The sequence below is a fragment of the Acipenser ruthenus genome, chromosome 2, assembly GCF_902713425.1.
Source record: "Acipenser ruthenus chromosome 2, fAciRut3.2 maternal haplotype, whole genome shotgun sequence".
Taxonomy (NCBI): Eukaryota; Metazoa; Chordata; class Actinopteri; order Acipenseriformes; family Acipenseridae; genus Acipenser; species Acipenser ruthenus.
The window spans coordinates 97,060,955-97,349,312 of NC_081190.1; the positions used below are offsets into that span (position 1 = coordinate 97,060,955).

Sequence of the window (288,358 nt, forward strand, 5' to 3'; positions counted from 1 at the left end):
GTACCTAGAGGGAGGTTCTGCGTCCAATAGGTAGACTAAGCAGACATTAAAGTATACAATTTATTTGAAGCCACTTGATTTAAGAAACAGTGCAAAGCATCTCTTTAGCATGTCAATTTGCCACTACAGGGCCAGTCCCTGGGGAGTGGCAAATGGAAAGTACAGTGCTTAACTTTATTTAAAAATTTAATTTATTTAAGATTTTAAATTCACATTTTAATTATTGAGCTTAATTACATTCATTATTTTATATATAATTCATTCAATTAGTGTGTTGAGCATTTTCAATTTGGCATATTGACTTTGAGTGTTGAGCTTTGTCTGTTTGACAGTTGTTATTTCAATTCAAATGTTGAACTTTGTCATTGATGTTTGATGCTCCAGGTTTTGCAGTTAACATTTTTGTTACATTCCACCTCTCATAGGTTTTAACACAAACGAGTTTATTTGGGAAATTGTCAAATTGTTTATTGTGTATCCAGCGATCATCTGGTACTAATTGGTTCAGTAGACTGTTGCCGTGAATAGACAGCAAATGCCTGAGGGTGTGTTTACTGTACAGTTGTACATTTGAGTAAAGTTTGTCGTAGAGCTTTAAAGGTTCCCATGGCAACTGAGTCAACTAAACAAACTTCACCAGGTATTGAGACAGAAGCTATGGACGAGAAGTAGATTGTAAGAAGTGAAAACAGTGTGAGTACAGTGGTATTTTTTTATTTTATCAAATGTTAACATAATGTAGTTTTCTGTAAATGCAGAATGCAATTAACTGATATGTAAAAAGCATGAACACATGAATAGTGGATATTCCTAACACATTGGTAAAGTATAGTATACAGTAGTGCAGCTTTTGTAGCAACAATTGCTCATTCTGTCGCCTTGATATTCTTTCTGGTGCTGAACAACCTCAATTCTACCTCTAGTTCCCTTTATGGGAGGTCATGGTTATAGTGACGTGTATACAGCTATGACCAAAAGCTTGAGACAATTGTTTTTTTAAAAACTATGTGAACATAATTTAGATCTTTTATTTAACATAATTTAATCAAAGAAACTACACAATGATATCGTAAAAGTCTACCGGAAACCATAATAGTAGTACAATATTTCATGTTAGATTTCAAAATGTCATATTTTCAATTTTTGTCAGTTTTTCATTAAGTATATGAAAAACTACAAAGTAGTATGTAATTAAATATGTTAACTTAACATTATGAAGAAAAATTAGTTAATTCTATAGGGTGATGCAAAACCTTTGGCCATTTGGAAAAAATGATAACTGAAAAAAAAAATGGAATACATAACAAAAAGAGAAACAATAGCAAACTTTGCAGTCCCTTAAAAAACAATAATCTCAATTTGAGGGATCCTTGATGTTTATCATTACAACTTTACTGAAGCAAATTTGCCTTCAACAACCTAACCAATGCTGGATTCCTCTCCTAAGGACCTAAAAACAACCTGTTTAGTTTTATTAATGCACATTTTTGATCAAAAACTGGACCAGAAGTAGGACTGGTGCATAACAAAAGAGACATTTCCAATGGTGCTGCATGTTAAAGATGTCACAATACAATGCACTTCAGAGTTAATACAAAGCCATACTTAACATACTTATACAATCAGCTGTGTCTGTAGCTGCATAAAACATATGTTTACTCAGTAATGTTTAATGGGAAGGACGTTGTACTTCTGTATAAGAATGTGTGCACCGAATTATGGATTATGAAACCCTTAATGTTTCTATTTTGAACCGTATGCATTAAAAAAAATGTAATTTCAATATGCCCTGTCTGTTTTTAAATACACAAAATACCCATGTGTTTCACAACTTGCTTTAAATTGTTTTAACACTATTGGTATACAGTTAATGTGTTTGAGGCATGTTAAAACTGAGACATTCTGCAGTGTAATTCAACAAACTGACACTTAATATTAAACAAAAACAAGTGAACATGTTTTGGCTTGTGAACAGTGACAGCAGAATTTGAAAAGAAATAGCTGTGTCTGTCATTTCAGCCTCCCAAAAGTGGAAAAAAAATCACACAGCACCAATCCAAGCAAAAGGAAAACATCATCCAAAAAGCACTCTTTGAGTGGCAAATCTCCAAAGCCAGAGCTGGACATCCTTGGCCCTGTTGCCATGGATAATCTGTATTACATCTCCCACAATGCTGCTGACTGTTTGGCGTTTCGGGGATTTGGGTTGTCTGGTTCACCTAAGAAGAAGGGAAAGAAAGGCTGATGCTAATAGAATTGCCAAATAATCACCAAAGTGCCCAACATATAGAAGAGTAAAGATAAGGTATTCTAACTGTACATAACTGTCTGAAAATAACATTGTGATCAGGATGGCTTGTGGTGATGTCAGACCAGGAAGGATAATGACAACAGTTTTGGTGAGTGAAATGCGCTGTTGCACTGGTTTATTGTAAATAAAAGATTTAAACAAAACAGAGCACAGAACAAACAAAACATAACGGCATGCTGGCCGAAACAAATAGACAGACAAACAAAACACAGTGAACACTAAACAAACAAGTATTGTGCTGAGATATTTCAGCACAAGTATCAATTCTTTCATTCTCTCTCTCTCTCTCTCTCTCTCTCTCTCTCTCTCTCTCTTTCTCTCTCTCTCTCTCTCTTTCTCTCTCTCTCTCACTCTCTCTCTCTCCACCCAACCCGGTGTGCATCAAGCACTCACTCTTTTATGCAATCCCCGTGCCTAAATACAAATATACATTTTAAATCACCTGTGCTACATAGGGCAGCAGTGTGGAGTAGTGGTTAGGGCTCTGGACTCTTGACCGGAGGGTTGTGGGTTCAATCCCCAGTGGGGGACAGTGCTGTTGTTACCTTGAGCAAGGTACTTTACCTAGATTGCTCCAGTAAAAACCCAACTGTATAAATGGGTGATTGTATGTAAAATAATGTGATATCTGTATAATGTGAAATAATGTATAATGTGATATCTTGTAACAATTGTAAGTCGCCCTGGATAAGGGTGTCTGCTAAGAAATAAATAATAATAATAATAATAATAGCTCACACTCCATGCACCACTACATACACACACAAAAAAACACAAAAATATACACACTTTACAAGGCATACATTTTACTGTGGTACTGGCACAGTTCCAGAGGCAGCTGTTGAGACATGGAGAGACATGGATTGTTGGAACTAGCCTATATACTTCAGCAGCCTTTGCATATTACAAGGAATGTGTCACCTAAGTTACATATTATATTTTGATGTTCCTGTGGTTAAAGCAACTAGGAATCAGAGCATATTAACTATTTAATAATATTCTTTAAAGATGAAGCACACATTCATAATTTGTGTTTAAAAACTAGCAAAACTGCACAAGTGGTCCTACATGTGGCAAAAACAACAAAGTGAAAATACACATTTTCCTTTGTGAAAATATATCTTGTGGTAGTCCCATTAAAGGCGAAACAACAGCACACACTGCATGCATGCCTGCCACAGGGCTCCCCTGGGTCCTAAACCCTACTTCTACTACTTCTACTACAGACGGGGATTGCAGAAACCACACACCGGCCATTACTTTTAAAGACATTAAAGGTTTGATAACCTAAGGGGTTAGAGTTTTGACCAAAATACAGGAGAAAATCTGACACAGGAGATGTCCGGGAGAAGCTTTATTTGTGCATATCTTCCGCTCTGCTCACTCCACTGAAACCGCCCTTCTCTCTGTCACCAACTCACTTAAGTGTGCCCGAGCTGCCTCTCTCTCCTCTGTCCTAATTCTCCTCGACCTCTCTGCTGCCTTTGACACTGTTGATCACTCTATTCTACTATCATCTCTTGCTGACCTGGGGATCTCTGGCACTGCTCTGGCCTGGTTCTCCTCCTACCTCTCCAACCGCACTTACCAGGTAACCTGGCGTGGAGCAACCTCCACACCTCACCCTCTCTTGACTGGAGTCCCCCAAGGGTCAGTCTTGGGTCCTCTCCTGTTCTCTCTCTACACCCGCTCCCTGGGCCCCCTCATCGCATCCTATGGTTTCTCATACCATTTCTATGCTGATGATGCTCAGATTTTCCTCTCCTTCCCCACCTCTGACTCCACCATCTCCTCCCGTATCTCTACCTGTCTGTCTGCTATTTCCTCCTGGATGCACTCGCATCACCTCAAACTCAACCTCTCTAAATCTGACCTCCTTTTCTTTCCCTCCTCCTCCCCCTCCTCTGATCTCTCTATCTCTGTTCCTCTGGAATCTACCACACTCTCTCCCTCTTCCTCAGCTAAAAACCTTGGAGTCACCCTGGACCCCTGCCTCTCTTATTCCCAGCACATCTCCACTCTGGCACGCACTTGCAGATTCTTCCTGAGCAACATCCGAAGAATCCGACCCTTCCTCACCAACTATGCTACCCAGCTCCTGGTCCAGGCCCTGGTACTCTCCCGCCTAGACTACTGCAACTCCCTCCTGGCTGGCCTCCCTGCGTCCGCCACCCGTCCGCTCCAGCTCATCCAGAACTCTGCTGCTCGCCTGGTGTTCTCTCTACCTCGCTTCGCCCACGCTACTCCACTACTCCGCTCGCTCCACTGGCTCCCGATCACCGCTCGCATCCAGTTCAAGACTCTTGTACTAGCCTACAGATGCCTTGATCAGACTGCACCCAGCTACCTCCAGACCCTCATCTCTCCCTACACCCCCACTCGACCTCTCCGCTCCGCCTGCACTAGAAGACTGGCTCTACCTCCGCTACGCTCCCCTGCCTCCCGAGCCCGCTCCTTCTCCACCCTTGCTCCGCAGTGGTGGAACGACCTTCCTACAGATGTCAGGACTGCCCAGTCCCTGACCACATTCCGGCGCCTCCTTAAGACTCACCTCTTCAAACAGCACCTGTAGAACTCCTCTGTTGTATCCTGGGACACTATCACCCTTCATTTAAATATGCTTTATTTTGCTCTTATCTGCCCCCTATTTTACTGCATTTAATCCTGTACCTCAGAATATTGTAATCTCCCAAGTGTTTAATCTGTAGTATTTTGTACTTAATCATATCCTGATGTAACTATCACTACTTAATCATATCCTGATGTAACTTTCACTATTATCTGCTGTATTATTGAATTGTGGTTTGTCACACTTGAGAATTATTGTATTTCTTGTTCTTATTGTATGACTTATATTGTAACACTTGAATGTATTTGTATTTGCTTGCGATTGTAAGTCGCCCTGGATAAGGGCGTCTGCTAAGAAATAAATAATAATATAATTAGCTTATAATTAGCTTTGTGAATAGAGCTACAGCTGGTTCATTTTTGCGCACTGTGTGGCTTCCCCCTGCCACGCGGTAATTCTGGTCTTTAGTGAATGAGGTGCTTAGAGCCTTACTCCATTGAGCTCTGGTATTGGTGATAGGTCTGTTTTGTTTAGTTTAGTTTTTTTTCTAAGCAGAATTTAAACCTATACATCTATACCAGTAGATAATTTAATTAAATGTGCGTGTGTCTGTGTGTGTGTGTGTGTGTATTAAATGCAAAAATATGTCACTACAAGGAGATTGTTTGCCTGAGAAACAACACCTGATTAACAAAACAAAACTGAGGCTGATTCAGTACTATTGGTGCATGTTTTCAGAATAATTCTAAATAATGATTGAATTACATAATCTGTGCCAATTGCACATTTTAGCATCCAGTAGAGGATTTATTTGATTTGTATGTGCTCTTTTGAAGCCCAATTTAAACTCTTCAATTAAGTTCAATCTTACAAAGGTCACTCACAATATGCTACTTGAGTAAACATCATAGGATGAGCTTTTAATTAGCTGTGCAAAGCATATTTCTGTAAGGAAACAGCCTGTAAACCCAATTGCACATAAGTGACTGATTTCAGAATGTCTCAGCTATAACATTTTTTTTTTTAATTTAATAGACTCCACAGTGTCATATGACATTAGCTCTTTGAGCTAAATAAATATATATTTATATATATATATATATATATATATATATATATATATATATATATATATATACACACAGTGCCTATAGAAAGTCTACACCCCCTTTCAAAATGTTCACCTTTTGTTGCCTTATAGCCTGGAATTAAAATGCATTAAAATAGTTTTCTTTTTCATTTATCTACACATCCTACCCCACAACTTCCAAGTAAAAAACATATTCTAGACATTTGTAGAAAATTAAATAAAAATAAAAACAGAAAATAGCTTGGTTGGATAAGTGTCCACCCCCCTTGTAATAGCAATCCTAAATTAGCTCAGGTGTAACCAATCGCCTTCAAAATCACACATCAAATTAAGTGGCCTCCACCTGTGTTAAATGTGTTAGTGATTCACATGATTTCAGGATAAATTCAGCAGTTCCTGTAGGTTCCTCTGCTGGGTAGTGCATTTCAAAGCAAAGATTCAACCATGAGCACCAAGGGGCTTTCAAAAGAACTCCAGGACAAAGTTGTTGAAAGGCACAGATCAGGGGATGGGTATAAAAAAAATATCAAAGGCCTTGAATATCCCTTGGAGCACGGTCAAGACGATTACTAAGAAGTGGAAGGTTGTATGGCACCACCAAGACCCTGCCTAGATCAGGCCGTCGCTCTAAACTGGTTGACTGAGTAAGGAGACTGATCAGAGAGGCAACCAAGAGGTCAATGGCAACTTTGCAAGAGCTACAGACTTTTATGGCCTAGACTGGTCAAAGTGTGCATGTGACAACAATATCCCAAGCACTCCACAAATCTGGCCTGTATTTTACTCAAGAAAGACCACCTTGAATCTCGTTTGAAGTATGCAAAAAAACATTCTGTAGCCATGTGGTAAAAAGTTTTGTGGTCTGACGAAACTAAAATGGAAATTTGGGGCCTAAATTCAAAGCGTTATGTTTGGCACAAACCCAACACAGCGCATCACCCAAAGAACACCATCCCTACTGTGAAGCATGGTGGTGGCAGCATCATGTTATGGGGATGTTTCTCATCGGCAGGGACTGGGGCACTTGTCAGGATAGAAGGGAAAATGAATGGAGCAAAGTACAGAGAAGTCCTTGAGGAAAACCTGCTGCCCTCTGCAAGAAAGCTGAAACTGGGACAGAAGTTTCCCTGCGAGACATGCAAGACCAGTCTGCCTGTTGAGGACAAGATGCCAGATGCTCTTCCTCCCTGGGGCCAGAGCACGTAAAGGAGGCATTGGTGAACCACAGTTTCTGTGAGTTTTATGCACATTTCTCCAAGTGCATGCTGGAGAAACAACTCCCCCCCCCCCAGTGCACCCAGACTTTCATTTTGAGATCCAGTCGTCTTGCGCTCCTGCTGTTTCCCGGTCTATGGACACCCTATATAGGGTACACAATGCGGAGAAGCTGGGTCTAGCCCAATTTCCGCTGGTAGAGGCTTCAATTGCCACGCTGGGTCAGGCGCCTAATTTAGCGCTCCTGTCCAAGGATGCTATCTGCCCCAACAAACAGTGCCGGGTCTTGGAGGTGATCCTGAAGCGTGCCTATTCAGCCAGTGCATTCGCCGCACAGCTGGGCAACTTTAATAGTATTCTTTTAGCCTACTAGTCCTATTTGCTGAGGTCCCTCTCTGACAGTCACAGGCCTTCACCACAACAGCTGGATGAGCTGTGCCTGGTTAATAAGAACCTGCTCCGTCAGAACGGAAAGGCTGTAGGTAGAAACCTTGCTGCGCTGGTAACCACATGCAGGCAGCTTTGGCTTTCCCAGGCACGCATGCCTGATACCTTTGGTCCTGCGGTGGAAGAGATGCTGCAGCTCTCTCACCATGAGCAGGAATCCATGAAGGAGCTGCTGTGCATGCTTTCCAAACACCCAGTGCGCAAACCAGCGGCAAACTGGTGCGCTAGGCCCCAGCAGCCTCCAACACTGCCACAGCCAGCTGCGCCTGCTGCCAGAGGTGGTGTTCAGAACTGGCCCGCGGCTGCTCACCACAGAGGCTACAATAGGTTCCCGTGCCGGGCAAGAAGCAAAAGCCCCTTGCTAAGCCACAAGTGAGGCAGCAGCCCTAGGGGTTTGCTGCCACAGGCCCATGGCCCCTTTGGAGTATTGGCATCAGTGCACAACGGACATCTGGGTGCTTACTACCAGGTACTTCCTGGTGCCCAAGTGGGATGGTGGTGGCCACAGACCGATTCTCGACCTCAGACAGGTCAACCTGTATCTGAACCTCAGACAGGTCAACCTGTATCTGAGCCGAAGGAGGTTCAAAACGTTGACGATGCCAGCTGCTGCAGTCAATCAAGGCAGATGGCCCTGAAAGACGCCTATTTCTACATCCCCATAAAACCAGCACACAGGAAGTACCTGCAGTTTGCCTTTCAGGGAAAAGTGTACGAGTTCCGGGTCAGCCCAACCGAATTCACTACTTTAAATACACTGTGCTGCCATCCTGTTAGAAGGTAACAGATTATTTTATTATAGTGGTTAAGATTGACTTTCATTGTGTTCCATGGTGTTTATCGTCCCCTAGTGGAGCTTTCTGGTACTTAGAAAGACTGCACGTAAACAGGAAGTAGAGTAGAGTAGTCATTTTGCACGCAGCCAAGCAGCTAAAAACAACGCTACGGTGCAGCTCTTTCAGTGCAGCTCTTTCAGTGCAGCTATTTCTTGTCACGCTTCAGCCTCGGAAAATATTTGTTTGTAAGTTCAATTCAAGCATATTGCTAGTGATGATAATATTGTTATTGATAGAATTGCTTACTTATCAATGTTAGTTGGTTACATTTACTGACGCAAATTGCCTTGCCTTTCATGTATGCCGTCAGCTGTATTAGTTTGCTCGTGCGTCATGTAAGCGAATTGTAAAACATAACGAAAGGAGTTGGCTAGTTGCTACTCATATGGTAATTATCTATCTGGTTTGGCGTCATGCCAGACACATGGTACCTTGGCACGTGCTTTGTATTTATGCAACTTCAACTTGAAATGTATAATGTACAGCTACAGTATGTCAATGTGAATTGAATATTAAAGTATATTCTTTTCTGTATTTTGCAGTTTCACATCATAAACGTTTTCAATATATTCGTTCAAGAAAAGTCACGCCTTGGGAGTTTTATTGAAGACTCAGTTGTTAGCTATCTGTCTAGTTTTGCATGGGAACGCAATTCCAGGGCAGAATATACACTGTCAACTTTTCTATGTAAATTAAAAAAAGTATTATTTCTGTAATAACGAGTGTGTTCTGTTTTCTGTTAATTGTGTACTAAGCAGGCTACAAAGAAAACGCGCTAAAAATCTGTGAAATTTGCAAAGCAATATCAATCTGCAAGCACCTTGCCTTCCACACCTTATATAGTAAAGAGTAAAGATACTTTAGTTAAAATGGGCCAGTGTAGATTATGGGAAGGAAGCACTCACTGATTCAGAAGGAAGATTCTGAATGTCGGGTTAGTAGGACTTGTTGCTTGCTCTAAAAAAAGATTTAAGGAGCATATCTATACCTAGCAATTCCAAATGAAGCTTGTTTGTTCTTGTTTTTGTGTTTTTATTTGCCAGCAGTGGTTTCTTTTTTGTGCTCTTTTCCATTATACTGTAGCAGCTATGAAGCTTCTGAATACTTTTACAGAGTAGACTAGATATATATTTGAAAGCACAGCGTACTTCAACTACCATATTGCATTCTTTCTTTTGTTAGGATTAATAATACTTTTTTTATACTTTTGTAACAGCCAGACTGATTTCTATTTTAATGTACATGCTGGTACTTTCTTTGTCTCAAGCCAAACTGATTTCCTATGCCTATTTGCTGAACTGCTGAAGTTAAAAAAATTAATAATAATCTTGTTCCATATGCCATAGTGAATGTAAAGTATTATTTTCCATTCTGGTATAAAGGCACTGCATTTAAAAATATAGACAAACTTAAAGGGTATATAAGGACCTTTTTATTTTATTGTGTTACATGTTCCTATGTGTTGCTACTGTTTACGTAAGGTGTGTGTATTGTTTTATGTCATTATTATTTTTTTTTACATTTTGACCACTTTTTTAAACTTTTCATTCCCTGGGAAATGTAGTTCTGAGAGGTCCATGCGGGTACATGAGAAGCCATCTTGAGGCATGGAATGCAATTTAATAGTTTAAAAAAGTGGTCAAAATACACACACCTTACGTAAAGTCAGAGGTCTCCAATCCTGGTCCTGGAGGGCCGGTGTCCCTCTTAGTTTTTGTTCCAGCTGTACTCTAAATTACTTAATTGGACCAATTAAGTGCTTATTAGGAGCTTATTCAAGTCATTGAAAGACACACCATACCACCCTTGGTTTGATTTGTTAATTGTTATAGAAGAGCGGCATGGATTTTTTTTTTTTTTACAAAGAGCACCAACTTCCAACAGTGAATCAACTGATTTTAATATGACTGGAAAACAAGAGGAGGGTAAGAAACATGCTTGGAAATACCATGAGGCTTTGCTTGAGTATGGCTTCACCAGTGTTTTGTGCAAAACTAAGAAAAGCCAAAATGCCTATGTCACAAGGTGTTATCTAGTGAAAGCATGAAGCCAAATCAATTGCAGTGACACAAAATCACAAGGAATACGTTCACAAGGAATACGTGGGGAAATCAAAATCATTTTTCCATCGCAGGAAAGATGTACTTTCGCATCAACAAATGCAATTCAAGAGGGCCTTGACCATCTCTGATCAAGCTCAACGGGCATCATTTGAGGTGAGCCACTGTATTGCACAGGCCAAGAATTCTCACACAATTGGGGAGACTTTACCACAGCTTTGCAAGTCCCTGGCTGACAGTGAAATTATTCAGCCTTCCACACAGGTCATAGCTGAGCATCTCAGCCAGCTGGAGATCACAATTTGCGTCCTTTTTCCTCAACTTAGACATAACAAAATATGCAAAACTGCAAAACCCCTTTCAGTGAACGCTTGGTGCTATGGATTTGCCAGCAGCTGAAATTGAACAGCTAATTGACATTTCCTGTGATCGACTCTTGCAAGGAACATATGCCCGACTTTCTCTCCCAGAGTTCTGGTTCAGAGTCAAGAGTGAATATCCTGCACTCTCAACTCGTGCCTTAAAACTGACAGTGCCTTTACCAGCACTTACTTGCATGAAGCTGGATTCTCCACACTTGTGTGCATCAAGTCTCGATGTGCAGTTTCAACCACCGCTGGATTTTGAGAAGCGGTGTCACAACATGCAAGCCCACGAGTCACATTAGACTTGGTGAGTACGTTAAATAACATATTAACGTGTTGGTTGCTGTGTTTTTTGGTTGCTTTGTTGCTTTCATTGTTTTATGGGGTTACATACATTTTTAAGTCTCAAAATCGAGTCGTGGAGGAAAAAGGTTTGGGAACATCTGCATTAGGGGATTTATGACATCAAATTGCATAGCTGCGTCTTGTTTATTGAGTAGAGATTCACAGCTTGTGGCTATAGGCCAGAACTTGAAACTGACAAGTTCAGATACTTCAGATACTGCAGAGAAATACTCCATCTAAGAAAAATCCGCAAGGACCTTGAGGATCACATGTTATTGGTCAAAAAGAAACAGAGATAGCAATATAATGGCCAAATTCACCTGTAACTTTACACCCCGACCACAGAATGTACTGTAAGCAAGCTTATGTTTAATTGATGCCCTTATAATTATCTTAAAACATATACTATGCTACATAAAGAAATCTAACTCTGCCCCCACCTTTTTTTCTATAAAAAAGGAAATCTGTACAGACTGACTAAGTTATCCTCAGTTACACTGTGTAGTAAAGCCCCTGGATCAAGGTTGGTCTGTGTCCTTGAAATATTACACCCAGACTTAGATACTGCAGTTTTAGCGCTTCCTTGGACACTTTTATTAACAACAAAACAAACACAAGATAAAAAAGGGTAAACAAAACTCTTCTAAACAAATTACAACACCTGAGCTTCGGCTATCATGGTGTATATTTCTGTTTCCTCTACCATCCGAACATTTCTTTGTTCTTTTATAGGATGTGGCCAAGTGTTAATTGGCATCAATAAGTGAATTCCCACCTGGCCACATGTTTCTCATTAATTAATTAATTATTATTTTTTTATTATTTATTTCTTAGCAGACGCTCTTATCCAGGGCAACTTACAATTGTTACAAGATATCACATTATTTTTACATACAATTACCTATTTATACAGTTGGGTTTTTACTGGAGCAATCTAGGTAAAGTACCTTGCTCAAGGGTACAGCAGCAGTGTCCCCCACCTGGGGATTGACCCCACAACCCTCTGGTCAAGAGTCCAGAGCCCTAACCACTACTCCACACTGCTGCCCTGTAATTACTTAAACAACAACTATGCCTGAGCCAAAATGGCTGCCAGCCACAAAGCACACATTTCTCAAGGTGCAGAGTCACTGCTCCTTTTTGAATGGCTGCTCCTTTTGTAGGAGGATTCATGGAAATGTCCTGGATGACTTGACTGATTTTTTTATATGAATAAAAATATGATAACAGAACATGTTTGAATCTGGCTGATACATGGTAATTTGCAAAGAACATTGCATGTGCACTGGACAGTAGTATGCTGTTGTGTGCCTTTGCTTTGGCCTGTCTGGATACTTTTCATGGAGGGCCTCTGCTGCACAGTGAGCATTGACTCCCATATACATGAACCCTAAGCCCACAAGCTCCTCCACACAGTGTGTTCTTGTCTGCCATGACTGTCTACTTGTAAACCAGACATGTTCTCTAGTAATGTTTTTTGTGTCCTTGGTTTTGTTTTACCTATTGTGTGTTATTTTTTAATCACCCTGTATATTACATACAGTTCTTGGCATCAGACAAATCGCGTGTTAACAAAATTCCAAACATTCTTGTTTATGTGGTGATGCCTGATTTCTCCATCTGGTGCTTGGGCGCTTCTGGCTCGGTGTTTGTCATAAACTGCTGTTCTTGATTATATGGATTGGCTGCTGGTTGTGCTGCTCCATTCAGCAGGCATACTTTTAGGATGTTATAGTTGTTACTGAAACTTGTTCCAAGGGCAACCAGCGGGTACAGGGCAGCCAGCCTGTATTATCACATTGTCCACCAAACTCTCCAGGATTAAACAGATTCAGAAGTTCACTGTCTTTGAAACAATTTTAGCATATCTTGGTGCCACATTAATTTTCAACCGTTGAAAACTGGCACTAAAAGGTTGAGGGGAGTACACTGATTTAGCTCATAACAAAGAATTAGGGGGGGACTTGATCAAAGTATTTAAAATCATAGAATTAGTTAACAAAATAAACCCTAACCTATACTTTAAGTGCAATACAGAAACCAGGACCAGTGGGCACAGTTGTAAATTAGGGTGGAGAATTAAAATAGGGGTTAGGAGGTACTTCTTTACAGTGTTGAGGGTGTAAAATGAATCACCTAGCCATGTTCTAAATCATTGGGATACCAGACTTGACACAGCTTTGGGATCAATCAGCTATTAGAAACCAGACAAACAACGATGTGCCGATGGACCAAAAGGCCTCCTTGTGTTCATACACTTTCTAATGTACTCATAGAAGATTCTGAGTTGATCGCCCATGTCTTCTTCCTGTACATGTCAGATTGAGTACAGGGCTGTTCATCAGTCTGCAAGAGGCTTTGAATGAGGATAACACAAGAAACAAAAACAGATGTTCAAGTCTGTTTTCTGGCATTCATTTCCTACTCTACTTTGAAAGGTCAGTGTTTGTAAAGTATGAATTTAAAGCTGGAAAAAATGACTTGCATCTTTGCAACAATTTTCTCTTTTCCTGTAAATTACACTTGCAATTTAAAACATTTCCACAGATAAAAATTAGTCTTCTGTACTTTTGTCTGATGTAGAGTTTTTTTTGTTGTTTCCATAATAGTCTATTTTTAAATGCAAACCTTCTAATGTTGTTTGAGAATTATAAAAAGCTTACAGGTAAGCCATATGCAACAACAGTGGCATCTCTAAGATTTTCAGCACAATCATTCTATATCATGGAAGGTTTTAAAATGGTGCTCCAAAAAACCTACTTAGGATTTAAAGGCAGTTATGAGTATCCACTGACAGGCAGCCAATCCCCAGCTGCCATTCCCTGTAAACAAACAGCAGGCAGCGCATCTCAGGCGGAGTGTCTGGATCTTTCCTGCAGACTCGCTGATGTGCCAGAGAAGCCAGTGATGTTGTCTCTGTTACACTGGTCTTCACACATCACAAGACAAATGATCTCAGGACCTCAACATTACAAACCACTCAAAGAAGGGGCCATCTACCCCTAAAAATGCCTCTGTGTGACAATGAAACCTGTGCATCCCAATACAAACTGTAACATGCTTTGATTTATTTGGGGAAGCTTTGCACTGTGTGTTGTCATGGTGGATATATTGATACCAGAACAAGCCCATATGTGTTTAATACCTGAAGGCATTACCTCTTAACCATAATGTTATCAATGTGTCTTTCACAGAACTTGCTGTGCACAGGTGTCTCGCAGCTGTTCGATCTCTGTCTGTCTTAAAAACCATCTGTCTTAAGGAGATAAATGGGTCATTAGGGAGTAATTAGGGGTCTGCGGATCTATGCCACTGTTGAACTATCTTGCCCATAACGGATGTCTACTTGCTAAATAAAGACAAAAGTGTAAGATATTGTAGACATTATTTTGTGCTCCAAGTCTATGATGTAATTCACATACATAAATAATACATTAAGTAATTGGGCTGTGAATTGGGTTGACGAATCTTTCATTGGCATGCTGACATATCTTTCTTTGTCTCAGTTTGTACCATAATGAATGTTATCTCCATAGTGATTGAAGTTTTGCTGCAGTTAATTTATTATAGAGAAAAAAACAAAAAAAACTTTTTTAAGGGAAATATTTCCAGCACTAAATGTATAACGGCAGTACTGTTGTGTTTGCATGTTTTTACAGGATCCCTGCCTATAAAAAAACCATCCTTTCTCACTTAGACAATGTATGAAGCTGCCAGACAAGTAATATCTCTTGATGACACAGGGATGAATTCTGATAGCTCTTGTCAGTTAACTTTAAAAAGCTGCTAATTCTAATTGGGTCATCAGTGTTATATTATAAGTGTGACATGGACCTACAGTACTTAATAACAGAATAAGATTTATACATTTAGGCAGATAACACATTTTACCCATTAATAGGGTTACCATATGACTAGAGATTTGTCAAACTTTCAGTTTTCTCAATGATTAACAATTGTTGCAGTTACATTTGTTCCTATATTTTCAAGTCTATGTTTTATTGTTGTCTTTCTGTATAGACAATTAAAGACATGATCCAACACAGGTGGAAACTCCTGGAAACCCTCCCCCTTTGTCCTTGGTGAAACCACAGTATATTGGTTCTTTCTATTGCTGTCCTTGAAGAGTCATACTGGGTTCCAGTGAGGTCTGGATGGTTTGAGGTGGACCAGCTTGTCCTGCACCTTGGTATTCAACCACATCTGTGAAACCTAGGGTTGCCACCTGGCCCCATAATTCCGGAACACTGTGAGACAGAAGATGATTTTGAAGTTGCCTTCAAACTGAAGGAAATCAACACGTGAATTATTGAGCGCTAAACCTTTGCTAAATTGATTCTATTGATTAATTATCTTGAGGCAGCATGACAATACAATAATAGCTTTTAACAAATTAAATAAATACCAACATCATTATTTATTCATTGTATTAATAGTTTTAAAAATATATATTTTAAAGTTTCTTTATAGTTTCTAATAGTATGTCACCTTCTCCCACTCAAATCATTAACACTGACCAGCTGTTCACTATTCCTTACACCAGACAGCATGAACACCTGATCAGTGTTATTATTTAATTGGGTGAGTCAGTGTAAATTAGGACTATACATTACTATTTAGCAACTTTTAAATATTGATAACTGAAATACTAATTTTACAAAATAAAAAGTATCTTGAATAAACATACGCACATGTTTATTCATGATGCATTTTTTTTTAAAATTTATTTATTTTGTAAGATTGGTATTATCACAATGATTCGGATAATGAAGAAGCAGTATAAATTAAGCAAGTGTTTAGTACGCAATTCACGTGTTTATTTCTTTCAGTTAAAGGGCAACTTAAAAACCCTGTCCTGTCCCAAAGTGTTCCGGAATTATGGGGCCAGGTGGCAACCCTAGTGAAACTATACCTTGAAATTTAAACACAACGGCCATGTGTTTCATCAATGCTTTTTACTTTCTGTGAAGGAAAACAAACCAGAAATACAGAAATCAAAACGGACCTAGAGTGGATGAATTCCTTACTAAACATATATACTCCCTCTTTTAATTAAGACCCACAGTTTGGTAGAAGGAGCCACACATGACTACTTGAGTTTCTTTAAATGCTGTCAAAGTCAGCATTGATTTGTATGTGACAATACACCCAAAAATAGTAATCAGAGTGACATACAGATAAGAATAAGATATCAAACTGTGAGGATCTCATTTTCTGATGTTGCATGACCTCAATCAGTGCACTTTCACTCTATTTTAAGTGATAGATGTTTTTCAAGTGCTTGATCCTATTGATTTATTAAAGTCTTGGAAGTCTGAAATCACATGGCGATCAAAACAATTGTTGCTTAATAACATTTCTACATGTAAAAATGCAATGCTGGTTATAATGTTCATATACTTAAAACATAGAGACTTTTTACTGGCAGTCATCGTCTAGATTTATTCATTTTGGTTTTTATTATGTACACATTGTTCAATAACATTTTGAAGTCTAACCTCAGGAAGAATACCATCATAGCATCTGCTCTTCTATGTTCAGAAATCAATCATGTAGTTCCCAACAGCCTTTTCAGCAAGCCAAGGCAACCATTTACAAAAGCAGTTACTCTTTCAGATGTTTCCATTCACAGCGCCAGATTCATAGTTATTTAAGTTCTATGTAAACGCTAAGAAAAACATACAGTTGAGTTTAAACAATAAGCTCAATTGAATTTATTCCTTACTGTTTAAGATCATAAGCTTGCCTAGTGGGAATCCTGCTTTGACTGGAATGGGTAGAGTTGTTTATTGGTTCGGAAGGACACCTGCTGCATATGAAAGAGCAGTGAATCTGAGCATTCCATTGCCAGTGTTACAAACAACCCTTTTACAGCGACATTGCTTTAACCTCTTGCCATATCAGTGATATCTTGTACATCATAAAATTGTGACAATAAATAATAGGTAAGATTTACAGTAATGATGATTTTGTCAGTTCTATGTACCCTAATTTAAGCTGAAGAAGGTTCTATGATAAAAACAGGCCTTCATTTCAGTAGGAGAGGATGTAGATGTTGGGTGTAGGATGTAGGCTTTACAATGCATTTTTAAATAAGTGCTGTTCTTTGGTTACTTAAATAAAATCATCTAACTTCGATAGAAGTTTATGGAACCCACATGAATCAGATTTGCAGTTTGGTAGCTTGGTAAAACTACAGAATTTTTTTTTTTTTTTGTATCTAAGATTTCTGATACAGTATAACTTTAAATGCTTCCACGAATCATCCCTGATGTAACAAAAAACTAAACATAATGGTTTCATTTTCTTAGCCTTGGAACCTTTTGAAAAACTACAGTAAGATCTGCTCTTTTTTCCCAGCTAAATTGTGCCAACAAAAACAAGCCAACGCCTAATTGCTGGTAAGCTGCTGGCTCTTGTGGTTATTAATGATAAGAAGCTCTACCAGCTTAAGTTGTTCCAAGTGCAGCTTCTAAAAATGCCTTCATTTATTCTGAAGACAACAGGTGAAAAAAAAAAAAAAAATCATGTAACGATTTCCAGGGCCAATCTGAAAGCTCCAACATGTAATGAAGAGAATGGCAATCATGTGGTTTCAAGGCATGGTGATCGACTATGATTTAGTTAGTGTGAACTGCATCAGTTTGTCAAGTTTTGACTATTCACACTTCATAAAATGGAGCTTTACATTCTAAACTGGTGCAGACATTCAACTAGGCCCTGTCTGCAATACATAACCGATCTCGAGAACCGTACTCAGAAACGTTTGAATGAATCCAGTTCAAAGCATCCACACTGTGCTTTCATTGCACTTGCTCTGCTTTTACAATAATACATTTGTATAAGGGGAGAGGCTCACATTGTAACTAGTTGTTTGTAGCCTTACTAAAAGAGCTTCAGAGTGACAACATGTGAAATTACAATCAGGAGACTTAAATGAAACCAAAAAACAGTGGTAAGAACAGCTGACAGGTAAGTTGGGGCAATGGTTGCTTGACAAAACAATAAACACTTGCTATCACTAAAAGAGCATTTAGAAGTACTATATTCCAATCCTTGACAGCTCCCACCTTGTATCTCCCCAGCAATGTTACCCTACACTTTCATGGGCACAGATCCAACCATTAAAGGTGCAGCATATGTAAAAGTATCCAGCACTTTAAATGAACCAAAAAAAACAGACTCCCAATGCCAGCGTCAATGAAAGCTCAGGATAAGTACAACACACTTTTGCAGATTTCCGTGATGAGAACCAGAACTGTAAAAAGTCATCAGTAGGACCTCATTTCTTCTTTGAAGATGGCTTTGTCACCTATGTATTGGAGAGGGACACTGCATTACTACATAACAATGTCTGATGGCTTAAACATAAGGCAAACACATTGGCATGAGAGATCAGTTCTGCAGAAATCTTGTCTCTGTAGTGATATAAAGAATAGATTTGTTTATAATAGAATGGTTTGATATTAACTGAAGCTTTAAAGTTTTAATTTGAACTTTAATATGGCCTTAGCATTGGAAGACAAGCGCAGCATGACCAACAGGTTGCCACCAATGCCAGCAATATATGACACTTGAAGAACAACATTCCTCCGTCCAGGGGAGCAACCACCTAGAAAAGGTATTAAAACCAAAACTCATCTAGGACAACTAGAAGCTGCTAGAGACTGGAAAATGCCGACAGATGTTGGACAACGGCTTATTTTCCCACCTGAGATTGCCACCACTAACCTTCAACCTGATATTGTCTTGTAGTCTGTATCAGCATGCCTTGTTCACCTAGTAGAGGAAGTCCTGTGCTAAAACTCTAAGAAGGATTATAGTCAGAGCAGTATAGAGGAAGACTTGTGCTAAAACTCTGAGAAGAAGTATAGTCAGAGCAGTACAGAGGAAGTCCTGTGCTAAAACTCTGAGAAGAATTACAGTCAGAGCAGTACAGAGGAAGTCCTGTGCTAAAACTCTGAGAAGAATTACAGTCAGAGCAGTACAGAGGAAGTCCTGTGCTAAAACTCTAAGAAGAATTACAGTCAGAGAGGAAGTCCTGTGCTAAAACTCTGAGAAGAATTACAGTCAGAGAAGTATAGATGAAGTCCTGTGCTAAAACTCTGAGAAGAATTACAGTCAGAGCAGTACAGAGGAAGTCCTGTGCTAAAACTCTGAGAAGAATTACAGTCATAGCAGTATAGAGGAAGTCTTGTGCTAAAACATTCTGCTGCCCACACAACTCACTAGAGTTCAGTCAGCCACCAGACATAACTCTCAAAAACATGGACTTGCATGGGAGACCTGTCCAAGCTCAGAACAATATACATCAATAACTCTTAAAAACATGGACTTGCATGGGAGACCTGTCCAAGCTCAGAACAATATACATCAATAACTCTCAAAAACATGGATTTGCATGGGAGACCTGTCCAAGCTCAGAACAATATAAATCACGCTGTCATCATCTAGTACTTTATTTCCTGCGTCAAATATCTTATATTTCACTATAGAAAAACACAATGCTCTGTACATTTTAAATGAAACATTCTATAACACCAACTGTAGAAGAAACGTTTATATAAAAACTGAAATGGGCACTGACTACAGTCTTTCACTGTGCTTTCATTGCACTTGCTCTGCTTTTACAATAATACATTTGTATAAGGGGAGAGACTCACATTGTAACTAGTTGTTTGTAGCCTTACTAAAAGAGCTTCAGAGTGACAACATGTGAAATTACAATCAGGAGACTTAAATTAAACCAAAAAACAGTGGTAAGAACAGCTGACAGGTAAGTTGGGGCAATGGTTGCTTGACAAAACAATAAACACTTGCTATCACTAAAAGAGCATTTAGAAGTACTCTATTCCAATCCTTGACAGCTCCCACATTGTATCTCTCCAGCAATGTTACCCTACACTTCCATGGGCACAGATCCAACCATTAAAGGTGCAGCATATGTAAAAGTATTGGCATTAGCATGAGAGATCAGTTCTGCAGAAATCTTGTCTCTGTAGTGATATAAAGAATAGATTTGTTTATAATAGAATGGTGAGCCGTTAATGGTTTGATATTAACTGAAGCTTTAAAGTTTTAATGTGAACTGTAATATGTGCATAGACACTTACTCACAACAAGAGTTTGATGTTAGCTAAAAACACACTTACAAACTAAAGATTAATAGTTATTCTTTTACACTGTTATAAAATGCATGAATGTTCAGCTTCCGGTGAGCTGTGAGTTACTGCTCTAATTAAACCAAGAAGAATAATCTATAGTAGCAATAGTTTTTGTTTTCCTAGTAGCATTTCAGAAATTGAAAGAAAGAGAGCATTTTCTGGACACCCCATTTTACATTGTCATTTACAAGTGGGGAAAACTCTGCATTTCCCATGTCACTCCTTTTGGCATCTATAGGATTTTATACTTCATTTGTAATGATCATTTAAAAATCTATTTTCCCTTATATAAGTTTACCACAGTATTTTAGCATGCTGCTTTTGCACTTTTTCCCATGGTTATGTGATGCATTTACTGTAGTTTACACTGGTTTACTATGTTTATCAATGTTATTTATCACACTTTACCATTCTTTACTATGCTTTCACTATGGTTTATCGTCCTCTGTCCTTTTGTTCAGTATACTAACATTTTTCATTTTAAATTGCCCATTTTATTGTCCATGTTCAATATTTCGGGGTCCTAAATATTGGTCTAAAATGTTGTGTGTTTTTACAATATTACAATATCTGAACCGTAAAATGCATTTATCATTACCTGTTAAGTCTACTATTGCCCACATACCTTTTTGACTTGCTGATTTAATTGATAATTGGGTAAAAGTGCGCTGCGAAGACATGTTTGCAACCAGTTTCTGCAGTTAAACCTCCGACTCGACACAAACCTACTCTCCTACTCTGAGTGTGGGTGGGTCATGTGAGTAGTCCAGACCCAATGAGAAACTATCATCATCTGTGGTTGCTAAGGAATTTAAAAACAAATTAAACAAGTCCACTGGTGCCAGAATTTTATGTTTCTGGCACTATATGAGGTACCCTGGTGCTGGAATTTAGCGCCATAGCACCAAATATGCACCCCTGTCAGAGAGAGGTGGGATTCTAATACCTGTGAGGTAAAAAAAATATTTTAAACCATTTAAGATGTTTGCCAAAACACTTCCTTTGCTCCTTCCTTCCTACTTTTAATAAATCAGTAATACCGAGTGGCATAGAAAAAAAAAAAAAAACATTTAAATGTATCATTTTACTCTTTGATATGAGGTGCTCTTTTAAAGCAGTAGTTATAAAACCTTATTCATGTTTTGTCCAGTTCACACAAGGTTTCTTCTATTATTTAAAAGCTTCTGTGGCATATATGTTAAACCTTGAATTGTATTGCATGTTTTACAGGGTTTTCCTAGGCACCAACACCAGATATTTGTCTTTCCCTGGCAGAGGAAATTACAAGCTGTTGCTGGCTTAATAAAGTAATTTATATTCACCCCAGCTGGTTTGACTGCAGAAAAAAAATTAAAAAATGACTTAGGTCAGCAGAACTGGCGATCTGAACTGTTTAATTGTGTGTTCTGCTGACAATAAATAGTCAGCCCTATTTGTTATTATTATGCCTGGCTTCATTTATTAGCCACCAGCGACAGCATCTCAGTCACATACTGCTGGGTTAGCCCAAAAAGCACAGAACAACCTAGCATTTTTGTTGCAAATACTGTGCATAGTGATTTAGATTATCATGTGAAAAGTTTGCTATTGTGATACTTATTCACACTTGGTTCCTTGAAGTCCTCTTATATGTGTATTCACCATTTCCAACACCTCATTGCCCTTCTGGTGGAGTAGATTAGCGTAGGCAGCACATTTACCATTGTCAATTGCTGTGTGATGGAAGAAATGCCAATGTGTATGCTTTGTGTATGGTTATATCATTCACATACAGTATTTCATTTAATACATTGCTAGTAGCATGGAGTGTTGCTCTTCCATGGGAGATATTGGCTTGGATCACATCTTTAAAAGGTAGTGGTATGGATGTAAGCTCTTTCTCTTCTCAAACTACACCCTCACCAAAAGCTAGCTAGCTGTGGTTACACCTATTGTAGAATTGTGATTTCCTCTTACCATCATGGTATTATATTTTCTAGATTTTGGAAATGTGATTTACTGTACAATTAAACTAGATTTTTGTATTTCTGAACAATCGCATTATGCTAGGTGGCAGTATCCTCTATGTTAATATGGGGGGGGGGGGGGGGCGTGATTCAAAAAAGGTTGGAAAACCCTGTCATAGACCAATTGGCTTCAAAACTGGCAAAAGCCTGAAAAACACTGAAAATGAGAAGTGCCACCTCAGCTGTTACCATCTACTGAAAATTAGAAAAGACACCAATCAGCACGGAGAATCCGCTATGAATGAATGGCAATGAATGAATGATGATGATTGCAGTTGCAGATGATTTATGAACTGTGAAGGGCGCTCAATGAAAGATAAATTTGGCCGGAGGCCTCGTCCGTGGGTGCCCGATGGCTACCTGTGTGAGGCCGGCTGGAAATACATGAAGTTACATGCACCCCAGTGCCGCAGATAGAAAGTGGTTATAAGCCACCTCCCCCCCCCGAAAAGACGAGGCCGCCAAACCATGAATGAGAGAGCCCAGCCTGTCCAACCTGACCACTCACCCCGCAGAACTAAATACGAACCGCTCAGCACTCAGGTAAGGAAAAACCCCCTACTCACATATTTTTTATTTTTTTGGGGGAAACCTCAAGAAATCCATGACTGAGGGCAGCCCTTCCTCCAGGCTCTATGTGGTCAACTCCCATTTCGGCCTCCCAGCGCTTGACTGAGCAGCCGAAACAAAAAGAAGCAACATGAAAGAATAACACATGGAGCTTTTATGTGCTTGCTGATGATGTATTGGTTAGGGGCGGATGCTCCTTTGCAGAAAAGCAACCAAGTTTACAATTCTTAGCAGTCACCATTGCAGAAACACATTATTCCTCGTTGGTAGTAAATGGATAACATTTTGCTTATTTGTAGTATTAAGAAAACGATCAGTGTGGGGTAAAACAGGCAACAAAAACCTCACTTTGGTACAAAAAACAAACACAGCTTTTTCATTTTCTGCTAGACCATGGTATAATTTTTCTAAAATAATCGCTCACATTGAATGGCCATACATTTTTGTAAAAGTTACATAAATAATGCAGATATTATTAATCACTGATGTGATACATCATTTAGAGATGAAAATAACACAAGAGCCTTTTATAGCTGAATGTTTAAAAAGAAAAAAAAAAAGTAAAATACTATTGTTAGCAACTCAAGTAGCATGAAATAGTGTGGTTTATTTTATATGGCTATATACTGACACCTAGTGTTCCCATTTTATAACACATTTAAACTGCAGCTTTAAAAAATGATATTGCACCTTCAATTATTTACAGATTTAGCTCATTAAACAAAACAAAAAATGAAATGTTTCCCTTAAGCACTGTACTCTGGCTGAACTGTTAATTATCTAGTTGAAAATGAGCTAGGTTAGCAATGTAAAATAATTTACAAGTATTTTTGTTTTCATTTGTAATTTGTACATTGCAGTGCACAAGAAAGGAGCTGGATGAAGAGCACTGGAAACGTTAGGCCTCTATTTTTCATCATGTACTGACAGGGCCACGCTGTACATTATGCCATATAGTTGGGAAGAGACTGCTGTACCCTTGTAATAAGAACCAATAAATGAATAAAAAGTAAACCGGGCAGGCAGAGGCTATGCAAGTTCCCCCACACGGCTCCCCATGAATGTGCCTCCAGCATTGCCCTGGGAGTGACCCTGTCGTCCAGTCTCCATGACCATCCAAGCCTTAGTCTCTCTAACTGCCTGCCAATTAGCTAAAATCATGAACAAAAACACTGCTACAGTACAGTACACCACTGTGTGTAATTGTGCATACTAGAGAGTAAGACACCAGTGTATCAGTAAAACCCTCTGCGTGTCTCACATTATACAGGTACCTGAAGACAGCAGACACGGCACAGGAATCACTATTTATTATTCTGTAAGCAACATTTATTTACACAATCAAAAGCAAATGTGTGATTTGCTCAAAGTACTGAATGCAATCTGTACAAGATCTTTTGTTTCATGTTGTTCATTTTTATAATTCATACAAAAATAAGCAATTGCCATATAAATAAATAAAACAAAGAGACTGCTGTAAATGTTTCACATACTTTATCATATCATTCTGAAATGAATTTCAGCATGCATTTCATTAAAATAAGGTGGTCCGGATTATTGGGCAATCTGGGTAACGAAGGTTCGGATCAGCACGGGTCTACTGTAGGGTCTGTTTGTTTAGGTCTGGAGTAGAGTGTCCATATTTGCTATAGCCAGTGCTAGCAGTTCATTACCTTATGCCCCATGGGGAGTTCTGAAACTCACAAGTGTATTATTAAAACAACCAGGTGGCATAGATTTGGGCTATCGCATGAGTCAGTAGGGTTACTATTGGGAGTTGTTTGTGCATCTATAGTGGTGGAAAATGTATGTAACAGTCTGTTTGTAATACTGGTTTGTCGTCATTTAAATAATATACTGAATTAAGGGTTGTTCTGAAACCCAAGACTGGGTGCAGGAAAGGTGTGCTATAGTTTCCAAATCTGTTCACTATAAATCTTTATAGTTGCTATCAATACATTTTGATATAACAAGCCAAAAAACTTTGCACTTCCAGTATGCGAGGGGAATTGTTTTTATAACTGTTTCATAGGACATTTAAAAGAAGTCACACAAAGACCTTTAACTAGGATTTTATTTCTTTTAAAATAATTCATACAAATGGATACGGTCACAAACATGATTATTTTTTTTAACCAAAAAAAAATAATTATATATATATATATATATATATATATATATATATATATATATATATATATATATATATTGCTAGCCTACCACTTCTACCAGGAGGGAGCTGATGGCTGCAATGAAATGCTACTACCTTCCAGTAGTCTAGTGCTGTTTTTTATGCATTACCATCAAAGATGTACACGGAAACAGGTGACAGAAGCGTGGCGCCAGGTTTGTACAAGACATCTTTTTCCCCAAATTCTCTTTTGTAACACCTTTGTCCTTAAGATTGAAATTGAGGTAATACATGCCAAAAAAAAAAAATATATATCCTTTTTCCATGTCTAAATGATTTAAAAACAAAAATAAAAGACAAGCAGGTACAAAAACAATGCACTGAGTGGCATATAAAGAAAATTAAGTGGGAACAATTTTTATTTCCTGAGAAAGTTTGCAAAACTGCCTTTTTGAGCGTGTTTTTCAACATATAAAATCAAGATTAGTTTTTGTTGTTGTTGTTGCTGTCCTCAAAATCAGTTTATTGAATAACTCTCTTTTTTTCTGTTTGACCACTAAGCAAACAAACCCTTAAAATGCTCTAAAAACTGTACACAGACATATTACATTCATGATATAATTAACTACTATAACTTCTCTTGCTTAACAAGGAACCAATAGGACACAAACAAACAGTTAAATCAGTCCACTAGACAGGGTCAAACTACAATTTATGTGCAGGAAAATATTTTGTAATTTTTTCTCCATTTCTTTTCCAAATCTTCTTTTTCTCCCCAAAAATCTTTGTCTTCATGTTATTGGACCAGTCTCTAAAATCATAAATCAACTCCCATAAGTTCATTCTTTCACCACTGCTGTTTTTCAATCTAGGTTGTTCCCACTGTCTCTCCAATGGGGGAGTTCCTCGCATGACTGCTGGCTTTGCAGGCTACAATTGGTCGCTGGGGTGCTGCTCTCTGTCGGCTTCTGGCTTTCCGGTCTGGCTCGGGGAGGGGGCGTGTGGGGGGTGGGCTACGGTGGGAAGGCCGTGTGATAAAGGCATGGCGCTGGGGACGATTCCTTCTACAGCTGGGCGGAGACCACCGGGGGCCAGACTCACAACACCGGGAGGGTACCTGAGCGAGAGGAAGCACAGAGAGAGAAGCGTGAAATCAAGATCCTGCAGCTCCATGGTCATCTGTCAGTCAATCACTTACAGACATGCCCAAAAAAATACTGCATCATCTAAGTGCGGGATTTATTTTGAAATGATGATAACCTAATTGGATTACAAAAGGAAAAAAAAAAATTTCAACTTGATTCTTTTTTTTTTTTTAAAACAAACTGGAGCTTTGAAATGCCAGATACGTTCTACTCAAAACCCAACTTATATTTACAGCCCTCCCTCGTCCCAACCAAAGTGTTCATAACATTACACTCATTCTTGATTATTAGCCTCTTTCCCACTATTGACCAAAATGGAGGACTGGCAAGAACTGAGGTAGTTTTGAATGTATTAGATAAAGGCTTTCTATTCTATTCTATTCTTATATCTCTTCGTAACAAATGCTTCCTGTTATATCTGGGACTATATTTCTTTTCGTAACAAATGCTTCCTGTGTTCTCCATGAAAGGCCATTATGCTGGAGTAGAAGTTCCTAAATAAGATATATTGAAGATATTTCAAAATACTGTACATTGCTTTTTATCTATATAAAAAAAAAAAAAAACTGGTCTGTGTATGTCTCTCATTTTGCATTGTCATTCTCAAGTATTGTCTTTTAGAGTTAGAAGTTAATACACAACTAGTGTTCAAGTCAGGTCAGCGTGACCTCCCGTAAACTAAATTGACTAAATTGCACAGGAGCCCATTCTATGCAGAAGTAACTGCCATCTCAGTGAAGTTTAGCTTTACAAATCGACTGTAATAAACCAATTCTCTCTCTCTCTCTCTCCCTCGCCTACCTTTCTTATTCCATCTCTGCATTCTCCCTGGCAGGTGGAATTAAAACAAAACAAAAAACTCTCTTAAAAAATGTTTAAAAAAAAAAAAAAAAAATGAACCAATCTTTTTTTTTTTTTTTTTTTTTTTTTACCTTTCAGTATTTGGATTCAAACACACAAAATTCTGATGAGCTTGGATTAAATCCCAGCATGGTCGCTCATCCTTAAGTTTTGTACCACAGCTTGAATGTGACTAAGGAATCAAATGGAAATAACAATATTTAAAAACTAGCCTTACCAACCTTGTCAATACTTATAACTACTGTGACTGAAGAAGTCCTCATAGGCTTGTTGCAAAAATACATTATTTTATAAATCTATTTTAAAATAAATACAAAAAAATAATACACCTGCATGGCTGGGGTGGGATGGGATTAAAGCTCCTAGTAAAACATTTTTTTTCTGGGATGAGAGTTGGGATTTAGAAAAAAAAAAAAAAAGAAGCTGAAACATTTTGGGAGGTGAGGTACACATATAACCAGCATTTAGCTGCTGGTTTTGAGTTCAACCAGCTACTAGAAAATGGATGGGTCAAATGTCCTAATGTTCTTATGTTCTAAAACATATCTACTTCTTGTTTTACAGCACATCTTTAGCATAATTTACTGTAAAGAAAATGTACACAGACAAAAAAGTATGCAATCAGTCCTAGCACTCTCATCCCTGCAACGCAATAAGCCTGGTTCTACATTCACATGGATTACAGGGTGTTTCTAGGACTTATATCTGACGAGACTACAACTCCATCAGAGTAATGCTCTACCATCTAATGCTGGGGAATTGTGAGGGGGAGCATGTTCTGGACAAAAACAAGAAAATACACATACAAAACTTTCTTTTGAGGACTAAGCATGTGCGACAAATACAACACAACAACAAGACATGTATTTACATCTTAAACGTTACTGAAGATAAGATACAAACATCAGAATGCAAATGAATGACATCTGCCTGCCTTGTCACATGAATTGAATCTGTGGTAGTCCTCATTTTGTATCTGTAAATTAAATCTGTAATCTTCCAAGTGAGTATTTATCTGTGTTTCTTGATGCACAGCAGGCAAACCTGCATGTGTAAAAGTGTTACTGATGTTATCAGGCCTCTCTTAAAGTAGCACACAGACCGCCACAGACCTCTTTTTCTTGCTATAACAATTGTCTTATATAAAAATGTTCTTTAGGAAAGGGGGCTTGGAGTTGCAGTGCTTTTGTTTTCATTTTTTTTTTTGTAACTTCTGTTTTCAGAAATATCTTCAATAATTTGGCTTAACCAGGCATTATATTTAACAATTTGATACAAGACCAATATATATATATATATATATATATATTTTTTACTGGGATTTCATTAGTATACAGTAAGAAGCTTAAAACAAAACATCTCTGCTTACCTATTTAAAATACACTTAAAAAACATTACAGGTATGATGTAAACTATTAGTAAATCCAAAACCACTGAGCAGCACTAGGATTGCAATAAAGAAAGCAGTAAAATGATTGCAGGAGGGCTATGACAAGAATGAGGCAAGTCACTGAAGTGCAAACAAATCTCGAATGAGTTCCAATCAAAAGTGGCAAGAGCTACACCATTTAATAAAATAAATACAAAAACAAGGCGAGGCATTGGAAAAGTAGGTCTTGCATTTTAGCTTCAGCAGGTTTTGGATTCCCATCACAAATGCACAGTTGTGCTCTTAAACTACACCTCCACTCTAAGGAGTGGAATATGTAGTGATAAGCAGATGATACACACCAGTGTAATTACCTGTATGCTCCATTGAGCTCTGGGTGTACAACGGCAGGATCCATGCTGGCCCAGTGTGTGGCTTGAGTCAGGAAGTCTTTATTGACACAGTTTTTCAGGCTGTCTGGAATGCGACCTGATACCAAAACAAACAAACACAAAAAAAGGAGAAAAAAGCATATTTCATCACCAGCTTGCTTGAATCAATATACCTTGCACAATCTGACACGTCACTTTGGATTTTGTAGGAAATATCAAAGAGGACAATAAAAATAAATAAAAAAATATATTAAAAAAAATTCTGTGTGGGTAAAAACAGAAGTGTGCTTCATGTACTGCAGCATCACATAACAAAACAGGTGCTCCCCTGACAATTACCAGCTGCTGTTAAATGCACAGAGGAAGAAACAGCCGACATCTCCAGCTGCTGATTGCAAGGATCATTACGGATGGCTACCCGAGGACAGCAAAAAGTCACCAGCAATGCAACGTTTCCATCTTCATCGCGGACTGACTTGTATGTGATGTGAAATGAGACTTGTTTATTTCCGTTCACAGCAGATCAAGATCAAATCGATTTAAACTGCGACTCGATCAGTCCCAGTAAGGACTGCGGGCTGGCAGAACACAATTTCACATACTGGTGCTGGAATTACTTAATGAGCGCCCAATGCAAAGGATTGAAAAAAGAAAAATAAGTAGGCAGATTGTGAGGGCTGTGAACATATTACATTGTCAGGGAAGTACTGGAGGTTGGAGAATTAACTTATAAATAGCAATTATAGAAAGATGCCATACTTAAAGGTGCTCTTTTACTCTTGGTGTATTTTCTTGTGAAGATTAGAGTGTAGAATGGAAATGGACCTGACCACATCCCCAATTTGATATTGGAACAAGATGAGATTGAGTTTCACAGACTGGTGCAGATGGAAATGTGGTAATAGGGCAAGGGGTCTAGTGAAAAAAAAAAAAAAAAACTTTCCAAGTTCAGAATGCACTGTACTTGGGTTTCAAGTATCCTAATCCAATTACACACCATACACACCATCTGTGAGCATATAATGAGAAACATTTCAAACAGTGCTTAGGGAAAAAAAATTCTAATAGTGCTGGGGGGGATGATAGTAAAAATGAAAAAGCACAACATGCAGAGACTAACAGGATCAGGACAAGCACTTATTTTAGTAATCTCCTTCAGTAATCAGTAATTGTGATCTGTGCAGGGGTACCCACCAGCAGTCAATTACTTTATACATTCATTGCAGCTCCCACTGACTGGCTCTTTCTAACCCTTTTCACCTAACTCCCTGTCACTGCCACTTGGGTTATGACTGAAAATAAGGATACAGAAGGACTGCTTACACTCATAGCTGGTGACGGAGTTATGGCACTGATGAATATCATACATCTACTCCAGAATAGGTCAGAGAGGCGACAGCTTGCACCTTACACAGCACCCCGTACTATGTTTTTTTTTTATATATATAATACACAGATACACAAGAATAATGAAACAGTATGTCTAATTTTAATATGATCTCATTTCAATCTGAGACAAACTGATGTGAAATTTCAGATGGCTGTATAATATCAATATCACGTTCTACTATTTATTTCATACACTGTATATCTACCAGAATCATAAAGCAATTTTGTAACAGATAAGACAAACTAACACAATGCATTCTAAATATCTGCCATAAAACACTGCAAGGGGAAAAATAAATACAAAAAACAGCTTAGTAGTGCAGATACCTGCCCAAGATGAACAAGGCTGACTTTCCTTTTATTTTTATTTTTTTAAATGTTACGGTCCCCAAACTGAAATGATTACTCCCTGTTGATCTGTACTGCCAGGGAATAGGCTTTGAATCCCAGATCAGCTGTAGAGCTTCTCTTACCAAAACTTGTGCTATAAATGAAAGCTGTCCAGACGACCCTGCTGCTGCTGTAACTAACCTGTAACAGCCCTGCGGATCTCTCTCGCCGCCTCTTCCCTCATTTCGATGGAGGCTTGTTCACTGTACCATGCTGCGTGGGGAGTGCAGATCAGATTCGGAGCGTCCTTCAGAGGACCTTGACTAAAACTGAAGAGAGGAATACAAATTATAGTCTATATAGATATATAGATATATATATATATATATATACACACACACACACACACACACACACACACACACACACACAATGCATATTTAAAGATATTTGGTCATGCTGATAGTCGGTACATTTGGAGAAAGTCTGGTGATGTGTACAAAGAAAAGAACACCATACCTACTGTCAAGCATGGAGGTGGTCATATCCTTCTATGGGGCTGGTTTTCCTCTAACGGCACAGGAAATTTAGTTCCAATACATGGTAAAATGGATTCCATAGCATATCAAAAGATATTGACCAATCATCAGAAACCCTCTGCTAAAAAACTTGGTTTAAAGCGCAACTGGACATTCCAATATGACAACGGTCTAAAGCACACATCAAAATCTACTTCAGAATGGCTAAAGAAGAATAAAATCAAGGTTCTGGAATGGCCTAGTCAAAGTCCCGATCTAAATCTGATTGAGAGTCTTTGGTATGAGTTGAAGAAGGCTGTGCACAAGAGAAGTCCTCAGAATTTGAATGAACTGGAACAATTTTGCATTAAAGAATAGTCAAAAATCACTAAAGAATCATGCCAAAAGCTCACTGACAAATATCCTAATCGTTGAAAAGAGGTTATTCTTGCTAAAGGTGCCTGAACTAGCTATTAATTTAATTTTCCTTGTCAAGGTATGAATACTTTAAATTAGCATTTTTGGAGTTTCGCAAAAAAAATGCTTAAATAAATAATTGTAGAAAAAAAAGAAATATTTTATAACATGTTACTGTCAACTGGGCACTAAGTATAATTATTCACCTTGGTACAGTAGCTGCCAAAATTAAATTTAAAAATATCAAGCATATCGTTGAGGAAATACCAGAAAGCAAGCTGCACGTGCAAAATATTTGGTACAGTTATTATATATAGGCACTCCCATTTAGAAATAGTAAAAATACATACAAACAATAGTATTTATTTTTATTTTTTATGTTTATTGATGCTTGTTTCAACTGTTTTGCAATCTGTCCTTGCATGAAATGAAATAGCCTGCTGTTTTGATACGCTTTGATTTTTCTTAGTTCAATTCCCGGGGTTATTGTTAAACATTGCAATCAGATCAACCACATGCATTGATATTTAAATTGGGGGGAGGGAACAATAATAATTAAGTATGCAGGACACAAGTTCTATAGATGAATACGATAAATTTAAAATCAACCTGGAAGAATGAGGGATTGTGTAAGGACATGCATAAGATTAAAAACATCTGTTTTGTGGGTATGCTTTTCAAAACACCACAACCTTTCTCATTGCATGACCTGTGCCCAAACTGATTAGTGTAGTACCTGTAATAGTGTGTGTTTTGAATACCAGCAAGTGACGGTTCCTGCTACCAACTCTCTTGGCTTCTATGGATTCGACTTAGCATGCTTGAATAGGATTGTGATCCAGGTCCACAGTAAAATGCACTAAAGGGATTGCTAGAGCCCTTACATCTGTAAATTTTACAAGTCCCCTGCTGGGACACAGGACTCATAACAGTAGATGGCAAAAGCTGTCACAAAAAAGCACTTTACTAAAAAGCAGACATCAAGTGGACTAGCATGAGGAGTGTTCTCATTAGCTATACATGAAGGTGCACTTAACAGCCAGTTACATGCCTGCTCATGCATTAAAATACCTATTATATCAACACAAAAGGCTTTCTTACACAAGCTGTTCCTCTGTGGAAATTATTGTTCTCTGTGTTTCCATGCATGCATCAGGACATGGCTTTTTGGGAGAAGCACACATCACTGTGACTCTTATAACCTGTGTTAAGTAGGGTTGTAATTTTTTTCATGATAAGAAATAGCTTATTTCACGGCATCTAACAAAAGGTATTTCAAAATATTTCATGATTAAACATAATATTTATTAAAGCAGAAAAAAATAGGAGTTGTCACATTCAAAACTGACTATTTTCTCTAGTTATTATACAACAAATGTTCCTAAATATTTAAATGCTTACCTGAAAAACAGTAAATGCTAAATTGTAGAATATTTTGTTTTATGTTCACCTTTTAAAGACATTCTCATTTTAATAAAAACATAAATAAATATAAAAATAACAACAGACACGTAAAATGTCCCGTCCTTGTACTTGACAGAGCGATCTTTAGCAGAAATATTTCCAACCTTTGATGCAGCTGGTGTCTTTTTCATTGAAGACATTTTAAAGAAATTGTGCCATTTTACGGTGTGTGTTCAATAACTTACTGGAAGCAAACTAAACCGGCTGCCAGGTTCCTGAATGCGGTGTAACAGGTAGTGCGCCAATAAGGCAAACGTTTGCTGTATTTATTTTTAAGTGATAAAAAATATGTACATTTACACTATTCTTTCAGAAATTAGAATTTTCCCAGGGAACTACATATTAAACAATATACAGCCTTAGTTAAAACTAACAGGAACAAACCTTACCCTGAATAGTTTTATATACGACCGGTCTTATAAATCACGTATGAGAAATCACCACTGAGGATTTGTCACAATTCCAGTACATCTTATGTCATGTATAAATGTCATCCTGTACATAGAACATACATGTATCTCAGGAATGGTGCTGTGGCAGGAAATACTGGAGCCTTGGTATTTACATACTGTATACCAACTGTCTTGTAATTATTTTACAGTTACCAGTAGCATGTGAAATACAGAAATAGAACAGCAACAACTATCTTTTAGGGACTGAAAACAACAAATGCGTTATAAATAAATTGCTTTAATAAACCAAGCATGTCTCCCTCTCTAAAAGGTTTTTTCCTGATGAGATATGGGAGGATAGGAAGACCCTGCTCAGTCCTGCTCAGGGCAGTGTGAGGTTAGGGCTGCTGGTCACACACAAGTTAAAGACACAAGTTAAATGATTACCTGAAGGGCTCCGTTTCATGGACATCTAGAGCTGCCCCTCGTATCCTCCCCTCCTTCAGGGCCTGAGCCAGAGCCTTCTCATCGACCAGTCCTCCGCGAGCTGTGTTCACCAGGAACGCACCCTGCCGCATCTAGAGAGAGATTTCAGAACTGAGGGCCGAACAGCACCACTGTTTCCATACCAGTGATTCTTTATGTATACCAGGTCATTCCAGCTCAAGTGGACCAAGTGGGGTTGCTCAACCCTTTGCATCAACGGCTCATGTCAATGATTACATTTAGTTTTTTAGTTTTTTTATGGTTGAAAGTCATTGAAACAAACTTTAAAATGATACTAATGCCTAGGCCACCATCATAATATAAATATTCATTTGGATATTCGATCGCCATTAAATTGCTCTGAATGCAGGCAGAGACAGCATAGCAGCAGGGGCAGTGGGCGTGGCCATGGCCCCTGTGTGTGCGCCTTTATTATACAGCAAGATCTTACAATATGTAACACGTTAAAATAGAAAAATATCCCAGGAGTAAAGAATAAGTTGTGTAGGACTTACTTTACCCCAGTGAATTAACTACAAAACAAAGGATGCAGTTAAATGTTGTTTTCTTTATTCCCGAAATAAATAGTACAGTTGACAACAGATTTTTTTTTCATTCCTTGCCGTTGCCGTTTCTTCACAGTAAACAGTGGCAATCGACACGTTTTCATAAAGTAATAACATGAGGTTTACTTGTGCCTTTTTGTAGCTGAACAAGCAAACAAAAACTGAAATTTAACTTTAAACACTTAAAATAAAACAACACATGGGAATGGCGTTGTGAAGTGAAGGGGATAAAAATCACCATTTTGGTTCTCGTTTATTACATTCCACAGAACAGAAAGTAGCAACAAAATATATATGAGTCTACATAAAAATCAATATACAACATTTTCAGGAAGTTGGGTACTGTTTAAGTGATGCATTTCAGAATGAAGTGCTTGCCTTTTTTCTGTCCCATGAGATTCTGGCTCGCTCTAAAGCAGCACAACGCATTTTTGTCCCAGATGGCTTTCCATGGAGATCACTATCCATGCGCTTACATAATCTGGTTTGTTTACTTTTTGCTGACTTAATATAGAGGCTCAAGAGCTGCTGTGTTGACCCTGAGTTTTTATATATATATATATATATATATATATATATATATATATATATATATATTAATCTCACATATCACTGTGGCAATGTGCTCCGCCCCTGTGTGCATTTCTGTGTTGTATGTTGCGTGTGTTAATGTTGGTGTATAGAGATTGGTACACGGGATATAAACGGGTCTGTGTTTCATGTGGTATTTAAGATGTAATTGTATTTAAGCACGAGGTTGAACGTAATTAATTTAGTGTTCTTATCCAAGGTGTCGAGTTAACCACGGGTGCACATGAGCCATGGCATTAACATGTGTACAAGTAACAGAACTCACACATTTACAGTATTTACAAGTTTATTTTTAGTTAAATGTCCTTATGAAAATGGTAGAAAGAGCTGCAGTGAATGAATCAATTACAGTGTACAGGACTGTACAAACTAGGTACTCTTACAGTTCGATTGAAATAAGAATTAATAAAATAACTACAGCGTTATTTTTAGAAAACAATCCAACCACAAACTGTTCATTATACTTTTATGTATTGGCTTGTACTGTCAAATTTGATGGCTTAAATAGCAAAAGTTAACAAATGTACATTATACAGAATTAACTCAGTGAACAAAAACAATAAACAACTTACAGTTTCACACAGAAGTCAAGCATTGTCGATTGTTTCGTATGTTCTGCTGACCAGCTTGTTATCCTGAATTTTTTAAAAGCCAATTGAATGAGAACTAATTTTTTGCTTCTAACGCATTATGAACTGACACTGCAACCAGCTGCACTTGGTAGTTGCGAATGAGTGAACGATCTGTTTCGTCAGCGGTCAGTTACGTGAAACGACAGTGTCGAGTTATCCACTAGTCTTTTTAATAGTTTTTATCCCTTCGGTAGCGGTAACAAGTGTCGAGTTATGAGTAAAGTGTAAAAATTAGGAGGCAGGACGCATATATTTTATATGGATACATTTTGGGACCAAGACTGTCAAATTAAGCAAAGGTGTCGAGTTATCCACCAGTCAAGTTAACCAAGGTTGACTGTATATATCTTGAAGGCATTCATGCACAGCAAGGCTTTTTCCAAAAAGAGGTGCTAACCATAAGGCACTTCATATATTAATGTCTCTGCAGAGTTAAAACATAATTAACAGCAACGACATATAACTACTATAAATAAAAACATGTATACTTTGCTCGATAATGCTTGTAGAGATGAGGTTGGCCGCACACTCAAAAAATCTCTTCTTTCAAACTTGACCGCTAATAATTATATGCAGATTCCTCTTACACCAATCATCCAGGGTGTGGATGATTAAAATGATTTGGTATTGTGTTCTGCCTGAGTCTCTGAGAGAGGTGGTAATACAATTAATCTACTAACGAAGATAGAGTCATTCTGGATTTGTACTTTAAAATCCATGGAACCACATGGACTTAATGAAACACTAGATCTCAATCCATATCTCTAAAAATGTAAAATGTTTTAAAAATTGAATGATACATCTTTGTATGCCAACTTGAAATTTTCAGTTGTCCGGGGTTGAGAATCACATTCTAATGTCTTCCAATCTTTAGTATTGAATAACTGTTTAAGTTAACTATGTAATATGATCTGTAACGTGTAGCAGAATATACAGCTGTATTTTAAAGTGTTTTAATATATTAGTGTTTGAGTTGAATTATTATATCATTACACTATGTATGGACTAACAATGGATTCTAAAAGCATTGTCAATTAATGAATGCCATGATAGGTGAACATTGTCATCTGTAATGTCTATGGCTATTATCCAATTAATGATTAACTACTGGATTGATTGGTGTCCTTTTATATACAATAAAGCTGCGTTTTCTAATTGACAATCACTGCAACACCTGATGAAGACACACTATGTGTCGAAACACGTTGTGTTTGTTTCATGTTTTGTTTTAATAAATAATAAAATGGTTTTTAAAACAAAATGTAAGAGGAATCTGCATATAATTACACAGCTTACTATATTTGTATGAAAATGAGATAGTCACAATTACCTCTGTTTAACGCAAGGCGGCAGTACTTAATACAAATAAGGTGTTCCTGACAAAGGCAAACTCTGCATTGTATACCACTGTCAATACATCTAACAAATTAATGTTTACAACAAGAATACCCTTTATCTGAAAGGCAGAGTTTTCTAAATCATACCGCATTCAGTGGCTTTGATCATGTGATCAAGCCGAAACTTCAATCAGGATGTGGATTTCGTTCTAGAGGCGACTCCTCCTACCTGTTTGATGGTGAAGTCATTGATGAGGTGGTGGTTGTGCTCATTCAGACTGCAGTGCAGCGTCACACAGTCGCTATGAAACAGCAGGTCCTGCAAGGTGTTGACTCGCTGGAGGCCCAGCGCCCGCTCCATGCCATCGGAGAGGTACGGGTCATAGAAGATCACGTTGAAGCCAAACGCTTTGGCTCTCAGTGCGACCGCCTGTCCGACACGGCCTAGGACAAGAGAGGAACAATTAACATGCATTGATAACAGAAAACGCACAGCGAGACTGTGGTTGCAAGTGGTTACAGGGCACTCATACATTCAATAATAATTAAAAACACAGGGATTGAAGAGATATTTGGAGAGGTAAGTCACTGTACAATGTGAAATGTCGAAATGGAGCCTAAAGCCACTCACAATCTGCCCCTACAGTCCACTTAAATCAGATACATTTTAATATAATTGTCAAGGTCTAGGTTTAAATATTCCAGTTTTGAATCACATTCATAACATTACACACTTTAGAATTCAGCGGCAGCCCCTTCGTTTCTCTCTGTGCTTCTGGTTTTCTAAAATAGCAAATACTGTCTAATTAATGTTAGGGTCAAGTTGTTGTTGTTAAATATATATATATATATATATATATATATATATATATATATATATATATATATATATATATATATATATATATATTTATATTTATATTTTAGGGGTGCACTGATAATCTGTATCCTATCGGCATGATACCGGCCAAAGAGTCAGGAACTTTTTGTCACATCCAGTTTTTCTAACTTTACTGTTCACCAGTCTCTCTTTGGCAAACACATTAGTCCAAAATGAAACTTAAAGGTGCAGTCCTCCAAATCCGAATTGATAAATAAACATAAATATTTCAGTCTTACATTAGCATGGCATCCACACAAAGCTCTGTGAGTAATGGTTTTCTCATACTGAATTCATATTGTAATTTGCACCTTACGTATTTTGGAGTGCATATGCTTTTCTGTTGTAAATTTACTTCATTAAAAAATATATATATATATATATATATATATATATATATATTTTAGTTCAAAGAGCCAGCTGCCCAACGTTTCGATATGTTGTACATATGTTTTTCATATTATTATTATTATTATTATTATTATTATTATTATTATTATTATTTATTTCTTAGCAGACGCCCTTACCCAGGGCGACTTACAATTGTTACAAGATATCACATTATTTTTATATACAATTACCCATTTATACAGTTGGGTTTTTACTGGAGCTATCTAGGTAAAGTACCTTGCTCAAGGGTACAGCAGCAGTGTCCCCTACCTGGGATTGAACCAACAACCCTCCGGTCAAGAATCCAGAGCCCTAACCACTACTCCACACTGCTGCCCTGTTAATAGGTTAACTTTAGGCTACATAGTTTACTACGATTACATTTAAGCGCTGGCTACTTTATACTATAGGTTTTCTTCGTACATGCACTTGCAATATATTTGCAAATATTAGCAAAAGAGAAATAAATACAATACATGCATTATTTTGTATATAGGTTATGACATAAGCAGAAATAATTTATCATTTGTCGTGCAATTTATTTTTATGTGCAATTATATTTGTGTTTAAAATGCAATAACAGTTTCTAATATGACATATTATCTATTATTTAATAATAGGCGTTAAGTTTAATTCCCAGTTTAAAAAGACGTGGATTGTCGAAGCACATTTTCCCATAGGAACAATGTTATATTGTACTCATGCAAATAATTATTTAACTCTTTACACTCAGCCCGTTGATTTTGGGGAGCTGGCTCCCCGGTGGTTACGCGCATGTTACTCAGGCACCTACCTGGCTTGTTTAAAAGTACAGACTCAGGGCTTTCCAATAATGTATTTAGTGTGTGTGTGCGGTACTCCTAGCTGGAACTACGATTGTCTGAAGTTAAGCCTCTCATCATGTGACAGAGTTTTGAGTCCACTGCTCTTATCAGACACTGTTAAGGGCAAATAAATTCTAAAACCGGTTTGGTTAAATTAAAACCCAATGGATACCCAGTTTTTCGGGTATGCGTGCCGACCCCTAATTTATATATATATATATATATATGCATTATATTATACAGGTATAATAAGCTCAAAGGGTATCCAAATGAGAAAAAAAAAATACTGTTTACTCTTACCAGTTCCTATCTAGTCTGCGCTGTTGATTGCATGCAGTTTTTATGCATTAGTTTTTTTGTTTTTTTTACCTCATAGCCTCTAAGCAATTAAACTTACAATCAAAAGCTGTTTAAAATTAGCATTTAAAATAGCAGTTGACACAGCTGTTAAGATTTATTAATGAGAGAGAGAGAGAGAGAGAGAGAGAGAGAGAGAGAGAGAGAGCGAGAGCGAGAGCTCTAAAACATCTTAATGGAAGGAGTATGGAAGCTCCCGGAGCTAAGCTAACAGCAGATCTATTGTAAAACACAACCAGTTCATTTAATAGTCTGCAGGGCATTCCTGAAAAGAATGTCTCAGTAATCAAATAGAGAATATGCCACGGAACTGATATTGGATTTGAAAGCCTGAGTGAGTAAACAGTGTCTTATCCTGCATAAAGCCTCACTCATCCTCCCTACGGCTCCACATATCGAGCAGTAATTCCACCAGATTATCAATAACAGCTCAAAATGACACCCAGGTATCTCATGTTATTCCCCCACGTATCTGACGTGTTTGACTTGTGAAATCAGGACGACATTTTTTTTATGAATGCTGTGATTAGTATCAGTTGTTCGGAAATCCTCCAGTACTAGTTTTCAAAACTCACAACTTAGGTTTTAATGGTTGTTACATACGTGGAAGACAGTTTTCATTCAAATGTTCCATGTGGGTGTGTGTTTGAGCTTTTCAGCTGTATGTCGGTCTTGCCTGTCGTTTGACTTCAGAATCAGGATAGTTTGGTTTGAGTGTCTGTATGCTACTCAGTCTGAAGAGAGGTCTATGCTGAGAACTGCAGAAAAGGCTACATTACAGTGTTCATATAAATGTGTTAGTCTGGGTCTGGGGGAGGACTGTCTTATTTAGTACTACAATTACTAAGTAAATACCCAAGGGTCCATTGGGCTTATAAAACATCAATACCACTTACAGTAATTTAGTAGTTTAAAAACACTGATCGTAATGACTGGGGAGTTCTGGTTAAACAATGACATCACTTTGTGGTGTATGCATTTGATAATAGGACTATACAAACACATCACAAAAAATACATAGAATTAAAATTAAAGCAGATAAACAAGTAGCGATCAAAGATCACAATGGCTTTTTGCAGCCTGATTCTGGATCCCTTGGCTCTTTTCAAAAAAACAATTGTGGTTCTCACTAGGTCTGCAACGAAGGGTACATTTTGACCTTCGAAGGTTCGGAACACATTACCGAAGGAAGGTTCGAACCTTCGATGGTACTCATTTGCATAATTTATTGGTGATGTCACCATAGCTACTTGTTTATATTTGATTGAAAATCCTATTTTACAGGTAAGCCATATAAATTGAATAAAACATTCATATGTAGTTTAAAAATACTTCATATATAACAGTAATCATGTTTTTATAATTTAAATAAAAATACACGTTGTTTATTTACACATAATTGAGCCTGCTTGCGATCTATACAGTAAGCTTGCATTGCACCAGCACTAACTACAGCGGACAAAGCTTTATTTAACGGTCACAGTTCCAAGTAGGTCATCAATCACATTTTACTATTAAAAATATTAATAATACTAATAATACTATGAACTTATGCTTGTCAAGTGACCCCAGAGATTGATTATGCCTCCATGATACAAGTCGCTTGAACTTTGCATTCAACTGTTTTTTTGGTTGTCTGGGCATTTAACAAAAAAATCCCAAACAGCAGAGGGGTTTCGAGACATTTCTTTAAATACAGCTTACGCTATACAACGCTTTACTGGCAAGATGGTGAATGAAGAAATGAAAGGTTTGCCTCTGGATGACACGAGCTGGAGGGGGGAGGGGCGGAAGTTGCTCAGTTTTCGAAATTAAAATTATTAGTGTTGGCATATATTTTTGTTTCAAGCATATTCTATCATAGCACTTCTCTTACACTGTCTTGTACACTAGGTATTCAGTACATATTTTACTGAAGCAATACAGCCACTAGAGGTACGAGCTCGCTTGTATGTAACGTATAACGATGTGGTAGCGGATTTTATTAACAACTTTTGTTTAAATAATATGCATTGTACAAATCAAAAGATCGAATTTTGCATGTGAGTGACATGTAATGTGTGATTTATAGTATTGTCAAACAGTTTATGTTAATAGGAAGAAAAAAAAAAAACATACAGTGCGTGAACCCGTCTGACGAACCTTTGAAGGTTTAAAACAATCTTAGAATCCCTGGCTAGCAAACAAACCTTCGGACACAGCCCTAGTTCTGACTAACACTTTACAGTGCACGGCTGTCATTCAAACACAATTACATAGTGTACGAGAGTCATTATTTTCACTTGAATTCCAGCAAAAAAATTAATCAATTATAAATTCTTTGCAGCAGCCCTTTTCAATGTATATAGAAGGGATACCAAGGCATGCTTCCAGCTGATGGCAAAAGTTCTTTAAAAAAAAAAAAAAAATGCCCACAGTAATTATGAGCAAAGAAAGCTGATGGGTATTAGCACTGCTTTCGATAGTGAAATACGTCTCATCCCTTCCTTTTCTATTAAGCTACAAGGGCATGCGTACTGAAGTGTTTCACTGCTTTTCCCACCTATTGTCAGTGACACAATTTCCAAACAGCTAGAGGCCAAAACATACTGCAAGTATGGGCAGTTCAGAAAAATAAGAACAAATCTGAATGAGGGGTTAACCACTTACTCAACACGTCTCATGTCAGGTCAAACAGATTAAAACTTGTCATTTAGAGTTTAGAGTTTATCTACTCTAAGGTCAGAAAAGGCTGTTTTAAATCAATCAGATTACATCACTAGTTTCTGCCATACACAACAACACCACCACCACCAAATAATCCACTGGCACACTCCACCTTCCTTTTAAGGCATGTTTACACTGAAGCAGTTTGCCATGTCTGTGGCGGCACTGATGTGGTATCACATCTGATGCATCTCTCGAGGTGGTTCAGTGGCGGCACAGTGCGGGAACTGAGGCGCATTACTTTCAGTGTAAACTGCAATGCCGTCACAGCCACCGCATTTTGCGTTCAAGGTGGATCCCCCCCACAAGTAAACACAATTTCCTGTTCCGCCACGTGTTGATTATTGAAATAAATCCAACAAAATGGCAAGTGACCCAGGCAGTAATTGGTCCTAAAAAGAAGTAAGGGAGCTTTCAGTGGTGTAGTCCTAAATCTTAAAGTACCGGAACACCAATTAAAATATATATTTATCTAAAACAAATTATAGGAACTCACATTTTATTTGTACATTGAACTTGAGGGTACATTAATTTTAATAGACAATGCATGCGTCTCGCATGCAACGTCAAGGCTACTCCCCCAGTGCTGAAATTTGGTCTATTTTGAAAGCATCTAGCGGGATAATGTTGTCTTTGGTGGTTTGGTTATTTTTTTGGCTATTTTTATTATGCATGTTTTTTTTTTCCATTTTGTCATCTCCAGCGCAGAACTTCAATCACCACGATGCCCTGTATAGTATATCATGTCCTCCCCCCCGTCTTTCTGGAGCTCTGCATCTAATAAAATTACGAATCATACCAATGCTCAGTATTTTTTATATATCACCAATTTAAGAATTTTATCAGTACAATTATATAAAAAAAAAAAAAGGTTTTTTTTAAAGACTATCAGCCGACAGTTTTGAACAATTTAATTGTACACTACATTCTGACATTCTGAATATTAGCTAAAAAAAAAAAAAAAAAAAAAAAAAAAAAACAGCGGTTCTGGTATTGTAAGTTGTGAGTAACATTACATACCAGTGTGTGTTTTTTTTTTAATTATTTTATTTTAAAGAAATGTGTAGCACTTATTTATGGTTTTGTAATATATATTAAATCTTAAATGAAAGGGCAGTCGTTCACTCCAATCCTCTCTGTGACCGATGTACAAAACAGCTTTAAACCCGTGTTTATGGCAACAATCGTAGGATGCACTTTTGCAGTGTTCTGCCTAATAAAAAGCAAGTGATGGCTAAATTCTATCTGTATGTCTTCCAATCTTTTCATTAGTCTATTGTGATATTCATAAAGTATAGTGAAAAATATCACGCATACCAAAGCATCATTGTTTTGATCACAGTACTGAACACCAGCAAATTATGTTAATGCGAGTTCTGCGTAAATGGGGGTAAGCCGCCAAATTGGCGACACTGAACTGGCAATATTGTTGTGTGTAAATGGTGAATTTAAAAAACGAAATGCTGCACCAGTGCAGGCTATGACCCTGCATTTTCTGTGGGAATATGGCTTTATATTCTTTAATGATGTATTTCTTTCTCACTGTAGTTCACAATCTCTTCCCACCTAACTTGGCCAATTCTCTTGGCTCAGTCATACATTTCCACATACGAGTGGGGAAAAACACATTTTTGATAAGAATATGATTTTAACCAAAGCGGTACCAAAGTCAGGTTCGATTCTGCTACACTCAAGTAATGCTTCTCTCGTTTATTAAAAAAAATAAAGTTTTAACTTAAAACAGGTTAAACTTACTGGTTTTGTTTCACTTTTCTCTCAATGCGATGGTGAACATTTGTAAAGAAACTATGTATATGGAGGCTTGGTGGTCCAGTGATTAAATAAAGGGGCTTGTTACCAGGAGGTTCCGAGTTCATTCCCAGCTCAACCACTGACTCACTGTGTGTGACCCTGAGCAAGTCACTGAACCTCCTTGTGCTCTGTCCTTCGGATGAGACGTAAAACTGAGGTCCTATTGTAAGTGACTCTGCAGCAGCAGTTGTGATGCATAGTTAACCCTCTAGTCTCTGTAAGTCGCTCTGGATAAAAGCATCTGCTAAATGACCAATTAATAATAATAATAATAATAATAATAATAATAATAATAATAATAATAATAATAATGTAAACAATCCAAACTGGCGTATATCCCCCACCCCCACCCCCACCTAAAAAACATAATCGTAGAAAAGTCAAGCGTGGATTAATCAATAAGCTTTAGGTGCCTACATTCTAAAATGCACTTTGCAATGTACAGCGGATACTGAGAGTTGGGGTGCAGCAATAAACTGACCAAGGCCGATGATCCCGAGCGTCTCTCCTCGGATGCGTGCAGCCCCCGACGCTACCTCCCGGATCTGCTCCACGCTTTGCACCCGTGTGCCCTCCCGCAGGGCCTGGTGCAGCCAGGTGGTCCGTCTGTACAGGTTCAGGATGTGACACGTCGTCGAGTCAGCCGTCTCCTCCACGGAGGCCGCGGGCATGTTGCATACCGCGATCCCTGCAACACACATATATAATTCCATCAAGAAGCTACTCAAGTCAGCCAAAATAGATTGCAGTTGTTTTAAAGATGCAAAAAAGATGGAGACAATATGCTTTTTAAAATCTACAGAAGTGTTCCTATTCAAAACAACAAGCCTATTCATGAAGCCTTAACTCAAATTATTAAAAATTGTTTTTTATGGATTAAATAAAGTCTGAATTCCTTTAACAATCAATACATGTTACACATGTTACACATCTTTATCAAAGCCACCATAAGAGACTACAATAAATAAATAACTTGCCTGTTAAAGTTGTATGAAGAGGGCTCCAAATGACAAAGTCCTATGGTACAGTGTACCTACTGTATGTACGAGCAGTTCAGTAAAGATAATTAAACTTACAATGAAAAAAAAAATGTTGTGCTAATCACAAAGGAATTTTGTGATGATCACAAAGGAAAGCATGTTTGGAATGTTTAAATCAAAAATGAATTAACTCAGAGTTCGTACTATTCCTGCACCTAGTCCTGGGTTTCAGAACCCCCCTTGTTTAGGTATATTATTGAAATGACCAGGAATTTGAGCAGTCAGGCCTCTATTTAATATGCTGTGAAGCAATGACACTTCTCACAGCATGAATGTGTAACGTGACTCTTTATACTACAAGTTGTTCAGGCAGCAGCACGCAACAATTTATTAAACCAGGGCTTTACTGCTCAAATATATACTTAAATATGTACTTAATTGACTGGGTGCAGGACTAGTATGAGTTTCTAACTCTGATTAACAGCTAGAAAATTGCAAGTAAGGTGTCCCTACTATATGTAACCACACAAAAAACACCTTGACATGTGGATGCTTAATGCCTAAATGAATGCTTCATGAGGAATGTAGAAATAGCATAAAAATGCCTTGCTCAAGGGTACAGCAGCAGTGTCCCCCAGCTGGGGGACACTGCTGCTGTATCCTTGAGCAAGGTACTTTACCTAGATTGCTCCAGTAAAAACCCAACTGTATAAATGGGTAATTGTCTGTAAAAAATAATGTGATATCTTGTAACAATTTTAAGTGGCCCTGGATAAGGGCGCCTGCTAAGAAATAAATAAATAAATAAATAAATAAATAAATAAATAAATAATAATAATAATAAAAATTAATCTCAGTTAATCTTGGTTTTACTCGCATATTTAATTGATACAATTACTGCATCCATCTCATGTAAGTTGGTTGTATTACTGATGCTATTATTATTTAGTTTTTATTTATTTACAATCCAGCATTGTTGTTACATTGTTTCAACCAACTTCTAAATCCCAATGGATTTACTCACCTTACTGCATAAACAATTATCAGTTTCTTTTAGTTTCCTTTACTCAAACTGATGTTTTTCATTGCTGTTTAAATAATAATAATAATAATAATAATAATAATAATAATAATAATCATAATTTTAAAATTCTCTTTTATTGATATCTTGCCTAAATAAAACATTCAATGAGTAACAGTTATATCCTCCATTTAAAATAAATGTGGTTATTGAAATAAAACAAAGCTACAATGTTAACGGGTCTGCAGTCGGTAGCTATCCAACAGCACTGGTTATAGTATCGTACTGAGCTTGATTCATGGGTTTGCAGCGACCCTGAATTTCTAAAAGATTACTCTGTCGAAGCTGATGGGTTTCATTTGTTGTTGTACTGTTGTTGTCTGAAGCAGAAAAACTATTAGAGTGAAAGCAAGTTTAGCATGCAGATGGCAGAGCAGACTAGATGCACTTCTGTGATACTGGAACTCACTCTGGGCAGTAGATACAAGGAACCCTCTTTCTATCAAATGAACGGTCAGAAGGTTAAAAAAAAAAAAGAAAAAAGTCTCATTCACAAGTCCTTCAGTTTGAGTGCTTTGCTACAATGTGGTTCTGTGACTAATTTCATATTCAAACAATGACTACACTCATTCAATCCTGGCATGTACTCGATGTATTAAAATGGTGCCACAGGTAATGAATTACGGTATGCTAAGAGGGTCAAGACAGAGGAGTGTGCTTAACGTGCATTAAAAAATGTAAAAATGCAGATAATATACATATTTTAAAAAGCACAAACCCCACTCTACTGAAAGGATTCTGATTGGTTACAAACATTCCAAAGGCAATTTGTAGTTCAATTTCACATGGAGTGACACTCAACCTGTTAATTTGTGTTCTGTTAAATATTAAAAGAAAGGGGGCATAAACAAAGTACAACATGCCCTCCCCCTGTGTGTCTTTAAGCATTTTGGTTCCGTTCCTTTATCTGTGCCATCAGCAGTGTCCCAATCAGAAAGATTTATAAAAGAAATGAAGCAGCACTGGACATGCCTGAAGGAGAAGGAACTCATAATACAGAACATCCACACTGGGAATGCTCTAAGCTGACAAGTCTTGGGGGATTTTAAGATTCATGAATGAGGTGGTCTTGAGTAAATTCCCAAATGAGACAAGGTGGCCTAAAGCATGAGTAATTGCAAATAAATTAATTCTGAGGATGATGAAATCCACAGAAATTGTCTGCCTGGTTGCAGTGGTAATAATTTCTGAAAGGCAACCACTATAATGAGGCCAAGAGATGTTTTCTGTACTGCTCCAAGTGATTCCTCTGAAATAAGGCAAACTGAACCTTCTAAACATGGCCAGGTTTCCTTCTTGCCACCCTACCATACAGGCCAGATTTGTGGAGTGCTTAGGATATTGTTGTCACATGTACACTTTGACCAGTCTTTGCCATAAAAGCCTGTAGCTCTTGCAAAGTTGCCATTGGCCTCTTGGTAGCCTCTCTGATCAGTCTCCTTCTTGCGCGGTCATCCAGTTTGGAGGGACGGCCTGATCTAGGCAGGGTCTTGGTGGTGCCATACACCTTCCACTTCTTAATAATCGTCTTGACCGTGTTCCAAGGGACATTCAAGGCCTTTGATATTTTTTTTGTACCCATCCCCTGATCTGTGCCTTTCAACAACTTTGTCCAGGAGTTCTTTTGAAAGCGCCTTGATGCCCATGGTTGAGTCTTTGCTTTGAAATGCACTACCCAGCAGAGGGAACCTACAGGAACTGCTGAATTTATCCTGAAATCATGTGAATCACTACAATTTAACACTTGGTGTGTGATTTTGAAGGTGATTGGTTACACCTGAGCTTATTTAGGATTGTTATTACAAAGGGGGTGGATACTTATCCAACCAAGCTATTTCACTTTTTATTTTTAATTAATTTTCTACAAATTTCTAGAATATTTTTTTCACTTGTAAGTTGTGGGGGTTTAATGCATTTTAATTCCAGGCTATAAGGCAACAAAAGGTGAACATTTTGAAAGGGGGTGTAGACTTTCTATAGGCACAAGTCCATCACAAACGTTGTCAGCCTTTGATACATTTTTTCACAATTCATACACATGCAATCTTATATATTATATATACACAGTATATATATATATATATACACAGTATATATACACAGTATACACACACACACACACACACACACACACACACACACACACACAGGTAGTGAACAAAAAAATGGAAACACCTGGGTAATGTGGCTCATGCGTTAATTAAGCAAATAACATCCCAGCATGCTTAGGGTAATGTATAAAAATGCTGGACAGGCCTGGTTGCCTATAATTATGGCTAGCATGGCTGCAAGAGGAGTGAATTTGAAAGAGGGGTGATTGTTGGGGCGCGTTTGGCAGGAGCTTCAGTGACCAAGACAGTTCAACTTGCTGATGTTTCATGAGCAACGGTGTCTAAGGTGATGTCGGCATGGAACTCCTAGGGAAAGACATCATCAGCAAAGTGCAACAGTGGGCGGAAGCGCATACTCCAGGATCATGATATCCGTGCATTAATTCAAAGTGCAAGGCAAAACAGGCGAGCAACTGCAGATCAATTGACTGCAAATTTCAACCTGGGGAGTGAGCAGCCAGTTTCATCAAAAACGGTTCGCTGAGAACTCCACAGAGCGGGATACCATAGTGGCCCAACGCCCTATTAAGTGACTTTACATTGGTGTTTCCATTTTTTTGTTCACTACCTGTGTATTTATATATACAGTACTGTGCAAAAGTTTTAGGCAGGTGTGAAAAAATGCTGTAAAGTAAGAATGCTTTCAAAAATAGACATGTTAATAGATTATATTTATCAATTAACTAAATGCAAAGTGAGTGAACAGAAGAAAAATCTAAATCAAATCCATATTTGGTGTGACCACCCATTGCCTTCAAAACAGCATCAATTCTTCTAGGTACACTTGCACAAAGTCAGGGATTTTGTAGGCATATAGTCAGGTGTATGATTAAACAATTATACCAAACAGGTGCTAATGATCATCAATTCAATATGTAGGTTGAAACACAATCATTAACTGAAACAGAAACAGCTGTGTAGGAGGAATAAAACTGGGTGAGGAACAGCCAAACTCAGCTAACAAGGTGAGGTTGCTGAAGACAGTTTACTGTCAAAAGTCATACACCATGGCAAGACTGAGCACAGCAACAAGACACAAGGTAGTTATATTGCATCAGCAAGGTCTCTCCCAGGCAGAAATTTCAAGGCAGACAGGGGTTTCCAGATGTGCTGTCCAAGCTCTTTTGAAGAAGCACAAAGAAACGGGCAACGTTAAGGACCGTAGACGCAGTGGTCGGCCAAGGAAACTTACTGCAGCAGATGAAAGACACATCATGCTTACTTCCCTTCGCAATCGGAAGATGTCCAGCAGTGCCATCAGCTCAGAATTGGCAGAAAACAGTGGGACCCTGGTACACTCATCTACTGTCCGGAGAAGTCTGGTCAGAAGTGGCCTTCATGGAAGACTTGCAGCCAAAAAGCCATACCTCCGACGTGGAAACAAGGCCAAGCGACTCAACTATGCACGAAAACACAGGAACTGGGGTGCAGAAAAATGGCAGCAGGTGCTCTGGACTGATGAGTCAAAATTTGAAATATTTGGCTGTAGCAGAAGGCAGTTTGTTCGCCGAAGGGCTGGAGAGCGGTACACGAATGAGTGTCTGCAGGCAACAGTGAAGCATGGTGGAGGTTCCTTGCAAGTTTGGGGCTGCATTTCTGCAAATGGAGTTGGGGATTTGGTCAGAATTAATGGTCTCCTCAATGCTGAGAAGTACAGGCAGATACTTATCCATCATGCAATACCATCAGGGAGGCATCTGATTGGCCCCAAATTTATTCTGCAGCATGACAACGACCCCAAACATACAGCGAAAGTCATTAAGAACTATCTTCAGCGAAAAGAAGACCAAGGAGTCCTGGAAGTGATGGTATGGCCCCCACAGTGCCCTGATCTCAACATCATTGAGTCTGTCTGGGATTACATGAAGAGAGAGAAGCAACTGAGGCTGCCTAAATCCACAGAAGAACTGTGGTTATTTCTCCAAGATGTTTGGGCCAACCTACCTGCCGAGTTCCTTCAAAAACTATGTGCAAGTGTACCTAGAAGAATTGATGCTGTTTTGAAGGCAAAGGGTGGTCACACCAAATATTGATTTGATGTAGATTTTTCTTCTGTTCACTCACTTTGCATTTTGTTAATTGATAAATATAAACTATTAACATGTCTATTTTTGAAAGCATTCTTACTTTACAGCATTTTTTCACACCTGCCTAAAACTTTTGCACAGTACTGTATATATATATATATATATATATATATATATATATATATATATATATATATATACACACACACACACACACACACACACACACACACACACACACTCTACAGTTTTAATGGCTTACCAAAAGAGTTTCCGGAGGGACATTCATAGTTGCACTCCCATTTTTCTTCTTGAATGTGAACCTGATGGACACGTTAGTGTTGAAACGTGCTGTTTGTTTGTCTGTCTTACGACCATGTTTTTAAAAAAATAGACTTTTTTTTGATTAATACAAATGAGCATGAGTTAAGTATCGAATCCTTCTGAAGAAAAAAAAATGATGAGAGTGCGACTCTCAATGTCCCTCCAGAAACTCTTTTGGCAAGCCATTAAAACGGAATGTTTGGCTCAAAGACTTTAAATTTTGTATCACCGTAGAGACTCTACCTTCACTACATACAATTACCTTATACTGGTCAGCACCTCTTCAATATTAGCCTTGCAGTGCACAAAAGACTCTCTTGTTATAATATAAACAACAGGCAAAAAAATTGTTGTTACAAACATTCCAAATATGGTGCAGTTTAAATGTCTAACAGTAACTTGCGCTTTCTTCTTGTGTGTATCAATATATTGCTTGTTTATCATTCAATGCATTATTATTATTATTATTATTATTATTATTATTATTATTATTATTATTATTAATAATAATAATAATAATAATAATTGTTTTCTTCAGCCTGCTGGACTCTCAAATTATTCAGATGATAGTGACCTTCAGTGGAGTTGCAGCTGGGTGGTGACCCATATTGACCAGCAGAGCAGTGCTGGGCTCACTGCACACAACACAGGGTTAAGCTACGGTGGTATGTCACTGTCAAGAAGCCTGTGGAGCAAACTGTGTTGAAATAATAAATGTAAGATGTTTCTACTTTTTTTTTTTTTTTTTTCGTTAATTAAAGTGTGTTGAGCTTACCTAAGTCTCCAGCAGACTTGATGTCGATGTTATCAAACCCACTGCCGATTCGGACTATTATTCTAAGTGCTTTGAATTTTTCCAAGTCTTCCCGTGTTAATGTGATGGTGTGATACATTAAAGCCCCCACTGCTTCATTCAGTACCTGACAAGAAAAGAATATATTTTTTTATATATAGTTGTTCACATAACCTGTTGAAGTAACGCATTATTCCTATTAAAACTGCTTGTTGTGTATAATTTATCAGAGGATGCATCTAACAGTTTAGCCCACTACTTCAAGGATTCATGCGGTTCCACGTTGTCACACAGCTGAAATGTCACATTACCCTGCAAACAAAATTAACTAGGTGAGCGCACCTAATTATTGTATTTGTTAAGAACCCAAATCACAAGAATGCTTTTCTGCACTACAGGAGATGTTCTGGTAGAGCTGAAATTCTAGGTTGTTTACCACATTCACAACATGTGCACAGAGAATATTTTCTTTACATTAAATATAATTCATTTGTTTTCTAAAGTGCATCACCTTACAGCAGGGATAGGCAACTCTGGCCCATCCTGATCAGATCTTTGTCCGAACCATGATCTTAACTGTTTAACTGAACACATTCAATCTCAGCCAGGTCCTAAAGCAGTTATATGCTTCATTATGCCTGTTAAACCTGGTATATAGGAACCCTCCAGGACCAGAGCTGCCCAAGCTTCCTTTATAGTAAGATCAGGAATCATGCTGCTCGCTACTGTCGGAACCATTCCCAGAGACAAACATCTTTTACTGTATATAAAAAATACAAAAGAAAGAGCCTTACAATCTATGTCTGTACTTCAATCTTACAAGTCTGATTCAACATTTAAATCACCCTGAGCTTCATCTCTTGAGATTCATCCAATGCACCTGTGCTTGATATGTGGATGCACAGAGCATCAACACATTTAGATGCTTCATGAGGAATGTAGGAATAGCATTCAAACCACCTGTATTGAGTCCAATACCAAGTACAATAGTCATCCATTATTCTCATAGCAATGCACAATGTTCAGAGTAAACAAACAAAGGGTAACGCTAAAGTCAAGGACAAAATGATTATCGGGGTGCTGTATAAGCCAAAACATGTTAATTAGCAAACGTCTGGTACGAGCAAGCATGCACATGGCTGAGAATACACACACACACACCAAACTGGTTTTTAAAATACAAATATCCTCTTTTGCACAATAAGCAGCTTTTTTTTTGGATGCCTGATACAGCAGTTGTATCTTTCCTGAACAGGTGCCATCTGTGTTATATAAACTGGCACTGACCATTTCTCACCTGACTGTAGCAGACATTCAGACATTGACAGAAAGATTAATTTTAAAAAGAGATCTTCTGAACTGCTTGTATTTCATATTGACTTTGCATTTAACTCAGTCTCGGGTGATAGCCCTTACCATCTGCTTCCAAGGTACAAAAATGTAATGGAATTTCAGTGTTACACTATATTTTGAGGGGGCGGTAAATACTGTAGTTTTATATTTTCACCTGTTCTCAACATGTAAAACATTACAAAATGGCTCCACTGTAAACATGTTCTAAGTATGTATTATTATAATGCTATACAACATATTTCCCACAATAATGCAGCATTTGTAAAATAACAATAAACCACAATTACAATGAACAAAACTGTTCTGCATTTGCCAGTGACTGCTTCACCCAAGGCATTTTTCTAACGGCTATATTTACAGCAGCTGATAAATACTCCATTATTAAAACAAGTACTGTAATGCAAAAATTCACATTCAGCACTGTATTGATATAGCAATACTGTATATATATATATATATATATATATATATATATATATATATATATATATATATATATATATATATATATATATATATATATATATTGTTTTTTTTTACTAGAAAACGTCAAAGACCACGGTCAACGTATCAGTATATAATACTAAACTATTTGCAGATACTGTAGTGGCGCCAGGTTTCCAGTTACAGCAGAGAGGCATATTTGCAGGTAATTTGGCCAGATTACAATTTGTAAATTGAACATTTTATAATTTTAATCATCAACCAGTGCATTAAAAAGCAAAACAGTATCACTTTCTGCTAGAACTTTCTTGCATGCGCTTGGATTAGCAAAACCTGCTCAACAGGAATATGCACATACGAGAGAACTTCATATTTTAATAAAGCACACTGCAGAAGCAGAGATCTGTACAACAGTGACAATGTAGTTCACAAGCTACTCAGGGGTGCATTAGACTCACTGTCCTAATAGAGCACTAATAGGCACTTAACACATGATGTAGATGGCTCACATTCCACTTCTTTCAAGTGGACTGCAGTGCAATTTTTAAATGGGTAAACAAATATCTTCAGCAGGGTGAGAAGTACAATAGTATGAAGGGCATAGGAAACGAATGGGGAAATGTTTCAAGAAGTGCCTATGCAATGGGGCAGGCCAGTTACACAGATTATAAATAATTACAGAGCACATTGAAAGAGGGCCATTATATTATACAGGTTTAAAAATCATATTAAAAGGTATCAATGTACAACTAGGAAACATTACATCCAAAATCGTGGGCTGAAAAGTCCAAACTGATATTACGTAAAGGTTATAAAAATAATATACAGTACCACCTGGGGACAACTGAATGCTGAATGCTGGTATGCAGGAGAAGGCTTTCAGTAATTTGTAAAGGCTGCCCCAGAATTGTCTTTTTCTTTTTTTTTTTTTTGCTTTTTACTGCACTACAAATCACAAATCATTGCCTACTTAAAGGACTGTTAACCACGGTTTTAAAATACTGGAAAACTAGTTTATTATAGCTTTTAATTATACAGTAGTTTTACCAATTTATTATTGATTGCTATAAATTATGGATACATAGGAGTGCTACAAAATAACACTTACTAAATAATGGAGCTTTGTACATATATTAGTCAAAAATGATATATAGATATTTACATTAAACATATTTGTAGAACATACTGTAAACGATGCAAGTATACTGTAATTTTCCTATTCATTTAGATTAATTAATTTGAGAATGTAAACAAAGAAATGTAGCACACAGTAAATGATATCAGATGTAGTACAGTGAATTCAGTAATTGTATTTGCATTGCAACATATGTTTCTGTATTGAGTCAACATTACACGATTCATTAAACAAAAAAGTAATTTTGTACCTGTGATGCAGAATATCTTACTTATAATGCATTTGTGAAAACTACACTACTCATTCCTGAAAAGACTATGGGTCACATTTATCAAGGGCTTTAGGCCAAATGTGCAACTTTTAAACAAACAAATGAAGGCCGCTATGATTAAAAGAGATGATGAGATGCTCATTCAGTTTTGCAACATTTACAGTTTAACATTCCTCTTCCAAAGCTAAAAGCCATGAGAAACCTGGTCATGTATCCCTATACAGAGATGTGAAACCATTAAAATCAAGCTACGCCTAAAAAATCTTTTTTCAAAGAAACACATAAGAGAACCCATAAGAATTATTTGAACTTAGTTGTTTGTTTCCCTTTTTGTAAAATGTTTAATTGGAGTTAAATCAGACTGGAGTAAACATTTTAAAAGCATGTCTCTTTGTTTATAACCTTGTGTGGGAGGCCCCTGCCTTCATTATAATGATTTCAGTCCCTCCAGAACTGCAGAAATAGAGATGAGAGCGGATGGGGTTTATGCTGGCATCAGTTATTCCCATAAAGCATTACACTGAGATATGATACACAAGAGGCAGCAAAATAAACAATAGTAAAACAAAGTGAATCCCGCTCTGAAGGTCCAAATGGGAACAATTTATTTCTCATTGCAAGCAGGATGACTTTGCTGCCTTCATCTATCACCCTATAACAGACGCCAAACCCGACTGCAACCCCCACCCCCACATTAGTCATGTAGCGTTTGACTAGTTCTCAAAATAAATTCCAGCCTTTCATTTTGTTATTTTTGGTGGTCTCTTTTGAGTCATCATAGCATGATCTGGAGAAAAGGACATCATGTTGGATGACCTAAGATACTTAGCAAAGGATCTGAGGATAGCTGAGGAGCCAGCTATTAAATCGATACGCTTCCCTTTTCTTTTTTTTTGTTTTTACATCAACAAACACTAAACTCTTTACTGACTCCTTTTGTCAAGAGGGTGTCAGCGATCTTTTGTTTTGAGCCATAAACATGAAACTGAGACCTAAAAACTACATTTTTGTGTTTTGCAAGTACACAAAATCTAATGCATCAAAAAAAAAGGTTTCATTCAATGTGAATTCAAGTTCCAAGAGTAGGGGGGCCTAATATTTCTGTAACATCGCTATACATGTTTTTAAATAAAAGGTTAATACCTTTTCGTGGATTTCCTGCGTGGACTGTGCGTCACAGAATGCCACGGTGGCCACGTCTTTCAGAACAGGCATCTCCACCGTGCAGTCCCGGCCATCCAGCAGTGCCACCAGGGGGCGGGGGTGCATGGGCCCGTTCATGATTGGAGGTCGAATGCCTGTACGGGACAGAAGGGGGGTCACTGTTAAAGGAAGAAAACATAAACCAAGTGTGTATCTACCAGGCCCTTTTTCATATTGGTCATTTTCTGACATATTTATCTCATTTGGTAATACGACCTTCGTTCAGATTAATTTACTGCCCCTGTACTGTTGACATAAGGAGATAAACTGCAATGCAGAGAAGGGAGGTAAAAAGTTAAATTAAAGCGGATCCATGGCTTTCCTTAGCAAGGCAAGTTGTGAAGACTAACCTAACCCATTCTATTCCAGTTCTAGACTAAAAGCAGCGAGTCATTCAAGCATCAGTATTCTGTATGTTAAATAGCTGTGCTTCCGGTGATGTTTAAATGTCTTTTACCCTATAATACAGCATATTATTATTATTATTTATTTCTTAGCAGATGCCCTTATCCAGGGCGACTTACAATCGTAAGCAAATACATTTCAAGTGTTACAATACAAGTAATACAATAAGAGCAAGAAATACAATAAATTTTGTTCAAGCAAAGTACAAGTGTGACAAACCACAATTCAATAATACAGCAGATAATAGTGATAGTTACATCAGGATGTGATTAAATACAATACATATTGCAAAAAAGTTGCTTTCAGGTAACATTCTATTTTGCAGATTTTTTAAATGTATTTATATATATATTTTGCACTAGCTAGCCCAGTAAGTTTCTCCTGTGGTAAGGTGTATGGGAGTCAGAAGCCAATGCTTTAGGTATATTACAGTACAAAATAAAATAGTGTTGCCTGAAAACAGATTTGATCAGAATAGGGCTACACATATTTTTAGTCTATGTAGCTTGTTCTGGTCTTGATTTTCACCCTGTCTTGATGTGTAATGCTTTGTGTTAATATGGATGACAGAATGGGTTTAATTAAAGTGTGATTAGCTGAGGATACTGGAGGATTCCATCTGATTAATTACTGACCTACTGATTATTTTGTTTAAAGTAAGTTTATTTTGCTACTGTATAACAAGAGAAAAGGATGAAAGAATTTCTGATAATAATTCAATGCCATTTAAACAATGTGCTACAACATCTAACATTATAAAGAACTGGCAAACACAAATGTGCCTTATAGCATTAGAAATATGCTGAAGCAATATCCCCGGCTATCTAGAAGATTTGATTTTTCACAGCAGATTCTAACCAGGCTAAACCATATGGGCAATTAATCTCCCCAGAATGGCTCTTTTTATTGGGAGGTAGTGCACTGTAAAAGTATCTCTTTTAATAATGTCATCTACAGTACACTCTCGCTATAACGAACCTGGTGGGGTCCAAGTCTTTTGTTTGTTGTATCGAGGGGTTCTTTATAGCGAACGGGCACTCAAAATGAACGATTAACTGTGGAGTAAATTAATGAGATGAGATTGTTAATAAAAGTAGAATTACAAGTACCTGTTCTACTCATGGATGCAGTATTCTGCCTTTGCTTTATCCAATGTGTTAAAGAATTAAAACACAAAAAGCAAAAATCCTGAACTGAAGCTAAACATTTATTCATAATCAATCTGACATGAATCGTTTCAAAGTGCAGCAAATCTTAAAATGATCTTCGTTTCGGAGGCAGTTACACAGCGCACGCTTCTTATTAAGACAAAAGAGTTGACTTCACTGCAAGGTGGCATCCTGTGCGTACAGACCGTTGACAGTGTGTGTATATTCTAACAAAAATCCTTAACGCTATAAGAATGAGCTTTCACTTGATTCAGAGCCAAACTCGATATTTACTACACTAATAAAATGATCAAAGACAATCTGCCAATTGTTAACTAGCAATTAACAGGTCACTGTGGGCCACGACCTGCGTCGCTAAAACTAGTTAATTTTTAAAAGGAATCTCAGGTTGGAACTATTCTGTCTCTGTTTATTCGCTTCTCTCTCTGCTTCACAATAACAACAACAAACACTCCCCCTTGTCACTGGTCTTTAGTCCCAGTTAGTCCCGCCTCATCCCACCACGGCCAATCACCAGCATCTCCTGTGGTCCGTGACTGTCGCCCCATAGGCTGTCGATCAATGTGAAACACAGCCCCTCCTACTCCATGCGTTCCTGCACTTCACAGACCTTACGTACATTACAATATTATCTTTCTTTGTGTTTTTTATTTGGGGTCCAGGGGCCAGGTTCGTTACAGCTGAAGGTTCATTATAATGAAGGGTGTTATAGCGAGAGTGTACTGTATTACAATTTTCAGAATATACAGTGCACTCTTTTACACACTTTGTACAAATTTGTGTGTGTTATAAATAGAGTTGTGCTTTATTATTATTATTATTATTATTATTATTATTATTATTATTATTATTATTTATTTCTTAGCAGACTCCCTTATCCAGGTCGACTTACAATTGTCACAAGATATCACATTATTTTTACATACAATTACCCATTTATACAGTTTTTTTTTTTTTTTACCGGTGCAATCTAGGTAAAGTACCTTGCTCAGGGGTACAGCAGCAGTGTCCCCCACCTGGGATTTAACCCACAACCCTCCGGTCAAGAGTCCAGAGCCCTAACCACTACTCCACACATGTGTGCTCAGTATACTGTACTTCTGTAATAGAATTCTAGTAGTATTGAAGTGTGGCTACTAGAGTGACCTCTGAAGAACTGCTACTGGCTGTCACTGTGCTGTAAGATGCCAGCCACTATCAAACTATAATTTGTTTCAAATCAGATTAACATTTTCTTAGGGGGAATTCAATCAAAAGTATTCCCTTTAGTAAATCCAGATAAAATGAAAGTCCCGCTGGATCAAACAAAGAGAGTCTAAAAGTTGATACTTGAAGCCATGGAGCAGATAATTAATCTGTCATTTATACTGAAGAGTAGTGGATCCTTTCTGACAACTGCATCGTATCACAAAATGAGCTTCCACTGCCAACAGCAACATACTGTTATTTGTTCATCTAGCTGTACAGTATACCGCTTTGTTCTAAAATAACCCATGTAGTACTCTTTGCAGATCTACTGTACAGCATATCTATTAGGCCTAAACAATAACAGCTGGTAACACAAATTCCATTTTTGTAATGAGGTGTACAGCAAGTAGTGTATTGGGTACTGTGTAACGAGATTCTACAAAATAAATATTTTCAGTTTTATGGGGGTGGGGGGTTGTTGTTGTTACATTGAGGATTGACTACTTAGTAGTTATGAAAGATGACGTGCTAATGACTACAGTTCAATCCCTGTAGGAATTGTGTGGTGGTTTCAGGTGTGTGTTCAGGGTGGAGGCTGGGTGCGAAGTGACAACCTTGCACACTGCAAGCGAGTCTCTTAACCACAAAGAAAGAGCCGGGCTCCTTTCAATTGATGTTTAGAGAGCTTTTAACCTCATCTCATCTCACCGACAGGGGACAGAATCTCTAATGGAAGTGCATCACACAACAATTCCTGTTCCATATACGATGGATTGGGCGGAGATGTCTAAAGAGGACTAAAACTCACAACCCTAGTACCCCACTGTTTCTAAAATTAAAAAAAAAAAAAAGAAAATCGGGTGGTTTCCAGGAATTCTGACTTAGCCTACCTTTAGTCAACCTCTCATACCCTTCTCCACTGGCACATCCGACCCGCCAAGCGAGAACCAAACCGTGAAAATCCAGCCTCGCAAGACATTTGAAACACCCAAAAACACAACATTATGCCAAATTTCTCATCCTTGACTTTTATTATATTAATATAAAGAAAAAAACAATGCAGAAAATAAAACAATTCGAAACTTACAAAAATATAGTAAAACAAAATACACACAACTACGGTGTGCTGGCGCAGCTTCTTTTTTTAAGCACCCAAACAAAAAACAACTCTTTAACTTTATTAAGTCAATATAAATCAGTACAATGTGTGGAGTATAAAGAAATTCCTAAATATATTTACAAAATATAGCGATACAAGATACAGCTGCACCGTTGGTCTGTTCATTTTTGAACTCCATTTGTTTGCACATTTTTTGGCAAACTGAGTTAATTAATAACAATAATTAATAACAGCTGTCTTTCGTTGCGTGTGACGTCAGTAGCACGGCTCTGCAGTGGAAAAACAACCCCGGCTCTCCGTGAGGGCGCAGGACGGCCAGGGCGCGACTCGGTTGTACAGTGAAAAGAGGCATAATGGTGCCTCTTTTCATTTTAAACAGCAGTAAAGGGGAAGAGGTGCATTACTATATTTTCACTGCTGGCTGTATCTCCACATTAACAGATCAAGATGATTTATGTCCTTGAAAGAGCCTTCCCTCAGCTTCTTGCCTCGCTGGCAATTAACCCCAAGATCTGTGCTATTAATTAATCGACTCATTATTTACTTAATTAAGTTATTAATCAATCCATCAATTCCCTCACATGTACAAAGTAGTCTTCTCCACTATATTAAAGTGGTTTGTGCAGGATCATTGTTTGCATTTATTACTAGTTATCAAGTTGCCTGTGTTTTAGGGGTGTAATGATAATGATTGTATCTTCACAAATGCATATTTATTTGATGTTTTATTTTTTCCTCAAATTGAGGATGGGAAATTTGGGCTGCGTCTTAAATTCGAAGGAATATGGTAATTTGTTTTTGATTAATTGAATAACATTTAAAAGCTATGAAACCGCTCCTGGCTGTTGGTGTTGGAGGTTCTTTAGCAACAACAACAATAAAAACAGCAGTTAATGTTTTCACTGTGGTGCCTCCCGCTCTCCTGAAAAGCATGCTTTCATGCAGGTACAAAAAACAAGGTGCCCAGTATACAGTATTATTTAAGAAACTTCTGATATTATTACTAGTGCTGGAGAACATGTAAAAGACTGGAAAATATGATAAATTAAATTTAAAAATATGTAAAAGACTGAAAACAGCATAACATACAGATTTGAATGGGCGCTTCCCTGCTTTCTTAGCGGAAGTTGTTTAGGCATGCATGACACATACCTGAAAATAACACGACAGCAGTAAGAAATTAAGTTACTTTCACCTCTGACTATAGCATCTACTTTGACTTCAATTCTGATAAAATCTGCCAATCTGATTTAGACATTGCCGTAACTGTATATATATATATATATATATATATATATATATATATATATATATATATATATATATATATATTATACATACTCTGTTCTTAAATAGTAAATTCAGTATATTTATTATTTGTTTTGCAAAACAGAAATGTTATGTTTCCCTTTCATTGCATTTGCACTTTTATTAAGTCTGTAATACAATGATGATTGTGCTTCAGTTCGTTTGATTTCAGATAATGTATTTTTTTTTTAATTTAGTCGTTGCCAATTCTTTTTTTTATTATTTTCTCCCAATTTGGAATGGCCAATTATTTTTAGGCTCAACCCACCGCTACCACCCCTGCACTGACTCGGGAGGGTGAAGATGAACACACGCTGTCCTCCACATGCTGGCCGTCAGCCAACCGCTTTTTTTCACACTGCGGACTCACCATGCAGCCACCCAAGAGCTATACTGTCGGAGGACAACGCAGCCCTGGGCAGCTTACAGGCAAGCCCGCAGATGCCTGGCCAGACTACAGGGGTCGCTGGTGCGCGGTGAGCCAAGGACACCCTTGCCGACCTAACCCTCCCTCCCCCCGGGCGGTGCTCGGCCAATTGAGCGCCGTCCCCTGGAAGCTCCCGTCCTCGGTCGGCAAACGAATAGCCTGGACGTGAACTCGCGACATCCAGACTATAGGGCACATCCTGCACTCCACACAGAGCGCCTTAACTGGATGCGCCACTCGGGAGCCCTAGATAATGTATTTTTTTAATCTTTTCTCTTTTACACACAAACATTATATTTATGTATTTCCCCTTTGTGTAGGTTCATAATGGAATAAGAGCTGGAGACAGATTTCTAGGTTGATGCTGCACAGTGTATTGTTAATGCGTTTTCATATTTTTTCAAGAATGCAGTTTTAGAAATGTATTTCTACAGTGCCTTCAAAACTAAGAACAAGTGGGTCCCCGAGTGGCTCATCCAGTTAAAGCGCTGCCGCTGGGAGCGCAGGATGAGTCACACAGCTTAGACGGCGCCAGTTCGCGTCCAGCCTGTACAAAGAGGCTGAACTTTGCTGGGGACCCCCGAGGGGGGAGTCACATTGGCGCCAACGTTTCCGAGGTAGAGGGTTTGGGAAACCAGCAGTGATTGCTTCACCTCATCGCGCAACAGCGAACCCTACTGGCCAGACACTGAGCACATTTAGAGTGGATAAGAGGCAGGCCTGGTCTCTGTTCTCCAGAATCGGTAGCCCGTCCACCTATGCTCTGGATTGTTCGGTGTAAAAGCGATTCTGGCTTTAGGCTTGTGAGATCGGAGGACACTCACACGCCCTTAGAACCTCTGTGCTGTGTGGGGACTCCCTGCAGTGAGGAGAAGAAACATAATTGGACATTCCAAACTGGGGGAAAATAAATACAAATAATAATTGTTCACTCAAAAAAAACTTAGAACACGGTTTAAAGTAGTATTAAGAGAAAGGCTCGTTAAAAGCCAAATAATTACTTCATTACTTGTTTAAAATGCTGACATTATTTATTCCTTATAAAACTTAATGCCTACGATGGTTGCAGTTCGATTTGTGTGGGGGGGTGTTTACGCTACAACCTAACTCGCTTCCAATTTCTTATTCTATTATTATGATTGGCTGCAAAGACAACAGGGCTAACAAGTGATTGGATAATGTTTTGTTGGGTGGGTTTTTATTGTGCAGTTTCCTAGTAACTGTAATATTACTTGTGTAATAGAAAATAAAGTCTGAGTCATGGAGCCAGAATGTTCGAGTCCGAGTCCGAGTCACACAAGGTCAAGTCCGAGTCACACAAGGTCAAGTCTGAGTCACACAAGGTCAAGTCTGAGTCTTTTGCAGTCGTGACTCCAGTTCCAGTCCAAGTCCCAGACTCGGGTCCTACAAGTCTGGTATGCATACTGTACACTATGCATCATACAAGTAGCCCATCGGGACCATCACATGTATCGTGGTGCCTATCGTATCGCGATCAACACATTGTGATACGTAAAGTATTGGAACAGTGGTGTATCGTTATACCCCCTACTGTGTATTGTCCATGATTGAATCTTGTGTGCTCCCTCCCTTTTGTGTTGAGATCAGTAAGGTTGTCAGCTATGCCCTTCTTTCATTGCTCTCCCTTAAACTTGACAGTGGAATAAAGAAGGATGCAAACTGTATTAGGTTTAGGGAGGTGACTTACTGTAAAGCTCTTCCAAATCTGAATATATGTCTTGGGTGTTGAGAGATTCTGAATTAAAGGAAGAGTTTCTGTTATCTAGCTTGCCAGGAATATACATTTTGAGCTTTATAAGAGCTTTCAAAAATCTTCTTAAAAGTAATTCAAAACATCACAAAGAGTTCAGAAGGATTATAAAAAACAGCTGTTGCAGGTCATTTTTCAAATACTGACAATACTCTTCAAGTTATGGCCTGTTTATAAGTAGTGTTCATTTTGGCCCTTACTTTCATTCCTGGCATGCATTGCTATATTTCCATTTACTGTATTATGCTGGAACTGAAGCACAAGAATCCATATTAAGCATTATGGTTTGGGATTCACTTAAATGTGATTATTGTGTTGCGTTTTGAAGTAATTTGATACAGTACTTGCACAAAACATGTTGATTGACAACAACTGACAGATAAGCCACTTGATTTGGATTTCAAATATACCAGCAAAACTTTGAAGTACTCACAATGGACACTATAAAAACACTAACCACCACCACAATGACAATTTATTTATTTTAACACACTTGTATCTATGATGTTCTGACAGAAAATACTAAATATTGCTTAGGTAACACAAGCACATGTATTCATAGATATCACAAATTCTAGAATAATCCTGTAATGTGTACACTTTGTTTTTCAGGCCAACATTTACAGTACTGCCTGAATAGTTACAGTAATGTGTGGTCTAAAAATCCTCTACCTCCCATTTAAATTAAACCTCCTGTTTAATCATCTCTATAATCTTATCAGCACACTTTTTACTATAGGTTTACACAGAATAAAATTGAAAATAAATTGTTAGATTATTATCATAACCCTGGTCCCTGAAATAGGAATATTAACCATTAAAAAACCGGTGTTTCCCTTTAAGACACCCGAACCTGAAAACTTTATACCGAAGACACTCGTCAGAGGAGGGTGACAGAGTGCTGCTCCGCCCCCGTGACCTGGAAGTTAATGGTTAATATTCCTATTTCAGAACCAGGGTTATGATAATAACCTAACATTCCCTGTCAACTAGGGAATATTAACCATTACAAAATGGGTGAGTATATCCAAGCTGTTGCAAGGACATGGAGCATACAGAACACAACTGCACAGGACAAGCCAAACCGCCTTGTGCCTGAATCAATACCATCATAGCTGGCATAAAAACATTAGTCTAGACTCACCCTAATGTTCTATGAGTATAACCAACTGTCACAAGGCCATGGTACATAACACTGAGCTACAAAGCTAACCAACACCACTTTGTGCTACAAACAGTATTTCCAGTAAACTGAAAAACATTAGAATAGACTCACCTCTAACGTTCTGTCGTGAGGGTGGACTGGGAAGCCGCACCTCAGTAATCTAGCATCAAATCCAAGATTCTGCGGGCTCACGACATTCAGTCGATAGAACCTGGCAAACATATGGGCCGAAGCCAAAACTGCTGCACTACATATGTCCTGGATCGATGCACCTTGAAATAAAGCCCACAAAGTCGCCTGACCCCTGGTGGAATGGCCGGTGAGCTTCGGGCGGGGCAGACTGGCCAGTTCATAAGCAGTCTGTATTGCGCCTGTTATCCATTTGGATAGATGCTGTTTAGACAGAGCCTGTCCCTGTGACCTAGCTCCGTAACAGACAAAAAATTGTTCTGACTGCCTCCAGCTTTTAGTTCTGTCCACATAATACGCTAATGCACGCACTGGGCAAAGCGTATGGAGCTGGTGCTCCCTGTCAGATTGGAAAGGAGGGGGATGGAAAGCCTCCAGTTCCACCGACTGGTTAATGTGGAAAGCCGAGATAGTTTATCGGCAGAAAAGCCGGGTTAGTACGAAGTGTGACCTTCGTTCTGGCCTCTGAAAAACAGACAGGCTTTCGATATACAGAATGCCTGCATTTTACTTACCCGGTTAGCGGAGGTGAGTGGAGAGTGGAGGGAGTAACCAGTTTGCACTGCATTGAGCACCCAGGGGTCTGTGGTGCACTGTTCCCAGTAGTCCAAATGGCTTCTGGAGAAGGAGACCTGGGCTTGTGGCAGCAATGTCCTAGGGCTGCTGCTTCGCTTGAGGCACAGTCTGCACCTGTTGCCTAGGCACAGGGTGCTTGAAAGGACGCTTGCCTCCAAGGAACACGGTTGTGGGCTGCCTCCTGGCGGTACCACCTGAGATGGGAGCACTGAGCTGCAGGCTTACGTGGTTGAGGGGTCTCTTAGGGAGAAGACGCACCAATTCCTTGGTGGACTCTCTTGTGCGGTGAGATTGCTGTAGCATCTCGTCTACCACCGGGCCAAATGTGTGGCCTGGAGCGACCGGAGCGTCCAGCAGTGCAGTCTTATCTCCGTCAAGCATGCGTGCTTGGGAGAGCCAGAGCTGCCTGCGCGCAGTCACCAATGCTGCCAGTTTCCTGCCTATCGCTTGTCCGCTAAACTTGGACAGCCGTAGCAGGTTCCTGGAAATTAGGAGCAGCTTGTCCAGTTCCTAAATATATTTACAAAATACAGCGATACAAGTTATAGCTGTACCGTTGGTCAGTAGCACGGCTCGGCTCTGCTGTGGAAAAACAATCCGGGGTCCCCTCAACCGCACTGCAAGGGCTCGGTATGGTCCTGATGCAGCTCGGTTGTACAAAACAGCCAGGCCTATGCAGAACTGAATCCTTTGCCCGTTCCTGTGACATCATCAGTTTCCACAGTGTGGCCTTACTGACAGCCTATGACTTGATCTGCATCTTACACTTCTCAGAGCTCTGCGCTGTAGCTGCAAACAGGTTATTTTTATAATGTAGGAGGCAATTAATTTTACTGCTGCGAAAGCAGGTCAAAAGAGAATAAATTAATTTTGGCAGCATTATCTGATCATTAGTTTTCACACATTAAAACGCAAAGCTTTATGTCAAATACTACAGCTAAATATATATATACAGAGCATCAAAAGAAACTTATCACTATTATAACACATTTATTTTCGAAAAAAAATAAGGTACATCAATGATGGACATTGACTAAATGTGTTTGGTTTCTTTTTAATCACTCGATCATTCATCCTTGACCATGACACGCTTTAGTGACTATGACTGAAGCATATGCACTTAAATCACCTAATTAGTGAGACAGTTGATTGGACACTGGATATAGAGTGATTTCAGCTGTTGAACTGCAAGCTTGAATAAAAGCAATAAAGAAAATCACAGAATAAAAACAATATGCCACGTCTGTCAAGAGAGCAGCGCCTTTGTGCAGGAGGCTGGTCTTGGGTGCTCACAGCCAGCAATTTCAAACCTGGCGAGACGGTATAAGCGGACACACTCTGTCAATGGCCATGAACTGGGAGACCAAGAGTCACAACACCTGCCCAAGATTATGCAGCATCTTCGTGATGTCAATTGTTAAATCAGCACAATAAAAAGGCAGTGCACCTGCTCTAAACCAGAGTTTGTCATTTTTCGATCACATCTAGTGAATTTTATCCAAATATATGTGATAAGTTTCTTTTGATGCTCAGTATAGTAGTGACAGTATACGTAGGTTTTAAATTAAAAATATACAGAAGAGATATTCTGCAAACTTATGTTATACAGTATGTACATCGACTGCATACCCTACAGCTGCATGCCAAGTGATCAAACCAAAACCAAAAAACAAAACATTTTAATAGCTTATAAGTTTAAAAAAAAAAAAGCTTTACTGTACACAATAGAGCAATACAAGTCGTACCTGCTTTTTAAATAAAGCAGTCAGAAGTTTCCAGCTCGGGTCCCTCCAGGTCTCACACAACAAATCATGCAGTATTATTCAACGGGTCGCTACAGAAATGCTGATCCTCTCTATGAGACATACACACAAAGTCCAAGAAAAAGGTGACTTATTTTTTCACCACTTTCCCTTAATAAATTGTGCCCCTGCATTTTAGTTAAATATCCCAGTTTCCGGGGCATGCAATATGAAAATAAATATAGTTTATGAGTAAAGGGAAAATATGAAACTGAGGCTGAGTATACTATAGTATGATTTTCTGACTAGAAGATTAAATAAATCACATGCTAGAATTACTGTAGAATAGGTTATAGTGTGAAGCCTTCCTTACTGAGTAACAGCTGCAGTTTAAGTGTTAAAAATAAAACAGATTTTGTAAATGTGTAACCATAAGAACTAAGCTACAGTATAAAGAAAACCTCACCATCCACTACTATTATTGTTCGAAATGTAACTGTGTTTGTACATGTTCCACTATATGTATCAACAAATAAAACATATAAATAAAAGGTATAAGTGGGAGACTGTTGAAAACCATGACTCAGTGTGTGATATTAAAAATGGTATAATGTTGTCTGGCATGGAACACAGGATTATTGGAAGTGTTGTAAGCTTTACGTCAGGTCCCCAAAGTAAAAAAAAAAGAGACAAAAAATTAAAAAATCCTGTCGATGATTGTACCTCTGCCACATGGTTTATTTATAATGTAACCAACTGTATTCAAGTATTCACCTTTCTCTCTCTTTCAAATATAGTGCCTTAAAACAGCATTGAGTAATTATTGCATCAGATTCAACAAATCTAAGATAATTCATTTGAGCTGCAGAATATTGTTGATGTTCACGGACTAAATCCCCTAAAACGTTAGCTGTAGTATTATCAAAAAACATACATAATCTCAGCTCTGTAATTCTGCATTGCAGAACATCTGAATCATTATTTTGACATCAGAATGACAAATGCTGCATACAATTGATATATTTATTTATTTTTCTATATGTACAAAGACTGTTATCTTATAAACCCATGTTCAAATGATCAGTTTAATGGGACAGTGATCACTATTTATTACAGTACATGTTTGAGGCCAAGACTCTGAGAAGTCAAACGTTCACAACTAAAGCAAGAGAAATACTGTCATGAATGTTCTGCATGCTTCAACTTTTAATTGCTTAGCCTACAGTATGTAGTGTTGTTTTTGCTACCTAAACATGTACAGTATTTGTTTATCCTCTCTGAGGCAGGTTTTAAAAAGTCCGATTTTTTTTTTATAATCTGCCAAATGAAGCATTATACTTGCTGCTGCCTGAAGTTCAATAAAGAAAGCTCCCGGTTCAGCTATCCATGCAGTACACTTACAACGCTAATAAATACCACACTGCCTTTGTTTGGATACTCGAGACCTTTAAATTTGTGTTCAGGCATCGACTCTAAATGGCAGCTGGATCGCTAGATAAATGCTAAGGCTCTAACAGGTCAAATGTTTAAATGGGAAATGGAAATAATCCTAAATGGTGTGGTATTTCACTTTTTTGTATTCGTTTTCCAATTTCTTCAGGAACTCGAATAATTTTAAAAAAGAACAGTATCTTGATGCACTACAAACTATGGTAAAGTATGGTAACTGAAAATGATAAATAAACACTAATGTAAAATAAAAAATAAAAAATACAATAGTAACATTAAAAGATAACTAAATACCAAGTCAAGTCTACTTTTTTTATATAATGAAAATGTGTATGATAGTTTAAATGGTAAATTACCATTCATGTTTACACAATAGTTTTAAACATTTAATCTATAAAACAAACAAAAAAGTAGATTTACAGCTTTAGTAAATGTCTTAGTTTTCAAATATACAAAATCTTAAAAACAAATCTGACGTTTATTATTTTGAAAGTGGACAGCAATATTTCATGATGTACTATAAAACCACAGCTTCTGCATTCCAGTAATTTTATGCTGTTTTTATTTCATGAAGAGATTGTCTAAGTAATAAGGAAAAAGCATACACTACTTTCCTAGATTCTAGAACCACAGAACAGAAAATAGAAAGTAAATCCTCTACACAAGGGACCCATTTATACAAAATGAAAGAGAAAAAAGCACTCATGAATTTTTCCATAGAACTCCCTTTCACATAGGGGGAGGGGGGTACGTATGTGTGTGAATAGGGAAGTGCATTAGCCCTAAATTAGTCAATTGGACTTTCATAATCTTTGAACAGCACCCAATCAAAAAAAAAGAACATAATTAAAGGGAGGCAAGCTCTGTGCATTAAAAGTGTGTTAAAACAACTACATTAAGAGTGTACAATCAACAAAGCAACACAAAAGAAACCATAAAAAACACATTAATGCAGCAGATGGACTTGCTGTTAGTATAGTAGCAGAAGTATGTAAAAAAGGCTTGTTTTCTTACAGTGTACAGGACATCTGCATAGCCCTATTGTGAATAATTATACATTGGAAGGAGAGGCAGAGAAAGAAGAAAGCCTAAGCATAAAGTGAGTGTGTGTGTATAAGAGAGACAGACAGAGAGACAGACAGAGAGAGAGAGAGAGAGAGAGAGAGAGAGAGAGAGAGAGAGAGAGAGAGAGAGAGAGAGAGAGAGAGAGAGAGAGAGAGAGAGAGAGAGAGAGAGAGAGAGAGAGAGAGAGAGAGAGAGAAAGCTGGGGGGGGGGGGGGGGGGGGGAGAGCAAGAACATTTTGTACAAAAAACTGTGCATACAGTACGCCAAGATCCCACAGCCCCATGCAGAATTAAAAGTGAAAATGTTTACCTAAAGGCAAGTCTTTGTTCAGCAAATTAGAGCTCCCCATCTAGCTGCTCGGCTATATTACACTTCAGCATGACATAAAAATAAATAAATAAAAAAGATCCTTGGCATATGGCGGCCACTTCAATTTTTTCTTTTTTTTTAAACCCCAAAGTAACACATACGCGCTCACAGCGAGCTACCCACTCTGTACCCACACCCTCCCCACTCAGAAACCAAGTGCTGCTGTGTGTGTGTGTGTGTGTGTGTGTGTGTGTGTGTGTGTGTGTGTGTGTGTGAGAGAGAGAGAGAGAGAGAGAGAGAGAGAGAGAGAAAGAGAGAGAGCTTAGTCAGCTCAAAATTGATCTTTTGTTTTCTGGCGGAAGGCTCTGAAAAAAAAAGATCAGTAAGAAGGGAAGAATGTGCACAATGAAAATAGCCTGATTGGAAAAAGAAAAAAAAATACGCAGACAGATGGCAGTGAGCCATAATTAATAAATAAATAAATTGAATTAATGAAAACATGGCAATTGCATAATGTGGTTTAAAAAAAAGTCACTGTGAATGTCTAACTGTATAACTTTAACGACTGAATACGGCACACAGTATTATGAAGCATTGAATGTATCAATAATGTTCCTGTGCCTACTTTCGACTAAGGCTGGTGCACTCCTATTCAAAGCATGTTTTCACTCAATAAGCCAGGTCAGGAGACAGGGAAAGGGAGCCGTACGATAATCATTTTAAAAATAATTTATCTAAGCACACAAAGAAGTACTAAACACTCAGTCTTGTCAGATCTCTTTCAGTTCACCTCCATGCCCTACTGACACCTAAAATAATAGTAGAGGTCTGCTGACAATTTGGGAAATTCTGAGCCACAGTAACCAGACAGAGATTCATGGGAATATAAAACTGAGGATCGCAGCACGTTGAGGTCAGACAGTTCACAATGCCAACACAGAAAAGCAGGTCTAAAGCAGGGGTTCTGAACCTTTTTTGCTTCTGAAACTTGTTGCTGGTGCTGAGCTACACTTCTATCAAGAGGTGGAGGTATCTTCGCCAAGTCCACACGCATGTTGTGGTCAATGTTCATCCTGGCTCAGTACTTTGTTTTCATTAATGTCATGGCTGAAAATCTGGTTTCTCATAAGTAGGTTGTACTGAATGGGACCAACACTTTCAGTGCTGCAGAAGAAGCAGTGCTGAATTCATCAGAGCACTCACACCAAAATGTCTCCAGCAGCATTTCACTGAACTTGGTTCTGAGGGAGCTGTCTGATGAAATGTCAATGAGCTCTTCTAACAGCTTTGATGGGACAGAGGGTGGCAGTTTAGCTTCAATATTCTCACTAATGGGGTTTGTAGCCCAAAGGTGCAGGGTTAATAACGGCTTTATGTTTTTTTACTCATAACACCACTTCCTCGCTGTATCATCATTCTGTGGGTTTTGTTATTTTGATGCTGATCGTCAAATTAAAAATGTATCCATATCTGGTATTTACTGTGCATTTCCAACGATTTTTTCTCTGCTTTGTCGTGCTCCCGCTGAAATTACACCATATGTAACTGTGAACATATTACGTAACCTGAGAACGCATTAATTTCTGTGCATGCTTATGACATGCTGACGCTAATAGGTTTCAACGTGTCATAAGCATGCAGGGAAAATGAACACATTCTCTGGTTTATTTTTGGAGGACCCCTTGAAACCTTAAGGCCACCTAGGGGGCCGCGGACCTCCGGTTGAAAATCCCTGGTCTAAAGCACATCTGAAACTGCTACACAGCAATTTACTGACTCAATGAAGGACATGCGTGCCCCAGATGTTACACTCTCTTCCTTTGATGCTGTTTACTAAAAACAAGATGCAGAATAAGAGTAACTAGCCTGCCACCACATACGCAGTACACATTAAAAAGAAATAACAACCAGTTAAACATGCATGAATTCACTGTATGTACTGTGCTGTATACATGTACTTATTGGAAAGCCCCGCAGAGATGACTCACAGTCTTATCCTGTAGATAACCGAAATAGAGCATTTTCTATTTGATATGTTATTTACACAGTATATTGTTCTATCGTACCCTAGTTTGCCACCCTTTTACAGTTGTGTGAAACCGAAAGGGTTTAAGAATTAGTCATAAATATGGTTGTTTTGCACTTTTAAAAATCGCACTTAATATGAACACACACAATATTTAAATACCGTGCAGGGGACAGAACAGACAGATAGAGGAACTCTGCTTTTTAAACAAAAGAAAAATGGGGCCCTTTGTATCTCAATCATGCAACTGCCAGAAATGCAATATATTGCACTTCAGAGGAAGACTTATAAATAATCCCAGGGATTAAAGGAATTAACTATGAAGAAAACCATGAATGTATTTATTCTACAACAAAGAAGAATATGGGAGGACTTGATTGAACCTTAAAAAGGAGATGACAAAGCTAACCTTAACCCTAACCCTATTTAATAGTTTTTGCTCAGCCCAGAAACCAGGAACGGAGCACACAGCTGGAAAGTGGAGATAAACTACGGAGAGTGGGAAGGAGACACTTCTTCACACAGAGAGTGGAGAGGATATGAAAGAGGATACCTAGTCATGTTGTTCATGCTGAATGACTGGGATCCTTCAAGACCCAACTTTATCTACTAGGAAACGGAAGACCATAGATTGGCCAAATGCCCTCCTCTCATTTGTAAACATTCTTATGGCAATCTCTTTTATACATTATTTATTTCTTAGCAGACGCCCTTATACAGTCAGCACTCACATAGCCGACCCTATAAAATTTTGACTTCAGTGATAGTTAAACGCATGTGACGCATATCTGATTACTTCATTTTGGCCCGTTCCAACCCTTGTCCGTTTTTCAGGGAACACAAAAAACACATATCTGAAAGGACTGTGTTTTAAAATAAGCAGGCTTCGATTTAGATGTACTGTATTGGTTTTGTTGGTACAGTACTATATTTTCAACAGTATAGTATTTTCAAGTAGTATTTTAATTCACAATGATACGATTCTGAAAATATCACTTGCCAAAACTAGAGACAACACGTTAACTGTAATACAGTACATACTTTTAAATCCGGTACGTATTGTGGTATGTAAAATTTCCATTAACGACATTAAAATAAAATCTAAATGTTATCCATGCACAGAACTGCATAAAACGTAAAAGGCAATGCAATTAAGCAAAACTAAAAGATTAAACAAAAAAAAAAAAAAATGGTTTCCAGAATTAAAACAGTATCCAAAGTCAGTATTCAGAATTGCACAATACAGTGCTCGATAAGGCCCTAATGTCACAGTTCACTTGCAAATGAAAATGCACAAAAGCAACAAAAGATCAAAGATATATAAAAAAAAAAAAAACACAACACAGGCTGTGACGGATATTCAGATAAATTGTAACATGGAAGTGATGGGCTTTGGTACGTGCATTAATTTGTTTATATGTGAAAAAATGCTGTAAAGTAAGAATGCTTTCAAAAATAGACATGTTAATAGATTATATTTATCAATTAACTAAATGCAAAGTGAGTGAACAGAAGAAAAATCTAAATCAAATCCATATTTGGTGTGACCACCCATTGCCTTCAAAACAGCATCAATTCTTCTAGGTACACTTGCACAAAGTCAGGGATTTTGTAGGCATATAGTCAGGTGTATGATTAAACAATTATACCAAACAGGTGCTAATGATCATCAATTCAATATGTAGGTTGAAACACAATCATTAACTGAAACAGAAACAGCTGTGTAGGAGGAATAAAACTGGGTGAGGAACAGCCAAACTCAGCGAACAAGGTGAGGTTGCTGAAGACAGTTTACTGTCAAAAGTCATACACCATGGCAAGACTGAGCACAGCAACAAGACACAAGGTAGTTATACTGCATCAGCAAGGTCTCTCCCAGGCAGAAATTTCAAGGCAGACAGGGGTTTCCAGATGTGCTGTCCAAGCTCTTTTGAAGAAGCACAAAGAAACGGGCAACGTTAAGGACCGTAGACGCAGTGGTCGGCCAAGGAAACTTACTGCAGCAGATGAAAGACACATCATGCTTACTTCCCTTCACAATCGGAAGATGTCCAGCAGTGCCATCAGCTCAGAATTGGCAGAAAACAGTGGGACCCTGGTACACTCATCTACTGTCCGGAGAAGTCTGGTCAGAAGTGGCCTTCATGGAAGACTTGCGGCCAAAAAGCCATACCTCCGACGTGGAAACAAGGCCAAGCAACTCAACTATGCACGAAAACACAGGAACTGGGGTGCAGAAAAATGGCAGCAGGTGCTCTGGACTGATGAGTCAAAATTTGAAATATTTGGCTGTAGCAGAAGGCAGGTTGTTCGCCGAAGGGCTGGAGAGCAGTACACGAATGAGTGTCTGCAGGCAACAGTGAAGCATGGTGGAGGTTCCTTGCAAGTTTGGGGCTGCATTTCTGCAAATGGAGTTGGGGATTTGGTCAAAATTAATGGTCTCCTCAATGCTGAGAAGTACAGGCAGATACTTATCCATCATGCAATACCATCAGGGAGGCATCTGATTGGCCCCAGATTTATTCTGCAGTATGACAACGACCCCAAACATACAGTGAAAGTCATTAAGAACTATCTTCAGCGTAAAGAAGAACAAGGAGTCCTGGAAGTGATGGTATGGCCCCCACAGAGCCCTGATCTCAACATCATCGAGTGTGTCTGGGATTACATGAAGAGAGAGAAGCAACTGAGGCTGCCTAAATCCACAGAAGAACTGTGGTTAGTTCTCCAAGATGTTTGGGCCAACCTACCTGCCGAGTTCCTTCAAAAACTATGTGCAAGTGTACCTAGAAGAATTGATGCTGTTTTGAAGGCAAAGGGTGGTCACACCAAATATTGATTTGATGTAGATTTTTCTTCTGTTCACTCACTTTGCATTTTGTTAATTGATAAATATAAACTATTAACATCAACTATTTTTTCACACCTGCCTAAAACTTTTGCACAGTACTGTATATATATATATATATATTAGGGCTGTCAATTAATCGTAGTTAACTTCTGTGATTATCTCGTTAATTCTTTGAGAGATTAATTATTTTAATGCGCGTTAATCGCATTGCTGTGTCTTTAGCCATTCGGCACACCGTACTTCCATCCCGGCCGCGGCAACATTGGATTGAGTGTCTAAGTGCGGTTATTGTTTAAATAGAAGGTTAGTCACGGAACCTAGCAATTGTTAGTTTGCAGTTTTTGGATATGATGACAGGTTTTTTAACAGTTAATTTCCTAGAAGAGCATCAGTAATAAAAACAAATTAAAATTAAATGTAACTGTAACAATTTAATATGTGATTAAAACTGAGATTAACTAAGATTAATTTTTTTAAATCGTGAGATTAATTGCGATTCTTTTTTTTAATCGCTTGACGGGATTGATTTTATTCTTAAATACAAGGACGGTAAAACATGACTGACGTTTATCTGGATAACGGATATCCGAGTGCTGACTGTAGTTCATAATAAACACCATTACAGCATTTGACCACCAGGTGGCTCAAAGTGCAAAGTACACAGGATTCTCCAATATAGAGTAAAAAACAACTCCTCAAAAGATAGAACATTTATAATTTTCAAAAAAGCTTATTTTCTTTTTATATACTACATACACAAAACAAAAAATAATAACACAAATAGTAGGTGTGCACAACAAATGTCATTCTAGACCAGCTAACATCTTCGTTTCACCCCCTATATTACTCAATTAAACCACTGTCTGGGTCTTAATCAGATAATGATTTAAATAGACAACCTATAAAATCAGAGTTTTACACCCTGACAAACTATGAGTCGTTAAACTAAACAAAAAACGAACACAAAAAAACACAAACAAAAACACACACACATAAGTGAGTAAAATTCAATTTTGTTTGAATCGCAACCTCTTCATCGTTTATTATTATTTTAAACTTTAAACTTGCTTTGATGTATGGTTAAGCTGTGTCAAATGGATACTTGCAAGTTTAGAATAGTGCATTGAATTGCAGAACAAGCAACGATGTTAATTATTTTGTCTGTGCTCTGTAAATCAATACTGCAGTGCTATTGTTGAGCCTCAGTGCTGGCATGTCTTTGTTGTCCCCACACAGGGTGCTTACAGAAACAATGTGTTAGGTGCTGAAAAACACAATATGCTACTTGGACTTCACTGCCCAACGCAATCTGTCAACCTGCCCTATTCTGCACACTCAGCTTTATCCGGCAGGAACCTGTCAGGTTCACGTACAGTACAAAAACAGGCTGTGAGATTCCAGTAAGAACCTTAAATACTGGCAAGAGCCTCGTGTTTAAGTTATACAGCATATGCAAATAAATACAAAACTACAGAGTTAGTGCAACTGTCATACTTTCCCTATATTGTACTAACACTTTTACTACAGTAGGTAACAACAGCAGTTTCATCTGTTTGTTTTTACTTTTAACAAATCTTAACCCAAAGTGACATTGTCTTAATGTTGATAAAATTATTACTGAAGCTATCACCTTCTATTTAAAAACAGCCAATTCAAAGAGCTTTGTACAGTTCACCAACAAGATCATCTTGAACATGAACAGATCCTCAATTCATGCATTATTATTATTATTATTTATTTCTTAGCAGACGCCCTTATCCAGGGCGACTTACAATTGTTACAAGATATCACATTATACATTATTTCACATTATACAGATATCACATTATTTTACATACAATCACCCATTTATACAGTTGGGTTTTTACTGGAGCAATCTAGGTAAAGTACCTTGCTCAAGGGTACAACAGCAGTGTCCCCCACTGGGGACTGAACCCACAACCCTCCGGTCAAGAGTCCAGAGCCCTAACCACTACTCCACACTGCTGCATGAATGAAAAGGTCACGACAATTACAATTTGAGCAAGAGATTCATTTCTTAGGCTCTTAATTAAAAACATTTGGCTTGGCGTGACTATATATTCAAAATGATTACACTTATTATTAATAATAATAATAATAATAATAATAATAATAATAATAATAATAATAATAATAATAATAATTAATAACACTATGTAACACAATTTGTGTTCCTGGGTAGTAGGTGTTATTTCCTAATTGCTTATGCCTCAAAAGTATAGAAAATGGCTATTATTCCCCACAAACTTTGCTTTTGTGACCAGGACAGTGATATTTTGAAATTTACCTATTTCCAATGAGAAAATGGGCGAATTTGTGTCTTTTCGTTCACATAAAGTCAGAAAAAACAACATATGAATCCAAATTAACATGTATTTATACTAAAGTAATACAAAAATTACTACAAAAGATTTAGGAGTGAGTAGTTTTTCGAGATTTACGATTATACTGTAAATCACTTTCACGAATCAGCCCCCAAATGTAGTCTCCCATCATGTTCTCGTTATACTGTCCTTGGTAGCGGCGTTCAAAGTCCAGTATATCCTGGTGAAAGCTCTCGCCTTGCTCCTCCGAATACGCTCCCATGTTCTCCTTGAATTTATCAAGATGAGCATCAAGGATATGGACTTTGAGGGACATCCTACAGCCCATTGTGCCGTAGTTCTTCACCAGAGTCTCAACCAGCTCCACATAGTTTTCGGCCTTGTGATTGCCCAGGAAGCCCCGAACCACTGCGACAAAGCTGTTCCAAGCCGCTTTCTCCTTACTAGTGAGCTTCTTGGGGAATTCATTGCACTCCAGGATCTTCTTTATCTGTGGTCCGACGAAGACACCGGCTTTGACCTTTGCCTCAGACAGCTTAGGGAAGAAGTCTTGAAGGTACTTGAAGGCTGCCGACTCCTTATCTAGAGCTATGACAAATTGTTTCATAAGGCCCAATTTGATGTGCAGTGGTGGCATCAGCACCTTCTGGGGGTCCACCAGTGGCTCCCACTTGACGTTGTTCCTCCCCACAGAGAACTCGGTCCGCTGTGGCCAGTCCTGCCTGTGGTAGTGCGCCTTGGTGTCCCTGCTGTCCCAAAGGCAAAGATAGCAGGGAAACTTGGTAAAACCGCCTTGGAGACTGTGGCAAAGTGCCCCGCCCCTGTGTGCATTTGCTTGTTCTGTGTTGTATGTTGCGTGCGTGTGTTAGTGTCGGTGTATAGATTGGTACACGGGATATAAACGGGTCTGTGTTTCACGTATATTTAAAAAGTGTAGATTTGTATTTAGGCACGGGATTGCACATCACGCACGTGCATTTAAAATATAATATGCGAGCACGGGGTTGCACAGAATTAATTCACGTGCTGGGATTCAAGTGAATAATTAATTAGTAATTGAATCCCAGCACAACAGTATATATAGAGACACATTTTCACTCACTGGTGGTTAGGTGTTCGGTGAGTGGAGAACGGGATTGGAGCGGAGGTAAATGTTAAAAAGAATAATAAGAAGAAGTAGTCGTAGTAGTAATCTGCTCACCGTGTTTTGTTCGTCTGTCCTGCACCGTCTGTTTAGTGTTTAGTCGTTTTGTATGTCTGTTTATTTTGGCGCAAGTGCCGTGTCCTGTTTTGTGTACCGTTTCAACCCTTTTATTTGTTAATAAACGCTGAGTGCAGCCATTGCACTCAGCTCATCACAACCACTGTCTTTGTTTGAATTCCTGTCTGGTCTGACGCCACCCACTCTGGCCGTCTTTGTGACAGAGACCCATCAGGAATGCCACCATTTTGAAGTCTCCTATGACCTCCCAGCCATACTCATCATACTTCAAGGCGTCCAGCAAGGTCTTGATGCTGTTGTAATCCTCTTTGAGGTGCACCGAGTGAGCCAGGGGAAGAGACGGGTACTTGTTACCATTATGGAGCAGCACGGCTTTGAGGCTCCTGGATGAGCTGTCAATGAAGAGGCGCTACTCATTCTGGTTACAGGCGATTCCGATTGCCTCGAACAGACTGGTCACATTGTGGCAGAAGCAGAGCCCATCTTGACGGGTGAAGAAGCTGGAAAAAGGTTGGTGACACTTCCTCTGATCTGCGACTTGCACACTTTCATCCAACAAGTTCCACTGCTTGAGCCTAGACGTCAAAAGCTCGGCATTGGACTTGGTGAGACCAAGATCTCTAATCAAGTCGTTGAGGTCTTTTTGGTTGGGGTAGTATGGGTTTCTCTCCTCAGCTCCACCTCTGAAATTGTCATCTGGATCTACAACGTCTTCCTCGCTCTCTGACTTGCTGCTCTCTTCTAAAGACGGCAGCTCTCTCTCCGGAGGAGTGGGTACGGGGAGCTCATGGCAGTGTGGCACCGGGGCGATGGATGAAGGAAGGTCCGGATACGTGATAGCAGGTGCATTCTTGCCAGTCCGACGTTTGGAAGGATCCACCATGCAGAAGTAGCAGTTGCTTGAATGGTCAGTGGGTTCCCGCCAAATTCTTGGGATAGCGAACTTCATGGCTCTCTTTTCCCCTCTGTACCATCCTACAAAAATACATTTATTTCACCCATGACTAATGTGTAAGAGATTCTCGCAACATTTTTCATATACGATATATTTTTTCAATAACATTGAAAATTGTAAAACATTTTAAAATTAAAAACTTTTACAATTTTAAAAATTAACAAATTTTATAACATAAAATTCCGAGCAACAATTGTCCATCTTACCTTCCAGAGTTTTTTTGCAGTGCTCGCAGGTGAAATGAGGTGCCCAGGGTTTGTCTTGATCCCCGACAGGCATGCCGAAATATGCCTTGTAGGCCTCACACATCTTAGCAGATGCTTCCACGGAGTACTTTTTCGCTCTTGTCTTGATAAATTGGCCGCAGACATAGCAAAATGCGTCTGCCGGATGCTTGCAGCCTCTTGATGCCATCTCAGAAAAATGCAGATATGTATCCACTTAGGCAGCTGGAACTAAACTGAACTGGTGGGCTTAAGGCCCCTGTATTTATACGACTATTTATATTACTGGAAAGTTCTAGAAGTTACTCCAAGTTTACTCAGCACTGAATCTATCTGGAATGTTCTGGAAAATAGGTAAATTTCAAAATATCACTGTCCTGGTCACAAAAGCAAAGTATGTGGGGAATAATAGCCATTTTCTATACTTTTGAGGCATAAGCAATTAGGAAATAACACTTACTACCCAGGAACCAAAAAAAAAAAATATTTGTTACACGGTGTAATGATATGAAACATACTGTTAAAAGGCAAATACGTCAATTGGTTAAACTCTCTTGTTAGCATTAAGCTTGCTTTGCAGTTGTGTATTAGTGTTTGCCTTCTCATTGTTTGTATTAAGATATTTAAGGGTCTTGTATTCAATAAGCTTTATTGGCAAACCAGGAAGTGAGTTGAGAAGTTGGAAAACTTTAGGTTATTATCATAACCCAGGTTGCCTGAAATAGAAATGTAACCATTACCAACTGGGTATTTACCTCCTAAAGACCTGAATCCTGAATATTGTATAGCAAAGCTGCTCTTTGATCCTGTGACACAGTCGTGACCCCTCCCCTGGGGGATCAAAAGGATTGCGCTCACAGATCTCAGCGTCATTTTTCCTTCAAGTCTGCTGCAATCATGGATGCAGCAACCTTGAAGGTTAATGGTTACATTTCTATTTCAGGGAGTCAGGGTTATGATAATAACCTAATGTTCTCTTTCAAATACAAAATATAACAATTACTGAATGGGTGAGTGTACTAAAGCCGTCGCAAAGCCAAGATTGCAGAACGACCAGAATGCTAAAAAGCTAAGCCGAGAATTTCACCTCTATGCCTGTGTTGTAAGGGTTGACTGGGAAGCCGCCCATAACACTCTAGTTCCAAAACCAGGGTTTTGTGGATCCACGACATTCAGTCTGTAGAAACTAGTGAAGGTATGGGGAGTAGCCCACACCGCTGCATTGCATATGTCCTTGACAGATGCACCCTGGAATAAAGCCCACGAAGTTGCAAGGCCCCTGGTGGAATGGGCCATCAGCTTTTCTGGAGGGGGCAAAGTTCACCAGCTCATAGGCAGTCTTGACCACGGGACTTTGCCCCATAGCAGACAAAAAAACTGTTAACTGTCAAAAAATTGTAAACCATATCTGCCTGTACTTTTCATTCTTGAGGGGGGGAAAAAAATAAAAATAAAAAAAGTTGAGCTACAGTCCTCCTTTCTGCTAACTTAAAATAAAATCAAGGGTGTGTGTACAGCACTTGAATCGAAGTTAAAAAGTAGGGCTTGTTATATAACATTTCCTGTTGATTGCTTCCAAAAGGACCCATTCGCTCTAAACCACAAAGTCCCTTTTCAGCCGCCCCTACAAAACAAGGCTCCATCTCAGTGGTAGCTGCTGTTTTGTAATGATGACACACAGTAAAACAACACGAGAGAGCCAACAGAAGCTGGCTACTTGCTAAAGCTGACACAAAAATACTGTGTATGTCATTATGGTTTCTGCAAAGCAATACAGAAAGTCATGATTGACAGATAAAGACAGAATATGATAGAGTGCATACAGGACAATAGAACTTCACTGAGACTTAGAGCAACATCCAATAGCAATAAGCTATACAGTAGAGTTTTGATGTGCTTCTAATCTTCAGCTAAAAAAAGCACAAATGAAGTGTTCTTAAGTAAGTGTTTAGAAGACTGGTATAGTAGTTAGATGATTTGGATCTGAACTTTCACTAGTGTTCAATAACTTAATATTCAATGCTGCTCATTTACTATATATATACACATTATATATATATATATATATACATTATATATATATATATATATATATATATATATATATATATATATATATATATATACACACACACACACACACACACACACACACACATACATATACATATATATATATATATATATATATATATATATATATATATATATATATATTATTAGGGGTGCCCCATGCTGCTCAACACTCTCTCCAAGTCCAAACAGCAAAACAAGTCCTCTTAGCTAGCGCAGACAGCCGGGTCGGTACATTATATTATTATTACTAAAAATGTAATTTTTGTTTACCTTGCTTAATCTGCATTGGTTGTGGGTGTATTTGGCGGCATTTTGAAGCCAAAATGGATTACTGTGCCATCTTTTGTTAGTAACAAATTCAAGTTTGAAAAATTTAATAACCGGAATTTTCATATACTTATGATGTCTATTTTTTTGATAAAGTGAACAATTTAAGTTGTGCTACATTTTTAAGCAGTGTATGCTTAAAATAAAAAATTAACAAAAGTTGTTGTAACTGACATTGCGTTGGCTACGTTATCCTTTTCTACTGTACAGTATAGGTTTATATATGTACAGTATATGTATATATATATGTTTTTACTAGTACAAATGAATGCAAAATGTTATTTTTGTGTGACCTGTTGTAAAACAAATGTATTAATGGCTGTCAAGGACACAATACTACGTTATTCTTTATATTCATTTTCTAAAGCAAATGCAACAATGCAAATGTTTATTAAACCAGATCTATGTTGTATTCATTAAAAAAAGGGGGGCTTCGGTTGCTTTTGTTTTTACAGAATTACAAGATTCTGTGGGTTCTGAAACAAGCTCACAGGATATGAACTTCTAAGCCCTTTACGCTACAGTACCTGCATTACAAGAAGCGAGTTCGCATTATTTCAGTGCTTACACCTTTTTAAAAAGCCTCCCCTTTAACGCCAATAAAAGCAATATAATCTGCTGTAACTAGTTATCCAAGGCACTTTCACACCACATCAATAACCGAGACAGACACAGAAGAGATGTTCACAGTTTTTTGTGTTACTGATAATGAGAAACAAATGGATTTTCACATGCCTTCCCCCGTACTTTTTTTTTTTAGATTCATAAAAAGGTCACATTCAAATTGCAATAACATTTACAGTTCCACCAAGGGAAGAAAATAAATGTAACATGGGCTGCAAGCTCAGGATTTGTAATTAAAATCTATACTATAAAGCTGTGTGGATGATAAAAAAAAGAATTACTTTCAACAACACAGCTAAATTATGTACTGTAGCTAGTTGTGTGCAAATTAAAGGGCTTTACATGGTTGCTTATTAAAAGGAAATATGCATTTTATAATATTGCTGTATTACTTAGTTTTTCCACCCACTAACTATTTATATTGTTACTTGAACTTAATTGTGACCCTGCAATTATTATAATTTTTTTAATTATATTTTTTTACTACAGCACATTATATGACACAGGCAATTTGCTGTCCCATTCTTTGCATTAAACCCCTTTCATTTTGACTTGTAGGCTATATATTTATAATGGGGCTTTCCTGTAGTGCAACTAGCAAAGTCAAATGCAGTAACTTATAGTCCACGCTGCATTCTGAGAGCATTATCGTCTGTTTCTTTATGACACCACTGATGATGTAGCACTGTGTGCTTCTCATCTGTATGAAAACTGAAGACCAGCGATGAAACTAATGGGGTCTGAACCAAATTTTAAAAAAACAGAAAAACACATTTTATACTGAAGAAGAAACTTCACATTGGGGGTAGAACGACTACTAACGTGCCAAATAGTTGAGGCAAAAATAGTCAAAATAGGTTAAACTACTGTAGTTGTCACTTGAGAAAAAAATATTAATTATTATTATTATTACGATTTTGTAAAACTTTGCTCACTATATTTTATTACTGCTTGGAATTTTTTTAAACTATGTACAGTAATCCGTCACGTATCCGCCCATCACATATCCACCATGATCAATCTCATCAGCAACGTTAGTTTATTATTAATCAGAGAAGATTAGTTCAGAGATTGTAGATCCTACCAAAGTTTTCGTACACTGTGTTGTATGTGCTCTGTGCACTGCCATTGCTGGTAGTGTCACGTGAGCTGTTCAGTGTGTTGATATGTAAATAAACCCTGTTCGCCTGCAGGGCGTATCAACTTAAACCTCTGCCTCGATCTCCTGCCTGTCACTCAGCAGCAAATGCACGCAGCCACACAGCAGACAGCTACTCTGTCACAAGCATTAATACCCTGAATCTTTCTAAACAAGGGATTTAGGGGAGCTCCCTCATAAAAGCTGAATCTCAAAACAATAATAATAGTCGTTATATCTGTGTATAATGGTATTTAAAGCAGGATTAATTTATCCGCCTTTTTACATATCCGCCCTTACTGTGGTCCCACCGCAGTTAACCAGAGCTCTCTGGGAAAACACAGTTTAAGGTTCAAGTCAGCTTTGTACAGAGTGTGGTGCACGACCAAGGACAGAGATACAATGTAATGTAAAAGGAAAGCATTCACGATTAACATCTTTCGTGACACCACCCCCACCCCAGCTAATTGGAAACCATCATACTCAAGTAACAGTGCTGTTGTAAGCACTGACACAAAGAAGAGCTGACAAGCCCAAAAAAAATCTAATGCCTTCCCTTGTCAACCATCTGGCTGGGTTGGGAGGCCTGCCCTGCTCTCTGATTAAGCAGCATTTTTTATCACTTCAATCAGTAACACAAAGAATGAAACTGAGCATTTTTTAAGCGTTGATGCAAGACGTGAGAAAATGATTTAAATCAAATCAATTAACACCTTTTTCCTTGCATCTCACACATGTAATCTTTTTAAACCTATTAACCTGGTTTGGACATAGCTGTCAGTTTAGAACCATGCTACATTAATAAAATATCTGCAAAACAGACTGATACAGTAACCAAATTGTACAGATAACCCCCATGCATCAGTTAGTGTTTGAAGGTATAAAATGTGCGGTTTCGGGACTCGGATATGCTCCATCATCTCCAAGCCTCCAGAAGGTTCTGAGTAAATTCAGCATGCCTACACTGGCTATTGGTAGAGCGCTCTAACATGACAGTATAACTATCTACCAAGCACAGTGTTTCTCCATGAAGCAAGTGTATGTATTGTAACAAATCTATTAAAAAAATAAATAAAAATACACAATTTTCTGTATTACTTTAAAAAGGTGCCCTCCGTGAAAATAAAATCAACCAAGCATAAAAAAATGACAGCAAATGGCAAACATTAAAGCTAATGCAGTGTTGTTCACCAAGACGAAAAATTACCCCATTGAATTGCAAAACCCAGAGAAAACACCTCAGGGAAGCCAGATAAGTAGGTACAGAAATGGTTTCCAATCCAGTCGTGACTGTTCCTTAATTCACTGGTAGTACTTTGATAACTCACTGTGCTTTGTGGGTATTGAAAAGGTTAATATATCTGCTAGCGGGGGAATATAGTTAATCAACTACTACACAGAGAAGCATAATGGATCACAACATTACAAACACTGGAACTGTAGGATTGAATGAGGAACTCAACCTATGTCCTTTGATTTAATGTGATTAAGCTTGTGGGTGAAAAGACTGATCCAGCATATATTAAATTTCAAATTAATCCTAGTTCTGTTAACTATATGGCTCTGCTTTTATGATTATCACAATATGATTTAATTGTCGACCTCTGAATAATACTAAATGTTGAATGAATCAAATGAATGATTTATTATAATTGAATCACTGGGGACCAATTACTAAGTCTATGAAACATGTTAAGTAAGCTTTTTTGTTGGATTCATTTTATGCTCTTCAAAAAAAAAGAAACACATTGGTGTTTTGAATGTACGTTTTATTGCATTAGTATGGCAGTTTGCATAGTAAAATAGACAGCTTCAAAAAAACGTAACCTGTACAGAAATCATTAAGACATTCAATAAAGTCACTTTCAAAGGTCAATCAAAGTTCAAGGTCAACAGAAATCAGTAACACGTATGCCTGCCCACCATTGGCATCGATGATGGCCTGCTAATGGATCGAATCAGAGTATGGATAACATGCCGGTGAAAGGCAACCCACTGTTGCTCAAGTGCCTGGAAAAGTCCTTGTAACATCTGTGGCTCGGGGTGACGTCGTCGCACACGTCGATCAAGCTCGTCCCACAAATGCTCGATGGGGTTCAGATCTGGTGATCAAGACGGCCAGGGAAGCACTTGAACACTGTTCTGAGTGAGGAAAGCTGTGGTGGCCCTGGCTGTGTGCGGTCGTGCATTGTCGTGCTGGAAAATGACGTTACGATGGTTCATGAATGGGATCACATGAGGCCGTATGATCTCATGACAATAGCAATGAGCTGTCAGGTTGCCTTGAACACGATCGACCTGTCGCACACAGTTGGCCGCAAAACATTCACGATGTCGCCTGTATACCCGGGCTTTTCCATCTGCACGTCGAAGCAGAAATCTGGATTCATCACTGAACCCCACGTTTCTCCATCTTTGATTATGACACCACTTAAGTCGTAGTCGACGACGTTGCGGCGTAAGAATTACTCCTCTAACTGGCCTCCTTGCTCAGATACCTAGGTGGTTTCTGACAGTCTGGTTGGAAATTCTACGCATTCCTGGTACTGCAGATGTTGTAGAGGTTGCAGTGGTGAACCTGTCACGTAAATGACGTGGGCGTATAAATCTGTCCTGGGCTGCTGTCGTCACACATGGTCTACCGGATCTTCCACGTTGCAGGTATCGGTGCCAAAGTCATCCTATAGTGCTCTGGGAAACATTCAGACGCCGTGCCATGGCGGACTGAGATTCTCCGGCTTCCAAATGTCCAATAGCATTATTCTGCTGAGCCTCGGTAAGTCTAGGCATAACTTCAAATGTGTCTACAGTGAATACCAATAAGACATGCAAGCTGTAAATATTGCAAGTCTTAAGCAAATGGTGTTAATTTTGGGAATGTTCACATGTTTTGTCAATTTGTCATGCGTTTTTGATCCTGATAATCTGACACTGTCAGCAAAACGTGTTTAAATAAAATACAATTCTTTTGATCAAGTTTTGTTGCAATTTTTAATAGACTGAAGAAAAATATCAGCTATGTGTTTCTTTTTTTGAAGGGTATACGATAAAGGGATTTTGGATTGTATCTTTGATTTGTAGTCTGTTACTGAAAAAGATGTGTTGAATAAACTATAAGAGTATGGGGCACTATTGAATTTTCTTTTTTTTAATTGCATGATTGTATAGCTAATTTGATAATTGATTATTAGAGTGCAATCAATTATAAGTGAGGAAATGTGTGTGTTTGAATATATGGTGAGGCAAACACATTTGTTTGATATGCTCTGAGGAAGACAGAATTGTTGAAACGAAATGAGTGTACTTATTGATCTTGACATGAATAAATAAAATATCAACTTTTAATATATTGCTGTGGATATTGATTTTCGAATGGGAGTTGCAGTACAGTGTTCTCCAATAGTGGATTTCTACGGAAGGAGGTTCTATTAAATCAATGGCTGTCCTGGGATGAAGCACCCTGACACTGAAGGTATGAGACAACCAGCATCTACATTATATATATACACTACCGGTCAAAAGTTTTAGAACACCCCCATGTTTCCAGTTTTTATTGAAATTTAAGCAGTTCAAGTCCAGTGAATAACCTGAAATGGTACAAAGGTAAGCGGTAAACTGCCAGAGGTTAAAAAAAAAAAAGTTTAGGTTACCAAAAACTGAAAAATAATGTACATTTCAGAGTTATACAAAAATGCCTTTCAGGGAATAAGTAATAGGTTAACAACTTACAGCTGTTCTGCAGCAATGGAAGTAAATTAAGCCTTGAAAGTTGATGCTAACAATTCCTACAGGTGTCCCAACTTTTGTTGATTACTTACAAACCCTCTGTCTGTATAAAAGCAGTGTTGGAACAGACTGTGTTACTACACCTTCTTAAGCATTATTTGGACAGTATTGTACTGCAGGAAGTAGTATATTGCTCTCATAATGGCGAGAAAAAGGCAATTAACAAAGGAAGACAGACAGACCATTATAACCCTTAAAAGTGTAGGTCTTTCCTTTAGAGAAATTGCAAAGAAAGCCAAGGTGTCAGTGAGTACAGTTTCCTACACCATCAAAAGGCACTTGGAAACTGGAGGAAACTCTGACAGGAAGAGATCTGTCAGACCCAAAGCCACAACAGAATCAGAAGACAAGTTTCTGAGAGTCAACAGCTTGCGTGATAGGCGGCTCACTATGATAACAGCTTCAAGCACAGCTTAACACTGGTCGAAGTAAGCAAGTCTCAGTTTCAACTGTGAAGAGAAGACTTCGAGCTGCAGGTTTGACAGGTTGAGTGGCAGTAAGAAAGCCATTGCTAAGATGGCAAAATAAGAAAAAGAGGCTTGCCTGGGCCATGAAGCACCGCCAGTGGACTACTGAAGACTGGAAGAAGGTCTTATGGACCGATGAATCAAAATTTGAAATCTTCGGTTCATCACGCAGGGTTTTTGTACGCCGTCGAGTAGGCGAAAGGATGGTTCCGCGGTGTGTAACACCAACTGTCGAACATGGAGGAGGAAGCGTGATGGTCTGGGGTTCTTTTGCTGGATCCAGAGTCGGCGACTTGCACAGAGTGAGTGGCACCCTGAACCAAAACTGCTACCACAGCATTTTGCAGCGCCATGCAATACCCTCTGGGATACGCCTAGTTGGTCAGGGGTTCATCCTACAGCAAGATAATGACCCAAAACATACCTCCAGGCTATGTCAGAACTACCTTAGAAGAAAAGAACAAGACGGTAGGCTTCAAATCATGGAATGGCCAGCACAGTCTCCAGACTTAAACCCCATCGAGCTGGTTTGGGATGAACTGGACAGAAGGGTGAAAGCAAAGCAACCTACAAGTGCAACAGATTTGTGGGAACTTCTGCAACAGTGTTGGGAAGAACTTTCCGAACAATATTTGATTTCCATTGCAGAAAGAATGCCACGAGTGTGTTCGGCTGTTATATCTGCAAAAGGTGGCTACTTTGAGTAAAAAATTTAGATTAAATTTTGTTAAACAAAACGATTCCATGATTTCTTTTTTTTATCTCCAATTGTTTATTTGTTCTATGCGTAAATTTCAATAAAAACTGGAAAAATTGAGGTGTTCTAAAACTTTTGACTGGTAGTGTATATATATATATATATATACACACACACACACACACACACAACACACACACACACACACTTATTTCAGCGGATATATATAAATTAATTATGTAAACACAATATATAAGAACATATAACATTCTTCTAACATGTTATAGCAAAAAAAAATATTTTGCAGATGTATTTCTATTCATGCCTTTTATGGTGTCCTCATTTGTTTGAACAAAAAAAATAAGACATCACTTGTCATTGAAATATAATATATTTTGTTGCTGGTTTGTTATTTCGCTTATTATAAAAAAGATGTAATCGTCCCCTTTGGGAATCTGTGTGGGGTCTGTGGCAGACTGCTATGGTGTAGTTTTAAACCCGCTGTACAGAAAACTAAATGATGAAACCAAATGAATCTACCAAGCTGTGCTATTATTATAAACACCCCCTCCAGTGCAACGGAGTGCCATTATAATTACACTGGCATGCTGAAGCAGTAAATATGCAATGGGGGCTCTACAGAACGCATTTGAGATTTGTATTATTTATGCTACAGTATGTAAAGTAAGCTGATTCATTCTGTGCTCTGTCTACAATACATTACCCATGTGTCTACAGATTATTCTATACACTTATCGTTTTACATGTTGCAATTACTGGATTTATCTTCAGTATATTTATCCTTTTTCTTAGAGGATGAGCAATACTCAACTGCTGTCTTCTAGGAACTCACAATCAATGAGATGTGACAGTTTGTTCTTACTCGTTTAACAAACAAATATGCAGAGTGGGGAATTTAATTTTTTTTATTAAATTTCAAAACTCCAATAAACACACTTCTGAACACCATTTCCCATGAACGGTTTGTGCTTAATCCCTGATCCACACGGGTCTTAAAACTTCTGACCCATCAGTTTCACATTAGACTCCCAAATCTCAGCACAGGTTTGTAATGAGAAACAATTATTGTTCATTAGAGGCTCAGGAGCATCAAGCCTAACAAGACACATCTGAGCACACAGCTTAGCAGGCAACACTGGGAAGTGAAAACGCATCTTAGGATGTACTTTGACTTAAAGAACGCTTCCATGCTGGTATCTAATGATAACTAAGGGTGTAACGATTTACTGTGTATCAGTAAATTGTGACACTTTCTTTACATTAAATATTGTATTGTAATAGAGGTATGTATTGTTTTTATCATGATGCACAACCAAAAGCACAAAACATACAGCAGTTCATTGTAGGGATGGGAATTTTTAAATGTTTAAACGTATAAACTCTAAAGAAGTGGTTAAACGTTGAATAATATGCTAGACGTATAAATCGGTCACGTGACAAATTTCACCAAACGCATATTTTTAATCTATTAATTTTAGTATTGTATCACCATATACATCATGTATCCGACTGCTGTGGTGCCAGAGTAAGGGTGGATATTATAAAAAGGAAGGGGTTCGGCAATTGCCTCCAAGTAGTTTTCCCAATTACTGCAACAGAAAGATTGACACTGGGGCGGGTTTTATTCACTCGATCTTGTGCTTCATTGGTGCACTCGTGGACCCCATTCCCCAATCTTCCCATAGGCGGAAGCCATTTTTCACTTGAAATTGTTCTGTATGACTTTGGACCGAAAAGCCGTTTATTCAACATACAGTTTTTATTTATATGTTGGAACTACTGCACTAAAGTAAAGGACCCTTGAGACACAGTTCAAACAGGTAGGCCAGGCATCTCTTTTTACAATTTAATGTAAAGTTGTGTGGATAGGTGAATTTGAATAAGTTACGTTGATATAAAAAAATTAACGGAATAGGTTCCTGTTTTTTTTTTTGTTTGTTAAAATGTGTTCAATATGTATATAGTTCTATCTATACTGACATTTAAACATACACTTTGGTTTGTACATGTTTTTTTTTTTTTGTTTGTTTTTTTAAACTTTGCAGTTTGCCATGTTAAAGCATTATTTGCTTATTTAGGGTTTCTTTGCTTAGAAATACTAACCAGGCCTGTCAGTATACATCAGTGTGTAATAGATAGAGTGTGTGTGTATGTAGATATGGTTTAAACGTTTAAACACTGGCACTGCAAAGCATTTAAACATTCATAAAAATGTACCAAAAGCAAATCCTTAGTTCATTGCAGTCCACCAAATGGTTCATGAATAAATAATAAGTGTGTTTTATAGTTGTTATGAATACATACTCCCTATTCCATTTAGTGTTGTCTGTTAATAAAATAGTCCATTATTAAATGACCAATTGATCTTATTGTGCATGATACAAGTAGTCCATGCGAACCATCACATATATCGAGAAAGAACTGTACATGAATTAAGTGACTGAATGACTGAGGCAATAGTACTAAAAGTACAGATCAAAGTATATGAAGTACAATTAACAGATTTCCTGACTTAGATATCTAAATGTTTCACAAATGTGTCCTGATCTGCAGCTACAACACAATACCGTCATCTTGCTGTGTATAGAGCTGTGGATTACATAACAGTACTGACTTTAGAACATAAGAACATAAGAAAGTTTACAAACGAGAGGAGGCCATTCAGCCCATCTTGCTCGTTTGGTTGTTAGTAGCTTATTGATCCCAGAATCTCATCAAGCAGCTTCTTGAAGGATCCCAGGGTGTCAGCTTCAACAACATTACTGGGGAGTTGGTTCCAGACCCGCACAATTCTCTGTGTAAAAAAGTGCCTCCTATTTTCTGTTTTGAATGCCCCTTTATCTAATCTCCATTTATGACCCCTGGTCCTTGTTTCTTTTTTCAAGTCAAAGAAGTCCTCTGGGTTGACATTGTCTATACCTTTTAGGATTTTGAATGTTTGAATCAGATCGCCGCGTAGTCTTCTTTGTTCAAGACTGAATAGATTCAATTCTTTTAGCCTGTCTGCATACGACATGCCTTTTAAACCCGGGATAATTCTGGTTGCTCTTTTTTGCACTCTTTCTAGAGCAGCAATATCCTTTTTGTAACGAGGTGACCAGAACTGAACACAATATTCTAGGTGAGGTCTTACTAATGCATTGTAGAGTTTTAACTTTACTTCCCTTGATTTAAATTCAACACTTCTCACAATATATCCGAGCACCTTGTTAGCCTTTTTTATAGCTTCCCCACATTGTCTAGATGAAGACATTTCTGAGTCAACATAAACTCCTAGGTCTTTTTCATAGTTCCCTTCTTCAATTTCACTATCTCCCATATGATATTTATAATGCACATTTTTATTGCCCGCATGCAATACTTTACACTTTTCTCTATTAAATGTCATTTGCCATGTGTCTGCCCAATTCTGAATGCTGTCTAGATCATTTTGAATGACTTTTGCTGCTTCAACAGTGTTTGCCACTCCTCCTATTTTTGTGTCGTCTGCAAATTTAACGAGTTTGCTTACTATACCAGAATCTAAATCATTAATGTAGATTAGGAATAGCAGAGGACCTAATACTGATCCCTGTGGTACACCACTGGTTACCTCGCTCCATTTTGAGGTTTCTCCTCTAATCAGTACTTTCTGTTTTCTACCTGTTAACCACTCCCTAATCCATGTGCATGCATTTCCTTGAATCCCTACTGCGTTCAGTTTGAGAATTAATCTTTTATGCGGGACTTTGTCAAAAGCTTTCTGGAAATCTAAATAGACCATGTCGTATGCTTTGCAGTTATCCATTTTCAATGTTGCATCCTCATAAAAGTCAAGTAGGTTAGTTAGACACGATCTCCCTTTCCTAAAGGGAGATCGTGTGTAACTAACCTACTTGACTTTTTTCTACTGTACCAAGTCAATTTATTTACAGTAATGAATGACAAGCCAAATTAACCTCTACCCACACTGCATATCGCATTTCAAAAGTGTTCAGCCAGTCAGAGGTTCAGGCAGCAGTGAGAGTTTCCAGACACAGTAAATCATTACTAGTGTGCCTGCAGTACATATACAGCCTGTACAGTATTGGAGAATCATTCCAGAGCATATACTTACTGAACTGTAGCAGGTTGTAGTCAGGCAGATAAAACAAACTGATATAGTAAGTACTGTATCTGCTGTCTGTATGCACTGCAGACTATATTACTAATTGTTTCTCAGCAGCCTGTCTCCTCTATAAAAAGACACACAACAGCCAGCACTGGAACTAATAAAAGGCAGCTATTTTCATTCCTTGTGCTCTTTTGCTAACAGCTTAAAAGGCCTGTTGCTATATTTGTTGTTCACTCACTGAACATAAAAAGCATTGCAGAGCGACATATACCTAACCACCGCCACTTTACACTGAAGGACACTTGACATGAAGTCCTGTGTTGCATATAGTCCTACTTCGGGTTTAGTTTATTTTTGAGCAACAAACAGCATCTGTAAAAATATTATTTTGTACCCCACATATTGACTATACCCAAGCACTGTTTATGTCCTGTGCTTAGATCAGATGGAATCAGGGTCCAAGGTGAGTGGGTATGGCTACAAATCAAAACAAACCTTGCAAAATGATACCCAGAACTATGACACAATGCACTTAGAATACTACCGGTACTTTAACTGAATACAGAATCCATTTTAAACTGACACTATGCATATATGCATTTAGTTAATTGCAAATGTAAATACCGTCCATTTTAATCCCATGTTTCTGTAGTCAATTCTTATTTCTTGTTAAACATGCTTAACAAACGCAAGCGTCACACCTGTAATAGACTTTTATTTTTTTCGATTAGGTAGCAAGCAATAAAACAAAGATTCATTCATTTAGTGTTCGGCAACCACCACACTGTACATGGTAAAATATTTGCCTAGTACAAGAGCTTCAAAAGCACACACAGCCATCAGGTTAGGCAGGCTAAAATGTTTGCTTATCTGAAGAAAAATGCATTATAGTAAATGTAAATGATTTACCAAGAGAAGAGCAAACAAGATGTCAGGTTTTACTTATATTTTATACAGGTTAGTTTACTACAGTACTGTAGGTAAGACCGGACGACTAGCCTAGCACTTCCTGGCTTTCAGTCAATTGCTTTAAATCGTAGATAATACAGCATTTCCAGTTATTCTGCAGGGGTAGAATACAAAAAAAAAAAAAAAAAATCAACATCTGTTAAATAATGCAATCCCTTGCTGACCAACACATGTCACTGGAACAGTGTGCAATTTAGGAATTTTTTTGGATGAGTCCAGCCAAATGCAGAGTAGGAAATACATGCATCAGCTTTTATTTCTTTAGTCTTCAGGGTTCTAACTCAAAACAGAGACAGACAAATGTGCGCAGTATAGTGAACTTGGAGGCAATTAATAGTTAACACTAAAACCACAGCAATGATACAGTATGCACTGTAGTGGTTGCATTTTAAAAAGCTGTAGTTTAATTCGCACTGGTGCCATCAGAAACTATTTTAATGCCCATGTTAGAGGAATACGAGAGAAACCCCATTCATTTATCAGGGGGTTTATTCTCATCATTTACTGTAGTTTGTGGTTGGGGACTGCGAAAACCACTTGCTTCAATTACAACACTTTAACAACCAGTGGCACTATGTTATGCAAACATATCATAGGAAGGAAAAGTAAATCAAACCGCAAGGGGAGGCAATTTCAAGCACAATATATTCCACAATTCACTACAGGTAGTATGATTTCAAAATGTGTCTGAATTTAATAGTAATAATAATCCTGATTCAGCGGGATTCCAAATAGGTTTGGAATGTAAAATAGCAATATTTCCCACTACGACAACCGCAATATGAATACGTTAATAGAGAACAGAAATTAACAAACCCTGCAAATAATGTACAGTAGAAAAACTGCATGCGTGCTTCAGTAGAGCACACGGCAAGCATAAAATGCCGTACTTCTGCTAACCCCTACTTCTAGTACAACATGTTACGAGAAAACAGTTAGGCTAACAGCCAGTTTGACCAATGACTGCATCAAAGCTGGACAGCACGTCACTGAGAAAAGGTGAAAAGTCGTAGTTTTCCCACAGGCAGCAGCCACAACATTGCCGTCGTAACAAAAATACAAACAAACAAAAAAAAAGCAGAAAGCAGGTGAGAGCTAGGCAATAATTAACAACACATCCAAGCCAAGAGGTGGTTAAGCTGATGTCACACACAGCCACTGGAGGGTAACAGTGACACCACTGGCAGTTTAATTTATCAGGGAGCTTAGGGTTGTTTACAGGAAAATAGTTCTGAGCAGTTTCACTTCCTGAGGGAAATAACAGACTGGAATAACTCCTAATCCCCACCAGGTTGTCATACTTTGGAATTTACTGGGCTAATAAGGCTGGGGGAGGCCATAAAACAGGTTGGCCGCATTCCAAAATGTATTTTATCTCCCTTTGTTGGACTGGAAATGTATGATCTATTGGAAATAACAGTATAATGAGGATTAATTTCCCCAAATATGTTGAACATTCTTTTCATATGGTAATTCATATAAAATGTCTTCTTATATATATATATATATATATATATATATATATATATATATATATATATATATATATATATATACACACACATACATACATACATACATACATACATACATATACACACACACAGAGTATATAGTGGCCCCTTTTTAAAACAATATTTTTGCATCGTATTTTCTGCACTTTTTCCATGCTTTCCCTATGGTTATACTGTGCCATGCATTTACCACAGTTCACCCTGTGTTTTTTTTTTTTTTTTTAAATATATATTCTTTACCATACCTCGCTGATCTTTACAATGCTTACCTATACTTTACCATTCTTTCACTCTGTTTTATTACACTTTGCTATGCTTTCACTATGGGACACTTCTATAACGGGCACTGCATGGTTATCTAATCTATTGCAGGATGTGGGAGTCCAGGCACGCTGTGGAAGCTCAGAGACAGAAACTTGTTCTGCTTTCCTCCCCATCAACTGAAGTCTCTATCAGCAGGCAGCAGCCAATAATGGGAAACTCGGACAGCCCAGCATGCACCGTTTAAATTCACTTTGCTGTCATGCTACTTTTTATATCTTAGTTGGTGGCAGAAAAATCAAAGAGAAAGCATAGTGTATGTTGTTCAGTAATAACATTTCAAGTTGTTATTTATTTATTTTTAAAAACATACAAACATCTTTATTGTATTGATTAAAAAAAAAAAGTGTATATGGCAATTTGTTTTCCGATGAATTGTATATGATGATAAATAAACATAATAAACCCGATGTTTTTTTGGTTTTTCTTACTCTCCAAATTCAAAATATCAGATAAAATGGGTAATAGTCTTTTCCTGAATTTACAGCAAAGTCCCGATTTCTCTGGACCATAGCAAATGTTTTATAATATTTTGAGAACCAAAAGACAGTATTTATCTAATATAGTGCTTTTAACTGAATTTGTGAAGATATTGTGAAGTTGTGATATTACAAGTATTTATCCCATAGGCGGTCGCAATACTGTCTCATAATTAACTACCTAACTAATATACTGTTTAGTCACACATATAGGACCCCAAGCTAAAATATGACCCCTTCTGCTTGGGATTCATTGTGGTTAATTAAAATATGAGCTCACATGCTTGGTGATAAGGTGAGGACAAGGATTAGGGATAGGGTTGTGTCACTTTAATTCTCCATGATGCAGCCATATTTATGCATACAGTAAGGTGTTGAGTTGCCTTTTATTATTATTATTATTTGTTTATTTAGCAGACGCCTTTATCCAAGACGACTTACAGAGACTAGGGTGTGTGAACTATACATCAGCTGTGACATATAAATAATACAATACTTTAATTTTAAGAGGATTATATACTGTAAAAAGCCGTAAGAGGTGGTGATTCGTCAGGTGATTTCCATGGACAAAGTCCTCAGCTAATTTGCCCACGCATCTGTCACTGGACAACTATGCCAAGACACCATCATACCCAAGTGCAGTGCATGACTTCCTTTGGGGCATTGTAAAGATGTCCTTTCATTTTTAATACACCAGCGGTGCGGTACACTGTAACTTATATCATACAGGGCATTAATAATATTAAAATTGTGACTTGCCTGCTGCCATGTACAGAGCACCTCTTTGAAAGGCATTATTTTCCATCTCAGTGCGATTTTCTGTTTGAAATATCTATAATAAATAATGGACATCATATTCAGAGACAAAATACAACAAACATATTGACTTGGTACAGTACATACTTGGAACAGGTTTATTCCTAAAACTGTAATTCATTATTTCATTAATTTGGGGGAGACAGTGAATATGTAAAAAGCACTACAAAAACAATATTTCAAAAATTAATAAATACATATTACTCCTCAGTGGCAAATAATTAGGGCTTGAAGTTTTCAGTGAATATTTTTGACTGCCAAAAAATATTGTATTAAATGACGCTCTTTTTTTATTTGTTTGTTTTGAGCGGACTCAGGTTCTTCATTGAAACATCATTATGAAACCTGGTACTGTCATTGTGCAACAAGATCACCGTTTGTTTAACTTAATATAACTTTCAACTTAATCCCTCAGTTTCAGATTCAAGTAATTTTGCTTCATATTCTACTATCAAATGTATTTGTATTGGAAAATTAAACATATGGTGGATAAACTCAATAATCCACCAACATTTCAGTTTTCATGCAGGTGTAGTATACTGCAGCTACATTAAACAAGGCGCCCAGGATACAGTATTATTCAAGAAACTTCTTATATTATTACTAGTGCTGGAGAACATGGGCATTTCATGTTCTAATATTCTTTCACTTTGAATTAACTGGGGGGAAAAAAAGTATAATTCCTACCACATTCAGTGAAACAAAACAAAACAAAACAAACAAGCAAACAAAAATACCCCATAAAACTGTTATACAAACATGGACATTTGTGCCGCCAAATACATTTCAAGCAGTTGTCCCAGCATTAACAATGACATTATGTCCTTATGTGTTTCAAAGAGAAGACTGTGTCATTCCATTTTGTGTTACTCAAGCGTCTGTATAATTCTATAACTAGGTTTCTTTTACTTACAAAACAAATACTTTGTCCCTGAACATGGTCACATAATAAAGGCTTGTCCCAGGCCTAGAACCATCCCCAGAGAAAACAGGAGCTGTGTGGAAAATCACTGCGGAACCCCAACACACAGCAACAATGTGTTCTACTCCAAAACAAAACTACAGCAAAACAAATACCAGACATTTACTGGTTATAAAAACAACACTGTACAGTAGGGGTGTAGCAATGAATCCTGATACTTTCTTTCTACCACATGTACAGTATTGTGAGACATATCTTATTGTGACCTGCCTATCGTCATACTTATTGTATTGTGACATGTGTAATATTGAAAGTTCTGCCTCCAGGACTCAAATGTAAAAGAGATGTAGTGTATTCACAAATGTCTTGTTTCCAAAAGAAAAAGAACTTGTGTGCAAAATAACACTGGTTTGGTTTCTCCCGTACAAACCAAACAGATTTATTTATTTATTTATTTATTACTTTATAAATCCTTTGCCACATAACATGATATAAAAAAAAAAAAACCTGTAACCTCTCTCAGCACGAAATAAACTGCCAGAGCAAACTGAATGGGCCCTATAAACAATTAAGGCTGGTTCACACTGGGCATACAATTCACACAAACATTACGAACGCATCATCTTGCGTTCAAATCGTAAACGCAATGGACCAGTTACCAGATCTCAACTTCCCCGTGTTAAGTTTGTGACGTCACTCGTGTTTAACCAATCACATTCGAGTTCAAGTTTAAACGGCTTGCAAGTTCAAACAGCGTAATGACTTTAAAAATAATAATTTAATAATAATAATAGATAATGAATGACGAAATGCTAATCGAGCAAGTACGTGGCTGTCCATGGCTGTATGATATGGGAAGGCCAGATTATAAACACAACATTAAAAAAAGAAAATTCCTGGCAGGCTATCGCGAGAGCCTTGAAGTCGAACGGTGAGCACGATATATACGAATTTATTTTTCATCTTTAACTGACTCAAGCATCAGCACAGCAGGCTGTAAATAAAAGAATGAAAAACTAACAAGGGGAGGAAATAAAATATTTGAAATTGTAGGAAGCAAGTTATATACAAATGAGGCCGTATACGTGTTCCATTCTCACTGATCACAATGGAGCCTCTATATCCACATATCACTGTTCTGAAAACTATAAACATCCACAAAAGCTGTAAATGAAGAATGACTTACTCATACAGAGCATCGATAAAATAAATATTGTGCACTGTGACTTATTGCATTTTAACTTTCAATTGTCTTTTATTTATTTTAGAAAAAAAATCTCGAACAGCGAATGTGTGGAAAACGCTAGTATAGAAGCCTGTGCTAAAGTCTAATCTAACCATATTAGTCACAGAATGTACGGCGAGATGGAGAAGTTTGAGGGACAAGTTTGCCAGGGAGAAAAAGTCTATTCAGGGGAAAAAAAAAGTGGCTCCAAGATGAGCAGGAAGGAGAAGTTGGTGTCACACACCGAGGAACCATCCTTTCGCCTACTCGACGGCGTACAAAAACCCTGCGTGATGAACCGAAGATTTCAAATTTTGATTCATCGGTCCATAAGACCTTCTTCCAGTCTTCAATAGTCCACTGGCGGTGCTTCATGGCCCAGGCAAGCCTCTTTTTCTTATTTTGCCATCTTAGCAATGGCTTTCTTACTGCCACTCGACCTGTCAAACACTACCGGTCAAAAGTTTTAGAACACCCCCATTTTTCCAGTTTTTATTGAAATTTAAGCAGTTCAAATCCAGTGAATAACCTGAAATGGTACAAAGGTAAGCGGTAAACTGCCAGAGGTTAAAAAAATTGCATCTCATGGACCAGGTTGGCATAGTCTCCTTGCTGAAACCGAAGATAATTAATAGGTCTCACCAACCATCTCCTGCTATTTCTTCTTCTCATTAAAATAATAATTCTTATCATTTGCGTTAAACAGAATTGGAAAAGGTAAGCATTTTTATTTTTGTTGCGCTTTTATTATTTCAGTTACAGAAGTTCAGACCCATAGGGCTCCCAGGTCACGTCACACGGTTGTCTCATTGACCAATGAGAATGAATTAACGCAGGGAGAGGATCGCTCAGTGTAAATTACAGCCGGCGTCCTTTCGTTGCGTTCATATGTATCGTATGCTCAGTGTGAACCAGCCTTAATCCTGAGGTGGGCTTTTGAAATAAAGAAAAAAGTAATTTAGAGCATCTGCAGGTAGTGAACATTGCCGATAACAGAACAACTTGCAGTAGAACAGTGCTCCCTTGTTATGGTCATGACAGCCATTTGCCACATAATCCGATTTCAGCACCACTGGCATTCTCCTGATAAGAGCTCGGTTTCTAACTACGTTGCTCTTTCAAACCATCAACAAAAGCTTGCTATTGTAGTCTAGTCAAGTCTTTTCACATACTGTCCATAATAGTTTAAATATGAATAAATATTGTGTGCTGCCAGCTGCTGTGTTTATTTAAAATATATCCAATGTATTTACAGCCGATCCTTCTAGACAGGTTTGAGCTTAAACTGCCTTAAACTCCCTGATTGTTTGGAAGATGCATGTCAAAGCCAACAATACAATATCCACACATTAGAAGAACGCTGTACACCCTTTATTGTAAACCACCTTGTAGTTTTTTTTTTTTTTTCTGGCAATACAATGGGAATGAAATACACTACAGTAAATTATACAGTTTCAAACAGGTTTCTTTATTATTATTATTATTCTGTAGATTGCAAGACGTAACTGCAAACTTGTCTACAGAAAATATATCTTGAGTGTCTTCAAAACCCACATGCATACAGTACTTTACAGATTGCTAAAGAAAAATTAGAATTTTACATAAAGCCACAGTATTCAGAATATCTAAACAAATTAAAGTGGTCTACATTGTTTATGGCAATATCTTAAATAATGTTCAATTCTTTGGATTCCATTTACTGTACTATATTCCTCTAGTTTAGTGTTTGTGCACTTTATCACAATACAAGCATTATCAGCTCCCTGCCCGCACTGAAACCTGTCAATATGTTTGGCTCTGTAGGCCAAAAAAACTCTTAACAAAAATCAATACAATGTTCTACATAAAAACAACAAATGTCCAAAAACATTAAAGCTGAGCATGGAAATCCTAAAATTTTAAAATTGAAATGATCAATGCTAAAACAAATTCAAGTAGATCTGCAGTAGATTAAATATCCATTTTCTAAAACTGAAGCTCCAAAATGCATTTTAAATATGCCCAAATGAGGGGGGGGGGGGAGCAGAACTGAACTGTTAAGAATATTTAAAAACACATACTCAAAACAGATTGTGATCTGAAGTGCTAAGAAATCCGGAAGTCAAATGTGTTTCGTATTAAAAGAATCTGCATAATGAGCACAGAGGTATAAATTAATATGAAGAGAGGCGAACGTTACATGAATGAATCATAAATCTTTATTAGATCTAATGCAAGGCTGATCAGAAATAGCAGTCATGTTTTTTTGTGTCTGTGAGCTAAAGTAATAACCGCTCTTCGGTTATCTTCCGCTCTGTAGATCATACAGCAGCATATATATTTATATATATATATTTTGAACACCACCATTCTTCACTGGTACAGTGTCACTCTCCATTTTGTTATCATCAGCTAAACACCGCTGCTTGGCAATGTCGCCTGGCAGTCTATTATTATTACAAAGACCTTGGCACGATCTCTTCATAGGAAAACAACTTTGTGCAGCCTGGTCGGCTGACATGATTAACAAGGGCCCAAGCTGCACTGCCCTCCCTGTATGAAGCACAAGAGCAACTCTTCTTCGGTAGGTTTAAAAATCAATGCTTCCTCTCATCACCTACAGTAATTTAACATGTAATGCAGGTGCACAAGCTATTAATGCATTACTCAGGTTTTACTTCCATTGTACAGTTTCTATTTCATATTGAAAACGGGAAGTACAATATTTTAGGAAGATTCATATTCATGCTATCAGTAGCATGAAAAAGTACATCCGCTGTAAGTAGTGCATGTTAAAGTGTAAGTGGGACAGACAGAGACAGAAGGATAGTTCCCCCCCTTAATAACTTGCACTAAACAAGTGAGCAGTTCTCATACAGCACACAGTATGCAAAACTCTAAAGGGTGACACATTGTACATATGTACGTGAGCCTCCACTACATTCTCATTGGGAGGCGGGGGAGAAAAATATATGACTTAAATCACACTTTGCCCTGTTTTGATAAACATAATTATTTCACAGTTACCAGCGTTGAGTACAACAGCAAATCAATCAAAGAGCTACAGTACAGTAGCTGATTCTCCACCTCATATGAATGCTGCTGTAAATAAATAGCCAATCATCATTAAATTAAAATCAGCAAGTTGGGGGCACCCGTTAGGATTAATCGCCCATTTTGTCGCCGTACAACAGCTGTACCCAATACAAAGTGCTGTTTCCTTATTTACCACTTGCAAATGCTATTTTATTTGTGGCTCAAGATATGTCTCACGTTTGAGCTTGCACCAAGATGTGTTTATGTGAAGACAAAACATTCAGAGCAAGCTCTTAGCTCGTCTACTAAACAAATGTGTAAACTGTAGTACAAAGCTACTAAAGGCATTAAAAGAGCAACCTGGTATGGGTAGGACATATCACAGTTATCTTAACAAAATCTCATTTTCTTCTTGTTTAAAATCAACTTACATAACACTTTCGGTTTAACATCATCACATCCGGGTGCCTTTTTAAAACTCAGAAGTTAAAAGCGCCACTGTGGCCACACACCTGCCCCTAGTGGAGGTAAGAAACTACTACAGTACACTAGGTGGCATTTACTTATTAAATTAGCAGCTTTAGTTTTATCGATTGGTTTTGCAATGTGATGAGAATTCATGACAGACTGTTACTGTTATATTGAGTTCACCAGGCCATCCCTACAGCGTCACAGTCACTGGTTAGCTTTTCTGTCTTAAGGGCCCCCTTTACTTACTGTAATCTCCAAACTTACAGTATGCTAGTAAGAAGTACAGTATGTACTCTCACCGGTCACAAAGTGCAAAAGATCGGATTTCATGATGAGAATACAGTAGCATTCTTTGTTTAATACTGTTACATTGTGTAGGATGTCTCTTCTTGTATAAGATACATCATCTCGAGCAGTTTGGCTGAGACAGCTGCAAGTTTTTCCTGGTAAAATATTGTATTTAAATAAATAAAATTACATTTAGAATTTTGTTCCGCACACTAATGCAGGCTCATGTTTATTCATTTTTGTAATGCCTCAAGAACAAGATGCTGTGTGCTTGTGGATTAACACTGCTAAAGAAATTCCTAATGTTGTTCTCTCAATCGTTTGACAGTCAACTCCAAATGCCTCAAGGATTGATAATTACTTAGGTCTAAGGCATCAATCTTGAATGTCCCAACTGGGATTTATGTGTATTATCATATATCTGGTGTTGATAAAAGGAGGTGGCCAAGAACAAAAGAGAAATAAAAAAACATGTACAAATCATTTTATCCATCCGAGTGCAGCGAATGACAACAATAGTAGTTACTTTAGAATGGTTTGCATCATTTATTTTTATTTTATTTATTTATTTCTTAGCAGACGCCCTTATCCAATCATAATGATCATTATTTTTTTTATCTACCCACAAAAAGATATTCTTTGAAGATGATTTCCCCATTTCATATAGAAAATAAATCAATACACTATATTAACATGTACACAAACATACAGTACACACGCACACACACAAAAGACTCTTGAAGATAAATTACTCCAACAAATTCCAAACAGAACAATTTTATCAGAAAAAGAAATGCAAAGATAACAGCCAGGACAGATGGTGTGGCCTCATGCATAATTGAAAGTCTCAGAGATAAAATTGGTACAAAATTTAAGTATCTGGGTAAAATATCTGTTCTGAAGGCTTATGCTCCAAAATAAGATTTGCAATACTTGATATGCAATCCAATCACTGCAAGCTCTGAAAGACACTCTGACATACAGGCATGGGTGTATCAGAATGTCATCACTTTGCAATCAGTGTTGGAAAATTTTAAATTAAAAGGGCAGTAAGTGAGAAAAAAAAGAAGAAAAAAGAATGTTATTTACGACGACAGGTAAAAGTGAGCTTCATAATAATTCTGACTCTACTAACATTATCAGCGTTTATATCATCATTCCTATAGTGTGGATAACTGCTTTTCCATAAAGGTATAGATTAAGAGATTTTTTAAGTAGATTAATAACAAACCCAGCAAATAGACATTGCATAGCTATACAGATCATGCATACTTACAGTATTTCCAAAAAGTACTGGTCCCCAAGATTTGGTGGGAAGCTATTATTTTTTCTCGAGGAGAGACAGGATTTTGGTAGGAAAAAAAAAACCAAATCCACAACACTAATAAATTCAGCTAACATTCCACTGTATAAAATCTGTGCAATTGAAGGTACTGCAGTATAGTCTATGCCACTCCAGTACAGTTCCTACAAAAGTGAACAGTCAGGTTAGTCTAATGCAAGAAAAGGAATGTTAGGTTACTATCATAACCCTGGTTCCCTGAAATAGAAATGTAACAATTACAGAATGGGTATTTACCTCCTAAACACCCGAAACCTGAATAAGATATTGTGGCGGAGTGTCCCGCCCCTTTGTTTATTTATTTATTATGATTTTGTTTATTACGGCGAAAGCCGATTTTGTTATTTGTTATTTATATTTTAAAAACCTCGTGAGGATGCGTGGCTGATCAACTACTGATTATTTAACTAGCTGACAGTCACGCATCCTTACTAAACTCGTGCAGACTGTGGCCGAGGGGTAATAAGATAATTAACAGCTCGTTAACCCCTCTGCCAGAGTATAAGAACCTGCAGCTGTCCGTGCTGCGGGGAGAGTGTACAGAGGAGAGTACGGGGAGCGGAGAGAGCGAGGAGAATAAGAAAAACAACTGTTAAGTATCGTGCTGGTACTAAAACCAGCACACTTATTTGTTTGGCCAACGTGACCTTTTGTTTAGTGTTGTTTGTTTAAATCTTTTGTTTTGTTTATTTATTTAATAAAATCAGCTGAACGCCGTAGCGTTCAGCTTCACCCGCCCATCCACTGTTTTGGCTCTGTTACTTCTTGGTCCGTGACGTCACCACACCTCACCACTGCAAGCCATCCTGTCACAGATATAAAGCTGCTCAGCCGAGCCTGTGATGCAGTCATGCCCACCCCCCGGGAGTATAACGGACAGCGCACAGATCTCAGCATAATTTTTCCTTCAAGCCTGCTGCAGTCATGGACACTGCGACCTTGAAGGTTAATGGTTACATTTCTGTTTTAGGGAACCAGGGTAACTTAAGGTTCCTTTTCAAGTACAAGATGTAACCATTACCGAAATCGGTCAGTATCCCTAAGCCGTCGCAAGGGCAAGATTGCTGCACGACCGGAATGATACAAGGCTAAGCCGAAGCTGCCTTGTGCATTACCATTCGGAACCCCAGTAACAAGTAGCTAGGGCTAAAAAATTGAGGGTTTACTCACCTCTGTGCCTGTGTTGTAAGGGTCGACTGAAAAGCCACCCTTAACATTCTAGTTCAAAAACCAGGGTTTTGAGGATGCAAAACATTAAGTCTGTAGAACCTAGTAAAAGCATGGGGAGTTGCCCACACCACTGCATTTGCAAATGTCCTTGGCAGATGTACCCTGGAATAAAGCCTACGAAGTTGCCATGCCCCTGGTGGAATGGGCAGTGAGCTTTTCTGGAGGGGGCAAGTTGCCTCACTCATAGGCAGTCCTGACTGTGCCTGCTATCCATTTGGACAGCCTCTGCTTGGACACTGTACTGTACAGTAGATGGTAGGACAAAGTCAGTGTTGCATTGTTATTTTGATTTAGGTTGCAGTATTGGAGGGAAAATACCAGAAATGGATGACAAAGCAAAAAAAAAAAAAAAAAAAAGTATATTCCGGCTGACGAGCATGTCAAGAAATTTCCCAAAGAAGCTTTACATGCAGATGAAGGTAAATTGTTTTGCACATCTTGTAATGTGACTTTGAAGAAAATACGATCGATCACTATTTAGCTTTAGAATCACATTAAACAAAAGGCTACTACAGAGTCTGCTGAACAGAACGTAAAATAAACAGTTTTCAGAAAACAAACTTGAAAGTCAGCGCAGACAAAAAGTATTCCTGTCGGTTGTAGCCAAGTTAAATCAGTACTACAGGTACGATCTAGCACAACCACCTCACTTCAAACAACCTGCTGCTTACTTTTGAAACATAATAAAAAAATTCCTGGATGGGACAAACAACATGACAACGAATGTGCTGCACACATGGCCTTTATTAAAGTATGCCAGATGCCCTTGGGTAACCGAGTTTTGGGATTGTTTCTAATCAATTTTCACCTCAATATAACTTGGCAAAGCTTTGCCTTACACTTCCAACCAATTCAGTGTATGCAGAACGTGCAGTCTCAACGTACGGGCAAGTCTTCACAATACAGAAACAGAGAATGTCGGCAGCAACTGCTGGGGGATGTTGCACAAATGACAGCACTCCACTTTAGTAAGGAAGCAAGTACCACTATTTTTAGGCTTTTATAGGGCTCTAAAATATTATCTGGTTTATTTAATGTTTAAAACAGGTCTGCGAAGAGATCTATCTTTGCTCTCCCGAACCTCTCCCAAACGAGGCTCACAACCTCAGGGTGAAACCTCCATTCTGAAGCATTTGAGAGGAGGTCCGCCGCTGAGTGTGTCGCTGAGTACTGCCTTGTCTCGCCTTGTCTCGTCTTGTCTCGCCTTCAGTCGGCCAGGGTACTGCAGTGGCCCTCTTGATCAGTGGTAGAAGCTCTGCCGACATGACAGCTTAACCGCAGGGGATGTGCTGTCTGACTCCACATCCTCAGACGGGAACGCCAGCTCCTGTTCAACCACCTCAAAGGCGGTGAGTGAGAGCATGTCATCCTGCTGCCAATCTGCGTTCATAGACCCCTGGGACCCCAAGGGAACAGGCGACGATGAAGGTTCAAGCAGTAACTCTGTGACCACTGTTCCTTGGGGGTAATGCTTGAAACGGCGACTCTTCTTCTTCCTTGGGGTAGGACAAGGCAAGGCAGAGGAGGATGAGGAAGACCGTGAAGATGGTCCTGCGTGGGCTACTTTCCCAGGTGCGTCATCTGGTCTCCCTTGGCACAGAGCCATGGGGTGAGGACGCAGCCACCTCTCTACCAGAGGGTGATGGGGAAGAGCGCTGAGCAGGAGTGAGGGACGCAGACCGCTCTGAAGAGCTGCGGGATAGAGGTTTATCCAGTGTGTGCTTGGAGAAATGTGCACATAACTTGCAGAAACTGCAGTTTTCTGCCTTAGTCTGCTTAAAGACAGCAACGCGGCTGTTCAAGACCGACTTGGTAGTGGGTTGGAACCAGGACAGAACAATACGGTACCAGGTCGGTACGGTACGGTACTGGTCAGAACTGGGACGGTACCAGTTCGGGTTCAGTGACTGTAGCACAGGGTCGGTATGGTACGGTACCAGTGCAGTCACCTCGGTCCACTGGTTCTCAGTTACCACAGGTAGCACTGTACAGGGATGCCAGGGATGCCCACCTGTGCAAGCTACTGGCAATCATACATACCTACATACATACCAAAACAATTATTGTTAATTAAATACCTTTAAATGTGCATATCCAAGGATTCTAGATGACCTGTCAAATGCAGGTCTATCTGGCATGCACATCTTTTTGGGGGAAATCTTTCTGCCATCAATAGATCAGTTTCAATATAGTCAAAGGTCTATTAATTAAAACCATATACAGATGTTACAGCTCACTGGGAGGAGAGCAACTTCACTTCTGCCAAACTGAAAGCTCTTACCGAGAGCCAGCCAGCCAGCCACAGCTGCTTAATTTGCACATGGATTTCATTCTTTTCCTGACTGTTTGTTCCAACAGCATTTAGGACCAATTAGAGCTGCATACACAGTTACTTGCCTCGACAGGACCACAGAAGCATTCACCATCAGAAAACTAAAATATTCGGAAGAGCAGCTCCACAATCCCTGTATTGGTGGGGAGGGAATTCAGCTACATTGCGTCAGTCCTTGACCTTCTCCAAAGCTGCTAGCAAGCATCCAATGATGTCAGGAAGACACATGTGCACCTGAGCTGAGGGACCTGGACTGAAACACTTTCAGTATACTGTGCAAGGCTAGTTCAGCACTGCATGGCCCCGATGCCCTCAATTCAAGCAGGGTTCCCTTTTCTGATTCACAATCTGACTGATCGAGGGTAGTGACTTACAGAAAAGGGGGCCCTTTGAATTGTACCTTACTGCATGCATGCTACAGAAGATTGTGCTGTCAATATGGCCTAAATGTAGAAGTAGAGCCAAAACAGGTACTGAATTTAACTGGATTTATGCACTATAAGACAGAAAATACCCCCACAATGTTTAACAGACATTTAGTAAGCCCTGCCCTAACCACTAGTTCACACCACTTGTGTGCCAGTAACCCAGCCCTGCCTTTACAAAGTGTTTATTGAGCACAGCTGCACCTGAACTGTCAAAACCTCCTCTTTCCTGCCTTGACAAACATGATGATGAAACTGAGAAGACAAACTCTCATGTTCGTCAAGAGTGAACATGCTGAAGCACAAAAAAGTTAATCTACTGCAGCAAAAACAGAGGGATTTGGAACCATGGCATGGGGCGGCACTCAAATTTATGCCAGACTGACGATCCTCCTATTTCTTTTTTTCTTCTAATATTGCAAACATCTAAATAATATAATTTTAAGATTCAATACATAACAAAACCAATTGCCATATTCCTTCGAATTTAAGATGCACATTTTCCACCCTCAATTTGAGGAAAAAATAAAACATCCACAAAAATACGCATTTACATAGATACAACCTCAATTACGCATATGGAGGCAGTCTGCGGTCATCTGCTATCACACAGAGCATTACAGTTATGTGCTGCTTCTCAATTCCAGTCATGATTACTCAAACTTATTTTTCTCCCAATTTGTGAAATCTGGTATTGCTTGGCATGTCAAAAAATACGGGGGTCTGATCAGCATTTCCGATCTACAAGCTGGTACTGTTTATTAGAAACACTGAAATTGTAAAAGCTTCTCTTTACATTCCTCAGGAAGCTAATCATGCTTCTTTGAAAATGTCTGCCTGTATGTCATGGATGATTCGAGATCGGGCAGTAATGTTTTGGTTCGTCTTTTCTTGGCAGTAAGTTATGTTGCTGCTTGTGTATTCGGGCAGTGACATCTTTGTCCGTCTTTTCTCGGCAGTCAGTCACGTTGCTGTTTATGTACTCAGGTAGTCATCTCTTTTGTTGCCGATTTTAATACACAAATCACGATACTGTACTCGAATTTAAGACACAGGCTGTTTTTGGGAAGAAAAATAATGGTTTAAAAATGTGTCTTAAATTCTAAGGAATACAGTATTCAAAGGCAAAATGTGCCTAATCACAACTCACTTCTTGTATGACCACTGTTTAACTCCAACAAACAATGTTTCAATGACACTTTAAGCCGCTGAAAGTTAAGAGTTGATCTCTTAATCGAATTATGTTTGATGTCTTCAAAGGCTGAGGAGTGCTTTAAACTTACCCCCATTTAAACTTAGCCACACCTCATGATGACAAGATATAGCCTGCTTGAGTTCTTAATGTTTTGACTTAAGATCTACTTTTTATATATATATATATATATTATATATATATATATATATATATTCACACACACACACACACACACACACACAGATGGTGGTTATCTGTTTGAACGCGTTATGATGTTAATCTTTCTGGGAATTTCTTTTGAAAGCTGACTCTCACTTCTGCCATCTGCCACATCATCCCTCAGGGCAAACAAATAAACTTAAAAAAAAATGCATGTAAAACATAAAACCCAGGGCCTAAAAATTATTTTTTAAAATGGTTAAAAATATATTCAATGCTGTGACAGTCTGGCTCGCAGTGGTGACGTCACGGACCAGGAAGTAGAAACCAAAACAATGGATGGGCGGTTGAAGCTGGGTGCAACGGCACTCAACGTATTTATTAATAAATAAAACAAAAGATTTAAACAAAACAACAAAACACAAAACAAAAAGGCACAAGGGCCAAACGAATAAACAAATACTGTTTAGCAGTCGTCTTTAACTGTCGTTATTTTTTCGCTCGCTCTCTCCGCTCCCCGTACTCTCCTCTGTACACTCCACCCAGAGTGCAGAGCGCTGCAGGTTTATATATTCTGGCCGAGGGATTAACTAGTTGTTAATTATCTTATTACCCCTCGGCCAGAGTCTGCACGAGTTTAGTAAGGATGCATGACTGTCAGCTAGTTAAATAATCAGTAGCTGATCAGCCATGCATCCTCACGGGGCTTTTAAATATAATAATAAAAGAAGCGGTGCTTTTACCCACGCCGCAAACAAAAATACAAATAATAATACATAGGGGCGGGACACTCCGCCACAACTGCCTATAAAACAAAACGACACAAAGCAAAACAAGGTATTTGATAATGCAGAAGGTACATATTGGATTAAGGTTACAGCACAGTAAGGGTCCAGTCACAGTATCTTTACAGCAGCACGACTTTCCCCAATCCGTCTTCAACATCTACTACCACAAAACAGTCCCACTTTATTTTTATATACTAGCGTGGCATCAAAATTATTCAAAAGGTTATATATCAAATGTTTTGCAGTCAACAATGATCCTAATAATTTTAAATGCGTACCTTTAATTCCTCAAACAAAACAAAACAAATATGGGCTACTCCCTGTGACAAACTGAAGGGTGCAGCAAATTAGCATACAGAACTTGAAACTGTTACACCTCAATTTATATTTTTCTCTACCACAAGATAAGTACCCTGTAAATGGTAGATTGACAGAAAACGTCATGTTATTATCCTAACCCCGGTTCCCTGAAATAGATATGTAACCATTACCGTATTGGTATTTACCTGTTAAACATAAATTAAGTTGTTTTCCCAGTCTTATCAGATCGACAAAACATGCTTATGATTATTTATACATACCTTGTTACTTATTACACAATAGTTTACTCTGTAATGGTTACATTTCGTACTTGATAGGGAACTGTTGATTTGCATAGGTATATTAGCAGGGTTCTCCCCAGGCCTTTCAAAGTGGCTGTCGCCACCTGGCTGAAAAAACCCAATCTGCCCGTTTTGCAGATGCTACTGTGCCTTTAACAATAAGGACGGATTGCGCTTCTAGCTGACCACTTGGGCATTGCTGGGTGAAAAATCTTGGAACCACATGACAGCTGTGTTTAGTCTTGACACAACATTTAACCAATCAGAGTTGAAGGGGCGGGTTTTCTGTGTTAAGCACTTCGAGAGGCTAAAACGTTAATGACTACTAAAAAAAATAACCTATTACTTTCAAAGCAAAAATATAGTGACAATGATCAGCACAATCCACCGCCTAATACTATATTTTGTAGTATTATTGTACTGTAAGGTGATATAGTACATAATAGCTATACATATGCAACAAAAAGAAAAAAAAAAAAGCGTATTCCTTTTGTTGTGATATCGTGATTTCCATTACATGGTAGAGTAGATGTTAAAACTTCATGCTGATTTGAACTCAGCTCTCGCCACGATTAGTACTGTGACTTAGTAAACTACTAAGTACTGTGACTTAGTAAACTAGCCTACTAATAAATAACAAGGTATATATAATCATAAGACTGTGGGAAAATATGCGACAAGGAATGCATTATTTGGCTCCTGAGCCAGTACTGATTTATCTAGAAGTCCTCAGCTCTTACAATAGCACATTTTACATAAAATAAAAAACAAGCTTTTTATATGTATAATCTTTGTGGTTTTAAGGCTTTGTATTAGTATGCTCTGTATTAAGCACCAAGACGCTAAGAATATACTTTTTTTTTTTATGAAAAGCTATTTAAAACAAATGACGTATTGCCGTTTAAAATAATTATTGGATATACCCTGCCTCCATTCAAACTGGAAAGCAAATAAGCCATACCTTATATTCTGTAACTTCCTACTTTGTTTGCTGTGCTGTTCCAGGTTGTACAGGATTCTGTGCCTGAATGGACTCAGTACTACAGGATTTGTCCAAAACAACTGTTCAACAATTTTCTGCAGCTGCCATCATTTTGAAAGAAATTGCTTATACTACACCTAAATTGACATAAATACGCTTTTTACAATAATAATTTTGACTGTGTGTACACGAAATGTGAAACTGCATGTATAATTGAAAAAAAAAAAATTGCAGACTTTTTGAGAAGTTCCCTTGTAGTTAGTGCATAGCACTGGAAGAGATATTGGTTTCCAAAAACATATCTGCAGAATCTATACAGAAACCACTGTCAGAATCATCAAGCTTTAGGTATACTTTTTTTTTTTCAAATGGTACAGCCTTACACAATCACCGACAAGCAGCAGAAGTGCTGCCACTGCCACTTCTGTCTTGGCGATGTCTGGGTTCTATTGTGCATGTCTCACACCATTCCAGTTACCTCAGGCCACTGGGCCAAGAGAATTGTTTTGTGTCCGAGTTTTTACAGAGAGCCCCCCACAATGCACTGTGATGGACAGCCTGCTGATTTCCTCTTTTGTATGTTTTTATTAAGGCTCCTAGCACAGGTAAAATGTCGCTTTCCCAGTTATGTGCTGCACAAATTCTCTTTGACATTAAACAACAGATGAGCAGAGCTGGATCATAGCCAAGAGCTTTCCATTAGCTCTGTGAGCACAGCTGCATGTCCACACCTTTGGTTCAGGATGCCATTCTTCACTATTACATTAAGGCAGTTTTTGAAAAAACTAAACAAAAAAGATAATATCCTGGGGGCACAGACTAACTCCAATGGGTTCTTGCTCAAGGATGCAAGAAAATGCCTTTCCGCTAGAATAACTAAGGGCCTGACACTGTACTAAAACAGCACACAGATTTGTTTTGTTTTTAGTAAAAACACTTTACAGCTGGGGTTCCCAACATTAGTTATGTGCTGTGGACATTTTCCCGCACGATATGCCAGAATCGTGGCTTTGAAACTGGCTACGAAGCTGTATGCAAAATTGAGATGGATTTACAGCAGGAGGAGGTACATCGTAAAAAGCAGACAATGTTGGATAATTTCTTATTTTAAAATTGTGTTCTTTAGAATTGATTGTAAGTACAACACATTTTTATGTTTGCTTTACTCTGTAAGAACAACTGTAGTACATCGTTGTGTTACTATTTAAGCCTACTCCTTTTTTTATTATTTTTTACACATGCCTGAAGTAAACAGTTCTATGTTTGGGCATTTCATGTTTCTCTTGGTAATTTTAACATTGTAACATTTAAAACACATGCATTTCAGTGCCATATTTGTACAACTACAGTATATATCGTTGTTCATACACTTGAAAACAGGGTTTTTTGCTAATTGGCAACTTTCGGTTAATGACAACTTTTTATAGGGAACCGAGAGGTTGTTAATAAGCAGCATCTACTATATATATATATATATAAAATTTCCTAAAATCTGCAATGAGAAAAGAGTTTTCTGCAAAATTCTGCGGAAATTACTTTTTTTTAAAGAAAAACAGTGTTAATGAGTATAAATAAATAAGAAAAAGTAAGTCACAGTTAGTTAAATTCTTTTTTTTTTTTTTTTTTTAATTAAATCGCATTACTAAAATCTGAAAAAACCCCAGAGCAAACATGTATGCCATATTTTATGGAAATCAAAAGAAGAAAAATAACACATACAATAAAGGAGAAAGAGTCCATTTTTTAAAACTCTTACAGCACTGACTATTGGATACCATTTTTAAAAATACAGATAAAACATAACAATTCTTAAAATAAATTAAATACAGTTATGGCCAAAACATATGATTATATTTAATCACATTAATAATAATAACATTTGCCTAACAGAATAAGATTGTAGTGGTGCATTGGGATCCAAATTAGCATTGGTACATTTTACAAATGCACTGTTTTACAAGGCTTGGTGCATGTTTGTACAAATGTAATAGGGTATTTTTAGAAACATTTGTTGTTCACCAAAATGTTGTAATTTTAAAACGTATCCACATCAAGACAGCACATAGCACAACTGTGACAAGCGCTTGGAAACAGTGACAGGCGACACGGATTGGCTGATAAACTAGCTTTTTTGTTTCTTTGACCAAGACCACAATGTGAAAGTGCCACCGTCACATACCACAAAACAAATAGGAAAGTAACGATAAAAAAAAAAAATGAGAGAGAGGAGTTTTACAAAAGTGTTAAGTCACCCCAAGTAATCGGATAATAGCTAATATAGTTCACTGCCCCCTTCCTTTTTGAGCATTCATGTTACTACACCATGTACAAAGAATGTGTGTATTTCCATATATAATTAGAATGACATCTTTCAGGACCTGCAACATAGGGCGTACAAGCAAGGTCCTAATTGCTTTTCTCTGACCTTTCACATAGGAGTAACAGAACAACACTTCGCTTTGAACTTGCGACTAAACTATGAAATCCTTTTGTATAACAACAACAACAACAACCACCTTATTTCATTCTTCAGTTGCCACTGTTTGTCTATCCATGGTTGTTGTCACGGTCTTCTGCCGTTTTAACAGCAGCTATGACGATGAGTTAGTGGAAACACTGGACTTGCATTTTGCACTTGTGCCCTATCTTTTGCCATTATATTCGGTGCTAATTTAGATTTGTTTCCGGAGCTCACCGATGGCCTTAGGAATGTCTCTATGGCTGAACTAAAGCTTGCACTGAAACCCCACCACACTTCTCACTATACAAACAGCGTGTATGTGCTCCAGTGACATGTACAGTGACAGTAGGGAGCAAATGTTTGAGTTTGAGTTTTTTTGCACAAAATTAAAAATTCTGCGAGAAAGAGCAAATTCTGTGATTTTTTTTCCCTGTGAGACAATTATCTATTCAAGGATACCAAGATATTTACTGAGCAAGTAGTCTAAGTGAAGTTATCCAGCAACAAACTCCCCATCCCCACTTGTACTGCTTTCCTAGAAAAAGGAGCACATTTCAGAGTACCATTCTACTTGTGAAATGTCTTGCTCATAAAAATATTATGCATATTTTTAAATAGGAGAAGATTATCTATTCCGAGATACCAGGGTCTTTAGTAAATAAGCGGTCTGAGAGAAAAAATGGGCAATACAATCCCCACCCCTAGTTTTGCAGTAAATCATTTGTTGTTTCCAAACTTCTGAACACTATTGTATATAGATAGATAGATAGAGATAACAATAACTATTTGTTTTCTGTTGACATTGACATTTTAATATAAACTAGACTGTTATAGTTTAAAAGAGCTTTACTGCAGTGTCTGCATTTTCCAGAGGCGGCAAGTTAAAAAGTCCTGTTATTACACTTGGGTACAGCTATTAGTCACCACGTCTAAATGTGGAAAGCAAAAACAAGATGAATTCAGTTAGGTGACAAACAACAGCAGCTACAGTACAAACAGCCCAATATATTATTGATAATTTTATACTACTGCTGAACAAATCCCACTAATGCAGAGACACTCGTTTCAACATGAAGTACCTTTTGGCCAGCACCTTACTTCGTATAGAAACATTTTTTGGGCACAAATGATATTTGTATAACACACATTTGTGCTAACCAGTCCTTAACTTTTACACTACATTTCAAAACTGTTTACTTTGCATCAATCATATTCAAGGGAGCTGGCTGGCAGGTGCTGGTCTATAGCCCCGGGGTAGACACACCTGAATTCACTTTGAAGGGAAGTCATCCAGTACAGTACACCATCACCTACCCCTACCCACTATAACAGCTGTGATGTATGTTAATCAGGGCAGTCTCAGATTTCTTTGTGACGGCTTAACTAGCAGCTGTCAAAGATTATATATTTACCATCGTCTCTACAGAACATGCACGGCAAACTCTGCCTCAAAACACAGAGCTGTCTTGAAGTTGACATTTATCTACCAACGATTGCACAATGACATTAATTCCCTAACAAATTAGAAAACTCACTTCTTACACTACATGGGATTACCAACTTTTGGCTGGCTCATTCTTTCTATATAGGACAGCTGTTTTTTTTTCTTTTGTAAAGCAGGCAGGTGTCACTTTTTGTTGCTGTAATTACTAAATGAGGGGATGCTGTACCAGCATCATAGTGCCACAAATGAACGCTACTTTACTTATGATGCAGTGCTGGTTCTGTTTTGTATATGCAACCCTGTGGAAGCTATTTTCTACTGTACAGGCACGGGCTGCACTTAAGATACATTTTATCACTTGTTTTCATTTTAAGCTCGACTGTAAAGTCTCGTTTTATTGAATGTGCATTTTGTTTTAGTAATATTATACATACATACATAAATATATACATTTATATATTGTAACTCATTTACTACTGGTGCCAAACAAAATGTAAAAAAATAATGTAAATACTGTAGGCTAAAGAATTTTAAGAAAAAATAATAAAATAAATAAAACACTTTCCCTTCACCACTTGCCTTCTCAAGTCACCCATGTAAAAGCAGAGTGTGATTTCAAAGAATCTGATAGAGCGCTGAGTTTGCAAATGGAAGTTAATGTTTTTTTTTTGTTTGTTTTTGTTTTTTTTAAATACAATGCTCAAATGAAAAGATTAAGCTTAGTCATATTGCAAGATGTGCAGTTAATGCATTGCCTTCATACTGAAGATATCCTCAGATGTTATCTTAATTTAATCAAGATTGCAGAATCGGTAGTTTTATGAAGATGTGTTACTTTGCTTCTACCAATCACCCAGCTCATGAAGGCATAGCAGCTATTGTAGAGCACAAATACTGCTGCACATCATAAGCAAATCAGCACTATTTAGAAAATTGAAATAAGTTTGCCTTTGAAAAAAATAATAATAATTTGGGACAGCTTTATTGATCTGTTTACAGCAAAATCCAATATGTTCCATTTAAATGTGAAATAAATGAAGTAAAAATTGACTTTTTTTCCCACAAGGGACAGATAAGTCTGTCCCATTACGTTCTACAAGAAGAATGAGTCGATTGACCCAACTGGAAGCATGTTTCTAGAATGTTGGAATTGATAAGAGGAATAACATGTAGTTCAAAGCTGCAGCTCTTGTAAATGTGTTGTGGGTTGCTGTACAACCCTTCAGGATACTGGAAATGATTCAGTTAAACCACTTCCAAACACTAGCTTTCAAGTTCCTCACAGATACAAAAAAGTATACATTTAAATAAACAAATGTACTTTGTGTTCATACTGTAGAGATTAAATTGAATCGACATTCTAGCTCTGAAGTTTTACCAGCTGTGTTTCAGTCTCTCAAACTAACACAATCAGTAATAGTAGTAATTTTGAATGTGTGTATAACAGTCTTTTTAACATTATAATAGACTGTGTGTCTTTAGCACAAAGGTTCTGCTCACTGATGCATATCAAGTGCAAGAGCTGAATTTACTGAATATCCAGGACCTGTATTAAAAATAGATATAAAATAGATATGGACAGGAAACTTAACATGGCACAATTCTACACACACCAACTGAAGGGGATATATATATATACTGCATATACAGTGCCTTGCGAAAGTATTCAGCCCCCTTGAACTTTGCGACCTTTTGCCACATTTCAGGCTTCAAACATAAAGATATGAAACTGTAATTTTTTGTGAAGAATCAACAACAAGTGGGACACAATCATGAAGTGGAATGAAATTTATTGGATATTTCAAACTTTTTTAACAAATAAAAAACTGAAAAATTGGGCGTGCAAAATTATTCAGCCCCTTTACTTTCAGTGCAGCAAACTCTCTCCAGAAGTTCTGAATGATCCAATGTTGACCTAAATGACTAATGATGATAAAAAGAATCCACCTGTGTGTAATCAAGTCTCCGTATAAATGCACCTGCACTGTGATAGTCTCAGAGGTCCGTTTAAAGCGCAGAGAGCATCATGAAGAACAAGGAACACACCAGGCAGGTCCGAGATACTGTTGTGGAGAAGTTTAAAGGCGGATTTGGATACAAAAAGATTTCCCAAGCTTTAAACATCCCAAGGAGCACTGTGCAAGCGATAATATTGAAATGGAAGGAGTATCAGACCACTGCAAATCTACCAAGACCTGGTCGTCCCTCTAAACTTTCAGCTCATACAAGGAGAAGACTGATCAGAGATGCAGCCAAGAGGCCCATGATCACTCTGGATGAACTGCAGAGATCTACAGCTGAGGTGGGAGACTCTGTCCATAGGACAACAATCAGTCGTATATTGCACAAATCTGGCCTTTATGGAAGAGTGGCAAGAAGAAAGCCATTTCTTAAAGATATCCATAAAAAGTGTCGTTTACAGTTTGCCACAAGCCACCTGGGAGACACACCAAACATGTGGAAGAAGGTGCTCTGGTCAGATGAAACCAAAATCAAACTTTTTGGCAACAATGCAAAACGTTATGTTTGGCGTAAAAGCAACACAGCTCATCACCCTGAACACACCATCCCCACTGTCAAACATGGTGGTGGCAGCATCATGGTTTGGGCCTGCTTTTCTTCAGCAGGGACAGGGAAGATGGTTAAAATTGATGGGAAGATGGATGGAGCCAAATACAGGACCATTCTGGAAGAAAACCTGATGGAGTCTGCAAAAGACCTGAGACTGGGACGGAGATTTGTCTTCCAACAAGACAATGATCCAAAACATAAAGCAAAATCTACAATGGAATCGTTCACAAATAAACATATCCAGGTGTTAGAATGGCCAAGTCAAAGTCCAGACCTGAATCCAATCGAGAATCTGTGGAAAGAACTGAAAATTGCTGTTCACAAATGCTCTCCATCCAACCTCACTGAGCTCGAGCTGTTTTGCAAGGAGGAATGGGCAAAAATTTCAGTCTCTCGATGTGCAAAACTGATAGAGACATACCCCAAGCGACTTACAGCTGTAATCGCAGCAAAAGGTGGCGCTACAAAGTATTAACTTAAGGGGGCTGAATAATTTTGCACGCCCAATTTTTCAGTTTTTTATTTGTTAAAAAGGTTTGAAATATCCAATAAATTTCGTTCCACTTCATGATTGTGTCCCACTTGTTGTTGATTCTTCACAAAAAATTACAGTTTCATATCTTTATGTTTGAAGCCTGAAATGTGGCAAAAGGTCGCAAAGTTCAAGGGGGCCGAATACTTTCGCAAGGCACTGTATATCTAAATCAAACCAAAAGGCTAAAATGCAGCCCAAAGCTTGTTACGCAACCTTGTATTGATTAAGTTTATGATTAACTTTTGATTTAGAAATTGACATTTGTTTAGCTACATAAACATTTTAAAATATCTATTATCCAGTATTTTAGTGCACTTGGGTTGAGAAAGGGAGTTGCAATGAGCAGTAAACCCCACTGTCCTACTGTCTGACAATTGTTCAAGCCTCGGTGCACCAGATTTCCACTATAAGCCTAAACTCCAGTCATAATTTGTATACTATAAACACAAGAACAGTATACTGCTCACCTTGTATAGAACACATAACCTATACATGACAGGCAGTACACTTCAACTCAGAACTGTACACCCATGCATTTTAACAGAGGTGCCTGTACTGATTTATTGAAGTAATTACAGGATGTTCAATTATTGTACTGCATGTATGCTGCTGTCACCTTCTGCAGTGCCACCCAGGGCACCATTGAAAATGAAAATGTTTCAACTGAATAATAATACATCTCCATTGCTCTGTTCACCAGACACTGTGTTTGCTGACATTTCAAACCACCTATAGATTAGATATTCTAGCTATCTGGGCGAGTAGAGAACATGTGGTAGTTTCCGAACAGCTCCATGCTTTTTGTTTATTATTCATTTTATTGCATGAACATTAAAAGATTATATAGGTCAACGATCTGAGAACATAAGGTTTGTCAAACTTTTTTTATTTTTTGTTTTACACAAACTGCCCTACTTTAATAATGTACAGCTAATGTATTTAGATCCAACTCTTTACTGCAGATCTATTGACCTATTTGTTAACCGAGGGAGCCATTATTCCACGTGAGCATATAAAATATTCTGCATCTACTTTCAGCTAATCAAAACATGTCAAATTTAAATTAAATAAACAATAATAATCTGTTGTGAAATAAAATACTTAACTGTGTAAAGGTCATTTCATGGGCAAAATGATGTATTTAAATTGTAGAGATGACAAAGTATTGAATATTACTACAGAGACACTGCCTCCCAGATGACAGTGCATTAAATCCCTCATTGAATATTCATAGAATTTCTGACAAGGACGAGTGACATATGTTAGCAGTGAGCAAGGATGTTTGTTTTATTCTACAGTGCTGAAGACTAATAAGATTATCCTCTTTAATTCCAAGCAGCCTTGCCCTAAAATGATATTAAATGCTGTAGCATGGAGTTTCATTATTCTTATTAAGAATACAACTCTGACAAAGCCCTTACAAGACAAAAGTGAATAGGCTTCTTTGTATGAAGAGCTCTGTCTGTCATTATAATTGGAGAATGTCTAACCAAATGGTTATCATTTATATATAACATACTAACGGTGAGGAGGAAAACTCACAGTGGGCTCCTTGAAATGACTTTCCCTTATGGAGTTACAACCTGAAAGGTGATAAATATGCATGAGCATTTTATATGATGGGAAATGTGTCCATGTGGAATGCATTAGGTTGCCGTTAAGAGACAGAGACCCAATAAAATACTGAGGAAACACAGGCCACTTGTCAATAACACAACAAGGAGGCTACTTAAAGGAATAAAGAAAAGGGAAAAAACTAGCTGTTCCATAAACTAATCTCCATGGGCAATTTACAGGCTAATTGCCCCTTCCATAGTAGTGTAAATGTATTACATAGACAATTTGCCCACAGTGGAAAATCAGACACCCTGTGTCATATATACTTTACTGAACACAATTAAAAGAGGTTAAATCATTTTTTTTTTTTAAAAAGCAGGTCTGAAACACTATACTGAAGATGCATTTATTTATTGCATTACAGTACAATGCCCTATATTCTAAATCAACAATCACTCTACTGTCCAGCTGCTGTATTGAGTACCTGAATAAAGCACAAAACATGTAGTTTCTCACACAAATCTATTTGTGACACATATGATTACCATGCTCCTTTACACTGATAGATAAACTTGCTTTTCTGTAAACATTTCTTGGACACTAAGAGAAGCAATTAATTAAAAAAAGAGACATTCATGATTCAGTCAAGCAGCAGACAAATAAAAAGTGTTAAAAGTCATTGAATGACTGAATTTGCCTTTTGTGTGGCACAGCAGGCCATGGTCTTGACTGTATTTATAACTCAAAGGCTACATAATACATTTGTCAGTAGTATCAAGACTCAAGTTGTACTGTATGTTTGCCAGCTGGTACTGTAGCCCTGCCTCCAAGGGCTTAGAAGATGCTTACTGAAAAGTGTGGCAATATTTTAACATGTTGTATTTTAACATATCTTAACAGGTACTGTAATGGCAAGGAAAATTAACCGACTACAAAACAATTAGACATGTTTCTCACTTATTTATCTTGATAAAAAAAATATTCAGAGTGAAAGTGCCACCTTATGGAAGAACTCCAGCAGCACATGTTCCAAGAATTCAGTGTTACCATTTTCTGAACCACCCAGCCTGATGCACAGTTGACATACTTGCCTACCAACATTAGGACAGGACGTGTCAAAGCTGTCTTCATGAAGAGGATTTCTTTTCTTTTCCTTTCTAAATCCTGTTTTGCTTGTTGACCCTACTGACCTCCTAATCGGTTGGTATGAAAGAGACCCCGCTATTTACATAATTTCTTGGGTAAGTGTGAGGGGATTTAGCAAAAAAAAACATGTCTTCAGCAGCAAGCAAAATGTTGGGAAGCAGGCGGTGGTGGTCTTGGCTATAGTGTATATCACAGAATTAACACAACAAATAAGAATGAAAAAACACAAGACTTACTTTCTTGCCTCTTCAGGGATGAACAATGTGGTGACTCAAAGTACACAGAAGTCCTCTGTGTCTTACTGTACATCTGCTCTATCTATGGATAAATAAAGCAAATGACTTTTTTTCTACAAATATGCCATCTTTCAATAAAGAGATTCATCACTTACTTTACTATAAAAAAAAGGTCCAGTTCTAAATTCTGGTTCAGCTGCATAAAGTTTAGAACACACTGTCAAAGTACAGAGGACATATTACCAAAACCTTTGTAATTACAGGGAACTACAGCTTTTTTGGTAGATTTTTAAAAAAATAAAATGTGTTCATATGGAATAGAAATTATGTTTTGGCTCATTCAAGAGGGAGGTCTACTCTATCATATACAGTACAAATACAATAATACAAAGATTATTAGCACAATATTTCACAATAATTGAGAAAAAAAAAAAAAAAACTAATGTAAGAATGTTATGATTGCAGTTTCCCGGGAATAAAAACCCTCCTGCCTGCAAGCCACATGCTACTGTAATTTGCCTTGTTCTCATTCACAATAGTTTTCTCTGCCATAACTTGAATAAAGCTGATATGAATGCATGACAAACGCTTGTAATACAATGCAAATTATGCTCTTAGTTAAAACACTAAGATTTACAGTATAATAACATTTCAAGGACTTCACACTTCCCCTGACCTGTTAGATTAAGGTAAAATATGACTAAGAAACTTAACCATCTTGAAACGCTATCTGTAAACAGTTAAATAAAAACAAAAAACAAAATGCTTTAAAAAAAAATAAGTGCCAGATTGACACAGTACATTTGTATCATGTTAGTTACCTGTTCTGTTTCTTTTCTTTTTTTTTTTTTTAACAGGTTAACCAGTGTTTCTTGTTCACAATTTATTCCATCAAAATATTAGGCTACTGCTCTGTAAATAAGCAGAGAGATGCACCCAGAAGTTTCAATTGCTTTCTGTCTACATGTAACTCACCAGGATATCCAGCTTTTCCAGTGTTCTGTGGCGCAGGATGGGAGGGGAGTCACAAAATCTCCAGGACAGTTTTGTTTAGAGTTGTGTTCTTTGCACAGGTCAGTAAACAGGAACTAAGCACTCGTTGGCAGCTGTTGGGTGATGGGAAACTATTTTAGAAATCTGATCACCTAAACAGATGCCAATTACTGTATTCCTCTTTCAGGGGAACCCTACTTTTTATTTTCTTACCTACAAACTTAAATCAGCTACTGTGATTTAACAAGGTGGAGAAATTAGGAACCTCGCTAATTTGTTAGCATTATAAACCTGGCAAATTGGAATATCTGCTTCCAGATTACAATGTGTATTTAGATATTGTGATTGTAATATCAAACAGCCTGCAACAAATGTGCGACAAATGCCTTTGGCTTGCAGGACACCATTAAAACTGAGACTAAAACCGATTTCTTTTTATTATTATTATTATTTTCTGGCCGATTACAATACAATAATTAAAACGTAACAAAAGAGACACAGTGAGTGCTCCTATTGAGAAAACACCCACCCCCTTCGCTTTCCATTAACGGTGCAAATTAAACGTTTGGAACCCGATGCCTTTTCCTTTTTTGCAGGCTTACATTACACTGTCATATCAGATTGAACAGTATCTATACTTCTTCATTTGCTGACATTTGCAAAGCTATTCTGATCTGTCATCAGACTGGCTGACCTAGAGAAAATTTGATTCTATCAATTAAATAGTATAGCCTCGATGTGACACTCTCCACCTACTGAATACGTTATTGATTTTGCTTGAGAGAGACAGAGAGATACAGAAAATCCATCTGCTCCTGTAATGCAATTCAAACTGGAAGAATTCTTATTTAAACGTTTAAACCATACATTTAAACCATATCTACATACACACACACACACACACACACACACACACACACTCTATCTATTACACACTGATGTATACTGACAGCCCTGGTTAGTATTTCTAAGCAAAGAAACCCTAAATAAGCAATTAATGTTTTAACATCGTAAAGACTTCACTACAAATTTAAAACATGCACACCAAAGTATATGTTGAAATTAGGGCTATCCTGCATGTAATAATACAAAATCAATAGAATCTAAGGAATAAATAAATGACAGTAGCCACCTAGAGAGTTATGTTTATTATTAATGTTTGCTTTTTGCTACCATCAGTAACTCCATCCACATAATTTCTGAATGTTTTCATTTCAAATGGTGAAACATTGAACTTGTGTTTTTGTAGTACGGCAATTTTGTTTGCCATAATTATTTACATACCACGGTTTTCTCGTCCGGTTCCTCAAAATACTGGTTTCACCTCGTTCCTTTGTTTAGAGATGCCATTTTATTGAAACTATATTACAAACCTCAGACAAAACGCTTTCCGTTAACTTGCTTCCCTCTGTGGACTGGATACTATACCACGCCTACTACAGCATGAACACAGAGTGCACCAATGAAGCGCCAGATCGACTGAGAATAAAACCCACCCCAGTGTCAATCTTTATGTTGCACCAATTAGAAAAGCTACTTGGAGTCAATCGCGAATAATAATATCCGCCCTTACTGTGGCACCACAGCAGTAGGATACGCGACATACTACAGTATATGATCAATTACTAAATTTAATACATTAAAAATATGCGTTTGGTGGAATTTGTCACGTGACCGGTTATACGTCTAGCATATTATTCAACATTCAACTACTTTAGAGTTTATATATGTAAGGTAGGGCTAAGCCTTCAAGTGTGCGTGACAAATCATTACCATTTTGCTAATTTGCATACGTTTTGCGTCATTTACAAATAGCAGTTCAAGTTAATTGTTGTTTTGTTTATTCCCAAAATAAATAGTACATAAAGTTGACACTAAATTGTAAAAAAAAAAAAAAAGTATAGAACACAATAAGAACATAAGAAAGTTTACAAACGACAGGAGGCTATTCGGCCTATCTTGCTCGTTTGGTTATTAGTAGCTTATTGATCCCAGAATCTCATCAAGCAGCTTCTTGGAGGATCCCACGGTGTCAGCTTCAACAACATTACTGGGGAGTTGGTTCCAGACCCGCACAATTCTCTGTGTAAAAAAGTTCCTCCTATTTTCTGTTCTGAATGCCCCTTTATCTAATCTCCATTTGTGACCCCTGGTCCTTGTTTCTTTTTTCAGGTCAAAAAAGTCCCCTGGGTCAACATTGTCAATACCTTTAGAATTTTGAACGCTTGAATCAGATCACCGCGTAGTCTTCTTTGTTCAAGACTGAATAGATTCAATTCTTTTAGCCTGTCTGCATATGACATGCCTTTTAAACCCGGGATAATTCTGGTCATTCCTGACAGCCTGCGTCAAGATGATGTCAGTGCCCAGAGTGAAAGGAAAGTTTGCTTCCAAATGTTTTTTAAACCTCATTCCGTGTAGAAAAACTTCCTTGATCACGCATGTGCCAGCAGAGGAAGCTGAAGTGAACACAACGAGCGATCATATACCATATATGCAAAAAATGCATGAATGCAAGTGTAAAAAGTGGTCAAAAATTGACTGTATGGGCTAACACTGCTTCTAAAACACAGTAACACAGTAACTATGGAGGCACACAGATATAGAGAACATTTTTGAATTCCTAAAAACTGATTTCTTGTAGAGAATCAGTGTGCTGACTGACCCTTACTCACTAGTGCTTTTTACTGCATTATAATCCGTTATATCTTCACATTCTCTTGTATGTGTATGCAAAAACAAATGGGGTACGTCTTTCCAAAAGTACACAAAACAAAATTCAATGTACAGTCATATTTTTTTTTAGTCCACAAGCACTGGTTAAGAAGGCGCATTTTAGTATGTATTGGTCTTCTTAAAATGCATTACCCTGAATTTTGGTCTTTGACTTTTTTGGTTCCAGAATGATTATAAAATGATCCAATCTTAATTAATTGTTGGTAATTTACTTTAGACATTTTAAATAATAATCAGTGAGAAAATGGAAAAAAATCTACCTGTTAATTATTTTTAAAGCCTTTCCTTAGCCCTACCTTAAATGTTTAAAAGGGTACATCAGCACTACACCCACCTTGCTGTTCCGAATGTATTTGGTCATTGTACAATAATCTGTATGCGCCCAAACATCTGCATGATGCCACACTGTTAATGTCCAAAATCAAAGTTCTCGAGCATCTCTTCTGAGCCAAAAAACATGACTTCCACATGTACCCTCACATGTGATCTGAAATGTATCAGCACATGCCCAATGAAGCATTGTATAAGCTATATTACCTCCGTGTGGAAACACACTAGTCTGTGTGACAAACATGGTCCGTCTAATTTTCCATAAGGAAGGAACTTGTACCTGCTTTCGTTTTGTGTAGTAGACATCTTTCACACTGTACATGTTTCCTTCGCTTGTTGTATTTTGATGTATTATTATGATAAATGTTGCATTAATTTAAAAAAAAGTCTTTGAGGATGAACCGACCTAAAGAAATAAATATTGCATTATTTCATCCTTCGTATGTGGTTTTCATTTGCATTTCCTGACACAACACAGCACAATCATCTACACACCATTGAGTGGGAAAGTCAAGGTGTCTGATAAACACCCAAAAAGACACAGTTACAATGGCAAGCAAAAATCTACAAACAGAATGAAAAACATACCGTTCCACTGCCATATCGGAGTTGTGTCATTAACAGTTTAAATTCAAATTTTCCTCAGCAACACAATGTGACTGTAACCAGGAAACATCCAAAACAATGCTAGACAATATTTCAAGATCAGATTGTTCAGAAACTGATAGGAAGATGGAATTTGTCGCCAAATTCGACTTTCCCACTCAATGGTGTGTAGATGATTGTGCATGTGTATTTTTCCGCAGTAAAAAAAATGAAATTCTGTGTTATTCCGTGAGTAAATATTACATAGTTACCTGTTTTATAAAAAAAATAATATTCATGTTAGTTCAAGTGGTTATTATCAAACAAACAAAAAAATCCTTGCATGTTTTTTGACCCTCCAAGTGTAAAACTAAAAAATCTCCAAAATCATAGAAAATCTGTGTTTTTCTGTGTTATCATAGAAAATCAGCGTTTTTCTGTGTTATTCCACAGCAAACGGATTCCTAGGATCCCTGATTACGAGTTATAAGGCAGTTTTACATTTGACCTTTAGGTTTTTGTAGCCAGTTTTGTATGTTGATGATGTCATCCAACGTGGCCACCATGTTTTTTTATTATAGCAACTTCCCTTTAACACCCTTTAAAGACAACCACACTACGATCATATGTGCCATTGGGTTTGTTTCAATCAGACTAGCGGTTTGGAAGAAGAAGATCTTTGTAGTTTGTGATTATGACGTCTGTACCGTGCGATTTGACGTCATGCAGCACGGCTGCCATACCACACAACCTATCAGCTTCTTACGAACACCAGTTAATCTTGGACTGTCCCTCAATAACTATATCAACTTTCAGCACTCTGCAATAAGTCGTTTTCGAAAGACACATTTTTACATTTAGGCAAAATGTTTTTTTTCAATCTATATGGCGGCCAAACCATGTGATTTACAACGTAAGTTCTTTAGCATTTTCCATCTTCCCATAAGCATCTACCAACCTAGCGAATCTGGTGAGTTTGTGCAACTCTGTGAAGAAGAAGAAAGAAAGAAGAAAGGAATAAGAAGAAGAAGAAGAAGAAGAAGCCTAATAATACATCAAAATACAACATGCGAAGGAAACATGTACAGTGTGAAAGATGTCTACTACACAAAACAAAAGCAGGTACAAGTTCTATCCTTATGGAAAATTAGCTGGACCATGTTTGTTACACAGACTAGTGTGTTTCCACACGGAGGTAATATAGTTTATACAACGCTTCATTGGACATGCGTCAGTATGTTTCAGAGTACATTTTTTGGCTCAGAAGAGATGCTTGAGAACAGTGATTTTGGACATTAGCAGTGTGGCATTATGCAGATGTTTGGTCGCATACAGATTATTATACAATGACTAAATACATTCGGAACAGCAAGGTGGGATAATTTGTGTTTTATTTTTCATGTAGTGCTGATGTACCCTTTAAAGTTCCCATCCCTGTCATTTAATACTAATCATTTTGAGCAACTGACTTAAAAAATATACAAAAGGGAGCTGATAAGTGTCAGATGAACATTCTTCCCACATGCCATCTCCTTATTCTCCATTTATAAAATACAGTGTATGATGCAATAAAAACTGGAACTTTACTATTGCATACAGTGGGAGTCCACGGCCTTAACCATGCAATGTCTTTTTTTATGCGGAATGTTCTGTTCCTGTTTTCATTTCCATTTTCATTTGCATGAAGCCACACCATCTGTATTTATTCTCTGCTCCTTATCTCCAGTGACCATATCTGAGCCTCAGGACTGCATTAGTAATTCAGAAATTCAAACTGGATGTCTGGGGTTTTTTTTCCTCTTTTTTTTAAATAATATTTTCATTACTACAAAAACCAAATAATGAACTTTACTTAATTTTTTTTGTACACCAATTTTAAGCCAATAATTAATGAATTAATTTATTTAACCAGCCTGAAAACCAATTGAGAATGCAACACCTGGAATTCATGTTTATTCAAAGGGTTGGGTAGACAAACAGAAAAAAGTGATAATATTGTTGTATCATAATATCTTAGAAGCTAGGTATTGTAGATGTATTATTAACATCTTGGGACAAAACATCCATTTATTGTAGACCCCAATGCTTTGGAACCTGAAAGTCCAGCATCCTACAATCCAATGTTCGCTATACATCAACAAATCAAAAAAATAAGGTTGTTTAACGTAGGTACACCTCACGCCCTACACCAGAAAGAAGACGCACAGCAACTATTCAGAGTTTGAGATAAAATGCATGAAGTACGTAGGCTTACTTAAAAGTTCAATATTTAAATTGGATTCTGTTGTGTCAGCCTAGAGTAGGTACATTGCATTAATTCTCTTGTCTAAAGCTGCCACAGGCAGTCTCCAGATAAAGCACCAAGAAACAGCCTTGTGGGCAGAGCAGCACTTCCATGCAGCATTTGAAAGGAAAAAAAAATAGGACAAAGGGCTCTGGGAAAGAGAGCTTTATAAGACTTGCGAACACCCCTGCATATTGCCACAGTATCACAACTGTCTGTGTCGCGGTTAAGAAATCATCCTGAAAAATAAACACATAATAATAAAACACACAATAATAATAATAATAATAATAATAATAATAATAATAATAATAATATAATTGAAGTTTTTCCAACGCCCAGCTCCCACCTAACATATGCAAACTGTCCTTTATTCATAAGCTGTGCAGTCTACAGATTTGTTTTTATACTACAATATTAAACATTCACACTACCAATACTGTGTCAAATGCTGTGCTCTTTTATCAATTAATAACATGATCCAGTATTTGGAAAGAAAAAAAAAAGCCTCCCCTAAAGCCTTAACAATGTCAGAGTCTATTTCTAAAGAAACACGCAGTGATCCTCCAAAATGGTAGAACAAGCAAGTCATTGAACACGCTGAAATGGAGAAGAGTTCCCTTGGGCCACCCTCCGGAGCTTCTCTGTGTACTGCCTATTACAGAAACACTTGTATATTAGCTGAACTCCCCAGTCATGTCTAGCATTACAGTGACAGAAACCATCAGAGGGGAAATGTGCAGGCATTCTGTCATCACACCACTCCCTCCTGGAACAGAGCAATCTCCTTGTTGGCTGTGACCCCTTTTTGTATGACAGAGGGCCTCGCTATTGGAGGTCAACCAACAACAGCATCTGGTGCAGAACCTTATGCGGCAAACAATTTAAATACATTTTAAAAACTTCATTTTCTTTTCTTTTCTTAAATACATTAAAAAAATGGTGCTTGTTGGTAAATTCATGCAAAAGAAGGGTGAGCAACATCAGGTGAAATAAAAAACATTTATTGTAGTCACGTCAAAAGCTTGAACCTTGACAATGAGCCTCAGGCATACAGTCACGAAGAAAATGCATGGTCCTGTTTATACAGGAATTACGCTTTTTAATGTCATCAGTTAGCAATAAACAAACAAACTATCTTTAAAACATGCATGCAAGTTTTTCCCAGCAAGGGTACAGTAGCAGGACGCGCTAATGCTATCACAAAGCAGGATATATATATGCATATGCATACATAGTGTGCAGTATGGATTGCATCACAGTTTGCAGCACTGTGTAGAGAGACCTGGAATATTCTGTTTATAGTTTTTTTGCAATAGGCAGGTACAAATATTTAACATAAATTAAGGACAGTACTGTAATACAGCTCAGCAAGTTATAAAATCGAGAGTTAAAATATTGGATCAAAAGGAAAGGGGGTAGCACACAGCCACAAAACAAGTAATCTGTTCTCCAAAACAATCACCACGTCAATTAAGTTAGTTGTAACTTTTTAAATGCCTTGGATATTGTACAGTACCTTCATTGGGTGTGGCTTTCACTCCCCAGCTGCAAGCCAAAAATCATAAAAGCCCTTCACTGTTCTGTTAAGTTAAAGAAGCTGTAAACAGCTCAATAAAAAATGTACTGTAGCTCAGTGCTCAAGGAGGTACAAAACCAAAATTAATATCCAGCCAAAACGATCTAAAACAGATGACAGGATTAACATGTCTTAAGACTCATAGAATGCAACTGTGTATAAAGCAATGTCTACAGACTTATTACTCTATAAATTGGTGCACAACTAACCCCACAACGAGTACAACTGTTGATGGTTTATCTTGTCTGCACTCATCTGAGTCACACTGTTCCCAGCAGAGCGTGGTGGGTTGCTATCTCTTTTGTAGGCTGCAAAGCAGACCAATTTACTGGAAGCGTTCCAGCTCACACATTGTATAAGATAATTAACTTCAGAAACAAGGAAATTAAAACAATATTTCTTTGGTCTTTTTTCTTTAAAACTATTACACTGGATCCAATCAGGCACTTTCGCTCTGAGCTCCTCAACCAAGACAAATTGATTGATTGATTGATTGATAAAATTGGGCCAATTCAAATGCCAGACAATAGGCCTAATATTGAGGATACTTCACAGTCTTAAGAATGTAAAACACCTTAAAAATGTGGTTACACTACTGGCTTGGTGTACAATTGAAAATGGAGGCATTGTTTCCCATTTCAGGCTTTTGAAATATAATTTTACACTGCAGCACAAAAGAAGAGAGACAGCTGTGTTCTGTTCAGAATGTACTACTCTATACGTACAGTAGGATTTACTGTAGGTGTTCAAATAAAGTAAAGGATGTTATCGGACAGTAACACCAAACAGCATCAAAGCAGAATAAAGGAGTCTTCCCTAACTGCCTTCTGAGCTTCTTCAGGAGGAAAGGACACACTATGCTGTATACACTATTATTATTATTATTATTATTATTTATTTATTTATTTCTTAGCAGACACTCTTATCCAGGGTGACTTACAATTGTTACAAGATATCATGCAGGTACTACACTAATCATGTTAAAACCGTTTAAACCGGGGGGTCTCCAATCCTGGTCCTGGAGGGCCGGTGTCCCTCCTGGTTTTTGTTCCAACTGTACCCAATCCAGGACCAGGATTGGAGACCCCTGGTTTAAGCTATTGTGTCTGTTTAAGCTCTGTTAAGTATACTGTAGTACACACCTTTAATTTCATTACATACATTAATGTAATAATTGTATTGCAACGCGACCTTGGGTGTTATTAACACCTTGTCACCTATTAGATTCATTCCATTCCATCCAGGTAAAGCCAACAGAATCCATCACAACGTGAAGAAACTCAACTTTCACTGTAGTGCATTTTTGTCAATTTAACATGTTGAGAACATCAATCCATTCCATCAATAAGCTTGAATGATTTCTTATACAGACACAAACACAATAAATACTGTCAGCAATAAAAAGTAAGTACAATACACTCATATCACAAGTACTTCCTCAGTTCAGTACTTCCTAAGTACAATCAATTAAGAGCAATTGATTCAACCAATATACTATCTCTCCAGACGCATCTTTTAAACCCTGTATATTACTGGATCATTTTGCTGCACACATTTCTGTATGGAAAGGGATACAGCTATTATTATTATTATTATTATGATTATGATTATGATTATGATTATGATTATGATGATGATGATGATGATGATGATGATGATGATGATGATTATTAGTCCTGTCTCCTTCCTGACAATAATAGGAACCATGAATACTACACTATGTTAAAAACATGGAGTTAACATGCTGTGTCATCAAAGGCATACAGTAGGACTGCAATCAGACCCGGAACACACATACTCCCCTAAATCCCTTCTTTAGAATGATACAGGGTATTAATGCTTGTGACAGGACTGGGTAGCTGTCTGTCGTGTTGGTGAGTGCATTCGCTGCTGAGTGACAGGCAGGAGATCCAGACGGAGGTTGAAGTTGATACGCCCCGCAGGCGAACAGGATATGTTTATATATCAACACACTGAACGGCTCACTTTGGTAGGACCGAAAAATGTAATTAATATAAACAGATACCCTAATTATACAGTATGTTCCGTCTGCATTTGGGAGTGATCCACTTGTACAGTGCCACACCTGCACAACACCTTATTTTGGGTGGGGAGGTGCAGCCTGTGCCCTTTATTGTTTAAATGATTGAAGTGAAACAGTTTTGTGTATAGAAAAAAAATTACATAACAATGAAGTAATGAGAACATACAGAATGATGCAATCAGTGTTTTTGAATATGTGAGGCTGCCTAATGGATGTCGTTTTCAAATTGACTTTGTGATTGTTAACGATACGGAAGAAATCATCAACTCCTTTAAAAGTCAACAACCTTTTTTTAATATACTTTTTTAAAAATATAAAATCACTAATTATTCCAATCCCAGGTTGACAAACTCTCAATAATTTAATTATAACAGAACAGACGCAGCAAGACTGTATGTACTGCCTTGACTTAAGAAAATGGAAAAACAACTGCCATGGCAACCCATTACCACCTACTCCAAAAAGGTGGGAACTACTCGCACACTGGGAAATGTTTTGTGAAAAAAATTAAATAAAATAAAAAGATTTCTTCTGTAGGCAGTCAATTCAGTAGCTGAGCTAAGCTGTTTTTTTTTTTGTTTTTTTTTTTTTAGGTGCTCTCTCACGGACTAGGAAATAGGATACTTGATAGGAAAGGATTACTGATATTAGTTTTGGTACAGTTCATTCAGTACACAAGTCCTGACTAAAAAATTGGGACACTGCTGTAAACCTTTAAAACCATGTTTTTAAAAACAGGGGTTCAAGCAGGACTTGAACCGACAGTGTTTCCATGAAATCCGGCTTCTCAAGTTTTGCTCTTCTGGAGAAAATATTTTTTTTGTAAAATTCCGTATTCAAATACTTTTCTACCATATTGCTAAAATATGGCTTTAAAAGTGAATTATCAAAATACAAAACAAATCAAGACACAAAATATCTTGCCCTGCAGCTGCTAACATTTCCTTTCATGTGGGTATAACCAACATCCATTTGTAAAGGTTGGGGGTGTTCACTTTCCAATACTCCAGTGGATATCAAGTACACAAATGGGAATCTGAAGTTAATTGTAAAGGAAAATGAAGAAAAAAAACTACAGTAGTCCGTCGCATATCTGACTGCAGTGGGACCAGAGTAAGGGCAGATAAATTAATCATGTTTTAAATACTATTATACACAGCTGTAACAATTGCTATATTTCACACAATTAGTGTTTTGAGATTCAGTTTTTAATTAGGGAGCTACCCAAAATCCCTTGTTTAGATAGATACAGGGTATTAATGCTTGTGACTTGGTAGCCATCTGCCATGTGGGTTCGTGCATTCGCTGCTGAGTGACAGGCAGGAGATCGAGATGGAGGTTGAAGTTGATACGCCCCGCAGGCGAACAGGATTTATTTACATATCAACACACTGAACAGCTCACGTGACACTACCAGCAATGGCAGCGCACGGAGAACCTACAACAGTGTACGATAACTTTGGTGGGATCTACAATCTCTGAAGTAATCTTCTCTGTTCAATAATAAACCACTCGCTCGGCTGTCGGCAGTTTCGACTTGCTTACTCGCTCTTTGGTATCCAACCCTGTTTTATTTTTATTTTTTTCTCTCTCACACACACACACACACACACACACACACACACAATTTTCAGATTCTTTAGCCCAGTTAGCTTTGGTTTTGCAGCAGCCCTGAGGTGAATAAATGGGACATTTTTATACTTGACGCCCCGCTGGAACACACCTACCTGCTGATTAGATTCTACAGCTGGTAATCACACACAGTAGGCTCTCCCAGGAGTGCCAGGTATTCATTAATTGATTACAAAAAATACACACAATTTACCTGCCCTGCCACAGTGCTGTATGCACTTACATTAGTGTCAGGTAATTCACAGTAGCAAAATGCATAGGTTTACAAAAAATAATTGTAAGCACAACTTGCTTTCGCTATCCTGTAGCCATTTAGCATTAGCATGTAGACGTGGATGACATTGCTGAAGAGCTTGATCATGGTGGATAAACGGTTAGGGTGGATGTGTGATGGGCGGATACACGACGGATTAGTGTATTTCAGACAGACATACGAATTTTTATCTCCGATTACAATGAAGATTCACACCTTGCTGCAAGTGTCAGAGAGGAGGAGACACTACAGAATAGGAGGTCATGTTCTTTTGACCTGCTCCCACATTCAATACCGTAGTTCTGGCCAAAGATTCATAACAGCTTGCAGGATCATATCACAAATGCTTTGCTTTGTCCCTTGCTGTCCCAGTCTGTACACTCTGGGGCACCCCACTACTTCAGCCGAACCCTAACCCTATATAGACACACACACACACACACACAGACACACACACACACACACGCACATATACATATAGTAGATGCCGGTTATTAGCAACCCTGAGAAAGACAACTTTCGGTTATTAACAACATTTTCACGGGAACCAATACCCATCCCATAGACTTTAATATTAATGGATTTCAGATATTAGCAACTGTCTGCTGCTTAATGACAACTTTTCTTTTTACAATTTCTATGGCTACGGTACTCACATAAATACATTGCGCGCGCATCGCAGCGTCAATTTATTTATAACACAGCTGTATATTTATTGAGTCTGATTGTCGTCTGTCATCATGGCTTCAAAACGTGTAGACCTTTCTATAGCCGATAAAGTTCGGATTCTGGAGGCACTACGTGAACCCGGTGCTAAACAAGTACGGGAAGCAGAAAAAATTGGGATCTCCAAATCTGTTGTATCCCGCATTTTGAAATTGGCTACGAAGCTGCATGCAAAATTGAGCGATTTACAGCCGGAGGTGGCAAATCGTAAAAAACGTTTAAAATTTTAAAATGTTGCTTCTGTATTAAATGTAAGTACTGAATACCAAGTTTGTTTACTGTTTTTAAGGATACTGATAGTATGTTGTTGTAGTACTATGTGTACAATACAGTACAAAATACAAAATCAAAATGCATGGCTGAAATCGTGGTGCACACAGGAAGGCTTCATCTTTCTTGAACATTGGAGCACATTCTACAACAAGGACTATCTATATAGGCGGGACGGACTGCACTTAAACAAAAAGGGAACCAATCTACTCAAAGAAAGTATCCTTGAGGATTTCCAGAAGTATTTAAACTAGAAAGAAAGGGGGGAGAAAACAAAAAAACAGAAGGGAGACCACATCAAAACAAAGGCAACAACTCAGGTAAGACAGTTATAAATGTATTTATCTTAATGCTAGAAGTCTCAGAAACAAAATGTTAGAACTTGAAGCTACTGCACTAACAAGTAACTATGATGTGATAGGTGTTACAGAAACTTGGTTGTCTGAGAGTGATGGAGACAAATATAATATTAGTGGGTACACACTGTATAGGAAAGACAGGCAGGACAGAAGAGGCGGGTGGTAGCGCTATACATAAGCAATAGTCTTGAAGCCCAGGTGTTAAATCTGGACAAAGATAACAACGCCACATCAATATGGGTCAGAATAATGGACAAAAATTCAATGGGCATAATAATAAGAGCATGCTGTTGACTGCCAAATTCAGACGCCAAGCAAAATAATCTGTTATACAATGACATTAGAAATGCGTGTAGAAAAGGAAAAGCCATACTAATGGGGGATTTCAACTTCCCCCATATAAAATGGGAAAACCCGGTGGGGAGCACGACGGACGAAATTGAAATGGTGGAAATGACAAATGACTGCTTCCTAACGCAATTTGTCAAGGCACCGACTAGAGGGGAGGCATGCCTTGATTTAGTCTTTTCAAATAACGAAGACAGAATAACTAAAACAGAGGTCAGAGAACCATTGGCAAACTCAGACCACAACATGGTCTCATTTGAAGTGATTTTTTAAAACCCAAAAAGTAATGACTAAAGCTAAGGTTTATAATTTTAGAAAAGCAAACTATGAAGGTATGAAACAGAGACTAACAGAAGTAGATTGGAGTAAATTAGAGAAAACATCCACAGAAAAAGAATGGCTGTTTTTTAAAAATGTAGTACTAGAGGCGCAAAACAATTACATCCCAAAAGTAGACTAAATCTAAAACAAAATGGCCAAAATGGTTTAATATATCAATTAAAAGGCACTTACAGAGCATTTAAAAGTGACCAAAAACAAAGTACACAGAAAGAGTACTTGTAACTGCAAACACAAGTCAAAAAGGAAGTTAGAAAGGCCAAGAGAGATAGAAATCAATATTGCTAAGGGAGCTAAAACCAATTCCAAAATGTTTTTCCAATATTATAACAGCAAGAGAACATTCAAAGAGGAGGTTAAATGTCTAAGAGACACAAATGGCAAAATCATAGATGAAGAAAAAAAAATAGAAAATATATTAAATGATTACTTTTCACAGGTTTTTACAAAGGAGGATACAGACAACATGCCCCACATGTCGACCTGTTCCTATCCAGTTTTAAATAACTTTAGCATAACAGAGGCAGAAGTGTTAAAGGGACTAGGAGCTCTTAAAATAAACAAATCCCCTGGGCCGGATGAGATCCTCCCAATAGTACTCAAAGAAATGAAAGAAGTTATTTACAAACCGCTAACCAAGATCATGTAACGGTCTCTTGACACAGGGGTTGTAACGACAGACTGGAGAATTGCAAACGTAATACCAATCCACAAAAGGGGAGACAAAACCGAACCAGGTAACTACAGACCAATAAGCCTGACTTCTATTATATGTAAACTTATGGAAACTATAATAAGATCCAAAATGGAAAATTACCTATATGGTAACAATATCCTGGGAGACAGTCAGCATGGTTTTAGGAAAGGGAGATCGTGTCTAACTAACCTGCTTGATTTTTTTGAGGATGCAACATCGACAATGGATAACTGCAAAGCATATGACATGGTTTATTTAGATTTCCAGAAAGCTTTTGACAAAGTCCCGCATAAAAGATTAATTCTCAAACTGAACGCAGTAGGGATTCAAGGAAATGCATGCTCATGAATTAGGGAGTGGTTAACATGTAGAAAACAGAAAGTACTGATTAGAGGAGAAACCTCAAAGTGGAGCGAGGTAACCAGTAGAGTACCACAGGGATCAGTATTAGGTCCTCTGCTCTTCCTAATCTACATTAATGACTTAGATTCTGGTATAGTAAGCAAACTTGTTAAATTTGCAGATGACACAAAAATAGGAGGAGTGGCAAACACTGTTGAAGCAGCAAAGGTCATTCAAAATGATCTAGACAGCATTAAGAACTGGGCAGACACATGGCAAATGACATTTAATAGAGAAAAGTGTAAGGTACTGCACGCAGGCAATAAAAATGTGCATTATAAATATCATATGGGAGATACTGAAATTGAAGAAGGAATCTATGAAAAAGACCTAGGAGTTTATGTTGACTCAGAAATGTCTTCATCTAGACAATGTGGGGAAGCTATAAAAAAAGGCCACCAAGATGCTCGGATATATTATGAGAAGTGTTGAATTTAAATCAAGGGAAGTAATGTTAAAACTTTACAATGCATTAGTAAGACCTCACCTAGAATATTGTGTTCAGTTCTGGTCACCTCGTTACAAAAAGGATATTGCTGCTCTAGAAAGAGTGCAAAGAAGAGCAACCAGAATTATCCCGGGTTTAAAAGGCATGTCGTATGCAGACAGTCAAAATGAATTGAATCTATTCAGTCTTGAACAAAGAAGACTACGCAGTGATCTGATTCAAGCATTCAAAATCCTAAAAAGTATAGACAATGTCGACCCAGGGGACTTTTTTGACCTGAAAAAAGAAACAAGGACCAGGGGTCACAAATGGAGATTAGATAAAGGGGCATTCCGAACAGAAAATAGGAGGCACTTTTTTACACAGAGAATTGTGAGGGTCTGGAACCAACTCCCCAGTAATGTTGTTGAAGCTGACACCCTGGGATCCTTCAAGAAGCTGCTTGATGAGATTCTGGGATCAATAAGCTACTAACAACCAAACGAGCAAGATGGGCTGAATGGCCTCCTCTCGTTTGTAAACTTTCTTATGTTCTTCTTATGTTCTTATATACGGTACAGTAGTATTGATAGTCATTCTCAACTCCTTCAGACGCCTGTTTTGAGTACTGTATTACTGTTTAAAGGCATAGTGTGGACAGGGCCTTTGCTGTTTGTGTAGTACATTTTAAAACTACTTGGATTTTTTTTAAATGTATAAATATCAGCAGATCATATGTTAATGGGCTGCAATGCACTTCCGTCCACCTGAAACTGCATGCTTCACAATCACATGACATGCAATTAGTTTACTACCAGTTTCTGAGGTCGCCTGTCACTTTTCTATTTGAACAGTTGACTAGCTGAATGTTTCCTGCTACCCCTAATCTGTAACCCTCGTTGCACTTATGCAAACACACACACACACACACTTGAAACTGTTCAAAGTCATTTTGAAGTAGCCACCACTTCAGTTTAAGTGTAACTTTTATAGTATTCGTTCCTTAGAAAAGTTACTCAAAATAGTTCTAGCCAACAAAGCCTGACAATGTGGTTTGATAGAGAAGGGGTATAGATACCACATGATAAAATCACAAATTTACCAACAAACAAATACCTGGAGAATACAACTCAGAATGTGTTGTTGTCTACAGGGGGAATGTTATGTAAGAAGTTGCTGGTAACAAGGGAGTTCCTGAGTTCCTAACAAACAGCTCAGTGAAGCTCCAAAGACAATTTTGTCAGTACAGTACTGTATAGGCTACTTTAACTATTCATAGCAGCCATCTCTAAAAGCTGCTTGTCACTGCTGGTCTGGAGTACAGACAGACCAGAATAACTGCTTCTGACAGCCCTTTGATGCTATACAGATGTAAACAGCTGTGTTTTTTGGTTTGTCCCTGACAGAGGAACCCAGGTGCCTGTGCTCTTAATCATGCTTGTACAGGAGTTCATGCTGGACTTCCTGTGAGAACACAGAGGTCTCTACCAGGCCAATCACCATTCCAGTGAAAGTGAAACCTTAACATATTTAGTGTGAATGTTTCGCAGGTAAAGTATGGTCTTCTTTTTATGCTTAAATACAAATTTTGTGTGCACACATGCCTACTCGTGTGTGGTTGTTGTTTTAAAAATTAGATTTAAATCAATATATACTGTAGAAACACAACTGCTGTATTAACAGATACTATTGGAAAAAAGGCTATACTTTGACAATAACAGAACTCATTCTAGGGCATACTCTAAAACAGTAAAAAGCTAAGTTTTTTCCTCTCATAGTTTACCATGAAAGATGATATATATTAATAATTTGGTTTAGGATAGGAAGCTACTGAAGGGCTAAATACAGGCTAGTCTTTAAAAGGTTACATTTTGCAATTGTATTATTCTTATAAATGTATTATTATTATTATTATTATTATTTGGACAAAGACCAAAATGTTGAATTATTTTACTTGCTGGATATTGCATTGTTATAGAGCAATCCCCTGATTGAATAAAATCTATTATAATATATTAAACAGCAAAGTGTTTTTGTTTTGCACATCCTGAAACACTACATTACAAGAGACAGGTTCTCCTGCAGGAGAGCACTCATTAGAACGCTATCATGTGTTATGGATCTCGCACGCTAATGCAATAAACTCAATTATCACTGCAGATAAAAAAAAAAAAAAAATTTCCAATTAAATCAATAGGAGGAGGGGAGGCACTACAAATTTGCAGCTGCATGGTAGAACAATATGTGAACTCGCACTGAAACAGCAGACATGCTTTTAATGCATTTCCCTTTTTTAAAATACTAATATTTAAACTGAACAGCTGTGATGCAACACCCCTTCCACCCTCCCCTCCACTGCCCATGTGGAGCTTCCAATTACAACAATTCAAACTACAGGACACCGCTCAACTCAAACTACAGGACACCGCTTTTAAAATCAGAGTTTTACCTGCTAAAGAGGGTAGACTCCCCTCAGTAATTAATATCAGCTAAATAGGTAATACTAGGCAGGAAAGACGACTACAGTACGGCAACAGCCTTTTCATCTCTGCTTGACAGGGGTTCATGCCTGCTGGTTATTTTTATTTTTTATTTGACAGTCATTTAGTCGCTCATTCCAAGTGACTGCCACAAGACTGCAGTGTCAAGTGAGTGGGGAATTCACATCATTAAAAAAAATAATAAAAAAGTCACGCCAATTGGCAGCTAACTTGACTGCGTGATTGTGAAAGTGTGATTGCATTCTGTCTGAACCCAATTCTCAGCTCCCGTGTCTTAAAGATTTACTAGAATAATAAAGATAAGGCCTACATTACCACCAGGTAAATAAATACAGGTGCCATTTATACAGCATGTGTAAGTTAACTTCTTCCCAGCACACACTTGCTTGTGCTACAAGTACCCAATTCGACTGTATTGTACATGTCATTTTTTGGTAAATTAAGAGTAATAATGCTTACTAAGATTTTTTTTTTTTTTTTTTTTTTTTTTTTTAAGTACAAATCTATTTTTTTCCCTAAATTTGTGGAAATATTTAATGAAAAAAAAAAAAATCACAAAACATATTTTACATTTTTTAATAAAGAAAGAAATGTTTGTTTAAATAGCAGTGCTCTGTCAAAGAACTGCAGTGATTCACATAGTTTCACAAGTGAATCCCCTTCTCAATTTCACAGTCCCCTGTAAATACAATTCTTTATATAATAAAATAACAAAGCAACAACAAAACTGTTTCGAAACGACTGCAGGGCTGCCATATGGTTAGAGCCCAGTCTATAATAAGTACTCACGGTTACTCTGGAAAACAGATAAGGTTGAAAAACATAAGGCATTACAGTATATGAAGGATAAAGCAACTTGCAGAGCATTATTGTAACCTTAGGCAAAGTAAATGTACGGTACAAGGATTTTTTGTTTTTGTTTTGTTTTCACAGCACAATTCAATGAGGATTCAAAACCACACATCAGTACAGAATGCAGGTAGCACAGGTACTGTCTCACATAAGAGTCCATTCATTAAATTACATTCCTATTTAAAGCAGCATGAAATGAGGAGCCAAGACCACACTATAATATTCTTGGTCAAAATCATCTTCCCCTGTATCCTCCGAGTCTATGCTTTTAAACTTCAACTGTGAGCAAGACCAAAAGTAGGCTAGCACAGTAGAAAGAAAAAACAAGAGAAAGCTACTGCCTCAGCCTGTGAGGTTTTTAAAAATACAAGCCAGCCCCTTTCATCCTCTTTACAACCCACACAGCAAAAGCTTGCCCAGCATGAGATCCCTGGCTACCCCACCCAGTCCTTCCAACAATAAAATTGAATCCACACTCAGTACAGGAACCTCAGTCAGCAGACACCTTTCACAACCTGCTGCTTCACATTTAAAAAAAAATATAACAACATCATACAGAAACACAGAGACAGGAGAAATATAAGGAGCGCACGCACACACACACACGCACACGCACACGCACACGCACACACACACACACACACACACACACACACACACACACACACACACACACACACAAAAGATCACAAACCTTGCATCCCCACCTTCGGTTTTTCAAACCAAGAATATGCTACTGCTCCAGGAAAATATGCAGCAGTAGGGCCTGAGACCAATGAGAGCTATGAGCCGGCCAATCAAGGGAGGCTGCCTTTGGATGGTAGCCAATCATATCATAGCTCATTACTCAGTCAGAAAAAAAAAAGGCTGGGGGGGAGGGGACTCAAAAAGAAACAAAAACCTCAGAGAGAGAGAGGGGGGGAGGGAGAGGCGGAGGGAGGGAGGGGGAGGGGGAGAGGAAGGGAGGGGGAGAGGAAGGGAGGGGAGAGGGAGATTGAGGGAGGGGGAGGGACGGAGGGAGGGGGAGAGGGAGGGAGGGGAGAGGGACGGAGGGAGGGAGGGGGAAAGGGAGGGGGAGAGGGAAAGGGAGGGGGAGAGGGAGGGGTAGGTAGGTAGGTGTAGAAGGGATGGGACAAGAGTAAAGGAAGGGTGATGAAAGCTTTGTGCTCCTTGTGGACAAAGACTGTCAGAAGAAAGAAATATAAATGAAATGACAATATGAGGATTTTCAGCAGCTTAAGTCCTTGTTCTCTGCTCTCCCCACTCCTAACTCTGGAGTTGGCTAGTCTATCTATTTGTGTTGTTAATTGTTTACTACGAATTGTTACACTCTAAGCCCACGAGAGACGTTTATCTTGCTTGTGTAAAAAATCACAGGGAAATGAAAAAGGGGTGGGGGGGGGGAGTAGTAGTTCAGCCAATTTTGAGCTTTGACACTTTTGCTAATATATAAGAACATACATTTTATTATAAATATTTTTTACTTTGATAAAAAAACAAAGGAACAACAACAACAACAACAACAATGACAATGCATTTTTTTGACTTTGTATTGTAGGACAGGGTCATGTTGCAAAGCAGCCCCTTGGCTACAGAACGTGTAGAGTACATACACTTGGACAGCAACCCGTTTACCAAGCAGTATCAACACCTCAGAACATTAGTCAAATTGTTTCAGTGCTTCTTACATGGAGCTCCGGGCGTAATTAAAAAAAATACAGCTTTGTCTTGCATTTCGGCTTTTGTATGTGAAGAGAATAATCCCTATTATTCTCCCTTTTTTTCTTTTTTCTGAAGCATACGTATACATTTCTATGGAGGGAAGGTGCCACAAGATATTCTTCAGGGCTATAAAATGGTTTGTTACATGACAGTGGTTTCGTTCTTCATAAGCGTGCCAGCACTGCATTCTTTTGAATGCAAATTTTGTAACTTGTAGCAGCTTTTAAAACCGACTACCTTTGCCAGATGTATCAGTTACTCAAACAAAAATGCAGTCTTTTTTTTTTTTTTTAATGCTAGTTAATGAAATTCTCTGCCTAATTCTAAAATGTGCTGCTGAGTTGATTTTTTCTTCACACAACAAAATTCTTTACTTACTATTTGATAACCTTGACAATACTTCCGATCCAGATACAAACAGCAACAGCAGTATTCTATTTAGCACTGCAGTGTTAACTTAAAAGAGTCACAATATATATGTGTTTTTCAACGCTCCTGTACACTAAATGTAACTCTGTAAAAACAATGTCTACTTTTCCACCCACTAATGTCAGATGAGATGAAATGTTATTTGATCAGGAATCTAAAATAGTTCTCCTAGCTCAAGCAGTGTACCTTGTCTTATTTCCAGTGATGCCTTGCTTGTATTAAATATTTGCTCAGGCTGTCTTGAATAGAATAAGCAGCACATATTCTTCAGCTCTCCTATTTTGATAAGTGTTCTTCTCAGTCACAACCTCTGCAGTTCCCTACATAACGTTAGCTTCAATCTCTTTTCTTTATCGCCGAGCTTTTTAGTCTTACCATATTCGAGTCATTTGTATTATTCATTGTATTGTACTTGACTGTATTTTATAAGCTACTAAAAACCTTCATACAGCAGCATTAAATCACTTTTTCTTTTTGAATCTGTTTTAAGTTATCACTTATGAAATTTTGGCATAGCACACATTGCCATCTAGTGACTAAATATTTTATCGTTTTGCAATTGTTTTTAACTCTTTTAAAAGAGTAACTTTATAAAAATACAGTATAATCCATAGATGTCCATATCAGTGACTTTATATAAAAGTGGGCATATATATTCATGGGCATAGAGAAGATTAGTTTCAAGATCATGTTTTAAGGCAGATTGATTTTCCTATACACTGCCCATGGGCTCCTCTTGAATTTGGCATTAGGACCGCTACTAACTGGCCCCAGGGGACCATAATAATTATATCTTGTTTTTTACATTTATTTATTTATTATTTCATTCATACATACATACATAATATTTACTGCCGCACATGTGGTCGTCTAAAGGTCTTATCTGTTGTCACATACAATTGCAGCATGTCGGTTTGCTTTGGATTGATTGCAAGTGACAGGTACTGTACAGTACTATAGGAATGAGCAGATTCCTTAAAATCATCTTGAGGTAATGTTGCAGTGCTTCTGCATATGGTGTTCAATTGTACAGTAAAATATATTTTATTTTGTGCTAAATACCTCCATTGTTTAAACGGTCAAAAGAAGGGGGCTTTGAGAACAGTGTGTGAGAGTCTGTAATGGGTATTTTTGTCTTGTAAAGTACTGCAAGTAAAATTTCAGATTTGGTGGCAGTATTTGGATCCGCCACTGTTTATATTCATTAAATAAGCCTCAAAGACTCAATACACTCAGCTTTGTCAGAATAATGTATTGAAATCATTGTTTTTTGTTTTTCTTTTGTTTTTTTTTAACCAGTATGGGACATCTTTAAATACTGTGCCAGAGTTCTGACAATATATTGAAATACACTCCAGAACAATGCCTCGGTTGCAATGAGCCACCTCCTTTGGGGTGGGACAGTTTCATTGTTCTGAAGTACACCTCATTTTCACACTGCTAAATACAGGATACTAATCTGAACAGGTTTGAATAATAATAATAATAATAATAATAATAATAATAATAATAATAATAATAATTATTATTATTATTATTATTATTATTATTATTATTAACAGGGTCATGTAACAGTAGTAATCTCTTTAAAAAAAAACAAACAAAAAAAAACAATACAGCACTTGGCTGGTCCAGCTGATGCTATTGCACTGTAGAACACATTAAGTTACGTGTGGACAATTGGGGAAACATGAAACAGCCTTGCAGTGTCATGAACACTGCCTGTTGAGGAGAGAGGTTTATGAGGCTTTCAATGCTGTTGATGCAGCTACACAGTGAGGGGGAAAATTAGGTAGTTACTGATATTTCCCGTGAGGTCCTCAACCAATTCTTTCTAGTGTCAGCACTCACAAATGTGCAGCACAGCGCACAAAACTGCAGGCTCTGCACAGCACTAAACTGTGCCCACTCACTCACCAAGGTGTTTTTTTGCAATGGTTTAGTTTTGGTAGGTTCTGCAAAACCTAATTCAGGAGACTATTGAAATCCAGTAGACCACCTCTGCTTGGCTCCCGCAATCAGAATACAATGAAGAGCTTTCGTGGGGCAGTGTGAGAAGTAGCCAGTGACACAAGATCATTATCAGCCTAGTAAAGTATGCATCATTTTATTAAGCATTTTGCATAAACATGTATCTCTCAAGAAAATAATTAGCCATGAAATGCTTTCCAAATAAAAAGGATATTTAAAAAGTCTAGCTGGTTATGCAACTGGTACGCAACAGCTATCATTTAAGACACACTATCTACCACCCCACCACTAAAGTGAATTCAGTAAATCTAGTAAGCGCTGACAGGTAACAAATAATAAAGACAAATTAGGCAGCCCTGGCACAAAAGGCAAATCAATAAAGCAGTTCACTAAATTAATAAAATACAGATCACAAAGCATATGTTTTTATTAAAGAATAATCCGATGATAAACAGGCAATATGGATGCGTCCATGCATAAGATTAGATTATTTACAAGCAAATCTGGCATTCTGTGATAAACGGGGTGAGGAAAGCACTTCTGGCAGCAACTACTGTAACTTCAAACTTAATAAATGGCTGAACAGTAAAAAGAAATTAAGAACCCACTCTGTCTTGCTGCGACAGCCACTAGTCCATAAAACAACAATAGAGAAAAATCAATTTCGGTTCTTCTGTAAGCACACATAAAACATACAATATGTATAAACATTCTGCCCTTACTTACAGAGTTTACAACCATTGCATGCTATGTATACAGCTACTTAATATGCATGTTTGCATACATGTTTTGTACTGATAATAATGCCTGTCTGTAACACAGTATTACCTTTACAGTTTGCATGTTTCTTCATTATCTATTAATTTAAATAGGTTACAATTTTTTGTGTACCATAGTAAAAAAAAAGTCTTTACCCAGTCTTTGTTTTAGGTTGTAGCCACTGTAAATGTTTTACAGGATTATGACACTGAAGTTCGGTTTCTACAGCTGCTGTCAGTTCAGATTACTGGGGTTCAGATCAGCGGAAGAGTTTCCTGTACTTATTTGTTAGAAATATTTTGAATTGATGCATTTCTGCTCAAGGTTTTGTTTCAGTCACAATCATTTTTTTATTTTTTTTATTTACTAGGCTTACTTCTTCCCTTCAGTTTCATTGCATTTTCGATTATTTGTTTCGAAACACAGAACTATGAGCATCTGGAGCCTATATGCTAAATGGGAGCAGGTTATTGACAATGCAAATAAACTGTTGGTTACACCAGTTATTAGTCCAATATGACAACATCTGGAGGTACACCTGCTGCTGCATGAATTCCTTTAAACACAAGGACGTTGGGGTAGATATAAACACTGCAGTTCGAATCATTAAAAGAAGGGCCCATTCTGAAGACTAACAATGGTACCCACTTAGGTGGATCAGTGTACCGTTGCGTCATATTTGTTGGAAAGCCATTGAAATAGGTTTAAAATGATAACAATGTTTCTTGGGTCACAGTTCCTTGTGGGCATTTTAACCACCTTCACATCATGTGGGGCATGTGGTAAAATAAATAAATAACTCCAAAAAAATAAGCATAAGATTTGTTATGCAAATTCAATTAATTTGCTGCTGCGTTCGTACTGACTTTTTATACAGTATGTATATAGCATACGTCACAGTTCTAAATGGCATACATTGTATTGCTCGTTACCTCTTTCACGTCAGATAACATTGCTAAAGTTTCTCCCCCTCAAATAAAAAAATAAATAAAAACATGAACATTGAATCCTATCTGCACAACTAGAGATTTTCTGACCATGATAAATGCTGCTGTGTCTGACCTTATTGTCTGACCTCCTTTGCTGCACCAATAGTGGGTTATCTAAGCTTCAACCACACACACACACACACACACACACACACACACACACCGCCCCCACCCCCACTGGCAACTCATTAAGCACTCTGCTCTCAGGAGGGGGTTGAAGTTTCCTTTTCATAATGACAGTGTGACTATCTTATTAACACCATCGTTATAGCCGGAGGTCGCGACTGACATGTTAAAGCTCCTTCACTGATTTACTCATTATGGCTGTGGAAAATGTATATACACACCACTCCCCCCCACCCACCCACCCTCATACATACAACTGAAGAAAACATGTTTTAATAATGGCAACATTTACAACTTTTTATTACTGCCTCAAAATGTACTGGTAATGGTAAACCATTGTAGGTCGGTAAGGTGTGCATGTAAGATGTGCTTGCACTTTCATTTATAATTTAATAAGCTCTTTAGATTTAGCACGTTCAGCACTGTCCTGTTCCTACAGTAGCAGTATTTCAGGGATTCCCACTCAATGGTGGAGTGCTTCAAAGGAAAACATTTAGAAAGACGTCTAGATGAGACATTTATCATAAAATTTTCTGTTTTTTAAAAATATAAACCAAACATTTTAATAAGTATGTATAGATGGTGTACGTGTATATATATATATATATATATATATATATATATATATATATATATATATATATATATATATATAGTGATAAAGTGTGGGGTAAAGTGATGGAGGGCAGGTACATAGGGCCACGCCTGGAAAGAAGCATATACCCTTTCTGACCACTGATATAAGAAATGTAGTTCAGGGAGATAATGGCGGTAGGCTAAAAGACTACATTTCCCAAGGGGCTTGGAGTGGCTAGATTACAGAAGAATGGGTTGCACCTGTGCTTATTTAATGATGAGTATTTAAACGCCCTATCTGAGCGGTTCTCTGGCAATGTGGGGCTAACGTCTGTGAACAACAGAGGAAACTGGAGTGAAGGAAAATTAAATAACGGTAATAACAAGAACTATTGTAGGTTGTGTGTATCGGTTTGAGTTTGTTTTGAAAACCAGCAAGCAGCTTAGCTGCTTGGGTGACAGTTAGGGTAAACGGCTGTTGTATTAGTAAGTTCTCCAAAAAAAGGAGATAGAGTTTTATTTTGTTTTGTAATTTTTGGTTTAAAAAATTGGTGACTCTGTGTCCCTTTGACAGGACACATTAAAACTAATAAACATACAGGTCCCGTCCTGTTTAGACCTTATTTCTGTTGTCTGAGTGTAATTGCAACACCACACTAGAGGACCGCTGTGAAAGACCTGCTGAGTACTGTGGTAAATAACACCCCACGTTGCTACTATATATATATATATATATATATATATATATACAGCTCTGGAAAAAATTAAGAGACCACTGCAAAATTATCAGTTTCTCTGGTTTTACTATTTATAGGTATGTGTTTGGGTAAAATGAACATTTTTGTTGTATTCTATAAACTACTGACAACATTTCTCCCAAATTCCAAATAAAAATATTGTCATTTAGAGCATTTATTTGCAGAAAATGACAACTGGTCAAAATAACAAAAAAGATGCAGTGTTGTCAGACCTCGAATAATGCAAAGAAAATAAGTTCATATTCATTTTTAAACAACACAATACTAATGTTTTAACTTAGGAAGAGTTCAGAAATCAATATTTGGTGGAATAACCCTGATTTTCAAGCACAGCTTTCATGCGTCTTGGCATGCCCTCCACCAGTCTTTCACATTGATGTTGGGTGACTTTATGCCACTCCTGGCGCAAAGATTCAAGCAGCTCGGCTTTGTTTGATGGCTTGTGACCATCCATCTTCCTCTTGATCACATTCCAGAGGTTTTCAATGGGGTTCAGGTCTGGAGATTGGGCTGGCCATGACAGGGTCTTGATCTGGTGCCGAGGGAACATTGTCAGAGCAGAAGGAAGCAAGTTTTATTCCAGGACAACCTTGTACTTGGCTTGATTCATGCGTCCTTCACAAAGACAAATCTGCCTGATTCCAGTCTTGCTGAAGCACCCCCAGATGAGTCCAATTTTCAGCTTTATATACAGCTGTATATATATATATATATATATATATATATATATATATATATATATATATATATATATATATATATATATATATATACACACAGTGCCTATAGAAAGTCTACACCCCCTTGAACTTTTTTCACATTTTGTTGTGTCAGTGCCTCAGAGTTTCATGCATTTAAATGAGGATTTTTTCCACTTATCTACACACCATACTCCACACTGTTAAGGGGGGAAAAGTTTTTATTGAGAAAAAGATTATATATTAAAAATAAAAAACTGGAAGCACCTTTGGCAGCAATTACAGCTGTGAGACTGTTGGGATAGGTCTCTACCAACTTTGCACACCTAGATTTGGCAATATTTGACCATTCTTCTTTACAAAACTGTTAAAGCTCTGTCAACTTCCTTGGGGAGTGTTGATGGACAGCAATCTTCAAGTCATGCCACAAATTTTCAATTGGATTTAGGTCGGGGCTCTGACTGGGCCACTCAAGGACATTTACCTTTTTGTTCCTTAGCCACTCCAGTGTAGATTTGGCTGTGTGCTTTGGGTCGTTGTCATGCTGAAAGGTGAACTTCCATCCCAGTTTCAGCTTTCTTGCAGAGGGCAGCAGGTTTTCCTCAAGGACTTCTCTGTACTTTGCTCCATTCATTTTCCCTTCTATCCTGACAAGTGCCCCAGTCCCTGCCGATGAGAAACATCCCCATAACATAATGCTGCCACCACCATGCTTCACAGTAGGGACGGTGTTCTTTGGGTGATGCGCTGTGTTGGGTTTGTGCCAAACATAACACTTTGCATTTGGGCCAAAAAGTTCAATTTTAGTTTCATCAGACCACAAAGCTTCTTGCCACATGGCTACAGAATCTCCTAAGTGGTTTTTTGCATACTTCAAACGGGATTCAAGGTGGTCTTTCTGAGCAAAATACAGGCCAGATTTGTGGGGTGCTTGGGATATTGTTGTCACATGCACACTTTGACCAGTCTTGGCCATAAAAGTTTGTAACTCTTGCAATGTTGCCATTGACCTTTTGGTAGCCTCTCTGATAGTCTCCTTCTTGCTCGGTCATCCAGTTTGGAGGGACGGCCTGATCTAGGCACGGTCTTGGTGGTGCCATACACCTTCCACTTCTTAATAATCGTCTTGACCGTGCTCCAAGGGATATTCAAGGCCTTTGATATTTTTTATACCCATCCCCTGATCTGTGCCTTTCAAAAACTTTGTCCCGGAGTTCTTTTGAAAGCGCCTTGGTGCTCATGGTTGAGTCTTTGCTTTGAAATGCACTACCCAGCAGAGGGAACCTACAGGAACTGCTGAATTTATCTTGAAATCATGTGAATCACTACAATTTAACACAGGTGGAGGCCACTTAACTTGGTGTGTGATTTTGAATGCGATTGGTTACACCGGAGCTAATTTAGGATTGCTATTACAAGGGGGGTGGACACTTATCCAACCAAGCTATTTCAGTTTTTATTTTTAATTAATTTTCTACAAATTCCTAGAATATTTTTTTCACTTGGAAGTTGTGGGATAGGATGTGTAGATAAATGAAAATAAAACTATTTAATGCATTTTAATTCCAGGCTATAAGGCAACAAAAGGTGAACATTTTGAACAGGGGTGTAGACTTTCTATAGGCACTGTATATATTCAGCATTGTTAGCAAATGAATCATATTTAGGGTCCCACTGAGCTTATGAGACAGATTGCTCATTAAAATAGTATATTTTTTAAAGAGGAGACAATTATCTAATTCAGGGATACCAAGAAATTTAGTGAGCATGGAGTCTGAGTGAAGTTACCTGGCAACAAACTCCCCATCCCCACTTGTACTGATTTCCTAGAAAAAGGAAAACATTTCAGGGTTCCATCCTACTTGTGAGATGACTTGATTATTAAAATATTAAAGCATATTTTTAAAAGAGGAAACTATAATCTATTCAGGGTTACCATGATATTTAGTAAATAAGGGGTCTGAGGGAGGAAAAATGGGCAATACAATCCAACCCCTAGTCTTGCTGGGGTCTGTCTGGTTGTCAGTAGTTAAAATGTCTGCCCATCTGTCAGTATTGATCATCGCCAGGTCAATACAAGAGAAAATAATGAAGGATGAAATTTTCATAGCCCAGATGTGTACGTGTTTACTGCTCCAGTATGGGGAAGGATACTGCCTCTCATTATCACACTGTAAAATGAAACAGATGAGGTGATTAAGCCATATAGAGCAACAATGAATCTGCCAGGACACCGGGCTTCTGTGTAATAGTGAAGAGCATTGCAGTGTAAAACATTTCATTAAATGTATAGATTTATAACTGTGCTTATAAACATCTGCACTATCAAGCGTGTTCTCTGGTTTCTACAAACCATTTACACAGTATGGGCCTCGTACCTGGAGTACAGTGATCAACACAACCAGGAGCGGAATCATAGAGAGACAGTGGCAAGAGTAAATAAACAGAGCATTTTAATACAATTATCTAATTCAGGGACACCATGATATTTAGTGAGCATGGAGTCTGAGTGAATAAATTAATACATATATAAATACATAAATATACAGACTGCTGCATTGAGGAGCTCTACTGTAGACCATGAGATATTACATAGCATGTAAAAGCACCTCCGGAGAGGGTTAGGTTGATAGACACTGCAGCGACCTCTGGTTGTAGCTGTCTCCGCTCAGTAACTCTACTGTTTTAGTGATATGGATATCCATGTCCTTGCTGCCACAGGAGATGCTCCTAATGCTGTACAGTGCTGTAGGTCTCAAGGTGAAGGAAATACTGTATGAAGCCATACTGTATAGTATTGACTGTACACGGGGACAAATAGAAAAAGAGCTCCTAACTGATGAATGTAATTGTATTTGAACATCACCAAGTTAACTGCTGCAAATAGTTTAAAATTACTTTGAGTTCAAATGAAGTATGCAGGTACAGTACGGCCCTTTATATTTATAATTTTGTGATGTCTCTGATGTGAAAAGTTTTTATTTACATAGGACATCTGGATACTTTTTGTGTTTTTTTATTTTCATTTTCATTGCCAGTCTAATTGCCAATTGGATTCATATGTATATTTTTAATACAAATGATTTGAGACTATACAAGTTGTAAACATGTGTTTAGTATTATGCACTGATGATAGCAGCGGAGGCTGCTGAAACGTTTGCATTTCTGAGCACTTTATTCACTTTTTTTGCACATGTGAGTGTGAATAAGATTAAATATATTTCTGCTTTTTACTTTTTTTGATCTTCATTTGGTGATACCCAGTGTGCCAGCATTACACTTTTTTAAAAAACGGATACATTTTCAGTGCCTTCCATAATTGGTAAATTAGAAAAATAAACAGAATTCATATTATGCCTTTTTTTTTTCGAATGACTCAGGATGCAAATATAGCCTTCATCCACACACACTGAGTAGAACCTCATTCACCCACGGCTCCCTTATGAGTTTGATCTCTTGCCGCCCGCGGTGCACACACACACGAGACGCATGTGTCAGTCTAACCTAGAGTCGACGCGAAGACAGCAGTGGTACTTTTCAAATGGCTCAGGATGCAAATATAGCCTTCATCCATATATATATATATATATATATATATACCTCATTACTTCGAATTAACGCCTCACTCAGATATCAGCTTTTTAATAGACGCCACCCTTGAATAAACACTGCTCTCAATAAAGAAACGTAAAAGTATTTTCTTTCTACCCCTGCTCAAAAAATAAAGAAAGAAATGTGCAACTCTGCTATGTACATGACACTCCCAAAGAGACTGCAACCTCAATCCAGCACGTAATACAAGCTAATGTACACCCACCTTAGTAAGCAAATCTTGTATGGGGTTTAGTTGTTTTGTTTTTTATTCAACTGAAATTTTAGTCAGTCCTGTACAATTATATATATATATATATATATATATATATATATATATATATATATATATATATATATATATATATATATATAAAAACTTGCTTACTATCTATGAGAAGATATAGTTTCAGTTTCTCTTACAGAGAAATTACAAACTTGCAGGTAAATTACAGTGAGAAAAAAAAATGACTGAGTAGGATATATTTTAGTTTTAACAGAAATCAAACCGATATTCACAGGAAATATTTTTTGTTAAGAAAAACAACTGCATCACACTCAACTACCGTTCTATCTCCTATTCTTGTCCTGCCCCATAGCAACCAATACACACTCCTGATTCGCTGGTACAGTACTCCCGACCTCCCAACTCCCACCTAATAGGCTCTCGTTAACTGTCAGTAAATGTACTGTATTCACAAGAGTATAGTGCGCGTTTGTAAAGCATAGTATTATTAATAAAGGCCGCCCTCGTATAATCGCCGCCCGAGTTTAAGGGCCGCAGTCATTTTGATCTATTTAAAATAAACGCTGCGGCGCCAAATTGAAGTAATACGATATATATAGGCCTAATGTGTATGTATCTTACTGTACATGGGTTCAATAAATGCAGGGGGGAAAGTATGGAATAGCCTCCCCAAAACAAAAGAATCACGCCACCTATGCATGTAAGTGTAAAGATGCAGGCATAAAATATGCCAGCAACAGAATGTTGCTCACTTCGAACATCTCCTATGTTGATACTGATTTATTTTGGTGAATGAATCATTCTGCAAAAGTGCCATGTTCATGGCTTTCTCTTTTTCCATGACCAAATTCCCTGGAAACCCTGAACTCTGATAGCGTTCTTTCAAATGTGCAGTTTGCATTATAAATGCTGTATTTGTACACACAAACTATCCCCATTGTCACAGTATACAATATACATGTTGACAAAAAAGATATATATCCTGCTATATCCTGCACTAAAGTTGTGTAACAGGAGAAACGTTTGAGTTGTCTATTTATATAGAGACAGAGCTTTGGTCAGATTTACTATTAACAAATGAACACCATACTGGTTATGCTGTAAGAGGGACTCTGTAAGAACAACAATATGTCACGGAAGAGCTTTCTCTGTGGAAGCAATGCCTATAAAAGGCCAGGCAGCAGCAGTGGCTTTGCTATGAATGCTCATTTTTCATCTGCATTGCACATTTCATGCACTGTAGCATCCAAAAGTGCTTTACAAAGCAAAGGAAAGAAGGAGCAAGGTCCAGTGACAAACACCAAGGAAAACACAGGGCTATACTGTACATACTCAGCGCCATTCCATGTACAATATCTATTGAACAATGTTTAAAGCAATAACCTTTCCCCCCACAATCATACAATCTCTGGAAGTGCCTTTCCAGGACAAAGCTTTGAGGAAGAGGCTGATTTTTCACTAGTTTTTTCCTATGCTCCCTTTTACTAACCTAATAAGTTACAACGTAACAGTTGTGTCGCCAGAACAGTAATTTATTTTCTGTGTGCCATCATACTGTATGTTCTCAGGTCACAATGGCCGCTAGTATAATTAAAGGTCTCCACACACCGGACGCGATTCGATTTGTCCTGCGATAAAATGGTACCTTTCACACCAGTGGCAACAAGCAAGCTTGTCTTTCTAATGTTTGTGTCTTTTATTGTACAGCTCTGGGTATTTTGACAATGCAAGAATGATCTTTTCTTCTGTCATTGTTTACTGAAGGCGCGCAAGGGAAGCTGTTCCTCACTGGTGACAAAATAGTAAAATAGACACCAATCCTATTTTTTCACATCGCTTCAGTGTCGCCCTTCACATCGCAGGCAGTGTGAACGGCTCGTATCAAAAATACAGGTTTTATTTTTTGTGGTGTGTCATACGACACATTCGCTTGTCACATCGCGCAGGGTGTGTAGAGGCCTTTATGGTGTTAATATTAAGCTACAGACAACAAACTGATGGACCAGTCTAAACCTGTAACATATACTTAGTGAAAGGGATTTATCCATGGAAACCCTGGCACACTGCCACTTTGAAATAAGTTCCATGCAGGGACACAAGCACTTTTTATGTCTTTAGGTACCTAGATTCTTCGACTGCACAAATCTGACTGTCAGACTGATTAAAGATGCTAATTAATTTTTTATTTTTTTTTACCTATTTTACTTGCCATTAATAAATACATATATGTTTTAACATCTCTTTTTGATCATATAATATATATATATATGTATATAAAATGATCAAAAAGAGATGTTAAAACACACACACACACACAATTCCTTTAAAGATTTTTCTGAACAGTCAGTATAATGGACATGGTTTAAGCTACTATAGATATAAACATCTATGAACAGGTGCAATTTCCGTGCAGCTGCAGTGGTGTTTAACTTAATGTGGCCTCAGTAATATCTGAGCCTTTTATTGTGAGTCTGGGAGCACCTTTGGCGGAAACCAGCATGACAACAAACTAAGCATTATGGAAATGATGGGGATTAGCATCAAAACTTCCTTGACTGGATGGGAGCACAGAAAACAGTGTATGTGTAGGAAAACTGTCGTGTGGAGATTCATTTTCAAAAACCTATTTATCATACATTATTTTTTATATAACCCTGTAAAAATATAGTCAATACCTGAAACGGTCTCTGAAATAATGCTTTCTCTTATAAAAGTATACCATTGTATTTTTGTAGTTTCCCATGGTTATACTATGCATTTACCATATACTAGTTTCCCATGGTTTGCCATGTTTTGTAATATGCTTTACCATACCTCTCTGGGCTTTACAACGCTTACCTATGCTTTGCCATGCTTTAATACACTTTGCTATGCTTTTACTATGGGAAACTTTAAGGGTTGGCATTACTGGCATAAAAGGGAACCTTTGGGGCTCCCGAGTGGTGCATCCGGTAAAGGTGCTCCACGTGGAGTGCAGGATGCGCACTACAGCTTGGAGGTCGCCGGTTCGAGTCCAGGCTATTTCCACTGACGACCATGGACGGGAGTTCCCAGGGGGCGGTGCACAATTGGCCGAGCACCGCCTGGGGGGAGGTTATATATCGTATTGTAATAGAGGTATGTATAGTTTGTATTGTGATACAAAACAGTAAGTGTTTTATAGTTGGTATGAATACATTCTCTCATTAAACCATTAGTTCATCAGGAAACCATTAGACCATCAGGATCATCACATGGCATCTATTGCCAGTGGGTCCCCGCCTCCTATTATGGAGAACCAGAGGGGACAGTGGATTGATTCCTGGGAGGCAAAGAGATCTAGCTCTGCTCTCCCAAACCTCTCCCAAATGAGGCTCACCATAGGGTGAAGCCTCCTCTGAGCCGCTGGGGACTCTCCTTGAGAAGAGGTCCACCACCCCAGGCAGATGTGCTGCCTGCAGTGAGAGGAGGTTCTTGTGTGCCCAGAGCAAAAGCTTGCGGACCACACGATGGAGACTGTTGATGTAAGCCAACACTGTTGTGGTCTCCCACAGCAGTTCCGCGTGGGCCTCTGCCTGTGCTGGAGACTGGGCAAAAATGATAATTGAGCCAGGATAGCTTATATGCACTTCAAGAAGGCACAGGGAGCCAAGGAGAAGCCAAATGGCAAGACACGGAACTCATATGCTGTTCCCTGAAAGGTGAACCACAGGTACTTCATGTGTGCTGGTCTTATGGGAATGTGGAAATAGGCGTCTTTGAGGTCCACCATGGTGAACCAGTCGCCTGGTCTGATTGACTGCAACAGCTGTTGCATTGTCAACATTTTGAACCTCCTTCAGCTCATATACAGGTTGACCTGTCTGAGGTCGAGGATCGGTTTGAGGCCACCATCCCACTTTGGCAATAGGAAGTACCTGGAGTAGAACCCCTCCTCCCACTGGAGGGGGTCTATCATACAAATAGCCATTTTTTTCAGCAGAGCTGCTACCTCCTGAGACACCACAGCGGTATATTACGGGTCCGTGACTGATGCTGTACTCACGCCCCGAAAGTGAGGGGGTCCATTCTTGAACTGCAGCGAATAACTGGTCTGAACAGTAGTAAGCACCCAGATGTCCGTGGTGCATTGACACCAATACTCCAGATGGCTCCCTGAAAAGGGGCCCTGGGCCTGTGGCAGCAAACTCCTAAGGCTGGTGGTCTCTGTCTCTGCACAGGGTGGCGGAACCTATTAAAGCCTCGTCGCGGGCCTGTCCCGAACATCACCTCTGGCAGAGGGCACAGCTGGTTGTGCCAGTCTTTGAGGTTGCTGGGGCCTAGTGCGCCAGATTGCCGCTGGTTTACGCACTGGAGGAGGTCGCTTGGGAAGTCGAACCAGCTCCTTCATGGATTCCCGCTCGCAGTGAGAGTGCTGCAGCCTCTTGTCCACCACGGTACCAAACAAATTGACTGCCTTGTTTTGGCTTCTGTAGGCTAGGGCACTTGCAATATTGCAGTGGCTCTCTTGATCAGCGGTAGAAGCTCTGCTGACAGGGAGAGCTTATTAACAAGTCAGACATAAGTGCTGTCAGACTCCACGTCCTCAGATGGGAACTGTTCACCCACCTGTTCCTGCAGTAATTCTGCAAGAACAGTTCCTTGGTGGGAAACAGCTGCCCAGAGCTTTTCTATCTGCTCCGAGCCTACCGATCACTCCGCAGCCACCTCTTTAACAGAGGGTGATGGGAAGAGCCCTGAGCAGGAGTTAGAGACGCAGAGCTGCAGGATAAACGTTTCCCAAGCATGTGCTTGGAGAAAGGTGCACAAAACTCGCAGAGGCTGCGATTAGCCAGTGCCTCCTTGACGTGCTCTGGCCCCAAGCAGGAAGAGAATCTGCATGTCGCACAGGAATATAACCCGGGCATGACGCAAAAAGCAAGCAATGCAGTGTACAGTTGTACAGTTGTTGCCTCAATCTGCTTATAGATATTGACCAGGCGGGTCAAGAACCAAGCGGGACTTTCATTCAACCCCCCTCAAAAAAAACATTTCCATGGAACCCAAATGCATTACCTGTATTAGTATATCCTTGCTAAACATTGTGGCCACTCTGCCTTGAATTGAACGCCCACAAATTTCAATTGGAAATTCTGAATATATTTCACACTGTGTCTCAGAAAAGAGGACGTCACAATCTATGCAATCAAGAAGAAAATGACAGCCTGACTGCCACTGCTGCTGTTCATTATGATCCGGAATAACTGTCGCTAATTATATATATATATATATATATATATATATATATATATATATATATATATATATATATATATATTGTGAGATAGTGTAGTCCCAGAGGGGAACAGCCTTAGTTTGTTTAATTGTTTAATTTAATTTGATTAATTGTTTAATTAGTAATGATCCTCTGCACCTGGCTATCATTGTAAATTAGAGCCAGGTGCAGGGTATTCAAGAAAAGCAGCCAGTCTGTTTGGGGCTGCTGTGTGGAGAGCCCGCTTGCTAGGGTGTGCAGGCGTATGAAGAGGAAGGTGCTGTGTGGAAGCCTTGTTGGGATTTGTGTTATTTGTTTAAAAACTGTGTTTTGTTTTTGTTTGATTTTGGTTTTTGCAGGTAAACAGCTTAGCTGTGCTGTTATATAGGTTAGGTTCCTGTTTTGTGTTTTGGTTTCGTGCTCAAGAAAAGAGCTAGGTGTTTGTTTTGTTTATTTTGTTTTTGTGTTTGTTTATTAAAAAAATATAGCGCGTCAGCGCTTAAACCTCAATTTCCTGTGTCCTGGGTCTATTTTTAAAGGGGCAAAGAACCCGAGTGGGTGCGGTTCTGTTACAATATATATATATATACACACACACATACACATGACCTGTAGTATAAAACACAGATACAAAAAGAGCGGCAACAGAAAGCATGAGGGTTTTAACAACAGCACTATACAAAAAAAGACTCAAACATGGCCATCTGCAGCAGTGATAAAATAAATATATATATATATAAAAAATTGCTGCTGGCAGATGTTGTGCAAACTAAGAAACACCTGCCTATAATAGTATCTGATTTTCAGAATACACACGCTTTTATTTATTTGCCCAATTTGGGAGTCACAAAAAACAAGGTTTCGACAGTTTACAGTAAATAAAAAAAAGAGTGCTTTAAAATAAATATTCAAACCAGGAAATGTGAACATTTAAGGGAAATGTGCAAGTTTAAGTGACGGCTCAAAAGGTCATTATGGCACAGATCTATGAGATGGATAAATGAGAATATAAGTACGAGTAAGTGTACTAGGCAGTTTCATGGCCAGTATTTAATACAAACCCCAATACCACAGGTCCATCCATTTTATATTTGTATAAACCCACTGACATATGGAATTGATACAGAACTGTGTATTGGGGATAAAAACAAAAACAAAAAACAACCCTTTAATATTTTTAATCCAATATGTTATATATATTTTTTAGAAGACTGCAAATGTTAGAATTGATTCATTGTAACTTAATAAAGCAAACAACACAATTGTGCACTTATGGCATACATTTGCATTCTGGCTCTCAAAGATCATCATTCTTTTACTGATTAGAGAAAATGAATTAAGTTAACACCTTAACTTTGATCAAAAGTGTGACTATCTTGATTAAGGAAGCAGCAAATGGTAAATAGAGACTCATAAAGAGCAATAAAAACCTTTGAACTATTGCAGGAAAGGAAAACACCCTAAGATTACACAGGAGGCAAGTGCTGTAAAAACCTGTTTGTATAACTTGAAGCAACCTAGACCCAGGAGGATGGGAGTGAAAAGGGTGTTGGTGAAATCTTGCGATTCTGTATAAATATGGGACATCCCAAGCTGCAGTTAGAGTCATTCCTAACTTCCAGTGCTGCTGGGCAGGACCCGCAGACTCCATGTCAACATGGTTGCCAAGGGAGCGGTGAATATACTTAGATAAGATTCTACATGATGAGGGGTGAGGGGCTACTGTAATGATCACTTTTTAGGTTTGACCATTATTAACAGGATTTAAACAGCTGTGTGGATTTCTTTACAGATACTAACCATTTAAAGGTATTGTTGCTTTCAAGTTGCTGCATTGCTTTTAGTCTGGCAAGAACAAAAATCTTCAGGAATACAAGTCAAGCATTAAAAATGAAACAGCTCCCTCTAGTGCTCAAATGTAGGTGTGTAGTCGTGCAACTCCATAAAACCAATTAACTTGAAACCAATTAACCATATCTGTGGAGGTACATAAAACATCAAATTGAAAATCATATTATTTCATACACAGTATATTTATTTGTGTGTGTTTTTTTTTTAATTTTTATTATAAATGTAGATTGACAAAACACTGCATTAGGAAATCTGTCCCTTCCAGAAGGAAGTGTACTACTGTGCTGGACATTAAGTCCAGCTCTCAGTGGACAATTGTTAACCTCAGTTAATGGAAACTGTCAACTGTGCCTTGCTATACTGCAGAGATTCCAAAGCATATGCATACAATGTAGATCAACTCTAGAGTTTATGATTTCTGATTTGAGTTAATTAACACTTAAAACTGCCCTGACAAACAAACAAAAATATTTTAAAAATAGTTAAACAGCAGCTTTACCAAGTCAGCTGGCACAGCGTCTGTTATATTTATAAAAAATATATTTACAAAACTAAACAAACACAAATGTACATTTTCATGTGCAGGGCCTCAGCCCTGCCACAAAGGATCTGAAAATATGTTCCATCCACCTGTCAGTGTTGCTTTAAACAACACACACACACACACACACTGAAAGGGTCGGGGAGATTACTTCTGTAAACACACTGTAAACACACATTAACTGACCCCAGACATATACTGCAAATCCAGATACCGTCCTGAATACTCTTCCCTCACAACACCCAGCTATTACAGAGTTTCATGAACTAAAATGGTCTGCATCTTAATTAAAATAATAATAATAATAATAATAATAATAATAATAATAATAATAATAATAATAATAATAATAATAATAATTCAGAAAAGTTCAGAAAAACATTTAAAAAAATTATGAGAAAAAGAATATGCAATTTGAATGCACTGATTATTCCAATAATAAAATAGAGGAATGTTTTGAGACTTGAATCAGGTTTATTTTTATTTTTTTATATATAAAAAAATAAAGCATGAAAAAATAAATATTGTAATTAATGAGGGATGGCTTGTATGATCCTGGGATGTGACATTACTCCAATTCAACAAAATCCCAGAATCTTGTACTCTCGTGACAATACCAGAAATAACAGCCCAACTCGCTTTTTGGACAGTATAAATAATTGATAAACCCTGATAAACATTTCTGAACAAAAAGATCTAAAATCACCCAGCAAAAACATGAAATAAAAGCTGAAAATAAAAAGCGCCCTTGTTATACTACATTATAGCATTTGGAAGAGTATGCATGAGCAAATGAATCCTGGACGTCCTTAATGAGCTCATTGCCCTTAAACACTGAGAGACATTACAACCCTCTTGCAGAGCTTGCTGTCAGCTGCTGCTGCTGATGCTGATGAAATTGCCATGCAATTCAGCTCCCCATGGAACCTTATTACTTTGGAACAGACACAAGCTTCAAGCAGGAGATTCCCGTCCCCTCACAACCCACTATACCAAATGTCATTGTCACGTCTACTGTATTAAGCAACTTAATAGAATACCGACACCAGGGAAAACAATAAAGGTAAAATACAAAAACAAACTTTGCTTGACTCTGATGTTAAATACTTGCCATCCTTTTATCAAGCATATATAATGCCTTTTTTAAGGGATCTCATGAATTAGAAAAATAAGATACAGTACAAGAACATATTATTGATATATACAGTAGGACAGATTGTCATATTTCGATCCCATATTCATTTTATTATTATTTTTGGAGGGTTGTTGCAGTCTTGGCTAAGTGGATTGCTATGACCTATGCTGAACGTACATGTAAAATGTGCAAGTCTGAGATATAGATGGACCAATACCTTAATATACCTCCAGTTTCTGATACATTTTATACAGTAAATTAACATGCAGAAAGAAAGCCAGACAAACCAACTCATTACCCTGAAATTAAAACTTGCATCACTTCTGAACAAGCAGTCTTCTAGATATAAACAAATACGTGCAAACTACATACGCCCACCTGTGCTATATACTTTATATCCCTGAGCAGAGTAGTGACTCAGGGTTAAAATACCAGATCAGCTACTGACTTCTTAACCCTCTGCAATACACTTTATATCCCTGACTAAGGGGATAAGGAGTCAGTAGCTGATTTGGTATTTTAACCCCGAGTCACTACTCTGCTCAGAGTTCTTCTATAATCGTCTCAAGCAACATTAATTCTAGTGATCCCTTTGCAGGTTTTACTCAAATCAATCTTGCTGAAATTGTTTTTTCACAAAACGCACAACAAAATCTCCTAGACAGGTGTTGAGGCAAAGTTCTATTATGCTGAATTAGCAGAACAGATGCAATGTACTCAGCGACAGCTCGATGTTGTAATTGTACAAATGAGAGAGAGAGAGAGAGAGAGAGAACAAAACCAAAAAAAATGATTCAAATCTCCAAATCCATTTTAATTAATTTTATTTTAATGAGGCTAGAGTTGGAATTCCTCTCAATAGCTGCAGACAATGTGAATGTCGTGATATCCCAAAGCAACACAGGTCTAGCCTAATCTTCATTTATATATACACAAACACACACACACACACACACACACACACACACACACACACACACACACACAGTGGTTTGTAGAAGTATTCACCCCCCTGCAAAGTTTTCACATTTTGTTGGCACCTGACTATACTCCATGACGCTTTCAAATTAGACTTTACATGTAGAATCTACACAAACTAATCCACAGTGATAAAGTTAAATAATGCATACAGAATATAATTAAGTAAGATTTACAGAGAAAAACAGATTAATCTCAGTTGTATTCAGCCCCTGCAGCCTGCTACTGCAGCCCTAAATCAACTCAGGTGCAAATGATTTGTTTGAAAGATCACAAAATTAGTGAAATGGTTTCAACCTATGTAAACTCAAAGTGGTTTAACTTAGATAATTTCCCTCAGGTATATAAAGACTTTCAAGCTGCAACTCACATAGTGATCCAATAAAGCAACCATGAAGATCAAGGAGCTTTTGAAACAAGTCAGTGATTATCCCTCTCAGCAGTGAAGTCCATCATTAAGAAGTGGAAGATGCATCATACCACCCAGACACTACCCAGATCAGGTCGCCCTCCCAAACTGAGCAGCCGGGCAAGCAGGAAACTAGTTTGGGATGTCACTCTGTAGCCAACAATGACCTTGAGAGATCTGCAAAGTTCTGTGTCTGAGATGGGAGTCAGTGTTCACACATCAACAATAAGCCGGTCCCTACACAAAGCTGGTCTGTATGGACGAGTCGCGAGAAAGAAGTCATTACTCAAGAAGCCTCATCTTAAAACACGTATGGACTTTGCGATAAAGCATGTAGATGATACTGCAGACATGTGGAAAAAGGTTTTGTGGTCAGACGAGACAAAAATTTAACTTTTCGGTGTAAATTCCAAGCGTTACGTCTGGCCCAAGCCCAACACTGCACATCACCCAGTCAACACCATCCCAAATGTCAAGCATGGTGGTGGCAGCATCATGTTATGGGGATGCTTCTCTTCAGCAGGGACTGGGAAGCTTGTCAGGATAGAGGGGAGAATGGATGGTGCAAAGTACAGGCGAATTCTTGAGGAAAACCTGTTTGAGTCAGCCAAGACTCAAACTGGGGAGGAAATTCACATTTCAGCAGGACAGTGACCCGAAGCATAAAGCCAAAGCCACACTGGAGTGGTTGAACAAGAAGAGAATTAATGTTTTTGAGTGGCCCAGTCAAAGTCCTGACTTGAATCCAATCGAAAATTTATGGTGAGACTTGAAGATTGCAGTCCATCAACAATCCCCAACAAACTTATCAGAACTGGAGCAATTTTCCAGTGAAGAATGGGCAAACATTTCACCATCCTACTGTGCAAAGCTAGTAGAGACCTATCCAAAAAGACTCATAGCAGTAATTGCTACAAAAGATGCTTCTACCAAGTACTGACTTAAGGGGCTGAATACTTATGCAACCAGTACATTTCATTTTGTACATTTTCTTTGCAGGTTTTGCTGACATTTAACCTCCTCCTCATATAACAGTGTTCAGTTTAACAACTACAGCTCTGAATAAAAAAAAGTTTGTTTGAAAAACTGTGCATACATTATTTGTAATTCAACAAAATGTGACATTATTGGTATGGGGTGAATACTTCTGCAAACCACTGTATATTGGGACAATGAGCTCTTAGAGCCTGTCAGCACCTCCAATGCTTTACGCTCTGTTTTTGGCTTATTTTACTGTAACTTTAGACTGAACATTAAAGTGTTTAGTGAGGCGCTAGACAGCACTGAGTTAGATCCTGTCATAGTTCACTATATGTGAACCGCAGAGCTTCAATTCCGAGACCTCAAACCAGACTCCTGCTATCTGTTTCTCAGTTTGGTTGTTTATTATGGTGACTAGTTGCTGTGTGTAACAGAATGGCGATTCCTCAGTGCCATTTTGTGTAGTTATCCCCTGAGCAGCCACTTGACTAATGATCTAATCTGAAGTCTAAATGGGTTGGGGGGAGCCGCATCTCAACAGCAGTCACAATTTATTGAAGAGCACGTAAAAGGTCTATCTAGCAAATGAACCCATGCTTTGATTGTATGGTCATGTTTCTTTTTGCTATATTTAATGTGTGCTCCTTTCACTGTTTTGAGTAGTGTATTGGCACATGGTGGATCCAGATTTAGAGGACAGACTGTGCGAAGTTCCACTATACTGTATCTGTACTGTGCTCAGGGTTGTACCAAATGCTAAATCATAATGGAGTCAGTTTGTTACTCACCTTACTGCATTTACAATTATCAGTTTCCTTTACTCATAAACAGATGTTTTTAATTGTCATTTAAATAATAATAATAACAACTTTAAATTCTCTTTTACTTATAACTTGAAATTGTCTAAATAAAACAAAACATTCACTGAGCAACGGTTTTATCCTCTATAATTGTAAATAATATTGTTTAAAATAAATGTGGTTATTGAAATAAAACAAAGCTACAATGTTAACAGGTCTGTAGGCAGTATTGCAACAGCACTGGTTGTTGTGTTGTTGTTGTCTGTAGCAGAAGAACTACTAGAAAGTGTATTTGAGAAGTGAAAGCATGTTTAGAACGCAGGTGGTACAGCAGACTAGATGCACTTCTGTGATACTGGAACTCACTTTGACAGTAGATACAAGTAACCCTCTTTCTAGCCAATGAACCATCAATTTTAAAAATAAACTTCCCACTCTCATGTCCTTCAGTTTGAGTGCTTTGCTACGTAATGCTGCATCTAATGCCTGTGTGCCAGATTCTATAAGAACCACTTCCTGTTGTGCTTTGAAAGCTGGTGCCACTGACTTGTGTTGGTGACTAGCGCGTCTCAAGCACCTAATGCCTGTCTGGTCAGGTGTCCTGGTTTTGCCAACCAAGTGGAGATAATGTCTGTCTTTTTACATATACTTGCTACAGAATACCAGAGAAAATAAATTAAATGATTGAGTCCCGGAAAGTGTTTGTTAAAAACTGCATCAGAACAAAACATATTCTAAAGCACATCTGCAAGTACTGAACCACATACAGTACAGTAAACACATATTTTATCTTAAGAAAAAAAAAGTTTGAAAAATATATATGTGAAACTCCCAACCCCAGTTCAGCTGATATAAATTCCAGTCAGACCCACATACTAAGAAGTACTGTAATGCAAGGGTTGAACAATGACAATGAGAACAGGGGGCCAGAGCAAGAAAATATTACATTTAGATAACAAAAACACCTCTGATTTATAGTCTAGATATGATAGAAAATAAATGTATTTTCAGGCAGCAAAGCTGTGAAGCATCAGGTTTGTAAAGTGCAGTATGTTAACTAAATTAACCTGTTTTAAGGATTAATAGCTATCTACCAATTCTATCAGTTTTGTCTGCAGTGGTTTGTTTATAGTAGTATTGTTCTAAAGATGTTTTAAAATATATATATACTGTATATATATATATATATATATATATATATATATATATATATATATATATATATATATAAAATGAATTTGTACTGTATATAAACAGACAGTCTTTAATACAGGTGTGATGAGTCAAAGGGGTTTCGGTGTGTAATTCAGCCTCCCGACAGTAGAAGGCAGCAAACCAACTCGGGACTTCCCTTACCAAGGTCTCGTGACCATGACGAAAGTCATCTTTGTGAGAGGCGGCACCTTGGTGAGGGGCGGAAGTGCGAGTATGTAAATTCCAGCCACTGGAGTCAAGTGAGTTTGGGATTGGTGTTCCACTGACTACAGGGGCAGGGTGTTGCATACTAAAGGGAACGTGCTACTGTGTTTGGGGTTGGTCCTAAAAAGCATAGGCGGGTTGAATAGGCTGGAGGGAGAGACGAAGCATTGGCTTGTTGTGGTTTCATTTTTGTTATCACGGGGCGGAATACACGTTAATGTTTTCTTTTCTGTTTTATCCCTTTTTATGTCCGGGGATATTGTGAAGAGGACTAAGGAGTTTCCGAACCCTTCATTTTATCATTATTCCAGCACCCCCTCTTCAACGCCATTCTTTTTTTCGTTTGTTTTATTTTATCGTGTAACAAATAATATGTCATTGTGGGAAATAGATCCAGCTACAGTCTTGGCAATGTTTAGGGAGCAGGAGGAGAAGCAAGAGGAGAGAGAAACACGGCACCAGGAACAGCTCGCCCAGTTCTTTGGACAGCTGGAGAAGCTCTCAACACCTCCATCAACATCGGAGACAGCGGTGGCCCGGATGTTTGCAGCACAACCTAAGTTACAGAAGATGACTCCGGAAAATGATCCAGAGGCTTTCCTAGTCACCTTTGAGAGAGTGGCAGAAGCAGCAGGGTGGCCTAAGGAACATTGGGCCATGAAACTGGCACCTTGCTTGACAGGGGAAGCCCAGGCGGCTTACAGAGCATTGATGGCCACAGAGGCATCAAACTATGATAAAGTAAAGGAAGCTATTCTCTCACGCCTCGGGATCACGGAGGAAACATACCGGTGCCGCTTCCGGGAATACCAGCTGTCCAAGGGGATGCGGCCCCGGGTTGCAGGACAGTATCTTATGGATCAGTGCACCCGGTGGCTGCAGCCGGAAGAACATACACCCCAAGAACTGGTGCAGAAGATTGTAACAGAGCAGTTCGCGTCTGTACTACCGCCAGGAAATCGAGAGTGGATTAAAAGGAATCAACCTACTACTCTCGAGGAAGCCATCATCCTGGCGGAGGCATATGAAAACGCGAACGAAGGCGCCGTCTCAGACCCCACTCCTGCCCCTAAACTAACTCGGACCAACCAGCCAATGAAGCCAAAAGGGGGTAACCAGACCTTCAGACCATGGAGGCCGATGTTAGCCCCATTTTGGGCGAGAGAAAAATCCCCTAACCTGCCGGTCATTGACTCGCAGGACAGACAAACTCCGTTGGTGCCTCCTACCCCAGTGTGCTATTGATGTAATGAGCCCAGACATATTGCCAGGAATTGTCAGAGGATGGAGGTGGACCTGGCGAAAAGATCCTGGTCAGCAATAACAGGTAAGAACACTGGGGAATGTCGGGAGGGCCCGTATCAACTAAGAGTAAAGGTCGGGGAAAAGAGTACTTACGCATTTGCGGACTCTGGGTGTGCACAAGCATTGATTCGACAAGCTCTCTTGGATGGGGTATCCTGGGAGCCACAGGGTGAAGTGGCTATCTCCTTTATCCATGGAGAAACTCGGGTTCATCCCATTTTTGATCGTATTTTAAGTCAGGAAATGGTCTTAGTTTCTACCAGGGGACAATCTAAGCAACGGGAGAAAACAATTGCCGAGATTTTCCCGTTGCAATCCGACCTATTTAACCCTAAAATCTGCCCAAGAAAAACAAAAAGAGAGCGCCGGGTGGAGAAATATGAGGGAACTCTAAGACGACAAGGGGAGGGGTCTGACTCAAAGGTAAACCAATCGCTTAAACGGCAGGGTAAGGGAGTAGGTGTTCAGTGTAACCGGGGCTGCGAGGTTACTGATGTGGAAGGTCACATAATAAAAGACACTCCTCTCAGTGTACCTAACCATTGGGACTGAGATATTGACCTGGGATATGAACAACAAAATGATCCCACATTACAGTATGCTTGGAAACAGGTTAGATATGTTGAGGGGAAGGATATGCAGGAAGGACGACCAGTGGTATTTCCGCATTTTTTCCGCATCTGTGCACTTATTATATAGAATAACCCGGGCTCCCGGGACGGGACAGCTCGTAAAACAGTTATTGGTTCCTGGGCCTTTTCAGTCGGAAGTCATGAGATTGGCGCATGATATCCCATTTTCAGGTCATTTAGGAACTGAAAAGACCCAGGAACGAATTCTGGCTCGGTTTTATTGGCCAGGGGTTTATGGTCTTGTGCGGAAGTATGTATCTGAGTGTCCTGAATGTCAATTAGCTGCCCCTAAGTTAGTTCGCCCCGCACCTCTGGTTCCACTGCCAATCATTGGGGTACCGTTTGAAAGGATTGGTGTAGATTTGGTAGGCCCTCTGGAGGGAACAGAGTCAGGATATCAGTATATTTTGGTAGTAGTGGACAACGCAACACGATATCCAGAAGCTGTTCCCTTACGCTCTATGAATGCAGAAATTGTAGCAAATGAATTGGCAAAAATATTCTCTAGGGTGGGAATCCCGAAAGAAATTCTCACTGATCAGGGCACTAATTTTATGTCTGGCTGTATTCAGCAACTATACAAATTATTGAAAATCCGTTCAATTCGAACCTCAGTTTTTCATCCTCAAACGGATGGGCTTGTTGAACGATTTAAACAGACTTTGAAAAGTATGTTGCGCCGCTTTGTAGATCAAGAAAAACGTAATTGGGCCAAACTGCTTCCCTACTTGCTCTTTGCAGTTAGTGAGGTACCACAATCTTCAATGGGGTTTTCTCCGTTTGAGCTCTTGTACGGTCGGCATGTACGGGGTATCTTGGATCTCATAAGAGAAGGCTGGGAAGAACAGTCAAAAGAGTCTAAAAATGTAGTAAAATATGTGTTACAGTTACGTGATCGCTTAGAATTAGTTGCTCGATTGGCACATGACAGTCTCAAAGCGGCACAGCAGAAGCAGCAGCAAAGCTACAATAAAAATGCAAGAATCAGGAACTTTCGACCTGGAGACAAAGTGTTGTTGTTGCTTCCCTCATCGGAATCTAAGTTGTCTGCTAAATGGCAGGGTCCCTTTGAGGTTACTCGAGCGGTTGGAAAAGTTAATTATGAGATCCGACAGTCTGGGAGTCGGAAAGAAATCAAATTTATCAGCTCAAACCGTGGAAAGAGCGGGAGGTCCATTTTATATCTCCCGCACAGGAGGGAGAGGACTTTGGACCCTCAATTGAGCCAGTGTCAACAATTGAGATCCCGATGGGGGAACAATTAACTTCTGATCAGCGCAAAGAGGTAAGCAATCTAATCAATATGTTCAGTGATGTGTTTTCTAACGTGCCTGGAAGAACGCATTTGATTGAACATGCTATTATCACTCCGCCAGGTCTGAAAGTTAGACAGAGGCCGTATCGCATTCCAGAGAGTCAGAGAGATTCTTTCCGGAGGGAGGTGGAGTGTATGTTGAAACTTGGGGTAATTGAACCCTCCCGAAGCGAGTGGTGTAGCCCAATTGTACCAATAGACAAGCCAGATGGGTCACTATGGTTATGTATCGACTTTAGGAGGGTGAATGCTATCTCTAAGTTTGATGCATATCCCATGCCTCGGGTAGATGAACTCTTAGACAAGCTGGGGCGAGCACGGTTTATTTCAACTTTGGATCTGACGAAAGGATACTGGCAGATTCCATTAACGAAAGCCTCTCGTGAGAAAATGGCATTTTCAACCCCAGATGGTCTTTTTCAATTTTGTACTATGCCGTTCGGACTTCATGGAGCTCCTGCTACTTTCCAGAGACTGATGGACAGGGTATTACAACCTCATTGAGAGTATGCAGCTGCATATATTGATGATGTAGTCATTTATAGTTCTTCCTGGAGAGAACATTTGAATAGATTAGAAGCTGTCTTACAGTCTCTAAGGAAGGCGGGGCTCACAGCGAACATGGCAAAGTGCGCTATTGGAAAAGAAGAAACTAAATATTTAGGTTTTATAATGGGTAAGGGTAGAGTGAAACCGTTGGTTTCAAAAGTCCAGGCTTTGTTGGATTCACCGGTACCTACCATGAAAACCCAGGTGAGATCATTATTGGGGTTGGCTGGTTATTACCGGGGCAGCAGTGTGGAGTAGTGGTTAGGGAGCTGGACTCTTGACCGGAGGGTCGTGGGTTCAATCCCCGGTGGGGACACTGCTGCTGTACCCTTGAGCAAGGTACTTTACCTAGATTGCTCCAGTAAAAAAAAACAACTGTATAAATGGGTAATTGTATGTAAAAATAATGTGATATCTTGTAAGTCGCCCTGGATAAGGGCGTCAGCTAAGAAATAAATAATAATAATAATACCGCCGCTTTATTCCACACTTTTCCACTATAGCCGCCCCTCTTACTGATCTCACTAAAAAGAACGCTTCAAATAAAATTAAATGGAGTGCAGAGTGTCAGACGGCTTTTGAATCTATTAAAACCAATTTGAGTCATGCTCCAGCATTAGTAAGCCCGGATTTCAGCCGAGAGTTCATCCTTCAGACCGATGCATCGCAGACTGGTCTGGGGGCGGTTCTGTCCCAGGAAAGAGATGGTATAGAACACCCGATATTACATATTAGTCAGAAGTTACTGCCCAGAGAACAAAGATATTCGGTAGTGGAGAAAGAATGCCTGGCAGTAAAGTGGGCTGTAGAGTCCTTAAAATATTATCTTCTGGGACGACCCTTTGTACTCATCACAGATTACGCCTCTTTAAAGTGGTTAGACATGATGAAGGATTCAAATGCTAGGATTACGCGGTGGTACCTGGCGCTCCAACCCTTCGCCTTCCAAATAAGGCATCGTGCGGGTAAGTTACACCAAAATGCTGATTTTTTTTCCCGGGAGGGAGGGAAAAAGGAGGGGTTAGAGGTTTCCGAGTGTTCCTTCGGCTCCACTCTGAGGTGTGGGATATGTGATGAGTCAAAGGGGTTTCGGTGTGTAATTCAGCCTCCTGACAGTAGAAGGCAGCAAACCAACTCGGGACTTCCCTTACCAAGGTCTCGTGACCATGACGAAAGTCATCTTTATGAGGGGCGGCACCTTGGTGAGGGGCGGAAGTGCGAGTATGTAAATTCCAGCCACTGGAGTCAAGTGAGTTATAAGGACACTTGTCAGTTTGGGATTGGTGTTCCACTGACTACAGGGGCGGGGTGTTGCATACTAAACGGAACGTGCTACTGTGTTCGGGGTTGGTCCTAAAAAGCATAGGCGGGGTGAATAGGCTGGAGGGAGAGACAAAGCATTGGCTTGTTGTGATATAATTTTTGTTATCACGGGGCGGAATACACATTAACGTTTTCTTTTCTGTTTTATCCCTTTTTATGTCCGGGGATATTGTGAAGAGGACTAAGGAGTTTCCGAACCCTTCATTTTATCATTATTCCAGCACCCCCTCCTCAACGCCATTCTTTTTTTCGTTTGTTTTATTTTATCGTGTAACAAATAATATTAATAAAACAAATTTTATTTTTGTTGCAAGTAAACTACTGTCTGGACATTCCATTATTACTCACACGCCTCACAACAGGTGATTTAACAAGGGAAATCGCCGTCTACTGACTTAATTGTGTTATTTATCGACAAAAGGATCTTTAACAAAGGCTTGACTAAATCTAAAATATTGCAAACAAAGACAAACACTAGGGACAATTCAACATGTAAGAAAACAACTTAACAAGACAACACCATCAAGGCCACAGTGTGAGACACACACTTAAACACTTCCCTATACTGAATATCTCATATTGAACAGCCTGAGACAATTACACACAGCACTCTACTGAAAACTGTCAAGAATAAATATATGCCAGTGAGCATCACAATAACGAAAGCAAGCAGGTCGTTCAAGCCTCAGATAGAGTCTTTAGTTTAAGAATACAGCAGTCTGTCATCAGTGCATACAAACAGAATACCCAGGCAGTTTCTGACCTTCAAAGATGCGATCCAGGCGTTGCCTCTTCACCTTGTGTTTGTCCATGAGAGACCTAAGGGTGGGACTGGAAGGTCGTCCGGAGGTCGTCACCACGCCGTTACGCTGCAGTACCCCTGAACGAACAAACAGGTGTGATGCAACTCAAGGAATGCCTTTAACAACGTCCAACTCCACAGCTGTAAGATGAACACAAGGCTTTCAAATAATGCAAGTTAGCATACATTGTGGCTCCTGATACTGCCGGTGTTCTGCATTGTATTTCCCAGGTTCCCCAAGTGCACAATGGCACACAATAAGTGACCGTCTTAACCGCTATGCAAAAGAGCTTCTGTAGTCTGCAGATTTTTATTATATATAGGGGTGCATTGTTAAATCGGTAGCCTATCGGCATTGGCACCTATATAAGGAAAAAAACACAATCGTCGAATCGGCAGTTTTTGTTATTTTAGCCGATAATTTTGGTCAAGCGCGCTTATGATGCAAGAACACTGAGACAGTCATTTTCCTTGCTGTGCTGTCTAACATGCGATCAACCTGCAGTAAATATGTCTCAAAAGAGTGGTGTTTGGATTTTTTTTTGTTTAAATATCTGAAGACAACAACAATAGGAAAGCCAAGTTGTGTGCAGCGGAACAGACTTGACGCTACATTAAATCCAACGATGTTTTTCTTTAAATGTATGTTGAGTCCTAAATAACATTGATGGTTTATATTATTATTAGTAGTAGTAGTAGTTGTCGTAGTATTGCACAATGAACTTCAAAATTACCTATTGTAATTTTTGCTTGCTTAATCTGCATTGGTTGCGGGTGTATTCAGCGGCATTTTGAATCAGAAATTGATTACTGTGCCATCTTTTGTTAAGTAACAAATTCAAGTTTGACTGAATTTTGTAAGTGGAAATGTAATATTTTTAAGACATCTTTTTAAGTTGGGCTGCATTTTTAAGCAGTGTATGCTTAAAATAAGAATTTAACAGAAGTTGTTGTAGTTGACATTGCGTAGGCTAAAAAAAAAAAAAAATCTACTGTACAGTATTGGTATAAGTTATAATACGAAATGTTTGACAGCAAGTGGCTATAAAATGTCACATTATATATTTTTTATTACAATCCAATATTATGCTTGCAACAGATTCACTACACTGATTATTTGTGAAGAGAACTGGATGGAAGAGGAATGTCATTTTTAAGCCCTCAGCTGGTTGTCAAGGAGCATGGTGTTTGGTAAGCGACAGGTAAAGGGTGCAATCAAGCTCTGGCAGGGGTCCCTTTCTCGTCTGATTACAGACCTTTCATGAATCAAAGGAAAAACATCAAGGAACTCTCATTTCATGCACAGATAACTGGATTGTATCTGCCAAGACAACCCTGTGTTTTGTTTCGATTAAACAGACTGTTTTATGTATTCTTTTCTTTCAAGTTTTTTTTGGTAATGGTAAATAAACTAAACCCCCCTGTCACAAAGACGGCCAGAGTGGGTGGCGTCAGACCAGAAAGGAATCCAAACAAAGAGACGGTGGTTGTGATGAGCTGAGTGCAATGGCTGCACTCAGCGTTTAATAACAAAATAAAAGGTTTAAACAACGGAATACAAAACAGGACACGGCACTTGACGCCAAAATAAACACACAGACAAAACGACTGACACTTAACAAACGGTGCACGGAGACAAACAAACACGGTGAGAACAAACACTATTATATTTACTATCTTCACTTTACGTTTACTCCTCTCTCTCTCACCCGTTCTCCTCTTCCGAACACCCAACCCCCAGTGAGTGAAAATGTGTCTCTATATATACTGTTGTGCTGGGATTCAATTACTAATTAATTATTCACTTGAATCCCAGCACGTGAATTAATTCTGTGCAACCCCGTGCTCGCATATTATATTTTAAATGCACGTGCGTGATGTGCAATCCCGTGCCTAAATACAAATCTATACTTTTTAAACACACGTGAAACACAGACCCGTTTATATCCCGTGTACCAATCTATACACCAACATTAACACACGCACGCATACACACAAATGCACACAGGGGCGGGGCACTTTGCCACATATACCCCCCCTTGTGCGCAGCACACATGGCCTCAACGGCCACCTCCCCCCTTAAAAACCCAGCAGTCCAGGACAAAGTCTCGGGCTGGGAAGGGAGGCTTCAGTGGGCCCATGGCTGGCCATGCTGTCAGCACCCCTGCCGGTAGTGGCACGGCTGACAGCCTGTTGGTCCCGTCCTGCAGCGAAAAAGCTGCGGGGGCAGGTGGTCCCCCGACCTCCCCCTTCTTCGTAGCCGGCAGCTCCCTCCTGTGGGGCTCCGGCCACAAGAACTCCTGCAGCGAAAAAGCTGCAATGGGAGCAGGTCTCCGGACCTCCCCCACGATCTCCGGCAGCGAAACTGCTGCTGGGGTTGGTGGTCTCCAGACCTCCTCCCCCTTCGTGGCCGGCAGCTCCCCTTTCTGGGGCTCCGGCCACCGTACTCCCTGCGGAGGTACGGGCAGCAGAGGCAGCTCCTGCTCCTCTGCTCCGGGCGGTGGTGGAGGCAGAGGCAGCTCCTGCTCCTCTGCTCCTTGCGGTGGTGGTGGCGGAGGCAGAGGCAGCTCCTGCTCCTCTGCTCCTTGCGGTGGTGGTGGCGGAGGCAGAGGCAGCTCCTGCTCCTCTGCTCCTTGCGGTGGTGGTGGCGGAGGCAGAGGCAGCTCCTGCTCCTCTGCTCCTTGCGGTGGTGGTGGCGGAGGCAGAGGCAGCTCCTGCTCCTCTGCTCCTTGCGGTGGTGGCTCCCTCTGCTGTGGCGGCTGGGCATGTGCGCGCCGTGCTGCCTTCAGCAGCATAGCGAGAGGCTGCTGGGGGACACCAGCATCCTGCCCTTCTCCCCCCCAAAAATTTTCAGGGGGTTGAGCCTGTAACTCCTCCCCTTCTGGCTCTTGGGACTGAACCAGCAGGCATTTTCCCTCTGCTGGTGGCTTGGGTCCCAGGGCTGTGGACGCACCGACTTCCCTCTCTTCGGGCTGTGGACGCACCGACTCCTCCCTTTTGGGCTGTGGACGCCCCGACTCCTCCCTGTTGGGCTGTGGACGCCCCGACTCCTCCCTGTTGGGCTGTGGACGCCCCGACTCCTCCCTGTTGGGCTGTGGACGCCCCGACTCCTCCCTGTTGGGCTGTGGACGCCCCGACTCCTCCCTGTTGGGCTGTGGACGTTCGGGCTCCCCCCACTCAGGCGTAGGACGTTCGGGCTCCTCCCACTCAGGCGTAGGACGTTCGGGCTCCTCCCACTCAGGCGTAGGACGTTCGGGCTCCACCCACTCAGGCGTAGGACGTTCGGGCTCCGCCCACTCAGGCTGTGGACGCTCAGGCTCCTCCCATTTGGGCTGTGGACGCTCAGGCTCCTCCCATTTGGGTTGTGGACGCTCAGGCTCCTCCCATTTGGGCTGTGGACGCTCAGGCTCCTCCCGCTTGGGCTGTGGAGGCAAAACCAGCAGGCATTCACCCTCTGCTGGTGGAGATGGGGACAGCAGGTACTCACCCTCTGCTGGTGGAGATGGGGACAGCAGGTACTCCTCTGCTGGTGGTCCTGCTACCTGGGCTGCTGTTCCATTTATGGTTGCCTCCAGGTAGCTGAGGACAAACTCCACACCTTCCTCCAAGGTGTTTGGGGTGTGTTCCTCCTGATATGCCTCCCATCTCTCACAGTCCATCATCCACAGAGCCCGGACGACCATGGGCAGAGACTGGGCCTCCAGCCCAGCATTCTCCAGGAACCAGCCCCGCAGTTTGATGGCGTCTTCTGCCATTGCCTCTTTTTTTTTTTTTTTTTTTTTTTTCTAAACAAAACCCCTCCTGGTCTGACGAATGGAGGCGCGGTTATCCCACTTCTGACACCACGTGTCACAAAGACGGCCAGAGTGGGTGGCGTCAGACCAGAAAGGAATCCAAACAAAGAGACGGTGGTTGTGATGAGCTGAGTGCAATGGCTGCACTCAGCGTTTAATAACAAAATAAAAGGTTTAAACAACGGAATACAAAACAGGACACGGCACTTGACGCCAAAATAAACACACAGACAAAACGACTGACACTTAACAAACGGTGCACGGAGACAAACAAACACGGTGAGAACAAACACTATTATATTTACTATCTTCACTTTACGTTTACTCCTCTCTCTCTCACCCGTTCTCCTCTTCCGAACACCCAACCCCCAGTGAGTGAAAATGTGTCTCTATATATACTGTTGTGCTGGGATTCAATTACTAATTAATTATTCACTTGAATCCCAGCACGTGAATTAATTCTGTGCAACCCCGTGCTCGCATATTATATTTTAAATGCACGTGCGTGATGTGCAATCCCGTGCCTAAATACAAATCTATACTTTTTAAACACACGTGAAACACAGACCCGTTTATATCCCGTGTACCAATCTATACACCAACATTAACACACGCACGCATACACACAAATGCACACAGGGGCGGGGCACTTTGCCACACCCCCACACACAGTATATATGTGGCACACAGTACGGATGCAATTTGAAAACCAGCAGCAGAAATTGAATATTGACTAAAATAATACTGATGTTTGACTTCAGAGGGTCCCTGTTCGAGGTGTAACAATTCCTGTAAGATGCATACAACACTATAGGTAGAACTCTGGATTACAGGACATTTATAACCATGTTAAAACATGCTAGTAACTGGCGAACGTTAGGTTATTATCATAACCCTGATCCCTGAAATAGGAATATTAACCATTAAAAAACAGGTGTTTCCCTTTAAGACACCCAAACCTGAAAACTTTATACCAAAGACACTCGTCAGAGGAGGGTGACGTAGTGCTGCTCCGCCCCCGTGACCTGGAAATTAATGGTTAATATTCCTATTTCAGAACCAGGGTTATGATAATAACCTAACATTCCCTGTCAAGTAGGGAATATTAACCATTACAACATGGGTGAGTATATCCAAGCTGTTACAAGGACATGGAGCATACAGAACGCAACTGCAGAGGACAAGCCAAACCGCCTTGTGCCTGAATCAATACCATCATAGCTGGAATAAAACAAGCAAGGACCCATCTTACTGTATATGAGTATACCTAACTGTCACAAGACATGGTATACAACACTGAGTTACAAGCCAAGCAAAGCCGCTTGTGCTACAACAATATTCCCGTAACTGAAAACATTAAAAGGACTCACATTTTCTATCGTGAGGATGGACTGGGAAGCTGCCCTCAATATTTTTGTGCCAAATCCAAGATTCTGCGAGTTCAGTCGATAGAAACTGTCAAACGTATGGGATGAAGCCCAAACCGCTGCACTGCATATCTCCTGAATAGATGCACCCTGGAACAAAGCCCATGAAGTCGCCTGACCCCTGGTGGAATGGCCGGTGAGCTTCTCGGGCGGGGCAGACTGGCCAGTTCATAAGCAGTCTGTATTGCACCTGTTATCCATTTGGATAGACGCTGTTTAGACAGAGCATGTCCCTGAGACTTAGCTCCGTAACATACAAAAAATTGTTCTGACTGCCTCCAGCTTTTAGTTCTGTCCACATAATACGCTAATGCACGCACTGGGCACAGGGTATGGAGCTGGCGCTCCCTGTCAGATTGGAAAGGAGGGGGATGGAAAGCCTCCAATTCCACCGACTGGAAGGCCTGGTTATACAATCCATAAACTGTGATGAAACCCGCTGAAGCAAACCAAAATGAAACCAAATAAAATGCTAAATACAAAAATAATATTTTCTTTTCCATACTTTGTGAATTTAGTGCTTTAAACAAACAGTTTTTTCAAGCCAGACATATCCAACTTGACCCAGCAGTATGACTTACGATTCCAACTTCAAGAATGACTTTATTGCAAATGGCGCCAGGATTAACATACTGCCCCAGGATTAACATACTGTAGTCAGTGATTGGTAGTAAATACAGTAAATACGTATCCGCCCGTCACATATCCGCCCTAGCCGTTTATCCACCATGATCAAGCTCTTCAGCAATGTTAGTTTATTACTGAACAGAGAATATTAGTTCAGATATTGTAGATCCCACCAAAGTTTTCAAACACTGATGTGCTCCGTGCACAACCATTGCTGGTAGTGGTATTGTCACGCCGAGCAGTTCAGTGTTGATATGTAAATAAATCCTGTTCGCCTGCGGGGCGTATCGACTTCAACCTTGTGACAGTCTGGCTCGCAGTGGTGTGGTGGATGACGTCACGGACCAGGAAGTAACTGACTCCAAACAGTGGATGGGCGGGTGAAACTGAGTGCAAAAGCACTCAGCGTATTTAATAACAAACAAACAAAATATTTAAACAAAATACAAACAAAAGGGCACGAGGGCCAAACGAATAAATAAACAAACAAGTAAGTGCCGTGCTGGATTATCCAGCACGTATTAGCAATTGTTTTTTAAATAGTATTCCTTCTCTCCGCTCCCCGTACTCTCTACTCCAACACCCCAACATCAAGTGCAGAGAGCTGCAGGTTTATATACTCTGGCCGAGGGATTAACTAGTTGGTAATTATCTTATTATCCCCCGGCCAGAGTCTGCACGCGTTTGGTAAGGATGCATGACTGTCAGCTATTTAAGTAATCAGTAGCTGATCAGCCATGCATCCTCACGGGGTTTTTAAATAATAATAAAAGACGCGGCGCTTTTACCCGCGCCGCAAACAAAAATACAAATAATAATAAATAGGGGCGGGACACTCCGCCACACATGCCCCCCCTTGTGCGCAGCACACATGGCCCCAACGGCCACCTCCCCCTCAGTCTTAAAGTCCCGGAAGAGGGGGAAGCAAGTTACTTCTGGGGGGTGGCCATGGTGGAATCTCTGGCACCCCCCCATTCTTCGTGGCCGGCAGTTCCCTCTTCCGGGGCTCCCGCCACACTCTATCCTGCCGCGAAAGTGCGGCTGGGGGAGCTGGTCTCCTGACCTCTCCCCCCTTCTTCATGGCCGGCAGTTCCCCTCCGTGGGGCTCCGACCACATGATCTCCAGCCGCGAAAGTGCGGCTGGGGGAGCTGGTCTCCTGACCTCCCCCCCTTTCTTCATTTCTGGCAGCTCCCTTTCATGGAGCTCCGGCCATCGTGTAGCGACCCCAGGCGAAGCAGGATCCCTGGCGACCCCAGGCAAAGCCGGACCCTCGACGACCCCAGGCGAAGCAGGATCCCTGGCGACCCCAGGCGACGGCAGCAGCAGCGGACCCTCGGAAGGCGACGGCAGCAGCAGCGGACCCTCGGAAGGCGACGGCAGCAGCAGCGGACCCTCGGAAGGCGACGGCAGCAGCAGCGGACCCTCGGAAGGCGACGGCAGCAGCAGCGGACCCTCGGAAGGCGACGGCAGCCGCAGCGGACCCTCGGAAGGCGAACTCGGGAGGGGAGCCCCTGGCCATGGAGGCGGCAGCGGGAGCTCCACTTCTCCCTCGTACCCTGTGTCCTGTGGAGAACAAAAGGCAGCCCCAGGCGATGCAGAACAGCCATCCCCAGGCAATGGCGATGGTGGGAGGGGAAAACAGTCCTCCCACAGCGGCTGAGACGGAACCAGCAGGTATTTACCCTCTGCTGGTGGAGCTGGGAGTGGCAAGCAGTCCTCCCACGGCGGCTGAGGCGGAACCAGCAGGTATTCATCCTCTGCTGGTGGAGGTGGGAGGGGCAAGCAGTCCTCCCACGACGGTTGAGGCAGAACCAGCAGGCATTCACCCTCTGCTGGTGGAGGTGGGAGGGGCAAGCAGTCCTCCCACGACGGTGGAGGCGGAACCAGCAGGCATTCACCCTCTGCTGGTGGAGGTGGGAGGGGCAAGCAGTCCTCCCACGACGGTGGATGTGGAACCAGCAGGCATTCACCCTCTGCTGGTGGAGGTGGCGGAGGCAGAGGCAGCTCTTGCTGCTCTGCTCCTGGTGATGGTGGAGACAGAAGCAGCTCCTGCTGCCCTGCTCCTGGTGGTGGTGGAGACAGAGGCAGCTCCTGCTGCTCTGCTCCTGGTGGTGGTGGAGGCAGAGGCGATGGGGCGGATGCTGGCCACTCAGAGGGAGGCTGTGGCGGTGCTGGCTCCCTCTGCTGTGGCGGCTGGGCTGGCGTGTGCCGTGCTCCCTTCAGCAGCATAAATAGAGGCTGCTGGGGAACACCAGCATCCTGCCCTTCTCCCCCCCAGAAAAATTCAGGGGGTTGAGCCTGTAACTCCTCCCCTTCTGGCTCTTGGGACTGCAGCTTGGGTCCTAAGGCTGTGGAAGCGCAGACTTCCACCTCTTGGGCTATGGACGCACCGACTCCCCCCTCTTTGGGCTGTGGACGCACCGACTCCTCCCTCTTGGGCTGTGGACGCACCGACTCCTCCCTCTTGGGCTGTGGACGCACCGACTCCCCCCTCTTGGGCGTAGGACGTTCGGGCTCCTCCCACTCGGGCGTAGGACGTTCGGGCTCCTCCCACTCGGGCGTAGGACGTTCGGGCTCCTCCCCAGGCTGTGGAGGCGAAACCAGCAGGCATTCTCCCTCTGCTGGTGGAGACGGTAGCGATGGCTCCTCTCCCTCTGATGCTGGAGACGGTAGCGATGGCTCCTCTCCCTCTGATGCTGGAGATGGCAGCGATGGCTCCTCTCCCTCTGATGCTGGAGACGGTAGCGATGGCTCCTCTCCCTCTGATGCTGGAGACGGTAGCGATGGCTCCTCTCCCTCTGGCGCTGGAGACGGCAGCGATGGCTCCTCTCCCTCTGGCGCTGGAGACGGCAGCGATGGCTCCTCTCCCTCTGGCGCTGGAGACGGCAGCGATGGCTCCTCTCCCTCTGGCGCTGGAGACGGCAGCGATGGCTCCTCTCCCTCTGGCGCTGGAGACGGCAGCGATGGCTCCTCTCCCTCTGATGCTGGAGACGGCAGCGATGGCTCCTCTCCCTCTGGCGCTGGAGACGGCAGCGATGGCTCCTCTCCCTCTGGCGCTGGAGACGGCAGCGATGGCTCCTCTCCCTCTGGCGCTGGAGACGGCAGCGATGGCTCCTCTCCCTCTGGCGCTGGAGACGGCAGCGATGGCTCCTCTCCCTCTGGCGCTGGAGACGGCAGCGATGGCTCCTCTCCCTTTTGTGCTGGAGATGGCAGCAGCAGGGTCTCTCCCATATCCGCAGCCAGGTAGTTGAACACCATGGCTGCGATGTCTGGGAGGGAAGCTGGGTGGTGTTGTTGTTCCCAGGCCTCCCAGCGCTCCCCATCTCTTGCCCACAGGAGGTTGATCACTGCAGGGAGGGCTTCCTCATAATCCCTCCCCGGCTCCACCAGCCAGTCCCAGACTCCCTCAGAGGAGAGTGCATTCGTCCTCTTTCGAGGATGCAGGTCCTCCCTCACTGGACGCTCTGGCTCCTCTTTCTCCTGCCATGGAGGGGGTTGGTCGGGTGCTATGTGACCCACCTCCCCAACAGCGAAGCACCACTCCTCACCTTTCAAGCAGGTGGGGCAGACGTCCAGCATGGTTGAGCTACAGTGGGACCTGCGACCGGCCCCACGCTGCTGTAGCTGCTGCTTCCTCCGTCCGCTTCTTCCCATATTTTTTTTTTTTTTTTTTTTTTTTTCCCCAAAAACACACAAAAACACTTTGGAAAAAAAAAACGAACAAAAAAACGAGCTTTTCTTTCCTGGTCCAGCTATTGGAGGCGTTTGTTTTATCCCACTTCTGACACCATATGTGACAGTCTGGCTCGCAGTGGTGTGGTGGATGACGTCACGGACCAGGAAGTAACTGACTCCAAACAGTGGATGGGCGGGTGAAACTGAGTGCAAAAGCACTCAGCGTATTTAATAACAAACAAACAAAATATTTAAACAAAATACAAACAAAAGGGCACGAGGGCCAAACGAATAAATAAACAAACAAGTAAGTGCCGTGCTGGATTATCCAGCACGTATTAGCAATTGTTTTTTAAATATTATTCCTTCTCTCCGCTCCCCGTACTCTCTACTCCAACACCCCAACATCAAGTGCAGAGAGCTGCAGGTTTATATACTCTGGCCGAGGGATTAACTAGTTGGTAATTATCTTATTATCCCCCGGCCAGAGTCTGCACGCGTTTGGTAAGGATGCATGACTGTCAGCTATTTAAGTAATCAGTAGCTGATCAGCCATGCATCCTCACGGGGTTTTTAAATAATAATAAAAGACGCGGCGCTTTTACCCGCGCCGCAAACAAAAATACAAATAATAATAAATAGGGGCGGGACACTCCGCCACAAACCTCCATCTAGATCTCCTGTCTGTCACTCAGCAGCGAATGCACACACTAACACAGCAGATGGCTACTCTGTCACAAGCATTAATACCCTGTATCTTTCTAAACAAGGGATTTAGGGGAGCTCCCTAATAAAAGCTGAATCTCAAAACAATAATTGTGTGAATATAGTAATTGTTGCAGCTGTGTATAATGGTATTTAAAACAGGATTAAATTATAAGCTTTTTTACATATCCGCCCTTACTCTGGTCCCACTGCAGTAGGATATGCGACGGATTACTGTACTAGCTGTTTCTAATGTCACAATGCTTTAACATCATAGTATAGTAAATATCATGGTTTATAAATAGAAAAAATTGTGGGCAAAATTCTCAGAAGGTTGTTATGTTATGTAGTTTTAATATTTCAAAATGCTTAATTTACTACTGACTTAGCATATGACTTACAATAGTAGGCTGTTATTGGTATTAAAGCAATATTCAGTTTATCACTAACAAAATGTTGGTATTTTACCAATTTTGAACTACCCAACGAGTAGACCAAATCAAGTATCCAATCAAGTGCTTAGTAAATTAAACATAAAATGTATATAACAGATGCTAGTTAAAAATTACCAAGTAGCCTATCCTCAAATGAGGACAATGACACTCAATGGGTTAAAAGAAATTAAGATGTTTGGTTTCACAACAGAGGCCAAAGCCTACAAGCAACTAGGATAAGGAATTTTATTTAAAAATGGAAACAAGTTCCAGACCCTCACAATTCTGTGTAAAAAAGTGCTTCCTATTTTCTGTTCTGAATGCCCCTTTAACTAATCTCCATTTGTGACCCCTGGTCCTTGTTCCTTTTTTCAGGTTGAAAAAGTCCCCTGGGTCGACATTGTCAATACCTTTCAGAATTTTGAATGCTTGAATCAGATCGCCGCGTAGTCTTCTTTGTTCAAGACAGATTTAATTCTTTAAGCCTGTCTGCATATGACATGCCTTTTAAACCCGGAATAATTCTGGTCGCTCTTCTTTGCACTCTTTCTAGAGCAGCAATATCCTTTTTGTAGCGAGGTGACAAGAACTGAACACAATATTCTAGATAAGGTCTTACTAATGCATTGTAAAGTTTTAACATTACTCCCTTGTTTTAAATTCAACACTTTTCATTATATATCCAAGCATCTTGTTGGCCTTTTTTATAGCTTCCCCACATTGTCTAGATGAAGACATTTCTGAGTCAACATAAACTCCTAGGTCTTTTTCCATCTTCAATTTCAGTATCTCCCATATTATATTTATAATGCACATTTTTATTGCCTGCGTGCAGTACCTTACACTTTTCTCTATTAAATGTCATTTGCCATGTGTCTGCCCAGTTCTGAATGCTGTCTAGATCATTTTGAATGACCTTTGCTGCTGCAACAGTGTTTGCCACTCCTCCTATTTTTGTGTCGTCTGCAAATTTAGCAAGTTTGCTGACTATACCAGAATCTAAGTCATTAATGTAGATTAGGAATAGCAGAGGCCCTAATACAGCAGAGGACCTAATACTGATCCCTGTGGTACTCCACTGGTTACCTCGCTCCATTTTGAGGTTTCTCCTCTAAATCAGTACTTTCTGTTTTCTACATGTTATCCACGCCCTAATCCATGTGCATGCATTTCCTTGAATTCCTACTGCGTTCAGTTTGTGAATTAATCTTTTATGCAGGACTTTGTCAAAAAAAAAAAAAAGATTTTCTGGAAATCTAAATAAACCATGCCGTATGCTTTGCAGTTATCCATTGTAGATGTTGCACCCTCAAAAAAATCAAGCAGGTTAGTTAGACACGATCTCCTTTTCCTAAACCCATGCTGACTGTCTCCCAGGATACTGTTACCATATAGGTAATTTTCCATTTTGGATCTTATTATAGTTTCCATAAGTTTCCATATAATAGAAGTCAGGCTTATTGGTCTGTTGTTACCTGGTTCAGTTTTGCTTCTGTACTATAATAAAACTAATTCTGGAAATAATAATAAAAAAAACTATTTGCTGTTATTTCAAAAGTGAATGAACCATCATGCTTCCATAAGCTATAACTTCTTTATATATTTATATATATATATATATATATATATATACACACTACCGGTCAAAAGTTTTGACTCATCAAAGTAGCCACCTTTTGCAGATATAACAGCCGAACACACTCGTGGCATTCTTTCCACAATGGTAATCAAATATTGTTCGGAAAGTTCTTCCCAACACTGTTGCAGAAGTTCCCACAAATGTGTTGCACTTGTAGGTTGCTTTGCTTTCACCCTTCTGTCCAGTTCATCCCAAACCAGCTCGATGGGGTTTAAGTCTGGAGACTGTGCTGGCCATTCCTTGATTTGAAGCCTACCGTCTTGTTCTTTTTTTCTAAGGTAGTTCTGACATAGCCTGGAGGTATGTTTTGGGTCATTATCTTGCTGTAGGATGAACCCCTGACCAACTAGGCGTATACCAGAGGATATTGCATGGCGCTGCAAAATGCTGTGGTAGCAGTTTTGGTTCAGGGTGCCACTCACTCTGTGCAAGTCGCCGACTCTGGATCCAGCAAAAGAGCCCCAGACCATCACGCTTCCTCATCCATGTTTGACAGTTGGTGTCACACACCGAGGAACCATCCTTTCGCCTACTCGACGGCGTACAAAAACCCTGCGTGATGAACCGAAGATTTCAAATTTTGATTCATCGGTCCATAAGACCTTCTTCCAGTCTTCAGTAGTCCACTGGCGGTGCTTCATGGCCCAGGCAAGCCTCTTTTTCTTATTTTGCCATCTTAGCAATGGCTTTCTTACTGCCACTCGACCTGTCAAACCTGCAGCTCGAAGTCTTCTCTTCACAGTTGAAACTGAAACTTGCTTACTTCGACCAGTGTTAAGCTGTGCTTGAAGCTGTTGTCCTGTGAGCTGCCTATCATGCAAGCTGTTGACTCTCAGAAACTTGTCTTCTGATTCTGTTGTGGCTTTGGGTCTGCCAGACCTCTTCCTGTCAGTTTCCTCCAGTTTCCAAGTGCCTTTTGATGGTGTAGGAAACTGTACTCACTGACACCTTGGCTTTCTTTGCAATTTCTCTAAAGGAAAGACCTACACTTTTAAGGGTTATAATGGTCTGTCTGTCTTTCTTTGTTAATTGCCTTTTTCTCGCCATTATGAGAGCAATATACTACTTCCTGCAGTACAATACTGTCCAAATAATGCTTAAGAGGGTGTAATAACACAGTCTGTTCCAACACTGCTTTTATACAGACAGAGGGTTTGTAAGTAATCAACAAAAGTTGGGACACCTGTAGGAATTGTTAGCATCAACTTTCAAGGCTTAATTTACTTCCATTGCTACAGAACAGCTGTAAGTTGTTAACCCAAGGCCTTTTTGTATAACTCCGAAATGTATATTATTTTTCAGTTTTTGGTAACCTAAACTTTTTTTTTTAACCTCTGGCAGTTTACCGCTTACCTTTGTACCATTTCAGGTTATTCACTGGACTTGAACTGCTTAAATTTCAATAAAAACTGGAAAAATGGGGGTGTTCTAAAACTTTTGACCGGTAGTGTGTGTGTGTGTGTATATATATATAAACTATAACAAATAATAATAAATCAACTTTTCTAAAAAGTCTGTGACCTTTGTAAAGCAGAAGTATATTTCTTAATGTACAATGATAACAGTGATTGTACACTGAAAATCACCATCAGATTGTAAGATGCTTGATAAAGAAGGTCCATACCAAGAGCCATTACAATTGGATTACCGAATGTATGTGCATAGGTACGAATACACATCCTCACCACAAGGGGCATGCATCCAGGAGGAGAACAGGAACATTAGAACAGGAAGAAGCAAATGAAATAAGGAAAAAACAGGAAAAAAAGCACAGATCTAAAGCACGGATAGGCATTAAAAATATATATATATATATATAATCACAATTATCACAAAATGTGCCATTCGGAGCAATGCGGCCTTTGAAGAAAACCTATTTATTGGGAGGAAAGTGTTTCATCTTTTGTTTTAAGAACACACACTTGTTGAGTTACACCTGCAATTTGTTAAAAGAAAACATTGTCTTGCCCTTAAATAAACAAGGGTTCCCACAGATAATGCATGTTGTGATTAGACATGGCCTGTGTCCAGTAGAGAAGAGGGTTATTGGCTTTATTTCCAAAACTGTAACAGTAACCTGTATAAATAATGTTTTCATTTCAAGTTGTGCCTGGGTAAAGTCCGCAGCTAAGCACACATGTCTGATAAACACATTGATTCTCTTATGGCTCTTTTTGTGTTGATTTTACTGGTTCACATTTTACTTTTTATAATACACTTTAACCCACCGAGATGCAGCTTTGTTTTGGTCATTATTCACTAGCAGGTAGGGTGCTGAAATTGACTTTAGTCAATCCCTTAGTGTGTGTTATACTGCAATATCACTGAAATGTATTATTTTGTTATTCAGATGGCAACACTTTAGTTTGAGGACGTGTTGTATACACTTATTAATACACAAATAGATGTGTTATTGTTAATCAGACCTGGGATCAATTATAATTACAATGCTATTTTGTTCAATTACAATTACAATTCTGCAGCAATAATAATTACAAATACACTAAAAAGAAACATAAATAGCTCCACACATTAACATGTGTACTCTGTTTATTCTATCAAGCAGCAATCACAGGTACAAATACAGAAACATACTACTGTATAACATTTTTTCAAATGGGGTCACTAAAAGTGGTTGAAAATATGAGAATATTGTTCGCTCAATGTAAAACACATGGAACTGTGAATGATTAAGCTTGGAAAGGTGTGAACTGTAATTGTATACGGTAATTACAATTATGCAGGTGTGACAAGTTTCAAGTATAATTACAATTACAATTACATTGTAATTGCAACAAATGACAAATTACACAATTACAAATGACCCCAGGTCTGTTAATAAAGAGAAGAAAACAGCCTTATACAGACATGATATGACAAGAGGGATCTCTTATGCAAATCTGTATAATTTTCACACACAGGTAAAGCTTCCAGAGGCTGCATTCTAAAGCAACCTGTCGCAGAATAACCAGTTTGGTTAAAGTCAAAGTGTAAGCAGCATTTTTACTGACATTTCTGATTAAAAACCTGGACCTTAAAAATAGACCAAAGCACTTGTCATATAACAGCAGAGAACAGATCTAGTCTACCACAACTCTGTCCCTGATTGCATCCACTTTTTTACATTGTAAAAAGCATGTCTGTAGTTGGATATTAGATCATGCTGAAAGTGTTTTAAAATCAGGTTGCAATCTGATTGCAGATTACAATGTAACATATACTTAACCTTATAAAAACTGGAATACACGAATACTGGAATTAGATAGGTAGCAAGGTTAAACCATCAGATCATTGCAAATCCAATTAGCCATATCCTAATTAATGGACCCTTTTAAAATGACAAACTGCAAGTTCTGCTGTGCTACCTCATGAGATTTGTTAACTTAACCTTCCTAATTACAATGGTAGGTTGCTGAAATACAGTATTATTTACACCAACCCTGTAATTTGTGTGGTGTGAATACATTCTTCACATTTCTGAGCAGGCTTGTAAGCACGTTAGCGTTTGTTTTTAAAACTTATTATTTCTGAAGATTAAATATGATGCAAGAAAAACAGAAAAAAAAACACAGTCCTTCCCCTTCATAAAGCTGTAGTCGGGGCTATAGTTAAAAAACAACTTGGTACATGTAGGCCTCTAAATGACCACATGAATCTGCACTGTGTGTATTCTCCTTGTTTAGAATCACTTTGCATATCATGTTCTGTTTTGGTCATAACATCACAGTGATTGTTTTAATTCTTCCCTGTGGCCTCTATATAGCAATTACATTTGTATTCTCTCCAATTACAGCTGGTACACACCAGAGTGTAACTATTAACCTTTTTATTCTGCAATTCTGCAGATGTTGTATAAATAATAATAATAATAATAATAATAATAATAATAATAATAATAATAATAATAATAATAATAATAATAGAATTGCCTGCTGGAAAAAAAAAATCACATAAGAATTTCAACACAACCAGCTGTAGATACAGGATGGGTTAATAACAAAACCACTGCAGGCATGGTGAACATTTTATTTTATTTTATTTATTTTTTAAAGTAAAACAGCATATAGATGTCATTTTCCATTAATAAACTGTACAAGGATAATGCATGCAATAGTGCAGAAGATAAATAAAGAACAGAAACTGTAGGAAAGATGCTCAAGGCAGACGATACACACCACTTTCTTAAATACTCCGTCCTCCTAGTGATACTGTATCCATGTGACCAGTCAGCGTGACACTGACATTAACCTGGACATTTGAAAGTTTGCACTCTCTCTGTCTGTGCTGTGAGCACCTGCAAGCTAGTATTGACATGTAAAACCTGCATAGCAAGAAAACAGCACATATCTTTCCCGGTATCTTTCCCCTTAAAAGAATGCATTTTATGATATACTAGTATACACATCATTCAAGCAGCGATTGAGCAGTTGCTCCTCCTTGTTATGTGCATTTGTTAATAAATAAAAAAGATATACTGTTTTGAAAGCCTTACTGAAATGTTAAGTGTGAAAACTAAGAAACCAGTTTGCATTTGATTGAATGACATTTTGCAATGATCAATGTTCAAGCGTTTTTTAGTGCTAGATTGGGACTACGTACGCTCAAAATGCAATGCAAGCTATCATTTTTCAGATGTGAAAAACATCACGAGACATCCCCCAATTCAACAGGTTTTATTCAATCTTATTAATGAAGTTGTTTACTATTCTACAAGGCTACGCTGAATGTTTTCCCCGCGTAAACAGAACACATAGGCAGCCAACAACTAGGAGGAGAATGTAGATTACAAAATGTAATGATTCAATAATATGTTTTCATTCAATGATAACGCCATCCCTTTCGGCAATTGTAGTAGTGTCAGATTCTACCTTGACACAATACTATACACAGAAAGTGAACCGTAAATTACACTGATATTTTATCTAACAGAGGTTTCTTTTCAGAAAGAAAAAACAGATTTAGAGCTGTTAATCGTTTGGCAGTTCACAAGATTTAATGCAGTTTCGGAAGTATTCTAAAAAGACGCTCATTTTTTTTCTTGAAAACTCTTAACCACCAAAGAACCCAAAAGTGAAAAGACTTGAAATCTGTTAATCAAAATCTGATTGAAATGACAAGTGGCGCTCGAGGGTAGTCGACTGAAAACAACTGAATGTTAATAAACAAAAACAAAAAAAACATGGCGAAAGTGGCTTGGTTGTAATACTGTCTGATGATTTTTTTTTTCAGCACCAACCAAGGCTTTTGTTTCGACCAAAGCGGTCATTTGCACGAAACACCAATAGGGCTCCTTCTCCACCTACAGTACTGCTGCCGCCGCCGCTGTCCGTACTACAGGGAAACGCAACGAAAATAAACATCTTCTTTGATGCACAGATGCATTGTCAGCAAACACCCCCAACAACCCATCGTACAAGTGCCACAAACGGTCACAGCTGTTATTTTAAAATAACAAAAATAAATTAGGAGAAAAACACACATACCTTCGTGCCCCAGTCAGCCGGTTTTCTTTTCCCTCTCTCTCTCTCTCTCTCTCTCTCTCTCTCTCTCTCTCTCTCTCTCTCAATTTCAAAATCAAACTCAAGTCCACCTTACTTGCAATCTATTTACCGAGCTCAGTACTACATTTGTCAACTCAGCACTTGTGTGCTTTTTTATTTATTTATTATTTTATTTTATTCCGCCAGCCATCTAAGTTTCGAGACTTTCTGTTATATATATATATATATATATATATATATATATATATATATATATATATATATATATATATATATATATATATATATATATATATATTATTTCTAATAACGTAAATTCATATTATGTCCACATTATATTTTAAATAGCTAGTCGTTAGCATGTTTTCATTTCATATGATTATACAAAGATGAAGTGACAAGCACATCATTGTATGTATTATTTAGTACAGATCTCATGTCATTTTCTGGTATATCACCGAAACTGGTATACAAACTACTGCGCTTGCCCAGTTACTGGTCACGCATGCGCAAATCACTTTCGTGACTTAATACATGGACCGCCCATTTGAAACATGGTACATTGTGATTTTATTGAACTTATTGATTTAATTATGTATTGATAAAGATGTTTATTAAATGTACATTGTGTACATTGAAATGTATGCATGTGGTGTATCATTAACATACATATAATAACCCAAATACATAATTACATAATAGAGCCATGCTTTCCTCCAGTACAAATAATGAAGAAAAAAAGGTTTCTGTCCCAGAACAAGTGAGGAGCATATCAACACATAGATTATGCAGCAGAGCAATGCCTTTGCAAATCAGACTTTAAGCCTAGTCAGAAAGTAGGTGATGTACTAGAATTAGTTGAAATATAGATGTACCACTTCTGTAGCACTGAAAAACCTGTCAGAAACTTTAAAAGTACTTGAAATACAAGCATACCACTTTTTGACAGCAGAAACACACCTGTCGGAAATTGGTACATGTCAATAAAATACTTAAAATATAAACACTTATGATAAACTGGTATGCAGATGTAAAGAAGTATAACAGTTGTAAAACAGTACAACAGCCACCAGATCTCTATTTGTTACAAATACCAAAATATGACAACATACCATTTCTTGATTTTAAACGGGTCATGTGAACTTAATTAAAAACACCACACACTTATTATTCAGGTAAAATTGGGGCTTACATTAACAGGAAAGACACGAACAGCTGAATGTTTAACCTGTAACATAAATGCCAGTCTTCGTTGATTTAATTCAAGTCGTATTATATTTTGAGCAATTTCCTATTTTAAATAAACACACACGGTTTGTGTAATAACTTGGCGTCAGCGCAGTTACAGCACGCAAGAATTCCTCTGTAGGGCACGTTTTCTGTAACCTTACATTTTCCGAAAACCTTTGGGATTAAAGGTCATATTAAGACAGATTTTAGTAAACATATCAAAATGTTGTTGCTTGATTAATATCTACTATCTAATCAAGTAAAAAATGGTATTTCAGAAGACAAAATGGGCCCCTTTTATGAAAGCAACACTTTTCTGGACTATAGCAATTCGTGTTATTGAGTGTAAGCGTATGTCTAGGTAAAGTATTATTAAACTTTGCCTAAAAATACTGTAGCAACCCGGCCAACTAAAAATGACCTTGTTGGACTTTGTGTTGTCCTGGTTGTTTGTCCTGTTTGTGTGTCCTGTGCTTTGGTGTTTTGTGTATTGTTAGAGTTCAGACCATGCCACCTAGATATGGGGAGTGTGTGTGTGTGTGTGTGTGTGTGTGTGTGTGTGTGCTCACACAAGGGAGAGCTGTGATTGGCCGGACCATTGAGAGAGTGAGTGAGCAAGATAGTGTGAGAGACAGATAACAAGATTGACTGACAGAGCAACAGAGTGAGTCTGAGGTTACCGAACATGCAGTGTGACAGATCAGAGAGAGGCTGGGGGTCTGTGTTAAGGTTGGGAGCACGTAAGGAATGGGGAGGAACTACAATTTAGTCTGTTTCTTCTTCTTCTCATCCAGGTTCCCGTCCCCCGCCAGTTGCTGACTCCACTGATGGCAGAAGACCATGCAATGGCCACGGTGTCCATGGTCTAGCGCAACAACTGTGAGGGGCTTTGCCCGAAGCAGCAGCACCAGCTGTGGGAGCTGTTGTTTGAGTTTCGACATGGCTTTGCCACTACTTCAGAGGACGTGGGGAGGACACATTTGGTGCAACATCAAACTGATACCGGCAACGCCCGACCTGTCAAGCAACGCACCCACCACATGCCGCTGGCCCACCAGGGGGCCACAGACCAGATCATGGAGGAAATGAGAGCCACAGGGATGATCGAGCCATCTGACAGCCCCTGGTCTTCCCCTGAGGTGATGGTGATGAGGAAGCACAGCAAGTGGCATTTTTGCATCGATTACAGGCAACTGAACAACACCACGGCAAAGAACTCCCCGCATCGACGAGTCGCTGGACCTGGTCGCAGGGTCCAGGTGGTTCTCCTCACTGGATCTCCGCAGCAGATATTGGCAGGTGGCGCCCTCCCTGTCAGCTTGCCCCAAGACCTCCTTCTCCACCGACCAAGGGTTGTGGCAGTTCACCGTGATGCCCTTCGGCCTCTGCAACACCCCTGCCACTTTCGAGCGCCTCATGGAGAAGGTCCTGTTCCGGGTGTACTTGGATGACCTGCTGGTCCACAGAGGAACCTTCCCAGCTGCCTTGACTGCACTGAGGAGAGTGCTGAAGTTGCACCCGGAGAAATGCCACCTGCTCCGATGAGAGGTCTCCTACCTGGGTCACCGTGTGAGTGCGCAAGGGATCAACACAGAGGAGGACAAGTTTGCTGCCATCCGTGACTGGATTACCCCCATCAACCCCCGCCAGGCGAGAGGGTTCCTGGAGCTCGCGTCCTACTACCGGAGGTTTGTAAGGGTGCTTTCGACGAGCTGAAGAACAGGCTCTGCCAGTCCCCCGTGTTGACCCACCCCCGAAGTGCAGCTGCCTTTCATCCTTGACACCAATGCCAGCGACGAGGGGATCAGTGTCGTGCTGGTGCAACTGGGATCTGATGGGGAGGGGGTAGTGGCTAACTACAGCTGAACTTTCAGCAAAGCCGAGCGCCGCTATTGCGTCACCCGGAGGGAGCTGCTGCCCATTTTAGAAGCGGTGCGCCACTACAGGACTCTCTGTGGACTCCCTTTCCACATCCGTACCGATCATGTGGCCTTGAGGTGGCTGTTGACATTCCGGGAACCCGAGGGGCAGGTCGCCAGGTGGATAGATCAGCTCCAGCCTTTTCACTACACCATTGAACATCGCTCCGGGGAGAAGCACCAGAATGCTGATGCCCTGTCCCACTGGCCCTGCGCCACAGACGGCTGTTCACACTGTGAGCAGAGGGAAGAGAGAGAGAGAGGCGGAGCTGCGGGGGCCCCTGGAGGAGGTGCCGTGTCGGGTGGTGGTGCCGATAGTTTGGGCGGACTGGAAGGACCGCCAGGCGAAAGACCCAGACCTCCACCCAGTCCTGCAGTAGCTGGAGGCTCAGAGGAGGCCGCCTGGGGGGGAGATAGCCCTGATATCACAGGCCATCAAGTGGCTCTGGTCCCAGTGGCCCGGACTGGCCCTCAGAGATGGAATCCTGCATCGCCGATGACTAGAGCCGGCTACGGTGGAGGCCCTCCCCTCGTTCCATATATATAACTGGCTGCACGCAGGGTTATTGTTTGGTTGCCCTCCCTTGAAGAAGGCTGAGAAAAATATTTGATATTACACACCGTCGTTCAATTTAAAAGGCTCAAAAAGTGGCTTATTAGGTGTTTGGAATGTGTGGCATACATTTAGGGCAACATTTTATATTAAACATGTTTGATGGTCTAGATCAGTGGTGCACAACTTGGTCCTGGAGGGCTGGTGTCCCTGCAGGTTTTTATTCCAACTGCACCCTAAAGTACTTTATTGGACCTTATTAGAAGCTTAATTGGTCTAATTAACTAATTTAGGGTATGGTTAGAACAAAAACCAGGAGGGACACCGGCCCTCCATGACCTGAGTTGTGCACCACTAGATTAGATTCACCCTGTTACCAGGTATCTAAGAACGGTCCTTTATAACAGTGGTTCTCAACCCTGGTCCTGGGGACCCACTGTCCTACTGTTTTTTGTTCCAACCAATTACTTAATTGAATCCTTAATTGAACTATAATTTGCCTAATCAGAGCTTTTTAATTATTTTAAACAGTTAGAGGTTCCAAGTTAAATATAAAATTATTTAAGGAACTTCAATTCTCCAACTTTTTTGTAAGCTAAACAATTTAAAAAAGTCAAATTAAGCTAATTATTAGTTCAGTTAAGGTTTCAATTAAGTAATTGAGAGCTTGGTTGGAACAAAAAGCAGCAGGACAGTGGGTCCCCAGGACCAGGGTTGAGAACCACTGCTTTATAAGACAGAAGTTCCAGAAAAGAACTGAACAAGTTCCAGTGTTCAAATTATTGTTTTCAATTGTTGTATTCCTGTCTGTGTTCAATGTCATCTGTCCTGGACAATGTACACCTTTTGAGGAAGTATATAACTCATTTGCTGTCCACTGATTCAGTCAAGCAGGATGTAACATGTGTTACCCGTGGTGCTACCTGAAAAGGGACCCATGCAGTCTGACACGGGGAGAGGGCTTCTCCATAGAAGTGAGAACTTTATAAGAGGAACAAAAAGTTCAACTTCACAATAACAATGGAAGTGAAACTGTTACTGCAGCTCATAAAGACTGGGGAAATGAATGTACACACTTAGGTCGACAGCTTTAGCCTCCCGCGTTAATGAAAATGTATTATTATTATTATTATTATTATTATTATTATTATTATTATTATTATTATTATTATCTTTGTAAATGGTACCCGAGCTTGTATGGAAAAATCCAACAACCACCATTTTCGTTATGTCTTTCTTGAAGGGCACTCTTAAATGGTTTATCAAAAAGTCCTCGTTTTTCTTCAACGTATTGTTTATCTGCTTGTTGTCATGTTGTTCACCCTAATTAATCTACCACTATGGTTGCTAATTAACTAAACTGTTACACTCACCTGGTGAGTCAGGTCATTTAAATTATCAAAAAAACATTTTTTTGAAATAATAACATATCGTGTTACACCGTACCGTGTTGTAAAAATGTAGTCTGCAACCCACACACTTTATTTCTGCAAAGTACACATTCCAAGCTTATTCATCGTAAAATTGTAGAATGATGTAGTTTGTTTGTTAATGACAAAGTTATTACGTTGCCAGTAAATGTTAAAAAAAAAAAAAAAAAAAAAAAACTCCAAATGAGGCATCGATTTGCAGACGATCACTCTCTCTCTCATATATAGTATTATTATTATGTATTTCTTAGCAGAAGCCCGTATCCAGCGCGACTTACAATTGTTACAAGATATCACATTATTTTTACATACAATTACATTATTTTTTTACACATGATATATATATATATATATATATATATATATATATATATTGTCGCGATGTCGGTTAACGCAAGCAGGCGCATCACACAGAGCGATGCAATCCACACAGAGGCGAAAAGCGGGCGCGAACCAGGGACCTCTCGCATTGAAGCATGTCGTCGATACTATTTTGCCGGCTATTTTGTACAGCGGTACCGGCAATATGCTTTAGTGCGAGAGGTCCCGGGTTCGTACCCGCCCTCTGCCTCTGTGATGCGCCTGTCTGCGTTACCAGAGATCGCTACATTGATGTTAGAAGTAGACGCGGGTACCCTGGCACGCAATCGTCGTACTGTAGCATGGTGAGCAAGTAAGGGGGGATTCAAACCGGCAGGGAAGTGTAGCGTGGGGGCTGGTAAGTGACGTAATCACACGAAGGCATAAGCGCCCGCCCTCCCTCCGCCCGTGCGTGGATTACTTCGCCCTGTGTGATGCACCTGTCTGCGTTAACCAAGATCGCTACTATATATATATATATATATATATATATATATATATATATATATATATATATATATATATATATAAACGAATTTATCATAAACCTTTAATATTGTTGTTGTTTTTTAAGTAGGTTTATATTTTAAACTGACTATTTTTATAGTTGTCTAGCTGCTACTACTTGATTTCGCTCAATTTTTTTTTTTACTTACATTATAATAAACACGTCTCCAAAACACAAGAGCGCTCCCTCTCCCAATTGCATACTGAAACTATAATTTGGATAGAAGTAATCCAGCAGTGACATTTTCTTAAAAAAAACAAAAACAAAAAACGGATCAAAACGATCCAGATAAAAAGAAATCTAGAGCACAAAATATCGGAAACAAAATCCAGATCACTGTTACCCAGATTAAGTTTTGAAAAATCACTCAACATTATTGGTTAGGTTTTGTTCACGTTCCAGGTACATCATGCACACGCCCCTTTATCAACGTCTCACCTGTACACGATGCAGTTTAATGTTTTCTCTGATTGGTTAGTCGAATCAATATACCCCGCCCATCTCTAACGCCGATTGGCTATCATAACCCTAAACAAAATAAACCAATGCAATTGGTTATATTGCTGTCAAGAAAATATATTTTTTATTTAAAACGATATTTTTTTTCGTGTTAGTTTTATTTTTTATTTTTAATACAGTGTATTTTTATTTTTTTTTTATAATTTGACTGACTTAAAAAAAAACAAAAAAAAAAAACGTGTAACACTGGAAAATGTGTTTATTTAGTCTGTCGGTGCTGGGTTAGCCCATGATGCAGTGCAGTATTTTGTAGGTCTCCAGTTTAATGTGAATTTTTTTCCCCAATCAAAGATGGCGGTACAGGAAATAGCTGCTCAACTCTCCATGGCACTGAAGGTCCAGGAATATCCAACTTTAAAGGTGTTGTATTAAACTTCAAACGCGACAGCCAGGACTGATGCACGTGTAGAAAACGCTGTTTAATAATTTCAGAGTGAGATATTATAGGTGTAAGGCTTCGTCTAGATTGGTGTTAGACGCGTCTCAGCTGAGTACAATATCTGATGAACAAAAACGTTTTTCAGTCAGGTTTTTCATAAAAAAAAACGTCCTCTAATGGTGTAATGTACATGGCGTTATTGTTAATGTTTTTAATGTCTTGTGAGGCACACATACCGAGTTTTCTATCAGGGAATTTGTAGCCCACGCCTTTTTTTGTCAGAGTGTAAAAACAAATGATGTTTGGGCATTCCGATTCAGTGCCGTGGAGCAAAGCAAAACAATACAATCAACCCTCCCTGTCAAGCAATTCATGCTGACAGTGAAAAGTTTTTTGTTTGTTTTTTTTAGCTGTATTTTATTTAAGATTTCCATAACGAGTGTGAATTGTCTTTAATTAATGATCTGCGCTTGTTTGCAGCAGTTAGGACTACTAACATCTGACACGTTAGTAAAACGACGTCCATGTGATCTCTAGCAGTCTATGTTTTGTCATTGGTTTTCCATTGTCTGTTGCATTGACAAACATGCAGACTGGTTATCTTTAAGTCACAGTGCTTTCTACATGCACGATACAACAGTTGCAAACACTTGGTTGTAACTTTTGTAGGACACACAGATGGAAATAAGACTCCTATTGCATGTTTAACCCATTCCAGGTTTTACTAGGAGCGTGAGTAGCCACAGTGTATAGGTAAAGTGCAGGTGTGTTTTATGGTAAAACCAGGAATGGATCACGCTGATATGCAATGGGAATCTTTCCTGTCCCTGGGGACAGCTAAACAGTTTGTATAGTCTACTGTATGTCATGGTTAATTAAGTTTAATATAGACTTACTCGGTGTAAGTTCATCACTGCTTGTTAATGTGGGTAAGCTGTTGATGACTGAATTGACTATATTATAATATATTAATCAACTCGCATATTATGACACGCTACAAACAAGAAGTTTGACCTGACCATGGGATGTTCGCCGGGTTTATCATTTATGTTAAAAGGGTCACCAGATCAGATGCATGAACGCAAGTTAAATGCAAATATTCCATTGTCTGATTTCTCTAAATAGCACCAGGAACATATCAAAGTTGTTGAATAATCATTTCATCCAGTCCTACATATCTGTAGTAGTGTTTTGAATATAGTCATGTAGTGCTGCATAAGCCCCTTAATTTTGTTTATTTGTATTTAGTGTAATACAGTATTAGTATATTGTTAAGCTTGGCATGACTTGAACCCCCCTGCGCCAGTCCTGGGTTTCAGAACTACAATACCTTCAATTATTTATAGTGTTGAAATGATGGAGTTTGAACTGAAATGAATTGTTCCTCCTTTATAGCTGCCTGAACAACCGTGTGTAACATACAAGAGTCGCTGTGTTACATTTATGGATGAACTGAAAAAACAAAACTTATGTATCATAAAATGGACAAAATGATAATAAGCACTGTAATACAGTTTAGAATAATGATAATATAAGCACTGTAATACAGTGTAGAATAATGATATTAAAAGCACTGTAATACAATGTAAAATGGTAAGCACTGTAATACACTATAGAATAATAAGCACTGTAATACACTGTAGAATAATAAGCACTGTAATACAATGTAGAATAATGATAAGCACTGTAATACAATGTAGAATAATGATAATATAAGCACTGTAATACAGTGTAGAATAATGATATTAAAAGCACTGTAATACAGTGTAGAATAATGATAATATAAGCACTGTAATACAATGTAGAATAATGATAATATAAGCACAGTAATACAATGTAGAATAATGATAAGCACTGTAATACAATGTAGAATAATAATATAAGCACTGTAATACAATGTAGAAGAGAATTTCCTACCATTCTGGTTTTGTTGTGGTAAAAAATAAGGACATTTAAATAAGGGGATAACAGCAATTGAAACATATTCAAGTTAGTGGAAGATTATTCTTGTCATTATTTAGGACCAATACATTCAGGACCAGTAGGTATTTCAAAGTTAGGTTAACATTTATATTTACACAATGAATAATTCATGTAAAATAATTAAAATTAATAAAACATCATTCATACAATTAATAAAATAACAGAAAAATACTTACTGTTAAAAGGCTAAAGTCAATTGGTTAAACTGTCCTGTTAGCATTAAGCTTGTTTTGCAGCAGTGTATCAGTGTTTGCCTTCTGATTGTTTGTATAAAGTAATTTAAGGGTCTTGTATTCAATAAACCTTATTGACAAACCAGGAAGTGAGTTGAGTTGTACAATGTGCACAGCGTGTGAGCTGCAGTAATAAAATGAAGGCCAGTTTCAGACGGATGCTCCAGAGGCATGCCGAACTTCATTAAATTCGATGAACCAATTGGTTTCATACTGGTGAACCGAAAGCGTATCAGACTTATTCCAAAGAAATCTACCACAGTGCATCGTAAAATCGCATCGCAGACAAGTGATGACATAAGTTTATAAAGAAAAACTCTGTTATTTGAGAACAGTAAGCCTACACAGCACAGTTCACTCATGTCAAACAAATACAGCTAAATAAGTTTTAATCACATTTAACCACCATTTCTGTCTCCTTTTTATTGTAAAAAAATAATTAAATTAATTAAATTAAATTAATTAATATCTCTCAGTATTGGATAAATGAATGATTTGATTCCGTATAGACGGATGACTGCATAAAAACACATTAAGCACCCAAACTCTGAAAACGGTAAATCACAACAAAAGGCTCACAGAACCCCATTTTTACATTCATTTAAATTAGGAACATGAAATTTAAAACAACAGTTTTAAAATGTATTTTCATACGTACCCAGTTTCCAATGAGCTGTCTTCTATTGGAGATCTGGACCGCTGCTCCTCCGTGACCTCTGCCATGATTGGTCCTGGCGGGTGGTTAGCGTAGTATTGTGAGATACACAGTACTCTTTAGCATGTCATTTGTGTACCTTAGCATTAAGTGCAGCTTAGTTCAGTGCACCGCTGGAGCTCTTAATGAAACTACAGTGCACCAGAGGAAGGCGTGCTAGCGTCAAAAGAGCATCGAGGTGAACTTAATTGTTTCAGGCGGCGCTCTACTCATGTACTTAATTGTGACTTTGTCAAAATGTTGTGCTTGAATTGAGTTTGGCACGCCCTTAGAGCATCCGTCTGAAACGGGCCTAAGATTGTAATCTGTCTGCATCCGTCTGAATTATTGATATAAGAGCTATTTCTTCACCACGTCTGAACCCCAACATTACATTAGTTAGAGTAATTATTTTTTTAAAAAACTGAACGAAAACCACTTGTAAGTGTCATAAACATATCTAAACTACTGACCTGAAAAAATGATCAAGTTTTGCACATTAGCAGATTATGAAGGTTTTCTACTCCCTCCCCCCTCCCCTAGATTCTTTTCTGAGATGGCATTAATACCCATGTTAGAAAGCCATGTGCTTGAAAGGGTAGTGTTCATTGTTTGTGTTTTTTTTTTTTTTCCCCTGCTGATATGACTCGGGCAAGTAATCATGTTATTGTTGCTGTAGCTGAAAGGGCACTGCGGCAGTTTCCTCACGGCTGACATTAATTTCAAGCCCTGTGTATGTATCCTGTCTATCCATCCTCAGTTCAGCCACTAACTTGCAGACTGAGTCGTGTGTGTGTCTATCTATCTATCTATCTATCTATCTATCTATCTATCTATCTATCTATCTATCTATCAACAGATATTTTTTGACATGTATTCGGATACAAAAATCAGATGTTCGTATTCGCAAAAAATGACAAAAATACCTTGCAGTTATTTACCGTCTTCCCAGAATTTGCGTGACAGTTTCAAAAAATGGCAAATGAAAAAGAGCTCTGTGTGATAGGTGAGATTATATATATATATATATATATATATATATATAACAGAATCAACACAGCAGCTCTTGAGCCTCTATTTAGATCGATTATGCCTGCACACACATACTTATTATAGATTATGCCTCCACACACACAGTGATCTCTATGGAAGCCATTCTGGGACACAAATGCATTGTGCTGCTTTAGAGCCAGTCACTTAGTGTATGTATGTGTGTGTGAGAACCAAACAGGTGATTTTTTTTCCCCCTTCACTTTACAATGCCATTTCCACGTTTGTTTTATTTGAAGTGTTTAAAGTTAAATTTCAGTTTGCTTGTTCAGCTGCAAAAAGGCACAAGTAAACCTCATGTTATTACTTTTTGGAAATGTGTCTATGGCCGCTGTTTACTGTGAAGAAACGGCAATGGCAAGGAATAAAGAAAACGAAAAATAAATAAAATGTGGTGTCAATATTATGTACTATTTATTTCTGGAATAAACAAATTAAAACAAAAATGTAAATTGAACTGCATCCTTTGTAGTTAATTCACTGGGGTAAAGTAAATCCTACACAACTTAATCTTTACTTAATCTGGGATATTTTTCTATTTTGATGTGTCTTGCTGTAAAATAAAGGCACACCCACAGGGGCCATGGCCACGCCCCCTGCCCCTGCTGCTATGCTGTCTCTGCCTGCGTTCAGAGCAATATAATGGCTTTTATTATTTTTTTAGAACTAGAACGAATATCCAAATGAATATTTAAATTGAGCGAATACCCCAACATGAAAATCCTGTTTTCGTCCCAGCACTTGTGTATAAATTATTTCTCTATGCAAATGTTCCTTTGCACTTGCTTCACAGTAGCACCCAAAGTATATATCGGTGTGCATAACACACATATATACATTTGTGTGGTAAGAGAAGAGCCTGTCAGTTGTTCCTTGTACTCTGATGGTGTCCAGTGTGCAAAGTTAAAACAATCCAGCTTGCACAAGTTCACTCCTAATATTGTAACCAAACACCTTGTCTACTGTGCAGATCCAGTCAAAAACATGTCCAAATTGCATTTAACAACCTAATTATCCTTTTTTTCCCATTTTCTTCCTTGTTCCATTCCTAAATTGCGGAGCAGAGCTATGTTTTGTAAAGTTCTTTAGGCTGGCTCAAGTGGTTAAAAAAATATATACTCGCCTTTGATTTCCAGTGCAGCTGTTGCTGGATCCAAATTAATACATAAGACAAAATAAAGAAACACAAAAATACTGAAAGTGCTGAAAGATCGCTCTTAAATAGTGTTGGTTTATAAGCTCATGACATTGGAAGCGAGCCATTTAAAATATATTAAATTAATATTTAAAATAACCATGAAAAGATTATACAAGTGATTGCATAATAAGTGTTACATTGTGCTACATGGATTTACCCTTTGGTATGCTGTCATTCTACTCTACTGTAAAGATTTGTTAATGTTACCAGAAGAGTTCCACAGATGCTACAAACTATCTAAATAAATGTTTTCTTTTTCCCTACTTTCCTTTTTCACAGGTACCATATGAGACCTTGAACAAGCGCTTCAGGGCTGCTCAGAAGAATATAGACCGGGAGACGAGTCACGTGACCATGGTTGTGGCAGAGCTGGAGAAGACTCTGAGCAGCTGCCCAGCTGTGGAGTCCGTTGTTTCTTTACTAGACGGGGTTGTGGAGAAACTCAGTGCTCTGAAAAGAAAGGTGAGACTTGAGATCAGTGAACCTGTTATCTCAAACTCAAGAGGGAGGTGTTAGGTTTTTATTTTGGAAATACAGCTTAAGAAATGTTAGCAACAAGTTTGGAAACAGGGTTTCTGAATATATTTGTACAGCTTTTATTGGCTCTTTGTTGTTCATTTATTTATTTAATTAATTACTTCTACATTTATTTTTAAACAACATCACTTCTAATCTAAGTCAATATGTATAATTGACCCTGTATTTTGTGGTATAAGAGAGCAAATGAGAAACGACACCACTACATTCCAGTTGCTATGGGGGGTGGTAAAAGATCAGGCGCATACCTGTTTTGCTCCCCACAAATATATTTTTTTCTTGGGATAACTGATAACAGTATGAAATGTGCATGTCATGTATTCTATGTAACATTTTTTATTAATATTTTTCTGGAGAATAACATTTGGGAGGCTGACCTTCTGTAGTAGTTACCCAGCACAGTGGGAAGATGTTGCTTATAAAGAGAATACCGGCTGGTACACCTTTCTAAAGGTAACATTAGGTTGTCCAAGATTTTAAAGCTGATCAGGGTCTGTGAAATCAGCTATGACAAGTTTGCTCAAACTCTAGGCTTTAAAACCTGCCGTAACTATCCAGTCGTCCTCGAGAGCCATTCATCGCAGTCCTGGTTAGTGCCCGCACAGTACAGATGTTGGGCCCGGCTTGTGAGAACAGCACTGAAATGATCTCTCACTTGCACTGGAATGCATTTTAGGCAATGTATATTTAGTTAAGTCCACAAGTGCATTTGCCATTCCCAGAACTTTAATGTACTACTGTACAAGTAATTCATGTAAGTAATGTTTTGTGTAGTGATGTCTCTTATTGTAATCTGGACATCACTACACAAAACATATGAATTACTTGTACAGTAGTACATTAAACTGCAAAGCAAGATGAACTGAATTTTTTTTACAGATTTGTAAATGATTGATTTCTTATACATGATTCACAATTAAATTAATATTTGGTGCTACCCATGCTGCCTTTCAAGATTTATGTACTTATTTTTTAGGATAATTCTTGCAAATGATATCAGCAAACCACCTTTACTGGTCCTCTAGATAGGTGTCTGTATTTCCGTGTGTGTTAGACATTCATTTTCTCTTGCAGTAAGATGTGTGTGGGGTTTCTTTTTTTTTTTTTTACTTTATCAGCTTCCTAAAAGTTAACTTGTGCAATTTGGTCTACCCTGACAGCTCAGTGAGCAACTCTTGGTGACTAACGAGGCTTCCTGGAACCACTTACGGATAAGCAATCTGTCTGTTTCCCATGCTGCTGGATAGCTGCTGTTGTTCTTATTACAACTGAAATATGTGTCGGAAAGCAAGAATGTTTTGCAGGCAATGATGACTAACTTGGATGATCTATATTTTTAGTCTGTGCATGGAAACGTTATGAGAGTTGTCAGTAGTGTATAAATAATCTCCTTTCAGTAAATATATAATCTTTCAAACTGTACCCCATGCCTTGCATGAAACTAGCCAGACAGGAAACATAAAACAAGAACATTCTGTGTGTGTGTGTGGTTTTATTTATTTTTAGTTAAAGTATTGAGAATGTTTATTGGAATTGGCTTGCTGGGTGTAATTTTAAAATTCTGCTTCGCTGTGCATGGCATAAAGAACATGCATATTTAACAATTTGGTTCTGCTTGGCTGGTTTTTACTTTGTTGAAATGAACACAGAACCATGAGAGTCTGAACTCATTATTTAAATCAGAGCTTCCTTTTGTACTGTTGGAATGACTGTTTTAAGGGTGATGTGTTTCTAAAGCAGTAGGTGGTGAGATGGAAATTGCACTACTTTGAATTTCAGCAGAGGAATATTCTATTTGTGCAGTATAAAAGTCCTTTGTGAGTGAAGATCTTTTGGTCAGGTGGAAATGATTAAAGAAATGCATGCATTAGGGAAATGTTAACTTTTTTTTTTTTTTTTGACAAAATGCACAATACCAGAGACTTTAAATAGTCTAAATAAATTGTGAAATCAGTAACGCTACATAAATATTTCAAATGAATACAAAAATATTTAAACTGTTATTGTGTCCATGCTTGTTTTAGTGGGTAGCCTTTGTGTGAAGCCCATGGACTGGAGTTGGGTTTGTTTTTCATAAGCCTGCTGTCACGGGACCCAAGTCTTAAGCTGTGGCTCCACTTGCTTGTTTGCATGCAATGCACCCTTACAGTTTGCACCTGCCTGTTTCGTGCCACGCAGTAAGTTCAAATGAAATCACTTGAACAAGCAGTACTGCTACTAGAGAGGTACCGAATTATCATGCAAGATAGTGTTGATTGTTAATGTTAGCAGTTGTGTATACTGGAAAACAGTACTGAATGCTCATTTAATTTACATTAAGCAATGTCAGAAGCATCAGAAAAATGTAAACAGTTGTGTGCTGAAACAAAAGAACACGTTGGTGTTAGTATTGATGCTAGAGTTGATCAGGTTGACGTCCTGGGTTAGGTGTTAGAAAATAATGTGCTTTTTTAACATCTACCATTAAAACAAGCACACTTAAAAGGAAGGGTGTTGCCTTGTAAAAAATAACGCACAGACCTTTTGGGCCACTTTGAAGTTGGTAGTGCACAGTAACCTCTGGAGAGATCATTGTATTCGTGAATACAGCTTCTCTCTTTATCTTACAAAATATTAGCATTTTGCACTTTGGAAAATTGAAATTGAAATCTAATGGCTTTACATACATTTTACAGTTTATTTATGGTCCTGTTTTACCTTTTGACAGGAGCCCAATTTACCTGGCAGCTGCTTGTAGGGATTGATCTGATGTGGTATTAATGCTGATGTGCTGCTGCTGTTCTTATCTACAAACAAAACCTGACTAGGTAGCGCCCAGCAGCAGATTGGATTTAATTAATTCCTGGTTTAGCCACCTTAGTCTGCAGGGGGAGAATGCCTGTGCCAGCACTGTACAGCTGCAGCACAATAAGAGTGCCAAAATGCCAGGCACCACTCTCCTAATGTTATTTGCAATGTAATCTACCTAAATACATTCACTAATACAACAAGCCCTTGGGATGTATTTCTCCTTTATTCATGAACTTGGAACATGTCAGGTGGTTGAGCATTAGTATGTTTTTAGCAGTATGCAAATCCACAGTTAAATACAGTAGGTTTTCTAGAACCTCTTACAATTTAAAAGAACGAAAACAAGAATATGGAATTCATCACATTTATGAACTGTTCCAGAATTGAGGGGTCATCCAAGGTTGGAATTATGTTCATTCTTGATTTTTAAATGCCTGCTACAGTACAAGTCCCCATTGACTGTCTCTTCCACCGTCCTAAGGCAAATGTGGTGTGTTGTACTCTTCACCCCTTTATTCACAGTTGCATGTTTCTTTTGGATATTTTTTCAAATCCCTACCCCTAAAGGAATAAACAGGCTTTCTACTTCCAAGCTAGTGTTAACCTGAATAACAAAATCCTGTGTCCTGCATACACTCCCTCATTTAAGTGTAGTCTGGTTCATGACCTCCAGATATCTCGATTGATTGCTGAAATCCTTGAAATTGGAGGAAAGACTATATATTTTGTTCCAGGAGGTTTTGAAAGTTTGTAATTTGCAGAAATGTCTTTGCTAGCAAATCTCAAGTCCTGATGTTCTGTTATTGTGTTGGTAGCAATTTAAACCAGATGCCTTTGCGTTTACCGATTTTGTAAAATTGATGATGTGGGAGGAAAAGTGTAATCCTTTGTTGATTTAATGCACTGGCTGTTAAAGCAGTCAGCATTGATTGGCTGTTACTGTAATACATTGAGTTTTCATCGTTCCAATGAATTACACGGAGACTACTGTACATGCTTAACCCTTTTGTGTCAGTGATTTTACAAAGCTGCTGCTGCCACATTGCCAAAGCCATGCGTCTCGGACACAGTTTGAGGTACTGACTTCATATTTACAGGCTTATACATTATAAACACAGTATACTAAATGTGTTGTGCTAGTGCTTTTATAAAAATAAATAATTAGGTCTGTTAATCGCAGTTAACTTCTGCGATTTAATGTGTTAATATTTTGGGAGATTTTTTTATTTAACACATGTTAATTGCACCCCTGTCTTGTCCCTCTTAGCACACCGTAGTTAATTTTCTGCGGCACCATTTTTAGTGCATGCCAAGATTGAATGAGTGTAGTCATCATTTGAATATGAAATTAGTCACGGAACCGCATTATGTAGCAAAGCACTCAAACTGAAGAACTTGTGAATGGGAAGTTTATTCAGGATCGCTGCAAACCCATGAATGAAGCTCAGTACGATACTATAACCAGTGCTGTTGGATAGCTACCGACTGCAGACCCGTTAACATTGTAGCTTTGTTTTATTTCAATAACCACATTTATTTTAAATGATGTTATTTACAGTTATGGAGGATATAACCGTTACTCTGACTTTTGATTTATTTAGGCAATTTCAAGTTATTAATAAAAGAGAATTTAAAATTACTATTATTATTTAGTGCTGGGACGAACACAGGATTTTCATGTTCGGATATTTGCTCGGAATTTTAAATATTCGTTCAGATATTCGTTCATTTTCAAAAAGTAATAAAATCCATTATATTGCTCAGTTAAACACTATACTATATTATACACTGCACAAATAAAACAAACATGGAAATGGCGTTGTAAAAGGAAGAGGAAAAACTCACTGTTTTGGTTCCCGTTTATTACATTCCACATAACAGAAAGTTTCAACAAAAAATATATAATATATAAAAATCACTACACATTTCCAGCAAGTTGGGCACTGTTTAAGCGAGGCATTTCAGAATGACGTGCGTGCCTTTTTTTCTGTCCCATGAGATTATGACTCGCTCTAAAGCAGCACAACGCCACTGTTGTGCAACTTCTGGTGGGGCAGTAAATAAGCACAAGGTTTTTCCATCATTTCTAGCGAATACGAACATCTGATTTTTGTATCCGAATACATGTCATATATTTGTTTGGATATTTGTCCCATTATTATTATTATTATTATTATTATTATTATTTGTTTATTTAGCAGACGCCTTTATCCAAGGCGACTTACAGAGACTAGGGTGTGTGAACTATGCATCAGCTGCAGAGTCACTTACAATTACGTCTCACCCGAAAGACGGAGCACAAGGAGGTTAAGTGACTTGCTCAGGGTCACACAATGAGTCAGTGGCTGAGGTGGGATTTGAACCGGAGACCTCCTGGTTACAAGCCCTTCTTTAACCACTGGACCACACAGCCTCCTTATTATTATTATTATTATTATTATTATTATTATTTAAACAGCAGTAAAAAAAAAAACAGTTTGAGTAAAAGAAACTGTAAAATAAACTGAATTGTTAATGCAGTAAGGTGAGTATTAAACTGACTCCATTCTGATTTAGCTGTTGGTTTAAACAATTTAACAGCAAATGCTGGATTATATAAATATAGAACTATGAAGAGAATCCAGAAATAGGAAAACAGGGATTTTATGCTGGGTTGTTTTTTGGATGATGATATTAATAATCAGTATCATCAGTACAAAAACAAACTTACATGAGATGGATGCAGTAAATGTATCAATTAAGTATGCGATTAAAACAAAGATTAACTGAGATTAATTTTTGTAATCTCAAGATTAATTGCTTGACAGCCCCAATTTAAAGATTATGTAGTACTGAATTTGACACACACACACACACACATATATAGATATATGCTTTTGTGGATGAGGACATATTTACAATAAGTAGATGTTTACAATTATTTATTTCAGCAATTTTTTTTTTTTTTTGCAAAACTCAAAATGCTAATGCAAAAGTATTCATAACCTGACAAGGAAAATGAAATTAATAGCTATTTGAGGCACCTTTATCAATAATAGGATATTTGTCAATGAGCTTTTTGGCATGATTCTTTAGTGATTTTTTTTTTTAAACCATTCAACGCAGAATTGTTCCAATTCATTCAAATTCCGAGGACTTCTCTTGTGCACAGCCTTCTTCAACTCATACCAAAGATTTTCAATTGGATTTAGATTGGGACTTTGATTAGGCAATTCTAGAACCTTGATTTTATTCTTCTTGAATCATTCTGAAGTAGATTTTGATGTGTGCTTTGGATCGTTATGTTGGAATGTCCAGTTGCGCTTTAACCCTTTGCTGCCTAAGCAGAATGACCGTATATGATAATCAAAGGGTATGAATACTTTTGAATGAGCATTTTTGGTGTTTTGCAAAAAAAATTGATGAAATAAATTACTACTTTAAAAACGTTTTTCTTCATCCACAAAAGCAAAACATTTGCTACAAAAGAGTTTTCCTAAAATACTTACAAGAGAATACAAGAATATAGCCTCCAGTAAATTCCTTGCTCATTTGGCATGTATTGTACCATATTGCACCGTATTTCTTGTATCTTCACATTTGTTTTTGTGCCAGGCTGCCGAGTCTATCCAGGCTGAAGACGAGAGTGCGAAGTTGTGCAAGCGGAGGATTGAGCACCTGAAGGAGCACAGCAGCGACCAGCCGGCTGCAGTGAACGTGTGGAAGAAGCAGCGCATGGACCGCATGATGGTGGAGCACCTGCTGCGCTGCGGCTACTACAGCACAGCTGTGAAACTCGCCAGGCAGAGCGGCATAGAGGTGGGCATTGTTACAGTACATGGTGTGACATCTGTTTAGCTTTTTAAACGTTACGGCTTTAGGAAAATAATGTTTAAACGTTAACACATTTGTAGCCAATCCGAAAACTCCTCATAAGAAGCCCTACTTTTTTTTTTTTATATGAAAAGTTGTGAGTTTTTTCTAAAGTGTATTATACTGCTAGGCCAATTTTCAAATTTTGCTCCGCTCCATTTTCTATACAGCTATGGCCAAAAGTTTTGCATCACCCTATAGAATTAACAAGTGCTGCTTCATACAGTCAAATGAAAAAAAGTGCCTCCTAGCATTTTTAGGAGGCACTTTGTTACACAGAATTGTGAAGGTCTGGAACCAACTCCCCAGTAATGTTGTTGAAGCTGACACCCTGGGATCCTTCAAGAAGCTGCTTGATGAGATTCTGGGATCAATAAGCTACTAACAACCAAACAAGCAAGATGGGCTGAATGGCCTCCTCGTTTGTAAACTTTTTTTTAAACAGCGAATTGCAGCGTGTTACTTGATTTAGTCACCAGGTGTGTTTTACGTCACACGCTGCAACTCGACGCACATTTAGCCACATTTTTATACAATGAGTGCGATGTGTAATACAGCAGCAGGCGCTACGTTCTGAAATTGGGGACTTGTCGGTGCGAGGAGGCTATTTTTATTTTGTCTTCCCGCGGACCCCCTAAGATGCACCCCGGCTTGGGAACCGCTGCTCAAGCGGTAATGTATTTTACAATAAAGATGAAAGAAAACAAAACATTTACTGGATCTAGGTACTGGCATAAATGTATTGGTCAATATCAGATTGTGGAAGATCAAGCTTTTTGTGTCACCCCTGTGTTTTGTGCATTAGCGTGAAGCAGTCCAAAATTAGAACATATCTGTACAAAAAGCTATCAGTTATCAAAATGAATTAAAAAAAAAAAAAAAAAATGTATTTAGTTGCCACTATTTTTATCCAAGGTCAGAACGTAATTTAAATAAGATCATTTCCATATTCTAATAAGCTACAAATGATGAGATTTATTTGGAGGTTATTATATCAAAATCCTTCTGTCTTTTTTTTCATTAGGATCCTGAACATGATTAACAAATTATCTAAACAAACAAAAGTATTAACTCCCAGCATTTTGCTCACTGATATTTGGTCACACATTAATTTAATTAAGTTCTCTGAGCTAAGGTTATTTCCATGGTCATATCTTGAATATTCAAAGGAATTTTTTTGTGATATTGTGCATTACCATGAAGTTTTATATGCGATTTTGTTAAATATTCATGCATGCACACATACAGTCAACCTCGGTTAACTCGACACATTCACTTAATTCAACACATTCTTGGTCCCCAATTTTCCTAATATAAAATATATGTATCCTGCCTCTTTTTAATTAATTTGACACCACACTTTACTCGTAACTCGACACCTTAATACTGGTACCGAAATGATAAGCTATTAAAAAGACTAGTGGGTAACTCGACACTGCAGTTTCACGTGACTGACCTGGAAACAGATCATTCATTCATTCATTCATTCATTCACCAAGTGCAGCTCGTTAGTGTCCGTTCATAATGAGAAGCGAAAAATTAGTTCTTGTTCAATTGGCTTTAAAGCTCAGGTTATTCGGGATAACAAGCTTGTCAGCAGAACTTTCAAAGCGCGTGTTTTTGCACGCGAAACAAACAATGTTTGTTTTGATTTGTATGTGAAACTGTAAGTTGTTTATTATTGTTTTTGTTCACCAAGTTAATTCTGTATAATGTACATTTGAACTTTTGCTATTTAAACTGTCAAATTAGACAGTATAAGCCAATACCTAAAAGTATAGTCAACTGTGATTGGCATGTTTTCATAAAAAAATAACTGTGCAGTTATTTTATTTCAATTGAACTATGAGTAGTACTTAGTTTGTACAGTACTGTATACTGTAATTGATTCATTCACTGAAGTTCTTTCAACTGTTTTCATAAGGACATTGAACTAAAAATAAACTTATAAATACAGTAATACTGTAAACATGTGAGTTCTGTTACTTAAATGCATGTTAATGTCATGGCTCATGTGCATAATATATATTAGACACACACACACACACACACACAGTTAACCACGGGTGCACATGAGTATGTATGTGTATATACTCGTGTGTGTGTGTGTGTGGGCTAGGTTTCAGGAAACCCACTTTTGATCTTGGTTCTCTAACACGGTTCTTCTAAAATGGACAGGACCTTTTACTAGATGTGCAGTAGGCATTTTTAATGTGATCATGTTCCAAACTTTTACTGTGCAATGATGTTTCCACATCCGGGTCGACCCGGGTCTCAGGATGTGGGTCAACACGCTTTGACCCGGGTCGAGCGAGACAAAATGCATGATGTGCATTCGTAAGCGGACGAAGCGGCCTGCATGTGGGTTTCACTACCGCGACGAACATTTCTGTTCAGCCATATTTCTGTTGATTGGGACAGACTATGAGCCAGATTGCAGTAGGGATGAAAAACTATTTGCTCTAATCAACATTTGGGCTGACGATTCAATCCAGAGCTGAACAGATGAAAGGGTGTTCATGTGAACGCTGCTGCTTCCGGGGCGTTGCGTACGAGCATTGTGTACTTGCCTCTGTCACCCAGGTTGACCCTGCTTCAAAAAGCAGTGTGAAATCGCATAGCTGACCTGCATGACCCGAGTAGAGCATGCCAGTGTGAAAGGGGCTTCAGTAATTATACAGTACTGTGTCCGTAGGTCATTTATTGGACTTTGCCCCATACCTTTTTTTATACACCCATTGTAGATATGATCAACATGCAGAATAGTTTGATGTTGCCCTTTTTTTGTTTTTTTTGTTTCTGCTAATACTGTATGCTCACAGCAAGAGGTGTGTGGCATGTCACACATATGTAATTAACCATAAATAATGAGGAGGGATTGGCTTGTGCTAATTGGCAAGAGGAAGGTCCAAAGGGGCAGATTAGCCACAATTGAATATAGTTAGAGGGAATCTTAAGATGCTTTTCATTCTCATACCCCCAGTTTGGAATACTGTCTGTAATGATGACCGATGATACAAAGTACTAGAGGACACAGTCTGGCCCAATTAATTGTAATTTTTATGCTTTCAGGTGGCTTCCATGGTAGATTTATTTTTTTAAAACCTTATCGGTTACAGTTGTTAGTGACTGCAGCATAGGCAAAACAGCCTTCATGGTGTCTAAATCGTTCAGAGCGTTCTCTGAAATGACTGCAGATAACCTTCAAGCAAGAACTGCTCTTTAAAACTCTAGAGTTGCCAGTCCTTTTCACGTCTGCTTAACTTCTTTACAAATTACAAAGAGGCGGTTTACAGTACATTTTATGTGGTCTCTACATACACCCAAGACGGGTTCACAGTAGTACCATTTTAGATCATTTAAAATATGATGAACGTTTTGTAAAATGTAATACACCCTGTGGTACTGGGTTAGGTTTTTGAACAGCTACAGTACAAGCCCATTCTCGATCGTTTCAACGAAATGTAATTGCATACATTTTTATTGTTGTCCTTGCCGTTTCAAATCGTAACATTAAAAACAAACTTTCAAAGGACTTAATGATGATGCCAACTGCAGCTTATGTGTTCTAGCTAGTATAGATTTTAAAGGAAATGTATGTGGTGTACAGTATACATAGACATTTGTAGCATGGTATTTCTACTTTTGACTGTCACCATGAGGTATGTGAATGAACAGTTAAGCATTTAAAATCAACTCCTTTTAACATGCGTACTTGGATTGAAATACTTCACCGCCTATATATGACAGTTTTCATTACAGAACTGTATCTGTCAAAGGGAGTTAATGTAGTGTTGGATATAAGATATGAGTTTGTACTGAGGAGCCTCCTTAGTATAACAATGGGTTTATTTGAATACTAATGCAATCAGACTTCTGCCTGTATCATTGTTGGATCCGTTGAAGTAAATTGTATAATCTTTCCATCTCTGCGTTACACAGTTGGGAAGATTTTTGAGGGATGTCAACATAAATTCAATAGTGTGGAAACAGAACTTCTGTCTCAACACAAATTGTTGCTGCCAAGTCAAAAGGAGAATCCCTCATATTGCTTTAAAACATTGTGAAAGTTGAGTATTTGCCTGTCGTTCAATTAGATACACAAACCTCCTTGTGTTTTAAAAAGCTGGAGCTCAGCTGTGTAACTCCTGCCATACTACCAAGCATGCTAGTCAGAAACAATCCTTGTGATTTTGAATGTGAATTTTAATCTAGTAGAATATCATCGCTTTGCAAAATCTAAGTGCATTTCAAGTATTTATTTTTTTATTTGGTGCAAACTTGCTCTATTGTCTTTTTAATTCGTTAGTGATATTGATTCACAGGTTAAACTGAAATCACTGTAGTCACTTTCCTATACTTATAATGTTAATTCTCTCCCCCCAGAAAGTTCTTGTCACATTTATTTATTTCACTGTTTTATGGTTTAAGTGGTTATGAATATTTGTGAAATATTAAAAATGAAATAAAAACACCTTTTAAAAAATACCACATTATGCATTGTATATTCATTTTTATTTCCTTACTGAAACCCTGGTTAAATATTTAACACTAAAGGGTTCTCCCCATAATCCCTACTGGAATGAATTACATTAATGCAATCAAGGGTATTTCCATACTGCGATGCAATGCTTTCAAAGGTATTCTGTAGGTTGTCGGATTTCACAATGTAATCTGTGGTACCTCCAAGCAAGCTGGCTTTTAGCATAACTGGTGTCTGCTTCATTTTGGGACCATTTTGAAAGAGATTTATGATTATTTTCACTTTTTTAAAATGGTTCTTTTTGCATGGTATCCTTAAACATGCAGTTTTTCAAAATAATTAGGAATATGCTGTCTCTGCTTGGCTCCAAATTATGGTAACATTTCAAATAAAATGTTGCCATGTCTGTTTACCATGTTGTTCTTTAGTGTCTTTTGTTGACTTGTAAGTGTTGTAGCAAGTAGGGCTGAAAAACAACATGTACTGGATCAAAGTAGTGATATAGTAGTGGCATCTATATCACCTACATTAAAGATTAGGATTGTCACGATACCAGAATTTTGAACTTAGATACGATACCAGTTCAGTTTCACGATACTCGATACCTCTTCAATACCACGGCAAAAAAAAAAGAGAACATTGCTTTAATAAAGGTAAACAATCTTGACTCTAGGTCAAACAGTGCAGGTGCAGTAAACTAATTTGCATATTATCACTTAAGAAAATGTTTTGTGTAGGACTATGATTGACTGGCCCTTTAATAGTTCTGCTTGTTTTTGGTAGTGAAATAAAGAGGATGAAGTAAAACTACAAAGTGGATGAATTTGAGATTTTTATTAAGTGATTCAGGTCAGTGCTCTGTACATTACTGATGGAGAAAAGTTCTCAAAGTTTTTACTGTTATTATATTTGTGCTTATAACTGTGACTACAGGGGTTTCAGGTGAGTACCATATGTGGAATAAATCAGCACAAACTGGGGGTTCAGAAAATAAAAAATCCATTGTTTGATTTGATACCCACTAAATTTCGTACAGAAATGTAGGGCAGCGGTGTGGAGTAGTGGTTAGGGCTCTGGACTCCTGACCGGAAGGTTGTAGGTTCAGTCCCAGGTGGGGGACATTACTGCTGTACCCTTGAGCAAGGTACTTTACCTAGATTGCTCCAGTAAAACCCAACTGTATAAACGGGTAATTGTATGTAAAAAATAATGATAACTTGGAACAATTGTAAGTCGCTCTGGATAAGGGCGTCTGCTAAGAAATAAATAATAATAAACAAAAAACTAACGAATGGCAGGATGAAAGTAAAATACGCTTTTTTGAAAAAAAAGAACATTTGTTGTCAATAAATATTTCAGTGCTCTGAGTAGAAAAAAATGTATTTTACAAGGTCTTGGGAACATGTCTAAAATGAAAGAATTAAAATTGGAACACCAGAACAAAAGTTACAGCCATTTATAACAAAACTATAGAAAACGCAAGAAATGCAAAATATATAAAAGAAGAAAATGATCAAAAACAAGGGAAATGCAATCTTTTTTTATTTTGTTTGGCAATGTTTTCTTTGCTGTCCTGCGTGTCTGCTCTATCCAGTGCTCTCTCACACAGCGTGAAGCAGTAGGTCAGATTCTCACCGATGTAGATGCCTATATTGGGTATAATTAGGAAGCCACAGTCCACCCCTTTCCAAGAGTGACAGCCATATGCACCTATGATATACCGCTCTCGTGTACTACGTCTTAGAAGGCCGAGCCCGGGGGTGACCGCAATAAAGCTAGACTAACCTCAGAGAGAAATCTGTGAAGTGTGTTTGATACATTGACAGATAACTAGAGTCGTTATTTGTAACATTACTGTGAAGGCAGACAAATACTATGGAGGCAAATAGGAGGCTGTGTGGTCCAGTGGTTAAAGAAATGGGCTTGTAACCAAGAGGTCCCCTGTTCAAATCCCACCTCAGCCACTGACTCATTGTGTGACCCTGAGCAAGTCACTTAACCTCCTTGTGCTCAGTCTTTCGGGTGAGACGTAATCATAAGTGACTCTGCAGCTGATGCATAGCTCACACACCTCAGTCTCTGTAAGTCGCCTTGGATAAAGGCGTCTGCTAAATAAACAAATAATAACTATCTATCACTCCAATGTAGAGCACAACACGGTACACATTAGCGCTAAGCTAGCTAGCTTGCTTTCTTAATTTCACATTTCCCCATCGTTTTCTTTTGAGGATATATATTTTTAACTTATATATGTGATGCATTCATTCAATAATCTACGCTGTCGCTAACCTGTCTGAATTATTTGAAGAGGTCAGGGTTCCTGTCCGCCAAATGCTTCGCTAAATTTGAGGTGTTGCCTCTTTTTGTTGTACCGTCTTAAAGCACCGTTTGCATGTGGGCTTGGATGGATCTTTTGCTTTGCCCTGCTCATTCGCTTCATAAACGAAATACTTCATCACTCCTGCTGTTCTCTTTTTCTAAGAGCGCGGGGCGCTGAGCTTGTGTGCCTCCCATGTTAACCTTTTACTCCTGAATCCTGGCTGTCTGGTTGTCATTGTTTCCACCTGGAGTGTATGGTGTCCCTGCGCGGATATAAAGGGAAGCTTTTTTTTTTTTTTTAGTACGACTCCGTCTTTTACACGAAGGATGCAAACACGCAATTTTCATTATGCAAGTACAAAGTCCTCCGATACTTCCTGTTTTTCGGTATTACCGAATTCATAATTAATGAAGCTCAGAACCGTTTTTGAACTTGGGTATCGCGGTAGTATCAAAGTATCTGTATTTTTGACAACCCTAGTGGCATCTTGTAAATGTAATCAATGTGCATATTTTCATGTGGTGGTATCTGCTGTTGATTAATTTATTTACTTATTTTTTGAGGGCCTTCATTTTTCTAATTTGAGGATTTATTATTTTTTATTTTTTTGCTGAATATGCCATTAGCACCACCACTCTGCCGATAATTGCCCTGTTAGGTGAGGTGAGTGTATGTTAACTGACAATAAACAATTGCAGCACAGTAGTTGGAGCAAGGTTATGCAAAATGTAATTCTTTTTTAATTAGCTGACTTGATTGAAATGCCTGATATGTGTCCTATAACCGGGTCTGAGCATTACTGCAATTCTTGCAGTGGAGACGCTGTTTCTGATTTTATTTTTGATCACTAATGGTGTTATTTTGATCTTGTGGTCTACTTCATCTCCTGCAGGTTTAAAAAAAAAAAATTCCCCCATATTGGTCTGTTGTATTTTGGTCATTTCAAGGCTCTCGCGCTTAACCTTTACAAAAAGGAAGAGCCACTGGTTTCCAAATCAATTCAAAGCAAGTCTAACAGCATTGTAGACTAAAGTAGGGTAAAATGTTACTGCAGGGGACCAAGAGTTAAAAACATGACAAGTGCTAAACCTGTACTGACGTGCCTGTAGGATGAAGCAAATAATAAAAATGTTACAATATAGCTTTTTTTGTTTTTTTGTTTTTTTTGGAGGGAGGGGGTGACTAAAGCATAGCTGCCAACTTCAAGACTAGTGCTGGGGGCAGGGGAACACTTCTCAACTTCTTTCCTTCTACTGAGCTTTTAGCTGTCAGTTTTTTCCCTTCAAACCTTAATAAATTAATTGCTGTCGTTGTTCACTGCACGCTGTGATAAAAATCGGGGGTGGACGATGCACCCAGGAAAATAGCCCATAGAGAAAAGTCTTCACGGTCTTCCTCATACTCCTTGAGCTCTGCCTCTCCTTCCCCTCCCCCACAGAAGAGGGGGGGGGGGGGGAACGGAACGGGGGGACTGAGTAGCTGGGAACCGTCCTTGCTGAATTGCTGCGGGAATGCTCTGCGCTGCCTGCCCCCTTGGGGCCCACCGGGTTGCGAGCAGATTGGTCACAGGAGGACATATTGTCCATCACCACCTCTGTTCACTAGATTTTCTATATGGGACCATCCGGCAACAGCTCCTGCTGTTTCCCGTACGATGAACGACCTATATAGGGCACATGATGCGGAAAAGCTGGGCCTGGCTCATTTTCCGCCAGTTGAGGCTTCCGTTGCTGCCTTGGTCCAGGTGCCTAATTTGGCCTTGCTATCCAAGGATGCTGTCTGCACTGACAAGCAGTGCCGGGTTTCTGCGGTGATCCTCAAGAGACCCTATTCAGCCGGGGTGTTTGCCACACGACTAGGGAACTATACCAGCATCCTGGTAGCCTACCAGACATCTGGGTGCTTATTACCGCTCAGAACGGCTATTCTCGTCAGTTCAAGCATGGTCCCCCTCCCTTTCGGTGCGTGACTACAACGTCAGTCACTGACCCACAGGACGCCGCTGTGGTGTCTCCGGAGGTAGCAGCAGTGCTGTAAAAACTGGCTATTCGTATAATAGACCCCCTAGAGTTGTACGGTTCTGCTGCAGGTACTTCAAAGGAGATTCAAAATGTTGACAATGCAATGGCTGCTTCAGTCAATCAGGCCAGGCGACTGGTTAACCACGGTGCACCTCAAAGATGCCTATTTCCACATCCCTATAAAACCAGCACACAGGAAGTGCCTGCGGTTCGCCTTTCAGGGAACAGTGTACAAGTTCTGTGACTTGCCATTTGGCCTGTCCCTAGCTCCACATGCCTCTCCAAGTGCATGGAAGCTATTTTGGTCCTATTGAGATTCAAAGGCATCAAAATACTTAATTATGTGGACAACTGGCTAATCTATGCTGAGTCTCCAGCACAGGCAGAGGCCCACACGGAACATGTCACCAGCCACCTCCATCGGTTGGGCCTTACGGTGAATTATGCGAAGAGTTACCTGACACCTTCCCAGACAGCCTCCTTTCTAGCAGTGTGCTTGGACTCTGAGTCCATGCTGGCCACTGTCGGACGGCAGAGTACAAAGAATAGCCGCCTGTTTGGAGCTCTTTCAGCTCAACAGAACACTAACGGTAGTGATGTACCAAAAACTTTTGGGCCAGATGGCATCACCTTCCTGGACAGGCCTGGTTTAACAGCAGGGTCTTCCAGCCTATGTTGAAATAGAAATGTAACCATTAACTTTCAAGGTCACTGTGGCCATGATTGCTGCAGGTTTGAAGGAAAAATGACGCTGAGATCTGTGAGCGCAATCCTTTTGTTCCCTCAGGGTAGGGGCCACGATTGTGTCACAGGCTCAAAGAGCAGCTTCGGTATACAATATTCAGGTTTCGGGTCTTTAGGAGGTAAATACCCATTCGGTAATGATTACATTTTTATTTCAGGGATCCAGGGTTATGATAATAACGTTTTTTGCGCTCTTGTTCCTGCTATAGAGCAGTGCCAGATGGTATACTGAATATTTGTTCCGGATATGCAATTCAATTTCAGTGTGGGGGTCACACCTAAACTCTGGCCATATTAGAGGTAGGCACATTTAGAAAATCTGGTACATACCTCTTCAGTATTGGGAACTAGTCTCTGTAAGCCACCTTTGATAAACAAGTAATAACTAATTTCCACCAGTGCTGCAGCAGAAAGTTAAAATTGAAGATGATTAATGGGTTATAAAATGAGATCCGGTAGGGTTTTGCTTAGTGCAGCATGCTTTTGTCATGCTGCTGCTTTTGTGACATGAACGGACAGAGCTGAGGACGATCTAAGCTGGATTTGAACACTGAGCTCCAGAGCCGAAAAGAATGACTTCAGAGGTTCCCATTGAGCTGTGTTCAAAAGAGCCTTTGGGTTTGAAGTCTTTTAGGTTGTCAGGAATTATTTAACTCCCAACGTGTTATCTTTTATGAAACCTTGTTGAGGAATTCAAGGGCATCAGTAATGGCAGGGGCTTAATGGTACAGTCCGACCAAGTATGGCAGTGTAAAACCTGCAAAGGAATTGTGGAACAGAAACAACTTAATGCGTGCAAGGTGGAATTGCTAAATGGCATGCTGGGATTGGATGCCAGAATTTAGGATAAATATGATATCGGTGTCTTGTATAAAAATGACTTGGGTACAGACCTTAACAGTAGCTCACTTAATTACAGTATATTGTCTCAGTTTTTTCTTTGGACTGAGGCTATTTTTTTATTATTTTTATTTTCTTTTTATTGCTCCCTAGCACCTTCCACATTTAACGATAAAAAGAAGAGTTAATACATGTGCATCCAGACTGTCGACCGTGAATCTCCACCCTGTAGCTGCTAATAAAACAGATTTCACCCCTGCCAAGGTGGATAGACAAAAGCTGTGTTGAATCATGCATCTGTTACAGAACAGTTGGCAGGTAGTTAAGAAAATAACCCATTAGGTGCACACGATGTCTCTCTCCTGTGTTCTGCTGACCTCTTGTGACCACACTGAGCTTGTATTCCTCTCTTGATTTCTCAGGACCTTGTAAATATCGAGATGTTTCTCACAGCTAAAGAGGTTGAAGAGTCCTTGGAGAGACAGGAAACCGCCACCTGCTTGGCGTGGTGCCACGACAACAAATCAAGACTGCGGAAGATGAAGGTGAATGTCTTTCTGCGAAAAAAAACCAAAACAAAACAACTAAATTCCAACAAGAAAAAAAGGAGTTGATTTATAATGTTGGCTCCTGTGTTTCCCGAACGAAAAAGTCTGTTCAGCTGATCTAAGAGGTGGTGGATCTAAATACAGCTATCACTGAAATCGTTAAAGGTGATTTTGAAGAAAGAAACTGCTTTGGTCCTAATTTTGTATTTCAGTGATGCCACTCTTTAGATTAATAGGAACCAATATTATTGCTTTAAAATAAGGCTGCTCATTTTGCCATACTTATTGGGCGCATTCTATCCCGTACTTATTTAAATGTTGCAGTTTTTCTTTATACATTATTTAGTACTGAGTCGCTACTTTTGTGCTTGTACTTTTGTCATTTTCTTTAAGCAAGCATCAAATAGCAAATACTTGTAACCCTTTAAGGTACAGGGGATGTGTGTGTCCCACAAATAAAAATGATGCTAATGTTCTTATTTTTGCAATGAGGTGCACGAAACAGGGTTTAAAATGTACTGACAGGTTGGATACGGTCATCCAAATTTCCTCTTTTCACTCAAATATATTTTAAGAAGAAACCATTTGAACAATGGTGCAATTCCTTGTGTTCATTAAGGGGTTAACCATAGTATGAGCATAATCAATATAGCAGATTTCTTTGGGGGGGTGGTGGGGGGACGTACGTAAAGCTTTAAAACTAGATCACCTGTTTACTTCACTCACGACTTGTAATGAAACTTATTGTAGTTTGAAAGAACTGCAAAACTGTTTCTTGAGATTACTTATTGTTGATGATTTTGGACAATTATGCGTTTCGCTATTATACCGTACACATTATGGATTTGAAATGTTATTTTTTTTTAAATAATATAATTGAGCCAAGATGCTTTTAATTTCATATGCCTTTGCCTCGCTAATCGGTGGGTCAAGTAAATAGATTCAGCTCTGCTTTATAAACTATTTCCCTGGTGTATGGTGCTTTTCCAGACATTGTAAGACATATTCCTGTAAATAAATAAATTTAAAAAAAAACTAAGTAGAGAAGGCCATTTGGCCAATGAGTGCTCGCCCAGTTCCTAGTAGCTGATCCCAATTGTGTGTTAACATTCTGATTGAATATCACCATAAAACAGAGCATCATTTATTTGAATCCACCCCTTAGTGGGAAGGAGGCTTGTAGCCCATAGAAACACAAGGTATTCTCTGCATGCACTTAATGTATGTATGTATTTGGTTGCATATGTAGTTTTCCTTCCAGAGCTGTCTGGAGTTCAGCCTTCGAATTCAAGAGTTCATTGAGCTTATCAGACAAAACAAAAGGATGGATGCAGTCAGGTATGTGACACGACTTCTTAATGAAACCAATTTGAACAGTAACACAATTTGATATAATTTTTTATTAAAACTAACATATTAGCAGTAATCTGCATTATATGCAGTGGATAGTTCATTAGAACATTAAACACAGACTTCATCAGTTTGTGCTTTTTGCATTTTAAGAGTACATAGTTAATACGCATTACATTTTACAATTTAATTTAGAGTTTTATAAGGGGTGTGCTGAAAATGCAGCTTTTAACTTTTTCAGGCACTTGTAGTAATCCGACAAAGACACACGGTGGGAGGGAGATACAAATGTGTTAAGATCAAAACATAAATAAACGTTAAAGCAAGCTTTGTATTAAGCCTTTACTGACAAGATATCAAGGTTTTACAGAAAACAATAACAGCGACAAGTACACTTCAACAATAGGAGCATGATGTAGACTGCCAAATTCAGACGCCGAGCAAAATAATCTGTTATACAATGACATTAGAAATGCGTGTACAAAAGGAGAAGCCATATTAATGGTGGATTTCAACTTCCCCCATATGAAATGGGAGAACCCGGTGGGGAGCACGACGGACGAAATTGAAATGGTGGAAATGACAAATGACTGCTTCCTAACACAATTTGTCAAGGCACCAACTAGAGGGGAGGCATGCTTTGATTTAGTCTTTTCAAAAAACGAAGACAGAATAACTAAAACAGAGGTCAGAGAGCCATTGGCAAACTCAGACCACAACATGGTCTCATTTGAAGTGATTTTCAAAACCCAAAAAGTAATGACTAAAGCTAAGGTTTACAATTTTAGAAAAGTAAACTATGAAGGTATGAAACAGAGACTAACAGAAGTAGATTGGAGTAAAATAGAGAAAACATCCACTGAAAAAGGATGGCTGTTTTTTTAAAAATGTAGTACTAGAGGCGCAAAACAATTGCATCCCAAAAGTAGACAAATCTAAATCTAAAACAAATAGATCAATTAAAAAAAATATTCAGCGAAAAAAGGCACTTTACAGAGCGTTTAAAAGGGACCAAAAACAAAGTACACAGAAAGAGTACTTGGAACTGCAAATGCAAGTCAAAGGAAGTGATAAAGGCCAAAAGAGAGATAGAAATCAATATTGCTAAGGGGGCTAAAACCAATTCCAAAATGTTTTTCCAATATTATAACAGCAAGAGAACATTCAAAGAGGAGGTTAAATGTCTAAGAGACACAAATGGCAATATCATAGACGAAGGAACAAAAATAGCAAATATATTAAATGATTACTTTTCACAGGTTTTTACAAAGGAGGACACGGAGAACATGCCCCACATGTCGACCTGTTCCTATCCAATTTTAAATAACTTTAGCATAACAGAGGCAGAAGTGTTAAAGGGACTAGGAGCTCTTAAAATAATCAAATCCCCTGGGCCAGATGAGATCCTCCCAATAGTACTCAAAGAAATTAAAGAAATTATTTACAAACCACTAACCAAGATCATGCAACAATCTCTTGACACAGGGGTTGTACCGACAGACTGGAAAATTGCAAACGTAATACCGATCCAAAAAAAGGGAGACAAAACCGAACCACGTAACTACAGACTAATAAGCCTTACTTCTATTATATGTAAACTTATGGAAACTGTAATAAGATCAAAAATGGAAAATTGCCTATATGGTAACAATATCCTGGGAGACAGTCAGCATGGTTTTAGGAAAGGGAGATCGTGTCTAACTAACCTGCTTAATTTTTTTGAGGATGCAACATCGACAATGGATGATTGCAAAGCATACAACATGGTTTATTTAGATTTCCAGAAAGCTTTTGACAAAGTTCCGCATAAAAGATTAATTCTCAAACTGAATGCAGTAGGGATTCAAGGAAATGCATGCACATGGATTAGGGAGTGGTTAACATGTAGAAAACAGAAAGTACCGATTAGAGGAGTAACCTCAAAATGGAGCGAGGTAACCAGTGGTGTACCACAGAGATCAGTATTAGGTCCTCTCCTATTCCTAATCTACATTAATGATTTAGATTCTGGTATAGTAAGCAAACATGTTAAATTTGCAGACGACACAAAAATAGCAGCAGTGGCAAACACTGTTGCAGCAGCAAAGGTCATTCAAAATGATCTAGACAGCATTCAGAACTGGGCAGACACATGGCAAATGACAGTTAATAGAGAAGTGTAAGGTACTGTATGCAGGCAACAAAAATGTGCATTATAAATTTCATATGGGAGATACTGAAATTGAAGAAGGAATCTATGAAAAAGACCTAGGAGTTTATGTTGACTCAGAAATGTCTTCATCTAGACAATGTGGGGAAGCTATAAAAAAGGCCACCAAGATGCTCGGATATATTGTGAGAAGTGTTGAATTTAAATCAAGGGAAGTAATGTTAAAACTTTACAATGCATTAGTAAGACCTCACCTAGAATATTGTGTTCAGTTCTGGTCACCTCGTTACAAAAAGGATATTGCTGCTCTAGAAAGAGTGCAAAGAGCAACCAGAATTATCCCGGGTTTAAAAGGAATGTTGTATGCAGACAGGCTAAAAGAATTGAATCTATTCTGTCTTGAACAAAGAAGACTACGCGGTGATCTGATTCAAGCATTCAAAATCCTAAAAGGTATTGACAATGTCGACCCAGGGGACTTTTTCGACCTAAAAAAAGAAACAAGGACCAGGGGTCACAAATGGAGATTAGATAAAGAGGCATTCCGAACAGAAAATAGGAGGCACTTTTTTACACAGAGAATTGTGAGGGTCTGGAACCAACTCCCCAGTAATGTTGAAGGGATCCTTCAAGAAGCTGCTTGATGAGATTCTGGGATCAATAAACTACTAACAACCAGACGAGCAAGATGGGCTAAATGGCCTCCTCTCGTTTGTAAACTTTCTTATGTTCTTAATAATAATAACTGTGGCGACTGTTCTTCTCAGGAACTAAATTGGAAGGAAAACAGTTAAACTGAACACGGTTATATGAGGAGGAGGTTAAATGTCAGCAAAACTTGCAAAGAAAATATACAAAATGAAATTTACTGGTTGCATAAGTATTCAGCCCCTTAAGTCAGTACTTGGTAGAAGCACCTTTTGTAGCAATTACTGCTGTGAGTCTTTTTGGATAGGTCTCTACTAGCTTTGCACAGTAGGATGGTGAATTTTTTGCCCCTTCTTCTCCTTCTTCTTCTTCTTCTCCTTCTCCTCCTTCTCCTTCTTCTTCTTCTTCTTCTTCTTCTTCTTCTTCTCCTCCTCATGTCCTTGTATCGGTCCCCAATCCCGGATGTCCTGTAGAGGAGTAATCGTATACAAAAAAAAAAATAGATATGCAGCCCAACTACATAAAAAATGCTTTTGGAAACACGCTTTTATTGCATGGAGGTTTTACTTAACATATTTACCAGTCTAGTTATGATGGAGCTGTATGGGGAACAGTGAAAATAAAATAAATAAATATATATATATCTCTTCTGCAATCAGAAAATCTGTGGTGAACCCTGACTGTGTTCCGAGTTCCTGGTAAGTGACGTGTTTGTGAACTTCGCAGAGTCTTCTGGGAATTGAATTGTAGTTCAGTGTGGTAATGTCGTAGCGCTGTTCCGGGCAGTCGCTGTAATGTCCCTCGCGGTGATGTCGCAGCGCTGTTCCGGGCAGTCGCTGTAATGTCCCTCGCGGTGATGTCGCAGCGCTGTTCCGGGCAGTCGCTGTAATGTCCCTCGCGGTGATGTCGCAGCGCTGTTCCGGGCAGTCGCTGTAATGTCCCTCGCGGTGATGTCGCAGCGCTGTTCTGGGCAGTCGCTGTAATGTTGGTGCGGCTTTGGACTGTGTAACCAGAATTTTATGTAACCAGAATTTTGCCATTACAAGCATTACATGATTAATCCGGGTCCTTACGTTTAATATGCCAGTCTCATCCACATGAACGCACAGGGTTTAACACTGATTCTAAACACTTGCCAAGCGTCAGCATTTAAAAAAAAAAAAAAAAAAAAAAAAAAAAAGATGTGTTGCTTCTACTAGTAGCTAATATGTCTTTTTCATGTATTTGAATATGTAATATGCTATTCGAATTGTTTTTTTTATTTTCGTGTATTCGACTACACCCGACCCATCCCTAATTTGAACCGTCATGGAGCAGGCATACTAGCAGCCAACATTACAAACCACCTATCCAGTCATTTTAGCAGCCAACATTACAAACCACCTATCCAGTCATTTTAAACGAGTAAGGAGGGTAGGAGCGGATATGAGTGGGGCAAGTCATAGTTTAAAGGTAGAGACAATCAAGATGGCTTCATGCCAGCGTATGCATCTCTCTAAGTTTTTAAATACAGGTCAAAACATAAATCTGTGTACTATAGAAAATAAAGTAGGTATTTGGGTAGGGAGGGAGTCCTAAAGAGGTATTTACAGTTATAGTATCCTGCCATCCCTACTACCCACCGAGTAATCACAGAGGTGTGTGCTACAGTAATCTACGTCTAGGGTTATTTAATGTCAGATCTTTGTCTAATAAGGCTCCGTTAATTAGTGATTTTATTCTGGATTGCAACATTGATACTCTCTCTTTTAACTGTAACTTGGCTTGGGTCTAATGACATTCCTTGACTGAGACTTCTCCACCTAACTATTCTTGCTACTGTCTTCCATAGTGAATATAGAATCAAACAGGGAATTGTTGAAGGTTATTCATCTTTTGAAGTTTTAGCCTTAATGTTAAATAGCCCATTGTCTGTTCATATTATAATTAATTAATTATTTATCGTCCGCCTAAGTCTAACCCATTATTTGTGCTGGAATTTGGTGATTTTGTTATCTATACAGTCAAGTACAATATGATTCTTTTATTGGACGATTTTAACCATGTTGACATTTGATTCTGATTCTAACTCTCCAGAATCTGAGAGTTTCTGAGGCTACTGGATTTCTTGGATTATATCTTGCATGTGAAAGGTCCTTCACATAATCGTGGCTATACTTTAGATCTGGTAACTTCTTGTGGTTTAGCTGTTAGAAATGTCATAATGATTGATCTCACTGTTTCTGATCATCTTGCCTTTGTTTGAGGTTAATCTGCCAGTATCTACAAAGACGATTAAAACTCGGCAATTAATTCAGCTGCTGTAAAGTTTTGTGATGTACTGAGCTCATTGCCATGCCCTGACTTCTTATCAGTAGATGAGTTGGTTAATACCTACAACACCTCTTTGACTGGTATCTTAGATACTATAGTGCCTTGGAGTGTCTTTAAAAAAAAAAAAAAATTAACGTGATTTAATGATATAACTTATAAACTGAAGTATGAGGGTTGTAAATTAGAATGGAGATGGAGGGAATCTAAATTGTTAATTACATCGCATGGAAGGGCCATCTGGTTAATTATAGCAAGGCTCTGGCGTTGGTTAGATCATCGTATTATTCAAATTTAATTTAAACAAATAAAAATCATAGATTTATTTTTGCTACCCTAGACAAAATAATTACCCCCCCCCCACAATAGTCCCACCCTTGGCATTGGCTCCTCTTAGCTGCAATGACTTTTTTAAAACTTAAAAATAAATAAAAAAAAATCCTGGACATCAGAAATCGGATTACACAGACACCTTCTATTAAGGAGGACTCTAGTTTCATTCTGGATGCTGCACATAGCATGGAGACAGCCCTTGTCAGAGTTGTACATGATCTAGTGATAAGCTCTGACTAGGGTTTCCATCAGTTTTAATTCTCTTCGATCTAAGTGCTGCCTTTTGATACAGTAGACCGCTGCATGTTATTGAATCGTCTTGAAAACACAGTGGGACACAGTGGCCTTGTCCTATCCTGGCTCAAATTTTATCTTTCCGATGGATTTTAGTTCATCTCTATTGGAGAGGTAAAATCTGAAAGGTGTGAAGTTGTCTGCAGTGTTCCACAGGGCTCTATTCTAGGTCGTTTTGTTATTTTCATTACATATGCTGCCGTTCGGTGATATTATCCGCACACACAGCGTGAACTTCCATTTCTATGCAGATGATACTCACCTATATTGGTCCCTAAAGCCAGGAAATACCTCTGCTGGGGAGTTACTTGCTGCTAGTCTTGCAAACATTAAGTGTTGGATGTCTCAGAAGTATTTAATGCTAAATTCAGATAAAACAGAGGTTATGCTAGTGGGCTCTCAGAACCAGCTAAAGCATGTGGGATTACATGAGCTTGACCGTAGTAATCTCTCATTAAATCTTAAACTAGAAATGAACCATTTGGGGGTCATCTTTGATTCTGATCTATCATTTGAGACTTGTATTAAGGAAGTTACAAAAGTATCTTTTTTACCATTTGAGAAATATAGCCAAACTTAGACCAATTATTTCTGTATCTGATTACGAGAGTCTAATTGATTACTGTATTGCACCTCTCTCTGGTATCCCAAAAGGTGCAGTGTCTCGCTCACAGCTCATTCAGAATACTGCCTCTAGAATTCTGACTAAAACCAGGAAAAGTGAACATATTACCCCCGTTTTAGCCTTACACTGGCTCCCTGTGCAGTATAGAATAGATTTAAGATTTTGCTGTTCACCTATAAAGCCCTAAATGGATTAACACCTAGTTATTTGCAGGAGTTACTGACCCTGTATCATCCAAATTGCACTGTTAGATCACAGGATGCAGTGCTACTTGTTATTCCTAGGGTCAACAAAATTAACATGGAAAGAAGGGCTTTTTCATTCAGAGCCCCTACATTTATAGAATGTCCTTTCTTCTATTGTCAGGGAATCTGGGACTGCTACAGTTAAGTCAACACTGTAAACATACTTTTATAAAAAGTACTTCTTATTTTAGTGGCTTTTAAATTTCTGCTTTTTAACATTTTTTGTATGTACTGTTTTTTAAATATGCTATTTAATATGTAGCAGTTGTGTGTGACATGCCTGGGGACCTTTTATACAAAATGTAAATGTGTTGTGTGTGGTTTTTTTTTGTTTGTTTTTTTTTTTTTCTCCCAATTTGGAATGCCTAATTATTCAACCCGGCTCACCGCTGCAACCCCTCACATCCTCCGAAATGTGTGCCGTCAGCCACCCGCTTTTTTTCGCACTGCAAGCCCGCCGGCAAACCATTGCAGAACTACAGCGTCGGAGAACCACGCAGTTCTGAATTGCACACAGACAGACCTGCAGGCGCCCGACCAGCCACAGGGGTTGCTGGTGCACAGTGAGCCAAGGCTTCCCCAGCCGACCTAAACCCTCCCCGCCCGGGGCAGCGCTTGGCCAATGTGTGCCGCCCCCTGGGAACTCCCGGCCATGGTCGGCAGTGGCATAGCCTGGATTCGAACTGGCCATCTCCAAGTTATAGGGCGCCAATCTGGAGCCCCCGTAAATGCTTTTTTTTGTAATGTACTGTACAGTGCTTTGTGATACTTTTGTATGAAAAGTGTTATATAAATGTAATAAATAAAACAATTGACCTGTTAACATAAAACAGATAAACCTGTCGCGAGTTTGAGTCCAGGCTATTCCTTTGCCGACCGAGAACAGGAGCTTCCAGGGGGCGGCGCTCAATTGGCCGGGCGCCGTCCGGGGGGAGGGAGGGTTAGGTTGGCCAGGGTGTTCTCGGCTCACCGCACATCAGCAACCCCTGTAGTCTGGCCGGGCGCCTGCGGGCTTGCCTGTAAGCTGCCCGAGAGCTGCGTTGTCCTCCGACGCTGTATCTCTTGGGTGGCTGCATGGTGAGTCCGAAGTGTGAAAAAAAGCAGTTGGCTGACGACACACGCTTCTGAGGACAGCGTGTGCATCTTCGCCCTCCCAAGTCAGCGCAGGGGTGGTAGCGGTGAGCTGAACCTAAAAAAAAATAATTGGCTATTCCAAATTGGGAGAAAATAATAAAAATAATTGGCAACGACTACATTTAAAACAAAACAAAAAAAAATTCATTTGGAATCATCCTGTCTGAATCAGAAATGTTGTTCTTCTTTCTTTAAGCTATTTCTGCAGTGTTAAGAAAAGAGGTCGGATATTATAAGTCGTCTTGTATTCCTCAGGCATGCCAGGAAACACTTCAGCCAGGCTGAGGGAGGTCAGCTGGACGAGGTCAGGCAGGTGATGGGAATGCTGGCCTTTCCCTCTGATACTCATATTTCTCCATACAAGGTAACAGTGGGACTTACAGATACTGTATCCCAATTCTTCAAACAAATCACACGATAAGGAAATTGCCATTTGGTTTTAAATGTTATTCTAATTTTGTTTTTGCATAAATTGAATAATTCTGTATAAAGTGATATAGGACCATAACGCAATTTACAAGAGAGTAAACCATTCGAGCCATCAAGGATCCAAATGAATGAGCATCTATCACTGGGGGCTAGGAAACCCAATTCATACCAATTTCAACTAAACCAAAAATAAATAAATACACATTGGGTGGTCTTTATTGTAAATAGGCTTGCCAAGTTTCATTTACATGTACTACAAATCAAAAATATAAGAACAGCTGTTTCAGTCTCACTGTTTTTATTGTAGTGGTAGTTTTAGGGTTCAATGAATCTAAACAGTGGTGGATCTGAATATTGCAACCTAGATCATTTGTATACAAATTAAACCAGTAATTGTGTGCTAGTGAATTTTTTATGATTTTAGGACAGCTCTATTTATACCTTCCACCTATTTAGACAAATCCAATAAACACTGCAGCATACTCAAGTTTGTTGTTTTTAAAATATTTGTAAGTAAGAACACCAAGAGACAGGAATATATATGTCTTGATACTGCTTAGCATACACATAGATAAGTTTGCAAGACCTCAGTGTCTTTCAGAAACAGATGTAATAGAACGGTAACATTTCTTGCTATTTGTGACAGGGTGTCTGTCACTTGCGTGGGTATGCCGCTGAGTGAGTGGAGAGACACGAAGGATTGGTGTGTTTGTCACGCCCCACAGGCGCTCAGGGTTTATTAACACAAAACAGAAAGTAAACACAGAACCATGTACAACACCAGCGATGGTAAAGCACGGGTGCAGAAGTAAAAATACAAAAATAAAACACAGTACCAAAACACTACAAGCAAGCAATGCTGTAAAAACGGCTAGCGCTACTTCCCAGCAAGTCTCAACCGAGCACCCGCTTACAAACAATTTAATTAAACACAATTACAAAAAGCACACAAACACATTTTCATGTGCAGGGGTCCCCTGCCACACTATTTTATATTGATTTCCTTGTCTTTTGCAGGATCTCTTGGACCCAGCTCGCTGGAAGATGCTGATACAACAGTTCAGATACGACAATTATAGATTACATCAGCTTGGCAACAATTCTGTCTTTACCATAACTCTTCAAGCTGGACTCTCGGCTATAAAAACACCGTATCCTTTTCCATCGTGTAGGTGTTCTCATTGCAGGGGGTTGGGGTGACTGTGCACAGTGTGTTAATGGACATCATCTGTACATGTTGCATCATTCTGAACTACCTAGAGTCTAGCTAATGGTACTCTTGCTGTAGAAAGCCGGGAAACGCCAGCAGAGTTGTCAGATATGACTTTGTTTGCAGCAGCATCTGACTCCTAGAACAAAAGGAAAAACTTTTTGTCGACCTGTTTTTTGCATTGAACGCTGTTCCTGTCTTCACAGTTACCACTGTAGAAAAAACATTTTGAGGGCAGCAGTGTGGAGTAGTGGTTAGGGCTCTGGACTCTTGACCAGAGGGTTGTGGGTTCAATCCCAGGTGGGGACACTGCTGCTGTACCCTTGAGCAAGGTACTTTACCTAGATTGCTCCAGTAAAAACCCAACTGTATAAATGGGTAATTGTATGTAAAAATAATGTGATATCTTGTAATAATTGTGGATAAGGGCGTATGCTAAGAAATAAATATTATTATTATTATTATTATTAAGTTAAGTATATCTTATGAGAAAGCCCTAGTACGTTGTCTTACCCATGTCCATAATGAATTTTTGCTTGTCTCTCAAGTTTATCAAATATTGTGAATTACAACCATTACCTTTAACCATTAGTTTAACTTAATTTTGCCTTTCAAAATCACCTTTACTGATTTTAATAACTTCAATACCCCAGTCTGGTGTCTAACTAACTGTCTAAATGCTAATTTGAGAATTGCCTTAAAATACCTGCCCACAGACAATGTTACAAGGAAGATGGGACTTCAAAAAATCCAGACTGCCCAGTCTGCAGCAAGTCTCTGAACAAGCTAGCACAGCCACTGCCTATGGCACATTGTGCCAACTCACGGCTAGTCTGTAAAATCTCTGGAGAGGTTATGAATGAAAATAACCCTCCCATGATGCTTCCAAATGGATATGTATACGGATGCAATGTAAGTATCAATACTTACTAGTTCATTATTAGAACAAATAAATACATATTAATAAATAAATAAAGACAATCCCTTTTGTTGAGCTTAAAAATGTCTGTTTTAGACTGCATTATGACCGAAATGCAGAGATTTGCTTTCTGATGAAGTAGAGCTTGCAGAATACTGTTCTGTAGATCAGTGGTTCTCACACTTTTTGGACCATGCCCCCCTTCCTCTTGTCTGTGGTACTTGACAGTGACCCTCACCTCCCCTCCCCTCTACACACACACACACACACACACACACATACATGTACCAATAAAGACAAAAATCCAACATGCCACTGGTTTCTAAGACTTCCAAAATTGATAATGTTATTATTTTGGTTGAATAGACTTGTAACAGTTAAGTTTTAATCAATTTAAACCTTTTGTTTGTAAAGTAACATCATGAAATTAGGTTTAATTTTACATGGGGTTACATCGGTACAGTTGGAAATCATTTTCCTGGAGTTGTGATGACTTTGATCAGGAAAAGTTGTTTACAGGGATGGAAATGAGACTTGTTGCTTTCTTATCCATAACATGGTGTATATACTGTATATATTTAATTATTGGTTTATATTTAATCTGTTTTTATATTGTTTGTCTTTCAGTCTCTGCTTTCCATTCGCCAAGATGATAAGGTGATCTGCCCAAGAACCAAAGAGGTTTTCAATTTTTCGCAGGCTGAGAAAGTCTACATCATGTAAATGTACAGGCCAGGGGCAATGCTGGAGCTTCATGAAATTATGGCATGCCCGGTCAGGTCTGAAACGCAAAGAAAAAGGAACCCGAGTCTATCTGGAGAGTCGGACCTATGTAACCGTGGCATTGTTTCTTGCGACCAAAGAGCAAACTGCACAAATATCTGGAGCATTTCATGAGTAAGACCAGGAACAAGGAAGAAAAATAAATGAGAAATAACTTAAGATTGTACTTGGGGAAAGTAGCGTTCCTATTTTGTTGTGGGGGTTTATAACATTATAGAATTGATTTTGGAAAATTGATGTTTTAAAAAAAATATATATATTGCATTTAGTGTTGTGTGTAGGGCTCACTATCAAAATCATTAGTGCTGTTTTTTTTTTTTTTTTGTGCTGTTCAAAATGTAAATCCAATAGCAGTTTTACCGTATTGGAGTTAGACAGTCGGAGGGGGAAATCAGAAGACCGAGATGCCAAAAAGGTTAATTACATTTTGGATGATGCATAAACTCGGACTCATAAATCCTGTTTTATTATCCAACGCCCTACATGATTTCAGCAGACCAGCTGCTTCCTGGAAATGTAGAAGATTGTTTTAGTACTTATTTATGCATGTTTATATTGTTAGAATATAGAAAAAGTTGTAAAATTGCTAAAACAGGTTAATAAAAACAAGTTGCTGTTTATTTATTTATTTTTTTAAATTGCATTTTCCCCCTCAATGTCTCAAGGGTAAGCCGAAGGCTGCCTTGTGCGTTACCATTCGGAACCCCAGTAACAAGTAGCTGGGGTGAAAAAATTGAGGGAGAGTTTCACCTCTAAGCCTGTGTTGTAAGGGTCGACTGGGAAGCTGCCACTAACACTCAAGGGTTTTGAGGATCCACGACATTGGTTGTAGACCTAGTGAAGGTATGGGAAATAGCCCACACCAATGCATTGCGTGTGTCTTTGACAGAATGTACCCTGCTGCTTAGTTAGGGCTTGACCATGGGACTTCGCCCCATAGCAGACGAAAGTGTTCGGACTGCCTCCAAACTTTTCATCCTGTCAACATAGTACGCCAGGACCTGATCTGGGCAGAGTGTATAGAGCTGTCGCTTCATGTCAGACTGGAAAGGCGGTGGATGGAAAGCCTCCAATTCGGCAGACTGGTTGACATGGAATGCTGAGATGGTGCGGAGTGTGACCTTTGTCCTGACCTTTTACAATAGATAATGCCTGCATCTCACTCACGCGCTTTGCGGAGGTGATATTAAATTATATAAAAGTCAACTTCGCTGAATGCAGGGGTTCCAATGGATGCTTCATGCCTGATTTTCTCCAGACACAGCGGGAGCAGGGCGAGCGGTGGAAAGGCGTATAAGATGCCTCAGTAACTGGTGCATCAAGGTATCTATTCCCAGTGGTTCTCCAACTCCTATTATAGAAAACCAGAGGGGACAGTGGGTTGATTCCTGGAAGGTAAAGATGGCTATCTCTGCTCTCCCGAACTTCCTGATGAGGCTTACCACCTTGGGATGAAGCCTCCACTCAGCTGCTGGGGACTTCCCTTGAGAGGTCCGCCGCCCAGTTTGTCACTCCAGGCAGATGAACTGCCCGCAGTGAGAGGAGGTTCTTGTGCGCCCAAAGCAAAAGCTCTCGGGCCACACAATGGAGACTGGGCGACCACAGGCCGCCCTGGTGGTTGATGTAGGCCACCACTGTTGTGTTGTCTGTACGTATTAGCACATTTCTCTCGAACCTGGTGTAAAAAATTATTGGCACCAGTTTGTAACTGGTTTACGTACTGGAGGTGGTTGCTTGGGAAACAGGATGCTGGTATAGTTCCCTAGCTGTGCAGCGAACATGCCCCTCGCTGTTAGGGTAGGCAGTGTCCTTGGACAGCAGTGCTAAATTAGGCGCCTGGACCAAGGCAGCAATGGAAACCTCAACCGGCGGAAAATGGGCCAGGCCCAGCTTTTCCACATCATGCACCCTATAAAGGGTGTCCATTGTACGGGAAACAGCAGGAACTGTTGCCGGATGGTCCCAGGAAGACTGGATTTCATATAGTACTTTACCTAGATTGCTCCAGTAAAAACCCAACTGTATAACTGGGTAATTGTATGTAAAAATAATGTGTAAAAAATAATGTAATTGGATGAGGGTGTCTGCTAAGAAATAAATAATAATAATAATAATAATAATAATAATAGTATGCGCTATGCTGACAGGGAGAGCTTTACCACTGGGGACGTGCCGTCTGACTCCACGTCCTCAGATGGGAAAGCCTGCTCGGAGGCAGCGATGAACAGTATGTCCTCCTGAGGCCAATCTGTGCTCACAGCCCCTTGGGGCCCCAAGGGGGGCAGGTGGCGACAAGCGTTCCTGCAGCAATTCAGCAAGAACGGTTCCCAGGTGGGAAACAGCTGCCCAGTTCCCTTTCAAGGACGAAATGTAACCATTGCCGAATTGGTATTTACCTCCTAAAGACCCGAAACCTGAATAAGATATAACAAAGCTGCTCAGCCAAGCCTGTGACACAGTCATGCCCGCCCCCAATGGTATAAAGGACTGCGCGCACAGATCTCCGACATTTTTCCTTTCAGGAGAGCCTATTCAGATAAGTACTTGTTTAGCATTTATTGTGTTTTTACACAAATTATATGTGATATAAAATAATTGCTGTATTAGTTTAACTAATTACGCATATTTGTGCACTACTCTTTGTTATGTCCCGCTGCGGCCTTGTGCCCCGCATGAAGCCAGTGGCTTGGGTCGCTCCTTCCCAGGGATCAAGCAATGTAAGTCGGCTGACTTCGTGCTCTCCCCCCTGGCTGCAATAGCTCCGGCTGGGCTTATTTTATTCTTGTTTTGGCTTCGGATGATGCTTTTCCTGCCTGGGGCCAGAGCACACAAAGAAGGCATTGGTGAACTGCAGTTTCTGCGAGTTTTGTGCACATTCCTCCAAGTGCACGCTGGAGAAACATCTCTCCCACAGCTCTACAGAGTGCTCTGCATCCCTCACTCTTGCTCAGCGCTCTTCCCCATCACTCTGTGTTAGATAGGTGACTGCATCCTCCCCCGTGACATTGTGCCAAGGGAGAGTGGTTGACGCATCTGGGAAAGTAGCTCACGCAGGAAGCTGTCCTCACGGTCTTCCTCATCCTCCTTTGCCTCTCCTTCTCCTTCGAGGAAGGGGAGGAAGTCGCCATTCCAAATGATCTGTGGACTCGGAGCAGATGGAGAAGCTCTGGGCAGCAGTTTCCCACCAAGGAACGGTGCTCGCAGAGTTACTGCATGAACGTTCAGCGCTGCTTGCCCCATCTGTCCTCTTGGGGTCCCAGGGGGCTACAAGCGCAGATTGGCAGCAGGATGACATGAGGAGGTGGGTGAACAGGAGCTGGCATTCCTGTCTGAGGACGTGGAGCCAGACAGCACATCCCCTGTGGTTAAGCTCTCCATGTTGGCAGAGCTTCTATCACTTGCAAGGCCCTGGCCTACAGAAGATGAGACAAGGCAGTCCATCTTTGATGACGAGCCTACCACCTCTCCCGTGTTGTCTCCGCCCAGTGCATCAAGACTTTCTTTTTGAGAGCAGGTCCTCCTGGGGTCACCCGGATATAGCTCCTGCTCTTTCCCAGTCTATGGACACCCTATATAAGGTACACAATGCGGAGAAGCTGGGCCTGGCCCAATTTCCGCTAGTAGAGGCTACATGTGCCTAATTTAGAGCTCCTGTCCCAGGTATCGGCGGTGATCCTCAAGAGCGCCTATTCAGCCAGTGCATTCACCGCACGGCTGAGCAACTTTAATAGTATTCTGGTAGCCTACCAGTCCTATATGCTGAGGTCCCTCTCTGACAATCACAGGCCCTTACCACAACAGCTGGATGAGCTGCGCTTGTTTAATAAGAACCTGCTGCGTCTGTCAAAACTGAACAGACAGGCTGTAGGTCAAAACCTGGCTGCGCTGGTAGCCGCATGCAGGCAGCTTTAGCTTTTCCAGACATGCTTGCCTGATGGGGACAAAGCACCGCTGTTAGATGCCACTATTACACCAGGGCATACCTTTGGTCCTGCGGTGACGAGATGCTGCAACTTTCTTACTGCACGCGGGAATCCATGAAAGAGCTTTTGCACTTGCTTCCCAAGCGACCATCCCCAGTGTGCAAACCAGCGGCAAACTGGCCCCAGCAGCCTCCAAGACTGCCACAGCCGGCTGCGCCTGTTGCCAGAGGTGGTGTTCAGAACCGGCTCACCATGGAGGCTACAATAGGTTCCACCGCCCGGCACAGAGGCAGAAGCCCTAGGGGTTTGCTGCCACAGGCCCAGGGCCCCTTTGGAGTATTGGCGTCAGCGCACCACGGACATCTGGGTGCTTACTACAGTTCAGACAGGCTACTCAATACAGTTCAAGCATGGTCCCCCTCCCTTTGGGGCGTGACTGTAAATTCAGTCACAGACCCACAGGTTGCCTCGGTGGTGCCTCAGGAGGTAGCAGCTCTGCTGCAGAAACAGGCTATTCATATTATAGACCCCCACCAGTTGGAGGAAGGGTTCTACTCCAGGTACTTCCTAGTGCCCAAGCGGGATGGTTGCCTCAGACCAATCCTTGACCTCAGACAGGTCAACCTGTATCTCAGCCAAAGGAGGTTCAAAATGTTAACAATGCAGGAGATTCGACGGAGACGTGTGTTTTTGTCCATACAGACAACACAACAGTGGTGGCGTACATAAACCAACAGGGTGGCCTGAGATCTCCCAGTCTCCATCGCATGCCCCACAAGCTTTTGCTCTGGGCACACGAGAACCTCCTCTCACTGCGGGCAGTACACCTGCCTGCGGTGATAAACTGGGGCAGATTTGGGAGAGTACAGATAGATATCTTTGCCTCCCAGGAATCGACCCACTGTCCCCTCTGGTTCTCCATAAAAAGAGACGGGGACCTGCTGGCGATAGATGCCTTGTCACACCAGTGGCCGAGGTAATTGTTATATGTCTTCTCACTGCTCACCCTGCTCCCACTGTGTCTGGAGAAAATCCAGGACCAGGCCAAGGTGCTCTTAATAGCCCCTAATTGGTCCAGGAGACTGGTTCCCTTTCAAGTAAGGACTATTAACCATTACAAATGGGTGTTTCCCTTTAAAACACCTGAACAAAACTTATACCAAATAATTCTCGTCAGAGCAGTGCGACATAGCTGCTGCTCTGCCCCCGAAAGCATAAGAGAGCTACGTACACTGACAACACTGCCATTTTCCTTTTCAACTGAACCCGAATACATCGGAGTGTGTTGATAAGTATTATCTATTTTTTTCTATTACCTTGTAAGTCTTTAACAAGCTGAGGCAGCGACTGTATTTGCATAATGCATAGGGTTATCCATGTGACACATGCAAAGCCAGCCTGTCTATCTAGTACCAAGCAGGCTTTGTTGACAGTCCAATTACTGTCTTAACAAGCTGAGGCAGCAACTGTACAGTCTTACTGTACATTGTTTACTATTTACATCAAACCACGTTCTGCTAGTTTTGTGTGCATTTCTCCAAGGCGCTTTGCGTCTCTAGGAGCTGGCATTCCCGTATGAGGACATGGAGTCAGACAGGACATTTCCTGAGGCTAAGCTCTCCCTGTAACGGCAGAGCTTATGCCATTGATCAAAAGGGCCACTGCGGCCTTGCAGGTGCTCTGGTCTATAGAGGGTCCGTCTTGTTGCATTACTGTACAGCGGAGTTACTGCTTGAGCAGACACCCCTTCTGGGCAGCAACAGTACTGTACAGTACTGTACCAACCCTGTGCTACAGGCACCAAACCCATACCAAACCGACTCCGTACCATTCCAGTACAGTCCCAGTTCCGACCTGCTACCAACCAAGGTTTTAGAATCCCCAATCTGGTACCAAGCAGGCCTCATTTATAGTCCAGTTGCTGTTTTTAGCAAGCTGAGGCAGCAACTGTACATTCTTATGGTACATTGCTTGCTATTTGCATTATGCCCAGGTTTTTTCCATGTGACACATGCAAGGCCAGCCTGCCTGTGGACAACAAAATGCTCTTCCTGCCTGAGGCAGCAGCATGCAAAGGAGGCACTAGTAAACTGCATTTCTGCGAGTTTTGTGTGCATTGTCCAAGGGTACGTTGGAGAAACGCTTCTCCTGCAGCTCTACAGAGCACTCTTCCCCATCACCTGCTCATAGAGCGGTGGCTGCGTCCTCACCCCATGGCTCTTTGCAAAGGGAGAGCCACGCACCTGGGAATAGAGAAGCTCTGGGCAGCAGTTTCCCACAGGCCCACGTGCCTGATGGGGACAAAGTTTGCTCGGTTCCGTTTGGTTCCGGACTGCTACCGAACGGTGTTCCCATCCCATTCTGGTAGCAAGCAGGCCTTGTTGGCAGTCCTTTTACTGTCTTTAGCAGCTGTACAATGTACAAATGTACATTGCTTGCTATTGCATATGCCTTGGTTTTTATCCCTGTGCCAACAGCTTCAGGGACCAGCTGCATTTGAGCCGTCTGGGGTTATCGAACAGGGTGATTGACACCCTACAAAACGCCAGGGCAGCCTCTACACGTTCCCAATATGGGTCCAAATGGGGAGTGTTCCAAGCGTGTTGCTTGTCTCGTGGTTTCGAACCCACAACATGCCCTATGGCAGTTATACTGCAATTTTTACAGGACCTTTTCCATGCAGGGAAATCCTCCTCTACTTTAAAGGTCTATTTGGCAGCCATTTTGGTTTGCCATGTAAAAGTTGATTCAGACTCCCCAGGAGCTCACTTCCTGGCGGGGCAATTTTTGAAAGGCACTCGGCAGCTTAGGCCATCGGTGAAGGACATATTTCCTTGTTAGAGGCTGAATGTAGTGCTTAATGCACTGATGAAACCTCCATTTGAGCCCATGCACAGCTGAGCTAACATTTTTGTCTTTCAAGGTGATGTTCTTGCTTGCAGTCACCTCCGCTAAGCGGGTGAGTGAAATGCAAGCATTCTCAGTATTGAAAGCCTGTCTAATTTTTTAAGAGGCCAGGACAAAGGTTACCCTTTGTGCTAACCATGCCTTTTTGTCAAAGACCATCTCGGCTTTTCATGTCAACCAGTCGGTGGAATTGGAGGCTTCCCCCATCCCCCTCCCCCTTTCCAATATGACAAGAAGCGCCAGCTCCATATGCTTTGCCCAGTGCGGGCATTAGCGTCTTATGTTGACAGGACTAAAGGTTGGAGGCAGTCAAAACTATTTTTTTGTCTGTTACGGGTCCCAGGGACAGGCCCTGTCTAAGCAACGTCTGTCTAATGGTTGACAGGCACAGTTAAGACTGCTTATGAACTGGCCAATCTGACTCCAGCAGAGAAGCTCACCGGCCATTCCACCAGGGGCTAGGTGACTTCATGGGCTTTGTTCCAGGGTGCATCTGTCCAGGACATATGCAGTGCAGCAGTGTGGGATTCCCCCCATACCTTTACCAGGTTCTACCGACTGAATGTTGTGGATCCGCAGAACCCTGATTTTGGCACTGGAGTGCAGGGCAGCTTCCCAGTCCACCCTCACAACAGAACATTAGAGGTGAGTTCATCCTAAAAATGTTTCATTCCAGTCATTGCTGGGATATTGATTAACAAGCACAAGACGGTTTTGGCTTAGCTTTCTAGCTCACTTTTTACAACCATGCCCTTGTGACAGCTTGGGTATACTCACCCATTTGTAATTGTTAATATTCCTTACTTGAAAGGGAACGTTAGGTTATTATCATAACCCTGGTTCCCTGAAATATGAATATTAACCATTAGTTTCGAGGTCGCAGCGTTCTTGGTCACAATTCTTGATGAAAAAGTAATGGTTAATATTCCTATTTCAGGGAACTAGGGTTATGATAATAACCTAATGTTCCCTTTCAAGTAAGGAATATTAACAATTACAAAATAACCTAATGTTTTAGCCCTGATGCAGCTCCTCAGCGGCCAGACGTGGAGACTGCCAAAGTGCTGCTACCTGCTCAGTCAGGCGTGGGGGACCTTATGGCATCCCGACCCATCAAGCAGCTCTGGGTCTGGCCCCTGAACAGCTGCATTTGAGCCATCTGGGTCTGTCCAATCGGGTTATTAACACCCTGCAAAATGCCAGAGCAGTGTCCATGTGTTCCCAGTACGTGTACAAGTGGGGCGTCTTTCAGACGTGGTGCCTGCCTCGGGGGGTTGACCCCATGATCTGTCCCGTAGCAGTATACTGCACTTTTTTCCATCTGCTCCGAGTCTGCCGATCGCCTGGAATGGCGACTCTTCTTCCAGGGGAGGGGAAGGAGAGGCAGTTCCTGCCTGGGCTACTTTCCCGGGTGCATCGTCTGCTCTCCCTTGGATGTTAAGTAAGTTTAACATGCAGACAGACAGATGCCTCCAATACCCCAACATTGACACACTTCCAATAGCATATGCTAAGAATATCCAAAATGACTTTCTTCACAATTGAATAAACACTTCTTTTGGTGCGTATAAGCATGACACATGGCTGGAAAGATTGACTGGGCACCTCCAGATTGCATACACACAATTGTTACATACACACACACACACACAGATATACATACCATTTGTGCTAGAGAATGTCCTTAGCAGTCTTGGATACAGAAGCACCTGCCAAACAAATGCTTACTACCAGCTTTAGTATCAGATATGCTGTTATGCCCATTTATACAAAAAGCCTGTGCTACATCATTTTAAACTAACTACAGTACAACCTCTTAAGGCCAGATGAGGGATAAACATAATGTGGTCTTAAAAATGGCTTTACTATTGAAGGGACTCTGTAGATGGAATTTATTGAAACAGATTAATACTGTGGGGGTTTTGGCTATTTAAAAAGTTGTCAGTTTAGCACAGGGCTGTCCAATCACGGTCCTGGAAAGCGATTCCACTCCAGGTTTATTAACTATTTGTCAGAATGGAGGTTTGATTGGTTCAGATTGGTTCAAATTAGAACAGAGTTTGAACAAAGACCAGGAGTGGAAAGGTAACATTTGGCTACCCCTGGGTTAACCCATACATTTACACCGGTTAATCCTTTTTTTGAACAGTCTAGCCATTTTTCTTGTTATTGTTTTGACTTGTCTTTTATGCAGGCTGTCCCGATTTAGTGAGTTACACCATGATGCATCCAATTTATCAGCTTGTTTTTAAATAAAAAGTGTTGTTACTTCACAGGATGTTGGTCTTATTAGAAATTAAGTTTTACATAGGTTAAAAAACTGTACATTTAGGACTGCAGATTGTGGTCTCAATGCTGAATACAAGGATAATGTCTTTAAGGTGGATCAAGACTAGGAAAAAATGCATTACTTGTAAAGGGGCCTTTTTGGAGCATTTTTTACCGGCTTACCTGTCATTTTAATTTTCTCTTTAACTATATTGTTATGATAACTTACTCCAATATGTTAATCGCAATGGTTATGTCTAAATGTAATGTATCAAATTCCAAAGTTATGTTATGATTTTTTTTTCTTCATAGAAAAACGAATTTCGCACTTAATGGTTTGTTAAGCGAAGTTTTACCGTACATGCTGTTGCTGTAATCTCCTTTACAAATAGTATTACATATATCCCTTTTTTTCAGCAGGGGGCGCTCCACCACTACTGATGTAGCTCGATAGTATTTCCTGTTCAGCTGCCTGTACTACTGTCCCTCCTCGCAAGGATGAAACAGTCCCGGTGGAACAAAATAGCCCTTATTTGAATAAGCAATTAAACAACAACAACATGAGGAGACTGTTGTTTGGTCGCCAAATGAAAAGACCTAGTTATAGCGTTACAATGGGAAATAATAATTAACGGGTTATTGACAATAATATTGTCTCAAACCTGCTGGAAAAGATAACCAATTTGTTTTATTACAGAGTCTGTGTGACTGTGAGAGGTATTGTAATAATAATAGTCCACACTTTCAAACGTAAAAACGATTATCTGAAATTTGTTGACGTACATGTTTTTGATAATAGAATAAAAACAAATTTTAGACCTATTATATTTCTAAAACTCAAGTACATTCATATACGACCGTTTTGGACAATATAAGGCAAGTTCAATTATTTCAACACAGTAACTAAGTCATACATTGTTAAATATATACGTGTGTGTGTACCTGTACCTGTACCTGTACCTGTAAGGAATGTACACCAGACTTTTTTCTTGATGATATGATATTCACAAAACATTTTTTTCTATAAATGTACTGACTTGTCCCAACGTCATAATGAACCCAATTTAAATAATTTGAAGAAAGAAAAAAAAATGAACAACGTGAATTTAAATGTATTTGTCTTTGTCAGGTACAAAAAGTTACTTCTTTGCAGTTGTTTAGTAATTTACCTTCATAAATTAGTGCTGATAATAATTAATCCTGTTGAATTTAACTAACTTGCTATTTTTAAAATTGAAGTACCCCATGTGGTGACTTTTTTTTCCCTACTTTTTCACATTTCTTTAATATTTATTTGTTTCTTTTTATCACTTTTAAAGAGTTGGATCATCAAGGAGAGAGAAGCTTTCTGAACTGGTTGAAGAGCTGACAACCTCAGGACAACTGAGCTAAACCCAAATCTGAAACAAATCTGCAGGTATGCTAGGTCTGTTGTATTGCAGGTCTATTTAATTATAGTTTTGAAACTGTGCCCTTATTCACAAACAGCATAGAACAGTTCTATGAGTATCAACTGTATTTAGTCTACCAAAACATATCGCTGATCTTTGAGAGCAAAATCATGTTCTGTGTTGTGGACATTAAGCAGTATGAGCAGTGGTTCCAATATAATGTAGATACAAATCTGTTACTTTAGCTAATTGCCTTCAAAACGTCTTTATTAGTACACCCCCCACCCTAACAGGAACAGAATCTAATACATTTAACCCTTTACTGTCCTGGGTATGTTTCCATGCCTATTTAATGCATGTTTTCCCAATGCCAAATATATTGGACACTGGGCAGCAAAGGGTTAAATGTATCCACACTTGATGCCTGTAAATCCTTCTTTTTCAGACTGTTGTCGTTTCTTTCATTGTAACTACAGTTTTTCTCCCCCTTTCCTCAGGGCCTCGGAGGAATACGGGATGGCCTACAAGAAACTTGCCCTGGGTTATTTTTTCTTGAAGCAGGTCAGAAAGGTAGTTACCTTTTGACATTTTCAAAAAAAAAAAAAAAATGGCATTGTTTTATACTCATTTCATTTTATTTTTTTTTTACCTCATGGAATATTCAGTACCGGTACCAAAATGACAGTACTGCTGCTGAGCGGCTGGTAAGAGCAGGGGGCTTTATCAGTTCAAATGACAGTACTGCTGCTGAGCGGCTGGTAAGAGCAGGGGGCTTTATCAGTTCAGATGACAGTACTGCTGCTGAGCGGCTGGTAAGAGCAGGGGGCTTTATTAGTTCAGATGACAGTACTGCTGCTGAGCGGCTGGTAAGAGCAGGGGGCTTTATCAGTTCAGATGACAGTACTGCTGCTGAGCGGCTGGTAAGAGCAGGGGGCTTTATTAGTTCAGATGACAGTACTGCTGCTGAGCGGCTGGTAAGAGCAGGGGGCTTTATTAGTTCAGATGACAGTACTGCTGCTGAGCGGCTGGTAAGAGCAGGGGGCTTTATTAGTTCAGATGACAGTACTGCTGCTGAGCGGCTGGTAAGAGCAGGGGGCTTTATTAGTTCAGATGACAGTACTGCTGCTGAGCGGCTGGTAAGAGCAGGGGGCTTTATCAGTTCAGATGACAGTACTGCTGCTGAGCGGCTGGTAAGAGCAGGGGGCTTTATTAGTTCAGATGACAGTACTGCTGCTGAGCGGCTGGTAAGAGCAGGGGGCTTAATTCAGATGACAGTACAGGCTTCATTTTATGTGCCTATTTCCTTTTAAAATGTAAATAGCTACACATTTTTTTCAAACCCCTTTTTAACTGACCTCTTGGCAGTTATGTATTAGCACCATGTCAATATTTAGAATCAGGATATCATGGAAAAATAGACTTTTATGTGTTTGTGTCAATGTGAAGAAAGCCCAGTCAAAGAGAGTAATCTTTCATATATATATTCCCAGCAGATAGATACTGTCTGTGCCCTACAATGCTTAATATTTAACAGTGGTGCTGACCAATATAAGGCAATGTCAATAATTAAGGAACTGTCTCAGTTAGATATTGGTAACAATCATTAATTTTGTGCAGTTGAACAAACCGTATTTTTCTTGTTGATTTTGCAATCCACCAAGTTAGAGACACACTTGGTCGCGCACTCTGTCAATTTCTGATTAAAATATATTTTATTGAACAGACATTATTTTCAAAACAAAACAAAAAAACATGACGCGTTTCGACACAATGTGTCTTCGTCAGGTAGTTAATTATTATGACTATTTAAGGGAACCACCCTAGCTTATATACATATATGATCAAATCATTAAATGAATTGCACTTATCTAGATATCAATTAATTAGCACAAAACATGTATCACCGTTCACAAATGATTAAGACTATATAGACTATATTGTTAACATTCTAACGATCACAATTAAGTTAGAAATTGACATCCAATGTTTCAAATCTAATTAATGATTAGTTCTAAGTCAATCGACATGATATCAATTAAATATCTCAATTACATGCATCTATTAAAAATACTAAGCATAAAAACAGATCATAATTCATTTTCAATTTGCTTCTCATTTTGATTCATCTTCCAAAACAATTCAATCAACAGGACGCCTTCTACTGCATGCCAGCCCCCTCGAGGTGGTCCCTCACGAACTGGTGAACCTCGTCGAGCCGGTCCTGGAGGTGTTAGACATATTCACGCCCTGCTCGGGAGTGCTGTTCCTCTCCTGGGGGCCATCTGAATACGAGATCCACCGGGGTCCGCAGCTCCCTTCACAGCATGACCAGATCCTGAGTGCACCCTGTGGACTCCTGCATCACTGTATGTCAGGAGGGCCAAGGGTAGGTACTGGTCCCAGTCCCGCTGATCTCGACTGGTCCATAGTGCGAGCTGGACAGCTCAACCATACCGTCGCTTTGTGGGTGAAGTGGGGTGGTTGACGATGGTTGCACACTGATCCGGCAGGGCATAGGCCTCAGGCCACTTGGAGAAGTAGTCCATGGCGACCAGAATTAACTTGTTTCCTGCTGTGGACTTGGGAAAGGGGCCCAACACGTCAATGGCCACCCGTTCCAGTGGCGTGCCCACTTGGTAGAGCTGAAGAGGGGTGCGTGACTGTGTCCAGACGGGCCTTTCCAAGCAGTACAGGCGTTACATCTCTGGACATGCGTCTCCACGTCCCTCCGGCAGTAGCCCCAATAGCAGAAGGCCCTCAACCTCTGCAGGGCCTTGGTCACCCCAAAGTGTCCCGCTGCTGGTGCCCCACGCATGGCCTGTAATACCCGCTCCCTCAGGACGGTGGGAACCACCACCTGCCAGTGGTCCGCAGATGACGCCAAAGACGGCACAGGATCCCGTCATATGCAGGCTCAGTTGTCCCACTGTCCTACAAGGCCCTTTACCTCTTCCCACGTAGGCCGCCGGCCCTCACTCAGTCTGGCCATGACAGTGCCCAGTTCTGGGTCAGCTGCCTGCAGCTGTCGCGGTTTGTCAGCCGGTACTTCCTGCAGTGGCCCCTGGACCGTCGTGACGATGTTGGTTCGTTCCGGGGTCACCTTCACAACACCATGCACCATGGTAGCTGGCAGGCGGGTATGCTGGCAGGCAGATGGCTGGGCTGATCAGTGGGCAGGCTTGCTGGCTGGCATGGTGGCTGGTATGCTGGCTGGCATCCCTGCCACTCTTATATACTGTCCCACCCCCTCTCGCTTCTCATACCCAGTTGGAGGAGACCTCTTGTTAGCCTTGGCCCCCTGTCCAATCAGCGTCCTCGCCACACGTCCATCACGGAGGTCCTCTGAGATTTTTAAAGGGGCCCCCCACCTCTTGAGGTTGTTACACTAATCAGGTGATAATGTGTTTGTGTAAGTGACAGAGAACCATGTTTGAACGTTACTTTATCCTCTGACATCTAAACGTCTGCTGTATCCTACAATTATACAGTGTAGGGCTGCTTATTACAATGTCGGAGTCAAAATAAAACCATATTTTAATCAAAATATTGTGTATTTCCTAGAATATAGTACCTGGAAAATATTGAACAATAGACAAAAATCGTGTATAAATCAGTAAAAACCGACCAGTTAAAAAAAAAAATCCTGTAATTTTTCATAAAATTCTGAATAAACTGGAAACGCCTAACCCTAATTATAAAATATAGTAGAGGAAAATGGTGAGCAGCAATCTACTGTTATCTGAATGAATCGGGTTTAATTTCTTATAGCCTCCTTGAGACAGCACACTCTTGTTTTGGCGTCCCTGGTATTTCACACAAATTGCCGATTTTCACACCACTCGAGGTGAGAGAGACCAGAAGCATTTTCTACAGTCTGGCACAATTTTCTTACATTTACATCACTTGTTTGACTATAAAAAGCATAAGTTTTTTTACGATATTATTTTTGGCAATATCCTTAATAAAACAGTGTAGATGCTGCTCATTTTTAGGTGCAAAATTTTTTTAATTGAGGCTTAAAAAGCTTCTGTACGAAGTAGGATAACGTGACTCTTAATGTTTCTGATTTCAGTTTTCTGTTCCTAGCTGCAGGGCCGGATTTAAGGACGTGGGGGCCCTATGCTAACCCATATTTTGGGGGCTCTATGCATATTATGGCGAATGGTGTTATTGGCATATTGGTTAATCAGGCCCTGTGTTGGGGACAGAGAGTGTGAGCGGAGTGGAGCAAGCCAATTGTATATGGAGCGGGGGAGTGGAGCGGGCAGTTGCTGGAGTGGAGCGCGGAGCTGACATTTCCAGCACGCTCTTTCACAGCACTGAGAAGAACTGAGCACAGTTTTATTTTTCTTAATTACATGTTCGGCCATGGAGTTTGCACAAAAAAATTAAAACAAAGGAGGTGATAAATACAGTTGCAGTCGCTTTACTATATTTTCCATCATGCCTGTGCATGGTAACCATTAATTTTCCAGTTTCAAACCAGAATTAGGCACTTTTTTGTTTTGCAGACTTGAGAATTGCTTTTTTTTAAAAAACAACTTTTATATTCAATGTGGTTGGCGTTGCACTTTATAATTCATTATGGAGGGGCAAATATATATTTTCCCGATTGTGAAGCTGCCATATAAAAATTTGAGAAACGTCATCAGTGTGTCCATCTGTCTGCAGTTATTGCATAACATAGCCTATATTGTTCTTATACAGTTCCACGTGGTTATACCCCAATACAGCACTGTGAACACGCTTTATGTTTTCTACACTCTTAAGGAGAGTTCATACACTAAAGGGTGGTCCGTCAGCCCTGTTGAGACTCACTCATGTTTCGTGGGTTGCTTTAAGCTCCCTTTGAGATATTTGGATACAAACAAGCCCACTAAAAAGCTAATTTATATTCTTCTTCTTCTTCTTATTTCTTAGCAGGCGCCCTTACCCATGGCAACTTACAGTTGTATACAAAAAAATATATATCAAGAATTACAGTACAATTAAGAGCAAGATACAAAATACAGTGACTTCAGTTCTAATAAAAGCAAATACAAAACACAGTACGATTTGATATTGGGGCAGTTCAAGAGCAGAGAACAGTGTCAATAGTTACATCAGGGTTAGATACGAGTGCAGGTGAAATACAAAGTACAACAGATTGGGTTATGTGCAGGATTAAATACAGTAAAATAGGGAGCAGATAAGTGCAAGTTAAAGTGCATTAAAGGCAGAGTGCTATATTGTCCAGAAGGGAAGAGCTGAGTTTTACAGGTGTTGTCTGAAGAGGTGTGTCTTGAGGAGGCGCCGGAAGGTGGTCAGGGACTGTGCAGTTCTGATATCCGTAGGATGGTCGTTCCACCATTGCGGGGCGAGGGTGGAGAAGTAGCGGGCTCTGGGGGCAGGGGAGCGTAGAGGAGGTACAGCCAGTCTTCTAGTGCAGGTGGAGTGGAGAGGTCGGGTAGGGAGAGATGAGGGTCTGGAGGTAGCTGGGTGCAGTCTGGTCAAGGCATCGGTAGGCGAGTCTTGAACTGGATGCTAGCAGTGATTGGGAGCCAGTGGAGTAGCGTGGGAGAAGCGACACAGAGACACAGAGGGAGAGTATTATTATTATTTATTTCTTAGCAGACGCCCTTATCCAGGGTGACTTACAATCGTAAGCAAATACATTCAGGGCCTGGACGAGGAGTTGTGTGGAGTAGTTCGTGAGGAAGGGTCAGATTCTTTGTATGTTGCTCAGGAAGAAATCGGCAGGTACGGGCTAGAGTGGAGATGTGCTGGGAGTAGGAGAGGCAGGGGTCCGGGGTTACTCTGAGGTTCTTGGCTGAGGAGGGTGGACGGAGCGTGGTAGATTCCAGAGGAATGGAGATAGATCAGAGGAGGGGGAAGAAAAGATTTAGAGAGGTTGAGTTTGAAATGATGCGAGAGCATCCATGGGGTCGGGGGGAGGGGGGGGGGGGGGGGGAGAGGAAGATCTGAGCATCATCAGCATAGAAATATGCAAAGTTTGAAATCTGTCAGTGCACCGTCTGTCAGGAACCCGTTAAAAACCTTCAAGATGATATTTCCTAACTTTTACTTTGTTTTCAATTTACGCATTTTTTCAGTACCAATCAATAATAATGTGAAAGCGTCTTTGAATTGAATTAGATAACTTATCTGAGCACTTTAGGCTTTTTTATAGCTGGGCATGAGGTTTGTTAAACTGTGTATGCTTATTGCCTTGTATGACAGAAATCACATGCGAGTGATAATAATTAAATCTCACTGTTGTTAATGATCATTTTAATTAACATTCAAACATCCGTGAGAACATAGAATACAAAATGATTCAGTATGGATCACAGACATAAAAAAAAGCTAGCCGTCATAAAAGAACAAAATTAACCGAAAGCAAGTATCTGTCCACCTCTTCCTGTGTGTGTGGGCCAGTATGTCCCAAACAAACGGCAACCTCGCGGGGGCCCCAATTCTGCTGGGGGCCCGATGCTATAGCGTAATTTGTGTATAGGTTAATCTGGCCCTGCCTAGCTGTGATACGGAGCCAGGACTTTAAATCTGTTGTATTGTTTACATAGCCATTAAGCTACTGAACCTTTATTTTTGGTGGTGAAGTCTATTTTAATGATCTTAATGTGGCAGATCTTACTTAACACTGTCACCTTTAAACCTTCTCTATTTTGTAACTCATTGTACTGTATTTGTGATGCTAATAAAGGGTCAATAGAGTTAAAGGTCAAACAAATGGGGTCACCACAAGCGGTTAAACAAAATGAATGATAGAATAACAAATAAATGTGTAACTGAACTGTAATGGATCTGGTATAATTACAATTACAATTATGCAGGTGTGCCAAGGTTTAACTACAACCACAGTTCCATTTACATTGAAATGAATTACGAATTCGTCGGTTCCAATTGTAACTGAGCCCAGGTCTGTTGACTCTATATGTAACCCAGGCTAGATCAGCCAAAGTGTGTTCATAGACGTAAGAGCCGGTGCTTTAGTTTTGCTGGAAATACACTGCTGTGCACTAGATGGGACATGCATTTAATATAATGACACTGTGGCTGATCTAACCTACATTACATATGTCTATGGCAGGCAACAAGAACTGAAGAACAGCCCCTGCACTCATTGCAGCCCGTGATTGCAGGGTTATCGCATCATTATTGCACCGTGCAATCGGGCTCGAGTGGATTGCATCCTGTCGCAAGCTATCGAGCGGGGCTCTATTTTCTTGCAATCGGATGCGATCGCCCAGGACAAGTATCCAATCAGTGAGCAAGGAGGAGTCACATGACAACATCTACGCTGACAGGAAAGAACTTGAACTTGACAGGAGAGAGCCGGAGAAGCAATTTCCCTCTCTGCTCCTGTACTCATAGTCATACACATGAAACTGCGGTAAACTGGTAAAAGTTTTAAAAGTTTTCTATGAACGTACAAGTTTACAAGCACCTGGTCAATTTAACCATTTTAATAAAAATAATGGAAGGGGAAATAAAACTACAAAGTAATCAATCAATTTAAGTAGCTAACCAAGAAAATGTTAGCAAATTAATCCAACTGAAGTACGAAAGGTGAGTTATTTGTGGGGTTTAATAAAGTGTTTACGTGTTGAGTGTTTAACGTTTTAAATGTAAAACTTAAACCCCCACAAATATTTCACCTTCAGTAATGTATAAAATAACGATGAAAATAATATGGCCATCAAATAATGAGACAATTACTCCTGTTTAGTAAGAATAATAGCCTATATATATATATATATATATATATATATATATATATATATATATATATATATATATATATATATATATATATATACACAGTGCCTTGCAAAAGTATTCAGACCCCTGACCAATTCTCTCATATTACTGAATTACAAATGGTACATTGAAATTTCGTTCTGTTTGATATTTTATTGTAAAACACTGAAACTCAAAATCAATTATTGTAAGGTGACATTGGTTTTATGTTGGGAAATATTTTTAAGAAAAATAAAAAACTGAAATATCTTGCTTGCATAAGTATTCAACCCCCACACATTAATATTTGGTAGAGCCACTTTTCGCTGCAATAACAGCTTTAAGTCTTTTGGGGTAAGTATGTACCAGCTTTGCACACAGTGTCGGAGTGATTTTGGCCCATTCTTCTTGGCAGATTTGCTCCAGGCTGTTCAGGTTGGTTGGACGACCCTTGTGGACCGCAATTTTCAAATAGTGCCACAGATTCTCAATGGGATTGAGATCAGGACTTTGACTGGGCCACTGTAGGACATTCACCTTTTTGTTCTTGAGCCACTCCAATGTTGCTTTGGCCTTGTGCTTGGGATCATTGTCCTGCTGAAAGGTGAATTTCCTCCCAAGCTTCAGTTTTTTAGCGGACTGAAGCAGGTTCTCTTGCAGTATTTCCCTGTATTTTGCTCCATGCATTCTTCCTTCAATTTTAACAAGATGCCCAGTCCTTGCTGATGAGAAGCATCCCCACAGCATGATGCTGCCACCACCATACTTCACTGTAGGGATGGTGTGTCTTGAGGCATGGGCAGTGTTAGGTTTGCGCCACACATAGCGCTTTGAGTTTTGGCCAAAAAGCTCTATCTTGGTCTCATCTGACCACAAAACCTTTTCCCACATCGCAGCTGGGTCACTCTCATGCTTTCTGGCAAACTCCAGATGTGCTTTCAGATGGTACTTTTTGAGTAACAACTTCTTTCTTGCCACCCTCCCATACAGGCCAGTGTTATGCAGAGCTCTTGATATGGTTGACTGGTGCACCATTACTCCACTCCCAGCCACTGAACTCTGTAGCTCCTTCAAAGTGATTGTTGGCCTCTCTGTGGCTTCTGTCACAAGTCTTCTTGTTTGAGCGCTGAGTTTTGAGGGACGGCCTTTTCTTGGCAGTGCCTGGGTGGTGTGATGCAGCTTCCACTTCCTGATTATTGATCCAACTGTGCTCACTGGGATATCCAAACACTTGGATATTATTTTGTACCCTTTCCCTAATCTATGCATTTGTATTACTTTATCTCTAACTTCTGTAGAATGCTCTTTGGTCTTCATTTTCCTTCAGATTCACAGCCTGACCAATGCTCCTTCAACAGTGGGTTTTTTATCCAGAAAATGTGACAGAAACTTTAATGGTTCACAGGTGGAGGCCAATGGTAAGGTAATTGTGTCCTCGTTAGGCAATTTCTTTCATCGGTGTAAACTGGGAGCTTCCACAGCACAGGGGTTGAATACGTCTGCAAGCAAGATATTTCAGTTTTTTATTTTTCTTAAAAATATTTCCCAACATAAAACCAATGTCACCTTACAATAATTGATTTTGAGTTTCAGTGTTTTAAAATAAAATATCAAACAGAACGAAATTTCAATGTACCATTTGTAATTCAGTAATATGAGAGAATTGGTCAGGGGTATGAATACTTTTGCAAGGCACTGTATATATATATATATATATATATATATATATATAGGGCAGCTGGCTCTTTGAGCTAAAATATATATATATATATATATATATATATATATATATATATATATATATATATATATATATATATATACACTGCCTATAGAAAGTCTACACCCCCTTGAACTTTTTTCACATTTTGTTGGGTCAGTGCCTTAGAGTTTCATGCATTTAAATGAGGATTCTTTTCCACTTATCTACACACCATACTCCACACTGTTAAGGGGAAAAAAGTTATATATTAAAAATACAAAACTGAAAGATCATAATTGGATAAGTCTCCACCCCCCTGAGTTAATACTTGGTGGAAGCACCTTTGGCAGCAATTACAGCTGTGAGTTTGTTGGGATAGGTCTCTACCAACTTTGCACACCTACATTTGGCAATATTTGACCATTCTTCTTTACAAAACTGTTCAAGCTCTGTCACGTTCCTTGGGGAGCGTTGATGGACAGCAGTCTTCAAGTCATGCCACAAATTTTCGATTGGATTTAGGTCGGGGCTCTCTGACTGGGCAACTCAAGGACATTGACTTTTTTGTTCGTTAGCCACTCCAGTGTAGCTTTGGCTGTGTGCTTTGGGTCGTTGTCATGCTGAAAGGTGAACTTCCGTCCCAGTTTCAGCTTTCTTGCAGAGGGCAGCAGGTTTTCCTCAAGGACTTCTCTGTACTTTGCTCCATTCTTTTTCCCTTCTATCCTGACAAGTGCCCCAGTCCCTGTCGATGAGAAACATCCCCATAACATGACGCTGCCACCACCACGCTTCACAGTAGGGATGGTGTTCTTTGGGTGATGCGCTGTGTTGGGTTTTGCACCAAACATAACGCTTTGCATTTGGGCCAAAAAGTTCCATTTTAGTTTCGTCAGACCACAGAACTTTTTGCCACATGGCTACAGAATCTCCTGAGTGTTTTTTTGCATACTTCAAACGGGATTCAAGGTGGGCTTTCTTGAGTAATGGCTTCCTTCTTGCCACCCTACCATACAGGCCAGATTTGTGGAGTGCTTGGGATATTGTTGTCACATGCACACTTTGACCAGTCTTGGCCATAAAAGCCTCTGGCCTCTTGGTAGCTTCTCTGATCAGTCTCCTTCTTGCTCGGTCATCCAGTTTGGAGGGAAGGCCTGATCTAGGCAGGGTCTTGGTGGTGCCATAAACTTTCCACTTCTTAATAATCGTCTTGACCGTGCTCCAAGGGATATTCAAGGCCTTTGATATTTTTTATACCCATCCCCTGATCTGTGCCGTTAAACAACTTTGTCCCGGAGTTCTTTTGAAAGTGCCTTGGTGCTTATGGTTGAGTCTTTGCTTTGAAATGCACTACCCAGCAGAGGGAACCTATAGGAACTGCCGAATTTATCCTGAATCATGTGAATCACTACAATTTAACACAGGTGGAGGCCACTGAATTTGGTATGTGATTCTGAAGACGATTGGTTACATCTGAGCTAATTAGGCTTCCAAGCCGTAGGCTGGGGAAGCATATTGTTTTTGTTAGGATTATTATTATTATTAATTCCAATAGAAAATGTTCAACTGGTTTCTACTGGTGACCTGTGGCAACTGGTTTCAAATGGGTTTTTGGACAACTGAACTGGTCTACTGGTTTGGGTTGGAAACAGTAGCTCTACTGGTACTGGTCTCCCAGTAGCTCTACTGGTTTTTCTGTACCTCTACTGGTCTGTACTGGTCTCCCAGTAGCTCTATTGGTTTACCAGTACCTCTACTGGTCTGTACTGGTACTGGTCTCCCAGTAGCTCTGCTGGTCTCTACTGGTACTGGTCTACAATTAGCTATTGGTCTCCTTCTGATAGGGGTAAATGTACTGTTACACATAATATAAGAAGTGCTGAACACAACAACACATCATGAGTTGTATAAATCCTTGCATTTGTAGAGCATAAGAGAAAACTAAAAACTCTGACATTGTATTATTTTTTTATTGCAGTTTAACATACTTATGTCTGCTAAATAAAAGTAATTAACAACAATAACATAAAACTAATGGAATGCACACCTTTTTTTCTTTTGTTATTGCCTACATTTTTCAGGTAGATCTATAAAATTATATAACATTGTTTTCAATCTGTTTACATCAATAAAATTGGAAAAAAAATAATCATCTAATTAAATATAAGAAATAACTTACCAGTAATATATTTAACAAGAATCGTTCTTATTTTTTACAGCAATCATTTAAAATAAAACAATATTTAAAAGATGTTCGAAACTACTTACTAATATATATATATACACAAATATACACAAATGTAAATAACAGTTTTAATCACATATTGGCTATGTTTACATGCAAGTTGGAGTAGTACCAACTGCCGTGCTTTAAGTGTTAAATTTAAAGTGGTACCGCTGAAATACAATAGCTGCGTTACATAGACAACTCTTTACCAGTTTTGTCCAGATGGGCTTGCTGTACTTTGTCGGGAACTTGTTGCTATCCACGCTCTTTGGTTGTCATGTGATTAATAGATTGTTACATAATATAAACAACTTCATCAAATAGTCCTGGTACAGGGTTTAATTTTGAATTATAGTATTGCCTCAGTATCTTAGAAACAAGCTTGTCCTTTCTTCTATGTAATTGGATATTGTGTAAAGCTTAGCTTACTTTTCCATCAATGCAATCAAAAGGAATATATTGCGATTCCTTTGAAGCTGGACATTCATGGACAGCAATAGGTTTTTCAGATGTTGTGGGCTCTGACTCTGGAAAAACAAAACAATGAACAAAACATGTTACTAGAAAACAAACCTGGGGCCAAGTACATGTAAATACACCCCAGCACATTTATAAGTACAAGTAGGCCTAGCAGTACAAAGAGTACATTTTTTTATTGATGTGCTCAAGTATGACTAATAAGAGTACATATTAAAACGTTTTGGTGGGTAACTGGAGAGAGTATTTTAAACAACTATATAAAATAAGCTACTTTGTAATGGCATCATGTCAATGACCCAAAACATAACAGATGTACTGAAATTCTGAGCAAAATAGGAGGGTTACATGAAATAAATTAAACTGTAAACATAAATATAATTCTTACCTCTTGGAAATCTGCAAAGCAAGTTGCTCTGCAACTTAATGTTGTGGTCCCTCAGGGTTCTTGTTTCAGTATTTGGCGTTTGATTTTCTTTTCTCAACAGTGACATTTCTTCGTCCATATTCCTCTTTTGTTTTTTTAGGATTTCATACTTTTTTTCTGTTACATTATATTTTTCTTTCATTTCTTTAAACGGTTTGGACGGTGCAACGTCTACGTCCGAGTCGTCAGAGCTGCTGGATTGTATTTCCTCCACATAATCCTTTTTCGTCCGCTTCGGCTCTCTGAATAGAGGATTTCTTTTCCTTGCCTTCTTTTTTATTTCTAATATTTTCGACATTGTTTGCTTCTGTGCCTGAAAGGTTTTTCTTTTTTGTTCCTGCTAAAATGTATTTAGAAATATATCAATCGATCTTTATTTTATAGAGCGCCTTTCATAGTGCACCACACAAGAAACCATTACAGATAAATACATATTAAATAAAATAATAAATACCTAATGCACAGTATACAAGAAACCATTACAGATCAAATATAAATATATGGGTTTCAAATTATTATTATTATTTATGTATTTTTTTTTACATATTAAGATACTTACCATTGAATGTTTCATTGCGGAGATTTCCAGATCCAGATTTTTAAAACATTAATTTTCTTCGATTTCTTCATCATGGTTAACCTTGGGAACATGGATTCATTTTCCACTGGAAATTTGTTTCTTTAAATCCTTCTCGTCATCTGGAAATGTTTGAGACAGTTCAATATGGCCTAGTTCTTACATGCCATCTTTGCAAACAGTTATTCATTCGAAATTGTATTAATATCCTTTACCAAAATAATTGTCCAAACTTGTTTTCTTTGCACAAGTATCCCAGTTATTTTTTATGTTGTCATTATGTTATTAGCCTACTTTTACTTTTAACCTCGTTGTCCCATTCACCCTAAATAAAAAAAAAAGATAAAACGTCCTTACCTGACAGTAATAGAATTTGTCCTTTATAATAGTTATTAGAACTAACCAGATGTTGCTTAAGTTTATGCTTATCCTCTGGAAGTTTTTGTTGGCTTTCAGTCAAGTAAATCTGGTAAATTTTCTTTCTGTCAAAATCTTTAGTCGTTTCAGGATTGAAGTCTCTAAAGACGCAGGTACGACAGCACGTACATCATCTTCAATGTATCTGACAAAAGCGAACATCCTAATTTACCAAGAAAAAAGTCAAATTACAATTTTCACAATAATAGTTACATTATTTTTAAATACTAATACATAGAGGTAACATAACTTATCTTCTAGCCTTTAGTGAAGATGAACCGGTCTGAAAATTCCAAATCTTCTCGCGCAGCTGTTCAAATTTTACTGTAACTGTAAAGCTGCATCAGTAGCGCGCGTGTAACAACCATTAACTGACTACGGGGAATGACGACAGAAACAAGAGGAGCCAGCGGTTTCGAGAAACTTCCAAAAGGTATGTTAAACCAAAAATGAATCACAATACTTAACAAAAGTATATAGTGTATTAAAACGTAATACCCTTAATACCCTTTTGTTTGTAATATTTTTAGTATTTTTTATTATGAATTAATAGTTTTTTTTCTTGTTATTCATAATATAAATTAATAGTTTTTTTTCTTGTTATTCATAAATGTTAAGTGAAAGTAAACAAAAACATTGTATATGTTTCAGCAGAATAAAAAAATGGAAAGGCCTTCAAAATATAAAAGATATTTAGAACCTGGAGTAGAAGATTACAGGCCTCGCTCATCACAGTGGCTGCATGAAAGAAAACATCATATTGCTTTATCAGAGGTGCCTTTGGTAAGTATCCATTCATTAGTTTTGCATGAGTTATAAAACAGGAGTAGCAGTTTATTTCACATTTCAAATTGATTGCAAGTTGTCTGTAATGATTTCTAGTGATAACATCCTGTGCCCCCCCCCCCCCAACAAAAAACAAAAACATAACATTATTACATGTATTCTGCCTTTATTTAACAGTCTGAGAATGATGAAACTATAGAACAGTTAGTGGGAGATTCTGACAGACTCTCAGGCAGCAGTTGTTCTACGGTAAGAAACACCATGAATATAACAAATAGTAATGCATAATATATTGTAGCTGGGGTAGGGGTAACTGCTGCCGCTGCTCCAGGACTCATACCTGCAACTGGGTATGGGTCTGCAGCTTATTATGTGAAAACTAAATTATTCTTTATAAAGTAATACAAACACTTTAATTTTACTCTTTTAAAATACATATTTTACAGATACACGCTGGAACAGAAGACATAACTTACAGCCACAACAGTGAAGAACTGGCTTATGAAGTAAATATTCAAGACCTTCCTGATGAGTTTGATGAACCAGACAGTGATCAAGAACACATGTCATCTGGAACAGCGGTAAATGTGGAAAGTCCTGGTCCTGGTTTCTCAAATGATCCCTACATATGTTGGGGTCAAATCCAGACCTGAATTTCAATCTGTGCGATTTTGTTACTACGACAAAAGCAGAGGCACTTTTAATGGTTATGACATTTGCCGTGAGGCACTCCCTTACTGGTGTTGCTGTAGTGGATCTCCTTCAACTAATTAACAAATTGTTTGAGAGAGAAGTTGTCCCAGATACGAAACATAGTTTCAGTAAGGTTTTTAGTAAATCATGTGAGTTGACAAAATTTCATTTTTATTGTACATTTTGTCAAACATATGTAGGAAATTACTGTAAGGGTTTTGATGAAAAAGAGAAAAAATGCCCCCAGTGTCACAGTGTTTGTAACACAGACAACTTGGATGAAGGAAATTTCTTTATAAGTGTACCACTTGCTCCTCAGATTCAATGTTTACTAGAAAAGCTGGATGGTACTGATGTGTTGTCGTATAGAATGTCCAGAAAAATGACTAACCGTGAGTCTATATGTGACATTTATGATGGCGAATGTTATAGGCAGATATCACAGCCTGGAACAATTTTAAGTAAACCAGAAAACTTTTTGTACAATTTCAATTGTGATGGCAGTCCGGTGTTTAATTAATCTTCCTTCTCTATATGGCCTATTTAGATAATGATTAATGAACTACCTCCCAGTGAAAGGGGGAAGCATTTGATTTTAGCAGGTTTGTGGTTTGGCAAGGGGCATCCAAATATCGATATATTTCTTCGGCATTTTGTAGAAGAGGCCAAAATGCTTACAGAATTAGGTGTAAAATGGAGGAAAAAGGACAAGACCATAGTAACGAGTAAAATTGTAGGTATTTGTTGCTGTGTAGATTCTGTAGCAAGACCTGCCATGCAAAATTCTACACAGTACAATGGATACTTTGGTTGCAGCTGGTGCTATCACCCTGGTATATTGGTTTCAGGGCAGGTCAAATACCCAGTTTCAGAAGTAGAGTATGCAGATAGGACAGACAGGGGAATGCTGAATGACATGAAAACTGCATTAAGAGAAAGGATTATATACAACAGAGTTAAAGGTCCTTCTCCTTTAATTAATCTTCCCTACTTTGGAATAGTCTGGGGCTTTACTCCAGACTACATGCACTGTGTGCTCTTGGGTGTTACACGGCAACTTACAGAGCTGTGGCTGTATGCAAATGAAGAATGTTATTATTTCCATTACACGAGAGTAGATGTTAAAACTTCATGCTGATTTGAACTCGGCTCTCGCCAAGATAAGCACCAACTAAGACGTAGCTTTACAGTAAACTAATGTGATCCATATGTGTCTCCATCCATTTACGTTTCCTTCCATATGATGATGTAGATATCCTTCTATCTGGTGTTAATGGCTGAAGTGTAATGCTGGCTCCAGGGATCAGCTTATTTTGCCTCCCTGGCGCATCAGCACACACAACGGCTGCGATGCTGGCTCCGGGGATCAACCAAAGTGCGGCCTCCCCAGCGCATCAGCATGACAACCGTCTGGATTGAGCTAAGTAGGGTACATCTCTGGGGTTTTCAAGTGGGCACCTTCCATCCTCAGTGTTTCGTCGACTAGCCCACGACACCTCAAGAGGGCTCGACGGTGATTCTGGTGTCCCAGCATCACCCCCCTCCGTCCCCCACTCAACTCAGCCCAGCTTACTTACCTGTCCCCAGCCAGAATCTTTCCGTCTCAACCACAGCCAGTTGCTGCTCCTCTCTGCTGCTTCAGATAAGTTCTTCACTGTGCGACGCAACTCTTGGCCACTGAATCCGACGTCTCTGAGAAACCGGGTTGTAGAGTGTGCCACAAATCCTCGACAACCCACTTCCACTGGGTAAACCCGAACTCTCCATCCTCGCTGTTCCGCTTCAGTGGCTAGTTGAGCATACCGCAGTTTCTTCCTCTCATACGCCTCATCTACAGCATCCTCCCATGGCACTGTTAACTCTACCAGGTGAACAAGGCGTGCTGATCCAGACCACAAGACAATATCTGGTCGAAGGTTAGTGGTGGCAATCTCAGGTGGAAAAATAAGCCGTTGACCAACATCTGCCAGCATATTCCAGTCTCTAGCAGCTTCCAGTTGTCCTGGGCGAGGATTGGTTTTAACACCTTTTCTTGGTGGTTGCTCTCCTGGGCGGAGGAATGTTGTCTTTTGTGTGTAATGTTTTGATGGAACAGGTGGCAACTTATTGGTCATGTTACGCTTGTCTTCCAATGCTAAGGCCAAACATTGCAGCACCTGGTCATGGCGCCAAGTAAACCGTCCTTGGCTAAGAGCCACCTTACATCCTGTCAAAATGTGCCTTAATGTTGCAGGTGTTGAACACAAAGGACATGAGGGATCCTCTCCTACCCAGAGGTTTAGGTTCTGTGGTGATGGGAGAACATCATATGTTGACCTGATGAGGAAACTGATCCTGCTCTGTTCCATTGACCATAGGTCTTGCCAGCCAATCTTGCGTTGTTCCACACTCTCCCATCTCATCCATTCTCCCTGTTTGGCCTGGGAAATGGCCTTTATACACCTCATCCTCTCCTCCTGCTTTTGCACCTCGTTGACTACCAGCTTCCTCCTTTGAGCTGGGGCCGCCTTGTGCCATGTAGGAGGAGTTGAACTGAAACCAAGACCCCCTCTTCCATGCTGAACTTGCCCCATGATATCACCAATTCGAAGGGCAGCCTTTGCATCTTCCACAGCTTTCTTTGCCGCCCACTTTCTTCCAGTTTTCAACACAGGTGCTGCCTCCCTTACGCATTTATCGCGTGACTCTACTAATGTCATTTCCAGTCTGACCTTGGCGCACTTAAACTCCTCGGTTAGAGCAGAGACTGGTAGCTGCAGTATTCCTTTACCATAAAGTCCCACTCTGCTGAGGCAGCGTGGAACTCCCAACCATTTCCTGATGTATGAACTGATTAAAGCTTCCAGCTTCTCTACTGTTGTCAAAGAAACCTCGTACACAGTCAGTGGCCACAGCAACCTCGGCAGTAGACCAAACTGAAAGCACCAGAGTTTTAGTTTACCTGGTAGAGCGCAGCTGTCTATGCTCTTCAACCCTTCCACTGCTTGTTGTCTAACTTCTCCCACACAAACTGTGTCCTTTAGATCCCCGTCGTACCATCTCCCAAGACTCTTCACTGGCTTCTCAGACACTGTTGGTATTGCCTCACCATTAATGAAGAATGTTTTATCTACTACTTTGCCATTAATTATAGAGATGCTCCTTGATTTAGTGGGCTTGAATTGCATTCGTGCCCATTCAATGTTATTGGTTAATTTGCCCAATAATTGATTAGTGCAGGCTACTGTTGTAGTCATGGTTGTCATGTCATCCATGTATGCTCGAATTGGTGGTAGTCGCATTCCAGAAGCCAAGCGCTCTCCTCCTACTACCCATTTTGATGCCCTAATGATTACTTCCATTGCCATGGTAAAAGCCAGTGGAGAAATGGTGCATCCTGCCATTATTCCAACCTCTAGGCATTGCCATGTAGTGCTGAATTCTGAAGTTGAAAAACTGAATTGTAAATCTCCAAAATAGGCTTTCACTAAATTTGTTATTGTCATCGGTACACTGAAAAAATCAAATGCTGCCCAAAGTAGTTCATGTGGCACTGAACCATATGCATTAGCCAAATCCAGGAATGTCACATGGAGCTCCTTCCTCTCCTTTTTAGCTGATTGAATTTGTTGCCATTGATGTGTTCTAAGCAACCTGGGAAACCTGGAATGCCCGCTTTTTGTATTGAAGTGTCAATGAAGCAGTTCTTTAATAGGTAAGCTGACAATCTCTGAGCAATAATGCTGAAGAAAATCTTGCCTTCTACGTTTAATAGGGAAATGGGACGAAACTGACTGATGCTTGTGTGATTTTTTTTCTTTAGGTATAAAGACTCCACCTGCTCGGCGCCATGCTCTTGGTACAACCTGTTTTTCCCATGCCACTTTCATCAATTTCCACAGAATTCGTAGAACTCCTGAAGCACTCTTGTACACTCTGTACGGAACTCCATTAGGCCCTGGAGATGATGAAGCCCTTGCTTTTTTCACAGCTTGCTCTATTTCTTTCCACTTAGGTGCACAGTCCTCCATTTGGTATTCTGGTGGATTGATAGGTGGGATGTCTGACGGAATTGACATAGGCTCCTGCCTTTTTGAATCTGTATGTGTTTCCTCCAAATATCTCTCCAGCTCAACCTTAGATGCTTTTAGTGTGCCATTCTTCTCACTGGTGAATAACTTCTTTACAAATTTGAATGGGTCTTTATAAAAGTTAGCTCTCGCACGCTCCTTCTTTTTGTAGCGTTTCCGTAGGCGCTCAGCTCTGCGCAATGTTGCAAGCTTATCTTTTATGACCCTTTGTAAGAGATTGAGTCCCTCCTTCTGACTTTGTTCTGCTCTTCTCCATTGGTTCCTCAGCTGTCTCCTTTCTCTAACTAAGCGTTCAATCTCCTGCTGCCGTCTAGACTTTCCAGGAATAGTTTGTACTTTTTCCTTCCTTTTTTCAACTCCAAACCTCTCACTTCCATATGCGTAGATGATGTCCCCAAATTTATCCAGCTTCTTTTCAACTGTTCCACTTAATCTTTCCAATGCAACGCAGAGATCTGTGTTTACTGTGTCCCATGCAGTTTTCTCACAAGCTCTTGGCCATTTAACTCCAGGCTTGTGCCCGTTGAGGTTCTTTTCTCTCTTATGCTGGTTTGTCTGACCGGGTTCACAAGGATCATTAGGTTCATCACTAACTGTGTCCATGCAAGTCCTCCTCACATCTATGACAGGGGTGCTGATATCCTGCGAACTGTGGTTTGCTTCCTGTCGCTGGATTTCATTCGACTGACTTGACTGACTTCGTAAGAAGTATTGATCAATGCGAGGCCCTTGTCCCTTCTCCCTGAAGCATTTCATTCTCCCTTGATGAATCTTCAAACCCCTGACCGTTGTCGCCTTGCTCCAGCCGCAGACACAAACCTGGAGTTCCATGTCTTTGTTAACTGCAGATCTTGAACTAGTCTTTTGTGAAGTACTCTCCATACTCATATCCGTTTCCGTTCCTAAGTCGTTAACCGTGTTGTCCAACGTTGAGTCATCTTCCGCCCCCGCTCTCGCAGACTCTAGGGGTATTTTTCTCTTTAATTTCTTAGAAGCCTTGGGCGGGTGTCTCCAGCATCCTGTAAACACAGAGCTGGATACTGCCGACAAGGGTAGCTAACCCTTACCAGCCCCAATGGGGTCTCTTTCCTCCTGTCAGCTGTCTCTCCAGGCTGTCACAAGGTCTTTCCCTTGTTGCCAGCTGCACTATTCACAGCAGTCACTGGACGTATCCAGATCTTCATGATTTCCATTACACGAGAGTAGATGTTAAAACTTCATGCTGATTTGAACTCGGCTCTCGCCAAGATAAGCACCAACTAAGACGTAGCTTTACAGTAAACTAATGTGATCCATATGTGTCTCCATCCATTTACGTTTCCTTCCATATGATGATGTAGATATCCTTCTATCTGGTGTTAATGGCTGAAGTGTAATGCTGGCTCCAGGGATCAGCTTATTTTGCCTCCCTGGCGCATCAGCACACACAACGGCTGCGATGCTGGCTCCGGGGATCAACCAAAGTGCGGCCTCCCCAGCGCATCAGCATGACAACCGTCTGGATTGAGCTAAGTAGGGTACATCTCTGGGGTTTTCAAGTGGGCACCTTCCATCCTCAGTGTTTCGTCGACTAGCCCACGACACCTCAAGAGGGCTCGACGGTGATTCTGGTGTCCCAGCATCACCCCCCTCCGTCCCCCACTCAACTCAGCCCAGCTTACTTACCTGTCCCCAGCCAGAATCTTTCCGTCTCAACCACAGCCAGTTGCTGCTCCTCTCTGCTGCTTCAGATAAGTTCTTCACTGTGCGACGCAACTCTTGGCCACTGAATCCGACGTCTCTGAGAAACCGGGTTGTAGAGTGTGCCACAAATCCTCGACAACCCACTTCCACTGGGTAAACCCGAACTCTCCATCCTCGCTGTTCCGCTTCAGTGGCTAGTTGAGCATACCGCAGTTTCTTCCTCTCATACGCCTCATCTACAGCATCCTCCCATGGCACTGTTAACTCTACCAGGTGAACAAGGCGTGCTGATCCAGACCACAAGACAATATCTGGTCGAAGGTTAGTGGTGGCAATCTCAGGTGGAAAAATAAGCCGTTGACCAACATCTGCCAGCATATTCCAGTCTCTAGCAGCTTCCAGTTGTCCTGGGCGAGGATTGGTTTTAACACCTTTTCTTGGTGGTTGCTCTCCTGGGCTCACCATCATGTCTAGCTGTCATAGATTCAAGACTACTTAGCATTAAACCACCGCAGAATACGGCACGATTACCAAGATCAGTAAAAGACCGAAAGTACTGGAAAGCATCTGAATGGAGAAATTGGTTACTATTTTATAGTTTGCCCTGTCTGAAAGGAATACTGCCAGAGAGGTATCTGAAGCACTTTGCACTTCTTGTTGAAGCAATTTATCTTCTGTTACAATCTCAGATTTTACCTCAAGATGTGAATAATGCTGATATTCTCCAGCTCAAATTTGTAGTAAAGCTGCGATCATTATATGGTGATGCTAACATGACATCAAATGTCCATCTTCTGCTTTATTTGGCAAAAAGTGTGAAACTCTGGGGTCCACTGTGGGCACATTCAGCATTTGTTTTTGAGTCTGGTAATGGTAAATTATTACAATTAGTGAAAGGTACGAAAGTTGTAGCTAAACAAGTCGTTAACAAATTTCTGCTTTACAAAGCAATTCCATTATTTAAAGAGATCCACAATATTAAAACAAGCATTGCTGAGTTCTGCACAAAACTAACAGATTATCCAAAACTTCAGGCTTCTGATGAAAGCAATGGAATAACACTACTGGGTCCAGGCTATGTACAAAGTAGTTTAGGACAGGAAGAGCAGACACTATTCAGAGAAGCTGGTAAAGAGATACCGTTGACTTTGGTTGTTTACAGCAGAATGGTTGTAAATGGGCAAAAGTATGAAAGCAAAGGCTACACTAGGCCAGTGAAAACTAACAACAGAATAGTGGAGGTAACAGGGCAAATTATAATATATATTAAGCAGCCTATTTTAGCGCCAGCCAGACGCGCCAGCCAACAGAAGAGCCTCAACAAAAGAGCCGGGAGTCTAGCTGTGGGAGTCCAGCGAGGGGAGGCCTGCGCTGAGACGCTGTTCCAATAGATCCAAACCTAACGGGGCTCTAGAAGAAGCTCTCTACTAGTCAGGTCTGTACCCTCCACCCTACTGCTCCCACTGTGCCTTTTGTCCTGCTATGACTGTCTCTCACATCCCTGTTCTGTCCTCCCGTCCTCGTCCTCTGCCCTCCCTCCGCTACTGCTCTTCTAACCCCTCTAACCTCATTTCTCTGCCTCTCCCCCCCTCCCGCACACTCTCTGGTGCACTCTGGAACTGTCACTCTTCTGCTAACAAAGCTGATTTCATCTCTGCCTTTGCCTCCCACCTCTCGCTCGATTTCCTTGCTCTCACTGAAACCTGGCTGTCCCCTGATAAGACTGTTACTCCTGCTGCCCTGTCCTCTCTCTACGTCCTGTCCCATACCCCGCGTCTCACTGGACGGGGAGGTGGGATGGGTCTTCTCCTCTCTCCCTCCTTACTCTTTTCTGTCCCCTCCGATCTCATCTCGCTCTCTGTCAGTACCTTTGAATTTCATGCAGTCCAACTAACCTTTCCCTGTCAACTCCTGCTCATTGTTCTGTACCGCCCCCCTGGGCCTCTCACTCACTTTCTGGATGAACTCGACTATCTACTCTCCTCCCTCCCCTCCCTGTCTACCCCGACTGTCCTGTTGGGTGACTTCAACATCCATCTCTCCAACCCCAGCCACTCTGCTGGATTCCTCCCTCTCCTGCACTCCTTCGACTTCTGTCTCTCTCCGTCCCCTCCTACCCACAAAGCTGGCCGTCAACTGGACCTCACCTTCTCCAGGGCCTGCTGCCCTTCCACCCTCTCTGTCACCCCCCTGGACCTCTCTGATCACTATTTCATCTCTTTTTCTCTGTCTCTCCCCCCTCTCCCTGCTCCTCCTACTCCCACTGTCACCTCTCGCCGTAACCTCCGCTCTCTCTCCCCCTCTGTCCTTGCCTCCACTGCTCTCTCTCACCTCCCTCCTATCGACTCCTTCTCACAACTCTCCGTAGACTCTGCTACCTCCACCCTCTTCTCCTCACTCACCTCCTCCCTCGACTCCCTCTGTCCCCTCACCTCCCGTCCTGCTCGCCCCTCCCCTCCCCATCCCTGGCTCTCCTCTGCGCTCCGCTCGGCAAGAATCACACTGCGATCTGCTGAAAAGAAATGGAAGAGAACCAAACTCCCTGCTGCCCTAGACCTTTACCGCACTCTCCTCTCCTCCTTCTCCTCTACTCTCTCCTCTGCTAAATGTGCTTATTTCCAATCTGTAACCCAAGCCTCCACTAACAACCCACGTAGACTATTCTCTACCTTCTCCTCCCTCCTTAACCCTCCCCCCCCTCCTCCTCCCTCCTCTATCTCCCCTGATGACTTTGCCTCCTTCTTCTCTTCTAAAATCTCAGATATCCGCAAACTCTTTAACACCTCTCCCTCCCCCGCACCCCCTCCTGCTCCAACTCCTACACCCACTGCAACCCCTACTAACTCACCCTCCTTCTCCACCTTCTTGCCCCTCTCAGACTCTGACCTCTCCTCCCTGCTCCAGGGTCACAAACCCACCACGTGTGCCTTGGACCCCCTCCCCACTCACCTCTTTCAAGCTGCTGCTCCTGCTCTACTCCCCTTCATCTCCTCCCTCCTCAACACCTCTCTACTTTCTGGTATCTTCCCCTCTGCCTTCAAAAAAGCCTCTATCACTCCCCTCCTCAAAAAACCTACCCTCGACCCCACCTCCCTCCAGAGCTACCGTCCTGTCTCCCTCCTACCCTTCCTCTCCAAAACCCTCGAGCGGACTGTACACCGCCAGCTCTCTGCTTTCCTGTCCAACCACTCTCTGCTTGACCCTCTCCAATCTGGCTTCCGCTCTGCTCACTCCACTGAAACCGCCCTCCTGTCTGTCACCAACTCACTTAAATGTGCCCGAGCTGCCTCTCTCTCCTCTGTCCTAATTCTCCTCGACCTCTCTGCTGCCTTTGACACTGTTGATCACTCTATTCTACTATCATCTCTTGCTGACCTGGGGATCTCTGGCACTGCTCTGGCCTGGTTCTCCTCCTACCTCTCCAACCGCACTTACCAGGTAACCTGGCGTGGAGCAACCTCCACACCTCACCCTCTCTTAACTGGAGTCCCCCAAGGGTCAGTCTTGGGTCCTCTCCTGTTCTCTCTCTACACCCGCTCCCTGGGCCCCCTCATCGCATCCTATGGTTTCTCATACCATTTCTATGCTGATGATGCTCAGATTTTCCTCTCCTTCCCCACCTCTGACTCCACCATCTCCTCCCGTATCTCTACCTGTCTGTCTGCTATTTCCTCCTGGATGCACTCGCATCACCTCAAACTCAACCTCTCTAAATCTGACCTCCTTTTCTTTCCCTCCTCCTCCCCCTCCTCTGATCTCTCCATCTCTGTTCCTCTGGAATCTACCACACTCTCTCCCTCTTCCTCAGCTAAGAACCTTGGAGTCACCCTGGACCCCTGCCTCTCTTATTCCCAGCACATCTCCACTCTGGCACGCACTTGCCGATTCTTCCTGAGCAACATCCGAAGAATCCGACCCTTCCTCACCAACTATGCTACCCAGCTCCTGGTCCAGGCCCTGGTACTCTCCCGCCTAGACTACTGCAACTCCCTCCTGGCTGGCCTCCCTGCGTCCGCCACACGTCCGCTCCAGCTCATCCAGAACTCTGCTGCCCGCCTAGTGTTCTCTCTGCCTCGCTTCGCCCACGCTACTCCACTACTCCGCTCACTCCACTGGCTCCCGATCACCGCTCGCATCCAGTTCAAGACTCTTGTACTAGCCTACAGATGCCTTGACCAGTCTGCACCCAGCTACCTCCAGACCCTCATCTCTCCCTACACCCCCACTCGACCTCTCCGCTCCGCCTGCACTAGAAGACTAGCTCTACCACCGCTACGCTCCCCTGCCTCCAAAGCCCGCTCCTTCTCCACCCTTGCTCCGCAGTGGTGGAATGACCTTCCTACAGATGTCAGGACTGCCCAGTCCCTGACCACATTCCGGCGCCTCCTTAAGACTCACCTCTTCAAAGAGCACCTGTAGAACTCCTCTGTTTGTATCCTGGGACACTATCACCCTTCATGTAAATGTGCTTTATTTTGCTCTTATCAGCCCCTATTTTACTGCATTTAATCCTGTACTTCAGAATACTGTAATCTGCCAAGTGTTTAACCTGTAGTACTTTGTATTTAATCACATCCTGATGTAACTATCACTATTTAATCATATCCTGATGTAACTATCACTATTACCTGCTGTATTATTGAATTGTGGTTTGTCAAACTTGTACTTTACTTGAACAAAAGTTATTGTATTTCTTGCTCTTATTGTATTACTTGTATTGTAACGCTTGAAATGTTTTTGCTTACGATTGTAAGTCGCCCTGGATAAGGGCGTCTGCTAAGAAATAAAAAATAAAAAATAATAATAAATAAAAATGTTTGATATAGAGCAAAGACAAGATATTGCCGGTAGTGTGTCTCATATTACGATGTGTTCAGAATACAAACGAGCACGACTTGTTGTACTGAGTGCAACGGATATTGTATGTAAATGTATTTTCATTTGTTTTGGTCAGACTGCATATATTTGCAAATTTCCAAATGTATATGAGAGGGACTAAAAAGTGTAGGGTAAATGTATTCTGTAAGCCCACCAAATCTAGTTTACACATGTCGTCCATGTGTGTTCCAATTAAGCCCATATATACAGTGCCCACCGTAAGTATTGGGACAGTGAAGTCAAAATTGGTATTTTTTCTGTATACTCGAGCAATTTGGATTTGAAATGAAAAATGAATATGAGGCAAAAGTACAGAACGTCACCTTTTATTTTAAGTGTTATTATTCTAAAATGGTAAAACATATATGCACAGAAATACCCAGAAATAAAAGTTGACATTCTGTACTTTTGCCTCATATTCATCTTTTCATCTGAAATCCAAATTGCTTGAGTGTACTGCAAAAATACCAATTTTTGACATCACTGTCTCAATACTTACAGACAGTGCAGTGTTGGAGAATACAGCTGTGAAACGTCAAGGAATCAATTCCACTAGATATCTGTGAAGTTATGGGACCACTCAGCTCTGATAATAAGTGCTGGTGGAGGTACACTTACCCTAATATATTAAGACGCTCCCTGTCATTTATTTCTTTAGGTATCCAGACTGAAGATTTCATTAGTTACCATTACATTTTGTGATAGAAAAAGAACCTTGGTAGAACCTTGTTTTGGTATTTTTTATTTACATATTTTTTACTTGTTTGTTATTTTAACCACTCATAGACTAAGAGAAAAGGTACATTTTAAATTGTAATATGTTTTCTATGAAATGTTATTGTGATATGTTAAAAAAACCCAGCAATTCTGCAAACTGTTCACTGATTAATCAGTCCATTGTAAATGAATTGTAAAATAATATATACTGTTTGTTTTTTCATATTTTATAACTGTGACCAGTTTTTATAAAATATTAATGGAATGACTAGATGTTGTACTTTCTTATTGTTCTTAACATAATTAAACAAATATAATATCACAAATTAAGTGTCCTTTTCTTTTTAAACTTCCATTGAAAAAGAGGTAGCTAAGGTAAGACATTGTATTCATTTCTAATACATTCTTTTCCTATAATTTAGAATTTTGAATAAAAGCTTACACGTGTAACATATTTATACTCAAATAGGAACCTATTATTGTGGATGCAGACACATACTACTATAATTATTAGCTACTATCAGTAGCTTGCAATTATCTTTATTTGAGAGATCTACTGCTGCACTACTCACCAGTAGAGATACTGCTGAGTAGTGCAGACCAGTTCATACCAGTTGAGACCCATTGATGAAATGGACTAATATACCATAGACCAGTAGAGATCTACTGGTGAGTAATGTAGACCAGTTCATACCAGTTGAGACCCATTGATGAAATGGACTAATATACCATAGACCAGTAGAGATCTACTGGTGAGTAGTGTAGACCAGTTCATACCAGTTGAGACCAATTGATGCGTCTACTGGCGAGTAGTACAGACCAGTTCATTCCAGTTGAGACCAATTGATAAGATCTACTGGTTTCAACTGGAATTTCCACTAGGGATCAGGTCCGATTCATTTGCAATTCAACAGTACCCACTGGAAAAAAAAACAAAAACCCTGTAATGTTGTTTGTTTAATTAAAATATCCTCGTAGATATGCTGGCTTCACACAACTGCACACATGCTCACACACAGTAAGTAATCGCTTGCTCTATCAAATAGAATTGTATAGAAGACCGCACGGCTATTCACAGCGAATCCTCCCCAAAAACGTAAATATTCTCTAAAACACTGTAATTATTTAATCGCTGTTTAGCAGCTCAACGTGAACCGCAGATTGAAAACATACACATTTCACATCCACGTTTTCCACCTGTACGCTTGAGCGATTTCGATTGACTGACTTTTATAATTCATAATATAGGTCAATATATGGCAGAAGTCAGTTACGTTCTACCGTTTATTGTAATAATATTAAGTTGTATTTATAGGGCTGTGTTTAGAGATAAATCAGGTCCGATTCAGTTGCAATTCAACAGTACACACTGGGGAAAAAAAGCGCTGTGGCAGCTACAGGATCTAGTCGGAGGTAGGCTGACAGACTATTTATTAATATATAAATTATGTTTAATACGATATTCGTTTGGTTATGTGTGTGTTTAAAAGTGTTTCTAGTATAAACCTACCTCCACAATGTGTTGACAAGTCAATGGGAAAATTAAAAGTCTCGAAATAAAAGTTATACGCAGTTTGTAAAACTTATGAACAAACTCGTTTTATTAAAGCTACCATGAATATAATTTTCAAATCGTCTCTGATTCAGTAGTATCTACATACGGAATTCAAGTGAACGGGTATACTGTACTGATACAGCGTCTGTTTTTTTATTTTTTATTTCATAACTACATTCATAGTTATATTTAAAACTAAACTGATAAAACCACAATCGCAAATCCTCAATAGGTGGCAACGAATCAGCCAGTGTATTTAAAAGACGTATGGGTTTTTTTTGTTCACTTATCACAATATACATGATTAACCAAGGTGTGCAATATAACTAGCTTATGTGTAATATACATGATTAAGGTGTGCAATATAACTGGGCTACTATTGATGTGCAATAATTACTATTTATGTGCAAACTATAATGAGTTTATCAAGTGTGCAATATGATGTTTTTGATTCAGCCGGATATTATGTTTGTTGGGCCAGATGGTTAACTATTGAGTGCTATAATATAACTTTGGATGTGATTTATTATGAAATAATGTGTTCTGTATTTGAGCCAACTCTCCAAATGGTCTGTTACCTGCAGAGCACCATAACTGCTCAGTTTGTACTGTCTCTCTGGGTTCTGTTCCAGCTTCTTCTGTCCTCTGTCCTGTTTATAATAGGATTCGAGTGGTGTTACTCATGAATCCTGCACATGTTATGTACTAGTAGCGGTTTGCCGACAATTACATATGGTGAATTGTGTATTTGCCAGGCACCCCTGATAGCCAATCGTTACACTATTATCACTTTCTATTGCTTTAAAAAGAATGCACATTAAATGATAGTGGCATTAAAATATACAAAAACCAATACATGCTGTAGACTTTATTTTATATTACAAAATTAAGAATAGGGCACCACACGCTCACACACACGCACACAAACTCAAACAAAGAGTGATCTAGAATTTAGAACAATGTTAGCCTCTTATATGCATTATTTTCAAAGTCTATATGACTGCATACTATTTAGAATTTTGTGTGCATCCAAATACAATTTAAATTGCCAACTAACCAATAATTCCAATATGTGTGCCAAAATTGACAGTTAGCACAGTTGTGATAACTCTTCATTTATTATAACCAATGTGCTTAAATCTCACAATAACTGCTTGGAAGCCGTAAAGTTGCTCGCATCTCTAGTTTAGGATTGCTATTACAAGGGGGGTGGACACTTATCCAACCAAGCTGTTTCAGTTTTTATTTTTAATTAATTTTCTACAAATTTCTAGAATATTTTTTTCACTTGGAAGTTGTGGGGTAGGATGTGTAGTTAAATGAAAAAAAAATCCTCTCTTAGTGCATTTTAATTCCAGGCTATAAGGCAACAAAAGGTGAAAATTTTGAAAGGGGGTGTAGACTTTCTATAGGCACTGTATATATATATATATATATATATACACACACACACATACATACATCTGTCCGTGTGGCAGAGCAGGGGTCTGCACTTGTAAATATTGGCAGGGGCGGGGTTAAATTCCCCTCCCTGCCCAGGTTTATTGTGTCAGGTGGAAGTATTTAACAATCAGTCAGCACCCAGCCACCTGACATAAAAGGAGGCCTCAGCTCCTCAGTAGAGGGAGAGGTAGCTGAGGAAGCAGGCTGGTATCCTGTGTTGCTTGCCTGTCTTTTTTCTTTGTGTGCTGTTTTTTTGAATTTTTTGCATTCCAGTGAAGGCATAGCTCAGCCTGGAAGCCTTATTTTTGTTTTACTTTGTGTTTATTGTTTGTGTTTAAGAATCTTTTTGTTTGGCCCTCGTGCCTGTTTATTTTATGTCTTTTATTTAATAACATTATTTTGATTGAACTGCAGTCTGTCTCTGGGCCTCATCCCTTGCGCCATCCTGTCACAACCTGTTACAAAAAAATGTCCAAAAGTAGTACTGCAAGTGTGCTGAAATAAGATAGCACCAATAGGACCATAAATACTTGCAGTAGCCTATATTACTTTTTTGTGTGGGATATACCGAAACAGTCCTAAACTGAAAGTACAACAGCTCTGGATGATGAAATTTATGCAAAAATAACAATGATTTAAAAAAAAAAAAATGTATTTATTAAAAAACAAAAATAAATCCTGTGTGTTCTATGTGCATAGCAACATCAAAACACGAAACATGCGTATACAAATTCCCAAATTCGTTCCCGCTTCCCAACACCCTCTATATAGTGCATCACATCTGATCATACCCTTTTGCACCCAGAGCGATCAGCCACGACTGCATGCGATTGGATTGCTCCATTATTGCTATTTTATTACAATAAAAATGTTGTGTGGATGATGGATGTAAATTAAGTTTACTTGTCTTTAATATTTTTAACAAACATTGCTTTTATTTACTTTTTATCCAGAGGTAATAAATATCTCTTGCGAAATAACAGAAAGAAATCCTATTCAATATATGCATTATGCGAAGCTAATAAGCTTCTGTTAGGTATGCAGATGGTTGTTTTAAAAAGAAAAGCCCAGTTTTCCACTTTAAGTCAGCTTGGAGACATCAGCCAGATTGACTTTCTCTCTGAGGAGTAATGTATATGGTAGTTATGAAACATATTAATATGACATCTGAAACCATTTTTTAACTGAGCAAAAGAGGCTATTCAGTGCAGGAAACGGAGTTGTCTGACAATGATAAAGCACTATGCTGTTAACCATATAGGTTTATCAACGTCAGGTTGAATTTCAAATGCAAAATGGTTTTGCTTTGTGATAAAGAAACAGCTCAAAGCCCTTTATCATAATTACAGTTTTTTTTTTAAATTCCATTACTTTATTCGCTTTATCACTGGAATGACACTAGAAACGGAATTGCTTTTTGATACAATAACCCTTCAAAAAATCTAAACAATAAAATAATAATTTAAAGCAATCCTTCAACTAAACACAAAATGGTTTACTTTGCAGTCGATCATTATGTTAAGGTTAAACAACTAAGATTCATTAAATTAAATACTGGGCAGCTTTTTTTTTTTTTTTTTTTTAAGATACAAAATGAAGTTTATTAACAAAAAAACAAAACAAAAAAACAGCTTTTTTCTTCATGGTCCAGTGACAAGCCTGCTTCCTGTTACTTCAACCCGGTTTTGTATCACAGTCTTTAAAAAGTGTCAATGACCAGTGACAACTACTAAATATGGAATGCCAAAATAGACCCTTTTCACAAAGAATTGGTGGAGATTTCTCAATTTATTAAATCAACTATTAACTAATCAAAAAATCTGAGAAAAAACACACAGCGCACTCAACACACACTCATCTGTAAGATGTATGCATCAGCTGAAGTTATAAGTAGTGGCAGTCCAAACCTGCAGGAAAATATGCAACAAACTGCTGAAAATGTAAGTAGATATATCTGCTGTGTTTAGTATTTGTGTTAACAATGGCTTATAAAAATGTAAATCAAGTAAGTATAATCATATCAAACAATGCATGGGTTAAATACTTCCAGTTTAATATATCAAGCATTTTTATCAGTAAAATATTTAGAAACTGTCATACAAAAATATCACATGACATCATAAAGCCTTTACTACAGTCTTTAATTAACGCCTACTTTTTGAAGGAGACAAAACATCTGTTAATTTAGCAATACTAGAACCGAACAACTCAATTCTATATTTCAGGTCACTTTAGCAGTCTGTTTATGATAATTCTAATGACGATGTAGCTACGGAATATGGCGAATTCCGCGGGAGCCTGCGGATTCCGCACTTTCCGAGGAATTCCATCATCTGCAGATTTGGACTGCCTCTAGTTAAAAGTCATTTGACATGTCTAACAAGCAAAGCTGTGAATGTTACGTATTGAATAGCAATCCATAATTCTAAAAATTGTGTACATGATACAGGAAGATGAAAGCATATTCTGCACGACAACCTACTCTCACTGGTATTTTTTTTTTAATCATAGTAAGGGTGGCACAGTTTGAGACAGCAGTAAGTAATGTATGAGTACGTGTTACATGTTGGTGCCTGGAGTGGATACGTTGTAATATTTCTCAATTGTTTTTCAAGTTTAGTAACTTCGGTGGGTGTTCTTGTTGTACTTATGTAAAAGGGCGGAGGATGGGCATGAACCGGCGTACCGCAACCAAGCCTCTGAACCACAATACAAAAGAGCCGGCCTCATCTGCATTTGTAGTTATAGAGCTTTTAACCTCATCGACAGGGGACAGAAAACGTAATGGCAGTACATCACAACATTGCCCATTACACTTATATTTAATACAAAATCTGTAACAAAATCCCCCCCCCCCCCCCCCCGAGTGTTTAAAACAGTCATAACAACATTTCTGATACAGCTGCTATGGGAATGCATTTTATTGTGACAGCGTGGTTCCAATTATAGGTCAGGTGAGACTACCGGGTTAGGATTAACAAGAGCTTAATGTACATTTTAGTTTATCACCTCCTTGTGACAAGAAATTTACAGACATGGTAAAAATGAACGTTGCCGTGCTTTAAAACCTGCAAAAAGTATTCCTGTCACAAGTTTTGTTTCTTTTGGGGGTGTGGTGGAGATGCTAAAGCAAAGGCATTGAATGCTTAATTAGCCACCTGGAATATTCTTCAAGTTTTAATTGGATTGCTACATCCTTTCGTTCTTTTTTTCCCAGCAAAATATTAAATTTTATTATTGTGTGTACCTGACTGTGAGTTATTGGCTTGCTGTAATAATTTGCAAGACCTTCCAGTAAGAGAGGATATTAGCATATAAATAGCAGGTGCACTGAAGACCATCACAGCTGAGTACTTTTAATTTTGACTTTCTAAGACAGAATGGGTTTTTAAATGCAAAGCTATCAAACTTGCCAAAAGACAAATGAAGTTTGGAGTTCACTTGTCTGAGGATGCCTTATAAATCATTTTCTAAAAGGATAACCGACTTTATTTAGGGAGTGAGTGGGGGGACTGAGTCTCTGGATAGAAAGTACTGTGTTTACTCGAATTTAAGTCGCCCCTGAATTCAAGTCGCACCCCCAAATACGGATACCAAAAAAAAAAAAATACACTGAATGCAAGTCACATTTAACTTGTAATGAAAAAAACACAATAATTACTTTTTAACTTCTAGTTGCCAGCAGGGAACACTGTATTACTGTATATTAAAGCATCAGAGTACGTCACCTACTATATTACAAATGCAAATGGAAAAAGAAAATATGTACAGTACAGTACTTTCAGTATTGAACGACAGTCATTGCAGTGCATGGTAGCTGGGAAAGGGTAAATTACCTTGAACTTTATTTCAGTCTGCTTTATTGTCCTCGTTTGTTTAATTTGGCCAACGTGACTCTGTCACGTTCGCAAGCAAAATTAGTGCAAGACAGAAATGCGTAGTTCATTTTAAGTTTGGGTTAGGACTTTGGAGTTTACACAAGTGGGGTTCCTGTAGTTAAACCAGGCCCAGACCATAATAACAGTGAATAAGTTAGAGAATCAGAGAGCGATACATCCCTTAAGCAATACATACCTTAGTGTTCCTGTTTCTTGTGCTCCTCCAGATAGAGAAAGATATATAAATAAATGATTGTTCATTTTGAACCTGGACCTGCGTTGATCATTTCAAGTACTTTACTGGTAATATTATAGTATTACATAGCCTTTTGATTGCGTCTCCATCTTCTGACACATAGATGCCACAGTTTCTCTTTTCTTCAGCAAACAAAATTACTTTTCTTTTTAAAGCTGCATTAAAAAATGTTCATGAAAAGCTGCATTAAAAAATGTACATGAAGTTCGCTGTGCAGCCATTTTAATATACCGGTACTGTACCGAGAGTAATATCTGTAGTTTGCAGTACTGTGTACAGTTGGTCTTGTTCAAGTGCACCAGAATAATTGACATGCGCAAATGTAAATTGGTACCCTAACTAAAAACCTCGAATCCAAGTCGCTTTTATTTTGGCCAGAAAAGTGTGACTTAAATTTGAGTAAGTACGGTAATTGAGATTTCTTTCAGAGTTAATTAGACCATACAAAATATATTTGATGGCATTAGTAACAGTTTAGGTGAATATTTTTTTTTTTTACCTAATTTTGCTGCACATTTCAGGGGGAAAAGCTTGTAGTTAGGAGAGTATGTTATCTAATTATGGTTAAGAGTTGAATTGCTATAGGACATCAATCATCTCCTTTAGAAATGCATATCTGAAAGTACATTGCTGCTTTTTTATTGATAAAGAAATACTGTTTTGTCATTTGCTATTATATTTATGTTATTTTGGGTACAACCATCTACTCATTCATGGGGTTTCCATGCGGGTCAATTTACATGTGAAATGGCTATGCGCGTGCTCGTTTGGGAGAATTACTCGGGTAAATCAGGTTTGTGGCCGAAAAAAACGGCCAAAGAGAGGGACAGGGTAAATCTCATTTACTCGTGTAAATGACGAAACACACAGGAAAATCCACGCCCAGTTTCGCATGGAAACCCGCATTTCACATGTAAATGTTAATGAGCGTGTTTATCCTTAACTATAAATATTGCAAGGGAGCAGGTCAGTTGTTACTGTGGATCCGAAGACGGCAGAAAGTAGTGGCTGATGGGCGATTTTATGGTTAGCAGTGGAGTAGTTCACCTTAATGCTAATGCGGGCGGTCTTTTTTATTATTGTTTTTTGCTGTGTCTTGTCTGTCATGTTGTACATATCTTGTGGGTTTACAGTTCTGTATAAAACCACTTACCACGAACTGTGTTATGCATTTGTTATAGTATTAAAGCAGCTGTTTGAGAATACCCTTGCTGTAAAAACTACGCTAAAGTTAAACACGAAGAGCAAGTGAGCTGCTTAACTGAATTACTTCCCGTCCTTTTTTTGATCCCAGCTATGTCCAAAGACATATAGTTGGTGAACTGGAAGTCATAAGCCAGCTCGATCGCCCAAAACAGCGCAATAACAACCAAGCTGTTGATGCCCTCTCAGAACTGCCCAAATAAAATTGCAAATGAACGTATTGATTGTGTTTTATTTGTTTGCATCATTAATATTTAACACAGCAGTAAATCCAACACGACTTAAAAGAAAGGAGAGGATCTCTGACAGCACGAGCCTCCTCAAATTAAAAAACAATTTGGTCAAGAGCAGTAAAACACATTATTAACCAAGCAGGCACAGGGTATTTTGCTTTATTACAGTAGCTTAGATTCACATTTTTCTCGTGTAAATGTCTCGAGTTAAAAAAAAAAAAAAACTTGCATGGAAACCCCATGATTGAGTGCCCTTTCTGTATTATTATTATTATTATTATTATTATTATTATTATTATTTATTATTATTATTATTATTATTATTATTATTGTTGCTATTATCTAGTCTTGGGTGTTTGAACAACCTATACCCTTTCCTTTTTTTTCTTTGACTAGTATGAACATGTATTTATATTTGAGATATTGTTTGTTTTTAAGGATTTGAAATTGCATTTCCAATACCATTTTCAAGATCAGAATTGTTCTAGATGTCTTTGTTTATTTCATGGGAATTTGGGAATATTTTGAAGGTCTTTTTTATTTTTTTAAACCTTGTTTATTTTACTCATAGTATGCCAGATCTGAAATAATTTGTTCCTTATAATTTTCTGTGGTATATTTTGGGGGATGAGCAGATTGAGTTCAAAGTAATGCACAATATAAAGGTATTTACTGTAGTTGATTGAAAATAGACTCTTTGTACTGGCACAAAAACCCTGAATGTGTAAGAGGCCATTTTAAACTGAAGGGAAATGGCTATCCTATTGGACCCCACAGCTGCCGCAGGGACCTCAGCTCTTGGCCTTGTGTCAGCACAATGCTGCTTTTCATATGAACTAATGCTCCTTAACACGCTCCTCTATACTAGAGTTATGACCCTGTCTTTTAAAGTTGGCAGCCATGATGCTATCACAACAGAATTAAAGTGCATTAAAAATAAAATACTGTAGTGGAATATTTGTATTTTCTTTTTTTTCTTTTTGTTCTTCCTTGTTTCCTTCCTTATCAGCCAAGAAATAAATGCTTCATTATAAAAATGGCAAGTCAAATAAACAAAACCGCAAACCTTAATCTTGTGAGGCAAAATAGCAAGCAGGAGGAACTGAGCTGCCGTAAACATTATTATTATTATTATTATTATTATTATTATTATTATTGTTTTTTTTTAGCAGACGCCCTTATCCAGGGCGACTGTTACATCAGGTTTTAATTAAATACAAAATACTACAGATTAAATAACACTTGTGACAGATTACAGTACTCTAAAGTACAGGATTAAATGCAGTAAAATATGGAGCAGATAAGAGCAAGTAAAGCGCATTTAAGGAAGAGTGATAAGTGTCCAGAGGGAAAAGAGGAGGTCTACAGGTGCTGTCTGAAGAGGTGAGTTTTGAGGAGGCACCGGAAGGTGGTTAGGGACTGGGCAGTCCTGACATCTGTAGGAAGGTCATTCCACCACTGCGGGGCGAGGGTGGAGAAGGAGCGGGCTCTGGAGGCAGGGGAGCGTAGAGGAGGTACAGCCAGTCTTCTAGTGCAGGAGAAGCGGAGAGGTCAAGTGGAGGTGTAGGGAGAGATGAGGGTCTAGAGGTAGCTGGGTGCAGTCTGGTCAAGGCACCTGTAGGCGAGTATAAGTCTTGAACTGGATGCAAGCGGTGATCGGGAGCCAGTGGAGTGAGCGGAGCAGTGGAGTTGCGTGGGAGAAGCGAGGCAGAGAGAACACCAGGCGAGCAGCGGAGTTCTGGATGAGCTGGAGCGGACGGGTGGCAGATACAGGGAGGCCAGCCAGGAGGGAGTTGCAGTAGTCTAGACGGGAGAATACCAGGGCCTGGACCAGGAGCTGGGTGGCATAGTTGGTGAGGAAGGGTCGGATTCTTCGTATGTTGCTCAGGAAGAATCGGCAAGTGCGTGCCAGAGTGGAGATGTGCTGGGAATAAGAGAGGCAGGGGTCCAGGGTGACTCCAAGGTTCTTAGCTGAGGAGGAGGGAGAGAGTGTGGTAGATTCCAGAGGAATGGAGATAGAGAGATCAGAGGAGTGGGAGGAGGGAAAGAAAAGGAGGTCAGATTTAGAGAGGTTGACTGCGGAACAACTCCATTGTGATCAGCTGTTGTGCGGGCAGCGATTGGAGAGAGCGCAGCGCCGCTCTGATCACAGGGAGGAGTTTGGCCGTGAGTACGGCCCCTTACGCTGAAATACTAACGCGCCCGAGAGCTGTTTTTTTGTTTTGTTTGTTGTTTCATACAAGTAGTGACTTAGGAGCTGCAGCCGCGGAGCCAGCATACAATCCAGGAGCACCACTACCCCTGCACAGCACTATCACCCGGAGCACCACTACCCCTGAACAGCACTATCACCCGGAGCACCACTACCCCTGCACAGCACTATCACCTGGAGCACCACTACCCCTGCACAGCACTGTCACTCTTCACCCGGAGCACTACTACCCCTGCACAGCACTATCACCCGGTGCACCACTACCCCTGAACAGCACTATCACCCGGAGCACCACTACCCCTGCACAGCACTGTCACTCTTCACCTGGAGCACCACAACCCCTGAACAGCACTATCACCTGGAGCACCACTCCCTCTGCACAGCACTATCACTCTTCACCCGGAGCACCACTACCCCTGCACAGCACTATCACGTGGAGCACCACTACCCCTGCACAGCACTGACTCTTCACCCAGAGCACCACCTACCCCTGCACAGCACTATCACCTGGAGCACCACTACCCCTGCACAGCACTGTCACTCTTCACCCAGAGCACCACTACCCCTGCATAGCACTATCACCTGGAGCACCACTACCCCTGCACAGCACTGTCACTCTTCACTCAGAGCACCACTACCCCTGCACAGCACTGACTCTTCACCCAGAGCACCACTACCCCTGCCAGCACTATCACCTGGAGCACCACTACCCCTGCACAGCACTGTCACCTGGAGCACCACTACCCCTGCACAGCACTGTCACTCTTCACTCAGAGCACCACTACCCCTGCACAGCACTGACTCTTCACCCAGAGCACCACTACCCCTGCCAGCACTATCACCTGGAGCACCACTACCCCTGCACAGCACTGTCACCTGGAGCACCACTACCCCTGCACAGCACTGTCACTCTTCACTCAGAGCACCACTACCCCTGCACAGCACTGACTCTTCACCCAGAGCACCACTACCCCTGCCAGCACTATCACCTGGAGCACCACTACCCCTGCACAGCACTATCACCCGGAGCACCACTACCCCTGCACAGCACTATCGCTCTTCACCCGGAGCACTACTGCCCCTGCACAGCACTCACCACCCAGAGCACTTTTCCATGCACCATTGGATATGAGTTGTGATTATTATTTGTTTTATCTTTTTGTTCGTGGCTGTACTGTAAACCCACCGTATAACACCCATGCCATTGCTGGTCTAGGGGGTGGATTTCTTTATTAAATACGGACATTTTGACAACTGTACTCACCTCCTGACACATACCTTATTTATTTATTTATTTATTTATTTGAAAGCATTTGTTTCTGAAATTGCAGTGTGCTTCACTTTGGCTGGGATATATGATAAATTGTTTCACTTACTAGTGGAATTGAACTCCACCAGGAAGCAAATTGTACATTTATGGATATATATACAAAGTGCTGTTAGCACAATAAAAAGTCCTATTTCATGTGCAATAACCAATTACAATTTTTATTGAATGGTAATTGTCCGATTTAACCACAATAGTATGCACAGTAATGCTTTCCCAACTGTTGTCTGTTTATTATTGTTCCAGTAAATAAACTGAAGGTATATTGCATTCAAATGGTTATTATGGTATTAGCTTGCACCAGGATTCAGAATTAGGGATAGACTATAAAACACAGAAAGGGAAGTTTCATTCAGCAGCAAATTAAGAGGTTATTCTGCCCCAAGAACCTTGCTTAAATCTATAAGCTTTTTACAGTTCCATATCCTGCAACTGTGTGGTTAGAACTATTAATTTCAGGTTATTTGGGAGGTTACCTGAAGTCCTCCGGTGCGGTTTGTTCAGTGGTGCTTGGCAATGTCAGAAGCTTTGCATGAGGGAAGTGGGGGCGGAGGGAATTGTAGAACAGCCTCATGCATTTTTCATTTCATTGTATTCATTCGTACTCGTTTTAAAAATAGTCTGGGGAGCATTAAGCATTATACTGTAGCAGGAGAATTACATTGGAAATACATAATAAGACAGGCAATGCCTTCCATAAAAGAAGGGCAGTAACAGTAAGCATAAGGTTTTATGAAAATTATTCCTATATTTAAAAAAAAAATGCATTATATGTTATGCATTGTGGCGCCAGGGTGGTTCATGGCTACATTTTGAGGAAATTAAAACACATAAATTCTGTTTAGCGTTTGATGCGCTCGGTGCCTGAGCAGAAAGCCATAATGCCCTGCAGAACCTTGGGTTGCTTTTCACCTTTCATAAATTCCTGGGTAAGATTCTATACCAAAAAATAATTTTCAGCTCCGTGGCTCATTGTTATTCAAACTTGATTGATTGTCGTCATTTGCTCAGTGGGGAAGTTAAGTGCCCCTGTCATATCTGAAGACTATAATTGGGACGTTTCACAGGTCAGCGCTGGTGACAGTTTTCTCTTTTGATTAGTGTTAGAGTGATAGCAAAAATTATGGGAGCCGATGATAGATGATCCGCACACCGAGTACCTGCAGCCCTGGGCCTGTAGCGGGATATAGAATTAAGGCTAAGGACCCAAACAATAGGGTCATATTAACAGCGTTTTCAGGACGTAATTGAGCTATTCTGAGCCCTTTTGTAGTGTCAAGGGGAATAAGAAATGTTGAAATAAATTAAACTTTTGCAACTACTTTACCCAAGCTAACATTAGGAAGTCCAAGATTAATGCTTGTCAGTGTTTGTAAAACTAGCTGTTTTATAGCTTCCCAGTTTAGGATTTTCTTAAATAGTTAGTTTTATGATCAGGTTTTAAAAGGAATATTGTCTTTTAATGGGAGAGAAAAAGTAATTTTGTTTCCACGCCTAAAACGAGCGTTTATCGATTAAATCCCTCGGTTTGCCAGTCCCCTCAGTGTTTGTTAAACTGGATTTTAAATGGTTATCTGGGACTTGCACCCCAGCTCTTAAGTCTGCACTGAGAACTCAAGCACTTGTCTGTTCTCAAAGAAAAAAAAAATCTGCGCTCTGTGTTCCTGAACCTTTTTCTTCTGGTTATCTCTAAATCTCTAAGCTGTGTTTCAAATCTTGAAGTCTTTTTAGCTACATCAGTAATAAATAAAGGGGATTAAATGTTCGGGGCTGGATTGGCTACAAAGCCTTTCACCTCAGGGTTGCCGGTTTGATTCCAGCCCGATCAGTCAGACTGGCAATTGAAAAGGTATTTACTGTACAGCTGAGAGATGGGGGGGTGGGGGATGAGTTCTGCTGGTCTCAACCGTGTTCGAGGGGTGCAGAAATCAATGTACGTCGTATGGTATGGTAATTTTTCTCTGTTGAGATTTAAAGCTTATGCAAAATATGGGATTTATTAGTATTTGAAAAGCGGTAGCCAAATTGTACTTACGCAATACCAAATTCAGTAGTAGAAAGTGACCTTTGTGGTACTCACAGAGGAAAATATAAAATGCTAATGAGTACGCATGGAGACTGGGTCCCTCATTTATAGACCTCCCCCATGGCATGGTCTGGTACACACTTCCAGACAGGGGCAGGAAATATGCTTCCCAGGATATTCAACTCTGTGGATAAACAAACTTCAACTTCCAGTGTCCATCGAGTGTCACTCGTAAGCACTAGAATGAATCACAGTACAAAGCAAAGGATTATTAATTTTTTTAAACCTAGTTGCAATTAATAGGCCAATAGTCGGGGGGCAATTGGAAGTGGTCAACTGGAAATTCCATTAGGGATCAGAATTAAAATATTCAGACTTCCCCTTTATTGCATAGCTGTTTTTTTTCAGTATGCAGTAAATCTCAAGAATCACAAATACTTCAGGTAGGTCCCATTGAGTGCTAATCAGCGACCTGAGCGGCTCTAATCTCCCAGCAAACAAAAACACAAATGAAAAAAATTGCACTCCACTTCTCGGGGGGAGAAAATAAACATTAGCTGCTTTTGTAGTACTGCACTGCATCTTAAATACTTAAAAAAACAAAAAAACACAGTGTTTATCAGAACAGTGCTTATTTTCTAAGAGAGATCTGAAGAGAACAAGTAATAATTGAAGGGTTTTATTATTTTTCTTTTTTAATTATTTTAAAGAGCATTGCTATGTACACCACTTTTTTTTAATGAGAAATCTGGCAATAGAGCCGATGCAATGCATTTGTATTTAAGTATACTATAAATCTGTGTGTGTGCTATATGTACACTGTGCAATGCAAATTTATTAGAATCCCCTTACACCACTCTTATGGGTCTGTTTAATTGATCTTAATGGTGGCGGAACGTGATACCACCGTTGTTTAAATCATTAATATAGGACCCTTCCTAATGTTAAACATAGTTTTACAGATAGTAAAACACTAGAGCGAGTCACAGTGATCCTTTAGATCAGTTGAATAGAATGGTTACAAATAGGTCGGCATACTCTTACATATTTATATACAGATAAAAATATATGTATACAGATAATTAATACTTGTATAGCAATGTAGGTTTATTTTAAGAGTTTAAACTATTTTAAAAACATGCTATGCATTTGTGAACAGGATGCGTTCACAGATGACGTCAGTCCAGAAACACAGACTCAGGAAGTACGGGTGAGAGCTGAAACGCTACGGCGTTCAGCTACTTTTATTAAATAATAAAACAAAAACAAAAGATTTAAACACACAACAAAACACTACAAAACAAAAGGACACGTTGGCCAAACAAAATTAAATAAATAAATAAGCGTGCTGGTTTTACCCCAGCATGATACTTAGCAGTTGTTTGCTCGCTCGCTCGCTCAAAACCCGTCTCGCCTCTGACACTCTCCTCTGAGGGTAGACAGCTGCAGGTTTATATACAGTGACCATCTCCCGTTTAGCAACAATTAATCAATGAATTAACTCGGGAGATGGTCACTGTCTGCATGAGTTTAATAAGGCTTTTATCCGCTCCGCAAACAATAATACAAAAACAGTGCACAAATATATAGGGGTGGGACACTCCGCCACACATGCCCCCCCTTGTGCGCAGCACACATGGCCTTTTCGGCCACCTCCCCCCTTAGTCCCCAACGTCCCTGTTCACAGTCCCAGCCCAGGAACAGGGGCAGCAATGGGCCAAAGGTGGCAGCCACGGCGGGATGTCCTCCTCCCACCCAAACAGCTGTAGCGTCCCGGTGGACCGCGTACAGGCCGGCTCCTCCGGCCAAGGAAATTTTAGGGGTGGTCTCCAGACCGCCTCCCCCTTCTTCATGGCTGGCAGCTCCCCTCTGTGGGGCTCCAGCCACCCGTTTTCCTGCAGTGAAAATGCTGCGGTGGGAGCTGGTCTCCTGTTTCCTCCGGCCACTTCTTCCCATTATTATTATTTTCTCAAAAACAAAAAAAACCACTCCTTTTGAAAAAAACTGCAGTATTTCTGGCCTGACGCTTGGCGGCGCTGTCATCCCACTGCTGACACCAACTGTGAACAGGATGCCTTCACTGATGACGTCAGACCAGAAACACAGACTCAGGAAGTATGGGTGAGAGCTGAAACGCTATGGCGTTCAGCTACTTTTATTAAATAATAAAACAAAAACAAACGATTTAATCAAACAACAAAACACTACAAAACAAAAGGGCACGTTGGCCAGACAGATATAAATAAACAAGTAAGCGTGCTGGTTTTACCCCAGCACGATACTTAGCAGTTGTTTGCTCGCTCGCTCGCTCGCTCAAAACCCGTCTTGCCTCTGACACTCTCCTCTGAGGGTAGAGAGCTGCAGGTTTATATACAGTGACCATCTCCCGATTAGCAACAACTAATCAATGAATTAACTCGTGAGATGGTCACCGTCTGCACGAGTTTAATAAGGATGCGTGACTGTCAGCTAGCTAAATAAATCACTAGCTGATTAGTCACGCATCCTCACGGCGTTTTTAAAAATACAAAAACAATAACAAATACGCAGCGCTGTTATCCGCGCTGCAAACAATAATACAAAAACAGTGCACAAATATATAGGGGCGGGACACTACGCCACAGCATTATAGAAAGTACCTAGACAATAGACACATGAAGATAAATACCAGTATGTAAATTCATACATTTTCATAGCTAGTTTGGCATCACAAAACTCACTTCTCCCTGTCCTTCTGTGAAAGACACTTCATATTTAATATATAAAGTATACTATTGTACACAATTCCACAAATGTAGGTTTGGCGTGGCACTCTTGCGCGTGCACAGGCACGACAGGGGTAAAGTAAGTATATAAGGTAACCATACTATGCCAGCACGGAAGTTACCCGTACAGAGAACTAAATAAAATGGATTATATAAACATTTACTGTCTCTAAATGTCAATAGATTAACCATACAGTAGGCTTACACAGGTTCGATAGTATTTCTGTAGGAGAGCCACACCACTAAAATCCACCACCATCCAGGATTGAGACACACAGTCAAAGAGAGTACAATTAACAAGGTTTTATTTTACACAAATGCTAAAAAAAACACAACAAAAACTAAAAAATTGCAGGATTCACAACAAGCATTTAAAATATCTAGAACAATTAATTCTGCCTCTAGTGTCACCGTCTGGGATACACAGGCAGCCAAATTGTACAAACACTTTCTCCCAAAATTTCGGTACTGTCCTCAATTTTGCAAAATCAGGTAGGAAGGACAGTGCTGCCAATTCATTCCCTTCCCCACAAATGTTACACACTCAACCCAACCCTGTATCTCTCAGCTCTAATTACCATACTGTTGCTTTCGAGGTTTTGCCCAATTTGAATCTTAATTCAGGTCTCGAGTCCAAGCAGTCTTTATTTTGGTTGTCTTGATAATTAGTTTCAAATTGCATGAAGGATATTAACATCTTCTCCACTCTGCATACATGCTGGGAAAATTCGTAATAACTGAAATTAGAACAAGCAATAGACAGGTCGGGTACACTCATAGTTATGGACAGTAAAACAAACACTAACGTGCAGTTCAATAGGCAGACAAAATACTTTAAAACAACCCTGACTAAAATGCTCACACAAATATCTAAAATCACAACACAGTTAACTTTATCTAAACGGTTAAAAAGTGAAAATACTACATACAAGAAAAACAGACAAGTCTAACCCAGCTAACAACAAAAGTTTGGAAAGCAGTGGACTCAGATGGAGGCAGTGATAGTAGTGAACGGGTATTTAGAATAAGGGATAGAGGGGTGAAAGCACGGGGTAGGCAGAAGTATGGGGGGGAAGGGTCAAGACATGCACACACACACACACACACACTCTGCAGCCGTACCTCCCAAAGCTCGTCACTCAGACTCCAGTCCGACTCCTTCTGTCAGCCGACGCGTTGGGACCCTGTGTCTGTATCTGCTCAGCGCCCCTAGGTGGCTCAATGCGTCCACCAGACTCTCCTTCTTGGGGCTCCCCTGGCCCCGTCCCTCCCTCTTCTGGGCTGGTGCTTACCCCTGGTTGGCATGGGCGCCACCCAGTCCCGGTGAAGCGTGACCCACTGCCCTCTGTCACATCTGGACCTGGTACACCACGTCGGAGAACCGTGCCAACACCTTACATGGTCCCTCCCAGTGGGTATCCAGCTTGGGGCTCCTCCCTTTCTTCCTTTTAGGGCAGTGCACCCACACGAGCTCCCCTGGTTCAAAATCCTGTCCCCGACTCCATACGCAGATGTTGCTTAGGTGGCAGAGGACCACAGTCATTGAGTACTGGAGCATCGCACATGTTTAGGCTGCGCCTTCACCCCTGCCTCTGCTGTGACCCCTCATATGAAGGTAGGTGCTGACTGTGATGATGATGATGATGATGATGATGATGATGAAGAGGATGGTCCTGGAGAAGGAAGGTTACGAGTCCCACATTCCGGACCACCTGCGTTGGGAGTATGGTGAGTCTGCCCAGCTGCGGGGGGGGGAGGGCACGGCTGCAGCAGAGTAAATAAACAGCCATTATGAAGTAATAAAGAGCACAGCCGTGTGAGTAATCCCCCTGCACTGCGCTGAAGAAGTAATTACATAGATTTCTGAGCATTGATTTGCCACCGATAAATAAACAGCTCTTTCTTTACAACAAATAAGGAGCAAACCAAGTGCTAAAGCGTTTGTTTATTTTGAAAGGGGGCTGCAAAGCTGTCTGCCTGCATGGCTTGAGGGCTACCATTACAGATGTACCTTACGTGGATATAGTTTTTTTTTTTTAATTATAGCCAAGTGGCAGTATTGGGAACAGGTCCCAGCAGAAATTAAAGCAAACAGAAAGAAATACCTTTAACAGGAAATTTTGTTTGGAACCGTTATATCCACATTAATTTGCACATCTCTATATACGATTTAACTCATTTTTAAATGTTCTTCTCCTGCAAAAAAATTGC

General features: G+C 39.5%; 3 protein-coding genes across 15 annotated transcripts; 1 reads left to right on the plus strand and 2 right to left on the minus strand.

Moving 5' to 3' along the window:
• Nucleotides 1-25,505: 25,505 nt before the first annotated feature.
• LOC117409559 (C-terminal-binding protein 1-like) lies at nt 25,506-189,759 on the minus strand. Of its 12 annotated transcripts, none has more exons than XM_034015793.3 (12): nt 189,732-189,759; nt 171,908-172,024; nt 122,426-122,556; nt 121,451-121,532; nt 55,630-55,784; nt 51,266-51,410; nt 44,449-44,655; nt 37,228-37,442; nt 33,834-33,964; nt 30,797-30,924; nt 28,859-28,973; nt 25,506-26,226 (listed from the first exon to the last, which is right to left on the minus strand). In XM_034015793.3, the coding sequence occupies exons 4-12, from the start codon at nt 121,521-121,523 to the stop codon at nt 26,040-26,042; spliced, it is 1,356 nt and encodes a 451-aa protein (XP_033871684.1). In that variant the 5' UTR covers nt 121,524-121,532; nt 122,426-122,556; nt 171,908-172,024; nt 189,732-189,759; the 3' UTR covers nt 25,506-26,039. The 12 variants fall into 12 exon arrangements, with proteins under 12 accessions (XP_033871684.1, XP_033871687.1, XP_033871688.1 ...); XM_034015796.3 differs by lacking the exons at nt 171,908-172,024; nt 189,732-189,759 and adding exons at nt 96,468-96,540; nt 141,502-141,592; XM_034015801.2 differs by lacking the exons at nt 171,908-172,024; nt 189,732-189,759 and adding exons at nt 27,187-27,287; nt 141,502-141,592 and having other exon boundaries at nt 26,090-26,226.
• On the minus strand, nt 178,849-180,421 carry LOC131702403 (skin secretory protein xP2-like). Its single transcript, XM_059004471.1, has 2 exons — nt 179,478-180,421; nt 178,849-179,358 (listed from the first exon to the last, which is right to left on the minus strand). The coding sequence occupies exons 1-2, from the start codon at nt 180,022-180,024 to the stop codon at nt 178,991-178,993; spliced, it is 915 nt and encodes a 304-aa protein (XP_058860454.1). The 5' UTR covers nt 180,025-180,421; the 3' UTR covers nt 178,849-178,990.
• Nucleotides 189,760-196,472: 6,713 nt separating the features above from the next.
• LOC117408496 (E3 ubiquitin-protein transferase MAEA-like) lies at nt 196,473-232,989 on the plus strand. 2 transcript variants are annotated; one of them, XM_034013509.3, is made up of 9 exons: nt 196,473-196,628; nt 202,085-202,267; nt 208,727-208,930; nt 219,815-219,937; nt 221,190-221,278; nt 229,284-229,392; nt 230,475-230,608; nt 231,384-231,579; nt 232,214-232,989. In XM_034013509.3, the coding sequence occupies exons 1-9, from the start codon at nt 196,560-196,562 to the stop codon at nt 232,307-232,309; spliced, it is 1,203 nt and encodes a 400-aa protein (XP_033869400.1). In that variant the 5' UTR covers nt 196,473-196,559; the 3' UTR covers nt 232,310-232,989. The 2 variants fall into 2 exon arrangements, with proteins under 2 accessions (XP_033869400.1, XP_033869401.1); XM_034013510.3 differs by having other exon boundaries at nt 221,202-221,278.
• Nucleotides 232,990-288,358: the final 55,369 nt, after the last annotated feature.

Bases quoted from the DNA above. Each gene is read 5' to 3' on its own strand.
- LOC117409559 (XM_034015793.3), bottom strand. From the start codon at position 121,523: ATGTACAGTAAGACACAGAGGACTTCTGTGTACTTTGAGTCACCACAT. The intron at 55,785-121,450 runs GTAAGTCTTGTG...TGTCCCGTACAG, and splicing joins ATCCCTGAAGAGGCAAGAAA to GCATTCGACCTCCAATCATG. The intron at 26,227-28,858 runs GTAATTACACTG...CCTCTCGCTCAG, and splicing joins GAGCTCAATGGAGCATACAG to GTACCCTCCCGGTGTTGTGA.
- LOC131702403 (XM_059004471.1), bottom strand. From the start codon at position 180,024: ATGCTGCTGAAGGGAGCACGGCACACGCCAGCCCAGCCGCCACAGCAG. The intron at 179,359-179,477 runs GTAAATACCTGC...TGTTCTCCACAG, and splicing joins CCCAGCTCCACCAGCAGAGG to GACACAGGGTACGAGGGAGA.
- LOC117408496 (XM_034013509.3), top strand. From the start codon at position 196,560: ATGGCGGTACAGGAAATAGCTGCTCAACTCTCCATGGCACTGAAGGTC. The intron at 229,393-230,474 runs GTAACAGTGGGA...TGTCTTTTGCAG, and splicing joins CTCATATTTCTCCATACAAG to GATCTCTTGGACCCAGCTCG. The intron at 231,580-232,213 runs GTAAGTATCAAT...TTTGTCTTTCAG, and splicing joins GATATGTATACGGATGCAAT to TCTCTGCTTTCCATTCGCCA.